Here is a 288,358-nt window from a genome sequence, read left to right on the forward strand (position 1 = left end):
TACAAGCATAATAAGTATCATTTGTTCAAGCAATGAAATCACATCTGCTTTTGGAGTCACCACCTGCCTTTGAAAGCAGCTGCCTTTGGAGTTACCACCTGATTAAACCACTTTCAGTCTCCATGATTCATTTATTTTCTGCACAGGCCAAATAAAGGTGTAATAAAGATGTAGTAGGAATCACCACCTCTGTATTTTTCAAGTCCTTTATTGCACTAGTTTCTGCAGTCCCTCCAGGGATGCAATGTGTTTTTAATTTACTATTTTCCCAGGTAGAAGCATCTCTAATGCCTCCTGTTTGGCTTTTCTCACCTGTAGGAATCCAGTTTGACAAGAGGACAGTGATCTTAATCATAATTTTGCCCAAGTAACCCAGACATCCTCCCCAAATCCTATAGGACAACAAAATTGTTAGGATGATCAGTCAAGGGATTGGGGCGATAGCTCTGTGGTAGAGTGCTTGCCTCACATGTGGAGGGCACTGGGTTCGATCCTCAGCACTACATAAAAAAAATAAATAAATAAAGGTATTGTCCATCTACAACTAAAAAAAAAAATGTTTTTATAAAAAGATGGTCAGTCAAGCATGGTGTGCCACTAATGTCGGGCTACAAATCTGAATTTTATCACCCATTGTAAAATATTCAATAGTACTCCAAAACTTTCAAGCTATTCAAGTTTTCCTCATCTGGCTACTTTTATACTCCTCTAAGACCTCACCTAAAATATGTTCCATTATAGTTTGATTGTTGGCTTATTTGTCTTTCCATACATACTATAAATTCATTTTTACCTCCTAAACATCTAGTATAGGGGCTGATATAGGCAAGAACACATAAATATTAAATATTTGAACAGGGGCTGGGGATGTGGCTCAAGTGGTAGCGCGCTCGCCTGGCATGCGTGCGGCCCGGGTTCGATCCTCAGCACCACATACAAAAAAACAAAGATGTTGTGTCCACCAATAACTAAAAAATAAATATTAAAATTCTCTCTCTCACTCTCTCTTTTAAAAAAAAATTTAAAAAAAATTTAAATGTTTGAACAAATATATTGAAGAAAGAAGATCAGATAAGCCAGGTATGGCTGCACATGCCTATAATCCCAGTGACTTGGGAAACTGAGGCAGGAGGATCTCGAGTTCAAAGTCAGCCTCAGTAACTGAGCAAGGCCCTAAGTAACTTAGTGAGACCCTATCTCTAATAAAATATAAAAAAGGGCTGGAGATGTGGCTTGGTGGTTAAATACCCCCAAGTTCAATTCCTGATACCAAAAAAACAAACAACAACAACAACAAAAAAAAAACAGGTAAGTTTAGCAATAGTTCTGCAGAGAATACAGCTCTGAATTGAAGGGCTCTGAAAATGGAAATGTATTCATTAGGAAATTATTACAGAAATACAACCTACAAGATATGATCAAAGAGTATCATCAGAGCAAGGGAGCACTAGAGGTTTAATGTTCAGGTGTCTATTTGTTAACAAGTCTGCATACAGAGCTGAGTAGACTCTGACTTTAAGGTTGAGGCAATAAAGGAGACAGACATAAGATGAAGACATCCCATTCCAGTTACCCATCTGACATCTGCAGGCCCAAGTAAAGAGTTAGTGTTTGTGGGGAACCATTCTTGCACGTGATTGGGCACCTCCCGGATTGGGTGTGAGGCGCTCTGGCTAAACTGTGTCGGAGCTTTCCCCACCCTCTCCAGGTTCGAGAGCCTGTCCATGTGGGGGTGTGACTGACCACTGACCCTGAGGCTAATCACTGACCCTGACCTTGGAATGCTGCCCCCCTCGACCTTCATTGGATGGAATTTTCCCCTGAATTTCTTGTTCCCCAATAAAAGGCCACTCCCTGGTGTTCTCTCTCTCTCTCTCTCTCTCTCTCTCTCTCTCTCTCTCTCGCTCCTGCTAGCCCTGAGTAAGACTTGCTGCCCTACCGGGTGGTTCGAGGTGTAAGCCAGAGAGGTGAGAGCCATCTAGGACCTGGTCATAGAAAAAGGTAATTGAGTTTGTGTGTTTTATTTTGATCTCACTAGTTAACTTTTATGCCACGAACCTCTTTAATGAAACCAGTGTGCTGGTCGCCTGGTGGAAGTGTTATTAGCAAAACTGGCCAACCATTCTAATTATAAGCCACATATCAGAGGTGTTATTTACAGCAAAGTTAATAGAGAGGATCCAGCTGTGTGACTTCCAAAATTAGTTATTTTAAATTCAACTAAGCACGAATGAAGCTAGTGGTTTATTTGGGTTTTCCCCCAGTAACAAGGGAGGGAATGAATGTGGTATTCAGGCCAGAAAGAACAACTAATTTTACAGAAGGAAAACAAATCTACATGTTATTTTATTCCTTTTGCAAAAATAAAAATAAAAATTTAAAAATAAAACTTGAAGCCTAATATTTAACTCTGCATTTCCATTTCAGACAGCCTACAATGGAATCTAGCTTGAGCTAATTGAGGTTAGAAAAGATCAAAGGGCAGTTTTCATAAGTATGATGGTAAAGAGAAAAAAGTGTGAATAGGTGTTCATAGTGAAGCCTGAATTAGACAGGCAGTCAGTGTAGATAGTGAATCAAGTCAGGTCTCATCAAGGAGGCCAATTTTGAGTGAGTCTGGGAAGTTAGAGACTGATCCTGAGGGATCTTATCAAGAACCTGCCCCTGCTCCAACCAGTAGCCAAGGTAACGGGTCCCAGGAATTCCTCCTCCCTAGAGGGAGCTATAAGGTTGTTCACGTGTCTTTGGCTACTCCACCCTGCCCTTCCCCCTTCAGCCCACCTGTTTCCCACCTTTTGGCCCTCCCACCAGCATTCCTGGGCTTAGTCTTGTAAGGGGGAAAAGGCAGGAGAACAAAGGAAGCCTAGGACATATAAGAAGGGTAGAACACCTTGCTTCTCAAGACACCAGGATACCCTTCTCCCTCTTGGGACAAGTCTGTGTTACCCCTTTTTAAATAAACCCTGCTTTATATGCTTGCCTCAGGGTGCTTCTCTAATGTTCAAACTTCAACATGTGGGGAAGTAAGACTCATCACCGATAACCCGCAGTATCAATAGAATCCTCTGCTTCACCAATAGCCCACTAAGGAAAAAAAAAACTTTGGGGATACTCTAGAATGTCAGATCCAAGTATTTCAACTATTAAAAACTAAGTGGACTAAGGGGAAGATGTAGAAAAGAAGAATGAGGTCTCAAAAACTGATGTTTACTTTATTTCCAAATATTATCTTATTTAAATTTACTTAATAAGATAATCTTATTTTTCAAAATTTTGCAATCCCACATTTCTTTTGAAAATCTGACAAGAAGATAATTGGTAGCTCTATGCCACTGTTCCTCTCTAACATCACCATTGAACTGTTATGTGATTTGCATATATTTAAACTATTTAACATTTATTTACTGAATTCATGCTTTAGGAACATAAGTGACACCAAATAAAACATGGAGGCTTTAAAAAAAAATCTTTATTTTTGTTAAACCATGATGCAAAGAAAAGACTGGCCAGGGCTGTCTTTCCCAAAACCCGTGGGAATTTAAGACAGCATGGCATCTCTCTAGGAGCACAGCTTTATAGCACAGAAAGTTGCAAAAAGGGAGGGTGTCTTAAGAACTTACAGATAACAGAATTTTGACAAGCATAACACAAAGGCAGGTAGTAGGTTAATGGTCCAGCACTTAGGGAGTAAATTTAGATCTCAACATCAGAATTAATGAGGCTCCACTAGAGTTTCAGAGAGGGTTGTTATCTGGTCAGGGAAAGCCAGGCATGGGTGAGTTCAAGGCACAGGCAGGCATTCCAAGCAAGTTTAGAAAACACAGTAATTTATAGTAAAGCCGAAATTAACTTTTCATGCCTTTGTGATGGGATGGCTCCCAATCTTAAGAGGGAATTAGGCTGGGTCTATCAATTTTTATTCATTTCTAATCTATTTAATTAAAATTACTATGGCTTTTACAAGTTTTAAGATGTTCCTGGCTCCCAACTGTACCTACAGGTTCAGAGTATATTTAATGTAATATTCCCTTAAGGCTGGTGTTTTATTATTTTCTTTTGTTATTATCCATTCAAAGAACAAAAATAAGACAACTCCCACAAAGGCTGTCTGAAAATTCTATGGTATCATTTTAGTTTTCCCCGTTTTTATGAGATTAATGTTGCTAAACAATGAATAGTTTCAATGCTCTACTAGGTGTACATGTACTAAATGGAGGGTGGTGGTAATTTATTGTCTTAATCCTTATTTTCCCTGAACCAAGTACTATTTTCAGAATGCAGAATCCACAGGTAACACTTTAGGCTCAATTATTGTATGTAAACAGAAATGCTCATTTAAGGACGAATCATGAAATCGTCACAGTTTAACTGAAAAACTGATATTTCAGAACGCGAATTCACAATTACCAAACTACAACTTACACAAAATAGAATGTTTAATACCAGGCCAGAAGTGAGAGAAGGGAAGGGAGGCTCCCGGAGCGCAAACCTTAAGGTAGCCAGACTACGACCCCAGACTATGGCCTCTTAAAGTCTGTGGCCCACGCGCCTTCCACATCTCAGTCCGCGCCCTTCCAGGGGCTCAATAAAGGAATAAGGAGTGGGAAGGGAACCTGGGGTCTGGACGATCTTTCCTAGTCTCGGATGCAGCCAAGTCAATCACTGCATTCAACCCACCCTCCGTGGCAAAGCAAGATTTGTTTAACCGGAATTGCCAAGTCAAATACTGTCATTTAAAGCTTCGCTCTGAATTGACAGGTGTCGGATTCTAACTAAAGTGGGCCACCAAAACGCCAGCCCGTCCTCCCCAGGAAATGCCGCGCCCTCGCTGGCTTCTGGGGCAGCTCGTAATTTCCCCATAAACAGAGGGATGCCTGCCTAGCTTTGGGAAACTCAGCGGTCAACCGTGGAGACTGTAGGAATCGGTACCAAACAATAACAGCCACGGCAGCCAACTGCACCTCTCGTGAGAGAGGACGTTGCGCCCTCGCCTGCCGCCGGTTTCGAAAGCGCGAGCCAGGTCCTGAGAAGGCCGATGACGGCGCTCCCCTGACCGGCGACCACAGGAAGGGCTCTGCTGGACAAAGAGAGTGGACGCGGCTAGCGCTGGACGCTTAAACCCAGTGCTGTCGGCTCGTCCAACGACAGGCGGATCCGCGGGCAGCCTTCCTGCTCTAGGACCCCGGCGGGCGCGGCGTGGCGGGAAGGAGGAAGTTTTAAAGCGGAGTGACTTGATTGATGCCGCCGCCAGGGCGAGATGAAGCTGCACTGCGAGGTGGAGGTGATCAGCCGGCACTTGCCGGCCTTGGGGCTCAGGAACCGAGGCAAGGGTGTCCGAGCTATACTGAGCCTTTGTCAGCAGACGCCCGGGAGTCAGCTGCGGCCCCGCGCGAGGGGCGAGCCTGGCAGCCCGCGCCCCGCCTGCCTACTAATCTCTACCATGAAGGACAAGCGCGGGACCCGCTATGAAGTGAGTGCAGATGGAGCGGGCAGGCATGCCAGGGGAGTCAGGCGCGCGCTGAGTCTCAGATCAACCGCCGCATCGGCGGTTCCGGAACCCGCTTCCGCTTTGGGGAGCTCGGCCCGGCCCCTTTGTCCCACCACCACCCAGGCCTACAGTCTTGTGGGGCTACTTACCCGCCCGAAAACTTCTGAGAATGCACCTTTTCGTTGTTTTTCTTGCCCATTTCTGTGGCTGAATTTACGTCGTCGTTATTCAGTAGTAGAAAGCAACCCCGCCCTTTTAAATCCTCTAAAATGTCACTGCGTGAAACAACTGCAAGTGAAGCAGCTAATTTGAGGGAACAGTGAAGTAACTGCACTTTTATATGGTAAATTGTGTTTTTCCCAACTTCTTTTTAAACAGCCGCCTTTAAGAGATAATGAATAGCATCCAAAGTCAGTAGGCCCAATTAGTACAATAGTAAAACTGTACAGTAGTGCTTTGGGTTGCATTTTCATATTTTTATGTAAGTTATTGGTTATAATGTCCCCGTTCCCTCTTTTTTAATGTTTGACCTGATTTCTTAGGCCCAGATCTTTTCTGTAGAGCTGTGACAAACTCTAGAAGCTGTTAGAAGTTGAAGTTTCAAAACTTTCAAATATAGATTTCTTTATAAAAATTCCGTTTCTTCTATTACCAGGCACTATATTATTTTGTGAAAACAGAATATTTTCATAGCTATTACAAATAAAACCAAGCAAACAATTCATCATCCACCTTGCTTCTAACTTTGGGTATTATACAATTTCTAGGATTATTTTTCCTTACATATTATATTCCACAGTGAATACTTAGTTGAGGAAAAATAGTGTTACTATCATAACCACCTAATGTTTGCTGTAAGTAGCTGAAAGTCTAAATTTTGATGGAATCACTTCTTGCAATTTTTTTTTTTGAAAAATTGAAAGAATTTAGAAATTACTCAACATGTTATAGTTCAGAGAACCATTAAATGTCAGAAGGAAACTTGTAACTAGAATTGGGCCTCTCTTTTTCTCCACGATTAAGTTCCCCAAAACTGACCTTTTTCATGCCCAGTGTAGGTATTGTCTCTTTAAAAAACTCATAATGTACTTTTTTTTAAGTTGTCAATAGACTTTTATTAAATTTGTTTGTATGTGGTGCTGAGAATTGAATCCAATGCCCCATTCGTGCCAAACACTCTACCACTGAGCCACAATCCTAGCCCCTGTACTCTCCCTTCTTAAATTTTTGCTGCATTAATAGACAAGCTGGTCAGAATCCTAACCAAATTTTGTTGTAAATCTTTAGTTGAAGACTTATTGTGTGCAGGGTGCAATGCTAGAAACTGTGAGATAAGAAACTTGACTTAATCATAGGGAGAAACAGAAGCCACTACTTATAATACAAGATGGGCTATAATAAGTGCTATTACTAAACTATTAAAAAGAAGAGAGATGAATTCTGATTACAGGAGCTTGAGAAGGTTTGGCAGATATGGTACAATAGTACTCAGAACCTAGTAGGTGTTCAATAAACATTGGCTGGATGAATTAAGGTAATGCCATACCTGGGCCATGAAGAATAGACATTAGTACTAACTGTGGGACATTTTACTTTCCTGCGTTGTGACAAGCTACCATCCATCTGACTAAACCTGTATCTTAGCTAGTTCTTTCCTTAACTGTGAGTTCAAATCTACTACCTACTGGAGATCTTACTTGAATATGTTTCAAATTTTCAATTCAAAATATCTAGAAATTAATTTTTCTTGTCACCCTAAACCTGCCTTTGTCAGTGTTCTACAACTCATTAAATAGCACTACCATCCAGAAACCTTAAAGTTTTTGCCTCCCTATATCCATTATATCATTGAATCCTTTGAATTCTACTTCCTAAGCATTTTTCATCCCAGCTCTGAACTATCACTTTCCTGGCTAGTCTCTTAAAAGGCTCTCCTTCCTTCTTCCATTGTCCCTCCTCTGTCCCATTCTCTTGTTCCTCATAGTTCAGGCTTTACCCTGCAGTTAAGGGAATTTTTAAAAATAAGAGATTTGATCATGTTTCTTATTTTAAAAGCCTTCATTAGGCTGGGCATGGTGGTGCACACCTGTAATTCCAGCAGCTGGGGAAGCTAAGGCAGGAAGATCACCAGTTCAAAGCCAGCCTCAGCAATTTAGCAAGACCCTGACTCTAAATAAAATACAAAAAAGGTCTGGAGATGTGGCTCAGTGGTTAAGCACTTCTGAGTTCAATCCTGTATACTCCCCTGCATCCCCGCCTGCCAAAAGAAGAAGAAGAAAAAAAACCCACAGTGGATTTCATTATTCTTAGGGTAAAGTCTAAAATTCTTAATATACATTACAAAGTCTTTCATTGTCTGATTTCTTCTTATCCTTCCATACTCTTCTGCCTTTTCTCCAGACCTCTCCACCATCTTGAATTACCTTCTTTCAGTTCCTCATAGTTGTCAAGCTTTCCTTTTCCTCAGGCTTTACCTTTTTCCTCCTAGGAATGCTGTTCCATCCATTTTCCTTGCATCTGTTGCTCAACATCACCCAAATACTTCTAATCTCACCTTTAAGGTCACCTTCCTATAGACTATGTAAGATTTCCTTGCCAAGATTATAGCAGCCTACACGATATATTTGTCATGCTTATAATTACTTTTTAAAACTGTCATATCATACTGTCAACTCTAAGTGTAGTTGCCATGTCAGTCTTATTCACTACTATGTCTCAGCCTGTATCATAGTATGAGGTACATAGTGGCTTCTCAATAAATAGTTGTTGAAGTCTAAAGCAAATGTGACATCAATCGTGAAAATTTGTTGAGTACTCATTATGTGTCAGTTACTGTTCTAGCTCTGGGAATACAGAAATAAAAAAGACTCAATTTCACCTGTCATGGAATTCTTTTATAACCTAGTGGGAGGCAACTGTAAAACACCCAGACTTAAGGACTAAAAGCCCAATCAAAACATGGTAAAGTAACTGGTACATTCTAGTTGTAGTAAGAATTATTGAATAACAATACTATTTTTGTCCTTTTTTCCCCATTGATTTTAAGCAGCTAAAGGAAAACATTGAGCAGTTCTTCACCAAATTTGCAGATGAAGGGAAAGCTACTATCCGGTTAAAGGAGCCTCCTGTTGATATCTGTCTAAGTAAGGTATGGTATTGAAAACAGGTTAGGTTGCTTGACTCTGTTTTCTTTAAAGAAGAAAGCTATTCCAGCATTCTGATATCTCACATAGCTAAGTAAGGGAGGATTCTTGCAGGTATGTTGAAGAGGCAGCTTCCCAGATATGCTTGTGTGTATTTTTTGCCTTAGGAGAGAGCAGAGGCTGCCTTAGGGAGGCTCCAAAGACAAGGAGGAAAAGTAGGTTTGCCTCTGTGCCCAGTATAGATAGTGTTCTTAAATTGGAACTGTAATGGCAAGTAGCACAGGACTGCATTTTTGCCACCTAAACCTCATGTTACAAATTTCATTTTAAGCTGAGTACTGTGGCACATGCCTATAATCCCAGTGGCTCATGACTTGGGAGCTGAGACAGGAAGATTGCAAGTTTGAGGCCATCACAACCCTGTCTGAAAAATTAAAAAATAAAAATTTAAAAGGGCTGAGGGTGTAGCTCAGTGGAAGCATGTCCCTGGGTTCAATCCCCAGTACCACCAAACAAATTTGATTTTAAAAGGGGGGTAAAATGCAACGAGAACCATCTCTTTTGTGTTTTATTTACTATAATCATTTTTAAAGTAACTAAACCATTAAAAATGTTTTAAAACCTATTTTCTTTGCCATCTCTCACCCCTTCTTTCTCCTTCCCAGAGAGTAAGAGCAATATCTTACTCAACTTTTTTTTTTTCCCCACAGAGCTAGAGATCAAACCCAGGGCCCTCTGCAAACTAAAGTAAACACTCTGCCACTGAGCTACATTCCTAGCCTGACTGATTGATGAATGGATAGATTGATGTATAGATTGATTGATTCTGTAGATTGAACCCAGAGACGCTTTACCCAGAACTGTAGCCCCAGCCCTTTTTGTTTTTTGAGACAAGGTCTTGCCAGGTTGCTTAGGCTTCTCAAACTTATGATCCTCCTGCCTCAGTCTTCCAAGTAGCTGGGATTACAGATGTACACCCCCATGCCTGGCTCCTGCTCAAAATTCTTCAGCAATTTCCCACAGCTTGATCATTCCCTCCTTGTCTTGATATCCAAGCTCATTCACAATGTATCCTAATACTATATTATATTTCCAATATTCTACACAACTCCCACATTCCCACAAAATAGGAATACATAGTTTTTCAAAGTTCATTTGTCCCTCACTTATAAATTTTAGGAAACTTCTAAAATATCCTATAAGTATTAGCTATTTTTATTGATGATTGAATTCAAATGCCACTTTATAAGTGATTTCTCATTCTCTCCAGCTGGATCTCTACCTTTTGTATTTTCTAACCCTTAGCCACATCCCCAGCCCTGTTTTTGTATTTTATTTAGAGACAGGTTCTCGCTAAGTTGCTTAAGGCATCGCTAAATGGTTGAACTAAATTTGAACTTTTGATCCTCCTGCCTCAGCCTCTGGAACCTCTGAGATTATAGGTATGCACCACTGTGCCCAGCTACTTTGTTGTTTTTGAGAAGAGCCATCTCTTTGTTCAACTCCTAGTATCTGTGAATGGCATCCTGAGCATTTTGCATTACATACGTAAGCATGGCCTATCTCATTTTTATACTCTTAACAATTCTCCCTTTGAATAGTTTTATTTAGACTGTTTATGCTAAATATAATTCTCAAATTTTTTCAGAAACTTTTAAAATTGAAATTTAGACCAAATAAAATACTAAAAAAAATATTTTGTACAGCCAATTTCAATAAAATAATGTGTGACTTTCATATATAAATGCAGGATTTGTTATGGGAAGAACTAGCATATGTGTTATCTAAAAATGAATTTATGATCTTATAACTTTTTTATTTATTCAGGCCAATTCTGGCAGTTTGAAGAGTTTCCTTTCAGCTGTGAGACTGGTTCATAAAGGCTGTGATATCAACGCATCACTTTCCACACTCACACCAGTGAAAACATCAGAATTTGAAAAATTTAAAACAAAAATGGTTATCACTTCCAAAAAGGACTATCCTCTAAGCAAGAACTTTCCATATTCTCTGGAACACCTTCAGGTTTCTTATTGCGGGCTTGTTCGAGTTGACATGCGTATGCTTTGTTTAAAAAACCTTAGGAAGTTGGACTTGAGTCACAACCACATAAAAAAGCTTCCAGCGACAATTGGAGACCTCATGCACCTTCAAGAACTTAACCTGAATGACAATCACTTGGAGTCATTTAGTGTGGCCTTGTGTCAGTCTACACTCCAAAAGTCACTTCGGAGTTTGGATCTCAGCAAAAACAAAATCAAGGTACTCCCTGTGCAGTTTTGCCAGCTGCGAGAACTTACAGATTTAAAACTTGATGATAATGAATTGATTCAGTTTCCTTTCAAGATAGGACAGCTAGCAAACCTTCGTTTTTTGTCAGCAGCTAGAAATAAGCTTTCATTTTTGCCATGTGAATTTAAAAACCTATCCCTTGAGTATTTGGATCTTTTTGGAAATACTTTTGAACAGCCAAAGGTCTTTCCAGTTATAAAACTGCAAGTGCCATTAAGTTTATTGGAATCTTCTGCACGAGCCATACTATATAATAGGTAAGACTTTCATAATAATTAAATTTGGATCTTTGGTAACATTCTGATATTCTTATCATTCAGAATAATAGTCAAAGTCTAGCATAGCTTCAAGTGCTGTGTACAACCTGACCCCTTGCTATGATGGCCTTTTTGTTGTTCCTTACCTCTGCTTGGAATGGTTTTCAGGAAATTCTCCTACTCTCTCCCTCACTTCATTGAGTTTTCTGCCTAAGTACCATTCCAGAAAGTTCTTATCTGTCCACCTTATCAAAAGTTGTATTCTTCACTTCCTTCCTCCTTACATGGCTTGGTTTTTTGGTTGTTGTTGTTTCGGGGGTGTCATAATATTTATTACCTGACATTATATTTTTTTAACATATTGTTTCTTTGTTGTCAGATTTTCTAATAAGCATGTAAGATCTATGAGGGCATGAATTTTTCTTTCTTTTTTTTTTTTTGTATCAGAGATTGAACCCAGGAGCACTTAACCACTGAGCCACATCCCCAGCCCTTTTTTGTATTTTATTTAAAGACAGGGTCTCCCCAAGTTGTGTAGGGCCTCACTAAATTGCTGAGGCTGGCTTGAACTTGCGATCCTCCTGCCTTAGCCTCCCAAACCACTTGATTCCTGGCTTTACCCTTTTGTTTGACTTTAGCAAGTTAAACCACTGGAATTACAGGTGTATACCATTTGAATTTTGTTTTATTCTCCATTATTTCTTTAGGGTCTAAAACATGGGATGCTCTGCTTCTGGCACATAGTAGGCCCTTCATAAATAGAATGAATGTCATTGTTACTCAAAGTGTGGTCCTCTGAGCAGAAGCAGCAGCAGCAGCATCACCTACCAACTTGTTAATTAGGCAAGTTCTTAGACTATGCCCCAGACATACCAGGATCTGCCTGTGTTTTATTGAGTCCTCCAGGTGATTTTGATGCACCCTTAAATTTGAAAACTCCATTATGGCATAATGGTAAAGTGTGTAGTCTTTAGAGTTAGATTTGGGTTTGAGTCCTGGCTTTACCCTTTTGTTTGACTTTAGCAAGTTAAACCTCTTGATTAAATTTGCCCATCTGTGAAATAGAAATAATAATATTAACTTTACAGAGTTGTGAAAATAAATGAGCAAATGCAATGCCAAAGCATTTGGCATAATAGAACAACTCGGTAGCTGTTGGTTCTCTTCCTCTTGACTTTGAACACTAACTGCAGCTCGTTTCATGAGACTCTAAACTCCAGTTGTTCATTTTGCTCATGCTTCTTTTTTTTTAAATATTTATTTTTTAGTTATAGGTGGACACATATTTGTATGTGGTACTGGGGATCGAACCCAGTGCCTCACGCATGGTAGGCGGACGCTCTACATCTGAACCACAGCCCCAACCCTCATACTTCTTTCATATAGGTGTGGAAATTAAGATGATAACCAAAATATTTTTGAATGCCTATAAAATGGTAGGATGATCATATTTCTCCTTATTAACGGTTCAGGGAATCTTTTAAAAATTGACCAAAGTTAAGAATTGAGAAAAATACACAAATGAGTAAACAGAATTTTTGCATACTTTATTATTCTTACAGACCCCACTAAAATCCATTTCACTACCCTTCCATTGCCGTCTCCATCATTAAGAACTATTATTTCTTGACTGGGGTTGTGGCTCAGTGGTAACTTACCTGGCATGTGTGAGGCACTGGGTTCGATTCTCAGCACCACATACAAATAAGTAAAATAAAGGTCCATCAACAACTAAAAAATAGTAAAAAAAAAAAAAAAAAAAGGAAGAAGAACTATTATTACAAAGCAGTGGTTCTCAAACTTTACTTTGCACTGAGGATCTTTTAAAACTTCAGATAATCAGTCACCACTCTGTAGATGAATTAAATCAGATATCTGAATTTTTCTTTTATTCTGGGGATTGAACCCAGGGGTGCTTAATCACTGAGCTATATCCCCAACCTTTTTTTTTTTTTTTTTTAATTTTGAAACAGGGTTTTGCTAAGTTGCTCAGGCTTACCTCAAATTTGCCATCCTCTTGCCTCAGTCTCTCAAGTATCTGGGATCACAGGTGTGCACCACTGCATCTGGCAAGAAATTCTTAATTATAGCTAGCTATACATTGGAATCTCCTGAGGAATTTAAGAAAACAAAACTGGGTCCTACATTCAAACATTCAGGCTGAGACAGGAGGAATTGCAAATTGAGGCTGGGCAACAGCATGATCATGTCTCCAAATAAAAATAAAAAGGACTGGGGATTTAGCTAACTGGTAGAGTGCTTGCCTAGCAAGGCCCTTGAGAGAGAGAGAGAGAGAGAGATGTATATGTATATATACACACATATATTATATTTACATATATAAGTAAATTATACATAGGTGTGTGTGATAGTGCTATTAAGTGGTCATGCTCAAAGATACTTTCATAGTTAATTAGTATATTTGTCCACACTTTTCAGGAAATTACAATATACTAAGTCCCCTTAATTGTAATTTTATTTTTCCATCATTATAATTCAGTGTACAAATAATTTCTTTGTAATATAAAAGTCTGAAATCTAGTTATCATAAAATATGTCTTTAACATTGTTTTTTCCAATAGGATTCCATATGGCTCTCATATCATTCCTTACCATCTTTGCCAAGATTTGGATGCTGCAAAAACCTGTGTTTGTGGAAGATATTGTCTGAACTGTTACATTCAAGGAACTACTACCATGAATCTCCACTCTGTTGCTCACACTGTGGTCTTAGTAGATAATATGGGTGGTACAGAAGCACCTATTACCTCTTACTTTTGTTCTCTAACCTGCTATGTAAATTCCTCTGATGTGTTAAAGTAATAGGTGATGCCACAAAAAGAAATTTCATTTAGTTATAAGTAAGCTTGGGATTCCTTTGTGACTTATGATTTTGCACTGCCAAATTGGAAAAAGGGAAACCTTTATTTATTTATTTTTTCCCCCCACTGGGGATTGAACCCGAGGGCACTTAACCACTGAGCCACATCCCCAGCCTTTTTTAAAATTTTATTTAGAGACAGGGTTGCTTAAAGCCTCGCTAGTTTGCTAAGGCTAGCTTTTAACTCATGGCCCTGCCTCAGCCTCCCAAGCTGCTGGGATTACAGGGTGTAGCACCGTGCTAGGTCCAAGGGAAGCCTTTTATATATACTTACTCGGGGAAAAGAATGTGTGTTATGCCAACATTTCAAGTCACTTGACCTTAAAACTTTAATTTCATTAAAACTGATCTTAATATTATTGTGGGGTTAACTTTTTATTCATTTATTGCAGTATTGATTTCACCATAAAGTTTCCAGATTTGTACGGTTGGGTTTTAATGTTAAATAGATACTAACCCCAATCATTCTAATTGTAAGAATGTTCATGTCACCTTTCTGTTTGAATATCAATTAAGGGAGTATTATTATACATAAAATACACTTTGGAGGACTAATTCCAAATAATAGTGAAAACTTATTATTAAACTTTGCACATATTAAGTGTCCCTAATCCCAAGAGTGCTCCAAAATCTAAAAGTTTTTGAGCACTGACATTCCACAAGTGGAAAATCACACCTGACCTCATAACAGGTTGCAGTCAAAATGCAGGTACCCCATTGTTGATGAGACTACAGACTAGTACAACCACTCTGGAAAGCAGTATGGAGATTCCTCAAAAAACTGCAAATGGAACCACCATATGACCTGGCTATCCCACTCCTTAGTATTATTCCAAAAGAACTAGAAGCATACTATAGCAATACAGCCCCCCCCCCCATTGTATAAAGCAGCACAATTCACAGTAGCCAAATTATGGAATCAATTGAGATGCCCATCAATAGATAAATGGATTAAGAAATTGTGATATATATACACAATGGTTTTACCTAGCCATAAAGGAGAATGAAATGGCATTTGGTAAATGGGCGGAAATTATTCAGCCTCGGGAAATCGAGGGTCAAATGTTTTCTTGTCATGTAGAAGCTTGAGCAAAATAAAGGAAGGAGGAGGGGAATATCAGAAATCATACAGAGATCAGTAGAATAGAAAAAGGAGAGGGAAAGGGGGAGGGAGGGGAGTGATGGGAAAGGGGAGGAAATGGGGAGTGAATTTTTAAAAATCATGCTATGTGCATATATAAATGTATACTAGGAATTTCACATTTATCAGAAAGAACCAATAAAAAATGAATAGATGAGCAAAAGGAAGATCATTAGAGTAAAGGAAGGAGAATGGGGGTAAGGAGAAGAGTAGGGCAAAGGTGGGGAATGTGAACTGAAATGGAATTCCATGTATTATGAACCCAACTACTATGTTTAACTATAATGTTCTAATAAAAATGAAAGTATGCTAAAATAATGTATGAAATTACCTCCAGGCTGTGTATAAAGTGTAAGCATATATATGTAATGTCTCCTTATGTATAAAACAAATGAATTGTGTTTAGTCTTGGGCCCATCCCCAAAATATCTAATTTTGTCTACACAAATATTTTAAAATCCTGGGGAAAATCCAAAGCTCTTCTGGTCCCAAGCATTTTAGATAAGAGATACTCAGTTTTAAGTTGTTAAGCACTTCATTTTTGGTGTTTTTACATATATTATTCTATATACAGAATTATATTCACCAAGCATTAAGTAGGAATAGAATAAAGCTTTTACAAGTTTTAGAATGCCCTTCACATAATCTTTGTTTAATTTGTAGTTTTTTTACTTTTAGGGTTGAGTGAGGTAGCAGAAATTTGCCATTTTTACTGATTACATTCTGTACTTAGTAGATTTTTTTTGTCTTTTGACTGTATTGGGGGTTTTTTTGCTATTAAGTTTGTGTAAGTTTTTAATTTAAAAAGTGGTGGCAGTACACCAGCTAAAGAACAATTTGATCTAGGACAGAGAATGGAAAAGGAACTGACTTAATCCTGGGAAACAGAATCAGTACTAACTCCTATCCTGTTCATTCCCACTGTCCTACTTCAAATCATACTTTCCGCTAGACCATTGCAATAACCTCATAACTGTGTTTTGTTTTTTGAAAGAAAGGGGAAAAATTACTGGAAAAAAACCTTCTAGTATTCACATATTATTTGGGCTTGTAGGTAGGTTCCCTCTATTATTGTTCTTATTGCAACATTTTTATTGTTCTTTTTGTCTTGTGTGTGTCCGTGTGTGGTGATGGGGTGTTGCAAGGGGGCAAAATTGCGACATATGCAGTCAAGGGGAGAAATAAAGAATGTCCATGAGCTTCTGTGCCTTTCAATGCTTTATTCACTCAAGTTAATACAATTTCATTCTATAGGTTCTTAATCAAGAAAACGACAATCCTTAGTGCTAAGGCACTGCAATAGACATAATCAATTCATAGCAAATAATGCTAGATTAATTCACAGCAAACAATTCTAGATTAATTCTAAGCACTGCAAAACACACTTAATCATGACAGGCTAATGACAGACATTCCCTCTGCATGCTAATTTCAAAGGTCTTAAACCTTAGGCTTTATGTCCAGCAGATGCACACTCACTTAGACCCGGGTGATCAGCTCCAGAACCAAGGCAGGCTTTTCCTGGCGTGGAGTGGACAACAGGTTGGGGGGGTGGCGGGTCATAGGGAGGAGTTTCAGCTCTCACCAGGGTCCAGAGGAGGTTTTGAGAATGGTGAGGATCAAGCAGAGGCTCAGGAAACAATGACAAGTGATGGAATGTCAGGTCCTCATCAGGCTTTCCAGCTCAAATGCATCCTTGTTTCAGCTGGCTGAATCCCTGTTCATTAGCTCTATTTATACTAAGTTTTTGGGCTTTTGACCCCCCCTTTCAATCCTTATCAACTACCACCAGATTTCTCCATGACATCATTTACACTGGGGTCAGAAACATTAGGTCTGGTGATCTCCACCCTGATCTTTTTGCCTTTCCCTCTTACCAGGTGAGGACAGCCTGCCAGGGTGAGGGGAAATAACTTGTTTGAGGCCTTACTGGAGGGCTCTGTGGGTGTGTGTCCCTGGTGAGACTGCAGGTTTCAAACTGGAGTTTTTTAAATGGAGTTGCTTAGGCTCAGGCCTAAGGCCATACTCAACATGTGGATTTAACCCAGGGATGTCACTGAGCTCTACCCCCACCTTTTTTACTTTTATTTTGAAGCAGGGTCTTGCATAATTTTCAGGCTGGCCTCAAACTTGCCATCCTCCTGCTTTAGTCACTGGATTTACAGGCATGTAGTACCACACTTATATCTAGAAGACTCTTTGAGAATTACTCCTTCATTTTCCTAAAATGTTTCTCACTTTGGGCATTTTTTTCCCCCTTAAAATCCAATATTCATGAGTGATTCTATTTCAAATGTTTTTTTTTTTTTTTTTTTTAGGTACCAGGGGCACTACACCCCTGAGCTACATCCCCAGTCCTTTTTATTTTTTGAGACAGAGTCTCACTGTTTCTGAGGCTGGTCTTGAACTTGCAACACTCCTGCCCCAGCTTCCCAAGTCACTTGGAGTACAGACATGCACTACTGCGCCTGGCTGTTAGGACACTTTCTTATTAAAAACTTTATTCAGATGTGACCATTAAAACAGTTTCTTCTCAGAGCTGACTCTGAGACCAGATACTGGTTGAGGAATAATTGAATGAAAATGTAAGTTTGTGCCAGGTGCAGTGGCACACAACTGTAATCTCAGCCTCTTGGGAGGCAGAGCCAGGAGAATCACAAGTTCAAAGCCAGCCTCAGCAACTGTGAGGCGCCTAGCAACTCGGTGAGACCCTGTCTCTAAATAAATACAAAATAGGGCTGGGGATGTGGCTCAGTGGTCGAGTGCCCTGGAGTTCAATCGCCAGTACTAAATAAATAAATTTTTAAAAAGTAAGTTTGTATTGCTAGTGGCAATTTGAATTCTAGCAAAAAAACTTTACTTTTTATTATAAATTCACCCAACATACACAACATCCTCTTTTACATCATCTGTTACCATGTCAAACTGCATTCTGAAAATATCAGAAATAATTTTCATTAAGTTTTAAATTGCAAGCAACTCTGATTAGCAATGATGAAATTTTATGCCCGAGACTGGACTCATGCTTTGTCCCGTGTATCCACAGTGTATACTTCCTATTATTCTGTAGTCATCTGTTATATCATACAACTGTCACAATGCTTATGTCCAAATAACTCTTATTTTCTCAATGGCCCCTAAGTGCCAGAGAAAATCTCGGCAATTTTATTACAGTGTTAACTGATAAGAGGACAGGAGGTTAAGGGAATAATTCTATAAAATGGGTCCACTGTGCTGACTCCCACATGCTTTCTTTTCCAAGGAATGATTTACCTGCAGCCCTACCTGGCTGGATATATCATATTCGTTAGCAAAGTTACCTGTTATCTGCAGTATATGTCATATACTGCAGAAATGCGGGCCCAAAATAATGTCCGTAAGAGTAATTCAAGCTACCCCGAAGGGGAGATTATGTGACCCTTTTCATAGGCCAGATCCTGAAACTCAGGAAGAATTCCTCTATCTATAATGATTTATAATTAAGAATTTATATAAGTCAGTGTAGTTTCATGGCAAGGGGGGGGGGGCCTTGAAAATCTGATATCATCCTAATGCCAGTCAAAAGTGATGAGGTGGACCTGGTCAGGACTCTTATGGAAATTTCTCTGGGGTCCCCAATAAAACTGGAGTATAGGAGGGCTGGGGTTGTAGCTCAGTTGGTATAGCATCTGTCTTGCATGTGTGAGGTACTGTGCTTAATCCTCAGCACCACATAAAAACAACTTAAAACTGGAGTATAGAAGCACACTGTCCCTTTCCTCTGAAAACCCACTTTCTCCCTTGAGTATACCCTTGCACTTTTACATGGATACACTCAAGGGAGTGTATCCCTTCTAATAAATTCTTCCTGTTACTCTGAGCAATACATCTGAAATCTGACTGTCATGAGCATCAGGGTTCTAAGGGAGTTCTTGCTGCCTCAGTTTCCTGGTAGGCCCCAACCCTGTAAACACAATCATAATTTTTATTCTTACCATTATGCCAAACTTATGAATTAAGCTTCATCCTCTATATATGAATGAAAAAAACTTTGGTTTCAGTACTATAAGAGTACCAGAGATCTTGTAAGTAACCCCAATTGATAATGGATGGCTACTGTATATGTGAATTGACCAGAAACAAAGAAGGAAATAGTACTCTGTGCATTTTCCCCTAGAACATGACTTATGTCTATAACCTGGTTGTAAAATTCAAGGCAGGATTTTCTTATAAACACAAAATTCCAATTCGTGGAACTAATTTTAAATAGAATTTCAGAAGAGGATAAACCTTAATTCACTTTCAAAGAATTTAAATTAAGAACCACATTCTAAAGCCCTAACTACATTAAACATGCAATTTTGAGTAAACACACACACACTCACACAAAAGGTTTAGGTATGATTATATAATTGTCATTTATTTCCCTACAGGTAATTTTTCTAGTTTCAGTATTTTCGCATCAAAATTAAATGGGGAAAAAAAAATCAAAAAGTTTAAAACTGGATCACTTGGCCCTTTCTCTTCTTGTCTCCTCCCAGTTCAAAATGCTTGCATCTCTTGATGGCCAGCATCCTCTTGGACCTGCAGTTTGGTTCAACGCATTCAAGTCTTAGCACAATCTTCTTCGTGGTTTTAGCCTTCTTGCGGAAAATTGGCTTTGTCTGCCCACCATAGCCACTCTGCTTCCGATCATAGCGCCTCTTTCCTTGGGCGTAAAGGGAATCCTTGCCCTTCTTATACTGGGTCACTTTGTGAGGCTGGTGCTTGCCACACTTTTTACAGAAAGTCCTTCGAGTTTTAGGTACATTGACCATCTTTACAGCAGAGGTGTCTACGCGATGAAAACTGTAATAAAGTATTTAACGTACCACACATTAAACATTTTGAAAAGTGAGACGTTTTATACAAATATTTACAGAAAAAAACAGCATTCATAAATCAGTAATGTATAAGTTTAACAAATACTCATTTTCTCCATGGATAACTGTACATACAAGTGCACACTTTTAGAATATTGGACAAGGTTGGGAATGCAGCTTGGTGGAACAGCGCTTGCCAAACGTGCGAGGCCCTGGATTCAATGCCCAACACCTTATGCATAATTAAATTACTGGATTATTTATAGAGCTACTCACTAAACACACGAGCATCAGCACTGGGAGTAATCAGTACACACAGTTGTCTATAGAAAGTGTGCTGCCCAGAAAGAAAAATGCAGTGTTTACCCAATTTTCTTCCAAAGAGGGTAAAGACAAGAATTTCCTTACGACTCCCTCCCCCCACCCCCACTTCCTCCATTTTCTAGCTCCTGGGTGACTGATGCAATGCGGGATATAGTAGCTTCTGCTACGATCCGCCCTGTTCCTTCTCCAAGAATCACACCGGTCTGGTTTCACGATTTCCCTCCGAAGCACCGTCACCCGTCAGCATCAGGGCTGACGTGTCCTTAGCCAGGCGGCGTGCCTCGCGGCCCAGTAGCCGCCATGCCTACACTCCTTTCCTAACCAGAGAAACCAATTCTTAAACTCACCCAAGCCAAAGCAGCGGGTCTCGCCTTCCCTTTCTTACAAGGTCCTTCCCCGGGTTCTGAGCAATGGAGACTCGTGTTTAAACCGCTACAGTCCAGCTGCTAACTTACCCAGAGATCTCGCGGCCGCAGCCCTCGCCTCGCCACGCTCGCGCCTTACAGGAAAGGGAAGAATGGAGCGGAAGTAGGAACTGAACTTGAGCGACAGGACTGCGAGCCAATAGGCAGCTGGCTACTACGGCCAGTCGCCTCCGGACGCGTCTGGGAAGCGCCAACCAACGGCCTATGGGGAGGGCCCAAGGGGTGTGGGCCAAAGGGCCGTGGCGCTCCGCGGGCCAGTACCGGGTTGTCAGAACGATCGCCGCGGTAGTGGGGCGAGGCTACGTGGTCGCTCAGTCTTGGTCGTCCGGGACCCGAGTCAGGATGAGAGCGCAGAGGACACAGGGCCGCTGGAGGCGCAGGTAACGAAGCTGGGGTGCGGTGGGCTTGCGGCTGGGCTTCTTCCGGGACCAGTGGTGCTGAATGGAGAGGACCGAGAAGACGCCGAGCCGCGGCTCCTAGCGGCGGGGCCGCTGCAGCTGCCGGGCGAAGATGTGCGGATCCCGGGTGACTTGGGGCAGCTGAGAGCCTTCGAGCCCCAGGACCCCCGAGGCCCGAGATGAGTTAGCGGGGCAGCCGCGGGGGCCAGTTCCTACAACCACAGGCCGGGGCGATCGCCCTCCCGCCCCTTCCTTGCAGAGGCCGACAGCTCCTTTCCGCGCCCTCCCGCCCGTGCCCTCGGCTCTGGAGACCATGAGGTTCCGCATCTACAAACGGAAGGTGCTAATTCTGATGCTCGTGGTGGCAGCCTGCGGCTTCGTCCTCTGGAGCAGCAATGGGCGACAAAGGAAGAACGAAGCCCTTGCCCCGCCGTTGCTGGACGTCGAGCCCGCGCGGGGCGCGGGAGGCCGGGGTGGGGACCATCCCGCGGTGTCGGTGGGCATCCGCAGGGTTTCCAACGAGTCGGCGGCTCCACTGGTCCCCGCGGTCCCGCAGCCGGAGGCGGACAACCTTACGCTGCGATACCGGTCCCTCGTGTACCAGCTGAACTTTGATCAGACGCTGAGGAATGTAGATAAGGCTGGCACCTGGACCCCCCGGGAGCTGGTGCTGGTGGTCCAGGTGCATAACCGGCCGGAATACCTCAGACTGTTACTGGACTCACTTCGAAAAGCCCAGGGCATTGACAACGTCCTCGTCATTTTTAGCCATGACTTCTGGTCGACAGAGATCAATCATTTGATCGCTGGGGTGGATTTCTGCCCTGTTCTTCAGGTGTTCTTTCCTTTCAGCATTCAGTTGTACCCCAACGAGTTTCCGGGGAGTGATCCTAGAGATTGCCCTAGAGACCTGCAGAAGAATGCAGCTTTGAAATTGGGGTGTATTAATGCTGAGTATCCTGACTCCTTCGGCCATTACAGAGAGGCCAAATTCTCCCAAACCAAACATCATTGGTGGTGGAAGCTGCATTTCGTATGGGAAAGGGTCAAAGTTCTTCGAGATTATACTGGCCTTATACTCTTCCTAGAAGAGGACCACTACTTAGCTCCAGACTTTTACCATGTCTTCAAAAAAATGTGGAAATTGAAGGAGCAAGAGTGCCCTGAGTGTGATGTTATCTCACTGGGGACCTATACTGCCAGTCGTAATTTCCATGGCATTGCTGACAAGGTAGATGTGAAAACTTGGAAATCCACAGAGCACAATATGGGTTTAGCCTTGACCCGGGATGCATATCAGAAACTGATTGAGTGCACAGACACTTTCTGTACCTATGATGATTATAACTGGGACTGGACTCTTCAATATTTGACTGTATCTTGTCTTCCAAAATTCTGGAAAGTACTGGTTCCTCAAGCTCCTAGGATTTTTCATGCTGGAGACTGTGGAATGCATCACAAGAAAACATGTAGGCCTTCCACCCAGAGTGCCCAAATTGAGTTACTCTTAAATAATAACAAACAGTACATGTTTCCAGAAACTTTAACTATCAGTGAAAAGTTTACTGTGGTAGCTATTTCCCCACCTAGGAAAAATGGAGGGTGGGGAGATATTAGGGACCATGAACTCTGTAAAAGTTATAGAAGGCTGCAGTGAAAAAAAAGTCAATTACAAAAGCAAAAGTGACAGTCTTCTATTTTTGATATTTGTCTCAACAGGATATACAACTGAATAAAAGATTTAGGAACTGGTTTCTGCTTTAATACAAAAAAATTTTTTTTTCTTGTAAAAGGTGTCCAAATATATAATATAATAATCTTTTCCAGTTATATCTGATTAAGATGTAAAACAAGTTTTCATTTTGGGAGTTGAATTTTAAAGCTCAGTCTGTCTCTGTTAAAAGTAATGATTATTGTTAATTGATATGAGGGAAGAGGGAAAGTTTTATTTAAATTGCATCTGTTAATCTTTTTATCTGAAACTTTGTATACTTTTCCACTTTCAAAAACTTATTTTAAGTACAGCAAATTTAAAATTGATAGCAGTAAAAAAGTGTTACAATGAAATCACAAGAGTATTAATGGAACAACCCAGTTTCACTCTTGACACAGTTATTAGGAAGGGATTGCTTCACTGGTTGAATAATTCAAAAGTTATATTTGCTAAACACCCTGTCAGAACAGTCATTTTCAGTATTACTGATTCCTGTATATTGTGTTAAGATTTGCCTGTGCTTTGGAACCTTCATAGAACACACTTTCTTTTGGAATGTATTTGATTGATAAGCAAGTTTAAACATTGTTTTCACCTCAGTGTAGAAATACAATGGATTTGATTTTTTTTTTTCTTTTAGTGTACCAAAATAAAATACTCATTTTTGCATAAAAAGGTTCCTAATCATTTTGCAGAACAAATTTTGTTTACTCCTTACACCAAATTTAGTAAAGATATTTTAAAAGTTTTGAACTTTTAAAAGCATTACATCTTAATATTTACTATCTATACATTGTATAATAAGTTTGAAATAAAACCCTGCTCATGACAGTGCATTCACTGTGGAAGAAACTATTTAGCTTTCAAATTAGGCAGGCATACATAATAAACAAAAAAGCTGCTGTGTAAGAGAAATACAGCCTAAATTGTTTTTTAAGGCCAGAAATGATACAAAGTTCAGTTGTGCCAAAGTGCAACACATTCTAGTGCCAGCTTTAACTCACCTGTCGCCAGTATTAGGGGTTGAACTCAGGAGTACTCTACCACTGAGTTACATACATTTCCAATCTTTTTTATTTTTGTATTTTTAGACAGGGTCTCCCTAAGTTGCCTATGCTACCCTTGTGTTTGAACTTGTGATTCTTATGTGTCAGCTTTCAGAGTAGGTGAGGTCACAGGCATGCACCACCATGCCTGGCAAGGTACTTTTAAAAAAAGATGGATACAGTAAATAATAGGTAACAGGCTTAAAATTTACTCCATATTTTGTATACGTTTCCCTTATTACTACATTCAATAAAAAAATTTACTCATCAAAAGCTATATTCTGTGTAGATAATACTATTGGTTGTTTCAACCTAAGAAAACTTTTTTTTGTTGTTGTTATCAGTACTGGGGGTTGAACCCAAGTACCTCATGTATGCTAAGCAAGTGCTCTATAACTGAGCTATATCCTCAGCCCTCAACCTAAGAAAACAGTCTCAAATTTCTATTGCATCAACTTAAGAATGTGGTTGAAAAATATATATGCTCATCTAAGGTGAGACAGTTCCTTTGTGAGCTGCCTTTTTACTACCTTCACATCCCAATCTAGTGCCAGTATTTTTCTTTTTTTGGTGGGGGGTGCATAAGGGAGGTACCAGGGATTGAACTCGGGAGCATAAACCACTAAGCCATATCCCCAGCCCTATTTTGTATTTTATTTAGAGATGGGTCTGAGCTCTTTAGTGCCTCAATTTTGCTGAGGCTGGCTTTGAACTCTCCATCCTCAGCCTCGTGAGCCTCTGGGATTACAGGTGTGCGCCACTAGTGCCAGTTTTTGTCTGGAGATTATAATTACCAGGCTTTATACCAGTTTTTGATCCCTGACCTGACATCTCCAGTTTAAATGACTAAAGAAATTAGGCCATTTCCAGAATTGAGCTAAGACCAGAGTCTGAATTAGTAGCTATGTTTAGAACAGGACACAGCAGCCAGTGGCCTTGTGTTTAGTGATTAGATCAAGTGTTTTCCTCTGTTTTCATGGTATCCTAATTGTTTTTTTTTAATGGATACCTTTATTTATTTATCTTTATGTGTTGGTGAGGATGGAACCCAGGGCTTCACGCATGCTAGGCATTCTACCACTGAACTACAATCCCAGCCCCACTGTCCTAAAATTTTTTGTGAGAAACACATTAGGATTTCCCCTTTGCCTCATATTTTAGTTGGGTTATTAAAAAATTAATTATAAAAGAATGGATTTTACTTTGATGTGATAAGTAAAATAATTTTTCTTTTCAAAACAAATTGTCAGATTTTTAAAAATTAAAATTAAACTGTTCTAAATTCTCAAATGTATTCTATAAAACCAAAAGATGTTTTAATACTTAACTTGCAAGAAATTGTTTTTAAAAATTGAATTCTGAAAATCATTAAAACTAACCTCATGTAGTTTGTGCAACATATATTAGTAAAATATAGTTTTCAAACAAAAATGCTAAAAATTCGATTTAGATATTTGTATTGTAATTATTTAGATTATCAATATGGGTAAGTTCTTTCCCCCTGCAAGCTCTTGTTTCAGCAACTACACCCTATAGTGAGACTTATAAAACAAACAGGTTTAGGATTCTACTCCCATACTTGGATTCATATTTCTAGTTAATTGCATTCTTGAGAATTACTTTGTGTGACAAACACAACTTGGTGAATATTTTGAAATTTTAAAGTAAGGGTAAGCAGAAGCAGCAAAAATCAACACAGAAGTCAATATATATGTATATTTATACACACACACACACACATTGTATTAAAACTGTTTTACATCTCTACTTCAAAAAATATATCTACTAGAGGAATTCTAAAACATCTCCAAAATTAAAACTATTTAAAGGCAAACAAAAACAAAACTACAGTTTACCCATTGGAATTAAAATTCCAAATTGACTACCTTTGTTTTAATGTTTAACAGAAAGAAATTATTTTAGGTCCAAAATTTTTTTACTCAACATTTAAATTCCGAATAATATAGAATTAATCCAAATCATATAGCAAAGAATTCTGAAAAGTGAATGCACAATGAGTCACATGATCTTTAATAATCTGCACAGTACCATCTTGCATATTGGTTTCTTTTATGCTATCAAAATCAGGTATATTGTGAACTATAGTTTTGTTCAAATTGTGATGTCCATCCAATTCTTTTTCTTTGGTTATTACCGGTTCTTTTAAATTATCTTTGTCCTCATTTGAGTAAGTAGAACCTTTCTCTTTAATAAAAGTAGGTTCCATTTTTGCTTCAGGTTGCTTTGATTTTCCAGATAGCATTTGAGAAACATCAAGAGACTCTTGTTGAAATCCTGCTACTGAACCACAAGTATTTATTTCTAGTGCTTTAACTGCTATAGATGAATCAGAATCAGTTGTAGAGGTGGTAAAATGTTCTACATTTTCTTTTTCAGTTAGATGACACTCTTCATTGATTTTTTCCTTTCCTTGAAGCTGATCAAGATTACCACATTCTTGTAACTGTGTCAAGAGAAACAAAAAATTAATAATTATTTGAAATAACAGCAATTAAATTGCAGTAACCTGAAATTTGTTGTTGTTACTAAGGATTGAACCAATGTCACTTTGCCACCCTCAGCCCTTTTTATTTTGTATTTTGAGACAGAGTCTCACTAAATAGCTGAGGCTGGCCTTGAACTTGCAATCCTTTTGCTTCAGCCTCCCAAGTAGCTGAGATTACAGGTGTGTGCTACCACAATGGAGAAAATAAAACTTTTTGTGTGTAGGGGAATTGAACTCAGGGCTTCACATATGCTAGGCAAGCACTCTACCACTGTACTACATCCCCAGCTCTGAAAATCAGATTTTTTAAAAAGTAGTGTGGCTGCCAAAGGAGAAGAAATGTCCCTGGAGAAGGGTACAAGGAGTTCCAAGAGGAAAGGGGGAACTCAACTCAGGACCAGCAGGGTTCTTGGCATACAAGGCAGCAAACAATTTTGTGACAGAAAAATAATTCAGCCCAAGCCAAAGGTACAGACAGGTTTATTTAGGAAGATAGATACACATTAAAGGGAGAATGTGGGCTATCTCAAGAGTGAGAAGACCTGCCTTGGGTTGGAGGTCCAATATTTATAGAAAAGCTATATCGGAGGCTGGACTAGAGGCCAGGGTGGAGCTGCACATTTTTGTGCCAGTTTGCCCTACGCTTGCATATTTCCCTCGTATTACAAGGACCTGGGTAAGATTTACAACTGTTTTCTCTGCATCTCAATGGCTTCTGGGTGTTTCCCTTAAGATTCAGTACTTCTCTTTATCCTAAATCCCTATCTCATTGTGATAAACCTTGCAAACCTGCACATATGCTTCCAGGCTTCTCCCTTGACATTATCCTCTAAATACTGCCAGTTTTTTTTAACTGGGTTTAATTTTCTGATTAAATCTTTTCAATCACTGTCTTCTCCTTCAGAACAAAATGATCCAAGCTTTTTTAACATTGCCTACAAAACCTTTTAACAGACATTCTTATAAGGGAATTGTTGAATTTCTTGCGTTTTCTTTAATTTCTATATTCATCAGTTACCCTTCCCCCAATTCACACATCACTCAGTGGTGTCAGTTACTTTTGCATCCTATATTAAAAGACTGGGTTCAACTGGAAAGAATGAACAAATTCTATGACATAATCTCCACAACTTGGGAGAAAAAAAGACTTGTATTCATCCCTGGGCAAACTCACACATCCTAAATATTTGATTCTAATTGGAGGATTATTTTGGGATTAAATAAGGTTTAGCACAATCACTCTGCCCAGTTATTATCTACATTTTGTTCATAGTTATGAGATTAAGGAATAATAATTTAAGTTATTAGGCTTCCACCTTTCCAGTAGTCACTTCTCTTAGAAAGCCCATTATAATCTTACCTCTGCGTGAATTTGAATCTTCTCATCAGTAACCTGAAGAACTTCAATTAATGGTGGGGACAGGGGCATTTTCTGTATGAATGCAGAGCACAGGACCTCTTCAAGAAACTCATTAACATTTTCTTCATTAATAAACAACTTTTCCTAAAGGAAAAAGGAAAAAAATATTCCATCTTATAAGTCACAGTGGACAGTTATACTTAGGAAGACAGCTCACAAAAATTCTCACACATATCAGGGTTACACTTTTGAAAATGTTTATCTTAACATTATTTCTAAGGGCTATACTGAAAAAGAAAATTTACTAGTGTACAAAACAATACAAACTATACCAAAAGTGTATGTATAATTTATTTTTTAAAAAACCTGAAAAGGGGGGAAAATAAAGCCTTGGTAGTTTTTCTAGGTTTATTAAATCTGAAGTGTATTTCTCTACTAGATAATACTACTTACACATTATGCTTTTTTCCTCCTAATATTTCTTAAGAATAACCTCACTTCTAGAGTTATAAGTGCAAACTCCACTACAAATTATAATTTAGTTTTGCAATCTGTTCATATTCATGTTAAATGTTATAGTTAAGGTGTGGGAGGAATAAACATATTAACCATACTTAAAATTACTTAACTCATAAAATCAGTTCATTGCTGCCCCAAATAAAATTAATTTTCCTGACCTTTTTTTTAATAAACAAATTTTATAATTACAAAATAAACACAGTTCATTTTAAGTTCTTTTTTTATATTACACCGTGTGTGTGTGTGTGTGTGTGTGTTTACTGGCAATTAAACTCAGGGGCACTTTACCACTGAGCTTCATCTCCAGCCCTTTTTGTTTTTTATTTTGAGACAGTGTCTTGCCAAGTTGCTGAGGCCTACTTCAGCCTTCAGAGTCAATGGGACAAGAGGAGTATGCCATCGTGCCAGGTTATATTAAACAATATTTAATCTGTGAACACATACTATACAAAAGTGACCCTTGGACTGGGCATAGTGGCACACATCTGTAATCCCAGCAGCGTGGGAGGCTGAGGCATAAAGATTGAAAGTTCAAAGCCATTCTCAGCAATTTAGCAAGGCCCTAAGCAATTTAACAATACCCTGTCTCTAAATAAAAAATTTAAAAGGGTTAGGGATGTAGCTCAGTGGTTAAGCACCTCTAGGTTTAATCCGTGGTACCAAAAGAAAAAAAAAGTGAACCTTGAAAACAGAAAATTTTACATTGAGTGGGTTTGGGTACATTCGCACTTACCTGTAGTCCCGGTGGCTCAGGAAGCTGAGATAGGAGGCTCAAAAAGTTCAAAGCCAGCCTCAGCAAAAGGGAGGCACTAAGCAACTCAGTAAGTCCCTGTCTCTAAATAAAATACAAAACAGGTCTGGGGATGTGGCTCAGTGGTCAAGTGCCCCTGAGTTCAATCCCCAGTACCAAAAAAAAAGAAAGAAAATTTTACAGTGAGAGTAATTTGCCTTGCTATAATTTGAAGATCCAGAATAATACTGATTACAGAAGGTTCATTCTTTTTTTTTTTTACTTTGTTTTTTATGGTATTAAGGATCCAAACCAGGACCTTCTACATGGTGGGCGAGTACTCTACCAATGACCTATATCTCCAGCACCTTCTAGGGTTCATGCTTCTGAAAAGGGGATTCGTCTTTGCTTCACTGCAAAAAACGCACCAAATATTTTTAGATAAACCAAGGAAGATATTTATAATAGAACTGGTTATGATTAAAATGCAGAATACCTACACAAGCTTGACTTCTAATGATTGACTTTATTAAAAAGATAATTATTTCACTGGCCCTGAAGTTCTAGGAAAATTCTCAGTGAATATTTAAGATTTAAAGAAACATATTTAGTTATTTGTATATGTGTAAAATAACAATACTGGTCTTGAAGCACAAAAGTTTCTAAATTATGGTTATTATACATAATATCCTTATATATTGCTCACTACTCATAATTTTTAAAATTAATGTACTTTAACACTTAAAGCCTAGTCCTGTAAGCAAGCAAAGCAAAAGAACTGGACATCATGGTCCCATCAGCATCATAACAAATATGATGACTAATGGAAGTAATTATAATAAATCTATTTCAAGCTTCAAAGAAATAATTCCATTTTGATTTAGTTTCCTTGCTAAAATGTTAGCATGCTAGAAAATCAGATTAAAACATATTCTTGAATATTCTCTTAACTGCTTGTCCATAAATTTCTTCCCACATCGAGTTATTTTTATTTGCTAAAACAATTACAGGAAAACTACTGCCCTTTCCTAAATTTCCCCCTTCTGCTGACATAAACAGATACTGAATTTCATATTTTATATTCTTACAAAATATCTTCCCCAACTATTTATTTTACCATTTTTGGAGGGCTTCAAGTTAACCACTTCTCAGATATCCAACTCATAAAATACAGAGCTAACTTATTAGCAGATTTATAGAAAAACAACAGGAAGAAGTGAAAATTTCTGACAGGTTAAAGGCCAAGGTCAAAAGCTTAATATTTAATATACAAGCTGTGCAATTAGTGTTTCTGAAAACTTGACTCTTGGTACAAACCTTAATCAAAATCACCAATTGCTCATTTGAGTTTAAAGAATCTTTAGAATTTTAAGTATTCTTTTTAATATTTTTCGTAACAGTGGAGTATTAAATGTGAAATTCAAGAACTTAATAACCTAAAAAGCATAGCAGAACTACAACAGGACATAGTTACTCATCAAAATTTATCCTCAGTAAACTAGATAATGCTCAGTCCAGTTCTAGTGTTCTGTGCTATTCAGCTCAACAAATACTATTTACACTTCATTAAATGCCAGCCATTGTGGCAAATACTAATAGGGTCCTAAAGATGATTAAAAGAAACGCAAAGAGAAACTTTGAACACAATATAGCACCCACCAGAGAGGTCCACCTCACCAAAATCTGTGACTAAAATTACTAAGAGCACCCTATAGAGAAAATTGTCTGGGATTTAGATTAATCCAACATCTGAGTTTGCTTTCTCACCTAAGAACTATGTGGCACTTGCCGAGTTACTTTTCTTCTCAGAAACAAATTTATTATTACTCACTTTCTAAGCTTGGAAAATCCTACTTGCCACTTTGGAGTGCTTCTTAAACTTATTTGGGTCACAAACCCTTTGAGACTAAAGTTAGTCCTTTTCTCCAAGAGACATTACTCTCAACTTTTTGTATTTAATTTTAGAGGTCCAGGAATCACTGAAAATCTGTTCGGTCTCTTTCGGAGTCAATGGAGCCCAAGAAAACAACTTTATTACCAACAACTTTGAGGATTTGAAACCCATCCATCAGGGAGGATACGTGTAAACCTTCCTGAAAATACGTTTAACAAGTACCAGCATAACGTGAAAAGTTATAGAAAATGCTTTGTTTAGGATAAATTGAGAGGGAGCCTGTAACAGTAAATTTTAGAACAGAGATGGAATATTTCAAACATTATGACTCTAGAAAGAACTGTTACCTCCAAAGAATCTTTGTTCAAACCATAGTACCACTCTCGCCAACGTCCATGGCTCTCTGGAGATTTGGCCAGTACTATCACTGCATTGTTTGAAGAAACGCTAATCTCGGGTTCTTTGGTACTTAATTTATTTTCTGGAGCAAACTGCAAGAAGAAGGAATAAACCGAGTTTTGTGTGGAGAAGCACAGTTTGTACCAAAGGGGGTTCAGATTCCACTGAAGACTTCGAGGCTGAATCCGGGGCACTTGAATTAGCAGAGTCAAGGATTCTTCATCTTGATTACACTGCATAGGAGGACACAAAGGTTCCCTGCTCTCGGTGCCGGGGCCACCCATTGCTGGGTCAGAAGGCTCGCCACCCGGGCCCTCCAGGTCCTCGTGTGTCTCTACACTGATATCTCCGCACGCACTCCCTCTTCCTACAGGAGACTCCTGGTCAAGGGCCAGGGATGAAATACTAGGGGAGCATACGCCACCATCCCCAGGTGAGCTCCCAGCTCCTGGGGACGACTTCTCCTCTAGGCCTGGCGGCGACACCGAGTGCCTACCCAAACCTCGCTCTTCCGGCTGGAGTTCTCTCTCCTCCCCAGCGCGCGCTGACAGACACGCCACCTCATAGGCACCTGGGGTGGCGATCCCAGCGTCTACCACCTGGATCCCGTTGGTATCCGGGCTGGGGTCCTCCATGGAGCCCGCTTTCCCCACACTAGCGGAAGCGCAGGCCACGCCATCAGTTCCGGACTGGCCCACCGACTCTTCCGGTGCCGCAGGGGGCCCGCGGCGCGCGAATGGCGCCACTGGTAGCGTGACCACCAGCTGCCGCCGGGCCTTGTTGAACTGCGCCTTGCCACGGCTGTCGTCCACCGGGTAGGGGAGCGAGAACCGCAGCCGGTAGTCGGGGTTCCTCGAGTCAAGACACAACAGCTTTCCCGTCACTTCCAGCGCCGCCTGTTCAGCCGAGCGCAGCAGCGGCAGCTCGATGGTGACCACCAGCTCGTGCGGCACCGAGCTCGGGGCCGAGTCCCGGGAGCACCGGTAATCCTGAAGGTCCACGTGGTGGCGCTGCACCACGCTGCAGCGGGGCTCGGTGGGGGCGGGCTGCTGAGTCTCCAGCGCAGGTTTGGGAACCTGGGGCCCCGGGCCGACGGAGTTCTGGGCTGTCCCTGGGTACCGGTAGGGATAGGGAAAATCTGAGAGAGGATCCTCCTTCCTGTTGGGTGGGGCCCGGGCGCTCCCCGGAAGGGGCGTGCGCAGCACGGCAGCCTCTGGGGTCCCCTTATATTTAGTCTTCAGGGTCTTGGCGTTCCGCCGGTCCAGCTTGACGCCGAACTGCTTCTCGACTGCCTCCAGGGCCGTGGCGTCCAGCATCTGACAGAAGCGCTTGTTGCGCCGGGCCAGCGCCAGCGTTTCTGGGTGGAACACCACATCGTAAACCTTGTAGCGGGTGCCGCTGCGCCCCGCGTACTCTCGGCCAGGCGCCAAGCTGTACGGCAGGGACCAGTGGCTACCCATCGCCGCGCCACCGCCGTCCTCCGGGCCTGGCCGGCTGCTGGGCGCGCCCACCAGCTCGTTGCTGCACACATTCACGAAGCAGCGCAGAGCCCCGTCCAGGCTGGTACGCAGCACGTGGCCTGGCTCCGGGTGCACGAACCGCACCTCCACTCCGCGCTCACGCTCCAGTGCGGTGATCTCTTCCTCGTAGCGCCGCCGGTTCTCTGGGTCATTGAGCTCCTCGGCGTACGCGGAGAACATTCGCCGGAACTCCGGATCCTGGAAGGCGGAGGTGAGCCGCTGGACCTCCTCTCCGCTCAGGTCCAAATCTTCCAGCGCCGAGGAGGCTGCCGCTTTGGCCATGCTGCCCCGCAGCTCCTCGCCCTCACCCCAGGGGTGATCAGTCCAAGACTGGTTGGGCAGGGTGCTCCGCAGAGTTTCTGGTACGCGGAGAGCAAAAGGGCTGAGGTCGGTAACGGCCGCAGGATTGAGCCTTGAGCAGCGCGTGCTGGTTGCCACAGTAACCCCCACTGACACCCGGAAGGAGCAGCAGCAATCGCTGGAGGTGCCAGAAACGGCCTCATTATTTCTTCAAACCAAGAAATTACTTGCCGTTTTTTAGATGCTTGTGCCATGATGCATTTACTTCTGCTGTCTATCGTAAAATTGTCATAATTGCCAGTATTGTGTACAAGATCCCATTCATTGTTGACTTTTAAGTTAAAATTTTCACAAACGAGAGACCTGAGAAGTTACCTGATCAAGGTTGCTCAGCCAGTGTGTTCACAAGCTGTGATTTTTAACCTGACTTACATGTGTTTTTTCACTTTACTAAAACATTTCAATCTTAATTTTCCTCCTTTTTATCTTCTGGATAATCTGCCATACAGTTTACCCAGTAAAAGCTCATTTGGAGCAAAAGATAAGGGCAGAGTATTCATAAACAAATATGCCAATGAATGTAAAATGTAAAGCTGTAGCTCAGTGGTAGAGCACTTGCCCAGTATGTGTGAGACACTAGGTTCTCATCCACTTTTATTTAAAAGTAAATAAAATAAAGATATTATGCCCATCTACAACTAAAATTTTTTTTTTTTGGTAACAGGAACTGAACTCAAGGGCACTTGATCACTGAGTCACATCCCCAGCCCTAGCCCTTTGTTATTTGTTCTTTGAGACAGGGTCATGCTAAATTGCTAGGGCTGGCTTGAACTCTTGATCCTCCTGCCTCAGCCTTCCAAGCCGCTTGGATTACAGGCGTGAGTGTCATCGCGACCGGTTACAACTAAAAAAAATTTTTAAAATAATGCAAAATGTAAGATGCCACGTGTCACCTATCAAAATGGCAAAGCTTTCATGATTATTGTTCTCCTCAGGGTGGGAGTAGAATTTTAAGTGTGCATTTTTTTTTTTTTTTTTTTTTAGCCCATATACCCATGGAATAATTGACCCAATACTTATTAAAATAGTATGATTCTAAAAGTTTGGGAAGAATCTAATAGTTCAACAAAGAACTGATGAAACAGATTTTGGCAGAGACATACAAGGGAAGTTTATGTGGCCATTGTAAAGTATCTTGTAGAAATCCCTCCTCCCCCTTAGGTGCTGGAGATTGAACCAAGGGTCTCATCCCTATAGCATAAGATTTACCACTGAGCTACACTTCCAGCCTCAAAGTATATTTATTGACGGGTAGTTATTTATTCATTGGTAGCTGGCCTATCATTTTTCTATTCTCAGCAACATTTAACACAACAGATGTTGGCATTACCCCAGTGATAAGACCCTTTCTAGATTTTTCTCCTACCTTATATGCTTTCATAGTCTGTTTTGCAAGTTTATTCTGTTCAGTTTCTAAGTAGAGATGCCCCAAGGCTGGGACCCTATTTTTTCTCCACCTATACTTGCTCCACAAATATATGTATGCTTACAAATACCAAACTTATATTTCCGGTTCTAACTCTATAGACTCCTTTTATCCAGCTGCTCAAATTTGAGTTCTCCATTTGAACAAGTAATCCTTAGGTCTCTCAGGTTTGAAATGACCAAAAATAGAATTCCTAACTCCTTTCCTTTCCCAAACCTAGGCCTTGATCTCTCAGCAGCATTCAAAGCAGCTTACTATTCCCATTTGGAACACATTTTTCTCTCTTGGTGTAGAACTCCACGCTCTCTATTTTCCTTCACTTGTCCCTCTTCTGCCAGTTCTCTAAATGTGCTTGTTTATCAGTCCTCGTATCTAGTCACATATCTTCCAAGATGATCTTATTGAGGCTCATGGTTTTAAATGGCATCTACGTTCAGATTAGTCCTTTGAACAGGTTATTTATGTAGTTATTGCACCTACTACATAGGAAAGTAAGTCACTGTTCTAGCACTGGCACAAAAAAACAAGGATGTCAAGCAACTAGTACTCTTGGATGAGTATCACTAACATAATATATTGAAACAATGTAAAATAATACAGATGGCTTGACTCCATTATCTAATAGACAAAATTTGGCTAAACAAATCTCATTGTTAAAAGTCAGGCTACATAACTATGTCAATCAATAACATTAACAGAAAAAAATTTAAAAAGATCTAGTGAGTTCCCTTTTGAGGGGGATGGAGTGTTGTCACAAGAAGGGAAAAGGGGGAACTTCTGGGGTAGGACTGTTTCAATCTTGTTATATTGTTAAATTGGCTATGCAGTTTGTTAAAACTCATTGAGGTGTCCAGTGATAATAGGGGACTTTGTGTATCTCATATATTAATTTTAAAGTTTAACAAATTGTTTATAAAAACAAAAATATTTGCCCTCATGGAACTTCAGTGACACCAACACATCTTCAGTGCTATCTGACCACTGATCCCTAAGAGATTTTTCTACCTGGATGTTCAGTAGGCATCTCAAATTAACATGATCAGAACAAAACTTGATTTTCTCCTCTCAAACCTGTTATTCTCCCAGTCTCAGCAACTAATATTATCCTAGCTATTTAACACCAAAACCTAAGTAATCCTTGATTCTTCTTTAACCTCATCCTGTAACTGCCATTCAGTTACAGTTGCCCACATTTTTTTAATCTTCACCATGGTTTTGTAGTTGGTGTTTTCTTCTAGGGTCTGGCTGTATTTATTTGAAGGTAAGCAAGATGAAATCTAGGACTTTGCCTTTCCGGTATTCCACTGGATTCTCTAGGACCTAGAACATGTTAGGTACTCATTTAATGAATAAATACAGCACAGTGAAGAAAAAAGTAAGTTTATTATATAGAGAGTGATTCCCAAAATATCTCTGCAGGGAAAAAAAAAAATGCACAGAAAAAAAACTTACCACATTGAGAAATTTGACAAGGAAGAGGGCCAGCGAGATGAGACTCCAATGAGAATTATGGGCCCAACACATACACACAAGCCTGTCTCCACACATAATTTCACATAAAACTTTGAAGGAGTCAGAAACTCAAGGCTGTTATATCCAACAACCAGTTTGTAATTTGATGCATTTAAATAGTATGTTGTATTTATGTTTGAAAATACCTTTACTAAGGTCAGACTTGTCCAGAATTTTGATGTTCCAAAGGTGATTTAAAATACACTAACAAGTAATTCTTGGGTATGCTCACTGGTATCAAGGTAATAACAGAAGAGTGGGGAAAAAAAAATAGTGACTAATACCAAAATTAACTTTAGGGGTTTTTTGTTTTGGTAAATTAAAAGTGCCTTTATTCCACTGATAAGCTAACGTTAGTTTTAGTTTTTAAATGCATGCTTCATTAGAAGGGCCTTTTTTTCTTTGTACCGGGGATTGAACCCAGGGGTGCTTTACCATGGAACCACATCCTCACCTGCCCTTTTTTTTGAGACAGGGTCTTCTGGCTAATTGCTTAGGGCCTCCCTAAGTTGCTGGGGCTGGCTTTAAATTTGAGTTCCTGGCTTTGAACTTGCCTCAAGCTCTCAAGTTGCTGGGATTACAGGTATGCACCAGCTCAACCAGCTAGAATATATCTTTATACATATCTACATTTTGTTGTTTTGCAGTGCAGGGGATCAAACCCAGGGCCTCTTAAATCAGCCTATTTTTTTTTTTAAAGAATGCTGGAAGTGTTTTTCCTATAAAAATTTTCAAATGTACCACTGTATTTGGTATAACAATATCAAAATTTCATAAAATACATATTCAAGAATATTTTTAAAGTTTACCATAATTTAATAATAATATCAAAATCACTTAAGACATAAAACCAAGCAGAAAACTGATGCTTTTTTTTTTCATATGGTCTTTAAAACTCTCAAAAGCCTTGAAGTTTGCTGAAAATAGAAAAAAAAAATGAAATTAAACATTTTAGAAATCTGTTCTTGTACATTTCTTAATTTTTAGTTATAGCTAATTAGTTTTCAAAATAGATCAACATTGTTCCAAATTCAGAAGGCAACACTAAAAAATTTTCTGTTTTAAACCCTATCTCTGTTCCTCAGAAGCAAATGTACAGCTGGGTGTGATGGTGCATGCCAGTAATCCCAGCAGCTGGAGAGGCTAGGGCAGGAGGATAACAAGTTCAAAGCCAGCCTAAGCAAAAGCAAGGCACTAAGCAACTCAGTGAGACCCTGACTCTAAATAAAATACAAAATAGGGCTGGGAATGTAGCTCAGTGGTCAAGTGCCCCTGAGTTCAATCCCCAGTACCAAAAAAAAAAAAAGGAAATGTATACCTTATAAAGGTACTCTAATAAAAAGGAAAATAAAGTCTAGTAATATACAGGCATGTATGTATGCGTTTGTGCTTTAAACATATGTACACAGTGGTACATAACTGCATAGTGATACATATAATAATGTATACTATTCTAGGCCTTTTTCTTTTTTTTGTGGTGTTGGAGATCAAACCCAGGACCTTGTACATGTAAGGCAAGCACTCTACCAACTGAGCTATAACCCCAGCCTTTCTAGGCCTTTTTCAGTTGGTATACACATCTGTAATTCCTCTATGGTTTTGAAATTTAAATAAATTCTGAGTAAGTACACATTTTGATAAATGTTTTCATTCAGACCAACTGTGTAAGAATGTGCATTTCCCCACTATATCACCAATACTGGTGAAACAGAGCTAACCTTATCTACTTTGCCTACATTCTGTGATTAACTCCACAATGTGATTTCACAAATATTCCAACAAATGGCCTCTTCTTAGGAGAAACTAAGCAGACAGACCAGAGAATTTCAGTCTGTCTTGATATTTTTTTTTCCAGTTCTCTAAAAAAATTAATGTACATCAATTTGTTTGATGCAGCACTCAAAAGAGTTTTCAAGTTACCAATACCAAATTATAGTTTGGAAATTTTATGTGAAGGCTTTTCATTATCCGAAGCCAGACAAGATACAGGAACCAACTGTTTCAATTCAACAACAAATAAATCAAGTATTATGCTAGAAATCCCCACCCTCTCCCCCCACTGGGATTTGTACTAACTAGGCAAACACTGACACCGACTATATCCCTAGCCCTTTCTCTTTTTAAATTTTTTAAAAATTTAATAAATTTTTTTAAAAAACATTTTTTAATTTTAAGACAGGGTCTCACTAAGTTGCCCTGTCTGGCTCTGAACTTGAGATCCTCCTGCCTCAGTCTCCCAAATCACTGCGGTTACAGATGTGCACTTCAGTGCCCAGCTTTTACTAGAAACTTAAGAATGACTACCGGGCTGGGGATGTGGCTCAGCAGTAGAGCGCTCGCCTAGCACGTGCAAGGTCATGGGTTCAATCCTCAGCACCACATAAACAAAATAAAGATACTGTGTCCAACTACAACTAAAAAAAAAAAAAGAAAGAATGACTGTACCTAAGCAGTGTGGAGATTCCTTGGAAAACTTGGAATGGAACCACCATTTGACCCAGCTATTCCACTCCTCAGTCTATACCCAAAGGACTTAAAAACAGCATACTAAAGGGACACAGCCACATCAATGTTGACAGCAGCACAATTCATAATAGCTAAACTGTGGAACCAACCTAGATGCCCTTCAGTAGATGAATGGATAAAAAAAAAAATGTGGCATATAGACACAATGGAATTTTACTCAGCAATAAAAGAGAATAAAATCATGGGGCTGGGGATGTGGCTCAAGCGGTAGCGCGCTCGCCTGGCATGCGTGAGGCCCGGGTTCGATCCTCAGCACCACATACAAAACAATGATGTTGTGCCCGCCAAAAAATAAAAATGTTAAAAATTCTCTCTCTCTCTTTCTCTCTAATTAAAAAAAAAATCAATGAGAACAAAATCATGGCATTTGCAGGTAAATGGATGGCACCGCGAAGTTAGTTAGCCAAACCAAAAAAAAAAAAAAGCCGAAAAATATTTTCTCTAATATAAGGAGGCTGATTCATAGTGGGGTAGGGAGGGGGAGCATGGGAGGAATAGATGAACTCTAGATAGGGCAGAGAGGTGGGAGGGGAAGGGAGGCGGGCAGGGGGTTAGCAAGGATGGTGGAATGCAGTGGACATCATTATCCAAAGTACATGTATGAAGACACGAATTGGTGTCAATACACTTTATACAACCAGATATGAAAAACTGTGCTATATATGTATAATAAGAATTGTAATGCATTCTACTGTCATTTATTTTTTAAAAGGCAATTAAAAAATTTTTTTTTTTTTAATATTTATTTGTTAGTTTTCGGCAGACACAACATCTTTGTTTGTATGTGGTGCTGAGGATTGAACCCCGGGCAGCATGCATGCCAGGCGAGCACGCTACCGCTTGAGCCACATCCCCAGCCCCGGCAATTAAAAATTAATAAATAAATAATGACAGGTACTTAAAAGTATTAATAACCAAATAGAAAACAATTCTTCATGGCAATTAAATGTAGCTGAAACGTCTTATGCTATCATAATAAATCAATTTCCAGCTGTAATTGTTTATATCCCAATTCATTTTTAAGAAATATATAAAATGATTTGCAGAGATAGACATAAAGATAAAAGTAAGCAATTGAGGAATTTCAGGTAAAGGGAAAATATAAAGAAGATATGAAGCCAGGGCTGACTCGTCTACAAATAAAGAGATGGGCTGCATATTTGGCTAGTGCTTCTCTAACAGTTAAAACAAAGGAAGAAAGTCTTTCTAAAATAAAAATTGTGCTTGGGACAGACAGATTTGTCTTGAGAGCTGTTGAGATCCCAGTATTGGTTTTCATAACAGACTAAATTTTTTACATGTAAAATTTTTATACCAAATCTCAGTTTTAGTGAAAGTCAATCTAAAAAACTGTTGTAAGACAATATGCGGGCTGGGGATGTAGCTCAGTTGTTTAGTGATTCCCTTGCATGCACAAAGATCTGGGTTCAATTCCCGGAAACACACACACACACAAATACAGACTATATGCTCCAGACTGACAGCCCTCTGTGATGACTTAATCTTGATGTGAGGAAGTCAGATGCCTTCAGTGGTAGCCAGATATAGATAGACAAGAACTGGAAAAGAGCACATGTCCTTAACCTAAAGGCATTTCATCACTTTTTTTCCATATACAATGTGGGCTAGGTAAAGTCAAACACATACTAGACTTATGGAATTAGAGGCTAGAATATCTGTGCTCTTTTGAGAATTTGTCTGCCTATATTCAAAGAACTAAGCACTATCAGGAATATAGTAAAAACCAAACATGTCAAATAGGTGAATCCAAGAACAAAATTGAGAATATTTCATAGAATGAATATCCTTCATGAATACTAAGCAGTAAGAATATATGCATAAATTATTATTATTTTTAAAATTTTATTATGTGGTGCTGAGGCTCAAACCCAGCACCATCGCACATGCTAGTGGAGCACTCTACTGCTGAGTCACAACCCCCAGCCCTGCATAAATTATTTTTAAGAACTACATAAAGGGCTGGGGTTGTGCTCAGCGGTAGAGCGCTCATCTCGCACGTGCAAGGCCCTGGGTTCGATCCTCAGCACCACATAAAAATAAACAAATAAAATAAAGGTATTGTATTCATTTTTATTTTAATAATTTGTTAATTACAAAAAAAAAAAAAGGCCACAGTTGGGCTGTATGTTCAAGGTTATACTTTGTGAAAAGAACCTAGAGGACAATTTAGTCACTTGTTCTTAAACGGAAGATGTATATGTGATTTGCTTTACCAAAATAGTTACCTGAGAAATCACACATTAGGATGCCTGAATCCAAGAGAAACTGTTAGAAATGCATATTCTCTTAGGACCTATAACTAGAGAGCCATTTGATAAGTTTGGAGAGAGATTTTTCAACTACCCGCCCCCCCCACCACCACCACCGAATTCAGGGCACTCTACTACTGAGCTACCCCCAGTCCTTAATTTTTATTTGGGAACAGTCTCTCTCTAAATTGCTGAGGCTGGGTTGGCCTTGAACTTGTGATCCTCCTGCCTCAGCCTCCCAAGTAGCTGGGATGACATGCATGTGCCACTGCAGCTGGCTAGAATTTAACATTTTCAAAACAAGGACCCAAGAGGATTCTGATACAGGTGATTAAATCACTACTCACCAGATGATGATTATTCTTTCTTCTTTCCCAAGACCTTCTTTCAACTTCAGCCCTCACCATCACAACACTCACACCCAGCTCCTCACTATTTATTTGCTTTCAATTTAAGCTGATAAGGCTTTAAGAATCAACCATGCAGAGGTCAGGGCTGACCTCTACAAGAAGGATGCTTCCTTAGAAGTTGGCCTACAAGAACTAGCTCACCTCCACAGTTGGCTTAAGGTTGCACTTAGCAAACAGTTCTTGATCTATCTCAATACAAACATCCTACCCAGGTACACTGACTTCAATGCCACCAGCATGACCACAGTAAGTTCAGCCTAGAACATTTCCAATGGGCCAACTGTCAGCACTTAAAAATCTCAGCACACTTATAGAACATGTGGTTGCTAGCAATATAACAGAGAAAGCCCCTTGGTGTGTGTGGGGTTTTTTTTCTTTTTCTTTTTTTTTTTTTTTTTGAGTACACTTACCTGTCTTCTACTGTTTTGTTGGAAGGGTAAAAAACTTTGAATGAAAATCCACTTCTTGGAAAAGAGCCCTTAGGGGGAGAAAAATGCCTGTAAGTAACTAATCAAATTTTATAAAATAATCCCTATTTTTTTAAGCAAATTCTTTTTCATGAAAGTTACAAGATGTGATTACAAAACAATGAGACAGATTTTAGCATCTTTGTGGAGAGAAGGTTGTTACTATATCTCTACTTAAAGCAAGTCTTCAAGTTGACTAGGCAGTCTTATGCTAAAACAAGACTGGGAGTGCTTAGGAGTGACTACTTGGTTTAAGAAATAAATGATACTGTGTGATGTTAAATATGCATCTGGGACACATATATTCAAGAAGTCTTCCCTGCCTCTCTCCACAATGAAAATCTGGTGTGCCCCCAAGGCAACTGAGTAGCAATCACAAATATAACTCCCTACTATGAAACTCTTAAGGTTACTCAGCAGCGGCTCTGCCTTTTCAGTGTCTGTATCCCCACCCCTAAATCAATGTGTGGCCCACGGCAAGGATTCATTAATGTGAATAAGTATCAAGAGGAGATGAATCAGTGTCAAAAGCAAGTTGTGATGATGGTGTAGGAGGTAGTCATACACTCACTCACAGATACAAGGTACATTAACTATAAGAATTCACCATTCACCTCCCTGCCTTTCTTTTTTTGGTACCAGGAATTGAACCCAGAGGGGCTCAACCACTGAGCCATATTCTCAGCCTATTTTTTTTTCTTTTTATTTTATTTTGAGACAGCATATTGTTAAATTGCTTAGGACCTTGCTGCTAAGGCTAGCTTTGAACCTGCAATCCTCCTTCCTTAGCCCCCCCAGCCACTGGAAAAGTTAACTTTAAATAAGGAAATAGCCTTGTTATGAAAGATATCTGTGAATAAAATTATACAAAAATTAGGCTACAAATTTTAAGCAAGGCTGCCAAATTAGTTAACTGTGTTCATCCTTAGAACAGCAATTTTCAACCAGGGATGATTCTGAACCTCAGGAAACATTTTGGAAAATGTCTAGAGACATTTATGATTGTCACAAGTGGGGGATGCTACTGGCATCTAGTGGCTAGAGGTAAAGATGCTGCTAAACATCCTACAATGCACAGAACAGCCCTCATGACAAAGCATTATTTGGTCCAACACATCAAAAGTGCCAAATTTAGAAGCTCTCTCATGGAGGAAACTATATAAAATGTATGCCTTTTTTGTTGTAAATAAAAATGTGTATCTGACGAAAGTAGTATCCAATAGTAAGGCAAAATATTTCTAGAATTGATTATTAAACAAAAGTATTAAAATCTAAAAGTCATAAGAATCAAGGAAGCATGCAGACTGAAAAATCACTAATGAAGATAATTATTTGCTTAACAAACAACTTCAACATTGTGAACTAATTTGAAAAGTTCTACATAAAAATTAAACAGAATGTATCTCAATTAAATTTCATTCATCAGGCTTGGGCTTTTGACACTTGGACAATTTCCCCAAAATCACAATTCTCCTCAAAGGACAAGAACCATTAATATTCTGTAATTCCAGCGGCTTGGGAGGCTGAGATAGGAAGATTATGAATTCAAAGCCAGCCTCACAACTTAGCGAGGCTTTTGGCAACTAAGTGAGACCCTGCCTCAATAAAATACAAAAAAAGGCTAGGGGTGCTGGGGTTGTGGCTCAACAGTAGAGCGCTCACCTAGTGCATGCGAGGTACTGAGTTCTATCCTCAGCACCAAATAAAAATAAATAAATAAAATAAAGGTATTGTGTCCAACTGCAACTTAAAAAAAAAAAAAAAATTTTAAATTACCAAAAAAAAAAATAATAAAGGCTGGGGATGTGGCTCAGTGGTTAAGTGCCCCTGGGTTCAATCCCCGGTACCAAAAAAAAGAACCATTAATATAATATGGCTAAAGGGAATAAGATACAGGCTCTAGGGCTGGGGTTGTGGCTCAGTGGTAGAGCGCTCGCCTAGCATGTGTGAGGCCCTGGATTCGATCCTCAGCACCACATAAAAATAAATAAATAAAATAAAGATATTAAAAAAAAAAAGATACAGGTTCTAAAAACAATTCCCAGAAAAGAAGTAAGTTACTTTGAAGGCAAAAATATTCATTTGGACTTACGTTTGGGTATGATATTTTTAAAAATATCATCACTTTATACTCACATCCTGTACTGAAAGTTTAAGAACTTTGTGTATATCAAATTAATTCAATGCTTCATTAATAGTATATTTTTACTCCAATAATAATTAAATATACTAAATTTATAGAAATGTGCTCTCATCTTGATAAATAATGACTATATAATGTTAACTCCATGCTTACAGGGTTAATGCAGAGGCATTCAGTATTGGTCACGGTGAAAGGATCGTATTTGTCTGCAATGACAAGCAGATCGGGCACAGGATACACTCTTAAAGTATAATCATATGCCCAATACACTGGGCAAATGTAAAGAGGTAGAGGAGTCAGATGTCCTTGAGACAGGATAGTCTTTATAAACTACAACAGAACATAACATTCATTTCATTTGTAAAACTGAAAATAGCTACACAAATAATTATAAATTAAATACTAATTATCAAAAGGACCTAGAAAATTTGAGAAATAATTAGGAAGAACTTAGGGAAATACTAACATAAAATCTTAAGTAATTATTCTGAATCTTAGGAAAATATATAAGTTTTCATCTGATATCACATACCATAATGGCAATTCTCACAAATAGTCACACTGGATTATTTTAATCCAAATTGCTACTAGGAAAACGGACACAGTTTCTACACATTCTATTCACTTATGTGTACTTATAACCATATAATAAACTTACTAATTCTTTTCACCCAAAAATATCTCATAGCTTGAATAAAGCCAAGATCCAGTATTTAGCTTGCATAACATTAAATATTATAAAATAAAATTTAAAACTGTTCAGTAGAATCTACTGCCATACTTCTCAAATGAGGGTACATGTAACCATGTAACCCTTGACAACTCCATGTCAGGGAACCTGGAAGCTACAAGACTAAAAATTACTCATCCTTCTGATGTGCACACACCATAGGAAATATTAAGTATGATAAATATGTACATATATTTTGTAGCACAATTTAATAATTTTAAAGGCAACACAGAAAGCTTCAAAGAAATCTGCTTATTCTGGGCTCTCCTCGGACCCATTAGGGAATTATTCAATAGAAAGCTGAGAAATAATGACTAACAAAAATTAACTTACTGACAAAAGTATATTCAAATTATTTTGAACCACAAGTAAACTTCAACATATAAAGGCAAATTATTAAGTGGCTTACCAACATTTTGTATAATATAACATAAAATAGTTTAATAAAGAAAAGTACTCTTTACTTACATGATTAGGAATATCCAAATTGCTACTAGGAAAACGGACACAGTTTCTACACATTTTATTCACTAAATCTTCACGAAAGATGATAATTTCTTGTGTACAATACTGAATTCTAAGAAAATAAATTGAAATGGAACAAAATATGTCATATACATTCATGAATATCAAAATGATTCCCAATAGTATGTATAATGCAATAATAAAAACATTTAAGAATGAGAACAAGTTGAATTTGAGTTCCTCAGAAAAAAATATATGATAAAAAAAGAAAGGGGGAATACGGGCTGGGGCTGTAGCTCAGTGGCAGAGTGCTTGCCTAGCATGCATGAGGCAATGGGTTTGATCCTCAGCACCACATAAAAATAAACAAATAAAATAAAGACATTCTGTCCATCTACAACTACAAAAAAATTAAAATAAAAAAGAAAAAGAAAGGGAAATGGGGGTACAGCACAGACCCTAAGATTGGAGCATGCCTGGCATGCTTGAAGAATAGAGTAAGACTGGTATGAAGGGAGTAAAAGGGGAAAGAGAAAGTCAGAGAAATAATAGGGAGTCAGATTATGCCTGTAGGACCTTGATTACCACTGTAAGGATATATGAGGGGCCCCATTTGTCATGATCAGGAAGGTGGACATGATATGCCTTACTCACTTTGAGATATTGTTAAGAATAGATGGAATATTACTCAGCACTAAAAAATAACAAAATCATGGCATTTGCAGGGAAATGAATGGCATTAGAGCAGATTATGCTAAGTGAAGTTAGCCAATCCATAAAAAACAAAAGCCAGATGTCTTCTCTATATAAGAGAGGTGACTCAAAACAGAGTAGGGAGGAAGAGCATGAGAAGAAGATTACCACAAAACAAGGAAAAGAGGTGGGAGGGAATGGGAGGGAGAAGGGGAATTTCACGGAAGATGGAAGGAGACCCTCATGGTTTCACAAAATATATATACGATGGTGTCAGGGGGAAGGGAAGAAAAAAAAAGAGAGATAAGTGTCACAGTAGAATGGGTAGAGAGAGGTGATGGGAGGGAGGGGAGGGGGGGGATAGGGAGGGCAGCAGAATACAACTGATACTAGGATTGCTGTATGTATACCCATAGATGTATAACCAATGTGATCCTGCAATGTATACACGTGGAAAAATGAGAATTCATACCCTATTGGAATCAAATGTATGATATGTCAAGATCATTGTATTGTCTTGAGCAACTAAAAAAAAAAAAAAAAAAAAGAATAGACCATAGAGTGGAAATGGTAGAAACCAGAGACCAATTAAGAGGCAATTATAGTATTCCAGGCTAGAGAAGATTAGTAGAGAGTCATACAGAAGGGATAGAGAGGTGATAAAATTCTGGATGCATTTTGAAGTTTACAGGACTAGCTGAAAACTGTGTGATTTGGCCTAAACAACTAGAAGGTTAAGTGTGCTATCAACGAGGACAGGGGAAGGCTGCAGAAGAGATAAGGGGGTGGTGGCACGGAGGAAGATCAGAGTTCACTTGTCTCCTGGATAACCAAGGAGAGAGAATAAGTAGGAAACTGGATCCATGAGTCTGGGAGAAAGATGTGAACTAGAGACAAAATATGAGAGTTGGCAATACAGAAATGATATTTATCTATTTTTAAAAATCCATCTATTATTTAAGTTCCTAAATTTAATATTGGAAAAATTTTTAAATGTACTTAAAATGTTTTCAATGTTTTGAGTAATCCAAAATAAAAGCAAAATTTCTTTTCATATTGTTCCTTAACAGTCAAAATACATAAACAAATTTGAAGATTTTTTTTTTTTTTGGTGGTGCTAGGGATTGAACCCAAGCTCTTGTGCATCCGAGGCTAGCACTCCACCAACTGAGCTTTATCCCCAGCTGCACCAGAAACTATTTTTTTAAAAAATGTATATATTTTTAGTTGTAGTTGACACAATACCTTTTATTTATTTATTTATTTATTTATTTATTTATTTATTTATTTATTTATTTATTTATATGTGGTGCTGAGGATCAAATCCAGGGCCTCACAAGTACTGGGAGAGTGCTCTACTACTGAGCCACAACCCCAGCCCCCAGAAGTTAATTTCTAATGAAAGGAAAAATGTATAAGAGTAATAACTATTATTTACCTGCAAGGATTTGTAGTAAAAACTGAAAATGGTACCCTTTGTCTAAATTCATTAGTGATGCTTTCAGCAAGTGGTGGCCTACAAAAAAACAATTGATCTGATAAAGTATATATTTTTAAGTTTTGCAGAATTTTCTTGACTGTTGTAAAAATATAAATAAAAGTTACCTGGGTAAGATGGAACCAAACCCAGGATCCTCCGGACCAGGTACAAACACAAAACGACTACTGCAGTGAAATTCAACATAATTCATTTTAAAGCATAATAATATGGCATCACCATCCAGCAGTCTAAAAACAGTCACTGCCTTTAATTCACTCCTGGGGTTTTTAATCTTTAAAATTTTATGCATTGTAATAAACTGCTAAATGTCTCTAGCCCAACACTGTCTAGTAGCGCGATGATAGAATGTCCTGTATTTAAACTGTCCAATTATAGAGTGCTGGCACTGTAGATAGCATGGCTGGTAGAATGAATTTCAGATCTTATTCAACTTTAATTTAACTTCATATTTAAAGAGACACATGTGACCAGTGATTATCATATTGAAAGGCAGAATTCTGGACCAGTAATGTCATCAAAAAATGTGACTGAAATTATAATTCTCCTTTTCAATACTTTTCACTATGAATCTATAGAAGTATAACATATTATGATGTAAGGATAATTTTATCTCTTAATTCTTTCAATTTCCTCAACTTTTTTTTGGTTTCTTAATAATTACTGGTATAAACCTTAAGACTCTTTTTTTTTTTAAATAAAATTATTTCAATAAAAAATACAGCAGTAGAAATCATTACCTTTGGTGAATATTTGGGTATTCACATATTATGTCTGCCAAAGTTTTTAGAGAATCTAAAAATTTAAAAGGATATTAAATTTAAGTTATATATAATACAAATAAAAATCAAATTATATATATTACATATATATTTGGGGGGTGTGTGCCCACATTGAACCAAGAGTCACTTAACCACTGAACCACATTCCTCAGCCCTTTTTGTATGTTTTATTTTAAGACAGGGTCTCGCTAAGTCCTTAGGGTCTCACTAAATTGCTGAGGTTGGTCTTATTAATCTCCTGCCTCAGCTTCCCAAGTCACTGGAATAGGCATGCACCGCTATAACCACCTCAAATTATATTTGATTAAATATAACCCTACATCTTTTGAGTGAAATTAAAATATGGATAATTTTTTCATCAATTTAGTTTATACTATATATAAACACTTATTAATAATCAATACCTTTCAAAGCTTGAACTTGATTTTTTCCATATGGTGCTGATGAAAAGTTACCACACAAAATAAAGCAGGTTGGGGGTGCTGGTGAATAGCCTGGGGAATAAAAGAACATCATTTTCTACTCTGGAAATCAAATTTAAAACCTTTCAGCTCATGGGCAAGCAATTCTCCTGCCTTATCCTCCCAAGTAGCTGGGCCTACAGGCATGCCACTGCACCTGGCTTTTCAAGACTCCTTTTTTTTTTTAACAATGTTGGGGAACATACCCAAGGCCTCACATGTGCTAGATAAGTGCTTTATCACTGAGCTATACACCCAGCCCCCTTACCATAAGTTTTTAATTAAGAAAAATCTATCTTAATAATACCTTATTTTATTCAAACAATAATAATAATAACAATTTACTGAGAACTCAGTATGTGCCAGCCCTGCTATGGCTTATTTAATCCTCAGAAATTTCCTCCAAACTAGACTTATGGAGAGATTATATAATCTGCCCAAGGTATGAGGCTGGCATTTAAACTCAGTTCTGTTAGATTTCAAAGCCCTAGATTTCATCCATTTTCTTTAGTTATACTATACTTATGACTAATTCTAATTTATTATGAACATGCACACATATAACTTTATTTTCATTCCTTTTTTTTTTTTAATTGAACACAAGGGCACTCCACCACTGAACATTATATCCCTGTCTCTTTTTATTTTAAGATAGGGTCTGGCTAAGTTGCCAAGGCTGGCTTCAAATTTGCAATCCTTTGGCCTGAGTCTCCCAAGTAGCTGGGATTACAGTCATGCACATGCCTGGCATATAGTTATTTTTCAAACGTAAAAATATAAATCTTTAAAATAAAATTTTATTTAAAATATCTCATTCCTGATACAGGTTTTTTTTCTTTAAACAGAGTACTCAAAAATGTACATTTTTAAAAAGAATTTATCATTTTGTTTTTATTTTTCTGCTTTTTGAGACCAGATCTCAGTATGTTGCCTAGGGTGTTCTCGAACTGATAGTCTCAAGCAATCTTCCTACCCCAGCCTCTTGGGTAGCTAGAACTTGGCAAGAATTTAGTTTTAATACATGAACTCTCATAGCAGTTCAAAAAAGAGTAGAAAAAAATAACCCCCTACCAGAAAACATTGTGTGAAGTTTTTCCAATACTTCCATTTGGTCCAACCAAACATCAGATATAAATACAAACATGGCATCTTTGTTCTCATCTTCCAGTTGTTTCAGCTTTGTAGAAGTCTTCACAGATGTATTAGAAGGCCCTCCAAAAAAATTAATATTTCCATAGTATGCCCTATGTAATTATAACAATTAAAAATATGCTAAATGTCACAAATCATGCAATAATACAATAATTCACAGTTAACAGAAAAGGTTGACTACATAGTATTAAGTTTTAAAAAACAGGTTACAAAGGAATGCCCAGAATGCATCCTTTTATAGTGCCAAAAAAGGGGCCAGATACAGACTCCTACTTCCACCAGACATACCATAGAGCTGGAGCTGCTTGCACTACCCTGCACTGCCCATTTCAGTCTCTTTCCTCTGGTCATCTTCTAATGTCACCTTGTTCCACCTCAGCTGGGATTATGAATGCCTGGCCAACTCAAATTTTCCACTGTTCTAACCTTACAAATGTCTTTCTTTCTTGGTTCATGTTCTTGGAACCACCATGGCTACAGTAGTATTAGTTTATAGACAGATTTTATTGAGAAAGCTAGAACCATGAATAATGAGAATCTCTTTGATGTATGCTATATATGCATATATTGGATGTAGTATTGTAAATTTATGAACACAAATAATATATACATTATGTATAAATATAAACAATATTCTAAGTATTATATATATACATAATACCTACATTATATATAAGTAATATACTTAATTTGTTAAGTATAATATATTATACTTAATGTATAATATCCTTAACATGTAATATATATATTAAGTAATCTTAATAGTCTGTTTTAATAGAATTCCAGATAATACTTTTCTTTTTTATGCCTTTATATATTTTCTAATTAATTTCTGCAATCATGTACTTCATTTGTAATATGAAGAAAACCTTGTGTGCAGGGGATTGAACTCACGGCCTGACACATACTCACCACTGAGCACACCCTTAGCCCCCCATGCCCTGAAACTGTTTCAATGATTCAATTACTTATCTAATGTAGCATAATGTTTGGAGTCAGAAATTTGGGGATCAAAGCACATCTCTGATACTAACAAGTGTGATATGTGACAAATTAATCAGTCCTTTAAAACCCCTATTCCTCAAATGCAATATGGCTAAACTCATACCTATTGCTCATGGTTACTAGAGGGAATAAAAGATATAATTTGCAGAAAGCCCTTAGAGCACAGTGCTTACTATAATGTGAGTATTCAGACATAATAACTCTTACTACTGCCACCAACTGACCATGGCATTTTCAGAGGTCTGATGTTAATGAAAATCTTGCAGTTATTAGAGGAATGTGGTAAGTAGATATAATTGTATGATGATTTGAATTAAATTTACACCAAACATAAATCAGAGCATCACAAAAAGACACTGATTAAGATGATTTTTGAGAAATTAAAGGTGAAAAAAGCCTTACAAATATCTTCTTTCCTTGGTTCATGAAATATAAGGTGTAAAAATGGGAGCAAGAGGAATATTCAAATGCTTATAGGCTCCATGAACATAACACTAAATATCAAAGCATTAGTCAGCTAAGGCCAACTAGCACACACATACATGCCTTGCCCATGTAGGCAGTCACTATGGTTTAAGTTTTGCCCCGTGAGAATTCAGATGCCATAATCATCAGATCTGAAAGTTCAAGAGAATTCAGAAAACAAGACTTTTTATGAGAAATCTAATTAATATACCTTGGAAACTAGCTTTAAGAAAACTTTTTTAACACTGTAAGGCCGGGAGAGGAGGTCTACAAATCAATTCAACTCTTAGGTCCCAGCTAAACTTCTACCATCATTCAGCCTCTGCTCAAATACCATGAGTGAAAGGGAACTGACACTCCTCAGAGAGGCCCTTTTGGAGTAGCTCCAATGTTAGGATGCTTTTGTTTATATTAAGGTGCTATGATCTGCATCTTGGAACTTTCATTCATTTGTAGAATACAAAAAATAAATAAACCTTTATATTAATATAGGAATCATATTCTAAGTGTTTTCCTATCTCTCTGACCTCACTTAAACTTCTCATCAATCTTTATGGACAGGTAAGAAAAGCAGACTGGAAATCTTTTCCAGTTAAAGCCAACAATCAGACATGCTACAGCCACTAATATCCAGCCAAAATGCTAATTCCACAGTTACGTTATTATAAAACCTAATTTTCTCACATTTCCATTGCTTTTTCCATCTTGACACAAAGCCTCAGACCTGTAATAACTGCGGTATGATATATACCTTATATTTACTACTGCCAGTATAATAAAATCCCTGTAGAGTTGAAGTCAAACATTTTTATACCTTGTAGTACTAGAAGGTTCAGTGGGTGGAAATCCAAAGGCGTTGACATGAAATACTTGATCTTCAAACCAACCTGAAAAAAGATAGGCAACAAATCACTTCTTTTTTTTTTTTTAATATTTATTTTTTAGTTATCGGCGAACACAACATCTTTGTTTGTATGTGGTGCTGAGGATCGAACCCAGGCCACACGCATGCTAGGTGAGCGCGCTACCGCTTGAGCCACATCCCCAGCCCAACAAATCACTTCTATTTGTCAATTTTCCCTGTGCGAAAGGACAAAACTGTTACACAAAGTAGTAATCCTAGGCTATAACCTCACGGCTATTAACTAACTACAAAAGGTACCACCAATCCAACTGAGCTGCATAACAACTTCAGAGTCACAGAAAGTCTAAATTGAATAAATAAGAGCACCTTAAATAAAAACAGACTTCTCATTGTGCTGAGGATCCTATTTTTTTTTTAAATTTTCAGTCATGCTGAAATATGGAGATTAGATACATAGAAATATCTCATTTTACAACCCCTATGTATAATCTGAGTTTTTTTAAACTTTATTGAGATAAAATTCACATACCATACACCCTTTATAAGTACACAATCCAGCAATTTCTAGTATACTTGAACATCACACTACTATCTCTACTAATTTTAAATATTTTTATTACCAAAAGGTTTCTATTAGCCTGTTATCAGCCTAAGATTTACTTATGGTCTCAAGAATATACTCTCCAGAGCAGGCGTGGTAGCACATGCCTGTAATCCAAGCAACTCAGGAGGATTGTGGCCAGCCTCAGCAATTTAACAAGGACCTAAGCAACTTAGTGAGACACTATATCTCAAAATAAGGGGAAAAAAAAAAAAAAAAAAGAGCTGGAGATCTGCCCCTGTTCAATCTCCAGAACCAAAAAAAAAAAAAAAACAAAGAATATACTCTCAAAAAAAAAAAAAGATAATCTCAGTAAAAACCAGGAAATTTAACAACAGAGAAAGAAGTTCTCATCATCAATGTTTTCCCAAACTATATCATGTCAACTTCAACGTAACTTACCCAATGTAGAAATGGTTTTTACTATAGAACAAAGAGGAAGACAAGAAAAAAAGTATACTGACTTACCCTCTGCTAAAACGAAGCATGCCTCTGTGTATAAACCACTGTGGAACTGGTACACGACCATTGAGGAAAACAATTGTTTCTACCCTTATGGTGGTAATAAAGTCAACATACATTTTGAGCCCAGACAGACTTCTAAATAATAAATTCAAAAATTTTGCACCTGACAGGGAAGGGGGAAAGTGATATTGGCCAAATTATAGTTATATTGTATGCATGTGTGAGTATGTAACAACAAATCCCATCACTATGTATAACTATAATGCACCAATAAAAAATGTGGAAGGAGAAAAAGTAAATAAAAAGTTGATTTAAAAGGGGGGGGGGGGGCGGGAACAGAAGACCTCTTTCCTTCTGCCATGTATAGACACAGCAATGAGACAACTGTCTAGAAGCCAGGAAGAAGGTCCTGACCAGGAACCAAATCAGCCTGTGAACTTCCCAGAAGTCAGAACTGTGAGAAATAAATTTCTGTTTATCAAGCAAAAAAAACAAGAAACAAAAAACATTTTAAATTATGAATATAGTCTACAGCTTAGACCACAGCTTAGGTTTTTTAGGTTTAAATGCCCTAAAAAATAATGTAAATAATTTTAATTTAAATAATAATAATTTTAATTTAAATAATTTAAATAACTAATTTAAATAAAATAATAATTTGATTTAAATAATTTTTAATAATTTAAGATGTAGAAGCTTGGTATACTGACAATTGAAATCATTCTTAATGTGTTATAAATTTCTTCAGTGATTGTCTAGACTCCAAAAAAAGGAATTAAAGTAGTTTTATCTGTGTTTAGAATTCTATGTCTATATTCCTATCCTACTAGTATATAAAAATAAGTTACAATTAGTTACATTTCACCATTAATTTCTTTCTTTCTTTGTTTCTTTTTTTTTTCCTGCAGTGCTAAGAATTGAACACAAGGCCTCATGTATGCTAGGAGAGCATTTTACCAATGAGCTATACCTCCAGTCCTGTAATGTAGATTATTATTTTTTTTATAGATGGACATAATACCTATATTTTACTTATTTATTTTTATGTGGTGCTGAGGATTAAACCCAGTGCCTCACACATGGTAGGCAAGTTCTCTACCACTGAGCTACAATTTTTTAACTTGATTTTTAAAATTGAAGGATATAGCTTTACTAAGATCCAATTGTACTGTTCCAGTAGGATCTTCAAGAAAAAATTTTCCCTAAAACAGAATGAAATGGAAATATATTCACAATTTTGCAAAAATGAAATGAAATGAATTATATTCATACTTATGCAAAAATCAATACTACAACCAAATAATTAAAATACTGACAAGTTTGACAACTGAATGTAGTAGAGAGAACATGGATTCTTACATATTGGCAATTCCTAGTCGAGGCTTTAATATTTACTATACTAGTTTGGCGACCTCAGACTAATCACTAAATTGAGACTCAGATTCCTCACAGGTACCCTGAGGAATGACTGCTACAGACTGAAAGGTCACAAGAGGGACTCCTGGGTGCCTTCATCTATGGGAGCCACCAGCATCTTGAGGGGACCAGGATACGGTGTGCAGTTTGCTTGTACAGAAACCCAGAATTTCAGTTCAACTAGAGGACACTGGAGCCTAATTTCAGGCTATGCAAATTGAGCACCTGGAATAGATAGATCCTCCTTCCTGATGTCTGCTCAGGAAACCAAGCACAGATAAAAATGCTAACTTGGTGAATGAGGTAAGAGTTTTCAGTGAAGAAGATGATCTTGTACTCTTCAGAAATGCTCTATGGCACCAACATTTCAACATCAGTTTGAAAATAAGTCTGATGCCTACTAAGTTTAACTTACCTCTTTTAATTGGGTTATCATTCCAAGAACAATCACATCTCCAATTTTGGTTGTACTACCCAATAAGGTTTCTATTGTTTTAAGCTAAAATAAAAACAATACAAATTCTTAAAGATTGAAAACATATTCTTTTAAAAACCAATCATTTTATAAATAAGTAAATTTGAGGTTCACATTTTATTATTTACAGCTACATCACAGTATAAAATTTAAAAAATAACTTAGGGGCTGTGGTTGTAGCTAAGTAGAAGAGCGCTTGCCTACCATGTGTGAGGCACTGGGTTCAATTCTCAGCACCACATAACGTAGGTAAAATAAAGGTCCATCAACAACTAAAAAATATTAAAAAAATAAAATGAAACTTAGAAAGTTAAATTTTATCTTACAAAGGTATACTATCAAGTATATGATGGATCAGAAAAACTATGCTTAAGGAAATATATCAGTTCAGGTCTTGATCAATGATTGAAGCTGCATGACTACTTATTCTAAAAAATAAGAACATTTATTTTTTTTAATATAGAAAATATTGATTTTTATTTATTTGATTGGTACTTATCAAAAATTAGCTTTTTAAAGTTTAATCTGATTCAATTTAGTATTTTGAAAGCTTATGATTTATATGCTCAATCTGACCATTATAATTTTAATCAGAAAGTTTATTCAGGCATTATTTTTAAAACATTCTTTCATGTTTTTTTCCTATGCATAATCTTTTTTTTTTTTTTTTTTTTTAAGAATTTAACCTTTATTTTATTTATTTGTTTTTATGTGGTGCTGAGGATTGAAACCAGTGCCTCATGTGTGCTAGGTTAAGTATGCTACCACCATGGAGCTACAACCCCAACCCCTATACATACTCTTTATTATTATTATTATTTTAGATTGGTACAACATCTTTATTTATTTTTATGTGGTGCTGAAGATCAAACCCAGTGCCATCACGTGTGCTAGGCAAGTGTCCTACCACTGAGCTACAACCCAGCCCCCTACACATATTCTTACATATGCATAAATACACATATAGTCCTTCATGTCTATGAATCCCACTTCTGTGGATTCAACCAACTCTGGATCAAAAATATTTGAAAAAAAAAATTGTGCCTCCACTGAACATGTACCTATGCAATACATTATAACAATTATTTATATAGCATTTACATTGTATTAGGTGTTATAAGTAATCTAGAGATGATATGAAGTATAAAGGAGGAGCTGTCTAGGCTATATGCAGATAGTATGCCATCTTACTACATAAAGAACTTGAGCATCCTCAGATTTCAGTGTCCTCAGGGGAGCAGTCCCATAAACAACCCCTCTCAGATACCAACAGACTACTGCACATCCAACATTTTATGAAAAGCTTATTAAAGAACAGTTCGGTTGTTCCCAGTTTTCTGCAATGAAAACAATGCTTAATATTTCTAAGTACCTTCCTTGGCCTGCTGTATGGATAACTCTTGAAGGACTTCTACAAATTCCAGATGGAATCACTGGATAAAAAGATATATAATTTCTCATTCCTATACCATTCTTTTATCTTTGCCATATTTTTATTGTAAATTATCCATGTTTACTATTTAAAAAATTTTGAATATAGATAAGGAAGGCACATAGACATGCATAACCCTATCATTAACATTTACTACTGGAGTTCACTTAAAAACATGAGCTTAGGGCTGGAATGTAGCTCAGTGGTAGGGCACTTGCCTTCCATGCTTAAAGCCCTGGGTTCAATTCCCAGTGCTATCAAAAAAAGAAAGAAGGAGAGAGACTAAAACAACATAGGAATACAAAAATATGACAATATATTTCTGAATACAGTTTCTGTAGTCTGTAAAGGCAGTTTACTGTTCAGGTATTATAAATGTAGTTTAAATAGGAAATGTACCTGCACCGATATAGAATTAAACAGAAAGATTGAAAAGAGCAATGAATCATTTAGCTAAGCTAAGAAAAGATTAAAAATGCTTCTGGGCTGTGGGCATCTGACTTATCACAGAAAACTTAATATGTAGAAGGAAAACATTCAGACAGAACAGTCTTCAGTAACGAAATATAAATCATGTCAACTTCCAAAACATAACAGGATGTATACTTAATAAAAGTAAAAAGCAGAAACTGTCAAACACTGTGTTATCTCTTTGCAGTGCTGCCATTGAACATTTCTTTGTATGTTATCCAGTATCACTATTTTCACTTCTAACAGACTACTCATGAGTTCTAATCTAATATGAACATTAAAATCTCTTCAAAGCCTAATGGCAATGAAACCTACATGGAAGTAGAAGCTAAGAACTAGTCCCTAGCAGGGTTCTGCATGCTAGAGAAATGGGACAGAGCCACAGATGGACTGACAGTGGCCGGGTAAATTGCTGAAATGAAGTGAAAGTGCTGTTTGGTACCTGCTTTCCAAAATACAAGAGTATAGAAATGGAAGGAGCTCAAACTCAACAGAAAACATCTTCTCTTTCTTCAAGTTTCACCAACTCTAGAGCCAGTCTGTATTCTCATTCGTTCTGTAAGTGTTGCTTCCTTTGAATCTCTGGGTGTGTGTGTGTGTGTGTGTGTGTGTGTGTGTGTGTTGGTGATTGAAGCCAGTGTTTCCTTAAGTATTCACTCCAACTGACATAGTGTATCAGGTTTTAGTTGACCAAGTATGTGGTGATCATGACAGGGATGGGCAGGGGCCAGAATTTCACAGATGAGTAAGGGCAGGAAGGGTAATGTTAAAAGTTGGTCAGAAAGCCAGTACAGTATCCAGCACTGGAGTGGGAGGTCTAAGAACTGTCTTTGAGGCCAGAGAGTACTCAGGGTCTACCCTGGTATTCAGTCTTGCTCCAAAGAAGAAGTACAACTTCCAATGGACAACTACAGGACTCAGGATAGTAGGCGTGGACTTTATCAACAGCAGGCACACGGCCAGGCCAGCTAGTTAAACATTTACAGTAGTTCACTTTCATGTAAAATACAGTGAATTAAAATTAAGCAATCAAAATTAAACTCTTATGCTTATACCCCCCTAAATAATTAGAATAATATTCTAACCTGGAATTTGCTTCCGCTTTCATCAGGTTGAGAACCTATCACTGGAGGAGTGAACAATTCATGCCTGTGGGTCCTCTAGGAAAAAAAAAAAAAAAAAAAAGATTCCCTTGAGTTATAGAAGCAGACATTCAAAACTAAGATTCAGGTCAGGTATAATAGCGCACAACTGTAATCCCAGCCCTTGAGGAGGTTGAGGCAGGAGGATTCCAAAGTTGAAACCAGCCTCAGCAAGTTAATGAGACCCTGTCTCAAAATAAAATGTAAGAAGGGCTAAGGGTATAGCTCAGTGATAAAGCACCCCTAGGTTCAGCCCTCAGTACTGGGAGGCAGGGATCTAAGATGCAGTTGAGTAGTATGATGATGAAACACTGTCACTTAACTGTTACCTATTTTTTTTTTTTTTTTTTGGCACTGGAGATTTAACCAGGAGCTACATCCACTACTAACCTCAAACTTGCAATCCTCCTGCCTCAACCTCCCAAGTTGCTGGAATTACAGGTATACACCCAGCCTGTTACCTATTCTCAACAAAATTGAAAACCCATATAATTTATCAATATACAAATATCTAGTACCTTTTTTAAAAATATTTTTTTAGACATTGATGGACCTTTATTTTGTTCATTTATTTATATGCTGAGAATCAAACCTAGTGTCTCACATATGCTAGGCAAGCACTCTACCACTGAGCTACAACACCAGCTCCTCTAGTAGCTTTTAAAACAAGAAAAATATTAAAAAGCTAAGCACTGAAGTCAGTGAAAAAGCTATGCCACTGTACAACAAAGTACTGTGAGAACTGACTGTGCAATGGGTCAAAGGTGTCATTTAACAAGATGCTAAATAAATTTTAAAAAAGGAGTAAAAGCAGGCTGCAACACTACAGGAAGAGAGATAGGCATGTCCAAAGAAAGAAGCATAAGAGTAAAGGAGAGTGTGGGAAGCTATGTAGAGTTTGGTACAGCCTGTCATAGGGTGCACAAGGCAGAATGTCAGACACGACAAGAGATTAGTAAGAGCAACTATTTGATGAATCAGTACTCCTCTCCCTCCGCCCTCATTCATACAGCATAGGTAGGGCTGCTCTCCCTTCTCCCCTTTTACGGACAAGCTACCAAGGCCTAGAAAATCAAAGTATTCCATCTTCTTGACTAGTGACTGATCCAGGGATGATCTAGTGCCTCAAGCTAAGCCAACAGGAGATATATTCATGATTTTTGTTACGACTATTAGAAAAGAGGGAGTTGAGACTTTTGTTAAGACTATTGGAAAGAGAGAGTTGCTAAGGCTACTACTGGCCATCTTTGTCACTTCAAAGAGAGAACTTGTTTGAAAGTATAATCAATTTACAGAAAGAGAACACAGGAAAAGACAGATGCCTCATGACATTGTGTGAGCACCTGGATCTAGCCATTCTTGAAACCAGCAAACCTCTAGACTTGTTTGTTTGTTTGTTTATTGTTGGTACCAGGGATTGAACCCAGGGGCACTTAACTACTAAGTCATATCCCCAGCCTTTTGTTATATTTTATTTAGAGACAGGGTCTCACTGAGTTGCTCAGGGTCTTGCTAAGTTGCTGAGGTTGGCTTTGAACTTGGGATCCTCCTCCTTCAGCCTCCCAAACTGCTGGGACTATAGGCGCTGGGATTATAGGCATGTGCACCCATCCCGTATTTATCTTTTTTTTACCTCTCCCTTCTTCTTCACATTCAATCAGTTACCATGAATGATGGTTCTGCAGCTCCAGAGCTGTTACTTTTTCTACCCCACTTGCTACTTTCTTTTATCCAGACAATAATTTATGCCAGGAGTAATTCCACAGATTCCCATGTCTTCTCTCACACTCTAATTCATTCTCAAATCTGCTGATAGAGGAAGCACTCACAAGACCCAGCTGTGACCGATTCTGTCTGGTATTTCAAGGCTCTCTGTACCAAAAGAACAAAGTCCCAACTTCCAAGAGTGGCATCCAAAGTGATCCCATGATTCGGTTCCCACTTGCCTTTCCAAACACCTTATGCTACTCCTGACTGCTCAACATCTACTCTACAGAATCCATTTTTTGCTTTGCTGGTCTTTGTTCACTGTTAGGGCCACATTTTTGTTTCGGTACTGGGGATTGAACTCAGGGATACTTGACTGCGGAGCAACATCCCCAGCCCTATTTTTATTTTATTTAGAGACAGGGTCTCACTGAGTTGCTTAGTGCCTCACTTTTGCTGAGGCTGGCTTTGAACTCTCGATCCTCCTGCCTCAGTCTTCCAAGCTCCTGGGATTACAGGTATGTACCACCACACTGGGCTATGACTACCTTTTCTCCATTTACACACAACCATGTAAAATGCTATTACTCCTTGAAGCTTTCCCTGACTTTTCCACTGAATGCATCTTCTTTTAAAACACATACAAAATTCCACTTTGTTTGAAGGTAGTATATAGTACAGTAGGCAAAGACTGGGCTCCAGAGTCAGGCAGACTGTATTAAAATCCTATCTCTACTTACTTACTAGACAAGGGGACAAGTTACTAAACTTCTCTAGGCCTCATTTTCTACATCTGTAAAAAGGGATAGTGATAACATTTATACATACCTAGTAGTGTGAGAGGATTATGTATGTAAGGTACTAAACACAGTGCCTGGCCTATCAAAATCATTTATTAAAAGTTAGCCACTACTTTTATCATCATTGCTAAGAGGAATATAGTCTCAATCTCAGTGAGCCCAATAATATTTTATTAAAAGACTAACTTTGCACTACAAAATTCCATCCTTAAAAAATTCCTGAGATTTTTCTGAAAGCAAAATTGGTCTTTTTTCTCCTCACATTACCAATGCTTCCACCCTCCAACTTACCTGGTGCAAAATGGTGTATCGTTCACGATATAGCTCTGCTTTATCTCTTGCAGTTCCAAATAAATTTGGCGTAGGGTGGTTGGTCATTAATAGACTAGGAAAAAAAAAATGATTTCTTTTACTATCACAAAGATAGGCCAAAAGTGAAACATGAGATCACATACCTTTTGAAAAAAAATGCACATCCTAAATTAACTTAAAATCAATAGATGATATACTTACGGAAGAAATTTTTTTCTTTCCGAATTGTACAGAAAACGTGGAACATCAAAAGCTCCTATGATATTGAAAATATGCTCTCTGAAAAACATCCCACAAAACACAGAGCTGATTTACTAAAACATAAATATTCTAGGTAAACATAACTTGCATTATAATCCTGTATCATGTACAGATCTTTCACATTTTTCTCAGTCCATGTACACAATTTTTTATAGTATCACAAATAACATGCTAGTGTTGTGGTTGTAGTTTAGTGGTAGAGCACTTGCCCAGTACATGTGAAGCACTGGGTTTAAGCTTTAGCACCGCATAAAAATAAATTAATTAAATAAAGGTTTATGTCCATCTACAGATAAAAAAAAATTTTTTTAAATAACATGGGGGATAGACATGTACAAATATGTCACAATGAATCCCACTATTATGTATAATTATAATGAATGAATAAAAATATTTAGAAAAAAAGAAAAAGATAACAGGGGTAAAGTTTTTAACTTGTACATTCTCCTTGGAAGAGACAAGGAAACATTCTCAATTCTCACAAGAAAAAAAAAAAATTATCAAGTTAATTTCTAATTAAGAATGTCATCTGGGCTGAGGTTGTAGCTCAGTGGTAGAGCACTTGCCTAGCACATGTGAGGCACTAGGTTCGATCCTTAGCACCACATAAAAATTAACAAATAAAATAAAGGCATGTTGTCCATACACAACTACAAAAAAAAAAAAAAGAATGTCATCCATTGAAAGAACATTTGTACATAATAGACACATTTAAAATCTCTCCCTGTATCTACTTCTTTTATAAGCCACAATATATGAAGCATAAAAGAAGCATATGATTCACTTCCAACAATTTTTTAAATTTAGAAGATTATGTGGAAAGTGTCTAAAGAAGTTTTATAATAGAAAAATAACGCCCCCACACTGGCCATATCTTGAAATTTATATAGTGTTAGATAGAAAAACCAATGAAATAACTTAATTTCAGACTCTGTTAATAATACAATGATGTTTAAGTGAGGTTAAAAAAATTTATACCACCATTTCGTAAGTGTTCCCATCTAAAACATTATGTTAATCTCCCAAATTGAAAATGGTCAAACAAGGTTCACACCACCCTGGTATGAACAAGAGTAGCAAAGAATCAGTAGAACTGAAGAAAATCTAAATTCCAAAAACAGCTCCACTATTTTCTATCACTCTTGGCACATTAGTTTCTTAATCTATGAAACTGAGAGCCTCTCTCATGCTTTGATATGATGACTTTCTGACAACTGCAGCTACAAAGACCTTTCACTCTTCAGTTTCCACTGGACTTCTATACTGGTCGGTGACAGTACATAAATAGCCTGACAGAAACAACAGATAACTTTATCATAAACAATGGGTAATACCCATTTTAAATTGTAACCCTTGAACTTCAGTGTAATCATTTTTAATTTCTTTTTTCTCTCTTTCTCACTGTGGTACTAGGGATAAACCCAGAGCCTCAAGCATGGTAGGCAAGCGCTCTACCACTGAGCCACATCCTCAGCCTTTATTATTTTGTTTGAAATAGGGTCATGCTAAATTGCCTAGGCAAGCACTCTACCACTGAGCCACAATCCCAGCCCAGCCTTATCTCTTCACTGTAAAAATGTTGGCCACTAAGTATTTCCCCAAGAAAGTGATTAACTCAACAATAAATAAATACCTGTTGAACAAATTAAAAAAAAAAAAAAAGCACTCAAAAACACTTCCATTAGGGAGCAAAGTTCATTGTACCCACATACATAGTTTCATCAACAGACTGGCTGCATTCCTGGACTGCGGTTTCCACTACAGATCGTTCAATCATGTTGGATGACACTGAAAAGAGAAGTTCAAAACCAATTTATATTTTTCACTTTTTTTTTTTTTAATTTGTGGTATTAAGTACTGAACCCTGGGGTGCTCTACCACTGTACTAAAACCCCAGACCACAACTTTTTTTTTTTTTTTTTTTTAAATTTTGAGATAGGGTCTCATAAGTTGCCAAGACCTGGAACTTGCAATGCTCCTACCTCAGCCTACCAAGTTGCTGGATTAGAGGCATGTGCCACTATGCCAGGCTTCAATGTCAAATTTTAAGAAACAAGGAAGTATTTCTTCCTAGATAGCTGTTTAGTTAAAAATAACATCAAATACTAATACAGGAATTCTCATCATAGCTTTAGTATCCCTTATCCAAAATACTTGGGACCAGAAGTATTTCAGATTTCTAATTTGGGGGGTTTTAGTATATCTGCATACACATAATGAGCTATATTGGGGATGGGATCCAAGTCTAAACATGAAATTCTTATACACCTTATACACATAGCTTGTGATTGTGACCTGTCACATGCAGGCATGAAATTTTCCTCTTAGGGTATCCTGTTGAACTCAAATAGTCTTAGATTTTGGAGCATTTCTGACTTGGATTAATAATATAAACTTACTTATAAAAACCATTTATGTAAGCCCCCAATTTTAAAAAGGTTACATTAGTATAACTTTATCACAATTTCTATTTCAGTAAGTATAATAGTAATAATAATGGCTGCCATTACTTAAGCAACTAGTTAATGTATAGTATTATGCTTAGAACTTTACAAGCATTATTCTATTAGACAGATGTTCTGTAGCACTAATGTTAATATGCCTGCATCTTATAGATGAAGAAAGTACAACTTTGAAAAGTTGAGTAACCACCCAAGAATATAACTAGAGGGATAGAGAACAATGCAAACTCAGGCCTAATTCCAAAGTGGGCAGCCTTAACTACTACGGTATGTCTTCAGACAACATGCCATGTGTTATCTTAGGTTAATGAATTAATGCATGCCCTTTTTTATTTTCTATTTTGAGACAGGGTTGTGCTAAGTTGCTTGGACCTCACTAAATTGCTGAGGCTGGTACAGAACTTGCAATCCTCCTGTCTCAGCCTCCCACGGGGATTATAGGCGTGCACCACCATGCTGGCTATGAAGAATTTTTAAAGCAAAGGTATATTTAAAATCCTGCTTTTAGAAGTAAAAAAGCAGAAAATAACATTATTATAGAATTATTATTATAGAATATAACATCATTATAGAATATGTAACTTGCTACATAATTAAAAATTCTCACTTCTTAACAACATGAAAATGAGTCACATTTACTTCTATCCTTTAGGGCAATAAAACTGAACAATTTTTTTCCCAAAGAGAAGGGCATTAATTTTTCCTTTATAGGCCCAGGCTAATGGTATCAGATAAAGAATTCAACCAAAAGATCTCTGAAAAAAGCAAGGGAGAGTTAGCCCTGCTTTACTTTTCCTTTTCCCCATTTAGGAGTACTTAACCTAAAAAGAAAAGATGGCCATGATAACTCCACCACGGGGGTGGCGGGTGGTGGTGGTGGTGGTGGGGTGTCTGTAAAGGATCCTAGGGAATATCCTGAGGTTACAACTGAACTAATTTGGGAAGAAATACCACCATGCATATCTCATAACACTGGAGAGTCTTAATACAGAATCCTCAACTATTTAAATCTAAAAATCTAATTGATAATATATAGCTATATTAACAATTTAGGAGTTATAAGGAGTTATAAGAAAATGTTACTTACAGGGCTGCTTTTCAACTGCATCGATGATCTTTTCCAGGATATCTTCAAGTTCCAATTCATTGGTTGACTGAAGAGCTTCTGTAAGGTACTTAATAGCTTCACTAAGAGAAGGAAAGAGGAGGCAGGTCACTGGTAATGAAAGGGTAAAAATGCTATATCAAAAAGCGGCACACATTCATCAATCTGGCATTAAATTAAGATTCACTCACTCCTCCCTTCAAGCAGTACTTACCTTTCCTGCACTTTCTGTACAAAACTATCTTTCTATCCCTTGCTAACAACAGTTCTTTTTTAAGAAAATTTTTTTAGTTGTACATGAACACAATACTTTTATTTATTATTTTACTTATTTTTATTTATTTATTTATTTTTATTTCATTTTTTTATTTTATATGGTGCTAAAGATCTGACCCAGTGCCTAACACAGGCTAGGCAAGCACTCTACCACTCAGCCTAGTTTTTTGTTTTTTTGGAGGGGGGGGAATCAGGAATTGAACCCAGAGATGCTTAACCACTGAGCAACATCCCCAGTCCTTTTTAATTTTTCTTTTGAGATAGGGTCTCACTAAGTTGCTTAGGGCCTCACTAAGTTGCTGAAGCTGACTTTGAACTTGTGATCCTCCTGCATCAGCCTCCCAAGTCACTGACATAAGTATGTGCCACCACACCTGGCAACATAACAATTCTTAAAACCCCAAATCACATCCTTCCTCTAAGGCCTTTCTAGATCAGTCCACCCTACTGCAATCTCCCCTTCCTTTTGAAATTGTTAAAAATCACATGTACATACCCTTTAAGTTTGATATATCACAATAGCCTCATATTATTTATTACCTTACCTTTTTTTTTAGTTGTAGTTGGATACAATACCTTTATTTTATTTATTTATTTTTATGTGGTACTGAGGTTCTAACCTAGGGCCACACGTGCTAGGTGAGCACTCTACCACTGAGCCACAACCCCAGCCCTTATTACCTTACTTTTAAGGCAGGAATTTGTTTGCCTCAATTCAAATATCAGACACCATATCTGGAACATAATGAACATTTATATATGTAATTGATAATGCATTTTTTCAAAGTAAATTCCAATAATTTCATCATTGTTTTTAATTGTAAAATTATTTTAAAAAAATAGGCTCCAAAAACTTTGGGTAAAACTTTATCACGCCCTGAGTCGATCCCTAGCACTGCAAAAATAAGCAAATTTATATTTAAATTTATATTATATAAAAAAATTATATTATATACAAAAATTATATTTGAATATAATCACAGAAGCAACTCCCATATTAAAATCAATGAATTCCTGATTTAAATACTAATCATGCTCAGCACCACCTGCTTAAACAATTAGCTAATTAAATACTATTCTGTATTTGTAGCACACGACTCAATACTTTACATCAATATTATTGTTATAATCACAACATTAATTGTTCTATGTTGGGTTGCTTATTGTTTCAAATGTGGATATCACATCTCTCCAATTATAGATAACTGATAATTGAGTTATAGATAACTTGAGAACTGAAACTGTCATCCTTTACCAGTACCTAAGCACACTTGAAGGTGGCCCATAAATATTTGCTGACTGAATCCCTAAAATCACAAACATTTTAAGGTGACAGCTCTTAAGGTAGACCAAAACCTGTAAAGTCATAGAGGATCTGGCCCCTGCCATAGCTCATCAAGTTCTCTGTAGTTATGTTTGGCCTTCCTGGTGCTCTCCTGCTTCAGGGTTTTTATACAGCCATTTCCTCATCCTCTCTCTCCATCTAGTCAAATCCTGCCCATTCTTTAACACTCAACCCAAACCATTTCTTCAATGAAGCCCTTCCTTCATTCTATAGCAATTTAAACACCTTGTCATACATTTGTATACCACTTCTTTCCTGGAATCCTTTCACAAAGGAAATTAAATAAATTTAATGAAATTAAAATTAAAATTAATTTAATGAAACTAAATACTAAGCCATACCTGTGTTCCTGGCCCCCAGGAAATGTAGAGCACTTATTTGTTTGGGCCTCTAAGTTTTAAGGTAACTTGTTATGCAGCAATAGGTAATATACTCTCTTCCTCCACCCTAAAGCTCCACAATGTCTTACCCCAGTTGCTCCAGCACAGTGCTTTGCAGCTAAAAGATTTAAGTGGATTTCTAACTTAATGAATGAATGAAAAACAGCTTAATTTTAGGTCAAATTCCAAGTAAAAGAAAAGTTAATTGACCAATTGCTCATATTGATCAATTGTCAGAAAATGTCAGAAATCAACTGAACAGAATTCATTATTTTCTTGGAGGGTATATTCACACTGGCTTTTGTTCACCACTAACACAAAACAATGTTATAAGTTCCACAAAACTGGGCTGGGATGTTGCTCAGTGGCAGAGTGCTTGCTAGCATGCATGAGGCCCTGGAGTCCATACCTGAGATCGCTAAAAATAAATAAACAAAAATCCAAAACAGAACAAAAAAACTCTACATACATAACAGCAATCAAAACCTGATTCAGCAAGCATTTAAATATGTATAAAATTGTATTATAAAAATACAACGCAGATTTAATGAGCGTGATCTTGGATATAGTCATTCGATATGTTCTAAAAAACACATATGGTCAGGAAACCTGACTTTCTGAGACGTTATAAAGGGAATCTTACAAAGAATCCAAGTGGACACCTAAAAAATCCATTTAATTATACTGGAAATAATAAATAATCCAAAACTCCCAACCCGGGAGGGTTGGGAGGCCCACAGTTTCTGCAACAATATAAATTAGCAACTCCTGACATGCATGGTAGAGACCTCCTAGGTCTCTCTTTTTTTTTTTTTTTTTTTCCTGATTTGTTATACATTATGGCATAATGCAATTCATTTCATATTACACATATAGAGCACAATTTTTCAAGACAATGGTTGTACACAAAGTATTTTCACACCATTCGTGTCTTATACATGTACTTAGGGTAATGATGTCTATCTCATTCCACCATCATTCCTACCTCCCAGGTGTCATAATTTGATGTCTCAGTAACTATGTGAAGTTGCTTTGTTATGATTCGCCTCGGGCAGAGGCGGATACTTCCGCAGACTGAGAGGTGCCCAAATCCCAGTGCTAAAGGACTTCTAGGAGACAGATCGCTGCTTCTCAGGCTCAAGTGTCCAGGAACTCCTGGCCCCGCCAAGAAGAAGCATTTGACTGCCCACGAACGTCGGGGAAACCTAGGAAAGCACTGCAGCCTGAAGATCATGCCAGTTTGACCTAGCTTTTTTAAGGGTCTGTCATTTAAGGTCAAACCTCCTCTTTGAGCGCTGGGAGCGCCGCGGCGTGTCCCGCTCCCCGGCGCCGCAGCCGAGCCCTGGATCTACCCTCCCACCAGGTCAGTTGCCCTGGCAGACTCACCCTCGGAGCAGCAAGCCACGCAGCTTGAAGGCTGAGAGCACTCGGCTCCGCACCCGTTCAGGCGCCATGCTTGAGATTTGGCGCCACGGACGTGGCTCCGCCCCTTCCCCGGCGCGCTCCGCCCCCGGCGCACTTCGAGTAATTTTTTGCAACCACTGCCGGCTGTTTTGTGGTTCCAGGCGGGCAGCTGCTTCAGATCTGTGGACTGACACTGGAGACCACTCTGCTCTCAACTACCGGGAGACTGAAGGGCTTGAGCGTCTGGTTGGGAACGTGCTTCCCTGTTGGCAGTACTGCAGCATTGAGCTTCTCAGCGCACTCGTTGGTGTCCTCGACCTTCCCTAATGGCGAAGCTTCCCGGACCCAAGGCTGTGAGAACTTCAGGGGAGGCCTGTGTCCTTTTTCCTACATCACACAGGCCCTAGAAATATTCTGTGACGTCCGCAGGTTTTCCCAGCATACTCGAAACTGTACAAATCTCCATCACTTCCACCCACCCAGCTTTTTAGTCAAAGGCTTCCTCTATGCTATGCCTTGAGCTCTCATAAGCACTTTAAGTGTATTAATTGATGTGCTGCTCGCAACAGCAAATGAGCTGTGGGTTATTTATCCCACAACAGCCTCATTTTACGGACGAGACACAAAGATTATAAATGGCTGGCTTAAGATGCAACATTCAACAAGTTGTGGAGCCATGATTGCATTGTTAAATCTGATTCCTGCAAGTGGAGTGCCTGTCTGCCACACTTCAAAATGAACTGAATAAACCGTAGTGCTTATAAGTGAACACGCAGCCTAATAAAACATGATGGTTTCTAAATAGCTGTATACAGTGATTTCCAGGGCATGTGGTTAAAAATCAATATATAAATATATGTACACGCATATATGAAAAGAAGTGTGTGTGTGTTTATTTATACACACACACACACATATATACGTAGATGTTTTGCATTTCAAAACCTCTGTAAAGTTCAACTAGACTCTGAAAATAAAAGATTAACTGAAAACGGATGAAAGTGAAACCTTTCTTTATAGTGAGACTTTTGATCCATGTATGTGTTTATATAGTCAAAAAAAATAAAAATAAAAAAAGTAAATTTAAAATCGAAAACATACTAAACCCCAAAAATATGCCCCAAAGTTCTTATATGTGTATTGGGGATTGAACCCAGGGCCTCAGCCATGTGTTGCACGACTGAGCTAAACCTTAAGCCCTGGAAAAAGTGATTTTTGTACACAGTATTCTCTGCATCTTTTGTGTGTGAGTATGCTACTAGGGATAAAACACTGGGTCTCACTATGCAAGTGCTCCACTACTGAGCTGTATCACCAGCCCTTTTTTATTTTGAGACAGGTTCTTAGCAAGTTACTTGGTCTGGTCTCCAACTTGTGATCCTCCCACCTCAGTTTTCCTAGTCATTAGGATTACAGGTGTGCTCCACTGCACCCTATCTATGTATTTGTAACAAATAATAATAACAAAAAAGTTTCAAAAAAATGCAAAACAACTTGAACTTTTATGTTAAAAATGATATTTAATATTTAATAAAGGATATTTAATAAAAACAATGTTAATTCTTATTATTTGCCATAATTAGATTATGTTCTATAAAGTAGCCATCAATAACAAATTAGGGAATGCTGATTCATTGCTGCTAGAGAAAAAACAGGATTCTTTGAGCCTCTGGAGACATTTCATCCATTGATCCATACAGAGCCTTATTTTATGTGAGTCTGATTTAAAGACATCTTTAATATATATTATTGATTCATTAACATTGAGCTAAGTGCCAATAACACTATAACTCATACCTAAGGATGCTTATCTATCACATACATTGTTTCCATAAGGCATATCACAGTCTTCTTGTAACTTGTAATACTAGACAGTATTTCAGCACTACACTGGGAAGCCATTTTAGCATCAATATCACCTATAAAAATCACAAAAATGCAGAAACTCTGGCACTAAATACACTTCAAAAGGCTCAGTTGCTTATGGTAAAAGAAATGAAAAAAGAAAAACAGAGCTAGGGCCTGGCTCAATGGCAAAGTACTTTCCTAGCATGTATGAGGCACTGAGTTCAATCCTTAGAACCACAAAACAAATAAAATAAAGGCATTTTGTCTATCTACAGCTACAAACAGAAGAAAGAAAAATGAAAGTCATGCTGCCTTGTTCAGCCTCCAGTTAGGAACGTGCATGATAGACAACTCAAAAAAATTTTGTTTCTGCTCTGAGAATGTTCTCAAATGACCATGAAATAGTATTTATCAAAATAAATTATCTGAAACCAACATAAATATAGTTATCTCATACAAGACAAAGGTGCCAAAAACATACATTGGAGAAAAGATAGCCTCTTCAACAAATGGTGCTGGGAGAACTGCAAATCCATATGCAACAAAATGAAATTAAACCCCTATATCTCACCCTGCGCCTAAGAGAGGAAAAAGTAGGCCCAAATTTTCATCACATCAGATTAGGCCCTGACTTCCTTAACAAGACTTCTAAAGCACAAGAAATAAAATCAAGAATTAATAAATGGTACGGACTCAAACTAAAAAGCTAAAGAAACAATCAAGGAGGTGAACAGAGAGCCTACATTTTGGGAGCAAATTTTTGCCACACATACATCAGTCAGATACAGTCAGATACAGGATATATAAAGAACTCAAAAAAATTAAAACCCTCAAAACAAGCAACCCAATTAATAAATAGGTCATTAAGTGTCTATTATTATTAAGTGTCTATTAGACACTTAATAATAATAGACACTTAATAATATTAGACACTTAATATTAGACAATAATAATAGACACTTCTCAGAAGAAGATATATATTCGATCAACAAATATATGAAAAAATGTTCAACATCTCTAGTAATTAGAGGAATGCAAATCAAAAGTACTCTAAGGTTTCATCTCACACCAGTCAGAATGGCAGTTATCAAGAATACAGACAACAATAAATGTTGGTCTGGAGGTGGGGGAAAAGGCACACTCATACATTGTTGGTGGAATTGCAAATTGGTGCAACCAATCTGGAAAGCAGTATGGAGATTCCTTAAAAAACTTGGAATGCAACCACTATTTGACCCACTCTTTGGTCTATACCCAAAGGACTTAAAATCAGCTTACTATACTAATGCAGCCACCATCAATGTTCCTAGCACCTCAATTCACAATAGCTAAACTGTGGAAGTAACCTAGATGCCCTCAGTAGATGAATGGATAAAGAAACTGTGGTATATATTCACAATGGAATATTACTCAGCATTAAAAGAGAATAAAATCATGGCATTTGCAGTTAAATGGATGGAGAATATCATGCTAAATGAAGTAAGCCAATCCCAAAAAGCCAAAGGCCGAATATTCTCTCTGATAAGTGGATGCTGATCCAAAACAGGGAGGTGGGAGGCATGGGGAAAATGGAGGAACTTTATTGGGCAAAGGGGAGGGGTCATGGGGGCAGGAAAAATAGTGGAATGAGATGGGTACATGTAAGACTGCACATAGGGTGTGACGCTATATCATGTACAACCAGAGAAATGAAAAGTTATGCTGCAATTGTGTACCAGAATCAAAATGCATTTTGCTGTCATTTATACCTAATTAAAATAAATTTTAAAAATAAATAATTTAAGAGTTACAAATGAATTTCAGTGAATCCGTGAATTTGCAAATGTGAGTGCACAAATAAGAAAAATTGGCTTTATTTGCTTAACCACTAGAAGGATAAACAAGAATCAAATGGTTACCAGTAGGCAGGAAGGTGGAGGAAACAGAGATATAAAAGATAAAACCATTAGGTTAAATGTTTCAGGAACAGGACATTTGCACAGTCCCAAGGTATCACCCTATAGATTACTTGATAGTCACAATGGGGAAACAGTACTATCACAATGGGATGTTAATCAAGGTGTTACCACCTTAACCAAGTGTGAAACTTGGCATCACACATAGTGGAATAATTTGACATCATGCCCCTTTTATAATGCAATATGACACATACAGAATCACCTGTAAAATATTCTTGCCAAAATTGTTAACTCAATGTAATCAAGGCCAGATCTAACTTCTAGTTTAAGGAAATACAGAGGAGAATGGAACAAGCCAAATTCCACCAAGAGGGGGCTGGAGATGTGGCTCAAGTGGTAGCGCACTCGCCTGGCATGCGTGCAGCCCGGGTTCGATCCTCAGCACCACATACAAACAAAGATGTTGTGTCTGCCGAAAACTAAAAAATAATATTAAAAGTTCTCTCTCTCTCTCTCTCTTTAAAAAAAAAAAAATTACACCAAGAGGAAACATTCAGACACATCCAAAAGGTAGAATAATCTAAAAGCCAACTGGCTTGTTCTCCTCTAAGTTAGTGAAAGGAACCAGGCAGAAGAACTGACCCAGACTATGCTAGCCACCCTCTTAAGACAGCCCCAGGTGATTTTCGCTTTCTGATATTCAGATCTTGTGCACTACCTCCCACAGGGGCCTGACCTATGCAACCAATAGGATTTTGTGGACAAGATAGATAAAACTTCCAAAGTCAGGTCATAGAAGATGCAACTACTTCAGCTTTGCTCCCTCTTGGGTCACTCACTACCTTGGGGAAGCAGTTGCCTTCAAGCAAGTCGCTGAAAAGATCCATGTTAAGAAATCAAAAGAGATACCTTTTAAGTATCTCTAAACCAGTCTATGTCTCTTTCTCTCCATGGCCAACAGCCAGCACCAAATTGTCATCTGTGTGCCAGTGTGCATGAGCAATTTTGGAAGCTTTATCTTCCAGCCTGAGTGAAGTTTTCAGATGACCACTGTCTTGAGCAGTTAATAAATCATTGCTTTGAGCCGAATGTTCTCTCTGCCAAGTGGATGCTGATCCATAATGGGGGGGGGGGGTCGGCGCATGGGAAAAATGGAGAAACTTTGATTAGGCAAAGCGGGGGAGGGGAGGGAGCATGGGGACAGGAAAGATGGTGGAATGAGATGGACATCATTACCCCAGGTGCGTGTATGACTGCACATATGGTAGGATGCTACACCGTGTACAACCAGAGAAATGAAAAGTTGTGCATCAATTGTGTACAAAGAATCAAAATGCATTCTGCTGTCATGTATACCTAATTAGAATAAATAAATTAATTAATTTTAAAAATCAATCAATCATTGCTTTGAACTAAGTGAAACCTGGACAGTGAGCCCGCTTTGGGGAACCCCGTGGTACAAGGATGCCAGGGGAACGCCCATTTGCAGCTTGACTCCTGTTGATACGAAACTTCAGTGCTTGTCATGCAATTCTCTAGTTCAAAAGCCTTGATCTCAAATCCCAGCTGCCAGTAGATAGAAGAGATGGGTGTGGGTGTAACCTGCTGAGCCCCAACTGTGTTGTTTTTCTTAACTTCATCCTGTTTACCTCAAGAAGTTTTTCACACTGAAACCCTTTAATGCCCATACCTATGAAATAAACTTGTGGGTTTTCATTCCCCTGGTTAAATAGTCTCCATCAGAGCTGGATTATCCCACCAGCCCCAGACCCTCACCCCTTGCTTTTCACTTATTTCCATGTATTTGACTTTATTTCTTAAATTTCTCATTCCTTTAATATTTCTAATCCAACTCACCACCCTAGTTCAGGGAAACTGAGTAAACATTGCACCGGTTGTGATAGACTACAACAACCCTTGCCAAAATTGTGACTACAACCTTTGTGGGAGAGGAGAGATTAAAACCAGCCACACTGTTTCCAAATTCCTGACCCACAGAAATTGTGTGAGATAATAAAGTTCTATTGTTTAAGTCTCTAAATTTTAGGCTAATGTGTAACACAGCAATAGATAATACATGATCTTAAAAATACTTAATAATCAAATGCACTATATAAACTATGACTGGAACCCAGTTTGAAATTAAAAAAAAAAAAAAACAGCTCTAAAAGTTGTTTTATAGTGCAATTCAGGAACCTTGTCTATGAACTGGATATCAGATTATATTAAGGAATAGCTTAATTTTGTTAGCTATGATATGTAAGTGAAGGTCCCTGTTTTTAGAAAATGCATATTGAAGTGTAATATCATACCTACCACTCTCAAATAATTCAACAAAATGAAAAATATGGCCACACCTAAAGCTAGTATGGCAATATTAGCAATCATTTCAGTGGAGGATACATAGGTATTCCTTGAACAGTTTTTTCAACTTTTCTGTATGTTTGATAGATTTCATGGGTTTTATTTGTTTAGATGGAGATCTTCCTGTATTACTCAGATTAACCTTGAACTGGAGATCCTTCTGCCTCAGCCCTCTTAGTAGTTGGAATTACAGACATGTGCTACCATGCCTGGCTGATAGATTTCATATAAAAAATTGAAGAGGAAAAAAAATGATCACAATTGCCCAACGTCTTATCACAATCTGACAGTGATTCCATTTGTCCCATAAATTTTCAGCTTCTTCCTATGGTTCCTTCACATGCTAGTTCATAAAGTCCCAATACTTCAATAAACAACCATATGCTGATGATTTCAAAATTCCCATATCTAATCCTCATCCCTTGACTTCAAAACTAACTCTTTATGCCCCAATGAACTCACTGGCTGTCATCACTCCTAAACCTGTTCCTCTTCCGTGTTCAGTAGCCTAATGAAGTGTTCTACCCAGCTTCTACCCAGTGACCAAGCTAGTATATAAGGTACCATCTTTCACTCCTTTCTGTTCTTCCTCCTTCATAAACCAATAAGTGACCAGGTCCCTGCAGTTCTACCTTTTAAGTATCTCTCAAACCCATCCATGTCTTTCTCAGAATTTCCAGGGTGAAGGCCTTCACTTGAGACATCACCCTCTCTAGCCAGACACAACTGACCCACTAACTTGCCTCTTTGCCTCCAATATTGCCATTAGAATAAATTTCTAAAATGTATTTTTTAACCAAGTCATTTCCCAACTTAAAATGCTTTAAAGTCTCACTATATTGGAATAAGGTGAACAAGTCATCTCTCTCTTCCTCTCCTATTCCTTCTCTAGGAGCACTTCTCTCCCTCTTTCTTCCACTAGACTGAACAACATCCATTCATTCTTTACTTCTTAGCTTAGATTTTATTTCCTCTCAGGAACTCCCCAAAATATGAGTTAAGAGTCCTCTACTGTAGCCCCAAGCCACCCTGGACTTTTTTTTTTGGGGGGTGTACTTACTGCACAGTTTGGTAACTGTCTGTTTATAATTTACATCCTTCACTACAGACTTTAAGGTCCAGGAGGACAAGTGCTCCATTTCAAAAATGCAATACTTAGGCTAGGGGCAGTGGTATGTGCATGTAGTCCTGCTGTGGTGTGAAATGACAAATACAATCAATAAGAGTGTAAGTTATAAGTTATAGGTTAGTAAAAAATATAGATTATAGATATAGAATTTGATAAGTGAGTTAAGATAATTATAAAGCAAAAACTGTCATAGACAGGCCTAGGACTCCATTCTGCTGCCTTCTATAAAAAAACTGTTACAAGAGCTGTTTCTGAGAAACTGAAATGAAAGCTGTTTTCTTATAATAGATTGATTTCTGTACTTTGTACCCCACAAAGTGTACTCAACCCAAGATATGGTGGTCTTGGTGACTCAAGACTTTGAAGTAGATTCTTGCCCCCACTAACCACCTGCTCAAACTCAGGATACAATTGTCTAACACCTGCTCAAACCCAAGATGCGATTGTGAGTTGCTGTGCTAATTGCTGTCTTAAAAATTCTATGATTGACTTGCTTGAATGATGCTAAGGAAAGTCCCTGAGCTGTGGTTTTTGTCCTTAAATTCCCAAGACACAAGCCAGGAAATGGCTGTTCTCCCATAGAGCTTCAGTCTCTATGGGTGGGCGACAGTCCCTGGCCAGGTAAATAAAGCTATGTTTGATTTGAATTCGGACATAGAGTATTTTCTGAAGTGGCTTCTCATAATAGTCCTAGCTACTTAGGAGGCTGACACAGGAGGATTGCTTGGGCCCAGGGGTTCACCATCAGCCTGTGTAACATAAGCAAGACCCTGCTTCTTAAGAAATAAGAATGCAATACCAATATTACTAGTAACAATAAATGATGGAATGAGGAGATACATATACATGTTACATATATATGTGTGATTGTATCTATCTGAGGTATAGTTGACATTAAGAAAAATGTACAAATCTGAAATATGAAAGTCAATCATTTTGATAAAAATACATATCTATGTAACTATTACCATCTCAATCAAGATATAGAACATCCCTTCAGAATGTCCCTTGTACTCTTTTCTATCAATTTAAAGTTTCTATCCCCAAATAACCACTTTTCTGCTATTACTTTAGACTAGTTTTATGTATTTTAGATTTCATATAAATCACATAGAAAATAGTCTTTTGTGTCTGGTTTCTTTCACTAACTTAATATATATTAGTTGTATTAGTTCCTCCCTGTTATTACATGCAAGTTTCAGTAGATTTTCTTCCTTTTTATTTTTGAGCTGCATATCATTGTATAAATATATACAATTTGTTTATCTATTCACCTAAACAATGAAAATATAGGGTCTTTCCACTTTGGGGCTATTATTTGTATAAGTCATTTTGTGGATACATAATTTTAATTTTCTTTTTAAAAAATATTTTTAGCTGTAGATAGACACAATATCTTTATTTATTTTTTTATGTGGTCCTGAGAATCAAACCCAGTGCCTGACACATGCTAGACAAGCATACAACCACTGAGTCACAACCACAGCCCTAAATTTTCTTGAGTAAATTGTAGTAGTAAAATATCTGGGTCATGGAGTACATATATTTTTACCTTATAATATTTAGTTATATACTTTAAGAAACTACAAACATTTTCCCATTTTTATTCCATTAGCAGTGTATGAGAGTTCTAGTTGTTCTGTATCCTCACCCATATTTGGTGTTGTCAATCTTTTTAGTCATTCTAATAAAAGTATACAGGTATCTCATTGTGGTTTCATCAATTACCTTTCACTTGTGAAATTAATGGTAAATTCTCAGTTCTCATCTTATTTGATCTCTGCAAGGTTGCTGACCCTCTTGATCTTATTACAACAGTCTCTTTCCTCATTTCAATAGTACTATATTTTCCTGACTGTCCATCACTGTGGTTGATTCTTCTCATCTTCTTTTCTTCTTTCTTCCACTGAAATGTTGGAATTCCCAGTCATCTCACTCAACGTACTCTTTGGGAAATCTTATCCATGTTCACAGCTCCCACAAACTTGTCTGTACAATGATAAACCCAACATCTCCATCTCTAAGCAAAACTGCTAAAAAGCTCCAGACCAACATACCTATCTACCGGGTAGACATTTCCACGTATACATTCCAAAACTAAAGTCAGTATTTTATGTATGCTAAGAATAGCACTGCCACCAGGGACCAAGTTAAAAAAAAACAAAGATACCCTGACTTCATCCACTCTCTTGCTCTAGAAGACAGAGCTAATGAAAGCCATAGATCTCCTCTCTGAAAGCTAGATAAAAGCTATGAATCTTTAAACACACACACACACACACACACACACACACACACTTTATTTACTGGTTCTGAAGCCTCTCTATGGAGTTTCAAAGTCCATATCCCAGGGTAAGAGATGCTGCTCTATCGATAGCCTGTCGATGATGTCTCCTCGACATTCTTATAACCAGCTACTATGTTCATCTACAGTGTTATAACCTTTGGTTCAAAATTTCTTCTGAGAAACTGATATGACTCCATTTTTGAGAAACCAGCCTCTGCCTCAGAGCAAAGCCTGTCCAAGGAAGGGGGTGTGACCCTTGTCCTTGGAAAAACCCACAGAGCACTCCTAGGCAGATAGCCACCCTGCTGAGTTGTTTGTCTGCAAATAACAGAAGAGGTGACTCAGTTAGGATAGGTGAGGACCCATAGCAACCCCCTAACAACCACCAATCAGCATGAAACAGAGAAAATACCTGGGATGCCAGATGACCCCCCACTAGTTTATGATGGTTGATAACATGTTGGGAAACCATGTAGTTTAGCACATACACCCTTCGAGGCTTAAACCAATTTAGTTCAAATGAATCCCTCTCTTGTACTAACCAATCACCTCTACCTAACTTGTTCCCACCAGTGAATGTGCTAATCAATGTTAAGAATTGTTGTTTGATTTTCCCTCGGTGTGAAATGACTTGCTGTGTGATGTTGTGAGGCATAGAGTATACCAAAAAAAACTATAAATCTCACTGAACAAAGGACCTGGTCTCACTCCCTGGGATCGCTGCATCGGGAACAGTAGTGAGTGAGTCCAGGCTTGAGCTTGCAATAAAGACTATTGTGTGATTGCATCAGATTCGGCTCCTGGATGTCTACTGGGGTCCCACAAATCGAATCTGGCATTACACTACTCTGGTAAGCCAGAATATATCTAGTCCAAGGGACTTAGTAAGCACCTAATAATGAATAAGCACTGTATTTTTGCTAAAGATATATCACTGAACATGAAACAGAAAATCTCTTCTCTCAGGCAGCTTATAATACATTGGGGAATATAACATATATAATTATAGGTAGAGAAGTGTGCTATGAAGTTTAGGGTTCTATGAGAGGATGTAACAGGTGGACCTAACCTACATAATGAAGATCTCCAATGATGTTTAAATTGAGAATTGAAGAATGAATTATCTAAGTGAAGATACTCTGAAATATACTTTAAATAAAAAAAGAAAATTTTATATTTAAAATGATACTTGGACTTCTATTTCTAGCAATATGTCCAGACTAGATATCCTGAATTAATCCCCATTCTTAAAAAATGTACTATTTTTAATCAAACATAAAAATAAATGTTAAAAAAGCATCAACTGAGTCAGCTGTAGTGCCATGTGCCTATAATCCCAGTAACTCAGGTGGCTGAGGCAGGAAAGTCGAAAGTTTCAGGGGAACCTAAACAACTTAGCAAGACCTTGTCTCAAATGAAATAAAAAGGGCTAGCGTGCCAGGTGCAGTGGTGCTCACTTGTCTTCCCAGTGGCTCAGGAGGCTAAGGCAGGAGCATCGTAAATTCAAAGCCAGCTTCATCAACTTAGGGAGGCCCTAAACAACTTAGTAAGACCCTGTCTCAAAAAAATAAAAATAAAAATGGATGGTGACATGGCTCAATGGTTACACGCCCTGGGCTCAATCCCTAGTTCCTAAAAAAAGAGGGTGCTAGAAGTGTGGCTCAGTAGTTCAGGACCTTTGGATTCAATCACCAGTAAAATACACACATACATACACACACACACACACACACACAAAATCAATAGGCTAACAAAAGATTACCCTGAAAAAGAAAAGGAACAAAAATCTTATTAAAAATGGGAGGGGCTCGGGCTGTAGCTCAGTGGCAGAGCACTTGCCTTGCATGTGTGAGGCACTGGGTTTGATCCTCAGCACCACATAAAAATAAACAAAATAAAGGCATGCTGTCCAACTACAACTACAAAAAAATTTTTTTTTTAATTTTAAAAAAAGGGAAATTAGAAGGTAAGCAAAGTATAAAAACTGACGTTTCCCTTAATATCACAGACACAAATGCTGAAACTGCATTCATTTATATTATACTCCCTCAAGGAGTATAGACAATAGGAAACAAATTGAAGAGTTATTCAAGGTATGAAATCTAACAGAAAAGTCCTCGAATAAAGCTGAAAATCCAAGGGCTTCACTGAGCTACTACTTCTAGCATATCATTTTAGCAAAGCGCCACAATTTTAGCAATATACTCTGTTGGGAAGGCTATGAGAAACAGTCACTCTCATATATTGCTGGTGAAAGTATAATTCCTATGAGGCAACTTCAGCAACATCTAGCAAAATCATATATGCTTTTATCCTCTGACCCAGCAATTCCACTTCCAGAACTCTATTCCAAAAACATATTTGTAAAACTACAAAATCACATGTGCATAATGTTGTTCATGCAAAATTATTTGTGATAACAAAAAACTGGGAATAAATGACGTCCATCAATAAGCACTTGATTGAAAAAATCATGACACAGCCACTCAATAGAGTGCTATGAAACAATCAAAAGGATTGGGGAAGATCACAATACACCGATATGGAACAATATAACGTTAAATGGAGAACAGGTTACCGAGTTGTGTATATAGTATGCTTCCTTTTGTGTAAGAAAAAGGGGGAATATTTGCGTCTCTGCGCATGTTTACTTCTATTGCTAAATGAAATAATGGAAAGTATCACCAAGCCTTCTACTGTGATGCAGCATGAAGTGTTCTTGGAAAAAAACAGACCCAGACGCTAAAGCTTTTAGATCAACCTTCCAGTTTAAGAAAAATAGGCAGGACGAAAGCACACGTTAATGAGAAACCACATTCAGGCATAGGAAAACTAACCCATTTCACAAATAAGTGCCACAAGAGAGAAGAGATGGAAACTGTTCAAAATTAACAAAGATATCGGAAAAAATCTTGAGACACAACGACCAAATACAACCTGCTACAAACCAACTGCACAAAGACATTTGAGAAAAATCAAGGAATCTGACTATGAAATGGAAGCTGGATGAGACTGAATTGCCAAAACACCTCAAGTGCAAAGAAATCTGACTGTTCCTTCTCCGGGGAAGCTAAGGCCTCTTCCTCACTGCTAAGAACCAAGGCATCCCTCACTGGCCACTCCACCCTTGGCGCGGCCTCGTGAGCGAGTCCGCAGCGGGACGGCGCAGCCGCACTGGTTCGCCTTCCCACCAATCTCGACCCTCGACGCGTTCCGTTCGTGCGTGCAGCAATCCGGACCCGAGGAGAGGCAGCGCGGTGGGCAGGGGCTGCGGCACGCCGAGTAGTGGGCCAGCGACGGCGTGGATGGCGGACTCGCAGCTGTTCTGCGTGGCCGAGGAGCGCAGCGGCCACTGCGCGGTGGTGGACGGAAACTTCCTCTACGTGTGGGGGGGCTACGTGGTAAGGGGAAGAGGCGGGACGGGGCGGACTCGCGCAGGGAGCCCGCACGGTCTCTAGGGCCGAAGGGGCGCTGAGCGCCCGCCCACACCCGCTCCCTAGGTCGGGTGCGTCCCGGGCCTGGGCCAGGCGCCCCCGCGCCCTCCCCACTCCGCCTCCCGTCGCCCTCTCAGCCGCCCCAGGCGCGACGCCGGCCCGCCGTCGCCTCCACTGCTAAAACCTTCAAACCCCGGTCCACGCCCTCCCTCCCCTCCCCCAGCTGTCCAGTAACCCCCGGTTTGTCCAATACAGTTACAGCGAGATTAGTTACCTTTAAATACCCGCGCAGAATTGAAAAGACCGTGGGCGCCGTTCTGTATTGTTTTATGTTTCCAATTTCCACGGTGCGTTTCGAAATAAAATATCGAAATCGCTGAAGCAGCTAAATATTTCTAGGTTATTTTGGCGGCGTTTCTTTGCCAAGGGGTAATTACAAATATATATATTTTTTTCTGGATTTTCAAAATAGACTTTATTAGCAACAATATGCTAAAGTATTATGGTTGAAAATTCTTATTACCATGGAGGTTGGAATGTGTGTGTGTGTGTGTTTTGCTTCTATAATCTAGGATTATAGCAAGAATTGTAAAACTGGAAAACAATTCAGGAATATATGCCATCCTGTTAGATTACAGATCAAAAATAAAGCCATCTGGAAGCTCTGCTGAAAATAGAATCTACATTTTCTGACTGACTGAATACTATTATGTGACAGACCTGTAACATGACTGAGGAGCACTGAAATAAAGTACATGCTATGCATGTTAATAATTCTCACATCCAAGTGGGTTTTTATTGTTTGTGTGTTTATTCTTACTTTAGTGTAGTATCAGAAAAATTAGAATTAATCTTTGAGTGTTTACTATATCTGGCATGGTGCTAGGAACTTTTATGTCCCTAATCTTACATGGTCCTCACTACAATCCTGTAAAGTAATTAATATCTTCATTTTATAAATAAGGACAGAGAGACAATGGGAATAAGTCACTTTAATGGCCTTTTGACCTCAAGGACGACAGATTATGAAAATACTCAGACTATATTTAATACGCTAATATTAATTGATTATGCCATACTGTTTAATATTTTCATCTTTTTTTGATTTTGGTAGTAGGAATTGAACCCGGGTCACTTAACCACTGAACCACATTCCCAGCCCATTTTATTTTATTTTAAGACAAGGTCTAGCTAAGTTGCTGAGGCTGGCTTTCAACCCGTGATCCTCATGCCTCAGCCTCCTGAGCCACTGGGATTGCAGGCCTCCACTATTTGTTCTTGATGAAAAAATAGTCAAGATGTAATGATGCTATTGCACAAGAAGTGTTTTGGTTGAGTTCTGCCACTTGAGACACTTGTAGAGGTGTCAAATTTCATCTGCTATTTGTAATAAGTAAAAAAATTTCACTTAATCTTATATAGATTTGCTTTAAACTCATGAATGAAATGTCTCATATCAATGTAGAATGCTTTGAGGCCCATAATGACATGCGTGAATTTTTACATCTTAGTTTAATCTTGAAAATTGTGTAATTGATAATATTAATTCCGTTAATATAATAATTCAGTTTTTGTTCCTGAATTGAAATACTTCCTTTCATGCTCTTATCCAATAAGCAGAGATGCTATTAGAACCACCCTGGATAATATAATACAAATTTAGATCCACAGTGTACTACTTTTTAAATTCCAGATATCATTAACAGTTAAATCATTTCTAGTTGTAAGTGAAAGGAAAAGAAGGTAGGAAGCAAAAAAGAAGATAGTATATCATGAGAAAAAGTATTTATCCTTCAACAATAGTTTGAGAGTAGCCTTGGCACAAAGAGCTAAAAGTCCCTGCATCTGGAAGTATTTTAGTAGTAAGTTGTTTTTTGATCAAATGAGTCTACATTTGTGTGTAACAATCATGATTTTCCTCCTCATTAACACAAACAATGTTAAAATCAACAAACATGTCCTAGAAGTCACAGATATACATCTAAACTACTTATTGTCCTACTATGAACAGGTTTTAAAGAACAATGTATCTGAAAACACCTCTGGAGGTAAGAGTAGTACCAAAAAAAAAAGTAAATGTTAAATCCTAATTGGTGCCAGTACACTCTTTTGCTTAGTTCTAGATCTTCCACAGTACTGAAATTCATACAAAATTGAGTGCTACTACTAGGAACATTTAAAGTTGTGAGTAATTTTCCCAAATTTTGGGAGAAAAAGGTACATCTATGTAAGCTGTGTTCTTCTTACAACATTAATAATTTAAATAGTTCTTTTCCCCAACAATTGATATTAATACATTTTGCTCTGAAATTTCCTTATAGAAAAATCTGCTTAAATATGGTTACAGATTTCTGTTTTGTATATGGATTTAGAAGGAGAATCCATTTAGAAAATGTTTGAAAAGAATGAAGGTAGGAAATACTATAGTAATTAAGTTAGTGGCCCTGATACAAAAGAGAAATCACTATAGGATGGGAAACAAATTACATAAATAGCCAAGCATATACAACTTATTTTGTACTTAAAAGGAAGTATTTCAAATATGGAAAAACATTCACTTGTGTAACAAATGGTCCTAGGATAACTGGAGAAGAATGATATTTGAGTCTTAGGATTGATCAGTTAAATAAAGAAAAATTAAACCACAAAAAGAGAGGAATATATGACTATTGCAAAATCCTGAGTTGGAAAAAGAAAATCTGAGTTTGGGGGAAAAAAAAAAACTATAAAGAGAAATATTGGCAGATCAGCTTGAAAAAATTTAAAATTGATTTTTTCTTTTTAGAACAGAAGACTGAACACAGGAGCATGTTACTACTGAGCCACATCCCCAGTCCTTTTTATTATTTATTTGTTTATTTTAAATATTTATTCTTAAGTTTTAGGTGGACACAATTTTTATTTTACATTTATGTGGTGCTGAGGATTGAACCCAGTGCCTAGGCAAGCGTTCTACCACTGAGCCACAACCCCAGCCCCCCTTTTTATTATTTATTTTGAGACAGAGTCTCAATGACTTGCTCAGGGATTCACTAAGTTGCTGCAGCTGACTTTGAATTTGGCAGTCCTCCTGCCTCAACCTTCTGAGCCCCTAAGATTATAGGTATGCACCACTACAGGACCCAGCTTAAAAATTGATTTATAAACTCCACAAAATAAGGCAAATGACAAATGGGAAAATATTTGCAACTTGTATGATAGATAGAGCAATATCCCCATTGAAGAATGAGCAACGGAAAAGCACAATTTAACAAAGAAGAAATACATGTATACTATGAACCAATGCTGAAGAAAAAAAAAAAAATGAACCAGTGAGCTGGGCACAGTGGCACACTCCTGTAATCGCAGCAGCTCAGGAGACTGAGACAGGAGGATTGCAAATTCAAAGCCAGCTTCTGTATAAGCGAGGTGCTAAGCAACCCAATGAGACCCTGTCTCTAAATAAAATAAAATCGGGCTGGGGATGTGGCTCAGTGGTTGAGTGTCCCTGAGTTCACTCCCTGGTACCCAAGAAAAAACAAAAAACGAACCAGTGAAACCCAACTGAAAATAAGAAGTTGTTATTTTTTTTTCTTATCTGATTTGCAGAGATTAAAAAGAAATTTGGGGAGCTGGGTGTGGTGGCATTATGCCTGTAATCCCAGCAACATGAGAGGCAAAGTCAGGAGGATGGCAAGTTCAGGTCACTCTCAGTAATTTAGGCCCTAAGCAATTTAGTAAGACTTTGTCTCAAGATAAAAATTTAAAAAGTCTGGGGATGTAACCCAATGGTAAAGCATCCCTGAGTTTAATCTCTGATACCTAAGGAAAAAGGAGAAGAGGGGGAATGGGAGGAGGAGGAGGAAAATAATTTTTGGGAAAAGCATGTGGAAGGAAATTACTAATACATTATTAATGGGAGTACAAATTGGTGTAATCTTTTTGAGGGAAAGTTTGACAATGTGTATTAAAAACCTTAAGTGTATATTCTCCTTAACAGAATAGTTTTACTTTATTCATAACTGGTCACATAGGCTGTCTATGTAAATGTAGAAGACATTTTTTTTTTAAATGCCCCGAATCTGAACTTCCTTTCTCTATTTGTGGTATTCATTGTCTGACTATCCCATCTCTGGGTTTAGAATGTAAGTTCTACAAAGATAGTTTTTACCTATGATATCACATGTCTAGAACTGATTATAGCCAACAGAAGGTATTCAATAAAAAAAAACTCAAATGCCCACTTTTCCACCCTCAATTGCAGCATAATTGTAGGCAAGTGTGTTGAACCCTGTTGGTTAACCTGTGCTAGATTTGGATTTTAAAATAAAGAAGTAAAAATCCAGGATCCATACAGGATTCTTAGCCTGGCAATACAATTTCAGAAGTACAAGATCCCTGGCATAAAAGGCAGTGTTAACTTGCAGTATGGTGCTTTCCAGTGACTGTATACCTGTCCCTATGCCATAGTAGTTTCAGACCTTGTTCTTTTTTTATATAAATCAGACACTAGTCCTCTAGTCTCTCTGATAATTTTGTGAGTTGCTTGATTTTTTTTTTTTTTTTTTTTTTGGTACTGGTGACTTAACTCAGGGACACTTTACCACTGAGCCACATCCCCAGCCCTTTTTTATTTTTTATTGTGAGACAGGATCTCACTATATTGCTTAGGGCCCCCACTGAATTGCTGAGGCTGGCTTTGAATTTATAATCTTCCTCCTCAGCCCAAATTGCTGGGATTAAAGGCTTGTACCACCACACCTGTCTGCTTTTTTGCTTTGAAACAAAGTCTCACTGCATTGCTTAGGTCCTTGCTAAATTGCCAAGGCTGGTCTTGAATTTGCAATCCTCCTGTTTCAGCACCCAAGCCACTGGAATTACAGGTGTGTGCCTCTGTAATATGACTGCATACAAAACTGCTTAAGAAACAAAAATACTTGTTTCTTAAAATTTGAAGTAGATGTACAAATGAATGCATAAAATAAATATCATTTAAAGATAAACATCTAATTATCTTTAAGATGTAGACTACCACCAGTGCCTTGGAAGCTTGATGTTTATCCTCCACTGATCACACTTCTCTCTCCACCCCATTCCCATACCACTATCTTGAATTTTGTGTTAATCACTCTTTTATTTACAATTTTACCACACATGTATCTCTAAACAAAATATTATATGGTTTTGGAATCATAGCATATTTTCTTTCATGACTTTATTTATTTTTTTTTAGAGAGAGAGAGAATTTTAATATTTATTTATTTTTTAGTTTTCGGCAGACACAACATCTTTGTTTGCATGTGGTGCTGAGGATCGAACCCGGGCCGCATGCATGCCAGGCGGGCGCGCTAGAGCTTGAGCCACATCCTCAGCCCCTCTTTCATGACTTTAGTTTTTAGATTTATATATTGCTTAATCAGTGGATGAGCTCTTGTATGGTTGTACCTATTGGTATTTGTTGTCCATTCTAAATATCAATGCCCATTCTACCCAGTTGTTAAATACACTGAAATCATCCCTAGATCCATTCATTTGACGTATATCCTGTATAACATTATGCTGTGTAAATTTATTTATCCATGTTGGTGAGTATTTTAATTTGAATGTTTCTGTATTTTTGTTTTGTTTTGCTATTATAAGCAATGCTACAATGAGTAATCTTATAGCAAGTCTCCTATTGCACATGCATACAGGCATGAACATTCTCTAGGGAATATACTAAGAAATGGAAAGCTGGGTCACTGAGTTTGCAAATTTACTTGGAGATTTTAGACCATTGCCAAAATAATTGTATCAATTTATACTACCACCATTTCTCTGCTTGTTCCACATCCTTGACTACATCTGGTACCATCTGCCCTTAAATCTTTGTGAATCCAGTGAGTGTAATACGGTATTGCATTTTGTGTTTTGTTCTTCTATCATGGTACTGATAAATGTGGTTTTTCTAACTTTATGGACTATTTGTGTTTTCTGTGAAAATGCTGGTATGTGGTCTTTTGCTCATTTGTCTATTTCTTTCTTTCTTTCTTTGTTACCTGATTTGTACAAATACTTTTTTTTTTTTTTTTTTTTTTGTACCTGGGATTGAACCTAGGGACATTTAACCCCTGAACCACATCCCCCACCCTTTTTTATTTTGAGGCAGGCTCTCTCGGTAAGTTACTTAGGGCCTCGATAAATTGCTGAGGCTGGCTTTGAACTCATGATCCTCCTGCCTAAGCCTCCCAAGCCACTGGGATTACTGGTGTGCACCACCATGTCTGACTATTCAAATACTTTAATTATATGGTTGAATGAGTTGAATATGTCTTTTCAGTTTATAGTTTATATGTCTTTTTTTATATTTATTTTTTAGTTTTTGGTGGACACGACATCTTTATTTTTATGTGGTGCTGAGGATCAAACCCAGCGCCCTGTGTATGCCAGGCGAGCGCACTACCGCTTGAGCCACATTCCCAGCCCAGTTTATATGTCTTGATAATTCTTTTGTTGAACATAAATTATATATTTTAATATAATTGGGTTGTTTTGTTTTTTGTTTTTGTTTTGCTTTGTTTTGTACTGGGGAATGAACCCAAGGGCACTTTACCACTGAGCTACAGCCCCAGCCCTTTTTAACCCTATTTGAGACAGGGTCTCACTTAGTTGTTGAAGGTCTCACTGAGTCACTGAGGTTGGCCTCAAACTTGCAGTTCTCCTACCTCAGCTTCCCAAATTTCTGGGATTACAAGTGTGTACCATCATCCCTAGTTTTAATGTAATTTCAGGCTGGGGGTGTAGCTTAGAGTAGAGTGTTTGCCTGGCATGCACAAGGCCTTGGGTTCAATCTCCAGTACCAAAAAAAAGAATGTAATTTCAAACTTTTTTTTTTTTTTAATATTTATTTTTTAGTTTTCGGCAGACACAACATCTTTGTTTGTATGTGGTGCTGAGGATCAAACCCGGGCCGCACGCATGCCAGGCAAGCGCACTACTGCTTGAGCCACATCCCCAGCCCATCAAACTTTTTCTTAATGCTTTGTATTCTCTGCATCTTGTTTAAGAAATCTTTCCCCATGTAAAGGTCATAAAGTGTCCAACATTGTCTTCTAAACTTTTTTTAGTTTTGCATTCTGTTTAAAACTTTTTTCAACCTGGATTTTTGCTTGTTTTTTTTTTTTTTTTTTTTGTTTTTTTTTTTTGTTTAAAGTAGAAATCTAGTTTCATAGTGTTTTCCTATGGGTCACCACTTGACCTCATGTCATATATTAAAATGTCCCCCATTCCTTGCTAACCTCCAAGACTGTTCTGTCATATATCAAATTTTCATGGATGTGTGATCTGTTTCTAGACTTTTCATTCTGTTTAATTAGGTTTTTTTTTTTTTTTTTTGGCTGTACTAGGAAACAAACACCCAGGGGTACTTTGCCACTGAGCTATATCCCCAATCCTTTTTATTTTATTTTTCATTTTACTATATTTATTGATTGATTATGGTACCAGAGATTGAACCCAGGGGTACTCTACCATTGTACCACATTCCCACCTCTTTTTTATATTTTTTTATCTTGAGAGAGGGCATGTCCCCTTTTCCCATTCCTAACATTGCTTATTGGTAACTTTCCTCCCCACCTTGAGTAATCATGCAAAACGTTTGTTAGACTTGTGAAAAACCAACTTTTGGTTTACTTACTCCTCTCACATTTTTTCTGTATATTTTAATATCTGCTCCTTTTTCTTTCTTCCTGATTTCTATTTAAGACTCAAGATTTGTTATGCTGTTATTTCTTGAACTTCTGAAATTGAATGTTCAAATCTTTTTTCTTATTTTTAAATTTATTAGTACAAATATTTAAGGCTGTCTATTTTTCTCTAAGTATCTCTTTAGCTGCATCTCCCAAATTTTGGCAAGCAGTATTTTGTCATTTTTTAGTTCTACATATTTTATTGTTTCCCATTATTTCTTTTTTCACCTATAATTTGCTTAGGGGAAAAAAATCCTAGATTTTTAAACATGGTGTTTTTATAATCAGTTTTGTTTTGTTAATTGTGTTATACTCAGAAAGTGTGTTCTCTTGAATATATTTAGGCTTCCTTTAAAGACTAGTTTGTGGTCAGTATTCAGAAACATGCTATTTATTATAAGAAACATACATTCTAATTATTAGGTGAAGTGTTTTATATATGTAAATTTTTTCAGCTTTGTTCATCGAATTATCCAGAATTCCTGGATCACATATTCAAAGCCAGCCTCTGCAACTTTGTGAAACCTATCCCAAAGTAAAAAAAAAAAAAAAAAAGCTGGGGCTGTATATCATTGGGTTCAATCCTCAGAGCTGAGAGAGACAGACAGACAGACAGACAGAAGTTGCACAACACCTTTAAAAGTTATTCTCTCAATGATCTAAGTCCTCGCACTAGGCCCCACCTCTTAAAATTTCCACCATTTCCCAAGAGCACCAAGTTGGGGACCAAGCCTGTGGGGGATATTTAAGATTCAAATTATAGTAGTTCATGTTCATTTGAAGGTGATCTGTCTTTTCTTGAGTTGTTTTTAGGAATATGCCTTTTTCTTCAGTCCTAATGTGTCTAGGTATGGATTTTTGTTTATTTTGTTTAGAACCTGTTAGGACTTCCTAGATCTCAGAATTGATGACTTTCAACAACTTTACAAAACTCTTGGCTTTTGTCTCTTCAAATGTTGCCTCTTCCCCCATTCTATTTTGTTGTAATGTATTTCTTGTTAGACTTAGTTTTCCTCTTGCTCCATGTCTCTTTTCTTTTAAAAATATAGTTCCTCTTTCTGGGCTACATTTCTGGTAGAGAAGTTCACTAATTTTCTTTATAGAATGACCTAAGGGAGAACAGTATCAGTGGAATGACAACTCAGAAGCCAGATTAGAATGGGGTTGATAAGAAAATGAAAGGTGATACAATGGAGACATATACTATGTATGAAAGAAACTCATCATGAAAGGTATTTTTTTTTTGTTTGTTTGTTTGTTTGTTTGAAAAGGGAGGAGATAAAAAGAAGAATTAAGAGAAAGTTTTTGTTTTTGTGTTTTGAAGATGAGTACATATTAAGGCATGTTTGGATATTTGTAGGAATGATCCAGTAGAGAAAGAATTGTTGATGATGTAGAAAAGAAAGAATAGTGTAGAAGTGAAGCCTCTGATAAAGTATAAAGGAACTGGTTCCGGACTGTTCAATTCTGTGTTTCATTTGTATTTTTCATCATATAAATTAGTGAAAATTATCTAAATTATCAAACTAAAGTTAATAGGTCAATTTAACAGTTATCGACTTGGTTATTGACTGACCCATTTACTCAATCAACAAATGTTCTCTTTGCCTTTTATGTGTGAGATCTGTGCCTCTGGGAAATTAACAGTAACAAGATAGACATGATCTGTGCACTTGTAAAGCATGAAGTTTAGTGGCGTTGATAGTGGTGGGTTAGTGTGACACAAAGAAAGAACTTCAAAGGAGAAGTGCAAGACTGTATGAGAGTATTTGAATAGGGACCTTAATTTCTTAAACTATGATGGGTGATTAGAGAAGTAACATTTAAACTGATTCCCAAATAATGAGTAGTTAAACAAATTTTGAAGGAACATTTCAAGAAGAGAGGAGTTGGGAATGTAGCTCATTGGTAAAGTGCTTGCGTTGAATGCATGAAGCCCTTGATTTGATCTCTAAAACCACCAAAAGTTTAAACAAACAGAAAAAAAAAGAGAGAGAGAAAAAAGCATAGATTAACGGCAAGGAACTCTGAAAGGCATAGGAACTGAAAGAAGACTAAATAAAGCATAATGAGTAAAAGGCAAATTGAGATTTGGAGGTAGGTACCAATGTAATACAGAATCATAAGAATCTTAGGCTATACTAAGAGCAGTAGGGAACCATTAAAGGGAATTAGTCAAACCATGAAAAGAAATTCATTTCTCTGATATTTCTTGAGTGATCAGGTACACATGAGGCTACTGGAGCCTGATGTCATTAAACCTTAGAATCATTAATTTACCTTCTGACAATTTTTTGTTTACTTATACATTTAATATGGATTCCTTGGCTAGACATGAATGGAAGTTTCCTTGGAATTAATAAAAAGGTTTTCTGTTGTGTGGGGTGGGGGAGGGAAAGAAAAAGAAGGGAGGCAGAAAGAGAATGAGGAGAGCAAGAAGCAGAGACCAACATAGAATTATTAGTCAAAGATTGTAGTTTTAAAATTTAACTAACATAGCAATGAGAAACAGCTGAATCTACTGAGCATGTTAATAATTTTTGCATCATAGTTTTAGAAATTCTTAAACTGCTATTTTAAATTAGACCTAATTTGGGGGCTGGGGTTGTGGTTCAGCAGTAGATCGCTCGTCTAGCATGTGTGAGGCCCTGGGTTCGATCCTCAGCACCACATAAAAATAAAATAAATACAATAAAGATATTGTGTCCAATTACAACTGAAAAATTAATATAATAAATAAAATAGACCTACTTTTAAGTTATTTTATACAGTCTAAGAAATCATGTCAAATTTATGTAAGGAATTTATTTTTGTGTTTCTTTCTTGGTATTGCGAGATTGAACCTAGAGGCATTCTACCACTGAGCTACATCCCCAGTCCTTTTTATGTTTTATTTTGAGACAGGGTCTTACTAAGTTGCTGAGGGTCTCACAGAGTTACTGAGACTGACCTCAAATTTGTGAACCTCCTGCTTCAGCCTCCTGAGTAGCTGGGATTATACACATGCACTACCACACCCAGCCAAGGATTTATTTTACTTGACTTTTTGTTTGTTTGTTTGTTTACCTGGTGTTGGGGATTGAATCTAGGGATATATGCCTGCTAGGCAAGCACTCTACCACTGAGCTATATTCCTAGCTCCTAATTCTTTTTTTTTTTTTTAACCTAAATGATATTGTTATACTATTCTTATTTCTCTCTTCATCATAAATATTAGGATGCAATACTTATGTTATCAGCTTCTTTAGAATTTTTTCAAATTCTGAGTTATCATTTTGACTAGTTACATTTATCTTGATCTTTAGATTCTAGATTTAAAACACCTAACACTATGCTTTGCATATAGTAGTCACTCAACAGATATGTTCATATGAGTTAAGATATTTGAGGCAGTGCTCTTACAATTTTATCTTGAAAAAAAATTTCTTCCTTAATTCCTTCTTTTTTCTCAAAATGTATTGCCCTTTTTCTAAATCCTTTTTTCCTGGCTTTATAATCTTTGCTCTTCTGCATAAATTTTATTATTTTGGTATTTTCCCTTATTCAAAATCCCTTTGGAAAGTGTAACAGCCCCAAATCATTTTCTTGAGACTCATATATTTGATTTTTGGATTTTAAAACATTTATTTTCCCTATTTTCTCTTTGAAAATATTTCCTTTTGATCTTATATTTAAAAGTCTTTGAGACTGATATTATATTTTGTTGTATTTTAATTACAGTTTTTCTTATCCTGAGGAACTTTTGAATTGTTACTATCTGATCAATAAACATAATTTTATGTATTCTGTATTTTTAGTCAATTGAAGACAATGAAGTATATTTGCCTAATGATGAAATTTGGACCTATGATATTGATAGTGGGTTATGGTAAGTAATTTAAATTGCAGAGTGTCTAGTCTTAATATCTGTTATAAATGTTTTCATAGACTACAGGGATCTGAGACCATACGTAGGACATACTGCAATATTTATATTATAAGTCTCTCTCTCCTTTTCTTTCAATATTTTATTCTCTGTGACTGTCTTTCCCTACTCTATTTCTGTCTCCATTCTTTGTCCATTACTATTTCTCTCAAGACCAATGCTCTAGTTCCCATTTCTAGTGATATGTATGAATATTTTGTGATTTTTTTCCTCCAAGCAGGTTGAAAGATCTCTGTGTTGGATCTTCTTAAAGTTTTTACAGTATTGACTACCATTACATTTTAATTTTAATTGACAATAGGAATTTTCACTGAAAAGATTCTCAAGAAGTTTAAGGGGAATTTTTATTTGCCTTTGGAAAAAGTTAATGTATTCCATGTCATTTTTACTGCAGGAGAATGCATCTAATGGAAGGAGAACTCCCTACCTCCATGTCAGGAAGCTGTGGTGCTTGCATTAATGGGAAGCTGTACGTTTTTGGAGGATATGATGACAAAGGATACAGCAATCGAGTAATATTTTTTTAATTTACTTTTTATTTGTTCATTTTAGATGTACATGACAGTAGAATGTATTTTGACATATTATACATACGTGGAGAATAACTTATTCTAATTAGGATCCTATTTTGTGGTTGAACATGATGTGGAGTTACCCGGTCATGTATTCATATATAAACAGAAAAGTTATGTCCAGGGGCTGGGGTGTGGCACAGTGGTAGAGCACTCGTGGAGCTTGAGTGAGGCACTGGGTTTGATTCTCAGCACCACATAAAAATAAATAAAATAAAGGTATTGTGTCCATCTAAAACTAAAAAAAAAAAAAAGAAAAGTTATGTCCAATTCATTCTACTGTCTTTCCCATTCCTGTCGCCCTCCCTTCCCTTTATTCCCCTTTGTCTAATCCAATGAACTTTTATTCTTTTCTCTCCTTCCCCTTATTGTATGTTAGCATCCACATATCAAAGAGAACATTCAGCCTTTGGTTTTTTGGAATTGGCTTATTCTTTTCTTTTTTTAAAAAAAATTTTTGTAGTTGTAGATGGACACAATACCGTTATTTTATTTGTTTATTTTTATGTGGCTCCAGGGATCGAACCCAGCTAGGCACACATGCTAGGCAAACGCTCTACCACTGAGCCACAACCCTGAGACCTGGAATTGGCTTATTTCACTTAGCATGATAGACTCCAGTTCTGTCCATTTACTAACTAATGTAATAATTTCATTCTTCTTTATGGCTGAGTATATTCCATTGTGTATATATACCACATTGTCTTATGCATCTATTGAGGACACCTAAGTTGGTTCCATAGCTTAGCTATTGTGAATTGAGCTGCTATAAATATTGATATGGCCGTAACCCTGTAGTATGCTGATTTTAAGTCCTTTGGGTATATACCCAAGAGTGTGGGATAGCTGGGTCAAATGGTGGTTCCATCCCAAGTTTTCTGAGGAATCTCCTTACTGCTTTCCAGAGTGGTTGCAACAATTTGCAGTCCCTCTAGCAATGTATGAGTGTACCTTTTCCCTCTACATCCTTGCCAACATTTATTGTTGCTTGTATTCTTGATAATAGCCATTCTGACTGGAGTGAGATGGAATCTCATTTGCATTTCTCTAATTGCTAGAATTGTTGAACATTTTTTCATATTTTTTTGATCATTTGTATTTCTTCTTCTGTGAAGTGTTTGTTCAGTTCCTTTGGCCATTTATTGATTGGGTTATTTGTTTCCTTGGTGTTACGTTTTTTGAGTTTTTATGTATCCTGGAAATTAATGCTTTCTGAGGTACAGGTGGCAAAGATTTTTTTCCCATTCTGTAGGCTCTCTCTTCACATTCTTGATTGTTTCCTTTGCCATGGAAGAAGCTTTTTAGTTTGATACCATGCCTTTTATTTATTCTTGATTTTACTTCTTCTTCTTTAGGAGTCTTATTAAGGAAGTCAATTCCTAAGCAACCATGATGGAGAGTTGGGCCTATATTAGACCAGGGATAGGGTCTCTGGTCTAATGCCTAGGTCCTTAATTCACTTTGAGTTGAGTTTTGTGCAGGATGAGTCATAGGGGTGTAATTTCATTGTACTACATGTGGATTTCCAGTTTCCCCAGTAACATTTGTTGAAGAGGCTATCTTTTTTCCAGTGTATAATTTTGGTGCCTTTGTCTAGTATGAGATAACTATATTTATGTGGGTTTGTCTTGGTATCTTCTACTCTGTTTCATTGGTCTTCATGTCTGTTTTGGTGCCAATACCATGCTATTTTATTATTATAGCTCTGTAGTATACTTTAAGGTCTTGTATTGTGATGCCTCCTGATTCCTTTTTCTTGCTAAGGATTGCTTTAGCTATTCTGGGCCTCTTATATTTCATGACTATTTTTTCTATTTTTATGAGGAACATCATTGGGGTTTTAATAGGAATTGCATTAAACCTGTATAGCACTTTTGGTAGTATGGCCATTTTTTTTTTTTTTTTTTTTTTTTTTAGAGAGAGAGGGAGGGGGAGAGAGAGAGAGAGAGAGAGAGAGAGAGAGAGAGAGAATTTTAATATTTATTTTTAGTTTTTCGGCGGACACAACATCTTTGTATGTGGTGCTGAGGATCGAACCCGGGTCGCACGCATGCCAGGCGAGCGTGCTACCGCTTGAGCCACATCCCCAGCCCTAGTATGGCCATTTTGACAATATTAATTCTGCCTATCCAAGAACATGGGAAATCTTTCCATCTTCTAAGGTCTTCTTCAATTTCTTTCTTCAGTGTTCTGTAGTTTTCATTGTAGAGATCTTTTACCTCTTTTGTTAGATTGATTCCCAAGTTTGTTTGTTTGTTGAGGCCACTGTGAATGAAATAATTTTTCTAATTTCTCTTTCTTTTGATTCATCATTGGTGTCTAGGAATGCAATTGGTGTCTATGAATTTATAAATGTTAATTTTATATCTTGCTACTTTGCTGAATTCATTTGAGTCCCTCTGCCTTTTTTTTTTTTTTTTTTTTTTCTCTTTTCATCAACCTTGCTGAGAAGCTGCCTGTTTTCTTAGTTTCATACCACTGAGCAGCCCAGGAAAAAGACCTTCTCTATTCTGCCATCTTGAAAAAATCTTGAGTAATATTTTCTTTTAATTCAGGAGTGCAGGAAAATATAATCATTAATACATCATTTCATCTTCCAAGTTTGCAAATATTTTAAAAGAAGATAACTATATAAAAATTTAAAAACAAATGGGAAATGCAGCATGCTTGCTTTTCTCTTCCATGTCTTCCTGCTTCAGAATCAACTACACTCTTAATTGATATCTATAGGGCAAGAACAGATAAATTATATATAATTTCCTTCTAAAACACTGTGTGATTTTCATTCATTCTATAATTCTTAGTATGTAAAATTTTTATCTATTAAAAATATAAAGAATAATATTAATTTTTGGATGACAGTTCTCCTTAATACAGATTTAATTTTTAAATGTCTTATATGCTAATAATGTTCTCATTTTTAAAAAGCTTTATTTTGTCAATTTGCGAACAAGAGATGGCACCTATGTTTGGAAAAAAATCACCAACTTTGAAGGACAGCCACCCACACCTCGTGATAAACTTTCCTGTTGGGTGTATAAAGACAGGTAATGTAATAACTAAACATAGTGCATTACTGTAATCCTTATTTTAAGTAAGCTTTTGGCCAAAATAGAGAAAATTTGAAAGTATGATTTTTTTCCCCCAAGATATATTTGTACCCTTGCTTTGGTGTTGATGGCATTAGGAGTTCTAAACCCTGAGTAAAAACCATATCATGAAAACAAACATGGTGGAAGCAATTATTTGAGTGTTTTACATTAAAGAATTTATTCCTAAATTTTCTAAATAGTTAATATGACAAAAATCAAAATCATATTAAAAAGCATAAAATGAAAGATCTGTTTTCTATATATGTACCCCGCCACCCTATTTTCACCCACCACTTACATAAAAACTGATTTTATTAAGATTTTTTGTGTTCTTATGGCAATGGTTTTCAAACTTTTCTGCCTTTGGAATCATCTGGGGATATTATATAATTCCCAAACCAATGTGATACTTATTAAATTCTAGTCTCTTAGGGTAGGGTTTTTTCAAGTTCCTAAAGTAATTCCAAAGTACGAACAAGTTTGGAAACCACTGGCATCGGTGTTACTTTATGCAGTTAGAAACAAATACATATGTATGTATGTATGCCTGTTTCTCCACTCCTCCTCATGCAAATATCAGCATATTCTCTCTACTCTTCGGAACTCCACTGCTTCTTTTAGTTAATAGTATACTATGAAAATTGTTCAACTTTCCATATTCGTAGTTAGAAAATTTGTTTTCTTATAGCTGCATAGTATTCTCCTATGTGAGTACAAGGCCTTATCCAAACATTTCCCAAGGGGGAATTTTAAATGGTTTAAAGCAGGCAAGCACATGCCAGGCATGGTGGCATGCATCTGTAATCCCAGCATCCCACAAATTTGTGCCAGCCTCAACAGTTTAGTGAGGCTTAAACAATTTAGTAAGACCTGTCTCAAAAAGGTGGGGAGCCTAGAGTTGTAGCTCAGTGGTAAAGTACCCTTGGGTTCGATCCCCCATATAAAAACAAAAAACAAAACAAGTTTTTGGAGGTTACAAGTTCCAGGAGGTCACACTGTGACTGAAAGGTGGTCATTGTAGAATATCTATGTAGTCCATGCAGGGTGATAGTGGTGGGTTCAAGGAGTCAGCCAGTCAAGTAGGTTATATCTAGCTGTTGCATAGGGAAGTGGTCATCAGAAGGCAGTTATCTAAGGCAGATGTCTGTGTCAACCACATTGAGGAACTGGGAGAAGATATAAAACTGGAAACTGTGGCACAGGTAGCTGAGTTCTGCTCTTGGTATGAGAAAATTCAACTTGTATTTAAAAAATGGATGTTGAGGCAACATAAAATTACAAGAAATGACTACAGAGCCAGGTGCAGTGGTGCACACCTATAACCCCAGTGACTCAGGAAACTGAGGCAGGAGGATCACAAGTTTCAGGTCAGTCATAGCAACTTAGCAAGGCTCTAAGCAATTCAGTGAAACCCCAGCTCAAAATAAAAAGGAATGGGGGAATATAGCTTAGTGGTAACCCTTAGGTTCAATCCCAGTACCAAAAAAAAAAAAAAAAATGACTATAGAAGAGTGATTGACAACTTTGTCAATTTACTCTTTGGTTAGGCCTTCCTCATTTGTCATTTCAGTTTGGAAAAAGTGTTATGAGGGCTAGGGGTAAACTAGTCATTGAACCCTATCTCTGAGCTTTGTCTAAACTTGCAAAAGAGAATATATTTGTGAATATCTGTAGCAATGACAAAAAATTCATTTTCTAAGCCCCTAGGGTTTTCTAATTTTGTTTCTGCAGAACTTAATCTGCCCCACAGAGTATGTTTGGTCCTTTAAAGTTTTTCTAGTAATGTATATAAAGGAAACTGGTAACATTGGTTTCCCTAGGCAGGAGAAGTGAGAGCAGGAAAGATACTTACTTTTTACTAAACCTTTTTTATAAGTACCGTGCACTAGCCAATTGTGCCATTGGATCTCTGGTTTTGCTATACCTATTTTAAAAGATATTAAACATAAGATTTTTCATTTTAATCATTTAATTATATAAATCAATGGCATTAATTATTCACATTTTTGTGCTACCTTCACCATTATGGGGTTCAGACTTTTTCATTACTTCAAGCAAAAACTCTAAAGTACTCTTGAAGCAATATCTCCCCATTCTCCTTTCTTCCCAACCCCTGGTAACCTCTGTTGTCCTTTCTATATCTATGAATTTTCCTATTGTAGGTATTTCATATAAATAGAATCACATAGTGCTTGTTCTTTTGAATCTGTCTTATTTAACATAATGTTTTCAAGGGTCACCATGTTGTAGCATGTGTCAGAACTTCTTTACTTTTATGACTGAGTAATATACCATTACATGCACTCGTGCATATGTGTGTGCATGCGCATGCGCGTGCGCACACACACACACACACACACACACACACTGTTTTTTGTTTATCCATTCATATGTTGATGAACACTTGGGTTTTCACCTCTGACTGTGGTCAATAAAACTACAATGAACATTGGCATGCAAGTGTTGTTCTGGTCCTTGTTTTCAGTTCTTTGGAGTATATACCTAACAATAGAATTGCTGGGTCATATGGTAATTCTGTGTTTAATGTTTCAAGGAATTATCAAACTGTTTTTCATTGGTAATGTACAAAGTTTCCAATTTCTCTATATCCTCACCAAGCCTTTTCAGGTTTTTTTTTTTTTTTTTTTGGTTACCAGGGATTGAACTCAGGGCACTCCACCACTGAGCCACATCTCTTGCTGTTGCTGAGGCTGGCTCTGAACTTTCTATCCTGTCTCAGCCTCCCAAGTCTCTGGGATTACAGGCATGCACCACCGAGCCTGGCTTGTTTTTGTTTTTTTTTTTATAATAGTCATTCTAGGGGGTATGAAATGGTATCTCATGGTTTTGATTCATATTTCCCTAACAACAACTAATGATGTGGACTGTCATTTCATGTGCTTATTGGCATTTTTGGCTCAGTGGTAGAACACTCACCTAGCACGTGCAAGATGCTGGGTTCGATCCTCAGTACCACATAAAAATAAATAAATCAAATAAAGGTATTGTGTCCAACTACAACTAAAAAAAATATTTAAAAAAAATCTTCTTTGGAGGGGGCTAAGGTGGTGGCTCAGTGGTAGAGAGCTTGCCTAGCATGTGTGAGGCCCTTTGTTCAATTCTCAGCCCTGCATGTAAATAAATACATAAATAAATAGTCCATCAACAACTAAAAAGAAATATTTAAAAAAATTTGTTTGGAGAAGTGTGACTTTTCAAGTCCTCTGTTCAGTTTTAAAATTGGGTTATTAGTTCTTTTGTTGTTGAGTTACAGTTGCATATTAATCCCTTTTCAGACATAGTTAGTTTTCTTGTAGTGTCTTTATCTGATTTTGGGGCAATGCTGGCCTCATAGAATGAATTGGGAAGTTTGCCTCCTCTTCAGTTTTTTGGAATAGCTTGAAAAGAATTGGTATTAATCCTTCTTTAAATGTTTGGTAGAATTCACCAGGGAGGCCATCTAGTCCTGGACCTTTCTTTATGAGGAGGTTTTTGATTACTGATAAGTCTTCATATGTGCTATATTTATTCACATTTTCTATTTCTTCTTGAGCTATTTTTTGTAGTATATTTCTTTCCAGGAATTTTTCATCTAGTACCAGGAATTTTTCATCTTTGTTGATGTATAGTTTTTCATAGAATTCTTATATAATCTTTCTTATTTCTGTAATGTCAGTAATAATAATAATAATATATTCTCTTTCATTTCCCCCTTTTTTTTGACATGGGCTCACTATGCCAGGCTGGCCTCAAATTCCCAAGACCCAATGCATGCTATGTTAGCGCAAAAAGACCAGGAGCAACACAAACCTCATAAATCAGCTCCGCGCTTTATTCAAGAACAAAGTTTCACACAGGAGCAGAGGATATAGGGATGAAATGATGCTGTGGTGGGACCCACTTTCCTAATGGAAAATGAACCCCTGAACAAAGAAAGGACCTGGGATTATATAAATTATTATGAGAGGTGGTCTAGTGAGGATATCAATTTTCTTTGGGCACCCAGGAATTTGGAGTTTGTTTTATGAATCAGTAAAGGGGTCAGTTTTAGTGCTTAGGAATTTTGGGTCTCTTTTATGGGGCGAAATGGGAGGGAGTCTAGGGTCAGTGGTCAGTTTCTGGGATTTATCTTACTGGACCTAATGGAGGGCCTGGGGTCAGTGGTTGGTATCTGAAGGATTTGTTGACAGAAGGATTAATGCTTCAGCCTCTTCCCAGAGACCGCTTTTCCAGGTCTGATGGACACCTCTTCCTCAGGATTTGTTTTATCACCAGGAAAGAATGTATTGGGAAAGGATAAATGCTCTCAATGGATGGCTTTTCTTCTCGCTTCCCTTTTTCCAGGTCTCACTACTTTTGGGGTTTGTCATTTTCCATATCTAATATGCTAGGCAAGCACTCTACCACTGAGTTATATCATCAGCTTTTTTTTTTTTTATTTCTTAGTCAATTTAGATCAACATTTGTCCATTTTTTTTATCTTTCCAAAGAACCAACTTTTTTGTTTTATTATTTTTCTTGACCTTTTTTCCTATTCATCTTCTCTCCGTGTGTGTGTGTGTGTGTGTGTGTGTGTGTGTGTGTGTTGCTTAGGGGTAAATCCAGGACCTTATACACACTAGGCAGGTGCTCTTTCACTGAATTACATCCCTAGCCCTCCCTTTCAATCTCAGTCATTTCCTTCTTTTACCTTTCTCTTTCTAGAGCCTTATTTGGTACAGTTTTGTTATTTATTTGAGATTTTTAAAAAATGTAAGTATTTACAGCTATTAATTTTCCCCTGAGCCCTAACTTTGCTATATCCCATAATTTTTGCTATTTGTTTTCATTTTTATTCATTTCACAGTAATTTCTAATTTCTCTGGTAATTTTTTTCTTTGACCGATTAAGTTGACAGGATTTGTTGTTGTTTTGTCTTGTTTTCTTTAAGCACTTTAAAGATTTGATAATACACTGCTTTTTGGCTTTAATTTTTCTCAGGAAAAAATGGACTCTCATTTGTGATTTTCCTCTTCTGTGAATATCTTTTTTTTTTCTCTTTATCTGCTTTTTATTTTTGCTCTTTAGTTATTTGATTAAATATGTTCAAGTATGCTAGGCACAGTGGTGCATGCTTGTGATCCCAGTGTATCAGGAGGCTGAGACAGGAGGATTGCAAGTTCAAAGCCAGCTCAGTAACTTAGTGAGGTTCTAAGCAACTTAGTGAGACCCTGTCTCTAAATAAAATGTAAAGAGGGGCTGGAGGTGTGACTCAGTGGTTAAGTGCACCTGGGTTCAACCTCTGGTACCTCCCCCAAAAAGAAGAAAGTAAAAGCTCAAGTATAGTTTCCTTTATATTTATCCTACCTGGAATGTGCTGAACTACTTGGGTTGACAAATTGGTATCTTATATGAGTTTTAAGAAGTTTCTAGTAATTATCAAATATTTGTTTTACACATTTCTTTGTCTTCTGGAACTCCTTTTACATGCATTTTAAATCATTTGATAATGGCCCACAGAGCTTGAACTTCCAGTTTCTTTCTCCACCCCTTCTTTATGTTTTAATTTGGATATTTTTTATTGATATACTGACTTGTCTTCACATTCACTGACCTTTTCCATTGTTGTGTCCAGTTTGCCATTAAACCCAGCTAATGAATTTTTAAATTCTGACATCTTATATTTCATTTTTAGCATTTCTATTTAGTTCTTTTTTATGGTGCCATGTCTCTGCTGATATTACCCTTTGTGTGTGTGTGTGTGTGTATTGTCCATCTTTTTCCATTAGGTCTGTCACCATGTAGGGATCCAGGGAAGTCTCCAGAGGCCCAGGAGACATCTATTGGAAACTTTCAGGTTTTGGCTCCATCACAGAATAGTGTAGCCCACGTCCCATGTGGGCTACATATCCAGGGTCATTCGGGTGAATTGGGTGGCATGAAGGAATCACACAGACATAGAAAATACCTTTTTTGGGGTGTTTTCAGGACAGCTCCTCCACCTCAGCTTTAAGCTCTCACAAAGGGGGGCAAGAGAAAAATATGGGAGGTAGGCGAGAAAGAGGGAGCATGTCCTGAATCCTGGTTTTTATTGAAGACAGCCATTGGATAGAGCATTCCATCCAACAAAGATAAAGGGTAGTATTAAAAAAGAACAAGAAGGCAGCCCACTCTCATTGGGTAACACCCACTCCCAGAGCTTCACTCCCCTGCTAGGTGTAGGTGAAGTCCACCTGCTTTTGTGCACAACAGAAGCCAGTCCCACATCCCCATTGCTCAAGCCTGAGGGTACCCTGCTCTTATGTGGCAGCTCCTGACAGAAAAGAATTTAAGGACAAGTCAGGTCTTCATAGCAAAGAAGGAAGTTTATTATAGAAAGTCAAAGTTTGTATTTTCAGGGCAGAATGTCAGTAATTTCATAAACAAGAAACCAGGACTTAAGGTCAAGCTTTTATTAGGGTACATAATTAGATAGACTATATTATTCGAAAGGACTGGTCTGCCAGGCATAGTGGCACACACCTGTAATCCCAGCAGTCAGGAAGCTGAGGCAGGAGGATCACAAGTTTAAAGCCAGCCTCAGCAAAAGCAATGCACTAAGTTACTCAGTGAGACCCTGTCTTTAAATAAAATTCAAAATAGGACTGGGGATGGGACCCAGTGGTCGAGTACCCCTGAGTTCAATCCCCAGTACTAAAACAAAACAGAAAGACTGGTCTTCTTTCATGGCTAGAATTGAGGAAGATCATGTTTCCACTTAGGGGATCTGGTCTGGTAAGTTTCAGCCTATATTAATGATCCTGGGAGGTTAGGTAGTCAGGTGACTGTGATAGAGTGTCATGGTCCAATCAAATGTTAGCTCCTGATTTCTTTCTATCGAGGTCTTTTTTCTGTTTTGTCAAATTCCAGAAAACTTACAGGAAACTGGAAAGTTACAAAATAATTTATGGGCTGTTCATTGAATCATTATATTTTTTTTTTCTGTCTCTTAGACTCCTTTGTCTGACTCAAGAGTTGATTACAAATTATTTGTTCTACAGTTTAACAGGGATGTTTTTCCTTTAGAGATTTAGTCTTCTCTCTGTATCCCTAAATTTCTACCTCAGGTCTATTAGCATTTTAATCATGGTTTTGTCAACAAAAATTCAGTAGGAAAGAATTTCAGACAAAAATGGAAGCTTTATTTCAATAAGCAGGTTCCTCACCAGGGAGACACAGCCTTCCTTACAAAAGGAAACTGTTCCAAAGGAGCAAAGAGAGGGACTGGCTAATATAGATAAAGTTCCAGACCAGGTACCCACTAAAGACTGTTATGCAAATGAAGGATGCAAGCATGCTCATTCCTAATTGGTTGATATTTAATTTTGACTGCAAATAATAGTTCATTGTTCAGGTTTCCGTGATGAAATAGGACTTTTCAGACTATTTATCTTGGCAGCTGAACAGGAACACACCTGGACAAAGGCCCAAAGTTCAGTTTGTGGTTCTTCCAGGAACACAAAGTTTGAATATGATCTCCAGTCAGCAAATGGCTACCAGATTCTGCAATTTAGGCACACATTTAGCTACCTAGGACCTTTCTTGGAGAATGAGCTTTTCTTAAAATTAACAGTTATTTTAAATGACCGTTTCTGATAATTCAGGTTGTCTGACTACTCTGTGTCTACTTACGTTGACTCTTTTCTCTCTTGATCATGAACCACTTTTTTTTTCTTTTTTATGTATTTTGTTATTTTTTATTATATACCAGACATTTTATATGAAAGAATAGTAAAGATTGGAATATATTTTCTTTATCTCCAGAGAGGGATATGCCAGTTCTTCTTTTTTCAGACTGCTAGAATGGGACATAAGTCAGGCTAATCTGTAGTTGATCTGTGTTTGGGCTGTGTTGTAGCCTTAGTTTTATCCATTTTTACCAGTGGCTTAAAATGTTTTGAGGCAGGGCAGGTCTTTCATTAGTGACCCATATTTAAGAACTGAAGATTTCAGCTATGCTGCATTCAGCTGCATTCAGCTGCATCCCTACCTCTCAAAACTATGAGAGATCTATGTTTTAAAACCAGTTGGTAGGTCCTTGGGTCCCTAAGAGGTTCTCTTTGCTCTGGTATCCCACTCAGGCTTTCTGCAATTTGAAAGAGATCAGCTTTTCATCTCCTCCCCTGACCTTTGGAGTGAACACCCTATGTGGTATAGTCTTGGCATGCCTCTCAGGTGTTTCTTTCAAATCTCCTGTCCAGATCCCAAACTTTAATAGTTGAAAGCTGAAATTGCCTCAAGCAGGTTTGCTCAGCAGTCCTCCTCTTCTTCTGGCTCCCCCACACACCCCCACCTCTGGTGATTGAACCCAGGGCATTTTGAATGCCAGGCAAGCATTCTATCACTGAGCTACACCCCCACCTCCTGCTTCCAGCTTTTTATAATTGATCCTAGGCCATCCTTAGAAGTTTGCAAAAGAGGTGTGGAAATTAAAAACTAAAAAAAAGAAAAAGAAAAAAAGCGTTCCAACTCCTTCTGCAGCTGGGTTTTTTAAGATTCTAATTTGCCATGCCAGCCTACATGTACCTGTTAATACAATGAGTGGTTTCCCTTTATAATCTCTGTATGTATTTGTTTCTGTTTCCTCCTGTTACACATTGGATGAATGCAGCTGTGGGTCTCTGCTGTTTGAGAGCTCATCATTTTCTGAAATTGGTTCATTTAGATCTCTGTTCTCTCAGCTCTTTGATTTAGTTTTTTTATTTTTAATACAATACTTTTGTCATTTATTTGGCTTATTTAGGTTCTTAGGGTGAGAGAAAAGATCTATTTCAATGAACAAATGAGAAGCAAACCAAAAGTGTGTCCCTCTGTATTGTTTTTCAGATTAATATATTTTGGTGGTTATGGGTGCAGGAGACACAATGAACTTCAAGACTGTTTTGATGTTCATGATGCATCTTGGGTAAGAAAGTAATCACTCCTTACATTTGCTTTTAATTTAGCATAGCCTGTAAGTCTTAGAAATAATGAACCTAATATTTCTCATTTTAGGAGCTACCAGTTGACACTATGTGAAAAAATGTATTTTTACTCTTATAGATTTGGATTCAGTCAAGGAAGATCTCTCATATTTTGATAATAACTTTCATTGTTCCTCTCACTAATTTTTCTTTCTTCTTCTTCTTCTTTTTTTTTTTTTCAGTACTAGAGATTGAACCTAGGGATGCTTTACTATTGAGCTACACCCCCAGCCCTTTTTATTTATTATTTTGAGGCAGAGTTTCACTAAGTATCCCAAGCTGGACTCAAACTTGCTATACTCCTGCCTCAGCTTCCCAAATTGCTGAGAACATCAGACGTGTGTCACCGTGTTCAGCAGAATAATTTTTTTCTAATATCATTAATCACTTATACCTGTTTCTGTTAAATAAATAGATGCTTTAACCTAACTTGGGGGAATTTTGTTTTTTGTTTATGTTTAACCAAAATGGCTATTATTGACAAGCCTCCTATTGGACACACACCAGAATTTTTCATAGCTCAGACTGGCTTCTACATAAGAATGAACTGGGGGAGGTGGTACATCTGTAATCCTAGCACCTCGGGAGGATGAGGAAGGAGGGTCACAAGTTCAAAGCCAGCCTCAGAAATTTAGCAAGGACCTAAGCAACTTAGCAAAATCCTGTCTCAAAAGAAAAAATAAAGAGGGCTGAGTATGTGGCCCAATGATAAAGTACCCCTGGGTTCAATCCCCAGTATTGCAAAAGAAAAAAAAATTGTTCTCACCACCAAAAGATACACAATAACTCTTTTCAGTTTACCTTCTTTTGAATTTTATTATCATTCTACATTTTCAATGTAAATGTATATAGGTATCTTTAATTCTCCATGTTTCTGCATATTTGAATTTTTAAAATGAAATATTTTTAAAACTCTGCTATTCAAAATATTATTAATAATTTTCAAGAATATAATTTACTATTATTTACACCTAGTTATCTTTACTCATTGGTGAACTCAATTGTTTTTCCTCCCCTAGTACAGTTAACCTAATGAACATGTCCTGAAGTTTCTGGAGAACAACTAGATCTTTAAATTTGGATTCTAATCTAAGTAAATTGTTTGGTTTATTTGACTTACTTGATAAGTCCTATCAAAGATACATGAAGCTGGGTTTGGTGGTGCCCGCCTGTAATCCTAGCAATTTGGGAGACTGAGACAGGAGGATTGCAAGTTCAAAGCCAGCCTCAGCAATTTTTCAAGGCCCTAAGCAACTTAGCAAGACACTGTCTCAAAATTTTTAAAAAAAAATTAAATTTAAAAGACAGGCTGAGGTTGTGGCTCAGTGGTAGAGCACTTGCCTAGCATGGGTGAGGTACTAGGTTCGATTCTCAAAATCACATATAAATTAATAAATAAATAAAGGTCCATCAACAACTAAAAAAAAAATTAATTTAAAAGAGCTGGTGGATGTGGCTCAGTTGTTAAGCACCACTGGGTTCAATCCCTGGTAACAAAACAAAACAAAACAACAACAACAAAAAGATAAATAATACAGGTGTAGTACCTTACCCCTGTAATCTCAGCTATTTGGAAGACAGGTAGGAGGCTTGAAAGTTCAAGGCCAGCCTGGTCCATTTAGAAAGACCCTGTTTCAATAAAAAGGGGTGAGGATGTAACTCAGTGGTAAAGTACTCCTAGATTCAGTCCCCAGGACCATCAATAAGAAGGAAAAAGAAGAAGATAACAAGGACAATAAGCAAAAAGCATAAGTTTGACTCACAAGAATAAATTGCTTGGTGGATTAGAAGTGATTGGAACTTTTTGGAAAAAGTATAGCCCTGTATAACCTGTATAATCTATATAATTTATTATGGCAAGGATTAATTAGGCTTTGAGCATGTGTTTTAAGGAAAAAAGGTTCCAAGATGTATAAAATCATTCTGTCCTGTATAAATCCATTCTGTCCAATTATTTTTTGGTTGGCTTTTGTTGTTGTTGTTTTTTTGAGATGGGATCTCACAATGTTACCCGGGCTGGTTTTGAACCCATGAACTGAAGTAATCCTCCTGCCTCAACCTCCCAAAGGTTGAGATCACAAATATGTGCTACTGTCAGCTTGTCCTCAAAATTTTAAAAAAGACAATCCTTTGAGAAAATGTAAAAATTGTCTACAAATAAAATTATGATTCACTGCAAGCAAGCAATTATATGAGAAGAAAAGTTGTCCCGTGATGTTACTACTTGTCTGAACACCATACTTTTTGGGACACTGGTGTGTGCATTAACTCGATGACTGTGATAACACTTAACTCTATTGTTGTAAATGTTTTTTATTTTTATTTTACTAGTAAATATGTGCCAAGCTGTAACAATAATGTAAAAATTATAAAAGCTTTCAGATATTTTTAAAATTTCTGTTTTAGGAAGAACAAATATTCTGGGGATGGCATAATGATGTCCATGTATTTGATACAAAAACACTGACTTGGTTTCAACCAGAAATTAAAGTAAGTGTTGCAAAAAGTATCCTTCATATTCATATATTCACTGATACATTTTAAATCTTTTAAAAACTCAGTTATTTGGATTTATCAATTGGGTTTATAATCACATACAAAGTAGTTATCTTGAATCTGTCACCAACACCATTTAAAAGAAAATCATATATAGCCAGGTGTGGTGGCATACATCTGTAATCCTGGGAACTCAAGAGGCTGAGGCAGGAGGATCTCAAGTTCCAGGTCAGCTTGGGCAACTCAGTGAGGCCTTGTCTGAAAATTTACAATTAAAAAAAAAAAAAAGGGTGGAACTGAGGATGTAACTCAGAGGCTGAATGATCATATGTTCAATCCCTAGTGTCACCAAAAAGAAAGAGAAAAAAAAAATTTCTCCAGATCAGATAAGATTTTCTAGAAAAAAAAAATCTTTTAAAGAGATGCCATTGTGATTCTTTTTGTTTCTGTCATCATTCTTTACCCACAAGTAACATGCCCTAATTTGATAAAAATTCTTTTAAAAAGTCATTGTATTACAAAGCCCATGATTTTAAACACCATTTTTATAAACCCTTAAAATCAGAGCAACATACAATTACAGCATGACAAAAATACATTATCCTTGTTTTTTCATTTGCTAGTAACCAAGCACAAATTTAAATTAATTTAAGCAATTTGGAGTGGCTCACACATCCTACACAGACCAGCACACCAGGAACTGGAGCACATTTCTCAACACCATCATAATACTTTTCATGTCTCTTTGTGTCTGCTTTTCCCTTTTTGTGTACTTGTTTCGCTACAGTTAGTGCAGAACAGCTGGGGCCATTTAGGAGAGAACAGGGCCCTGGCTATGCCAGTACTTCTTGGTATAATGCTCTCTCATTGCCTGTAAATTAGTCTTAGAAGAAGACTCTGGTTCTACCTGGTATTGTCCCTACTCTTTATAGGACCCCTGTTACCAAGGGGATAACTTGCTGTGTCCACCCCAGGGAGAGCAGGGTATTATGATTAATAAGCTCAATATCCAAAGCCTTACACATACTAAGGTGTAATTGAGCCCAAGGCTTTACACATCCTAGGGTGAACAGAAAGGAATGCTAAGCAGGCAAAACTAACATTGTCTATTAGTATGCACAAGTGACTAAAAGTTTTCACAGTCCAACTTCTGTTGGTGAAAATCATGGAAAGTGCTACAATATTAAGTGTTATAGAATTTGACCTTCTCTGCAATCTCTTTCCAGGCAGTAAATTTCAGGTTTCCAGTGCTTTTCTGTTCTCTTCATTACATTTCTAATTGTAGAACTAATCAGCTGTCAGTTATTTATAGTTGAAGATTGAATTTTGCTTCAATCAGCATTTGAATTTTAAGATTTGGGTTTTTTATTAATGGAGTAAGAGAGTTTTACCTCTGTTAAGATTTCCTGTCAGCAGGTAGGTGGAGACAAATATTAGTGGATCTAAGTTTACTGAAACTAATCCTAGATCTCTTTGAGGCCTCTTAACCCTCTATTTCCTTAGAAAATAAGTTAGAACCTGGAGCTTCTGTGATGGGATAATAATAAAAGCTTTGTTTTGATAGAAGGGCTAGAAACCAAAACTCTCCAATGGTTCTCTTTCATTTACTTAAGTGTTATATAGGTGAAATCTGAATTATTTCTTATCAAGTTGAAACAGGTATTCAGGTAATCTTAAAATGAATAGTAAGTTATGGTGTTGGATGTAGAGCTTAAATTTTCCATGTCCGCATTTAGTAGCCAGTGAGCTGAAAATGTTCATAATGCATCTTGGGTAAAAATATAATCACTCCTTACATTTGCCTTTAGTTTAGTATAGCCTGTAAGGCTTAGAAATAATGAACCTAATCTTTCTCATTTTAGGACCTACCAATTTGCCAAAACTGACACTATGAAAAAAAATGTATTTTCACTCAATAGATTTGGATTCAGTTGGAGGAGGGTCTTTCATCTAGTGGTAATTGCTTTCATGAGTTGCAGGATAATTTCTTTTCTTACATCATTAATCACTGATACCTGATTCTTTTAAATAAGTAGAAGCTTTAGCATAACTTGGGGAAATTCATAAACACATAGAATTATTCAAATTATTCTTCCTTCAAATTTCTCTCCCTCCCTTTCTTCCTTCTGTATGTCTACCTTTCTTACTTTTTTAAAAAAAATACTTTTTAGTTGTTAATGTACCTATATTTTTTATTTATTTATATGTGGTGCTGAGGTTCAAACCCAGTGCCTCACACATGCTAGGCAGGTGCTCTGCCACTGAGCCACATCTGAGCCCTACCTTTCTGTCTTTCATACTGAGAATTGAGCCCAAAGCCTTACACATGCTAAGAACGGGCTCTACCCGGAACTACATCCCCAGCTCCTTTTCCTTAAAATTTTATTCATTTATCTACCCATTCTCTCTTTTACCACCAATTAAGAACTTTTCTAAAGAAAAGATCTATTATTTTTTCAAAGTAAAATGTAGAGAACAGTTATTTAGTGTTAAGAGTTTTAGGAAGCAATAAAGTACTGTTTGACAAGGCAATAGTGAAATTCTTATGAATTTGAGGAGTTTGGAGATCATATTTAATTTTTTAGGCTCTGAGATCACCCACTATACAGTGCTCACTTCAAATTTTAACTCTGTGTGTGTGTGTGTGTGTGTGTGAGAGAGAGAGAGAGAGTGAGTGTATATGTGACAGAATTTTTAATTTGATTTTTTTTATGGTCTTATGTTTCGATCCAAAATTTATGTGAATTTTATTTTGTTTAATAATGTCTGACATTTTAGAAGAGCACATTAAAATCAGGAAGAGTAAATTTTATTCTTAAAGAATTGTATTTGCCTATATTATTGTTTAGAATGAACTTCTGTGTAGGGTTTTTAATTGAATTACATAGGTATGGATAGCTTACTGATCAGGTGTGTCTCATACTAAGCATTGGAATGTGACTATATTACAGATGATTTAAGTCTTTGTACTCTTCTAATCTCTGCTTGCAGGGTGGAGTTCCACCACAGCCACGAGCCGCGCATACTTGTGCAGTTCTTGGAAATAAGGGTTATATCTTTGGCGGACGTGTTTTGGTTAGTGTTTTTAATGGAAATGGTATTTTTATGTGTGGTGCTTGTTATAAAAATTAGCCACTGATTTTGTGGAACAATGGAATATTCAGATAATCTAGAAACTAAAATGACATTTAATAACTTTTATTTATCTTTTATTTTCAAAACAGGCCATATACAAGCAATCACAGATGATTATAAATCATATTTTAATGAGGAAAATCCTTCACTTCAGTCCAGTTTCAGAAAAGTTTAATTTTTTATAATTTAAACCCTGTTAATTTAAACCCATTTCTTCCTTTGCCCTTTGACACATTAAGTTGGGAGCTCGATATTAATTTTATTAATGCTTTGCATTATTTCCCAATATTTAAATTTCTGATGTTGAGTAGGACAGATATAGTCTATTTTTAATCTAAAACTAACATTTTAAGCCGGGCGTGGTGATACACGCCTGTAATCCCAGCGGCTCGGGAGGCTGAGGCAGGAGGGATCACAAGTTCAAAGTCATCCTCAGCAACTTATCAAGACCCTGTCTCAAAGGAACAAATAAAAAAGGGATGGGGCTGTGGCTCAGTGGTTAAGCACCTCTGAGTTCTATCCCTCATACAAAAAGCAACAATTAATATTTTAGACCATAAAAGATATAAAACACTGTCCAATTTAACACTTTTATTTTAGCAAACTAGGATGAATGACTTGCACTATCTAAACTTAGACACCTGGACTTGGTCTGGAAGGTAAGTTTGAAATTTTAGTATGTTTTAATCTGTAGGTGTGTGTGCGTGTGTGTGTGTGTGTGTCCAGCCATAATCTAAATTTGTGTTCCTAAAATTGAACTGGTATTTGTTTTTCAGATTATATGTCTAAGCAAGGAATATACAGATGTAAACAGAACTTGTTCTTTAACTGAACTATATAAAACATGAAAATACTAACAGTTGAGCCAGGCACAGTAGCACATGCCTATAATCCCAGCGGCTTAAGAGGCAGGAGGATCACAAGTTCAAAGCCAGCCTCAGAAACTTAATCAGGCCCTAAGCAACATAACAGGGACCCTGGCTCAAAGGAAAAAATTAAAAGGCCTAGAGATGTGGCTCATTGGTTAAGTGTCTCTGGGTTTAATCTCTGGTACCATAAAAAGAAAGAAAAAACTAACAGTTGAAAATAAATTATGTGGGCTGGGGTTATGGCTCAGCGGTAGAGCACTTGCCTCGCAAGTGCGGGACTCTGGGTTTGATCCTCAGCACCACATAAAAATAAATAAGTGAAATAAAGAGATTTTTAAAAAAAGAAAATAGATTATGTAAAATTACTGGTTTTACATAGATTATCAAAGAAAAGGGAATAAAAGTAAGTTTTCACTTATCAGATAAAAATAATTATGACAGTGTGTGGTAGAATGTAACAACATAATTGGTAGTACAAATTGGGGCACTTTTTTTTGGAAGGTAGCCTGAAAATATGTTTAAAATATAAAATGGAAATCTCAACTGCTTCGGAGGCTGAGGCAGGAGGATCACAAGTTTGAGGCTACCAGGACAATTTAGTGAAACTTTGTCTCAAAATGAAAAGGGCTGGGGATATATCTCAGAGATTGCTTCCATAGCATGTACAAGGTGCTAGGTTCAATCTCCACTACCTGAAAAAAAATACACATACACATATAATTGCACATATATAAAGACATACGTGTGTACGTGCGTGCGTGCATGTGTGTCTGTGTGTGTGTGTATATAATTTCTTTGATTCATATTTTTCCAAAAACAATGACAAGGGTATGTGTATGTGTGTGAACATGTGTACATAGTTAAAAGATGTTTCAACATTATTAATAAAAGCCAAAATTGAAATTAATTTTCGTGTCTGCAAGTAGAGATTGTTTAAATCATGATACCTTGCCCAGTGGGCTGTTTTGCTTCCAATACCAAAGGAAACCATGTTTTACAGAAATATTATACAGCATATTAATTGAGATAAAAAAGTTACAGAACAGATTATATGCTCCCATGTATGTACTTTTAATAAATATATGCATTAAAGTCTTAAAGAGATATACCAAATTAATATTATTTCTTATTGGTGGGATACAAGATTATAAGAGAATTCTCCTTTTTAAAAAGTATTTTAGTGGTTGTTAAATGCTTTATGACCAAAGTGTTTCTAATAATAATTTTTAAAAACAATAAAAATATTTCTTTTTGGAAAAAATAAATTACATTCTCTAAAACTGGCCCATGTTGCTATGGCGCATTCCAGAATGCTGAAGAATAGTGTTTTCTTTTCTCCTGGTTTTAAAACTTTTTGCTTCCAGCTTTTGTTTATGTTTTTTATTTATGTTTCTGTTTTATTAAAGAAGAGTTTATTGGTTTGAAAATTTTAGAGGTTTATCCTGCATCTGCAATGGCATGCATACTTTTATTTTGAAGGTAAAGTAGCTAGCATTTTCAGGGGAAGATAATGCTTTCGGAACTTATACAACAAGTAGACCAGAGTAAAAACAATAGCATGTGGAAACCAGCTAAAAACACAAAATTAAACATGAAACAATAGTAAAAAAAAAATAAGAGACATGAAAATAATTGTGTCAAAAAATGGGAAAGTGTGTTTATTAATCAACAAAAGTGATGTTAAATATGCATTGTGAATTAAATGGAAATTGAAATTTAATTTCACTCTGTGTTCTATGAACAAGTGAAATGGACATTAAGTGGAAATAAATTGTTCAAGTTTATCTAAGAACTTAAGAATGTTTTATAAACACTCTGAGATGATTAAAAACCTATTTTTTTGCCGGGTGCTATGGCACATGCTTGCAGTCCCAGCAGCTCAGGAGGCTGAGACAGGAGGATTGAGAGTTCAAAACCAGCCTCAGCAACAGCAAGGCACTAAACAACTCCGTGAGACCCTGTCTCTAAAAAAAATACAAAATAGGATGTGGCTCAGTGGTTGAGTATCCCTGAGTTCAATCCCAGTTACCCCCAAAATAATAATAAACAAACAAATAAATAAAACTTTATTTTGACTAATGCAGTTGAAATAAAATAAATTTAATTAAAATAATTAAATTTAATTATTTTCTCTTGTCATAGGATTTCTATTAATGGAGAAAGTCCAAAACATCGGTCATGGCATACTTTAACACCAATAGCTGATGATAAACTTTTCCTATTTGGAGGACTAAGTGCAGATAATATTCCATTAAGTAAGTCAGTTAAAGTTAAGCATATAAAATATCCTCTCATTCCTTTTTCTTAATTTTATTTCATGCTTAAAGTGAAGTTAAGTCTTCCTTTTTTTCTTTATCCCTAACTTCATGCTTGCATTGCATTAAGAATTGAAAAAAAGAGGTGAGATAGCTCAGTGGTGGAACATTTGCCTGGCATGTGTGAGGCACTGGGTTCAATCTTTAACACAAATAAAATAAAGTCATGCTGTCCATGTACAGCTGAAAAAAATTTTTTTTTTAATTGGGAAGAGAAGCTCTCTGCTTCAATATCCTTGGATCTTCATGTACTTCTTCTTTTCTTAAGAAAAGAAGAAAAGGGTGAATCTAGCTGAATTAAAGCCCCTTACCACTGTAGTATTCTGTGATTCTGTGTCCTCCTGGGTTTTGATCCAGATGCTTATACTATAGGCTGGAATGGAGATTAGAAGACCAGCCTTCCTAGAAGGCTCTGGAAATACAAAGTGGAAAGCCAGTTTTTTCTCTTTTGTTATAGAATTATAAAGGAAAGTATTAGCAGAATTTTGTTAACTCCTTTCACTGCTGATCCTAATAGCTATGGGTTTTTTAATTGTGTTTTTCTTTAAGCAGTAAAATTGTGCCATCAGGGTAGATGAGTGACCAAGAATATTCACCTCTTGGTTTGAGGTGTTGGATGTATTGTATTTTCTTAACTCAGAAGTTTTCTATGGCTAAAGATGTTTTTATCAAGAAACCTATATAGGCTGGGGCTGTAGCTCAGTGACAGAGCACTTGCCTAGCACGTGTGAAGCATTGGATTTAATCCTTACCACTACATAAAAATAAATAAAATAAAGGCATTTTGTCCATCTACAACTACAAAAATATACTAAAAAAAGAAACCTATGTAACACTAAAATAATTTGTATAATTTTATATGGAATCTGGAAACAACTATTTTTCAACAGGAGATGTTCGTATCAGTGATGCATTTAGCCGGGAGTGTGGGCCACCTAATTTTAGAGCTGGTTGGAGAAATAACAATTCCTGGTAGGAGATGGTAATATTCTTGCAGATTATTTTTTCTCCAATTTATGAGCTTTTTAATTAAAAGAAATTTGGAATATAATAAAAATTAAGATGTACATTTTGCTAGAGGTTGTTTAACATCGTTAACTTCACGAGATCTAAAGTTTTTAATTCCTATTTGCTATTTTTGGTCATTGACTATGGGAAATTAAATATCTTAACTTTTAGTCTAGTCAGTTTCCTCTCTCATCAATTAAGTTTAAGATCTGATCATATGGATACCGAAGAATTATATTCTATTGACTGATAATGGCATTGTGCTTATGTAGAGTGTTCATTTTTTAAGCAATCATACTGAAGTATGTTTGGGGAAAATGATAGGAGATATAGGATTTGATTTATTATGAATTCAACAATAAGAATAACAGAGATAAATGGAACCCATTTGGCAAAACAGTTTTTTTGATGGATTAATGCTGGGAATTGAACCCAGGGTTTTGCAGGTGATAATAAGTGCAAACACTACTTCTGAGCTACACCACCAGCTCAAAACCTTGATAGTTGTTGCATCTAGGAGGTAGATCACTCTACTTTTGTGTATGTTTGAAATATTTATGAAAAAGATATGCACACACAGGAAAGATAATCATATAAATGTAACATGATAAATATGGAAAAAATTAAAATTGTATCCAAAGGACTAATTAAACTGTCATAATATTTCAGGTGATGGTTGGATTCATAATACAATAACAAATTGTTGGAAACAACTTATACATTTACCTAACACAAGACCCAGGTAAGTCTAGTAGTTGACAAGTAGTAAAATAATTAAGAATTTTTAAAGTATTAAGATAAAGCACTCAATTTATACTGTTTGCCACTGAAATCATAAAACATTCAGAATGATATCTTTCACATGAGCTTTATGTTATATAATTCAAATATCATTTTAATTATATCTGACTGTTAAAAATAATCTATCTAGTTTTTATCCATATTTACATATTTAAAAATGTTATTCTTTTAGGTAAATGTGAAATCTTGCCTGATAAATATGAAAAAGATAATTTAAAATATCTCATAATTTTAATATTTAATGTTAATATTTTTAATCAGTAGATAGGAATAGGGTTGGCTTTAATAGTAGTAATTTGTTTTTAGAAGTTTAAAGAAATTTAATGAGGAAATTTGATTTCATATTGATTTAGTAGATGGCAAATTATTATTTTGATTACTGGTCTAATGTATTTATTAATGTGAATTTTTTGAAAAAGAAAATGTTAGATATTTGTAGTATATTATAATAAAAATTATAGGAACAGTATACTATTATTATATTAAAGAAACCACAGTAGTATTGTATTTCTTATTTTTTCAAATTTGGTTGAATAGTATAATAAAAAATATCTTCATAGGAAATTCAGATTCAGCACATAATTATCATTGTAGTCAGTAACAAATTTTATGCCTTTCCGTGCCATGTATTTCAGATTTTTTAACTATAGATGATTTATGTTAGTGTGCAGTCAAATTAATGATATGTATTTTTGTTATTTAATAAATGATAATTTTAAGTAACTTTTTTGAGAAAAAGACTTAAAATATTTATATATATTTTGGTATGTATATCTATGTTAATATTTACTATATATTTATAATCTATCAATATACTTATAATCTATAACTTATATTTACATATTTGATTATTTTATTTTCATGTATAAAATTCATTGGAATTTATTATTTTAACAATTGTGGCTTTTTAAAAATATATTTGTTTAATTTAAAGAGTTTTATATTAAGATATGGGGACCCAGATTTCTAGTCCTTGCTCAGTTACTGCTTAGTTTTTTGGCTTTAAAAAGTCACTTAAAGAAGCTGAGCATCAATTTCTTCATCTGTGAAATAAAGGAGTTGGACTAGAATCTCTAAGTTTCTCCTAATTTTTGATTTTATAAATATGTTAATTATAGACCACAGTGGTAGTAAAAATGTTTAATTTTTAAATTGCTCCTATTTTATATTTCAATTCTTAATAATTAGAGCAACACAACTATTATCAATAATATACTAGTTAGAACTAGAGCTATGTAAAGAGATTTCTTTTGATTCAGTTGATGTGTCATGTAAATAATATGCTTTATTAGAATGTTTAGGTGATAAGTTTAGAGCAGCTGTGAGAGGACATATACTATCAGTCTATAGAAAAAACATCAGGTTCCAAGCTAGATGTCACCAAAATCAAGGCAGGAAAGGCTTTCCAGTGTTCTTCGATGATGAAATCCAGGCCAGAGTTTCCATAAGGCAGATAAGACAGAGGCAGATCTATCTTCAGGTATGAGGTGAGGAGGAGAACAGGTGGGATACAGTTGAGTGTAAGGAGAACATATATATATATATATATATATATATATATATATATATATATATATATATATATATATTTGTGTGTGTGTTTACTAATTTTTATGAAAGTGACAATTAACATCTAAATGTATTTTGTGCAAACTTTTCCAAGATATAATTTGAAATGTAAGCTGCCCAATTATCCTCTTAGAACTCTGAGACAGGGCTTCTTAATCTTAGCATTATTGACATTTTGAACCAAATAATTGGTTCAATAATTGTTGTTAGGGGTGTCCTGTACATTGCAAGATGATTAACAGCATCCTTAGCTTTTACCCACTAGATGTGAGTAGCACTGCCTTCTCTCTCCCCAAGTGATGACAACCAAAAATATCTACAGGTGTTGTCAAAAGTCTCCTTGGGGGACAGGTTACCCCTGGTTGAGAACCAGTGTTCTACAGCATAACACTATCTTCAGGCCTTACCTTAGATAAAACTATGCCTGGTTCAAAGACCATCTGTAAATCCATACCTAATAACCCATATAAGTGGTTGTCAGCAAAGAACCTTTTTTATGTGTCTGTAAAAGATACGAGATAAAGTGTTGGTGTAGAGAGCCAAAAGCTCTGCTGGATCCCATGAGTATTGCCAAGGCCATTATATACATAGCTGTCTCTCTAGGAAATTAATCTATTCCTTTCCTTATATGGGGCATTCATTATATTCCATTTCTTTTACCTAATCTCTCTTCTAATCCTCTCCAAACCCACAACATAATTTGGGTTCTTGTTGAGAATTTATGCCAATTTGCATTCTAACATATAATTTGGAGAACTGAGCAAGTATTTCCAAAAGAACATATCTAATAACTTGATTTATCCTGGGTCCCAGGTGCATTTGTCATTGGCTATGGCATGATTGAGGAAAATATGTGGCTTAACAAATTGTACATACTCCTACTGTTTGCACGTGCAGAATTTAAGTAAAAGGGATTAATATGCTAAAAAATAAGTGATGTGGTAATAAAAGAAATGACAATATATAATTGTTTGGGGTATCTATTACTCTAGCAATTTGGTCTATTAAGAAAAGTAGTAAGGACTGGGGATACAGCTCAGTTAGTAGAGTGCTTGCCTTGCATGCACAAGGCCATGTGTTCAATCCCCAGCACCACCAAAAAAAAAAAAAAGTAATGAGTCAAAGCAATGATTTTGTAAAATCCTTAGTTTCTCATGTGAAATTGAGAATCTGCATGTACTTTGAGATTTTTGAGAGGTAGAGCTTTTGGAAATTATGAACTTTATAAATAAACTATAAAATTTTTCTTGGTAAATAATGTAAAATTGGAGATGGATATGAGCTATCAGACCATTTACAAAAGAACATTAATTGCTCTATTCCTTTATGAAATAATTTGCATATTTAATCACTGAATAAATTATATCAGTATTTTGTGTTTGCTTTTGCTAATTAAGATTTTTTTTTAGCACCAACTGGGTACAGAATACCATATTGGATATTTTTTTAAAGAAGCATAAAATTAGCATACCCGAGTTTCAGTGGTTTGCTGGCATACAGTTACAACTACTCTCAAAGTTGAGGCACCTAATGTATAGCCTTTGCTGATTACTACAGGTGTAAATACTCCCTTTATAGCTGATTTCAAGATATTAAAATGATTCTGAGCTGGATGAGGATATGCACAATTGGTTCACCTAGCCAGTGAGCCTGTTTCAACATACCACTGTGGCAATTTCTGACCTCACAGACCTCATGGTCTTTTTAGGGAGCTGGAAGACAATTAAAGTAGTATATAGAGCAATTAATCTTCAAATGTGAGTTAGTAGAGCACAAAATAAACATGTAAATGTTGAAAGATGCTGATCAGAAATGGCAGCAAAACCAGTTAGATGGATTATTTGAAACACTTCCTTCATATTGAGCCTGTTTTTTTAAGGCCCAGAGAAAATGACTTATTCTAGGCTTAAGAAAAAGGGCAAACAACAGCTGGGGATATAACTCAATTGGTAGAGGGCTTGTGTACAAAGTACCTGGGTTCAATCCCCAGCACCACAAAAGAAAAAAAAAGGGGTGGGGGGGCGGCAAACAAAAGCCTGGAAGTGAATATAAGTTTTTTCCTTAGGGTAAGCAAGGAAGCAGAGTTGGTTGAAATAGAGGACTCACTGGGGAGAGGCAAGAATTAACATTTGGGGGAAAAAGAAATAATGACTGATCATAAAATATTAGGCTAGAAAAAAGAGTTGGCAGCACAGATGCTTCCTAATCAGGAAATTCCCATGCTAACTGTATTTTACACAATTTACAAGATATTTCAAAATAACTAGAAGAGTCTGAAGGTTCCTAACACATAGAAATTATAAATGTTTGAGGAGATAGAAATGTTAATTATCCTTATTTGATGACTACACATTGTGTACATATATTGAATTATTATACTATACCTCATACCTCATAAATATGTACAAATATGAGTCAATAAAATTCTTAATGGTCAGATAGTAAAAAAGTATTTGAAAAGTATTATTTATTAGATATATGTAGCTAGAGAGATTAGAGATTTAAAAAAAAGGAACATATGGTATTCTGTACCCAGAGTGATGAATGACTTGACAATAGAAATGTGAAGAGAGTAGCACATTGGATTTGTCAGGTGATGTGAATAAGCAGAAAAGAAAGAGGCAAAAGTAATGAGAACAGTAACATGGCAGATGTTAATAAGAGAATTGGGAAAGGTGCCTCTGTCAGCAATAAAGGGGTCAGTTCCTTCTTAATTTATTGTGTTTTGAGGATAATATGTATGAAAGAAAAGGGTTAAAAAAAAGGTTGGGGGATATAATAGAAAGAGTTATTGGGAATCACCTCCTTAATCAAAATGATACAATTTAAAGAACTCTAAAAATATCTTTAAAATCTAACCCCTTTGAAGATATGCCAAAGGTTCAAGTTCAGTCATGCCTGTTTTAAAATGGATTAATTTTAGAGTATACAGTTTATAATTGACTTTATGTAATGTACAGTTTCTTCCTGTATTTCACCCTGTTTATAATTTTCAATTTTAGGTTATGGCACACAGCCTGTTTGGGAAAAGAAAACGAAATAATGGTGTTTGGTGGGAGCAAAGATGATTTACTTTCCTTGGATACAGTAAGAAATCTTATATCTAAATGTTTCCTCTGGAATTATGTTATTCAAAATAAATAACTACCCAACAAGAATATTGCTATTCTAATACTGCAAAATATAAAATGTTACTCTGTGGGGTTATTAATCCTAAGAATGAGTGGCTTTTGTAAAACATTTCAAGAGTTTTTGGATTTAGAAATCCAAATAGGGGGTCTGTGTTATGGGGTTGTGGCTCAGTGGTAGAGTGCTCACCTAGCACGTGCGAGGCCCTGGGTTCAATCCTCAGCACCACATAAAAATAAATAAATAAAATAAAGGTATTGTGTCCAACTACAAACTAAAAAATAAAATATTAAAAAAAAAGAAATCCAAATAGGTCTATTAATTTCATTAGTTATTACAAAGAGCTTTTTTCTTTGAGCCTTTTCTTTTTTTTCTTTGAGCAAGACCCTGTCTCAAAATGAAAACTAAAGAAAGGACTGCTGAGGATGTAGATCAGTAGTAGGAAACCCTTGGATTTTACCACCAGAAATGAAATTAATTACTTAAAATATTAAAACCATAATTTTGTACTTATATAGCAAAATTTTTGTCTAGCTTGTGCAAAGCCTTGGGTTCGATACTCAAGACCACAAAAGAAAGGGGAGGGGCAAATTTATATTTTGTCTTCTCTTTTTTGTCACTAGAAATCTTCTTTTCTTTTAGATGACAAAGTTTAAATTATAACTAAAATCTGGATCACAAATTATGAAATTCTAAAGATCTATTTGAAAGGATTTATAGAAATTTTCTGTTGACCCTTCTACCATTATTAACTTTTAGATGAAAGACTCATTATTCAAAAAATCTTCAGGATTTTAATTTTTTAAAATATTTTTTAAGTTGTCAATGGATCTTTATTATTATTATTTTTTTAATATGCAGTGCTGAGAATTGAACCCAGTGCCTCACACATGCTAGGCAAGCACTAGGCAAGCTCTGAGCTACAACCCCAGCTGCTTAATTTTTAAATTAATAATTCTCAGGAAGGGAGCTAAAGGGTTTAGTTCAGTGGTACAGCACTTATCTAGCATATGCAAGGGCCCTGGGTTTGATCCCTAGCACCTCAAAGGAACTATCTCGAAATAGGATAAAGAAGAGTTTTGCTTTTTTGTTTGTTTGTTTTTTATGTGTGTGTGGTCTGGGAATTGAACCAAGGCCCTTCGGCATGCTAGGCAAACACTCTACCCCGAGCCACATCCCCAGCCCTAAAGCAGAGATTTTTAAAATAAGAGCAATTTGAAGAAAATGCTTTTGTTAAAAAAAAAAGTGTTTATAAACCACTACTTGTGTCACTTTTTAACTCACTATTCTCAGAAAAGAACATATTTCTGATTTTTAAATTTGCAATTATAAGCTATTGATTAGGTAGAATTTTGGCCACTGAAGTTTGGTAACCACATACCCAAAGTTTGTGCATAGCAGGTGTATGTGTACATATATATGTGTATATTTGTGGGTATCCTTGTTTGCGTGCATGCATATGTATATGTGTTACCAGTCAGAGATTTATTTGCTGCTTTATGCTATGTTTTTACATGTGTAAAATACAATAAAGCATTATATTATTAACTCAATGTTATTTTTATAAAAATCCCTGATAAGACCTTTCTTATGTTTTAGGGTCACTGTAATGATTTATTGATCTTTCAAACACAGCCTTATTCACTACTCAGGTAAGCAAATCCAGTATTTTTATATATACATGCTAGGAATGTATCATTTCCTTTTTCCTCCTTTTTTGGAAGAGATATATTTTTCAGGTAGTTTGTATGACTTGAACCTAAGAAAATATTTGTCTTTTTAATAGTAAAATCAAATTTATGTTGGTAAATCATATACCAGTGTTATTATTTTTAATTATAATAAACAGCCAGGCATCGTGGTTCATACCTGTAATCCCAGAAGCTCAAGAGCTTGAGTCACAAGAATCATAAGTTCAAGGATAGCCTTAGCAATTTAACAAGGCTCTAACAACTTAGTGAGACCCTGTCTCAAAATAAAAAACAAAAAGGGCTTAGGGATATAGCTCAGTAGTAAAGCACCTGGGATTAAATCTCTAGTACCAAAAAAAAAAAAAGAAAGAAAAGAAAAAAATTAAAATATGTAGTACAATCACATTTTTTATTTTGTTTATAAAATTGCTCTTAGTTCATTTGGTAATATTAAGCATACTGTAGTTCCTTAATTCTAATCCTTCTTAAAATTTTTATCTTCTGAAAATCAGAATATGTCATATTGATCGTATCTCTATATACCACACACACATACATACATTCACACATTTAATATAGCAGAATTTTTTTAAACCTCAAAACCATTATTAAATTGATGGTATGACTTATACTTTCTTGGCTCATATGTTCTTGCTCTAAAAAGGAGTATGTAGCTGGTCAAGGTGACACACGCCTATAATTCCAGCTGCTTGGGAGGCTGAGGCAGGAGCATCACAAGTTCAAAGCCAGCCTAGACAGCTTGAAACCTTGTATCAAAATTAATCAATTAGTTAATAGGTCTGGGGATATAGCTCACGGGTAGAGCACTAATAGCACAAAAAGAAAAATATAAATAGATAATGTATGTTGTGGTCAGCTTTTTTGCTGCTGTGACCAAAAAACCTGACAAGAATAATTTTAGAGGAGGAATACTTTATTTGGGGCTCACAGTTTCAGAGGTCTGAGTCCACAGATGGCTTGCTCCACTGCTGTGGGCCCAACAAGAGGCAGAACATCATAGCAGAAAAATGTGGTAGAGGAAAGCAGCTCAGGACATGGCCACCAGGAAGCAGAGACAGACAGCTCTGCTTTCCAGGGACAAAATGTGTACCGGAAGGCATGTCCCCCAATGACCCATCACCTGCAGCCATACCCTACCTGCCTACAGTTACTACCCAGTTAATTCCTATTAGGGAGTTAATGTACTGATAAAGTTAAGGCTTTCATATCCCAGTCATTTCACCTCTAAACTTTCTCACACATGAGCTTTTGGGAGACACCTAATATCTAAACCATAACAATATACAAGGCTGATGCAGTAGACTATAATCCCAACCACCTGGAATACTGAAGCTGGAGGACTGCAAATTCAGGGTCAACCTGGGCAATTTAGTGAAACTCTGTCTCAAAATCAAGTTTCAAAACAGGGATGGGGATATAGCTCAGTGGTGAAGCACTTGCCTAGCATGTGCAAAGCCCTGAGTTCAATCCTCAAAACACACACAAACACACACACACACACACACACACACACACAAATGTATGTACAGAGTTTTCTGGGAGGATTGTAGGAAAAGCCCCTATTTTTTCCTGCCTATTGACAGTTGGGAAGAAGGACTTAAAAGAAGTCAAAGTTGCCCAGCAAATAGATGTGGATTTTATGCAGTGAGAATAATATGGGTGAAGGCATATGAGGGGTTGAGAAAGAGAAAGAGATGACATGCAGTATTTCAAGGAGTATACTATAACTTCCAAATGTTCTTCAACTTGAATCACTGAAAAAACATTAGACTAGCTCAAACTGAAATTTCTTGGTCTTTCTTGACTGCTCCTTGGCTTAGTGTGATAGTTCTGAAACTTGTCTGCATATTAGAATCTCATGGGGAGCTTCAAAAACTATTGATACCAGTGTTCTACCCCCAGTCGTTTTGGTTTAATTGGTGTAGGGTGTGGCCTGTACTTTGGAGATTGATTTTAAAGATCTCAAGTTAATTTTGATATGCAGACAAGTTTGGAAATGACTGCTATAAATATGATGGCTTATACTAATATTTTAACTTTTACTGTGACTATTACTTTCCCTAACTAGTTTGCAAGTTCTTCATATACAAGGATTAAGAAGTATTTGAGTGCCCACATGGAAAGGCATGAAATGAAATGAAGTGAAATGGCATGGATAAGAAAGGAGGAGTATCTGTTTATATAGTGATGAGAAGAAGCCATTAGGGATTAAGTTATTGGAAGCACAAAACATTGAAGGAAAAATTGGCATAGTCTTAAGGAAGTAAATTTTAGCAAACAGTCAAATTAGCCTTGACTGCAGGAATGATACTTTTCTTTTAAAATAGAGGAGAAGGAAGGGGTTGGGGTTGTGGCTCACGGGAAGAACACTCACCTAGCACATGCAGGGTGCTGGGTTTGATCCTCAGCAGCTCATAAAAATAAAATAAAGGTATTGTGTCCAATTACAACTAAAACAAATATTTTTAAAAATGGAGGAGAAGGAAGAAAGTATGGGCATAAAGACAAATATTTATTGGTTGGAGAGAGGGTATTGAGAAAGTTTTAGTTGAAAGTGAGGTCATCTGATAAGAAAAAAGAGAGGTGAAGATATGAACTTAAAGATGGTGGAGATTTGAAAAGGTACTGAGATGACTACAAGAAGATGCTGAACGAGGATATTTTTTAACAGAGTAATGCTCAGCTCAGACTATAACTGATATGTAAAGGTAACACATCTGCAGAAACAGTTTTCTTCAGCAGCTAGATCACAGGTACAGAGAGATGATTGACTCATTTTATCCATGGTTTGAATTTGGCCAGGGTGGTGCGACAGAAATGAATCAATATAGAAATGAGATAAAGTAAAACAGCAGACAACTGGATGGGCTTGCCTTTCAGGCTAAACTAAAGGTGACCACCAGTCTTTTGGCTTCTTTGTGTCATCCATGATACTGAGTGCAGTGCTCTCTATGCTTGGGTATATTCCTTTTTGTTGCTGAGCATAGTTTAATATATCAGAACTCAAATATAGCACGAATTTAGTTGTGTTTACTATGTGAAGTCTGTTATCTTGACATAATTGCTTGTCCACAGTGCAGTCAACATGTTCTTTTTATTTGAAGTCAGGAGACATTTAATACTTACTGTAATTGCGATACAATAGGACGCAATTAGTCTTTTCACATCACGTGATCTAACGGACTGTGGGATCATCCCATTGTTTATATTTATATATTTATATAAATATATAAAATATGTATTTATATTTAAAACAGGGCTGGGAGTGTAGCTCAGTGGTAGAGCACCTATGGGTTTAATCCCCAGTATGTGTGTGTGTGAATCAAATTTATGTATACACACACATATTTTTGGTTTCCATTGGATGTGGATCAGATACAATCTCTCTGCAATAAAAATACATGACTATTATAGTGTTTAGGGGGAAAAAATCCTCTTATGTTCCAGACAATACAAAGGAAGTACAATGTCAGGTAAAATTTTTATAATGATTTTTATTAGGGGTTTAGTTCAGTAATAGATTGCTTGCCCCCCAACACATACACACACACACAAAAACCTGTAAATATTTTATATTATATCTTCAGGTTAGAAAACTAATAATTTGGGCTGGGGTCATAACTCAGTGGTAGAACACTTGTCTGGCACATGTGAGACCCTGGGTTTGATCCTCAGCACCACATAAAAATAAATAAATTAGGGGCTGGGGATGTGGCTCAAGTGGTAGCGCGCTCGCCTGGCATGCATGCGGCCTGGGTTCAATCATCAGCACCACATATAAAAACAAAGATGCTGTGTCTGCCGAAAACTAAAAATAAATAAATAAATATTAAAAAATTCTCTCTCTCTGTCTCTTTCCTCTCTCTCTCAAAAAAATTAATTAATTAAAAAGTATTATGTCCATCTACAACTAAAAAAATGATATTAAAAAAACAACTAATAATTCTGTTATGTTTTATTTACAGGTCATGCCTAGACTGCATTGGTAAAAATGCTATTATTTTAAAAAGCCAAATATCTCTATTACCTCCTAAACTTCTCCAACAAGTACTCAAAAAAATCACATTTTGGACTGCTGCCAATCACCGAGAAGAACAAAGAGCCCAAAAAGATGAAACAGAAAATAAGTATCAGTGGATCAGTAGCAATTGAATTGTTATATACTCTCTATATATCTAATACACTTAAACATAACATTTCAATCAGAGTATACATTTACCCCCCCATAGCAGGCTTTATTTAAAGGATAAAATATGAAACAAAATGCTCTGTTAAAGTTATTATATAGCATGGAATATACAGAAATGAGATATAAATACAGATTATATTTGTAAACCAGTGTCCTTATAGTCTACAGAACAAGTATGCTTTCTGAAAGTAAGTACAGTTATAACAGATATTAAATCAATGTGTACTCTTTACTGGAAAGATTATGCAAATTTGAGAAGAAAAATTACCCTAAGGACTTCAGAAATTCCCTAACATAACTGTAGATATGTGTATAAACATTACATACCAACTTTCAGAAAGATAAATTCTCTCAAGTTGCTTTAAAATTACCTGTCTCCTATAATAGTTATTTAAAAACTTCTCCTTAAATAACTAATACAGCTGGTCAAAAAGCATAAAATAGGCAGATACCAGTACTGTATTAACTCCAGCCCTTCTGGCACTTACTTAGTAAAGTGTTCTTAGGCAACATTGTAACTTTTCTTCACCCTTTGGGTGGAGAAATACATGTCTTCAATTCTGACTCCAATTAAGTTATTTAGTTTGTCCAGTTATACACACACACACACACACACACACACACACACACGAGGCCAAGTTTTAATGTATATAAAGTGAAGGTTTATTTTATCATACAGGCTTTGGAATATTGGGATGTGGTATATTTATTAACTTTTGAGACATGTTGAAATACATTTTGCCTTGGAAAAATAATTTTTGTAAGCAATGAAATGGGGTGGTAATATAGCAATTTGACTATGAAAAGCCCTCAGTTTGACTCAGTCTGCTCCATAGAGTTGATGCTTAAAACATCAGGATGTTCAAAATCCTTTGAATCCTTTTAAAATAAAAGTATTTACCATCTACCGAGAAATGGAACCCTGTATCTTTGAATCAAATAGTACTTTTGCCATAATTGAGATATTTTTCTTCATATTATCACAGTCATGCCCTTCCATTATTAGGTATAATTAACTACTACAAAGCTTTGTATATAAAACTGTTCTCCACACTATCACCTTACAAGTTGTTTTTGAAGTTTAAAATGTCAGAAAAATATATTTCTACATTGAAATATGTAATTTATAGTGAAAATTATAGTTTGTAGTGTCATTAAATTTAGATATATATTTTATATATGTATTGTATTTTGGATGTATAAAGCTTCTATTTATGTATTGTAATATTTGTGTTTACATTTTTATTTATTGTACAAAGAATATGGAGTTACTGTTTCATAATTTTGTCAATGTGAACCAGTTATTAGAGTTGATTGTGCAAAAAAAAGTGTAATTTTTGATTTTTTCTTACTGTTTTTAATCTGCATATCAGATTTAGAAAATGAATCTCACAAGTTACACACATCTTAAGAGAAATGATCTTGTTACTGTGACCTTCAGTCAGCATTTTATAGTTAAGGCAAAAATATACCAAAATCTGCTGGGCACGGGGGCCACCTATAATCCCAGCAGCTCAGGAGGCTGAGGCAGGAGGATGGAGAGTTCAGAGTCAGCTTCAGCAAAAGAGAAATGCTAAGCAACTCAGTGAGACCCTGTCTCTAAATAAAATACAAAACAGGGCTGGGAATGTAGCTCAGTGATTGAGTGCCCCTAATTTTAATCCCTGGTACCTCACCCGACCCCCTAATTTTAATCCCTGGTACCCCACCCGACCCCCACCCCCACAAAAAAATACACACACACACACACACACCCCAAAACCTAATTGGTTAGTGATGGATGACATTGAATGGAACAAACACCTTTTAAAATGATTTCTGGATTATATGGATGCTTTCTCCAGCCCATTAAAAGAGCACTTCTGTTTTTATTTTTTATTTTTTTTTTAGCACTTCTGTTTTTAAATGTTTTTTTCAAAACATTAAAAGTTGGATTAGCCCCCTCAAAATGCATATTTTTGTTTCGACTTTGGGAATGAAACCTATATATAACCTATCCCCAGCCCTAGTACTACTTTTATTTGACTTGATATTCTGTGCTGCTTCAAAAAGTTATGTATCTTAAGGTAGTCTAGGGTAGGAATGACTGAAATTCTGATCTTTACCTTCATATTCTGAATTTTGGCTTAAACCAGGGCTTCCCTGCTATTAGAAAGTTTTAATTTCCATAGACTAAATGGTATTTCATTCGTCACTTCTTACCAGCTGATGTTTTACTATCAACTTTTGTGCCACTGATTTCCACAGTATATAGAAGCCAGGGTATATAGAAGATAACAACAGCCTCACGACTTTACTTCTTAATACCTTATTACTGTCTCTCTGGAAGATTATTCTAGCAGGTTTAATGGTTTTTCTCAGATGGATCACAAAATGGGTTCTCAAGGAAAAAGAATCCTAGGATGTTCTTCACTTGTTAGGAAGGATTCTTTTAAGGTGTTATAATTTTAATGATATAATAGATAGCACATCAAATGGTATACATTTTTACAAATAGTATTTGCACAAACAATATTTGCACAAACACCTTTAAAAATTATTAGCCTCTCACATCTAGAAGCTGAAAAATATTCTTTAGGACTTTGTACTGTCAGTTTGTAGTGACATTTTCATTAATACATTATTTATGTTTGTGTATTAGTGTCTGAGAGATAAGTAATCTAAAATTACTAAGAATTTTCAGGGTAGTTCATGCTGTCAACAAAGTTTAGACTTTTGGAACATTGACGGGAGTAACCAATTTTAAGAAACATAATTCCTCTTTAAGCACTTTTTTTGGTGCCTATATTTCAATTATATAGTAGTCCCATCATCTGAAGTTTTGTTTTCTGCTGTTTCAGTTACCTGTGGTCAACCATAGTCTAAAAATATTATTAGAGTTCATTGAATAATTAAGATATTTTGAAGGAAGTGAGGGCTAGGGATGTGGCTCAGTGGTAGAGTGTTTACCTAATATGCATAAGGCCCTGGATTGGATCCCCAGCCTTAGGGGATATATATATATATATATGTATATATATTCATATATATATTTATATATATGTATTTATATGTATACATGTACATATGTATATTTTTGAGAGATCACATTCACATAGCATTTATAACATTTTTATAATTATTCTATTTTTATAATTATTATTATTAATCTCTTATTGTGCCTGATTTATAGATTAAACTTTATCATAGATATGTACATATAAGAAAAAATTATATATATATATGGTGGTTTGGTATTGTCTGTGATTTCAGGCATCCGCTGGGGAGGGGGGTCTTAGAACATATCCTCCATGGCTAAATGGTGACTACTATATTAATGCAATTCTATATGTGGGCACAAAAAAAATTTTTTTAAATCACTCAAAGCCCATAGTTTACATTAGGGTTTAATCTTGGTGTTATACATTCCATGGGTTTGGATGGGTATGACATTTGTCCACTACTGTAGTATTATACAAATAGTTTTATTACCGCAAAATATCTTTTGTGTTCTGCTTACTCTTCCTTCTCTTCACCTTACCCCTGGTAATCACTGATCTCTTAACCATTTCCATAATTTTGCTTTTCCAGAATATCATATAGTAGAAATCTTATAGTGTATAATCAGTGAAGATTGGCTTCTTTAGTTAGTAATATGTATTTTAAGTTTTCTCTGTTTCTTCATGGCTTGACAGCCTGTTCATTTTTTTAAAAAATATTTATTTATTTTTTAGTTTTCGGCGGAAATAACATCTTTGTTTGTATGTGGTGCTGAGGATCGAACCCAGGTCGCACGCATGCCAGGCGAGCGCACTACCGCTTGAGCCACATCCTCATCCCCAGCCTGTTCATTTTTAACACTGAACAGTGTTTCATTGTCTGGATGCACACACACATACACATACACACACACGCACACACACACACAGATTTTTATGTGGACATAAACTTTAAATTCAGTTGGATAAATACCAAAGAGCAAGATTGTTGGATCATATGGTTAAGAGTATAGGTAGTGTTGTAGAAAACTACCAGACTCTTCCAAATTAGGTGTTGGCAGTTTGCATTCCCACCAGCAATGAATTCAAGTTTCTTCTTTATTCCATATCCTTGTCAGTATTTGATGTTACCAGTGTTTGGATTTTGGCAATTCTAATATGTGTGTGATAGTATATTATTGTTGATTAAATTTACAATGCACTAATGATACATGGATGTTGAACATCTTTTCATTTATTTAACTTGCCATCTGAATATCTTCTTTGATGAGGTGCTGTTCAGGTCTTTTACTAACTGTCAATCAGATTGTTCATTTTACTATTGTTGAGTTCTAGGAGTTCTTTGTATACTGTGGATAATAGTCCTTTAGTCCTTTACCGTAAATGACTTACAAATATTTTCTTCCAATCTATAGTGTGTCTTTTTGTTCTCTTGACATTGTCCTATACAGAGAAGTTTTTAACTTTAATGAAGTCCATCTATCTTGTCAACTATTTCTTTTTTTAAAAAAATAGTTTTAGTTGTAGATGGACACAATATCTTTATTTTATTTATTTATTTATGTGGTGCTGAGGATTGAACTCAGTGCCTCATACATGCCAGGCAAGCGCTCCACCACTGAGGAACTACCACCCCAGCCCTCAACTATTTCTTTCATAGTCTCTGCTTTGTGTTGTATCTAAAGGAGATCACCATACTCAACGTTGTCCAGATATTTCCCTGGAAATATTTTCCTACTAGGAATGTTATAGTTTTGCATTCTACTTTCAGGTCTCTTTTCCATTTTGATTTAATTTTTGTGAAGCATTTAAGATCTTACTTTATCTAGATTCATACTTTTGCATATAGATGTCCAGTTGTTTCAGCATCATTTTTTGAAAAGCCCATTAGCTCTGTTAGTATTATCTTTGCTTCTTTATCAAAGATCAGTTGACAGTATTCATGCAAGTCTATTTCTAGGTTCCATTATGTTCCATTGATCTATTTGTTTATTCTTTCACCAATATCATACATTATAGCAAATCTTGGAAGTTGGGTAGTATCAGTTCCAAACTTTTTTCTTTTTCAATATTGACTTGGCTACCCTGGATCTTTTGCTTCTCCATATATACTTTAGAATCAATTTGTCAGCATTCACAAAATGACTTTAGGGAATTTTGATTGGTGTTATATTGTATCTATAGATCAAATTGGAAAGAACTGTCATCTAGGAGTCTTGCTATTTCTAAATATGAAAATCTCTCCATTTATTTAGTTTTTGGAAATCTTTGATCTGAGGGTTGTGGTTTTCCTCATATAGATCTTGAACATATTTTGTTAGACTTACACTTAAGTATTTTTCGTTTTGGAGAGTGCTAATGTAAATAGTAATGGTTTTAATGTCAAATTATACTTGCTTATTGCTTATGTGTAGGAAAATGATTGATTTATTGTGGGAATCTGCTCTGAATGAACACACCTTCAAGTCCTGATGCAGGGGCCTCTGACCAATTGCTACATTTTGTAGTGATTTGGGCATTGTCCCAGTTCGGATAGCAAGGCGTGGCTTCAGGTGTAGGTGTACCTGCTGGGGTTGAGTTACACTTACCTGCCCCCTTGTAATCCTACCCCTTCTGCCTTTTTTAGATAGAACTTTTTGTCTCATATACTTTAACAGTTTAACACATATGCATTAAGGATTGTTACATCTTCTTGGAATTATTTCTTGGAATCCCCCCAATTAAAGCCCACTTTCCACCCTGCTTGCCCTCTCTGTGGTCAGCCTCTGGTGACTTTCTCTTGCTCTCCTTTTTTGGGAGACTTGAAGCCAGGAGCCAGGGAAAGCATCCTGAAGCTTGTGTAAAGGTATTTCATGTCTGTGTTTTATTTTGCATCACCTGGAATTCACACAAGTGACCTTAATTCAGCTGCCTGCACTGGACAGGGGCAGCAATTTATATTAATTTTGTATTTTGCAACCTTATTAGTTCCCAGAGAGGTTTTTTTTTTTTCATTTTTTTTTGAGGGGGTCAGATTTTCTATATAGGTGATCATGTCATCTTCAAACAAAGGCACTTCTATTTCTTCCTTCCCTATTTGTACAAAATTTCCTTGTCTTACTGTATTATATAGGGCTTCCACTATGATGTTGAAAAGCAGTGGTGAGAAGGGACATCCTTGCCTTGTTCCTGATATTGAACTTTGAATTTCTCACTATTATGTATGATGTTAACCATGGTGTATGATGTAGGTATTTTGTAGATGTTCTTTATGAAATTGAGCAATTCCTCTCTATTCTTAGTCTGTTGAGAGGTTTCATCATGAATGGGTATTGAATTTTGTCAAATGCTTTTTCCACATCTATTAATATTATCATGTAATTCTTCTTTAGCCTGTTGATATGATTGATTACATTGATTGATTCCAAATGCTGAACCAGCCTTACATGCCCAGGATAAATCCCTCTTGGTTGTACTGTGTATAATTATGTGAAATTATATATAATTACTTACATATTCTTGGATTTGATTTGCTAAGATTTTGTTGAGGGTTTTTGCATCTATGTTCATAAAAAAGTTTAGTCTATAGTTTTCTTATACCCTAATGTCTTTGGTTTTGACATTAGGGTAATACTGACCTCATAAAAGGAATTAATAAATATTTCTATGCTTCCATCTTCTGTAAGAGAGTGTACTAATTGGTATAAATTCTTCCTTAAATATTTGGTAAAATTCAACTGTTGAATTCATCTGAGCCTGCTGCTTTGTATTTGGGAAGATTATTATTTACTGATTCAAATACTTTAATAGACGTAGGTCTATTCATATGCCTACTTCTTCTGGGATGAATTTTGGGAAGATTGGCTCACTTCTTCCAGATTTTTAAATGTGTGACATATAGTTGTTTATAATATTTCTTCATTATCCTTCTAATATCTTTGGCATCTGAAATCATGTCCCCTTTTTCACTTATGTTATTAGGAATTTGTGTTTTCTCTTTTTTCTCTGTTTAACCTGGCTATAAGCCTACTGATTTTATTGATCTTTTCAAAGGATCTGCTTTGGGTTTGTTGATTTTTCTCTATTAATTTGTTTTCAGTTTCACTTATTTCATCTCTAATTTTTATGATTTCTGTTCTGCTTACTTTGGGTTTAACTAACTCTTCTGAATTCCTAAGGCAGAATATTAGATATTGATTTCAGATTTTTTTCAGTTTTCTTTTTCTAATATATACACTCCATGTTTTACATTTTACTCTTTTATAGTCACTCTTATCACTGCATCTCACAAATTTTGATAAGTTGTACTTTCATCTTCCTTAGTTCAAAATATTTTAAAATTTCTATTGAGATTGTTTTCTTTGATCCATGTGTTATTTGTTTCATTTCTTCTTTGATCTATGTGTTCTTTTGTTTTATGTTTTAGTCCTGGGGATTGAACCCAGGGTCTAATCCATGCTAGGCAAGCACTCTACTACTGCGCTATACTCCCAGCCCTAGAAACATGTTTAATATCCAGGTATTTTGGTATTTTCCAGCTATCTTTCTTTTATTGATTTTTAGTTTAATTCCATTGTGATCTGAGATGACATTATATGAATTCTCTTATTCTAAATTTGTTAAGGTGTGTTTTATAGCCCAGCATGTGTTTATCTTCATGAATGTTCCAGTGAGCCTGAGAAGAATGTGTTTTCTGCTGCAGTTAGATGAAATGATCTATAGATGTCTGTTACATCCATTTGATTGATGGTGCTGTTGAATTCAATTCTGTCCTTACTGAGTTTTCTGCCTACTGGATCTATTTCTGATAGAGAGTTATTAAAGTTCCCAACTATAGTAGTGGATTGTCTATTTTTCTTTGCAGTTCTATCAGTTTTTGTTTCATGTACTTTAACAGTCTAACACATATGCATAAAGAACTGTTACATCTTCTTGGAGTTGATCCTTCATCATTATGTAATACCCTTCTTTTTCCCTGACAATTTTCCTTGCTTTGAAGTCTGCTCTATCTGAAATTAATAAAGCTACTCCTACTCTCTATTAGTATGGTATATCTTTCTTCATCCTTTACCCTGTAATCTATATGTGTCTTTAAATTTAAAGTGAGTTTCTTGTTAGCAACATCTAGTTGAGTCTTGTTTTTGGTGCTTTCTGACAAACTCTATCTTTTAATAGGTACATTTAGACCATTGATATTTAAAGTGATTATTGATATAGTTAGATGAATATCTACCATATTTGTCACTGTTTTCCTTCCTTCCTTTCTTCTTCTTCTTTCTTGTTCTGATTCAGGGTTTTACTAATTTACTGAGGCTGACCTTGAATTTGTAACCCTCCTGCCTCCACCTCCTAAATTACTGGGATTACAGGCATGGGCTACCATGCCCAACTATTTGTTCTTGTTTTCTATTGCCCTTGTTGTTTCTATTTTGTCTGCCATGATTTTCCTGTCTTTTATAGGTTTTTGTTTTTTTGTGTTTTTTTTTAGTGTGTGTGGGGCTACTGGGGATTGAACCCAGGGGGACTTAACCACTGAGCCACATCCCCAGCCCTTTTTTATATTTTATTTTTTAAATTTTTTTATTCTAAGTTGTTATATATGACAGCAGAATGCATTACAATTCATATTACACATATAGAGCACACATTTTCATATCTCTGATTGTATACAAAGTATATTCACACTATTTGTGTCTTCATACATGTACTTAAGGTAATGATGTCCATCTCATTCCACAATATTTTTTACACCCCTTGCCCCCTTCCTTCCCTTCCCTTCCCTTCCCTTTCCCCTATCTAGAGTTCATCTATTCCTCCCATGTTTCCCCTATCAACCACATTATGAATCAGCCTCCTTGTATCAGAGAAAACATTCAGCATTTGATTTTGGGGGATTGGCTAACTTCACTTAGCATTGTCTTCTCCAATTTCATCTATTTACCTGCAAATGTCATGATTTTTATTCTCTTTTATTGCTGAGTAATATTCCATTGTGTATATATACCACATTTTCTTTATCCATTCATCTACTGAAAGGCATCTAGGTTGGTTCCATAGTTTAGCTATTGTGAATTGTGCTGCAATAAACATTGATGTTGCTATGTCCCTATGATATGCTGTTTTTAAGTCCTTTGGGTATAGACTGAGGAGTCGGATAGCTGGGTCAAATGGGGGTTCCATTCCAAGTTTTCCAAGGAATCTCCATACTGCTTTCCATATTGGCTGTACCAATTTGCAGTCCCACCAACAATGTATGAGTGTGCCTTTTCCCCCACATCCTCATCAACACTTATTGTTGTTTGTATTCTTCATTGCTGCCATTCTGAGTGGAGTGAGATGAAATCTTAGAGTAGTTTTGATTTGCATTTCTCTAATTGCTAGAGATGTTGAACATTTTTTCATGTATTTATTGTTTGATTGTATATCACCTTTTGAGAAGTGTCTCTTCAGTTTCTTGGCCCATTTATTGATTGGGATATTTGTTATTTTGATGTTTAGCTTTTTGAGTTTTTGATAGACCCTAGAGATTAGTGTTCTATCTGATGTTCAAGTAGTAAAAAATTTACTACCAAGCTGTAGGCTCTGTATTCACCTTACTGATTGTTTCAAAATATTTTTAGTTATAGATGGGCACATTATATTTATTTTATTTATTTTTATGTGGTGCTGGGGATCAAACCCAGTGTCTCACACATGCCAGACAAGTGCTCTACCACTTAGCTACAACCCCATCCCCTGCATGAGTTACTTGAGGAACTCCTTTTAAAGATCTCCAGGTATCCAGAGAGCCTGGGGCCATGCTTCCTCTTTGAGAAATTCTGCTTAGAGTACAACTAATTAATGTGTTTTAAGACTTTTTGTTTTCATTCTCATAAGTATAATAAGAGTATGGCTTGATACATGTACAGAAATTAAAAGTGGTTATTATAGTGTTGTATTAAATGGTAAACACATACACACAAACACACACAGTTGGTCCCCAACTTACAATGCTTCCACCTAGTGATATTTTTATAGTGGGTACAGAAATGATTTGTATTCAATAGAAATCATACTTCAAATTTTTAATTTTATATTTTCCTGGGCTGTGGATTATGTGACTCACTCTTTCTTGCAATGCTGAACAGTGGCAGTGAGCAGCTGCTCCTAGTCAGTCATGTGACCAGCAGTGTAAACAACCGGTATTCTATAGTGTGCTATGTGCTAAAGCTATGATAGTCAGTAATTTAGGCATATTAAATGCATTTTTAATTTGTGATGATTTCAATTTGCAGTGTGTTTACTGGGATATAACCCTATCCAAAATTGAGGAGCATCTGTACATATTTGACTCTAGGTAAAACATATATTAATTCACGCACCCAGAGATGTTGTTTATGGTTCTGGATTCAGTCCCCTTGATGCTGTGATCCCTTAGGATTCTGAGGATAGAATGTAATGTAGAAACTTATAATTCCATAGGAATCAATGACCTAGTTCAAAGAAGGAGTCTTTCATAAGAATTTTGTAAGTATGCTATTAGAAAGCATTCTTCAGTCTATTCCCAATTTCATATCTCTAATTACTATGGCAACTCATATATGTGACAAATATTTTCTGAATGCTCCTGTTGGTGAAATAGAATTTAAAACAAAATCTCTCAACCCAGAACATCTCTCCACAAAAACAGATAATGCAAACAGTTTTGGTTGTTGAATACATTAAACCAAAATGTGATGTCTATCATGGGCAAGCTACTAAGAGATCACAAAATCAAAGAAATATCATCTTTTTATACAGTGATGCAGAAACAGTCCAATACATACATGTTCTCAAGGTAAACAATAGCTAGTTCTCAAGACTTAACAGCTCCATTTGTCGCACATAGTTCATCCTAGAGTCACCTGGTAATTAAGGTAACTGTTAGCTAATCAGCTTCATCCAAAGGAAAAACAAACTTCTCATGTTTTTGTGACAGGAGGTAGTTTTATAACTTGGATCATCACTTGAATAGGCTCCTACTTCAAGTTTACAATCTAGTAAGGGGAACCAAGAATGACAAATAATTATATGTTGGTTTTAGTTGACTCAGTGCTATGGAGAAGCAGAAGCAGCTAACAGTTTCTGACAGGGAAACTAAAAGTTGCCTGGGGGAATCTGGGTTTCCTTGAGAAAATTTGAATTAAGTTGAGAGGTGACAGATGATTTAGATTTCTAGGAATAGGGAACCACAAGATGTGAAGGCCCTAAGTTACAAAGAGCCAAATGTGTTTCAAGAGCCAAGAGAATGCTAATGTAAACTGGAAGGAGCAAAGGACAGCCCCTCAAATGGAGCTGGAAGATAAGCTGGGGCCAGGCCATGCTGGGTCCTGTACTCACCAAGATAAGAATTTTGAACTCTATCCCAAGAACTGTGAGAGCCAACACAAAAGTTGTTAGTAAAGTTGAGGTAGGATAGAAGGCGTGAGAAATAAATAGAAAGGAGACATAAAGGGTGGGGTGGTACACACCTGTAATCCCAGAAGCTCAGGAGGCTGCAGCAGGAGGATCCCAATTTCAAAGCCAACCTCAGCAACTTAGTGAGACCTTGTCTCAAAGTAAAAAAATAAAAAGGGCTGAGGATGTTTCTCAATGGTTAGATACCCCTGGGTTCAATCTCCAATGCCAAAAATCAAAATAAAGCAAAACAAAACAAAAAACCACAAAGGAAGGAAAAGGAAAAAAGATTTTAATTCAAAAATACTTCAAAGTTTTCCAGGCCCTTCGCTCCCTGAGCTGTCCTCCCTTGCCAGCCTGTTACTCCCCAATGCCTGGGAAATCTGTAATTTTATCTGTGAATCATTAATTAACCCCCCAATAAATAGATTAAGCAAGAGTAAATATGATGTCTCAAGAAAACGATAATTTAGGGGACTTTTCCAGCACGACTGAATGATCAGATAAGGAAAACCATGTCAGCCTGAAGATCTTGACTGTCCAGACCACCATAAACCATCTTGAGATTGCCAGACTGGGATCTTCCTACATAGACACCCCTTTACATAGGTATGTATGTACTTACTCACTGGGGACTGACCCCAAGGGAACCACTGTACTACATCCTCAGCCCTTTTTATCTTGAGAAAGTCTCATTAAGTTGGTTAGGGCCTAGCTAACTTGTCGAGGCTGGCTTCAAACCTGTGATCCTCCCGCCTCAGCCTCCGGAGTTGCTGGAATTCCGTGCGCCACCGTCGCCACGCACCAAGTTTCCCTTAAAATAACTGCAGGGGAACCGTTCAAACCTGTCTCTCACTCTGAATGAGGACCTGCATTCTCCCTTGAATGTGTACCTACGTTTCTAAATGACCCGTCATGTCCCCAGCTGGCACGTATTGAAATTATTTTCCCTTCTATGCCAAGAACCCCGCTGGTACTGAGTCGAGTCCCCCCCTTCTCCCCGGGAACTCTTCTTCGGACTCCGCTTCGGACGCTTCTTCTCTCGTGTCAAAATGACCTGATAAAGATTTGCAAAGCTGCTTCACAATAAACCTTTCTAACCCCAAATTGTACTAAGCAGCCGGGCGCGGTGGCGCGCGCCTGTAATCCCAGAGGATGGGAGGCTGAGGCAGGAGAATCAAGAGTTCAAAGCCAGCCTCAGCAAAGCACTAAGCAACTCAGTTAAGACATTGTCTCCAAATAAAATACAAAATAGGGCTGGGGATGTGACTCAGTGATCAAGTGCCTCTGAGTTCAATCCTCGGCACCCCCACTCCCCCCAAAATTGTACTAAGCACAAATCCATCACATCGGAAGGGACACTACTCCAAGAAATCCTGGTGAGCCACATTGGTGAGCCTTGTACAAACCAAGGTGAGTAGCAAAGAAAGTCTCAACAGCTACCAGAGGATTTGTTTCTTTTTGGAGGCTTAAATTAGTCCTATTAAGTAACTCTCTTCTCTGAATTCAAGTGAGCATAATGTCAGCAGAGAAAGTTTCAGACAGCGAAAATTTAAGTGAAAAAAAAAATGCTTTGTTGTTCAGTGTATTGCTGTTCTGTGTAATGTTCCAGGGTGAAGAAGGGGGAAAGAGAGGACGATAAAGCACGCCGCTCCCACCGCAAATTCTAGAGGCACCATTAAATTAGGAATTTAAGATGTATTCTAGTCCAACCCCTATTACGTTACACGTGAGTTATGTAGTTTAGATAATTTGTAATTTCCTTTTGGCCTAACTTAAATGTATTATATAAGAAAAAACAAAACCCCAAAAAACTGTGAACAGGATTCGCTTTCCTTCTGGAGAGCTGAGCGATTACAGTTTATGATACGTCTTTTAATACGATTCTCCAAACTGAGAGACAGTTTGCAGCAATAAAAATCAGAACGCCCGCGGAGCCCGAGCAGAACCTGCAGGGAGCCCAGTTGGCATCGCTCAGCGAAGCTGCGCGTCACTGGAGCTGGGGTCACCGGGCCCAGGCGCCACCCTCCTATTCGCAGGAGAGCGGGCATTTACTCCTTATCTGAGAAGCTAAGATTGGAAACTTCCTGTTGGGCAATTTTGATGCCTTGTCCAGACTGGGAACCCTTTGAAAACACCCTTCAATTAGAAAGGAAAACTCTCCAAAAGAAAAAGGAATGCGCGAATCTGGCTAAACCCTAGCATATCCTTGTAGCTGCCTCAAGGTAGGGGACTTGGAGCGTGCGTGGACTTCGCGGGGCCACGTAGGCGTCCAGGCCCAGGCCCGGGGCGGCGGGGCGGGCTGCGGCGACCGCGGCGGCGGGAGGACCCGGCGCTGGGGGCGCTGAGCGCGGCAGCAATTCTGGAGCCCGACGAGCCGCGTCAGCGGAACCGGCGGCTTCCGGCCGCGGCGTAAACAAGGGCCCTGGACTGCTGGAGGCGGGGCGCAAGGCTGCTAGAGCTAGCCAGTCGACTGGACAGCCCTCCCCTCGCTGCTCCTGCCCTGGGCCCCCCTGCTGTCCCTCGCCCCCGACCCACTGCACGCAGGGCGCCGGGGCGGTGGAGATCTGAGCTCGGAAGAGCAGGGCGGGAGACAGCACTGGCGGCCAGCAGGCCTGCACGCCGCGCCTGTCATCGCCTCTGCCTTCTCCTGGCTACGCGCCGCTTTGCATTTCTTTCCTTTTCTTTGTCTCTTCCCGGCTCACAAGTGTGGACATTCTTGGTGCACGAAAGTGCAGCCTCAAGATGGCTGATGGCAACGAGGATCTGCGGGCGGATGACTTGCCAGGGCCAGCTTTTGAGAGCTATGAGTCCATGGAGCTCGCCTGCCCAGCCGAGCGCAGCGGCCACGTAGCCGTCAGCGACGGGCGCCACATGTTCGTCTGGGGCGGCTACAAGGTCAGTGGGGGGCCGGCGGGCTTCGCTTGGCTGGTGCGCGAGCCGGTCAGTGGCCAGGCGGGCAGCAGGAGCGGGCTGTCCAGGGCGCTTCCCAAATCTCTCGCCACGCGACTCTACCCGTTGGGTGTGTGTGTGTGGGGGGGGGGGGAGGGGTGTCTTCTCGTGAGTCCCCCAACCCGTCTCAAGGCTCCACGGCGGTTGTCACGTCAACCTCAGCTTACAAAGCCCGCTTGCCGCGCCCCCCCCCCCCCCCGCATTGTTGCTATTGGAGCGTTATTCTGGAGAGGGCACTGTTAATGTGGGTTGGTGGTGGATGACTACGGAACAGGTTTTATTTAAAAGGGTTGGGGGTGTGTAAGGAGATGGCGTTATGAGGTCACCCGGACCCTTTGTCCGGACTACTCAGGAGAACTTTACCTATGAAGCTGAGGCCAGTTGGGCCATAGGTAGCTTTGCCCACTTATGGGGTGGCCCAGGTGTAGGAATACCCTGGAATTTTGCAAGGCCACGGAATCGCCTTCTTCAACCTCCCCGCCTGTGCAGTAAGCAGTACCAGCTACACCAGACTATTGTTTGAACACAACCATTTTCCCTCTGGTTTCAGGAGTGAAAGGGTTGAAGTTTTTAAGAAGAAACCTCCATTTAGAAAATTAATGGAATATTTCCACCACTAACCAACCAAGAACCCCTAGCAACATGTTATTAGATCGCAGCTCTTTGACACCCTAATCATAAAATGTGCTTAGTTCAGTTTAGAGCCAGTTGCACCGCTTCTCCCGCCCCGCCCCGCCCACCGAGGAATCCTACCCAGATGTCTTCAGTGTAAAACCGTGCTCGCTCATTCGTTCTGTTCTTTTATTGGTTTTAGTTTTCCAGTGACACTCTACATTCTAGAATTCTCTTATTAGCTGGGTTGGCTGTGATCCATTTCGACCACGAAATCCTTTATTCCTTTTTGGTTTTGTAAGTGGTCAAAGGGAGCATTGTCTAATATGTCTGAGACCCCAAGTTCAATCACGTGTACCGCGGAGGTTTCATTTGACCAGGGCTGAGGGAATTGCTTCAGGGGTAGACCTGTAGACTAGCCTCGCACTCCGGAGGCCTTGGTTGGGTGGGGAGGATCTCCCCTTACCGAAGACTCGAAATCTAGTTTCTTGCACCTTGCCTTAAATGAGTTGCTTTGTGACCCTGGTAAGTTTAGCTCATGGTACAATTGATCTGATCACAGTTGACCAATTTTGAGGTAGCTCCCAAAGACAGCTGTCCTGACACTGTCATTTGGTTCAACTGCAAAAGTACTTTTCTTTGCCAATCCTAATTAACCTGCCATGTTTTCCCCAGCTTCCCATGAATAGGTGTGTAGAAGGTTGGGGAATGGAACTGTGAAGAGGGAGACAGTAGGCACAGGAAACCCTTGGAGATTGTTTGAAAGGTAGTAAACTTTGGCTTCCTTCATGTCAGGCTGGTCTCATTGAGATCAGGATTGGGGGTATGCAATTGTAAAGAGGGAGGGATTAAGTATGTAGTGATCATTATTAAAATGTAAATACTTTTGAGGGGGAAACAGCATTCAATCACACTTCAGTCTAATACTACTTTATAATTCTATCAGTAAAAATCAGCACTAAGGGAAAAGGATTTTCAGGTTGTGGGGAGGAAGAGGACCATCACAGCAGATTTCTGATTAATTTATGAGGTCCTGGGGGTAATTTATGAGGTTGGGGGACTCATGAGAGGCAGTCACTGAAGTGCGTGATTACCAAATGCCCTCCCTCCTTCATATATATATATATATATATATATATATATATATATATATATTTTTTTTTTTTTTTTTTTTTTTTTTTTTTTTTTTACTGGTACTCTTGACAGCAGGCACAGGAAACCCTTGGGAATTGTTTCAAGGGTAGTAAACTTTGGCTTCCTTCATAGTAGTGGGTTTTCCTCCCCAGGCCAGGCTGGTCTCCTTGAGGTTAGCAGGTTAACTTTCAATGCTTTCTCATTCTTTTTTTCCTACCACTTAAGTGATAGAGTAGAAAAAGAAATGTTTGCATGGTTAACTGATCTATTGCTGTAGTTTACTACCCAAATTTATTGGACTTTTACACTAATTTTAAGTGAACTGCATTTTCAGTTTACGGTTTGTGTTGACACTGCTTAAGTGGCCAAGGAGTACCTAGTTCTACATTTTTCCCACATCAAGTGGGAAATCTAAATAAGATTGGTGAATTTTATTAATATTGCAGTATTCTGTTGCAAGCTTGTACTCCAGCTTTGTAAGATGTTACTAGTGGGAAAAAGTACAAAAGAATTATTTGAATTATTTCTTACAAATTCATGTGAATCTATAAATATCTCAAAGTAAAAAATAATAATTTAAGAAATGCAAAAAAAAAAAAGAAAAAGAAAAAAGACAAAGTGTACAGGGAGGATCAAAGACTGAAAATGTGAGGCAGTCATCAAAGTTCAGGAAAGAATTCCTGCTTCCACCATAACTTGCTAAGTTGGGCAATTTACTTAACTCTCCAAAAAAACCTGTTGTAACATCAACTACTTTTTTGTTGTAAGTATTAAATAAAGAGATTTGTGGACAGCATTTGGTTCTGGCATATGGTAAGCTATCTTTAGGAGTTAATACCTGAAGGGAATCGGAATAAAATAAGGAACTTACAGTTTTGCATAAAGACTCAATATTCACATATTTGCAGTTATGCCCTCTATTTCTTGTCATAAAATGAGTGAAAGGAAAACCTGGTTAGAACACCACACATATGTTGGCATGAGTTGGCCACTTTGTGTAGTCTGCTGGTCACAGCACAGATAACCAATCTCACCTGAAGTCATGCAACTGAAATTTGATGCATGGTCTGTTTAGGATAGAGCAGCCTTAGCAAGTTCCCAGAGGCCTTTCAACTCTTTGCACCATTACAATGCTATATAAAAAAATGTGCATTAAGGACTATTTACATTAAGCTTTACCCTGAGTATGTGGTAAGAGTCTAGGAGAATTGTGCATTTAATCTAAGTGTAAGGCTTATTTATTTTTCATTCTAATTTCATAACTGCATCCTTAATTTCATAATATGCCTCCTTAAAATATCAACTACTGTTATTTGCAATTGTTTTGATTCTTCTTAGAGTAATCAAGTCAGAGGATTATATGACTTTTATCTGCCTAGAGAAGAACTATGGATCTACAACATGGAGACTGGAAGATGGTAACTGGGTATTATTGGGGGGGGGGACTAAAAAAACCCAAATTACATTGCAAAGCAAAAAAATATTTTGGGAGCTGGAGATATAATATAGTTCAGTTGGTACAGTGCTTGCCTAGAATACACAAGGCCCTGGGTTCAATCCCCAGAACCACCACCACCAAAAAAAAAAAAAAAAAGATGCTACTCTGAAAACAATGTTCTAGTTTAACTGTTTCATTTCTGTTTAAAATATCTTTTCAGAAACAGTTCAGTAATTACTAGATACTTTTATGACCTTAGAATAAATTTCTATTCAGGGCACTGTAAATACTATTCAGAGCTCTGTAAAGTACCAGGAGGCAGCAGCTTCAGACCCTGGAATGAAAAGATGATAAAAGTTCCATATACCCTTTTTAAATATATGACATCTTAAGATATATGTCTTCTGTTACATGGTATCTTAAGATTTAGTTTGTTTGAATTGTTAGGTTTTAGATGGCTTAGAATTTTATCTGCTAAAAATAAGTTCTGCACAAATCTCTTAAAAAAGAGTATATTCTGGCCTGGTGATATAGCTCAGTGGTTAGATCACCCTGGATCACCCTTAAAAAAAGAAAAGAAAAAAAGAGTATGTTCTCTTTAAAAACCAAAATGAATCTTTTCTTTTATATAAAACTGGAATATCTCTTTTGCCAATTGCACAACAGTGATAAATAAAGAACATGTCATTCAAATTAAAATGTTGCTCAAAATGCTGGGTGAACCATGTTTGGGGATTTATAAAAGGGTTTCCAATGGTTTGGTTTGTGAGAACTTTGCACTTTGGTATTTTACCTATTGTAAATCTAAGAACAAGAATATTAGAATAGTAGGCCCACTTGAGGACTGGGGCTATAGCTCAATGATGCGAATACTTGCTTAGTAAGCATGAGGCTCTGGGTCAAGTCCTAACACTGACAAAAATGGAGGGGAAGTCCCACTTAAAGAGTTAAACTTGGGGCTGGGATATAGCTCAGTTGGCAAAGTGCTTGCCTCACATGCACAAGTCCCTGGGTTCAATCCCCAGCACCAAAAAAAAAAAAAAAAGAGTTAAACTAAGAGTCAGGATTATTTCTGGATTATAGCAAATCAGTGTTACTATGAGCTATTTGCAAATCTTTTTCTAGAGAACTGGAAACTTTTATTTGTACAGTATTCCCTAATAGAGGACTTCTACATATTTTTAAATTAAGAGTTTTAAAGACTAGACATGGTGGCATACACCTTTAATTTGCAGTTTAGGAGGCTGGGGCAGGAGGATTACAAATTCAAGGCCAGCCTGGGCAACAGTGAACCCTGACTCAAAATATTAAAAGCTAGGAATGTGGCTCATCTATCCTGGGTTCCATCCCAATAGCACACACATATACTCAAAACGTTTTTTAAAAATAAACCTACCAAAATGAATAAATAAGTTAAAATAAATTAAAAAAAAAACAAATTTCAGGGTTAGCAAAGATGAACTGATAAATGTATCTGTGTGAACAGAGGACCTTGAATGTGCTATTAATATTATGAATCCTAGAATTTTTTGATTCAGATTCATTTTTAGATTCAGAATGAGTCAATACTTACCAAAGCACTCACAAGTGCCTGGCACAAAGTAAATAAACACCACCACTTAGGTGTTTGAGTATTACATAAGAATCTGAATCAGATTCATTCAAATGGCTAAAAGGTGACTGAATAAAGAACACTGAATTAGTCTATCAAGACTGGGAATGCTGAAGTTTTCCTCCTGTGGTCTTGACTTGAAAATAAAACAGCTGCTTATGGCCATGTGAATAAATAGCATAGTTTAGTTTGAGAAATATAAAATGGTTCCCAGAATAATAAAGTATAACACAAGGGGTTGGGGTTGTGGCTCAGTTGTAAAGCACTTGCCTAGCATGTGAGGCATTGGATTTGATCCTCAGCACCACATAAAAATAAATAAAATGTCCATCTACACTAAAAATATTTTTTAAAAAGTGCAACATAAGGGGCTGTAATTGTGCCTTAGTGGTATAATGCTTGCCTAGCATGCATGAGGCACTGGGTTCAATTCTCAGCACTGCATATAAATAAATGAATAAAATAAAGGTCTGTCAACATCTAAAAAACACTTTAAATTTTTTTTTTTTTTAAAAAAGGTAACACAACACTTAGGGTTTCAGAATCTCATTTTGCCTGCAAGTAGGACCAGCTGGGCTCTATTCATTGTCCATAGAATAGAAAAAGAGGAGAAAGGTTCATCCCTTGAATTGATTTCAGGTCTAAGAGACCCTAGAGATACTGGCCCTGTTATTTTACTCCCTTTATTGAGGGACTATAAATAGAAGAAAATGAAGCTTTGCCTTTCTTAATTTTTGGTAAACTTATATATATTCAATTTCCCTCCCTCAGGAAAAAAATTAATACTGAAGGTGATGTTCCTCCTTCTATGTCAGGAAGCTGTGCTGTGTGTGTAGACAGGGTCCTGTACTTGTTTGGAGGTCACCATTCAAGAGGCAATACAAATAAGGTTAGTGTTCTAAGAATTATGGCTCAAGGCAAGTTTATTCTTTTAGACGACCTCACATTACCCAAGTCAGATTATTGTTTATATCTGTTCCAGTTTAAAAATATTAGTACTTTGATTAGGGTACAAATTGGAAACAAGATGTAATCATGGAGGGAAGGGTAAAGATGAACAGAACACTCAGAAAGTCATAAGGATAAATTGACACTGAAAAAAATTCAGATAGTAACATTTCTATAATATGATACCCTAAGACACTGCTGCTCAGATTTTGCTCATATATTTTTTTTTCCCAAATTGTCATTTGTTCTCTTCAGACCAGTAAGAGACAGATTTAAGATTCAGAAGAACACATGATATAGGCAGACTCCTATTAATTCATTTATTTGGCAACTTAGTAAGCACCTTATATGCTGAGTTGGACACTGCAGAGAAAAATGAATGATAACAGTTCTCTACCTCAAGGAGTTCAATCTGGAAGGGACACACATAAGTAAATGATTATATGCACACAGCCTGACACAAGTAATAATATAGTAAATACTATTAACTCTAAAAGAGTCCTTGACATTGGGTTTGGTAGAAAACCAAAGAATTGGTCAACCAAGAGGTAATGTTTAAACTGAATAATAGGGGTAGTCAATGGTGCAGAGACATAATCAAGTATATTTTACTCAAGGAAATGCCAGGGATTTTTTATAGGTGTGATATATGGTTTAGATGGTTTCAAACTGTGCTTCTAGAAACCAGGGATTTCTTTGAGGTACCCATGAGAAGAATGAATGTGTAGTGTTAGGTGGGCTCCACACTGCCCCTCCTCCCCCATTTAAACAAGTATTAACTCCACTTTTGTTTTTACATATTGGGCTTTCAAGATTTTTGTTTGAAGAAATGGTTCTATGCCTAAGAGGTTTGAGCTGTAGTTTGGCCATGTATTTTTCAGAGCCCTGGGGGAGAAAAATAACTTTGACACAATCTGAAAAAGCTTGGAAAGGAGAGCTGTGATTTTTAGAGGGTGGTCACAGATGGCTAGGATTCAATGTTCTAAGTCTGACCAAAAGGAAGCTTGAGTGTTTGAGAAGTGACTGATATGTCAATATATCCAGTTACCTGGATGGGTAGACAACATTTAACCTTTTAAGTACTGATGGATCTTTAGCTCCCAGAATTAGGAGCTCCCAGGTAGGCACTGAAGACGTGTTTGTTAAATTGAACTTAAAGGTAAAATTGACAGACTTGATTTTGGTTTTTGGTAATACTGTCCTAATATGTATAAATCAAATCAGTTTGACTCAAAGTCCCTGTCTACAGCAAAATAAGGAGCTTATGCCAGACGGTAAATAAACACATTGTTGATTCCTTCATCATAAAAGGGTGGCTATGAAAAATTAGTTGAAATAACTGTGTTCTTAGTGATTTAGAAATTTACATTCTGTCACAAGTTCTTAGTAATCTTGACTCCGACCCACCTGGCAGTCAGTCTATAGTCACAATTTCAGTAACACTGAATTAGATGGCACCTTTATTATTATAAGCCACAGTAAAATTAATTGCTAAATAAAGTTGAATTTCTTCCACATAACGAAATCTAACTGAATTTGTTGCTTCTGACAGTTCTACATGCTGGATTCAAGGTCTACAGATAGAGTGTTACAGTGGGAAAGAATTGATTGCCAAGGAATTCCTCCATCATCAAAGGACAAACTTGGTGTCTGGGTATATAAAAACAAGTGAGTTAGAAAGTAATGTAGGTTTGGATTTTTATGCAGAAAGTAGTTTACCATTCAAATATCCTACGCAATAAACAGTATAGAATATAACTCATAGGACCAATATGAATATTAAATATATTAACACATAAAAGCATTTAACACAGTACTTAAGATAAGTGTTAGCTATTATTATTTGAATAAGCATATTCATAAATATAAGTGTAACTTTTCAACTTGTACTATATGTCAAATTAAGAAAAAAAATCACTTAGGAGCCTGAGGAAGAGGACTGAAAGTTCGAGGCCAGCCTGGGCAACTTAGTGAGACTCTGTCTCAAAATTTTAAAAATGAGATAAAAAAGGGCTGGGTATGCAGCTCAATGATAAAGCACTTGCATAGCATGCACAAGGCCTTGGGTTCAATCCATAATATTGCAAAAAAATAGTGAGAAAAATTCCTTGGGTCCTATCCTGTAGATGTTTGAATTTTTAGTGTCTTTTTTTTTTTTTTTTAAATCAAACAGGCTAATATTTTTTGGAGGGTATGGCTATTTACCTGAAGATAAAGTATTGGGAACTTTTGAATTTGATGAAACATCTTTTTGGGTAAGTAAATTTCATGTTTGCATATGGCCTACTTAGTATGTTGACATAATACATTTTATATACACTAGTAGTTTTGTTCACTTATTAATAAATTGAACGTGGCTGTGTAATTTTATAAACATTATCTGTAAACTAACTCAAAGAGGGTCTTTTTTTTTTTTTTTCTGTAGAATTCAAGTCATCCAAGAGGATGGAATGATCATGTACATATTTTAGACACTGAAACATTTACCTGGAGCCAGCCTCTAACTACTGTGAGTTAATAAGCAATAATATACCATTAAAACAAGGCTATTTAGAGGAGAGGGGAATATGCCAGAGTTGGAGATGATGTGAAACTATTGTTTCTTGTTTTCTGGAGAGACAATCCATAGTTTTCATTATTCTCCAAGGAACTTAGAACTCAAGAGTAGTTTAATGAATGTATATAGAGACTAACCCAATATTTATTACCTAATAGATGGTATATAATAGCAGCTGTTACTGGTAATATATAATCTAGTTCTAGATGGGAACTTAAATTAGATTTCCTTTCCCTCTGTATTAAATAATGCATCAGTCTTCAGTATTGCTGTTGTCTAGAAGTCTGTGCTTCAGCTTTTAAAAACTCAAGTATTTTGCATATAATTTTCTACATCAAGACTGGATTTTCCCCATTTCTAAATAGTTCACTTATTTATTAAATTGCTTTTATTACTTTTTAATAGGGTAAAGCGCCTTCACCTCGTGCTGCCCATGCCTGTGCAACTGTTGGAAACAAAGGTTTTGTTTTTGGAGGCAGATACCGAGTGAGTATATAAACAGTTTCAATAGCTTACTTTTGAATTCTTCAAAATGTAACTACCTAATTATCCTTTTTTAGGATGCTAGAATGAATGATCTTCACTATCTTAATCTGGATACATGGGAGTGGAATGAATTGCAAGTATCACTTTAGATAATTATTCAGAAAAGTTTTTTTTAAAAAACCCTTTCTCCCTATACCTTATTATTAGTATGTAATAAACTTGCTTTAATCTTCTTTATGAATTTAATAAACATGATTACCAGGGTTCTTAAGGATGGAATTTTATTTCCAGTTTCAAAAACTATGTGCCTGGCATAGCAAGCATGGGCTTTAATGTTTGCCTTATTTTCGGGGGGGGGGGGGCGGGGGGGGCGGCAGTAAGACCCTTAAGTCTCCTTTCCTAATAATCCCATCTAAATTTTAAAAGAAAACTTAAATATTTCTCTGCATTAAATATAGTAGCTACTTTGAAACGGATGTTGTAACTTTTTTTCAGAATTCCACAAGGCATATGCCCTGTCGGCCGATCCTGGCACTCACTCACACCAGTTTCTTCAGATCATCTTTTTCTCTTTGGAGGATTTACCACTGAAAAACAGCCACTAAGTGAGTCTTTAAAAAACTTAAATATTTATATATCACTTACATATAATAAATAAATAGCTGAAAATCATTTTATTTTAGATGTATCAAGAGTGTATAGGGTTGGCTTGGAGGTTTATTAATTTTGATCCTATACATACTGAAATTATGCTACATTGTACATATTATGTCATAAATCCATTCCTCCAGTAGAGAAATGACCTGCAGTATGTAAAAGCCCTGAAGGCTGTAACATGCAGAGGTGGTTAACTGCAGAGAAAAAAAGGAGGGGAAAAAAGGAAAAACTTCATTACTTTTTTTGCACAAGTTGTGCCCTTTAAACATCAATGTCATAATGAAAGATAAACATACATCACAGCTTTTTAAATTTTGCTTCAATCAGGTGATGCCTGGACTTACTGCATCAGTAAAAATGAATGGATACAGTTTAATCACCCCTATACTGAAAAACCAAGGTATGAACTATTTAAGACAATTCTTATACTGAATTAGGCCTAGAAATGTGCAAGACTAATAAGAACTGAGGATATTTTAGCTATATTTTACCCATATTCTTATTTTTAAAAATCTTGGTATCTATTAGGGTTTAACATCATACTTCTCAAAGAGAACCAATGTTTTTCTTTTGTGATACTGGAGATTGGACCTAGGGGCCATGCACATGCTAGGCAAGTACTCTACCATGGAGTTATATTCCCAGCCAAGAAAAACCAATATTAATTTGAGTATCAAATGCCTTTCTGTTATTATCTGTGTAGGAAGAATAGGGCTGCCCTTTCCTTCTGCTATCAAAAAATCATTGACACAGTTAAAACTTAAAAGCAAGTTGTTTACCTGAGTTGAACCGCACCTAAGTTTGTAATTAAAACAAAAACAAAAGGAACTTGTAAGGGGAGAATTTAAAAATCTTAATGTATGGGAAGGTAAAACAACTGCTGATTAGATTTACAATAGCAACGTACAACAGGATAAATCAAATTATCATTGTCAAATGAACTGTTAAGGACAATGATTTACTCAGCAATGGAGTTCAAAGCACATTTAGATATATCACCTGTATTTTTCCCCCAATCCTCTAATCCAAGTACAGGCATGCCACTAAGATTTCATTTGGTTCAAATGACTTTTCTATAGAATTATCAGGCTTTAAGACTTTCAGCTTATTGGGGCAGAACTTCAGCACCCCTCAGATGTTCTGTGTAAGGCTAACTTATTGCTATCAAAGACCTACAAAACACATCATTGAATTCAAACCTCTTCACTCCATAAATGAAACAGAGACAAATAATATCCATATAAAATCAACACTGATTTTTCTACTTCTGCTACTTTTCCTTAAGGTTTTATTTCTCATGGTCATGTTTAGGCACAACAACTATCTTAAGATCTCTAATCTTTATTTCACTAGTTATGAGTGTGAATGATCAATTTGGTCTTCTGGGTGACTTCAAATTCAAGTTTTTTTTTTTTAAATTCAGGCTATGGCATACAGCTTGTGCTAGTGATGAAGGAGAAGTGATTGTTTTTGGTGGGTGTGCCAACAACCTGCTGGTTCATCACAGAGCTGTAAGTATACCACTTCATATTACTACTGAAACTTATCTGTGATGCACTTGCCTTTTTGTTTTTAATGTGTTGACCTCTATTTTTCAGGCACACAGTAATGAAATTCTTATATTTTCAGTTCAACCAAAATCTCTTGTACGGTAAGTAAATTTTTCCTTGGCACTTGACACTTTAGTGTTCTTAAAAAAACAAAAAAAAAACAGGTTTATGGATTATTTAAGAGCAATGAATCTTCATTGATGTAATCAGTTCCTAAAGAAAGAGGTTTATTATTTATTTATTTAATTTTAAATTCAAGTTAATGTACTTTAAACAGCAAAGTGAAATTATTTTTCTTTTGTCCACTTTTCAGGCTAAGCTTAGAAGCAGTCATTTGCTTTAAAGAAATGTTAGCCAACTCGTGGAACTGCCTTCCAAAACACTTACTTCACAGTGTTAATCAGAGGTTTGGTAGTAACAACACTTCTGGATCTTAAGGCGTCATAGATAATGCCTCAGATCTTCTTGCATGGACAACAATCCTGTAATCATCACAGAGTGGCATCATTTGTATAATTATATGCATTGTTGTAGTTTGCAGCTTTTTGATTTTAATGTGCATGTGAATGGCCTAGAGAACCTATTTTTGTGTCTAAAGTTTACAATAAATGTATTTAACACCAGTAACTTTCCTCTATTAAAGCAAAAAAAAGTAACACTTAGGCTTTTTACCCCAAAGATTGGTTATTACATTTCCTTTTGTTAACTTCAGGATATATATCTATAGAAACATACTAAATAATCTTACCATTATCAAAATGGTAGTTTTTTTTTTTAAGAAAACATTGGAATTTTAGTTTTTCTTTAAATAGCAAGAACAGTCCATAATTTTATAGACTAACATCATAAATACAATAAAATGTTTTTTTTTAACATTAATTTCAAATGGAAAACTATTCTCAATAGAGACTAAAAATTGTTAGAGGGACCAACAGCTATTCAATACTTGACCTTAACACTTTGGTGCAGGGGCTGGGACAAGAAAGTGGTTGAAGATAGACAGATGTTGTCCAATCAATTAAAAAAGTATATTTTATAGCTCATAAATGAATGGAAATAATGTATGACTTTATTCTCCATTCTGATAGGAGACAGAAGAAGAAAGCTGGGTCAGGAATCTTTAGTGGTAAGCCTAAAGTGCACTTCTGATATTACAGGTTGATATTCTATTACATGCTATTGATAACTACTAGACATGGAAAAGAAAATGGTACAGAACTGAATGAGATTACAAGGAAGAAATTAAGATGAAAAATGAAGATGTATAAATGCATTGAAATGATCAATACCAGTTTCTTTTAGGTGTTATTTCTCAAGCTCTGAGTCATAAGAATTAGTATTTTTTACATCTGCTCTACTATATTTTTTGACAAGGTTTTCAAGACACAATCCTAAATGTTTAATCGCCCCCATTCCCACAACAAAAAACCCTTATGATTGGCCTGTTTCTCTATATATACACACAAATACATATGTATATATATATATACAGGTGTATATATATATATATATATGTTAGTTGTTATATACAGTAGATTACCAAGTCAGTAGTTTAAGCAACTGAGCCACACTTCACTGTTCAATTTCTTTACATCATGAAATGAATACTTAATATTAACCTCCCAAACTTCAAGATAATGTTGGAGAATAACTACAGATGAATATAATTAGCATTTAACTTTTCACAAATATTTTAGGAAATCCTATCAGACAGTGTTTCCTCTATATAAAACTGGAAAAAAACAAGAATTAAGTCGTTTTGGCGAATACAGCAAGGCAATGTTTAGTTCATTTTTAAATGTGGAAGTCCTGTTACATGGTGTTTTCATCTCTGAACTTCCAAAAGGCTATAAAATTGACTCTTCTCAAATGTTTTAGGATTTCATTTCAGCTATTTCCTTTTTACATTCAGAAGATTGGGTGCAGATACTTTCACTTTGCCAGGAATGTTTCTTGATAAATCTGTGTCCTAAGAAAAGAAAATTGCTGAATATTTTCACATTCTACATGGCAAATCATGTTTCTTTTATGACAACTATGAATCCTCTGCTGTGAAAAGAAAGGCATATCCAAAATTTTTTAATGGAAATGATTTTACTGCTTCAGTTTCAAGTTAAGACAGCATTTCTATAAAGCAATAGGAAAATAACTGCGAAAATGTTTAACTATACCACCAGTCTCCAGAGTTTTGAAGGAAAACTTTACCTTCACACTGCGGAATAAGTCTTTTTCTCTTGCTGTTGCTTCTTTGGAATGCATAAAACTATTCAAGGCTGTTTTGGCAGCTGTAAACAGAAAACAAGAATCTGGCTCTGTTCAGTCACTGAACTGCTTAAAATCATAATTTTAAAAAATTACCTTTTCCCTTTTTCTGAACTCCAGGAGTAAGTTTCACTTTATACCTTTAAAAAGAAATTGCATGAGTTACTAAATAGAGATTATAAAACAGCTCGTAAAAGTCACTGTGTCAACTATTTTGAGTAAACTAATGGTAACTTACTTATAGTTTGTCATGGTGGTGTAAGGGGCACATATTGGAATGGCAAATAGTATGATATCTTCAGGATGTGGCTGGCCTGTCAAAGAATCAAACAGATTTTCCTAAAAGGGGAAAATAAAAACAATTATAAAAGTAATTTACAACAGCCTTAAAAAAGGAAAACTAGGGGCTGGGATATAGCCCAGGGGTAGAGAACACTTGCTTAGTACTTGTGAGGCCCTGGGTTCCATCCCTAGCACCACAAAAACAAAGAATGAGGAAAATTCTAAGTCAATTGAAATTTCAACATATATTTAACTTTTTCTGATATAGCCTAAATAATGACAGCAATGCCTAAAAATTACTCGAGATGGAGAACAATCCTGTGAATTATGATGATACATGGTAATGACCACAGTTAGATTTTTTTTTTTTTTCCCTTCTCTGGTACTGGGGATGGAATTCAGGGGTACCTGACCACTGAGCAACACCCCGCTGCCCCTTTGAAGCAGGGTCTTGCTAATTTGTGCAGTCTAGCCTCTAAATCTATTTGTGGCCGGATGTGGTGGCACACACCTGTAATCACAGCTGCTTTGGGAGGTCCTGCTTCAGACTCTCAAGCAGCTGTGATTACAGGTGTGTGTCACCACATCTGGCCACAAATAGATTTAAATCTGTTGCAGGGAAATGGGATTTCGGCTAGATCAGTGATTCTTTTTTTTTTTTTTTTTTTTTAAGAGAGAGAGAGAGATAGAGGAGGGAGGGAGAGGGGGAGAAAGAGAAAGAGAGAGAGAGAGAGAGAGAGAGAGAAATTTTAATATTTATTTTTTAGTTTTTCGGCGGACACAATATCTTTGTTTGTATATGGTGTTGAGGATCGAACCCGGGCGCATGCATGCTAGGCGAGCGCGCTACCGCTTGAGCCACATCTCCAGCCCAGAGACCAGTGATTCTTAACCAATAATTTCTGTGCCCCAGAGGACACAGTTTTGATTTTTACAATGAGGGGAGGGAAAAAAGAAGGGGAAGTGCTTACTGGCATGTGGTACGTAAGAAGCCAGGGATGTTTTATCCATTCCAAACTGTAAACAGTACCAAATTTGAGAAACCCGGGCTAGAATAGCCTTTTCACCTGTTCTTCAGAAGAAATCCCAGGGCTTCTTAGAATTCTCATTTGGTGGGTAGGCTGCCTATAAGACTGACCTTATGTATTAGAGTCAGTAAACTTAAATTTAGGACAAAATGGTGACCTGAGTGTTGGCTTTGTGTCATATGCCTTTCTAAATGTATCACATATATTCTCAAAACAAGTCTCCTAGTAGGTACAGTTACTAAACACAACAATAAGGCACAAAGAATGAGGAAGCTGAGGCACAAAGTCTACTTCCAAGTTTACACAGTTATATCCAGCAGGCTTGGAATTCAAATCCTGAAAGTTTGACTCAAGATCATGTAGTCTTAAGTTTTAATTAGGTAGAAGTTTTGTATCAAATATTCTGGGATAGGACTATAAGAAAACTGTTGTAATAGTAATCTTAATATAAAAATCATACCTCAGTTCCCTGTTGATCCAGATCCTGCTCTTCCTGTTCAAATATATGAAAATTAAAAGTCAGCAATGAAATTTGAAACCATTAAACCATGCGGAGAAAGAAATAGTGAAATAATAAGACTGTCATATCCAACCCACAGGGTAGGGGCACCAAGGTTGTATTATTTAGTGTACCAATACTCTGAAGTGGATTGGTGTGTGTGCTTATATTTCAGAAAGCAATGCCATTCAAAGAGAAAAAAGACAGTTCCCTGAAGTGGAGAGAAAAAATCCTTCACATACAGTACATCTTATAGCTGTGAAAATTGTAGGAACAATTTTTTTTTTTTTTTTTGGTACTGGGGATTGAACCCAGGGCCTCATGCATGTGAAGCAAGTACTCTACTAACTGAGCTATATCCCCAGCCCCTGTAGGAACAATTTAAAATAATTAAGCTTGATATGTTTGTCAAGGGAAAAGAAAATGGAAAATTCTGATGAAAAGAACTTTTATTTTTAAATTTCTGTTTAATAGTTTTAGACAATTTTTCAAATACTAAGATATATACATAATTTTATTACTTTGATATGAAAAATCTATTTGGAAATAACTTGAGTCTGTCCAGGTTGCTAGAATGAAATACCTTAAACTGGAAAACTTAACAGAATACTTTTCACAGTTTTAGGAAATCCCAGATCAGGATACCAACAGATTCAGTGTCTGGTAAGGGCATGCCTCAAAAATGGCACATTGCTGCTGGCTCACATGGCAGAAGGGGTGTTCCCTTCAACCTTTTTTTTAAGGTACTAATCCCATTCCTCTAGTCCTCACCTCTTAGTACTATTAAATTGGGTATTTAGTTTACAACATAGGAATTTGGGGGGATTACCGACATTCAGACCATAGCACCTACCCATGAAAGAACATTAATAATTATTATCTTATGAATATATGTGCATTTAGGATTTACAGAATAAACTGCAGAATATGGTAAAAAAATGAGACCCAAAATGAGTTTTTAGAATTACTAAACAACATTGTTCAGGAGAGGAAAAAAAAGAAAATATTGTAATATAAAATCCCTATATCACCTATACTAAGCACACAATTTTTTTTTTAATATTTTTTAGTTGTTGGTGTACCTTTATTATTTATTTATTTATATGTGCTGCCGAGGATCAAACCCAGTGCCTCACACATGCTAGGCAAGTGCTTTGCCACTGGGTCACAACTCCAGCCCCCTAAGCACAAATTATACTCAAGCTTTAAATAAAAACAATCCTGATCAGGAAAGTAAAAAAATTTGATTCATCCTGTATTTTACACAAATTTGTAAAAATAAATGCTCAGAATGTCAAGATGTATATATTCATGCAAGATGATATATAAGTTTGGATTTACTGTATCCAGTTGATAAAACAATTGACAACTATCTTATCTGGAAAATGTTTTTTTCTGGGAGGAATTGGGTGATGATAGGGATGGAACTCAGACCTTGTACATGCCAGACAAGCATTTTACCACTGAGCTACACCTCCAACCCTGAAAAAGTTAACTTCTCAGTGCTTTTGCACCTTAGGATTTGGCCCTTGAATTATGTAACCACTTTCAACATATATTAAGATAATATATACTATACAAAAAATGCTTTAAAATTAATTTTTCATTCATCTTTAAGATACGCCTAATTCTTCGTCTTACTTTAATTAAGTTCCTATCAGAATCAAATCCTCTTCATAAAACTGATATTCTCTAATGGTTTATGACAAATATTTTATTAGCAGTGAACACTTACCATTTTTGTGCTTAGACACTGTAATTTTAGGCTTTCAGGTTGCATTTCTAAGATGCCTTTTCATTAGTAAGACGGCTGCCACTTGTCTTGGTTGGTCACCCTAAGTAAAAAGCAAAAGCCCACATGTGTGGAAGCCTTACCTTGTCATCATGTGAGTCATCTACAGCTAAGTCTTGTAACTCATGAGTTAAAACCTCAAGGGCTGGAGTTTCTTTCTTAATGCTCTCTGAAATCCTGGGTCCACCTCTAGGTTTCTGGGGCTGTTTCTTCACAGGTTCATCTTTTGTTTTTCCTTTCTTCGCCTTCTTCCCTTTTTCTTCTTTGTTTGAACCTGCAGACTTCAATTCATAGAGGAAAATTTAGTTAATGTTGTCAATATTATTGTCAAGATTTTCCCAAAGACAGCAGGATGTGGTGGAACACGCCTGTAATTGCAGTGATTTGGGAGCCTGAGGAAGGAGGGTCACAAGTTTAAGGCCAGCCTGGGCAACTTAGCAAAAGCCTGTCTCAAAATAAAAATTTTAAAAGGGTTGGAGATGTAGCCTAGTGGTAGAATGCCCCTGAGTTCAAACCCCAGTACAACAAAAGGAAAAAAAAAAGATTTTTAATAAAGATGTACTGAATGTTTATCACAAGTTAAGCATGGGCTGGGTGTCCACTGAAAAGCAAAAGAAATGTTCTAAATGTTACTTACCCCCAGCAATTTCATAATAAGTTCACGATCTTCTTCATCCTGGTCTTTGTATTTTTCCTTCATTTTTTTCATTTTACTCTACAAAAATTCAACAGTAAAATGGTCAACAAATATTTGTAAAGAAAAGGTGACTCTTTAACTCTGTCAAAATGCTTATTGAGCTGAGGATGTAGCTAAGTGGTAGGGTACCTGCCTAGCATGTGAGGCTCTAGTACCACCAAACACACACATAGCAAAGAACTTATTGAACAAAGCACCATTATAAACAATATGACAGATACAAAGAAGGATAAAGCCATAGTCATACTCAAAGAATTTGCCATATGGTAAAGAGAAGATACATATAGAAATAAGAATAAATTAACATTTAAAACATTGTAGGAAGGTGGGCTGGGGATATAGCTCAGTTCGTGGAGTGCTTGCCTCGTCTGCACAAAGTCCAGGGTTCAATCCCCAGCACCGCCAAAAAACTAAAATTAAATTAAAAAATGTAGGAAAAGTATAAACAAATTTTTCTGAGACAGTTTTTAAAAAGGAGGCATTTTCAGTCTCAGCAAAAATTGTGGGGAGTAAATGAAGCAAAATCTGAAAGTTTTTTTAAAAAAAGAAGTAAATTTACTGTAGTCATTACATTTAGTTAGAATCATGGTACACATAAAGGAAGAACAGGAAATCAGCTAATGTAGGCCTAGGCATTTACCAGTAACTAACTTTTTTAGGCAATGGGGACTGAACCCAGGGCTTTGAGCATGGTAAGCACATGCTCTACCACTGAGCTACAAAACCCCAAGCCCTGAGTTAATTTTTCAAAAGATACAGTAACATATTAGCACATAATCTTCGTAATACTGCTACAGCATTTTTTTTTAACTTTTTTATTTTTTAGAGAGAGAGAGAGAGAGGGAGGGAGGGAGGGAGAGGGAGGGAGGGAGGGAGGGAGAGAGAGAGAGAGAGAATTTCAATATTTATTTTTCAGTTTTTGGCGTACACAACATCTTTGTTTGTATGTGGTGCTGAGGATCGAACCTGGGTCGCACGCATGCCAGGCGAGCGCGCTACCGCTTGAGCCACATCCTCAGCCCCCTGCTACAGCATTTTAAAAAGTATATTCTATATAGATTATTTTTTTATTCATCATTTCCATTTAATAAAATAAATAAAAATTCTACCCAAAATCACATTGATAATTGAAAAAGAAACTAAATTCTCTCAATAAAGATCAGCTCTGGGGCTACAGGTAACTCAGTGGTTGAGCACTTTCCCCATCATGTATGAGACCTTGGATCGAATCCCTAGTACAACTCCTACATAAACTGAGAGCTTCTGAGGAGATGCTGGAGTTCTCTATGTTCCCTAAAGACTGTCTTCCTAGCTAGTCATCAAAGGAAGTCATACAGGACTCTTTTTTTTGCCTACATCTTCTATTCATTTAAACTTTAAAAAAACTCACAATCTCACAACTTCATTTGTGAATCATACTGTATCAAACAGATCACTACAAAGTTTATTACCTTTTGTCCTCGTTTCATTGGTTGTGCAACTGCAACATTTCTGTTTGTGTTCTGTTGAGTTTCCATGTGTACAGAACTTTCTTTGTCCTTTCCCTCTATTGCTTCTAAATCCCCTGAGTCACTTAGAAGTTTTTTCTTCTTCATTTCCCTAAAACAAATGAAGTGAAAAAAAGCAAATTCTTAGAATTTCCAAATTCTTAGTGCCCTAAAAAAAAATTCAGAGAACATGCACAATATATAAAAGATCATGATTTCTATTTAACCTGATAATCACTATAGAATAGTATACAAAGAGGCTCAAAGAATCACATAGAAAAGAGCTGAAAATTTTTCAGCTGTAATAGATTAATCATTCTTTGTGTTATCCAGGCTCAACATTCTGTCACCCTTGACTTATCCTTCATCTACCCACACTCACTCAATTGAAAACCTTGGGGTTGCAGTTGTGACTCAGTGGTAGAACACTTGCCTAGCAGCTGTGTGAGGCACCACATAAAAATAAATAAATAAAATAAAAGTATTGTGTCAATCTACAACTAAATAAATAAATATATATATACATATATATATATATATATATATTTTTTTTTTTTAATGGGATAGAGGGATTGAGAGAAGGGAAAATATGGCTTATTATATTTACTTCTATATCAATTTTCCAAATGAATTCTGAAGTTGTTCTTAGATGAGAAATTAAGGAGTCCTCTGTCCAGATTTCATAGCTATGTGCCTTAAGAACTTACTGATTTCATAATACTTATGTCCAAAAACATCCTACACTCCAAATTTAGGGATTAAAGTACAATATCCCATATGTCCTCTGACATAAAGATACAGGGTTGGTGAAGCTGGGGTTGTGGCTCAGTGGTAGAGTGCTTGTCAATCATGTGTGAGGCACTGGGTTCGATTCTCAGCATCACATATAAGTAAATAAATGAAATAAATGTCCACTGACCAAAAAAAAAAAGAAAAAAGAAAGAAAGAAAAGAAAACCTTGCTGGCCAGGATTTGTAGTCTTTGTATCAAAAACGGCCTTGGCAGATCTTAAGCATTTTCAATAAAACATTTGTTGATTAGTTATTGAATAAATAAATGGATACAAAAAATAAATAGATTAAGGAAGAAGCAAACATTCCATTGCTATATTTTTCTTCATATTCCCAGTTTAGGACCTCACCAACTGCCAAACTTTCTTCAATGTATTCCCAGTAATCTACCTAAACTTCTATATTAATATTCTTTAATTGTTTACCTATGTTACATTCCCATTCAAAATCCTACAAAGGTTATTTTCATAACTTTCAGGATAAAGTGCCAAATACTTAGCTTATCATTCCATGTTCTCCACTTTTGGTCCAAATTCACCTCTTCAGTCTTCCCATAATCTGTTCACTAATGTGAACTTTGTCTTCCTTTTGCCTTAGTCTATCATTTTCCCAAAGCAACATATATATTACTTCCAAATCTCTCTCCCCTTCATTAATGCTAATTTTCCTTGGAGTCTTTTATCTTTCTTCATATACTTAATGGCTACTATATCTTCAAGGTATATTTCTGATGGTATTTCCCAAAATATCTAAACTTAAAAGCAATCTCTCACTCCTACTGTATCACTTTGACAATACAATGTATTGATAAGTATTTCCTGAATACATGACTCAAAAATTTCTTGAAGGCATGAATTTGATATGTAAACCTCTTTGTATACTCAGTATAAGTAGAGCACCATGTATTGAGATGTACTGAGGGTTCTCTATAATTGTTTTTAATGATTGTCTTTCTAAACCAAAAGGACTTTATTATCTATTTCATTCCTCCTAGAGTACTTTATGTCTTTCCCATCCTGTAGGAGTTGTTCCCTTCCTCTGCCTTTCTATGTGCCTCCAGAGACCTGCTATTAAAAAAAAAAAAAGACTTAAATTTTTTCCTAATTTCAAGTATTCTTATTTATTCCTGTCAGTATTATCCTAGAACTAATCTGTCTGCTTAATACATAATAATCATCATTATACATGTTTATATAATAAAAGGTCCTTTAGTTTTTCTTTTTCAGTACTGGAGATTGAACCCAGGCTTAGCACATGCTAAGCAAGTGCTCTACCACTGAGTTACATACCGAGCCCAAAAGGCCAGTCTTATTACTTGATAATAAATTAGGGACCTAAACCTGAAAAACATTAAAGAGTTGAATATCTAAAAATAAAGCTTTGTGCTTGTCTTGGTAATTTTAATAAAGTAAGTCTTTAGAATAAATAGTCAAGTATTCTGTGATAGCTGAGCTATCATTAAAAAAAAATACAAAAAGTTAGGCAGAGTGGGGGCACCCCTACAATCCCCACTACTAAGGAGACTAAGGAAACAGGATCACAAAGTTTAGGGCAGCCTGGGCAACTTAGCAAGACCCTGTCTCAAAAAGAAAAAAATTTTTAAAAAGGCTATAGCTATAGGTCAGATCACTTGCCTGGTGTGTGCGAAGCCCTTGTTTGAACTCTAGCACTTACTAAATAAATAATGCCTTTCAGTTAGATAATACAAATATATTTACCTTCTTTCCTTGGCTGATAAATGTCTCCGGCCTTGTAATTTACTGTCATTCTATTAAAATGAGAACAAAAAGAAAGAAATAAAATTATTCAACAATATCATTGAATTTTTCAAAAAGTAAAATTAAAAAGAAAATATTGAGAAAAATGTAATTTTTTTAAATAAAACCTTAAAATAGCTTACTGAATTAGAAGATTCTTCTTTTGAAGCCAATTTCTGAAGGGACCTATGAAAACAAGAAGAGTATAAAGCCTGAAAACATTCTCATATCATACTCTAAATGATTTTTACTTTTGTATTTTATTTTTAAGAGTACTATAACTATACATAAGTTGAATTCATTGTGCTCTTAATTACTTATAATCCTACAAGTACAATCAAATCATTCATATCTCCACATTTTTTCACCAAGAAGGAAACAAGCTTACACATAAGTAACTTGCCCAAAGGCACATCCTAAGACTCAATTTTGATTGTCTGACTCCTAAGCCATTATTTATAACCCCAATAAAAACACTTTTTAAAAACTATATATTGTTACTTGGTGATCATTAAGACATTAATAACTAGAACACCTCTTTTTTAGATGGATTACTAGCCTTTAGAATCATTTGTTTCTATTCTGAACTACTTTGGTCATTTTTAATATCAATGTATTTTTCTACCCTGGTCCTGGGAATTTCTTTAGAGAAATTAAATGTGGAAAAAAAAAAAAAAAAAAAGAACAATAGCACTGAATAACAGAAAAATGAAGGGTGAAAGTATTGAAGTCAATCTTGGCATTGTCTTTATAAGGATTAACTTGTCATCACAGCTTACAAAATAAAACTTAAAATGTTGTCTATTTAATTACCTTTGGGACTGAAGGTGGGACAAGTCAATAGTAGTATCAGGATACTCTAGTGTCTCTTCTCTTTCATCCTTCATATCACTGATAGGCTCCTGATCTTTTATAATCACTTCAGATTCTCTTTCATCTTCAGAGCTTTCTTCCTGAATTAGTTCCTCATTTAGTTCATCACCACCACTCTGAACAGTAAGATCCTCTTGGTCAACCTGAGTCACAAGTTCTACTTCTACAGGAGGTTCATGTAATTCCTCTTTATCTTCTTCACTGCTAGTGTCACCTCCATCTATAAAATAACCGTAAAGAAACTGACAAGTCTATGTGATTTTCTTGAAAACTTCATATGAACAATTCTACTCCCTGTTGTCTCAAAAGATCACCCGAAAATCACCAGAATGATCACTGATCATTCTCATAGGGGACCACTCTTAGACAAAAGGATAATCTGTACAATCAACAGGTTGAACTAAGTAGATATTATGGACATTGCTACCATTTCTACATAAAAACTGTAACCTGCCTTTTTGGGGTATTTCCCAAAAGTAAGACAATAAAATCAGTTGTATAAATTCTGTAGCTTTTATTATTTGCAAATGAAAACTGAATTAATAATGCATGTTATATAACTGGCACATAGCAGGTGTGCTGTCTAATAGTAGGGTCCATCTGCTCCACCTGTAAAATGAAATGCCACCACCCATCTGTCATAGATGGTCATGAAAATTACATAAAAATTAAATAAATAAGCGGAGAATTATGGCACATGCTTATAATCCCAGCAGCTTAGGAGGCTGAGGCAGGAGAATGAAGAGTCCAAAGCCAGCCTCAGCAATTTAGTGAGGTCCTGGGCAACTTAATAATTATGATGTTTTTAAAAAAGGAAAAAAAAAAAAAAGGCAACTCAGCGAGACCCTACCTCTAAATAAAATTCAAAAAAAGGCTGGGGATGTGGCTCAGTGGTTAAGCACCCCAGGGTTCAATCCCAGGTCCCCCCACCCCCAAAATTAAATAAATATAAAGCACTTTATTCAGTGCCAGAGAAATAGTAACCATCAATCAGTATTAGTTACAAATGAAACAATACAATATTACTCCTATAAATGAACAACTCTAGGAAAAAGTATAACTGCAAAAGTAATTTAGAGAACAACTTTCCCTAGCTCTCTTAAGATAAATGTATTCCAGCAACTATAGTTGCTTTCTACTTGAAACATATTATAAAATCAACTCAAATTCTCATGAGAAATTGTACTTCTTATAAATTCATCTCTATTATTTCTTGTCCTTTTTCTGCAGTACTAAAGATTGAACTCAGGGGTGCTCTAGCACCAAGCTACACTCTTGGCCTTTGTAATTTTTTATTTTGAGACAGCATCTTGCTAAGTTGCCAAGGCTGGCCTTAAATTTGTGATCCTCCTGCCTCAGCCTCTCCAGTACTTAGTATTATAGACATGTTGCCACCATGCCAAGATACTTTGCTATCATTTCTTTCTTTCTTTTTAAAATATTTTTTAGTTATACATGGACACAATATCTTTATTTTGTTTATTTATTTTATGTGGTGCTGAGGATCAAACCCAGTGCCTCACATGTGCAAGGGAAGCACTCTGCCACTGAACCACAACCCCAGCCCAACTTTATTATCATTTCTAATTCCTAAACCCCCAATATAAATGATAATTCATAAATACCTGAGTCCTTTTTTTGTCAAACAAATTTATACATTAGCCATTAAACATTGAAGTTTTATTATATATACACTAAATTATGTAAGTTATGGATCCAATTAAATACTTTTCAACACACTAAAATAATAACTATATTTAACATATCCAAAACCAAACTGATAGATGGTATTTTCATGAATATTCTTTGAAATTTTAATTATCCCAAAATATCATTTACTTAAGGATTTAGAAGTAAAACTAGAAAATAAAAAATATCACAAGCAAATTTACTAAAATGTGTGAACTACCTAGTTGTTCCATTTCTTCTGAGATGAGTTCACTTGTGCAACTTGCCAGTGTCTCCATGTCTTCATCTTGCACTCGGACTTTACGTTCACCCCGATGTCTCCAAACACATGACTCATCTACCTATAGAAATAGTTCTTTTACATTTATAGAATTTTAGGTAAGAATTATGAGGGGGGAAAAAAGGAAGAAGTTGAAGAGTACCTTAAAGAGGAAGCTAAACCCCATCATTAGATATGAGGGAGGAAGGAAATTCTTTTTTCCTACAAAAGATAATATACATTGATGTTTTAAAAAAATTAGTTTTCTCCATTTTTTGTCTGCAAAATATATGACACCAATGATCATACCCATTTTGTCTCTTACTCTGACATGGGGAACATTTCCCATTTATAGAATCTAGCATTAGGTATAGTAACAATAATTAAGAAAAAATATGCATGCTTATTCTTATGTTTTGGGTCAGACCCTGAATAATCTATAAAAAAGATGACAAGGAAAAAATTTGCTTATTTCATAAAAGACTTCATATGTGACACAAAGTTATGAATTTCTGTTCTGAGAATATTTACAGATGATACTCAAACCTGACTCCATAATCCACTGGGAAGTTAGGGACATTTTTCACGCCAGGCCATTACCTCTTATCATAAAACTTCCAGTTGTCAAATATTCTCCAGTTGGAGCTGTTTTAGACACCTAACAAACACAATAATGTTACATTCTTAAGAAATATTGTTTTTTTTCTATTCAAGAAGTGAAAGTAGTCATAATTCAAATAAGCAACACTATAAAATTCATAATAGCAAAAATTCTCAACACTAAAGATATTGACTTCCCTTCAACGATAGATATACACCTTTGGCAACAACAAAGAAAGAAGGATCTATTATATCAATGTTTCCAAATGCTCTGGAAAAGATCCACTCCTTTCTTCTAGCATGAGATATAATGAGAAAAGGATAGCTTAATAAGTTTATTACAAAATATTAAAATAAAGCTATATTTATTAAGTAAAATCCTTTCCTGAGGCTGGACATGGTACCATACACATATAATCCTAGCTACATAGGAAGCTGAGGCAGGAGGATCTCCAAGTTGAAGATCAGCCTGGGCAACTTAATAAGACCTTGTCTCAAAATAAAAAGTAGAAAGGGCTGGGGTGTAGCTCAGTGGTAGAGGGATCATGGGTTCAATTCTTAGCAGGAAAACAAACAAAAGCTTAAACATATCTCCTTATAAAAGAATTCAAACTACTTTTATAACAAAGTATTATGGCAGAAGATATAATTCCCTCAAGTATTATTAATTTCCTAAAAACATAATATTAATTAAACTAATTCTATAGGAAGATAATACAAATAAATTCTATCCTATCATACAACTTTAGGACCTTGTAAAAGTATATCATTATCAATCATAATTCTTGAAAATGAAATCAATAGTAATGCAAAGTTAAATATGGAATGAAGTATCATCAAATAACAGCATTAACAATAAAAAAGGTCAATTACTAAAACCAAGTGAACTTAAAAAAACAAAAAAAAACAAACAACAAAAAAAAAACCCCACAATAGGATATATCTGCTTTTTTCAAAGGGCAAAAGAAAATTCCAAGAAAGATGAAGAGGAAAAAGACCTTCTAGGCCAGTATAATAGTCGTAACTGATATCCCATTATATGTTACATATGGGATTATATATACCCTATATAACTGCAATGGATCACTCTTCACTTAGATCTTTGTTCAAATCTTTACCTTCCCAGAAAGAGATCCCTGATACTTTATAGTGATAGATAGCCATTATTACTCTCTATTTCATTATATGCCTTTAAGGTTTTTTAATAGTACTTTTTAACTGATATGTATTTTTCTCCACCTACATGAAAAGATCTATCAAGGAAGTAGCAAATCAAGTAGTTTGCCTTCCTTATTTACTTTTATATCCTCAAAATTTGATACACAGTACAGCTCTTAATAAAGAAAAAAGGACTACGGCCCTTATTACCTGATGATGGTACACCCACCAAGCACTAGTGATAACTCGTGCATCCCAAGCAGCACTGTAGCAAAGTGCCATTGTGCCAGCCTCAGTCAGTGTCCGTGGAGGGATGGGTTCTCCTATAAAAATAATGCTACATTTCAATACTCAAGTACATACTTTCTACAAAGCAAGATATAGTATAACCAGTTCAATTATCTTAAATACTAACACCATGCTTTATTTCAAGATTTTAAAAAATGATTGTTTTAATTGAAATATATTTACATGAAAGGCTTTTAAAAGACCTATGTACATAAGAAATATCACAGAAGAAATATCCTTTCAAATTTGCAGGGAAATGGATGGCATTAGAGCAGATTATGCTAAGTGAAGCTAGCCAATCCCTAAAAAACAAATGCCAAATGTCTTCTTTGATATAAGGAGAGCAACTAAAAACAGAGCAGGGAGGAAGAGCATGAGAAAAAGATTAACATTAAACAGGGATGAGAGGTGGGAGGGAAAGGGAGAGAGAAGGGAAACTGCATGGAAATGGAAGGAGACCCTCATTGTTATACAAAATTATATATAAGAGGATGTGAGGGGAAAGGGAAAAAAAAAATCAAGGGAGAGAAATGAATTACAGTAGATGGGGTAGAGAGAGAAGATGTGAAGGGAGGGGAGGGGGGATAGTAGAGGATAGGAAAGATAGCAGAATACAACAGTCACTAGTATGGCAATATGTAAAAACGTGGACGTGTAACCGATGTGATTCTGCAATCTGTATACGGGGTAAAAATGGGAGTTCATAACCCACTTGAATCAAGTGTATGAAATATGATATGTCAAGAGCTTTGTAATGTTTTGAACAACCAATAAAAAAAAAAGAAATATCCTTTCAATTATATCAATCATTTTAACTTCATTCCATAAAGTATAATTTAGAAAAATCTCAAGTTTGAAGACTTTTAGAAGTACTATCCCTTAGATTTCAAATATTCTTTAATTGGGATGTAATTCATAGATCATAAAATTCACCTTTTATAGTGTACAATCCAAAGGTTTTTAGTATATTTATAAAGTAGTGGAACCATTACCATTATCTAACTTCAGAACACTTTCATCCTTCCCAAAAAGAAATCTGCATCTTTTAGCAGCCATTTTCCATTTTCCCTCCTATATGAAGCTCCTGGCAATCACTAACTTTCTGCCCCTATAGATTTGCCTATTTTGAGCATTTCATATAAACTGAATTATATATAGTCTTTTGTATTCTTTCATTTAGCACGTTTTCAAGGTTCATCCATGCTAGCCCAGCGCAGTGGCTCACACTTGTAATCCTTGCAACTTGGGAGGCTGAGGCAGGGGGATCACAATTTCTAGGCCAGCCTGTGCAACTTAGTGAGATCGCAAGAACCTATCTCAAAATAAAAGGGCTGGGGATGCAGGTTCATTCCCCAGTAGCAAAAACAAAAAAATAGTTCATCCATGTTAGAGCACAGATACTTCCAATTATTCCACTGTATGGATAACACCACATTTGGTCTATCTATTCATTAATAAATGAACATAGTTGTTTCTGTTTCTTGATTATTATAAAAAATGCCGGGCTGGGGATGTAGCTCAAGCAGTAGCACGCTCGCCTGGCATGTGTGCGGCCCAGGTTCGATCCTCAGCACCACATACAAACAAAGATATTGTGTCTGCCGAAAACTAAAAAAATAAATATTAAAAAAAAAAAAAAATGCCACTGTGAATATTTGTAAATAAGTTTTGAATGGATACATGTCTTCAATTATCTTGGGTATACAAAACTAGGAATCACTGGGTCACAACTATATTTAACTTTTTGAAGAAATGCCAAATCATTTTCCATAGCAGCTGTGCATCATTTTCTAGCCCCCCCAACAGGGTATAAGGATTCTAATTTCTTCACATTCTAAGCAATATTTGTCCATTTTTTTCCTGGTAACCATCTGGTGAGTATGAATTGGCACTTCACTGTGGATTTGATTTGCATTTTCCCCATCTTTTAATGTGTTTCTTGGTCATTTGTCTATCTTTGAAGAAATGTCTGTTCAAATCCTTTGCTTTTTTTTTTTTTTTTTTTGGTACCAGGGATTGAACGCAATAGTGCTTAATCACTGAGGCACATCTCCAGTCATTTTTTATTTTTATGTTGAGACAGGGCCCTGCTAAGTTGCTGAGACTAACTTTGAATTTGTGATGCTCCTTTCTTGGCCTCCCAAGCTGTTGTGATCACAAGCATGTGCCACTGTATCCATCCTTTGCTCATTTTTTAATTGGGTAATTTTCCTTTTTTACTGTTGAGTTTTATGTGTTCTTTGAATATTGGTCTCTTATTAAATGATCTATAAATATTTCTGCTATTCTGTGGGTGTCTTTGATTTTCTTAATAGCATCCTTTGAATTAAGGTTTTTAATTTTGATAAAGTCCAACTTACCTGTTTTTCTTTGATTGCTTATGATTTTGGTGTCACATCTAAGAAATGATTGCATGATCCAAGATTATGAAGATTTGACTTTTAACAGTCTTATAGTCTTTGAGCTAATTTTTGTAAATGGTGTAAAGGAAGAGTCCAACTTCATTCTTTTATATGAGGATATCTAATTTACCCAGTACCACTGATAAAAAGATTATTACATGAAAATACAGACCACAGACTGGGCGAAAATATTTGCAAAAGATATATATCAGATGAAAAACGGTTACCCAAAGTTTGTTAGACAAACAATTCTTAGACCTTAACAATAAGAACACAGTTCAAAAGTCAGGCATGGTGGTACACACATGTCTGTAATCCCAACATTACTGAGTTAGCTGAGGTAGGAGGATCTCAAGCTCAAGCCCAATGCTGGCAACTTAGACTGTCTCAAAAGAAAAAGAAAGTCTGAGGATGTAGTTCAGTGGTTAAAGCACCCATGGGTTCATTCTGCAGTACTACAAAAAAATAAAGTCCAAAGACCTTAACCAAAGAAAATATATAGATATGCATATTAAAAGATGCTCCACATTATATGTCATCAGGAAAATGTGAATTAAAATGAGATACCACCATATACCTATTTGAATGGCCCAATCCAGAACACTGACAATACCAAAGGCTATCAGGGATGTGGAACGCAAGAACTCTCATTCATTATCACTGGAAATCAAAAAGGGTACAGCCACTTGAAAAGACAGTTTGGTGGTTTCTCACAAAATTAAATATACTCTTACCATATGAGTTAGCAACTTTTGCTTCTTGGTATTTTCCCAAATGAAAATGTTTATCTATATGAAAAATTGCATCTGGATGTTTATAGCAGCATTATTCATAACTGCCAAAACTTGCCCTTCGGTAGGTGAAATGAATAAATAGATTTTGATAAATTCTAGCAATGGAATATCATTCAATGCTAAAAAGAAATGAACTATCAAATCCCAGCAATTTGGGGGCTACTGAGGAGGAGGATCACAAGTTCAGGGCTAACCTCTGCAACTTAACCAAGACCTTCTCTCAAAATTAAAAAAATGGAAGGAAAAAAAAAAAGGTCTGGGGATGTAGCTCATTGGTAAAGCATCCCTGGGTTCAATCTCCAGTACCAAAAAATAAAATTTAAAAAAAAAAAAAAAAATCAGTGGTTGCCATGGGTTAGGGATGAACAGGTGAAGCACAGAGGACTTATAACAATAAAAAGACTATATGATATTATAATGGTAGATACATGCATTTATACTTATTCCAACCCATAAGATGTACAGCTAAAGTGAATCTTACTATAAACTATGGACTCTAGGTCAGAATGATGTGTCAATATACGCTTGTCAATTTTCACAACTGTACCACTCTGGTGGGGGATACTGATAATAACAGGCTATGCATGTGTGGGAAGAGGTTACACAGTAAAGCTCTGTACCTGCTGCTCAATTTTGCTGGGAACCTAAAACTCGTCTAAAAATCAATTCTATTAAAATTTTAGAAGGAGAGATAAACGATATTTTGTCTCCAAAGAATGGTCATGGCACCCTTGATGAAAATCAACTAATCATAAACTACAGGGTTTGTCTGGAAACTCAATTCTATTTGGTGATCTATGTGTGTGCCCTTATGCCAACATCATATTGCCTTGATTACTGAAGTGTAAGGCCTCCAAATTTTCAACAATGCTTTCGCTAAACTGGGTTCCTTGCATTTCCATATGAATTTTAGGAGCAGTTCTGTTAAAAAAGAAAAAGGCAGCTGGAATTTTGAGACAGATTATACTGAGCCTATGAATTACTATGGGTAGTAATGCTGTCAGGACTTCCAATCCATACATGTGGGAGTCTTCCATTTACCAACAGTCCTCCTTTACACGGGGTGGGAATATATGTTCCAAAATGTCAATGTTTAAAAAACCAAATTGTTTTATTGATTTTCTTTATTGTTTTCCTATTTGTTTCAATTATTCCTACTTTAATCTTTATTATTTCCTTCCTTGTCTAGCTCTGAGTTATTTTTCTGACAAAGTATAAAGTCATTGATCTGAGTTTTTTCCTCTTTTTTAGCATAGGAATTTATAGCTATAAATTTTCCTCTAAATAATCTCATTAATTTTGATATATTATATATGAATTATGTTGTTTAATTTTCACATATTTGTGAATTTTCCAAATTTTATACAACTGGTTTCTAATTTCATCCCATTAAAGTTAGAAAAATTATTGTGCATGATTTTAACTGTCTTAAATTTATTAAGATTTATTTTACAAACTATCAAAATGGCTTATCCCAAAGAATGTTCATTATAGAAAAATAAATATTCTATTATTAGATTGAATGTTCTAGAGCTTTCTGTTGAGTTTAATTAGTTGATAGTGCTGTTCAAGACTCCTAGTTCCTTGTTAATCGATTGTCTAAGTATTCTAATAATCGACTAAAAGCTGGATTTTGAAGTCTCCAAATATGATTATAGATCTATTTCTTCCTTCAGTACTGTCTGGCTTTGCTTCATGTAATTCTAGTAGATGCATATATGTTCATAATTATTTTACTGTCTTCATAGGATACCTTTTATTCTTGTGTGTGTGTCTGTGGTGCTGGGGCTTGAACCCAGGGACTTACGCATGAAAAGCAAGCACTCTATTAACTGAGCTATAGCCCCAGCCCCTACTATATCCTTTATTAAATCTTACAGTTAAAAAAAAAAAAAATTAAGGAAAGGAATTAAATTTTGAATAACAAATATATTATTATTACCTGTTGGGTTCTTAATTACACAGCTAGTAGCTCCATGAAGATCAGCATGTACATAGATGTCACCTTAAAAAAAAGACAAATAAGAAATGATACTTTAAGTCCTATTTCTTTTTCTTCTTCTTCTTTTTTTTTTTTTTTTTTGTGTGTGTGTGTGTGTGTGTGTGTGTGAAACAGGGTCTCACGATGTTGCCAATCCTGATCTCAAATAACTGGGCTCAAGCAATCTTCCTGCCTCAGCCTCCCAAGTACCTATAACTATAGGTATATGATACTGCACCTGGTTTTAACTCCTATTTCTTCTTTTTTCTTAATAACTTTATTTTATTTATTTATTGTTATTATTTTTTTATGTGGTGCTGAGGATCAAACCCAGTTCTTCACACATTTGAGGCAAGCACTCTACCACAACCCTAGCCCTTAACTCCTATTTCTAAAGGTGAAAAATTGTTACAAACTTCAACAATAAAAAATTAAATTTTTTTTGTGGGGTGAATGGGTACCAGGGATTTAACTCAGGGGCACTCAACCACTGAGCCATATCCCCAGCCCTTTTTATTCTATTTTATTTAGAGACAGGGTCTCACTGAGTTGCTTAGTGCCTTGTTTTTACCAAGGTTAGCTTTGAACTTGTGATCCTCCTACCTCAGCCTCCTAAGATACTGGGATTACAGGTGCGCATCACCATGTCCAGCTGAAAAATTAAACTTTTAAAAATACTGCTACGCTGCCATTGGAGGATTAAAAACTATTTTATAATTGTTGTAGGAGATCAAAAGTCCAACACCACAGGGTTGAAATAAAGATACTGTGGCCAACTACAACTAAAAAATAAATATATATATAAAAAGTCCAACACCACAGATTAGCTCAAGCAGTACTACTTTAGGAATATCCACTTTAAATGAGAATTAAGTGGCAAAGCACATCTTCAACACATGAACTGTAAAGTATCAAACAAGAATACAGATGAAAATCAGTCCCTAACATTTTGAGATAACTGGTACAAACATTAAGAGAATTTTTTAGAATTTTAATCTTATCTACCTGGTGTTAAGTATCTTTTCACAATTATTTCATTCTGTTGCTGATCTCGTCCACCTATTATTAGATAGTTTTCTGAGCTTATGAACCACAGAAACTTCTCAAACCTATAAAATGGAAAGAAAACAAAGTTAATATTTTTTTCTTCTTGGCTGCCTATATTCACACCATTTTAAAAAAAAAATCAGGAAACAACCCTGATTATGTAGGTTAAGACATCTTGATGATTTAATTATTTTTAAAATATCAAGCTGGGGCTGGGGATGTGGCTCAAGCGGTAACGCACTCGCTTGGCATGCACGGGGCGCTGGGTTCGATCCTCAGCACCACATACAATAAAATAAAGATGTGTCCACAGAAACTGAAAAATAAATATTAAAAAAAAAAAATTTCTCTCTCTCTCTCCTCTGTCTCTCTTTAAGAAAAAAAAAAATCAAGCCAATAGTAAGGGGTTTGTAAAATGATGAACACAAGGACAAAGAATGGGGGATAATCTTCCTCATAAAAAATATGTAACAAGCCAATAAAAAATAGTTAATCTGAAGAGGGTAATAAAGAGGACAAAAAAGAATATAGAACAAGTGGGACTAGGAATATAGCTCAGTGCCTGAGTGATTGCCTAGCATGTGTGAGGCCCTAGATTCATTCACTAGCATGGGATAGGGAGACAAGACGGACAAACAGCAAATAGGCAGATTTAAATCTAAAGATACTAGAGAATATATAAAATCTAAATGTGTTAAAGGCCCCAGAAAAAAAGGCAAAGACTATCAGAATGGATATATATCTATATATAACAGCATGGATATATATCTATATATACATCCTTATCACATATACATCCATGTATATATGTATGTGTACACATAGATTCACATTTCTTAAAAATATAAGGCTAAAAGGCTGATATATGATGACAGAAAAAGATATATCATTCAAGAACCAAAAAGAAAGCTGATTTAGTTATAACCCCTGACAAAGAATGAAAAAATAGTTAAAATTAGAAGGACATTTCATTAAAGTTAATAACAGGCTGTATTCATCAGGAAGATATAATACTTCTAGATAGGTATCTCTTAATTACATAGCCTTGTGTATGTAAAGTAAAAGAAGACATTGACAAATCTACAATATTTGAAAGTTCTTAAGCAGAACAAGCCTTTTGCCAATCTTTTTCAAAGTCTTAGAAAAATTCTGCTTAGCAAAACTAGAAAATCTGAATAGTCCTTATATCTAATAAGAATTTCAGTCCATAATGAAAAACTTTTCCATAAAGAGAACTCTAGAAATACTGAGCTTCACAAGTGAACTTCATCAAACATTTAAGGGCAAATGAAAACGGAACACTTCTTAGCTTGTTTTGTGAGGCCATATGACCTTGATACTAATTCCTAATAAGAATATTATAAGAAATGAAAATCATAGGCTATCCTATTGATAAAAAGAGATGTCAAATTAATTCATACTAAAAGAGAGGAGACAAAAAAAAATCTGTTGGATGCAAAACAGACAAGTAATCAGACTCAAGAAACTGAATCTTATGCTTATGCTAACAATAGAAAAACCTAAGAAACAACTCAATTTACACTGTCTAATTCATATAAAGCTCAAAAACAGTATTACAAGTAGTAAAGGAAGATAGGGGTTAAGATGGGACTTCAGAAACAGGAGGACTGGCTGAAAATCTATTCAGTTAGTTCCCTGTATTTTCTTTCTAGCTGTAAATATGTTTGTAACTCCCTTTCCACATCCTAACAGATGTAGGAGTAACATAATACATGTGATACATATAAAACAAAACAAAGAGTAAATGTCAAAAATACTGGATACTAAGCCCCCCCAGACTATTATTCCCACTGGGCTACCCACATGTTGACAGCCAGGTCTTCACCTTAAGCAAGGGAATAAAAGAATCATTTTGGAACATCAAGAAGAAAAGAGCAAAAGACCACAAGAATTTTATCCAAAATGGCCTACATGGATCGTTATACAAGTCCAACCACTTCCAATCAGCATTTTTTTAAAGTTTTTTTTTTAAGATATTGATGAACCTTTATTTATTTATTTATTTATATGCAGTGCTGAGAATTAAACCTAGTGCCTCACACATGGTACGCAAGAACTCTACCAGTGAGCCAAAACCCCAGTCCCCTAATCAGCATTTTAATACTCTACTATAAAATGTGAATAGTTGGGGGACGGGGATGTAGCTCAAGCAGTAGCGCACTCGCCTGGCATGCGCAGGGCGCTGGGTTAGATCCTGAGCACCACATAAAAATAAAATAAAAATGTTGTGACCCCCAAAAACTAATAAAAAACTCTCTCTTAAAAAAAAAATGTGAATAGTTGTGCTGGAATTGTGTAAGTTCAGTGGTAAAGAGTTTGTGTGAGGCTCTGGGTTCAATCTCTGGTAGGCAAATCAAAAGTTTGAGGCCAACCTTAGTAAGTTAGTGAGATCCTGTCTCAAAACAAAAAGTAAAAAAGGACTGAGGATATAGCTCAGTGATAAAGTGCCCCTAGTTGCAATCCTCAGTACACCACCGCCACCACCAAAACAAAAACACTTCTCAGCTAAATAAAACTAGAGCAGGACATAAAACAGGCATGAAGAAGCAAAAGAGAGTTCCTAGAATTAAAAGCATAAGGTTAGGGATGTAGCTCAGTGACAGAATGCCTGCCCAGCATAGTTGATTGAGATCCTAGGTTCAATCCCCAGTACCAGGGGAAATTTTTTTTTTTTTTTTAAATCATGATAGGAGGGGCTGGGGATGTGGCTCAAGCGGTAGCGCGCTTGCCTGGCATGCGTGTGGCCCAGGTTCGATCCTCAGCACCACATACAAACAAAGATGTTGTGTACGCCAAAAACTAAAAAATAAATATCAAAAAACTCTCTCTCTCTCTTTCTCTCTCTTTAAATAAATAAATCATGATAGGAATAAATAAATTCAATGGAAGAACTGAAAGTTGAAGAAATCTCTCAGAATGTATTATAAGAAAATAAGAGTTAAAAAATAGAAAACTCAAGAAAATTGGAAGACCCACCTAGGATGTTCCATAATTAAAACTGGATTTCCAGAAAAGAAAAAGACATAGTAGACAACAGGCAGTTTTTCAAGAACTGCAATGCTGGGGTATGGCTCAGTGGTAGAGCTCTTGCCTAGCATGCCCAAGGCCAAAGGTTTGATCCCCAGCATTGCAAAAACAGAAAGAATCATGTCAAGAAAATGTCTCAAAACTGAAGGTTAGGGCTGGGGCTATACTCAGTGGCAGAGTGCTTGCCTATCAAGTGTGAGGCACTGGGTTCGATCCTTAGTGCTACATAAAACTAAACAAAGGCATGCTGTCCATCTATAGCTATTAAAAAAAAAATTAAAACAACAACAACAAAACAAAACAAAACCCGAAGGTTAATAAGGGCCCAGAAAATATCCAGCATAATGGATTAAAACAGCTTTATGAAATCATACCATCAGGAAGGGCAGCAGGATTAATTGGACATAACTTTCCTAGCCTTATATTTGAATACACAATCAGGATTATTCCGCATCATGTACAACCACAAGAATAAGATCTCAATTAGAATAAGTTATACTCCATGTATGTATAGTATGCCAAAATATATTCTGTCATGTATATCTAAAAAGAACAAATAAAAATAAATTAAAAACAAAGCAAACATACTATCACGAAATTCTGGAAATTTTTTAGGATAAAATGAGGAGAGAAAAAAAAAAGAAAATGAAAATTTACAAGTTTATGGAAGGCAAAAACAAGTTGCATATAAAATATCAATGTTAAAATGACATCTGGGCTGAGGGTATAGCTCAGTGACAGAGTGCTTACTTAGCAGGCACAAGGCCCTAGGTTGGATCCCCAGCACTAAAACAAAACAAAACAAAACAAAAAACAAAACAAAAAAAAAACACAAACACAAACAAAAAAACCCTTGAGCTGGGCATGGCATGTGGTTTCAGCTATTCAGGAGGCTAAGCCCAGAAGTTCAAGCCAGCTAGCAACATAATGGGATGCCATCCTCCACAAAAAAAAAAAAAAAAAAAATCCTTATGAAATCATACCATCAGGAAGGTATTCTTCTCAAAATCAATTCTGAAAGTTACTACAACAGAGCAATGCCTTCCAAAGTCTTAGGTAAACCTAAGTGCTAGGAAAATATAGTTTCAATATTGTGTGCATGTAAAAAATTATATATATATGTGTGTATATATATATATATATATATGTTTATTTATTTATTTCAAACTAGATTTCTACACCAAAAACCCTATTAAATATGAATAAAATAATTTTTTATACATTAGAGAACTTTAAACTAAACTTTACCTCCTATACAAACCTTTCTCATAAAGCTCTGCACACACTCCATACCAACCAATAAAGAGAAGTATGAGATCCAGGACAGAAAATCCAACACAAAGAGGGGGAAAGAGATCTTCTAAGATAATATTAAAAGGAGATTTTAATATGCTAAGATGCAGGTCAAAAGCTCCAAGAGAGACCTCTGACCTCTACAAGGCAATAATAATAAAGGAATTTCACTTGAAAGAGAATCTGAAGATGAATTAGCGATAAAAATAAAAATAAAGCAAACCCTGCCTGTAATCCCAGCTAGGCAAGAGAATCCAAAGTTTGAGCCAGCCTGGGCAATTTAAGAAAATTCTGTCTCAAAATAAAAAACAGGAAATAAAAACAGCTAGAGATATAGCTCAGTAGTAGAGCACCCCTGGGTTGAATCCCCAGTATCACAAAAAAATAAAAGAAATAGAAAGCAAATGAAACAAGAAAATTATTGACTAAGCAAGATAAAAAACTGAGCAAGAAGCCAAGCACAGTGGCACACACCTATAATCCCAGTGACGTGGGAGCCTGAGGCAGGAGGATCACAAGTTTGAGGCCAGCCTGGGCAACTTAGTAAGATCCTGTCTCAAAATAAAAATAAAAGTGTCTCTGGATTCATTCCCCAGTACTGCAATTTAAATATTCAAACTGTCATTGATGACTATCATTCTTGACAAAATTATTCTGTAAGTGTGTGAATGCAACAGAGCACAAATAAGAAAGAAATGAAATTCTCATCTTCCATAGTTAGAAGTCAAGACTGTAAAAAGGAAAAAGTAAGCAGCAATATAAGCATATTATAAAAAAAAGGCAAAGAAAAGAGAAGGCAATGGGAATGAGGTGAAGAATTACAGGGCTACTGGTTTTGTAATAAAATTTATAGAACTGCTAGACCTTCTAAATAGTGTACTTGTACACTGCTGATAAAACAAACTAAGTTTTAAAAAGGGAGAACACTTACCAATATACTTTTCTTGCTTTCTGAATAGAGGTGACTGTTTGAACTTCTTTTAATGTTTGCTTTGTTTTCTTTTCTGCTGATTTGAATGCCTATTTATAGGAAAAAATAATACACTTTTAAAATAATTTGTTCAGAATGTATTTAAATACACCCAGGTAAACAATGGGACAAGAAATAGTTTTGTGTTTTATGATACTGGGGATTGAACCCAAGCCCAAGGGTACTCTACCACTGAGCTATATCCCCAGCCCTTTTATGTTTTGTTTTTATTTTTTTTTAATATTATTTTATTTATTTATTTTTATTTTTTTTAAGTATTATTTTAGTTGTCAACAAGCCTTTATTTTATTTATTTATATGTAGTGCTGAGAATTGAACCCAGTGCCTCACACATGCTAGGCAAGTACTTTGCCACTGAGCCATAGCCCAGCCCTTGTTTTGTTTTTTTGAGACAGGGTCTCCCTAAGTTGCCCAGGCTAGCCTTGAACTTAGAATCCTCCTGCCTCAGCATCCTGAGTTTCTGTGGTTACAGACATGCCTCCATACCAGCTAAGAAATAGGGGTTTTTTTGTTTTTTTTTCATAAACACATCCATTTTTATTAAGTATGCAAAAAAAATGCACATAAGATTATAGTAACTCAAACATTTTACTTACCAATGATTGGAAAATTTTTCCAATAGTTTTTAAAACTGGCATTTTCTACCCACTAACATATACATATTTGAAAGTAATGAAGAACAAAAGATTTTTGCCTTAAATATTAAAATAACTTAAAAGTCAAAACTTGAACATATGCAAATATTAGCTCAAGGCATACAAATAAAGAACTACCTTGTTCACTTATCAGATTCCAAGTGCTATCATGTTGCTGGTTTTAAGTGGATACAATAGTGAACAAGATGGGAACAAAGCCCCCTCCCACACCCCACTGGAATCTATGAAAAGAGGCACTATTAAACGAGTACTCATTCAAATAAACATATGGTAAGTGCTTCTAAGAATGTTATCAAAGCATAACAAGGGAACCCAATTTATACTAGATTTTGATCAAAGACGGTATCTCTGAGGAAACGGCATTGAAGCTGAAATCTAAAGGATCTATGAAGTTATCAGACTAAGAATAGGAAGAAGAGCCTTATCAACAGAAAGAAAAGACCAGCTAGTAGTGATCACAGGATAAAATATCATGAAATGAGATCAGAGAGCAGTAGATAGAGGCAGACTTCATGAAGGTTACTCATTTAACATACATTAAGGTTACTGTTCTATTCCAGACACTATTCCAGGGATTAGGATGCAGCAATCAATAAAACAGACAAAGATCCTACGTTGCTGGGTATGGTGGCACAGGCTTGCAAATCCAGCTACTGTGGAGGCTTAGGCAGGAGGACTGTTAAGTTCAAGGACAACCTGGACAACTTAGTGAGACCCTTTTTTTTTAAAGGGGGTAGGGGGTATATATAACCCAATGCAGAGTACTCCTAGATTCAATACCAGTACTGAGAGGAAAAATCCTACTTTTACGCAATCTACATTTCAGAGGAAAAACATAAGTATTCCAACAGATATGTCTGTTGGGAAGATTTTTTTTTTTTTTTTGTGGTGCTGGGGATTGAACCCAAGGCCTTGTGCATGCAAGACAAGTACTCTACCAACTGAGCTATCTCCCCAGCCCTATTGGGAAGACTTTTTTTAAAGAAGAAATCAACAAAGTAGAGATTCAGGGTGGTACTAATTTTATTAAGTGGTCAACAAAGTCTTCTCTGGTAAAGTCTCAATTTAAGGAGATAAGTGAATGAATAGAATGATCAAACTATGAAAATTTCAGGAAAGAGCATTCCAGGTAGAGAAAAGGAAATGCAAAGGCCCTAAGAGGACAATTTACCATGGCTTTAGGAATAGCTAAAATCACAATGTAGCCAGAAAGAATGTTTAAGAGGAAGAATACAAGTGAAGAGGTCAGAGGAAAGCAGATCACACAGGCCCTTAAGGCCAAGAGAAGGGTTTTGAATTATATAAAAATGGAAAAGAATAAAAAAATTTTAAGTAGAGGAGAGAATGGACTTCACTTGTGATTTAAAAGCATCACCAGGATTGCTATTGGAGAACAGGCTGTATTGGGAAAAAGGTAGGACACAAATCCAATTAAGAGACTGCTATTATAGTCCATATGAACACAGAAAATGAAAGGCTGACCCATGAAAAAAAGAGATGTGTGAGGTTCTGGTTAATACTTTATAGTAAAATTGGGCTGGGGATGTGGCTCAAGTGGTAGCGCGCTTGCCTGGCATGCGTGAGGCCCGGGTTCGATCCTCAGCACCACATACAAACAAAGATGTTGTGTCCGCCGAAAACTAAAAAATAAATATTAAAAATTCTCTTTCTCTAAAAAAAAAAAAAAAATCACCCTTTAAAAAAAAAAAAAAAAAAAAACTTTATAGTAAAAACCAAAAAGATCCACTGATAGGTTGGATATGATTTATGAGCAAAAAGTTCAGGACCTCTCCAACATCTGAGCAGAGAAGAATGGAGAGGAAAAGGTTTGAAAAAGAAAATAAATACTGGAAATACATTTAAAGCACCATTAAATTCAAAAGATCTTTCTGAATTAAAAAATCTCATTTAGGCAGGTGTGGTGGCACACACCTATAATCCCAATGGCTTAGGAGGCTGAGGCAGGAGGATTGTGAGTTCAAACCCAGGCTCAGCAACTTAGCAAGGCCCCAGGCAACTCAGTGAGACCCTGTCTCTATAAATAAAAATATAAAAAAGATATGCCCCTATTTCCCTTTTCATTATTCAAACAGAATTCAAAACATTTTTTTTTTCCTATGGCATAAAAGTAAAGTTTGGTAGAATAAATTCTTAAAGAGCAGAAATTACTAAACTCCTTTCTATTTTATTAATATATTACATTTTCTCAATATTATTGCCAATATTTTACAGGTATATGGCTCAGTGTTTAAGTACCTGGGTTCCACCCCCAGTCTCAAAAAAACATTTTTTAATTTCATTTAAACAGAAATAATAGTTAAGGCTATTAAAGCAGGCGAAAACAGTTAACATTCACTCTAATATTAAATACCTTCTCAGCAGCTTCAACAGTTTTTTGCGTTTTCTTGGCAGCATATCTCTTGTGATCATAATACCTAGAAAAATATATCTCTTAATTTTAAGTAACATCTTTATTCTTTAGTTTTCTACTTATTTCTAATTTTACAGATTATTTAATCACAGAACAAAGCTGAATAATGCACCAAATTAAATTTTTAAAAAGGCATTTCCAGAGGGGGATAGGGTTTCCATAATGTGAGGGGCAACCGAGAAAATTTCAATACAGAGTATTTTCCAGCTTTCCATCTGTACACTAAAATAAAGTATTAATACTGGGGCAAAGGGAGTATTTTCACCAAAACAATTGCTCTTTTAACATTCTTAATACTCTTAACTGACTTATTGCAGATAATATGTTACCTAAAATTTGTGTTCAAATGACTTACTTCTTGGCATTGGCATATGCTGATAAGCTGAGATCAACATCAACAAGCAATGGCTTATTTTTCTGAGGCTTCTGCAGCTGTTTGTTCTTTTGCTTTTTCTTTTTTCCTTTTGGTGGTTCAGTTTCATTTTTCTCAACACTGACATCACCATCAACATCGTCATCTTCCTCCTCTGATAATAAGTATGGATTTCTATTAAAAATATTCAATAGTATTTCACTAATGTCAATGACATCACTTTTTTATTTTCATTTTTTTTCCTCAATGAAATTATAAATGGCTTAAGTTTCATTACTTATTCTAGTGTAAATTAATTTTTTCTAAGAATAAATTTCGAAAGAAAAAAATTAAAATTTATTTAATTTATTTAAATAACAAAATAAAGATAAGCACTGACTACTTAACTAAGAACCAAACTTACCTTAGCAGCATTGTAACATGATTTGTTTGTAGTTTTAATTCTTTGATTGCACTTGCAACAGGGTCTCCTTGAGCTTGGGCTTCTTTCACGATTACCCCGATTTCTGTCCAGTCTATCTGGTTGGCTAAAGCACTTCGAACTACCTGAATGGCTCTGTCAACTATCTGTAGGTTCATTTCTATGAGTTCTCCTTTCAGTTTGTCTATTTCCTTAAAAAATAAACCAAATACATATACTATAATGCCAGTTGAGGTTATCATTAAAAAAAAAAAAAAAACATGAAAAAGCTAAACACAATACCTGAGCCTGTTGAAGAGCTTCTAATCTGTTTTCGTGATCCTTTCGGACATTATCTAATTTCTTCAGTGCTTGTTTTTCCTTTTGGTGACAAAACACACTTAAAAATTAGATTTCTCCTACTTTATGGCACTTTCTCTTAACTCCTAAAATTCACTATTCTGGTCCCACCTCTGCCGCCTTAATGTCATTTAGCTAGCTCAAGTTCCCCTAGTCCATTTTTCCACCAGAAAATGTTCCATGCTCCAAAATTCCTTCTCTCCCTCTCCTCATATACCTCCTGTGCCCTACACAGGAAGGTGTTCTGATTAAAGGTTACATTAAATTATAAGATATGCCCTTTGTCATTATTCAAACAGAATTCAAAACATTCTTTTCCTATGACATAAAAGTAAAGTTTGGTAGAATAAATTCTTAAAGAGCAGAAATTACCAAACACCTTTTTATTTTATTGATACATTACATTTTCTCAATATTATTGCCAATATTTTACAGAGCACTTTCCTCCTAAATTAGAAATACAAAGTTTTATGGTGGTTATCTGACCTTCTATATAGCATTTTATCATATCGAATTTACATTTCAAGGGGCTGGGGTTTTGGCTCAGTGGTAGAGTGCTCGCCTAGCATGTGTGAGGCTCTGGGTTCGATCCTCAGCACCACATATAAATAAATGAAATAAAAGTAGTGTGTCCAACTACAACTAAAAAAAAAAAATAAACATTAAAAAAAAGAATTTACATTTCAAGGTTGACTTGGGGACAAACTTTCTAATAATATTAACAACACCAAAAATTAGTGAATATTAAAATGTGAGATGAAATACCAAAAAAGATTTACAAGAATACTATTAAAAGAACCCATGAAGATTACCAAAATAAATTAATGTTTGGGACCAGAAGTAGTTCAGATTTTAAGTTTCCTGGATTTTTTAATATTTGCATGGACTTTACCAGCTGTATAGCCCTAACACGAAAATCTGAAATCTATATCTTCCTGGGCACCAATGACACTCAAAAAGTTTCAGATTTTTGGGCTGGGGTTGTGTTAAGTGGCAGAGCACTTGCCTTGTACAGGTGAGGCACTGGGTTTGATCCTCAGCACCACATAAAAATCAATAAGCGAATAAAATATTTTTTTAAAAAGTTTCAGATTTTAGAGCATTTCAGGTTTTCAGATTAGGGATGCTCAATTTGCAGTTTTTATTTTTAAATTTTTTTAATATTTATTTTTTAGTTTTAGGTGGACACAACATCTTTATTTTACATTTATGTGGTGCTAAGGATCGAACCCAGTGCCTCATACCAGCAAGCACTCTACCACTGAGCCACAATCCCAGCCCCTTATTTTTAATTTTTAATCTGAAGCCAGGCACAGTGGTACCTGTCTGTAATCCAGCAACTCAGAGGCTGAGGCAGGAAGATCACAAGTTCAAGGTCAGCCTCAGCAACTTAGCAAGCCCTTAAGCAACGCAGTAAAAAGGGCTGTGGATGTAGCTCAGTGGTGAAGCACTCTTGGGTTCAGTTCCCAGAACAACAACAAAAAAATTTTTTATTCTTTCAATCTGTATTTTTGATGCACATAAAAACATGGGTATCAATGTTACTGCTAAGCATTTGTTCGTCAGCCAAAGTACTATGTAATCCATTTAATTACCTGCTTTGATATTGAACTTACTATTAACTATTTTTTTAAAACTAAACAGGAGGGGGTACATAACCTGAAATTTTTGCACATATATTTTAAGACTTGAATTTTTAAAAAATCAAGTCTCTTTAAAAAATCAAGTCTTTTCTAAATCAAGAATGACTATTATCAATTCTTGAAACGTTCTGCCAGCACATACTCTAAAAATATGGTCAGATGGGGCTAGGGTTATAGCTCAGTGGTAGAATGCTTGCCTGGCACATGTGAGGCACTGGATTCAATATTCAGCACCACATAAAAATAAATAAGTAAAATAAAGGTATTGTGTCCATCTACAACTAAAAACCAAAACCAAACAAACAAACAATAAAAAAACCATGGTCAAATGTGTTGGAAAAACATTGCATATTAAATCCTCCTCATGGAGTCACAATACACCGAAAATTAAAGGTCTAGCTTTAGCTGGGCTTGGTGGCACACACCTGTAATTCCAGCTATTTCAGAAGCTGAGGCAAAGGGATCCTAACTTTGTGAGCAGCCTTGGCACCTTATGGAGACTCTGTCTCAAAATTTAAAAAATAAAAAGGGATGTGGATATAGCTTAGTGATAGAGCACACCTTGGTTCGAAAGGAAAAAATTCTGAAGAAAATACAAGACCTAGTTTTATTAAAGTCCTAAAAAAAAAAAAAAAAAAGAGTTTATGACAAATAGGGAACAGTTGTAGCTTAGTGGTAGACTGCACAGCATGCAGGAAGCCCTGGGTACAATCCCTAGCACCAAAACACCAAATCAAACTAAACCAAAAAACAATGATAAATAAGTCATTAATTTAATAATACCATACCTGTTGTAAAGCTTTTAAATCAATTTTTTGACCTTCTATCTTCGAATAAAATTCATCCACGGCCTTATTAAAGAAACAAATACACACTAGCTATAAAAACAGTATGGTCTCTACTTTAAATGTACACAGAATTTCTCAAAGAACTTGACAACATTTCTACTCCATGTATTAATACATGTAGTTCATGCATTAAAGAGCTTAACTGTTCAAGTCTTTGGTCCTTCCCTTCAAATAAAGTGGCAACAATTGTTTCCAGGAACTGTATCTATGACTGTATTGATTTTTAATGCCCAGATTCATAGCAAAAAGAATATATTCGATTCTCAATCAAAGCAGGCTGGTATTAAGACCTCATATCATTTCAGTATTTCAAAGTGACAAGAATATGTTAAATTCTTAATCAAAGCAAGCTGATATTAACACCTCATATCATTTCAGTATTTCTGAGGAATATATGGACTTTTTCAGAAAAGTATTTGTGAAATAATATAAAGTGCTCAAGTTTTTTTTCTGATCAAAAAACAGAACTAGAAAACCCACCTTGTCAAATGATTCAAATTCTATATATGGACATTGTGAATGTTGAGAAAACAAGAAAGGATGAAATTCCTCATACCTGTAAAACATATTTATTATATCACATTCAAGAATATTAATAAAGATCCAAAGCAAGTTGATCCATGCCTACATGCTTACGTGAGTATATCTTCAACTGGTTTATCTACTTCCAGGCTTGGTTTTATTTCTCTTTTCTGAATGATATATCCCTACAAAAATCCAATAATAAAATTATTTCTATTAATCATTAGTACAGATTTTCTTTCCACGACTAACATTTTTATTAATTTTTGTAAGTAAATATGTACTATGATTAGAGAAGAAAAATACTTATAAAGTATGAGGTAATTTTAAAACTGTTTAAATATTACAGATATGTAAATCACCAAATTACGGGAGTTGGAGATGTGGCTTAGTAGTAGAGTGCTTGCCTCGCATGAGTGAGGCCCTGGATTCAATTCTCAGCACCACAAAACAAAAACAATAATTCACAAATTCAACTTTTCTGGAGTACTTTACATAGTACTTTCTATAAAAGGAGAACAAATATTATAAATCCATACCAATTATAAAAACTATCCTGGGACTGGAAGTATAGCTCAGTGGTATAGCATGTACTTAGCATGGTTTGAGGTTATGGGTTGTTCAATCCTCAGCACCCAAAATAAACCACAACCAAGAGAAGAAAAATCTTACCCTGGAATAAGTATATCACAAATATCATTTTTAAAATATTAGAACAATAAAATATACGTATATTAATCTTTAAATGAACATTTAATTTCTAGAAAATCAAAATAAATGAAACATGGTGTAAAATGGTGTTACCTTTCCACTGAAGTTGGATGTTGTTTTCATATATTCTTCTGCCTTCTGCAGACAAATGAGTACTTTTTCAATATCTAATGGAATAAAAAAAGAAAAATGAGTGCCAATCAAGTGTCAATTAACCAATTAACCATTAACAACTATGTAGAAAAGCAGAAAAGTATTTAAAAAATAATGTAAAGTGTTCAAGAAAATTAGGTATAGTTGTTTAATCAGTTTATATAAATAAGGTTATATCTTGGTCATTCTATTACTGAATAAGTCATCTTTCCCTCCATGATCTGAAAAGCACTTTATTCAAACTAATTTCCTATATATATTTGAGCATGTTTCTAGATTCTTTATTCTGACTATTCGTTCTCTAAAAAGTTACTGTTTAAGTCACTGTAACTTACTATTATATTTTAATCTGTGAAAAGGTTATACATACAGTAATAATAATAACAAATCACTATTTTAGAGCTTTCTTACATGTTTTCACATGCTTTTGTTCCAGATGAGTATCAGATTCATTTTATTAAAACAAAACAAAAATACCTCTTTATTAGCATTTATATAATTAATAAAAATACCTGTATTATCATTTTGGAGGGGAGAATATACTGATTTAGTGTATTTCAGAAACTTAAACACTCAATTTACATTTTTAAACACAAATTATTCCTAAACCTTAAGAAATGATATACCTATAATATAAACAACAAGAATGATTTTTCAAATATTGCACAAGAAAAAAAATTACACAAGTATAAGTTGAATTTTGTTAAATACCAAATCTTATATTTTCCTAATGTTTCCTCTATTTTACTTCCTAATCTGGCAGTTAAATTAGGTTCCCTAGGTAGTTACAAAAGCCTACTTCAATCATATGGCCACACCACAGAATTACAGAGATCCAAATATATGAATAATGCTGTTTCTAGAAGCACTGCATGTTCTAGGTTTTAAGGCTACTATATTCATCTCTTTGAGACTCTAATTGTCCCAAGCTGAGCCAGTCCAAAATCTTAGGGGATAGAAAGAAAATATTCTAAAGTGAAAAGTTTTCAAGATTGAACTGGCTAGTAGGTAAGGTGCACACTTATAATCCAAGCTACTCAGGAAACTGAGACAAGAGGACATCATGTTTAAGGCCAGCCCAGGCAACTTAGCAGAAACATCTCAAAATAAAAAATAAAGGGCTGGGGAAGTAGCTCATTGGTAAAGTACCTCTGGCCTCAATCCCCAGTACCAGAGAAAAGACAAAAAAGTGTGAGATTGAACTGCAAATTACCAAGGATAAAGCTACACAGTGGAGAAGGACAGGAATACCCACATGCATATGACACTCATAAGTCAAAGTTTTTTAAGTCTAGAATTATCTATTCATTTATTACTTTATCAGAAATAACCTTCAAGGTTTTTTGTTTTTTTTTTCAGTGATGAGGACTGACATGCTATGCAAGTGCTCTACCACTGAGCTATATTCTCAATTCAAATTTTCAGTTTTTAAAAAAGGATATAAATGGGGGATGAGGGTGTGGCTAAGTGGTAAGGTGCTTGCCTAGCATGTGCAAGACCTGGATTCAATTCTCAGTACTGGGGGGAGGAGGGGACAGATGAAAATGGACAAAACTTCAAAACTTGTACCATGCACATACCTTTACTTTCAAGTTTTTCATCCACTTTGACGTTGCCAGAGAATCCATTTTCTATAAGACAGTGCTCAATGAGAGCTGGCCCATAGGCTATAAAAGCAGAGAGAACTATTTTTACTATTTTCCTATAAAATTAAATAAAAAATGTAGTACAAATTTACATCCAAATAAGAATGATCTAATCAATAAAAGAAGCCAATGAAAATAATAGTGAATGTACTTATTTTGAAGTATGATCCAAAATAACAATGAAGTATCACAAGAATTTAAAATTATAATAAACTTAGAGAAATCAGGTTAAGTTATAGGACTATAATAGTATTTAGCCACATATGAAATGATTACAAACTATGACCAGGGGGATTATCACTGGAATGCAAGGTTGGTTTAGCATCTAAAAACTGGTTTAATGTCCACATTAAAAATCAGGCAACAGGGGCTGGGATTGTGGCTCAGTGCTAGAGCACTTGCCTATGATGCATGGGGCACTGGGTTCGATCCTCAGCACCACATAAATGTAAAATAGAGATATTGTGTCCACCTAAAACTAAAAAATAAATATTTTTAAAAAAAAATCAGGCAATAGCTGGGCATGGTGGCAGACAACTGTAATTCCAGTGACTCGGGAAGCCGGGGCAGGAAGGTTGCAAGTTCAAGGCCAGCCTCAGCAACTTAGTGAGACCCTCAGCAACTAAGCAACACCCTGTCTCAAAAAAAAGAAAGAACTGGGAATGTATCTCGGTGGCAAAGCACCCCTGGGTTCAATTCCCAGTACTGGAAAGAAAAAAAAAATCTTTAAAAATAAAACAGATCATTATTAAAAGATAATTTTTAAAAATATCATTTTAAACTCCTTGTTCATATTTTAAACCAGAACCATAAAAAATTTAGATATAGTCCTGAAAATCACATTATCTTACAAACATTTCATTGCTATTATAGGATTACTCACGAAGTAATGGGTTAAGAATTCTCTTCAGTAGTTCTCCTTTAGGTGCACTGGCTATTACTTCAGTCAATCTGTGAAACAAATTGATACAACTCTTACTGTCTTATATTAAAAAAAATTATAGCCTTGTTCACATTCACACTGCTTTCACCTGCATCAATTGACCTAATCTTTATAATACTCTGCAATTAATAGAAATTAGTTCTCTTGTAAGTGAGGAAATGAGTTCATAAAAGTAGTTTATCTCAATCAGCAGCCTGGGAGTTGAACCCAGGTTTTCTAACAGAAATCAACTAAGACACACTCCTTATCATCAATTTGCCCACATATGTGTCATGAAAGAGACATTTTTATGTCAAATATCCTTTGTAAATCATCATGCTGTATCTTAATATCTAAAATGGCTTTACCTAATTAATTTAATAAAAACTCTTAAGGATCCTGTGGATCAGTGTGATCACCAGATTAGCATTATCTGAGAACTTGTTAGAAATGCAGATTCCTGAGCCTTACATGAGGAATTAGCAAAATGGAGCAATCTATGTTATAACAAGCCTTTCAGGAGATTCTGATGCTTGCTACACTTTGAGGACCACTACCGCAGACTATTTGTCAGCAAAAGCCTTCAAGCCAGAAAAGTACAACTATAATCACCTTATACCACCTTAGTTCCCTTTTTCCTAAGTAAAACAAAAATTCTCTCTTTGCATTCTGCCCAGGATGTCCATCTGCCTTCTCACAGAACAAGAGTTGTCCCCACTCTTTACCAAGAAATCATAAATATCTGAAGTAACCCAAAACTTAGTTTAAAAGACATGTATTTGTAGTTCAAGTAGTCCAAATTTAGTTGTTATCCAAGTAAACAAAGTATTTTTTATCTGACAGTTTTTCATATTCTGAAATATAACTATTTTTATCTTTTAATACAATATGAAATGAGTTTAAAACAAAAGATGTTACCTTTCCAAAGTAAGCAAAGGTTCAGCAGCTCTAGCATGATCAACTGGATAGCGTTCACGAACAGCAAATTTAACATCATCTGCCTCATCAGTTCGAAACCTTAGAATATTTAAAACTAGGTACTCATAATCTGTAAGAACAATGTTCCCCTGCAATAGAGTAAAATATAATTTAATGCTTTTTCAAAATAGTCATGAAACTTCTTAAAAAGGATGTAGTCTCTTAACAACCTTATTGAGGTTACAAAAATGAAGTTATAAAACAAAATACACCAAAGTCACATCTAAACAATCCTCCTTGAACCTGCCCAGCAGACTGTGAAACAAGATAAACAAATTCTAAAGACCCAAGTTTGAAACAGTGAAGGTATCTAGAGCAACATCAAATTCACTGTCTGACGCTATTACAGAAGTACTAGCAGAAGCACAATCATTTATTAACACCTTGACAACTACTAGGGGACCTCATGTTTATATTTGCATGAGCCAGGATATAAGTACTGACTTATTAAGAAAAATAAAATATATATTTTAGAAGCCAAGCAAAGAGCTATTATACTTTCACCTACAATTCGTCTTTTAATAACAACAGTTATGTGGTCTAATGTAGCCTAATGAATTAACTCAATAAACCCAAAGCTACATGCTTAAAGATGTTCACTGAAATTTATTTATAATAGAGGGGGAAAAAAAAGAAGAAATAGTCTACGTGTAAACATCTGGGAAATTATTGTGTTTGTTTTGTTGGTACTGAGGTTTAAACTCAGGGCCTTGTGCATGCAAGGCAAGCACTGTACCAACTGAGCTATATCCCCAGCCCCAGAAATTGCTAATTATGATAGATCAATTTAACAATAAATAGTAAAATGTTATTACCTTATGAAGACTATGTTTAAAAAAAAAAACATTTTAATATTTAAATGTATATTTGAATGTGTAAAAAGAAGTAGTAGTAAGACATGGGCTGGATGGGCTGGATATGTAGTTCAGTGACACAGTGACACTTGCCTAATATGTACAAGGTTCAGAATTCAGTCCCCAGCACCACAGAAAGAAAAAAAAAAAGTCAGCAAAACACACAAAAAATTCTGTGGAAGGAGAAGGTATATGTAGGCAAAATGAAATTATTTACTAAAGATTTACAATTAAAGACTTAATTTCAACAAATGAATTATAGCTGGGCATGGTGACATACACCTGTAATCCCAGCAGCTTGGGAGGCTAAGGCAGGAGGATGGCAAATTCAAAGCCAGCCTCAGCAACTTAGTGAGACCCTGTCTCAAAATAAAAAATGAAAAAGGACTGGAGATGTGGCTCAGTGGTAGAGCACCCTTGGATACAATCCTCAGTCCCTATACCCCCGAAAAATCCATGAAATTATTAGGGCTAGGGACAGTGGTAGAGCACTTGCCTACTAGTATCCTAGCATGCATGAGGACCTGAGTTCAATACCTAGCACAGTCAAAAACAAAACCAAACAAACTAATGAAGTTTAGAATTAAAATTTAATGTTACTATATAACCTTTTTGGTAAAAAAGGGAGGACTTAATGAAGATAAAACTTCTCCCAAAATACAACCTTACAAATTTATTAGAGTGAAAATAAATTTAAATTTTAAACATTAATTTTAACTTAAAGAATATAAAATTAACTGGAGCCTGGGGGTAATGCCACATGCTTGTAATCCCAGTGGCTAGGGAGGCTGAGGTAGGAGGATTGCAAGTTCAAAGCCAGCCTCAGCAACTCAGCAAGGCCCTAAGCAACTCAGCAAGATTCTGTTTCTAAATAAAGTATAAAAAATGGGGGGCTGGGGTTGTGGCTCACTGGTAGAGCGCTTGCATCACATGTGTGAGGCACTGGGTTCAATTCTCAGCACCACATATAAGTAAATGAATAAAATAAAGGTCCATCAACAACTAAAAAAAAAAAATTTTTTTTTAAATGGCTGGGGCTGGTAATGGTGGCACATGCCTGGAATCACAGCGATTTGGGAGGCTGAGATAGGAGGATCACAAGTTCAAAGCCAGCCTCAGCAACTCAGCAAGACTCTATCTCTAATAAAATATAAAAATAAAAAGGGCTGCAGATGTGGCTTGGTAGTAAAGCATCCCTAGGTTCAATCCCTGGTATTTAAAAAAAAAAAAAAAGGGGGGGGGGGGGGTAAGGATGTTGCTCAGTGGTTAAGCACCCTTGGTTCAATCCTCAGTACCAAAAAAAAAAAAAAAAAAAAAAGTTAACTGGAAAAGGAAAGTAAAGGGCTTATAAAGAAGTTCTGATAGTATCTGGTTAAGATATGATATGAAGAATAAAAGGTCACAGAGCCTGCAACATAAAAGGTATTCAAAATTTGATTTCTTTGATCAAATTATACAGTTATCAGGAACATCTAAAGGATTCCAATAAGGAAGATTATGTCCCTGAAAGGGTTTTCCTTAATGCAAAGTTTCCTAAAAGTACTTCATAACATGGGTTTCCTTACCTTCTATTAAAAACAATTCTGTGATCAAGTAAGTTTTGGAAATTCTACTTAACACTTCCTTCTGTAAGAAATGTACCCATCGCATTATCATATTAAAAGGACTAATAAGTACTAAAGTGAAAAAAATTTAATCTTACTTTATTCTCAGGGTTCCTCAAACTTTCATGCCTATTGAACCCATTTTTCTAGACACCCCTATTATCTTACAGGATACAGTATCTAAGGAACATAGTTTGGGAAATACTGCACTTGATTCTGATATACTTAATAAGCCACTTTCTGGTCTTGTTTCCCAGAGTCTTTCCTATTGCTAACTTAATAAACCTACTTTTTTTTTTTTTTGGTACTGTGAATTGAACCAGGGGTGCTTAACCACTGAGCCACCTCTAGCCCTTTTTATTTTTTATTTTGAGACAGGCTGTCACTAAGTTGCTGAGGCTAGCTTTAAACTTGGCAATCTTTCTGCTTCAGCCTCCCAAATTACTGGGATTAAAGGCATGTGCCACTGCATCTGGCCTAAATATACTTTCTTAAATGTGTGAGTAGCAATAAGCTTTCCTCAAAGTCTGACCAACTCTAGAAGCACCACACATCAAAACTTCAGACATGCCAGGCATGGTGGCACACACCTCTAATTCCAGCAACTCATGAGGCTGAGGCAGGAGGACTACAAGTTCAAGGCAGGCTTCAGCAATTTAGCAAGGCCCTAAACAATTTAAGAAGACCTTGTTTCAAAATAAAAAGGGATGCTGTGATGTCCCTCACCACACTACATCCTCAGTCCTTTAATTGTGTGTCGGGGGCCTCCATGAACAGGAGCTGAGTACAACTCTTAGTCTTGAGCGACAGAGGTGTAGAACTGGCTTCTGCTCACAGGGCAAAAGCAGATGGACCTCACCTTCACTTGGCAAGGAATTATACAGCTCTGGGAGTGAGCCTCACCACCCTGAAACCCAATCCCTTGCCTCATTTGGGTGGAACTTTCTCAAGTGTCTTCCCCTCAATAAATAGGATGGTTTCAGGCGTGCTCTCTCTCTTTCTAACAGACCCTTAAGTTAGAGAGCCATCCCTGATTCCTGCAAGCAAAAGGTAAAAATAAATAAATAAATAATAAAAAGGGATGGGAATGTAGCTCAATAGTTAAGTGTCCCTGGGTTCCATCCTTAGTACCAAAAAAAAAAAAAATTCCAGGCACACAATCTCAAAGATCAAATGCTATTCCTTTTTTTTTTTAAGTTGTAGATGGATACAATACTTTTATTCTATTTATTTTACTTGGTGCTGAGGATTAAACCAAGTGCTTCACACGTAACAAGAAAGCACTCTACCACTGAGCTACAACCCCAGCTCTCAGGATCAATTCTTAAGCATCAACCAACATACCTCTCACAGATACCACAATGACTATGGAAAAATCCCAAGCACACTCTCTCATATATAAACCCTTAAAAACTATTCCAAAATCATCACTAATTGGACCTTTGCAACCCAGACAGTATGCATCCTACTGCTCAGAGCCTTCAAATGGAAAGGCCCTAAATACAACTGGGTATCCTGGAACAGAAAAACTATGAGAATGAAGAAACAATATTATGTACCAATGTTAATTTCTTAGTTGTGACAAATATTCTATAAGATATTAACATTCACAGAAGCTAGGTGAAAGGTTACAGGAACTTTTTGTGTTTACAACTTTTCTATAAGTAAAATTATTTAAATAAATAGATTCTTTTAGGGCAGTGGCAGAGCACTTGCCTAGCATGTGTGAGGCACTGGGTTTAATCCTTAGCACCACATAAAAATAAACAAAATAAAGGCATTCTGTCCATCTACAACTACAAAATCAATCAATCAATCAATTAATCAACCTACCTTAGATTACTATTATTACTACTACTACTACTACTACTACTGACTACACAAATGCATACTATGGAAAAAATGTTTACATATAATTATTATGGCATTTATGATGATTATATAATGGGTATTTTTTTGAAGGATAATTTAATTTTTTCATCATATAACCATCATAAAATGCTCATTTAAAGAGTTTTGTTGAATTAAGAGAAAGAGAATGCCAAGTATTAGCAAAAATATGGAGCTAACAAAACTCAACATATCAGTGAAAATAACATTGTGTGGAACATAATGAATACCTCAAATATTGAATAAAAGGCAGATCCCAAAATGAATAGAATATAGATTCTATTCCTTTACCCCATCCCTCAAATTTTACTTACCCTATCATAGAGTTCAATGATTAAATGATAAGCAGCTTCATCACTTCCAAATTGAAAATCTACAATTCTATCCACACCAAGCTGTTTTGCACTGACTAACCTCCGACTCTTCAAATGTTTTCGGCACTAGCAAGAAACAGGAAAAAAAGGAATTTATGAGGTAAAAGTAAATTTCTGTTTGGTACTGGTTCTTTTCATTACCATCAGGAATAATATTTAAATGGTAGTAAAACAGTGTAGTCATAAAACAAAAGTTTGTTGATGACAAAGGAAAAAATTCAAGACAACTAACTGCTAATTCTGAAATTGCATTTTATATTCAAAATTTTAAAATAACAGACCTATAGCAAAATATGCTTTGCTCATATAGCACTGGCAAATAAATACCTTGATATGACTTCACTCAAAGACATAACTTTTTTTTTTTTTTTTGGTGCTGCATGTCAAACTCAGGGCCTCTAACACTCTGCAGATACTCTACCACTGAGCTAGATTCCCAACCTCTTCATGTTTTTAAAGTCTTTTCCTATGCCAATCTGTTAAGTATCCAAATTTCTTTTTGTGTGCTTCATTGTTTTCCAATTTTTTCCCACTGATCTTCTACTTTAAATATGAAATATAGATCATGAATTTATGGTACACTGAAAATTTAATCCCCCTACTTATATCCATTTATCTTCTATTCAACCTTTTGATTAATCTATTTCATATCCAAATATACTAATTCCCATTCTTTATCAAATGCAATTTCTTCTATCCCTAGCCATAAGGTTCTTTTTCTTATTGACAATTAAAATAAAATTAGCAAGATCCAGTCAAAAGAAAAGAAAGGAAGAAAAAGACAGACAAGGTTAAAATGAAAAGTCATCCTAGAAAGGACAGCAGTTTACACCATGGAAAGGTGAAATAGAGATTCTTGATCATGGTAAATACAAATAGTTATATATTACATTCATAAAGCTTGGTTTTTTTGTTTTTTGGTTGTTGTTGTTTTTTTTTTTTTTTTTTTTTTTGGTAGTACTGTGGATTGAACCCAAGGGCAATTTACCATTGAGTCACATCCTTGTCCTTTTTATTCTTTGAGACAGGATCTTGCTAAACTGTCTCAGTCTCCCAAATTGCTGGAATTACAGGTGGGCACAATTATGCCCAGCTCCAAAGCTTGTTTTCTTTCCCTACAACAGCATAGTGAAAACAATCTTCTCCTCACTGCCAAAGAAGTATAGTTGGCAACCACAAATATAAGAACCAGGAACAATCATTGTGATTTACCACATACTAGGCCTGACCCTGCCTATGCCAAACAACAGTTAACAGCTCTTTATTTATAAAGTGTTAAACACTGTCTGCTCCATTGGAGAAAATCTTTCAACACATTTAAATTGACAAACACATCAAAATCAGAATTCTAAGGAAGTTTTTTTTCCTCGTCGTTTCAAGAGTGCCTGGCCCTTATGAATGTGGCCTGATTTGGAAATGTTCCCATGATCTACTGTCATCTCTTCAACTGTCCTGTTAACTCATCAGTAAAACTGATAATATTCGTTCCTTATATTCCACTGTGTTGCTAAGCAACTTGGATAAAATACATATTTATCTATGTTAAAAAGTACTATATAAATTCAAAGAGTCAACCAAGGGTGGCACATGCCTACAATCCCAGTATCCAAGCACCTTGGACTTGGAAGGCTGAGGCAGAAGGATCTCAAGTTTGAGGCCAGCCTGAGAATGTAGTGAGATGATGTTTCAAAATGAAATAAAAAGGGTTGGGGATGTAGCTCAGAAGTATCACTGTTATCAAGGACAGCTCCAAACACCCACTTTGGGTTAGTATTAAGTAAACTAAATGTCAATAGCTGGGCCTGCTGGTACATGTCTTTAATTCCAGAGACTTGGGAGACTGCGTCAGGAAAATTAAAAGTTGTAGGCCAGCAACTCAGTGAAACCTTGTCTCACAAATAAAATAAAAAAGGGCTGAGGATGTAGCTGGTACTGGGGTTCCATCCCCAGTACCCCCCATAAATAAATAAATACATAAAATAAACTTTAATAATTTAATAACTTTGTGAAAGCTCTTATAAAATGGGAAACACCTAATCTTTAATGAAAAACAGATTCTAAATTGCTGGGGGTAAAGTTCTTCTCTATAGTCTCTACTGAAATAATACAATGCCATAACAAATTTCTAAAGAACAGGGGAGAAGAAGGAAATTAACACATATGCAACTCTAATACGTGTCAAGCATTGTGTTAGATACTTTACCTGTTACTTCAATTAATTCTCATCAATAACTCTGAGGGAGTTACTAACCACATTTTACACTTAAATAAACTAAGTTCTGAAAGGTTAAATAAGTTTTACAGGTTAAAAAAATATTTAGTGGCAAATTAATTAATTCAAGTTTAGGTATATCTAACTCAAAAGTCAGTCTTCTATATATCACATGAATTTTTAATATATAGTTGTATCATGGGTAATATATAGTTGTATCATGGCTGTGTATGCCTGTAATCAATCCTAGCTACTTGGTAAGCTTAGGCAGGAGAATCACAAGTTTCAGGTCAGTCTGGGCAATTTGGCAAGACCCTGTTCCAAAATAAAATAAAGAGTAAGGGTGTAGCTTAGTGCCTGCATAGCATGTGCAACGGTTCAATCCATAATGCTCCCCATCTTCCCCCCACATACACAAAAAGGATCACATGCCCACAAACGTAAAAATCTCAATTTTAATACTAAAAACAAAAAGAGAAGTGAAAAATAACAAGATTTAATGACTTGGTAACTTTTTTTTTTTAATTTTTAGTTGTAGATGGACATGACACCTTTGTTTATTTATTTTTATGTGGTGCTAGGGATCAAACCCAGTGCCTCACACATGCTAAGCAAGTGCTAGGTGAATGCTCTACCACTAAGCCACAACCCCAGCACCTTGATAACATATTAATATCATTAAGTATTCTAGCAAAATACAGATCAGGAAGAGGGATACAGTCCACAAAGGTGAGCTCTAGGTGATAAGACTAGGGGGGAAAAACGGGGAGGGGCTGATCACAGAAAGCCAACAATGTCAGGATACTGAGTATGAATTCAGAAATTAGAGCATCATATCAGGTGAGATAACTAATGAAAATGTTTAGCGTGCTACAGCGGTACGCACCTGTAATCCAGCAGTTTAGGAGGCTGAGACGGGAGAATGGCAAGTTCAAAGCCAGTCTCAGCAAGTCAAGGCACTAAGCAACTGAATGAGATCCTGTCTCTAAATAAAATACAAAATAGGGCTGGGGATGTGGCTCAGTAGTTGAGTGCCCCTGACTTCAATCTTAATACCCTCCTAAAATAAGAAAATTAATGTTGTCTAAGAGAATTGTTTTGAAGGAGAGAAGAGGAGTACAGTTAAGGGGCTAAACAGTTGGTTGGGATAAAGACTGAACTGGAACTTGATTGTGGAAACAGAAAAAAGACTTGCAAGATAACAGGGAGAAGTCAATAAACACCTACTTTGTTCATCCCATTACCTATTAACTATTCCCTCTACCTTTATCTGTGTTTTATTCATAACAGCATAGAAAACCCAAACAGTTTAAAAACTCAATTATTAGTTATCAAGTCCTTAAAATTTAGCTCCCAACATAACTTAAAATTTACCTTCATGGCAAAACTAGATGGCATCATATTCTTTGGCCATTCAAATTCTGTTGTGTGAATCCGTATGCCAGATTCAAGTAAAAGCGTTGCTTTAAAATCTGGTCTATAGAAGAAAAAAAGTCAAATTTTTAAGGGAATTTGCCAAAGTTTACTCTATAAAACAGATATAAAATGTGGATAAGACAATCAAAAATCTCATAATTACCAAAGAGAAAACAAACCTATAAAATTTTCTTACTTTTGAAGACGAATAAGATATGTCTTATTATCCACATCATAAACATTGTTTACTCTCATTCCTAGCAAGCTGAAAAGACAAAAGAAACATGTAACAAAACACACTATTGTTTGAAACATAAAACTACACACAGTTTAATTAAAGCTGCAAAACAGGAATTCTTCAGCTTTAACAAAGTGGGAGTCCAGAGACCATTAAGGCATTCTGTCCGAAACTTAAAGCGTAACCACTTAAGCACAGAAGTGGTCTGTCAGCCCTGGGAACACCATAAAATGCCTCGCGTCGTTGAAATAACTCACTCCTTTGGGGCGGGGGGTATAGTAAAATGTAACCAATTTATGACAAAAAGAGGAAAAAGACAAACGAGGCCCCCGGAAGTATGACAAAGGTCACACAGATGAATAATACGAAACAAGACCGGAATCCAGGTCTCAGTCCACATCTGCCAATGCCAGTTGAAACAGCAAGGTTAGCTTTCTCTGGCGTGAGGGCTGTTGAGGAAACCAGGCCTCCAATCTGGAAACCAAAACCAGAGGACCAACTGGCGTCTCCGGTTATTCCAAACATTTGCTGCCAGACCAGGGTCGACAAGGCGAGAGCGCCGCAATAGCGGGTAAAGAGACCCGGCGGGACAAAACAGGGCGCAGAGGGCTGGGGAAGGGGTCCTCGGTCCCTGGGGCCTCCCGGGTGTCCTGAGGGCAGCAGCAAAGACGCCACGCACTAGCCCACCCGGGCCTAACCAGGTCCACAGAACAGACTGGAAGGCAATAAGGGGACACATCAGGCTGGTCTTGTTTTCAACGTGGGGCCCCTGATCTGCTTCCTGCAGTTCTAGCAGGAGCCTAGCCACCTACAGGACCGTACCTAGCATTCAGCTCCGCCAATACGGCACGGAGGTCAATCGTGCTAAAGCGCGTCTTCATGGCGAGGCGTTGAATGTCGCTACCGCAGTTTTCTCCGCTGCCAGCCTGACTCGACACCGCTACTCTTCCGCGCAGGCGCACTTGAAGGAGACCTACGGTCGCCCTGAAGACCCAATATTCATTGAAGGGAACCCGTTTGCGTATTTGTCTGAAGAATTCAACTATTAAATTACAATCGACTCGCTTTTTGTTACACCAAAACAATTCGAAATAAATAGATACAAACTGTTCTCATAAATCTGCATCCCTTCCTCGAACATTTACGGGCCACTCTGGTTACCCTGTCCCCTGGTTTTGGAACTCAATCCAGCCTCCATAGTGACTCCTGCTGGTCATAACAATTTTTAAGGGGAATGTCGGGAGAATTTCCCCCGGTAGACGATAGGGCTCAGTATAGAAAAGCAATGACCCTGGATTACTTAAACGTGTCGAATTTGTAAATGTACGGAAGCCGAACTGTTTCATTCGTCCTAAGATTGTCTTCCACGATCGAGGAGAAGCCTGAAAGAGAAGTTACTATTTTCATGGGTACTGCTCTCCGAAAGAGCATTTTGCCTCATCCAATCCTGGTCTCGGTATCCCCAAGACTCAGTGTAGAATCTGGTATACAACTGGGGCTTCATGAATTCTCGTTACCCTGAATAGTCAAGTGTTTCACTAGATAATGATGAAGTAAGATAAACCTAAAAATAAGATTTCTCACTTAGTGGGGCATGGAGGATGAGACAATGTGTGAAATTAATAGTCATGCAAAAAAATATATAAATAGGCAAGTTTTGGTTGTCTTAGGGTAAATTCATGGGAAGAAAGACCACTTTAATTGAGAACTCAAAAGACCCGGGTCTCATTATGTTGCCTAAGTTGAGCCGCAGTTATCTATTGACCACTGCAATCCCGCTGTTGATCAGCACGGGAGTTTTTATTTATTTTGTTCCTGGTGATTGAACTTAACCACTGAACCACATCCCCAGCCCATTTGATTTCCCCGCACCCCGCCCCCAGACAGGGTTTCCCTAAATTGCTCAGGGTCTCTCTAAGTTGCTGAGGCTGGCTTTGAACTTGCAATCCTCCTGCTCCAGAGTCGCTGGGTTACAGGTGTTTCTGACTTGCGACCGTTTACCTCCTTAGGCAACCCGAAGGCCCCCAGCTCCTGGGCGGTCACCATGCATAGCGCACAACTCCTGGGGTCAAAAGATACCTCTGCCCTAGCCTCCAGGCATAGAGCAGAAAGCGCCTGAGCTGAGTTTGAGGGCCACACATCTCCGCAACTAGACTCTCTACCCATAGAAAGCGACCCTTAAGAAGAAAGGGCGTGGTATAGATTCAGAATAACCCAAGAATTATAGATGCAAAAGGGGCTACAGTACATATGGCACAACATAACTTTGTCATATGGCACAACATAACTTTGTCATATGGCACAGTAAACCAAACAGAATAGCTCACAATTTGTAATAAACCTTTGGAAGGTTTAAGAAAGATGAAGCCGAGATGATCCCAGTTCAAAGTGCCAAATTGAGAGGACTAATTGTACATAAAAGATACTAAGTTTACCAAGTTTGTTGGCCTGAAGTCCTTCCCAAACAAAAAGCTTTTTTCTTTTGGAAATAAAAGCGCCCATGAAAGACTCCATGTTAAAAAAGACAACACTCATGTGCTTCTTTAAAAATAAAAACTGGGATTGGGATGTAGCTCAGTACCCCACTGCCCACCCCCCCCAAAATGAAGCACCTTATTACAAAACTCTCACCTTAGGACCCAAGACAGTAAGACAGATGTAAGATATCTGTTTAAGTTTTACATGGGAAAATTGACAATTGACAATTTACACGGGACATTGTTTATTGCTTTCATGTCTGTCAAGAAAAATTGGCATTAGAAGGTATGTGCAAGACTGTCTATAAGAGTAGAACAAGATAAATGTAAAGATCACAAGAAAACTTCATTATTTAGTACTGAATTGCATTGTTTCTATTTTTTATTCATTTCTCAGAAAATTCTGAATCGAAGATGCTTGAGGATTTGTGGGTAAATGAAAAGCTAACAGGAGATAGGCATGTCATCTTCAAATTTTCAAAGTGAATAGTTACTTGACCCCAAAAAAATTTGGAGGAAATTATTAATAGACCAGTTATAGGCACTGAGAGCTGTGATTCTCATACTTAAGTGTTCATTCAAAAATTCCTGGTATCATACCCAGAGTTTCTGATTCCTTAACTTTGGCTCAGAGTATGTGCATTTTCAACTGTGAAGATGAAAGGAACTTGTGACCTACAGGTATAAATACTATGAGTATTTATATGCTCTTGGAGATTCACTAACCTCTAGACAATCAAATAAAGACCACTGGGGTTTTTTCATAAAAAACAAGACATTTATTATTCTCACTTTCTACTCAACTTAGGGAAATGTTCACTGCCTATTCTCAGATGTTTTTATAATTGAGGTGAGTTCCATAACATACAATTCACCATCTTACCCATTTTAAAATGTACAATTCAGAAACTATTGAAATATTCATAGTGTTGTTAAATTGCCTCCATTATCTAGTTCCATAAAATTGAGGTGGATTTTTTTCCCCTGGGAAAAAACAGAGAACACATTTTGGAATAAACCAAATGCAACAATTCATTCCAGAAAGGATTGCAGATATTAGCGTCATGAAAGCTGCCTAGAGCTTTGAGTCCCTATGTAGCCAACTGCAACCTAACTTAGTATGTGAACAAACTGAAAGTCTAAGAATATATTTTTATAACAAATAGCTGTCTCAGCCAGTCCTAGTAGCTGAGCTCCAGTCAGTTACCAGCTGCTAACTCATCAGACTGTGTTCAAATAAGGAAAACACAGCTGTATCTGCACCTCACTTTCCTTTTCTGATGAATACTTCCTGCCCCCATCCCAGAGTTCTCTGAACCTCTTCTAGTTCCGAGTGCTGCATAATTCATGAATCATTCTTTGCTAAATTACTCCCTGATCAATTTAATTAGTCTAATGTTTTTCTTTTAATAATTCTAGTATTAACAGTAAACAAATTTAGACTAAAGAACAAAAACAAAAAGTAAGGTTTTGAACAAAGTGTTTTTTAAAAATTCAGTGAAATCTGTACTCAAAAAGATAAATGAGTCAAAAACATTCCTATGAGTATTTATATGCTCTTGGCATGGGTGAGACCCTTTAAAAAAAAAGGGGGGTGGGGGGAAAGGATCAGATTAACAGATCTGAATACATAAAACTTTGAAGTAGATGAATATCTTAGCTTGTATTCCTTTGCTATAAAAAAATACCTGAGGGTAGATAATGTATAAAGAAAGCAAGTTTATTTAGCTTAAAGTTTTGGAGGTCGAAAGTCCAAGATCTGTTTGACTGTTGATGAGAGCCTTCTGTCTATATCATAACATAGTAGATAGACTCAGCAGGAGCACATTGGAAAGGGAGAGGGCAGTCATATGGCAAGGAAACAACAGAGATTCAGGTCTTGTTCTTTTCATAACAATTTTCTTTCACTAAACTAACTGGGTCCCGCAATAACTATATTAGTCCCTTCCAAGACCAATGACCTCAACACTTCTACTAGGCACCACCTGTTAAAAGTACTACTACTTCAACATTGCCACACTGGGGGCACCAAACTTCAAGCTGATGACCATTTGGGGAGCACACTCAAAGCATACCCAAACCGCAGCATTCTGCAGTGTGTGTCCAAAACATTCTACCCTAATACAGTTTCATTGTAGAGTACTTGACTAGTATGCACAACAACCTGCATTTGTTGATCCCTAGCAACACACACACACACACAAAAAAAAAAAAAAAAGAAAAGAAGGAAGAATGAAAGAAAAGAGAAGAAAATTTAAAAAGAAAGATAATGCTGGGTATAGTGATGCACTCCTGTAATCCCAGCAGCTTGGAAGACTAAGGCAGGAGGATTACAAGTTTGAAGTCAGCCTCAGCAATTTAGAGAGGCCCTGAGCAACCTAGTGAGACACTATCTCAAAATAAAAAAATAAAATGGGCTGGGAATGTGGATCAGTGGTTAAGTACTCCTGGGTTCCAATCCTAGTAACAAAAATAAAATAAAATCCACTACCACCACCACCAACAACAACAAAAAACATCAAAAATATTCCAATGTAAACACAATTTTTAGTTCAAAATAAAATCATGATCAACATATACATATATACACATAAAGGAATTGATGTAAAAATGTGTTTTTAAAAGATTTTTTTTTAAAGTACAAGCATGTTAGAGAAGACAGTTACTAAAATGATTCCTTTCCTATTTTGCAGAGTTTTGTCTGGTACAGGTTAAGTTAGACTCCCTCTGTAAATTACTTTCCTATTGCTGCTATAATTACTGTAGAGGCTTAAGCAACACAAATTGATTAACGAACAGTTCTGGAGGTCAGAGTACCAAATGGGTCAACAGAGCTATATTCCTTCTGTTGGTCTTTCCCAGCTTCTAAGGGCTGCTGATTCCTTAATTGGTGTCTCTGTCTGACTCCAACCTCTGCTTATAGGCCACATCCCTTTCTCTGACTGACTCACCTGCCTTGCTCTCATAACAACCCTTGGGTTAAATGGATCCCATATGTATAATCTATTGACCTCAAATTATTTAATTTAACCAAATCTGTAAAGTCCTTTTATTATGTAAGGTTAGTACATCACAGGTTCCAGTGTTGGTGCACAGACATCTTTGGGAGGGGTGGTCATTATGCTGCCTATTACACAAAGCTGAGAAATTCCCCCATGGGTCTTGAAACAGGTTGAGGTGGGTAAAAAGCTCAGGGTTCATAGTGGTAGCTATTTAAATGCAGTCCTTATATCCATAACTGTCAGTCTGGGCCGAATTCAGGAGTTGATTTAATGAAAAAACAATGAGATACGCCAAAATTATTTTGCCTCCTATTTTGGGGATGGAGAGAGGATAAAGATATTTTTAAATAGTTTCTCCACTGTTTCTACTTAGTGAAAGCACATTCACTTGGAAGCAATTTTAAAAGTTTAGTTTCTTGTTGTGTGGTTTCTTTTCTTTTCTTTTTTTCTATGTTCTCTTTCTTTCCCTTCCTTCCTTCCTTCCTTCCTCCCTCCCTCCCTCCCTCCCTCCCTCCCTTCCTTCCTTCCTTCCTTTCTTTTCACTGCTAGGGACCTAATCCAGGGCCTTACATATAATTAGGCATACTCTACTACTGGGCTACATCTCTGGCTTGCAAGCTCTTAAAAGGTTGTCCAAAACAACCATAACAAGACTTTATGTGGCTGTGCATGCAGACCCAGGAGGGACTGAGGAGAAGATTCTTCATTTAAGGAAGAGTTTTTCTCCTTCCTCCGTTGCTGGGGCCTGAACCCTGAACCCCGGGCATAATTAGGAAGGCCCTTCATTACTGTCATACCCACAACTCCCAAGAATTCTTAAATGAATTTCTTCTATCTTGTTTGGTGGTCATTTTCTGCATCAGATTGTGTGTAAACGAGCAGCCCCTGGTGGCTCCGAGGATAATAACAGATTTTTGCTGAGAAGTTTTGACGGTGCTCCAGTAGGGGTCAGCGATGAGGTAACTCCAGGGCTCTCAGAATGCCTAATTAGCCTGTGAGCTTTTAAGCCTAAAGGCACATAAAACTGGAGATAAACATAGAACAACAGGAAGAGGGAGGTAATACTAATTTTAAAAGAGTCCAGGAATATATGTTCAAATTGTACATATTAGTAAATTTCTGAATATTTGTGAACTTCGACGAGGCAAAACTTTTATTTGAAGTTCCCCAAATAACACGGGAGTAGAAGAGTCCAAAAGAGACGGGGTCTCGCTATGTTGCCCAGGCTGGAGTGCAGTGGCTATTCACAGGCGCGATCCCACTACTGATCAGCACGGGAGTTTTGACCTGCTCCGTTTCCGACCTGGGCCGGTTCACCCCTCCTTAGGCAACCTGGTGGCCCCCCGCTCCCGGGAGGTCACCATATTGATGCCGAACTTAGTGCGGACACCCGATCGGCATAGCGCACTACAGCCCAGAACTCCTGGACTCAAGCGATCCTCCCACCTCAGCCTCCCGAGTAGCTGGGACTACAGGCGCGCGCCACCGCGCCCGGCGATCAGAACGGCGGCAGAAAGATACTAAAGGCTGAGGTGTGGTGACGTCATCGGAGGAGGGGCAAAACTGGGCGGTTCAGAGCTTGAACACGCCTCGCTCGAGGCGGTCCGGAGTCTGGGGCCATATTTCGTCACCCCGGCGGGGTTACAGTTCTGCTTTGTAATAGACTAAGCGAGGAATCCAAAGCGTACCTCTGTGGCGTGGTCTCACTAAGGTTTGTTCCAAACCCTGTTTGTATTTACCCGGAAACGGTCAGGTCAGTAAACTCTTAAGTGATCCTCGTTGTATCCAGAAACGCAGTGAGAAAGTAAAGGAAGTGCTTAATGCCTGGTCCCCCGGCATTATCTTGCTTCAGCAGACTTGAATACGTGTGGCATCTTTTGGAAGATGTCATTTTATTTATTTTAAATAAATTTTTATTTTAAGAGGGAACCATTTACCTAAATCTTCCATTTTCCACAATAAGCAAATTTAGGAGATGTTTGCGCTGTACGAAGGGGAATAAACTATAGTAACTGAAGTTGGAGGTCCGCAAAAGGGTCGGAGGCCAGCTCAATCTGAATTATTGGAAGGAGGGGAACCTGGGGCTGTTGCCTGCTTTCGCCTTCTCATGTTCGTTGTCCCTGTTGTTGAAGAAAAAAAATAGTAACTGGGTAACTGTGTAAGATTTGGGCGAAGAATTTCGATTTGACGGCTTGGAGGCATTTTGGAACAAGCTTAGGTTAAGGGATGGAGGGGAAGAAAGAAAAAAGAAAAAAATACAACCGGAGTAGTTCTGCTGCAGCAGAAATTTCATTTTTCCTCGTGGGCAGTCTTTCCTCCCCCCCCCCCCTTTTTTTTTCCCCTAAAAATGAGTCTGAGCTTTCCTCTCCACCTCGGTCCTTGAGGTAGGTAACTTAAAGACCATCAGATAAAAACTTTCAACTCTTCTTTCAACTCCTTGCCACTCCCCTTCTCTAAATTTATCTTTACAGAGTCAGGGAATAACAACCCCCTGTTGTACCTTCTTAACTCAAACCCAGTAGTTCAGAATTCTTGTCTCTGGCTCTGTGTGTGTGTCTCTCTCAGAGATTCTGAGTTCTTTCACCTTAAAAAACAACCCTCCCGTTTCCCCCTTTGACTCTGCCTCTTTCAAAATGGAATAAAGCGGGAGGGGCCAAAGAATGAGGCATACATTAAAGTACATTACAGGCATATATTAAAGTACATTGATTGAAAGCAAAAGGACTCTACAATGTAAATAAACTGAAGTTAATGAGCCTCCCTTGAGAAATTAAGAGGGAATGTCGCAGAATGATAGTTTCCCCCAAAGTCTGTTTCAACCTTTTATTACCCTGATAAATTTATAGTTGGACACAGGAAGTTCCAGTTAGAGACCACATTTCTCAGTTGACCTTACAACCTAGTGTGGTTAAGTTCTCACCAGTGGAACAAGAATGAAGTGTTACAGGTGATCTGTAACTCTTGCTTAAAAATAAATCGTTGCCCTCCGTTTCTGCTCTTTTGAGGTTGGAGGTCCGCAAAAGTGTCGGAGGCCAGCTCAATCTGAATTATTGGAAGGAAGGAAACCTAGGGCTGTTGCCTGCTTTCGCCTTCTCATGTTCGTTGTCCCTGCTCCAGCGCTAGGTGGCGCCAGTGCACACCCGCTGTAGCGCTCCAACTTTAACCACGCAAACGAGGAAAAATATCTCACCCAGAGGATGCGAAAACTTGCAGAGGAAAGAAACCAGGATGCGTGAATGAAAATGGAGCTGAACCACCCTGCTAGTCAGAACCATTCCTATCTCTGGTCTGTTACAAGAGTAAAAAGTCTCTATTTCCTTTAAATCAATATATATTGGTGGGGCCTCTTTATTTTTACAGCATACTCTTAACTTTTTCAGATAAATTCACAGAAGAAAACTTTAAAAAATATATTCTTAGTTGTAGATGGACATAATGCCTTTTATTTTATGAATTTATTTTTATGTGGTTTTGAAGATCAAACCTAGGGTCTCGCATGTGCTAGGCGAGTGCTATACCACTGAGCTACAACCCCAGCCAAGAAAATTCTTCATAGCTAGAACTTCTAAAGGACAAGAACCAAAAGAGCTGCAGCATCTACAGGGCATCCTAATGGGTGGATCATCTTTTTTTTTTTTTAATATTTTATTTTTTAATTTTCGGCGGACACATCTTTGTTTGTATGTGGTGCTGAGGATCAAACTCGGGCCGCACGCATGCCAGGCGAGCAAGCTACCACTTGAGCCACATCCCCAGCCCCGAGTGGATCATCTTTACCCGTCTGTAAGATTAAAAAAAAAGAAACAAGTCCTGTATTTTCCTACATTCTCTATATTTGTACCCATTTTATTATTTTGTAAATGAAAATTTTCTTCCTTTCTCAGTTGTCCCTGTATTTTCAGTGGCAGTAAATCTCGTCTTATGAATCGATAAAATCTTTTGTTTTATGATGGTTTAGGTTGAACCACCATCAATTACATTAACCCCCACTTCACCATTGCTGTATGAATTAGTGACAGACATATATTCAGTGCTAAGTCAATTATGCCTAAGCTCCAATCAGTTGTTTACATTTTTAAATTTGAGTTTTAGATTTTTATTTTGTATGGTTGTTTTATTTTAAAAGAGACAAGTGTCTTGATATGTTGCCCAGACTAACCCCAAACTTCTGGACTGAAGCCGCCCTCCTACTGTAGCCTTCCGTGAGGCTGAGGCTACAAATCAGTGTCACAGCGCCAGCGAGGGCAACAGTTGTTGTGACTTTTTAACACTGCAGAAAACAAGGCAATGTCGGTCTTAAGGTGGGGTTTGCGCTTTCAAAATGTAAACCGTCAATTCTGTGGCTCCAAACATCAGAATAGATAAGGCCTTCATCTCGGATGGAGTCTCAATTTGTCTAAAAAACTCGATACCAGGAACCCCCAGACGTTTACAAATTAGTTCTTTGGGGGTGTTAAATGAAGAAGAGCAAGAGGTCAGATGAAAAGAAAAGGCTTTCTGCCCTGGTCGGGAAAGATGGTGTGTGGCCACATAGGGCCTGGGACTCGAAACCTCAGCAGCTACCAAGGGAGGAGCACAGGGCAAGGCAGAAGTTGGACAAAGGCCCCAATTGCTGGGCCCTGAGAGCACCCTAGGAGGCTACCCGATGCAGCTAAAGAGGACCGGGCAGCGGTCCCAGAAAAACAAGTGAAAGAGGCGCAACCCGGGGACCATTGCCAGCCGGCATCCTAGCCCAAGCAGAGGAGAACAGAAGCCAAGACCTGGGACCAGGACACGCGGAGCCCCAGGCGAAGAGGCGGAGAGTGGCGCAGAGAAGCTGGAACTGCCTGAAAAAGCAGGGCGGGACCGCGGCCGCAGGAAGGGGCGGGGCTAGGCGGGGGCGGGGCCGGGGGCGGCGGCGGCGGCCAACCCGGGATCCGTGCTGACAAATTACCCTGAGTGACCTGAGTTCGTAGGTTTAGCGATTACACTCTTGTCTGCGCCCTCCTACGACAGCCGTCCTTTCCCCACCCTGGACAGAGTGTCTGTTCTCTGCCGTTAAGCACAGTGGGATCACCTACTAGTACCAACAGGATTTTCATTAGGGCAAGTTATTTGCATTTCAGGGCCATGCCCTTGTGGGCTGACCCAGATTCCATTATACTTAATGAGGTATGAATTAATTAGAACTTCACTTTGACACACGTTTTCCGACCACACTCTGCTCTGAGGAAGAACCTTTAATGTGGTTAATACACATATCGATTCATAAACTGATTTTTTGTGACAGGTTTTTTAACTCAGAATAAATCCTGATATTGGACAAAGTTACTTATCCAATGTCATGCTTGGTGCTTGCTAGGGGATGCTTTATAAATTATGTTTTCATAATTCGCATTGTTAATAATTAAGAATATATTGTGTTACACTGTGGTTTCTGTGTATCACATTTTATGACTGAAGGGATTCACACTTTCCTCAGGGATTGCTTTGGGAGCTAATGCATCTTGAAAGTAGCTCTATTTATACAGAGAATACTGAAAGCACATGCTGCTGTATCTACTTAACTGACAACCCCCCTCCCAATGACAAAGCTCTAATCCATTTTGTGGCACAGCTCATTTCCCAAGGGGGAGCATAGCCTGGGGTACAAAAAGAAATAAAGGGAAAACCACTGTTACAGGAGACGGTCTATAGTCACCATGATATATTGATAAACAATGTTACATAGTACAGAAGAGTATTTGTATAATCAAGAAAAATAAATATAAATCCTGATTTATTCTCATTTTCAAAATTAATATTAATGATCTTGCATATTAAAATAATAATACAAACTAGAAAATCATAAGAATTATGTTCTTTTGATTGTAAGATTTTATTAAAATAGTGAGTCCCTTTGTGCATTCATTCATTCATCCATTGGCTCTATATCATTAGTTATTACGGAAATACAATCAAAACCACAATGAGTCAGGCATGTGGCACCTGCATGTGGCACCTACCTGTAATCCCAGATACTTGGGAGGTTGAGGCAGGAGGATGGAAAGTTGAAAGCCAGCCTTAGCAATTTAGTGAGACCTTGTATCAAAATAAAATAAAAAAGGTTAAGGATGTAGTTCATTGGTAAAGTACTGTGGAGTTCAATCCCCAGTATCAAAACAAACAAACCCAACAACAAATAAACAAAAACCAACAATGAGATGCAACTTCATGCCTACTAGAATCACCACAGCAACAACAATAACAAAAATCCAATCCTAGATATAGACCCCAAAAATTTTTTAAAAGAGGGGGACAAACAGATATTTGTACCAACGTTTGGGGAATCATTCATAAAGTTAAAAGGTGAAAGCAACCCAAGTGTCCACCAATAGATGAATGAGTAAACAAAATTTGGTATTATAGAATATTATCCAGTCATATTAGGAAATGAAGTTCTGACACATGCTACAACATGGAAGAATCTTGAAAACATAAAGTGATATAAGCCAGAGATAAGAAAAAAAAAGCCATTGTATAATTCCATTTATGTGAAATATTTAGAATATGCAAATAGATAGAGATAGGAAGTAGAAGTTGGGGAAAGTGGGGAATGGGGAGTTATTGCTTATCTTGTATAGAATTTCTATTTGGGGTGATAAAAGTTTTAGAAATAGTAATAATGGATGCATAACTTTATAAATGTAATGAATGTTTCTGACTTGTACACTTTCAATATATGTGTATATATAATATTTGTGGGTCTATTTCTGGGTTATCCATTGTGTTCCTCTGATTTATGCATCTATCCCTTCATCAACATCGAACAGTCTTTATTACAATAGTCTTGAAGTTGGGCAGACTGATCCCTTCTACTTTTATTTTTGAAAATCATTTTAGTTATTCTGTTTCTTTTATCTTTCCATATAAATTATGTAATCTTATCAACATCTATAAAGACTCTTTCTGGGATTTTTGATAGAAATTGAATTAAGCCTGGAGAAAATGGGCATCTTTACCATGTTGAATCTTCTAATCCATGAGCATGGTTATCTCACTATATATTAGATATCCTTTGACTTAGTGATTTAATGTTTCCATTTGGTTCTTCACTTTATACCTTCTTTTTAAATTTTTTTTTTTGTTGTTGTTGTTGTATTGGAGATTGAACCCAGATGTGCTGAACAACTGAGCCACATCCCTAGCCCTTTTAAATTTTTATTTTGAGACAGGGTCTCATTAAGTTGTTTAGGGTCTTGTTAAATTACTGAGGCTGACTTAGAACTTGTGATCCTCCTGCTTCAGCCTCCCAAAATGACAGGATTACAGACATGCCCCCCTGTACCCTGCTCATTACATCTTCTATATCTCTGCTAAGACTTCCTACTTATTTGCTGAGACTTTATATTTTCACTCGTTTCAATTGTGTTAGTAATTGCTCATTAAAGCATCTTTATGCTGGCTACTGTAAGATCTTTATCAGTCTAACATCTTTTTCATCTTGGTGCTGGCATTTCTTTTTTTTAATTTTTAATACCTTTTAAAAAATATTTATACATTTTTTACTTGTAGTTGAACACAATCTCTCTATTTCGTTTATTTATTTTTATGTAGTGCTGAGGATCGAACCCAGGGCTCCTGCACGCTGAGCCACAATCCCAGCCCCAGGGCTGGCATTTCTTAATTGTTTTTTTTGTTGTTGTTGTTGTATTCAGTTTGAGATCTTGCTGTTATGAGTGATTTTTGTTGAGATCTGACTATTTCGGACATTATAAAACTCTGCATCTTATTTTTTTAATATTTATTTTTAAATTGTAGTTGGATGTAATACATTTATTTATTTATTTTTATGAGGATTTGAACCCAGGGCCTCGCACGTGCTAGGTGAGCATTCTATGGATGAGCCACAACCCCAGCTCCTCTGCATCTTATTTAACCCGATTTTAGCTGGCTTCCCCTGACACCTCTCCAACAGGAAAAGGGGAATACCACCTTGTTACTGCTAGATGGGGACAGAAGTACAGTTTACCCAATTGGCCTCTACTGACACTTTAGGATGGTGACTCCTTAGTGCTAGGAAGGAGTGAAAGTACTTGCTCCCCAAAGTCTCCAGTGATACCTCCCTCACTGGAAAGGGTAGTTATGCCTTATTACTGTTCCCCATGTGGTTTTTATGTGCTTTCCATTATGAAGGTATGATTGATTAAACTATTGGTCATTTCAATCGCCAGACCCTCCCCCTTTCTGTGAGGTCTGAAGAAGAGGCTGACAATTTCAAACTTAATCACAAGGTTGAGTCCTCTGGCAACCAGCCCCCTCCTTCAAGAATCACTTCATTAGCATAAACTCCAGTGTGATCAGAAGGGGCTTATTATGAATAACAAAAGATATTCCTCTCACCCCTATCACCTAGCAAATTTCAAGGGTTTTAGAAGCTTTGTGCCAGGAACTAGGGACAAATATCTATCTATCTATCTATCTATACATATTTCTTATTATTTTATAATATCACAGGAGGTAAAGTGGTGGTGGCCTCCTTATGGGAAAAGTCCTGACTCCCCACTAGGCCTCATCTGACACCACCCCAGCAGGGAGCGGGAGGGGTGCCCTTTCTGCCAGTGGGTGGTAGAAGTCCAGGTTCCCACTTAGTCTCTGTTGACACCCAGAATTTGGGTGGGGCTCATCACCACCTAGCAGTGATGAAGGTCTCTGTTCCCTGCTCCATCTGGTGGGGGTGCAGCAGGTTGGACACAGCATTAAGAGTCCAGCAAGTGTGAAAGCCTAGTCTCCCATCTGGCCTTTGCTACCATGGATAGAGTGTGGCCACAGATTTTTATTAGTAGTTGGCTGGAGTAAAGTGGTTTAGTTTCTAGAAGTTTTCTGTCTTCCTAGGTTGTCCCTATCCTGGTCCTTTGGCTCAAAAGAGCAGACTTCTCTTGGGGCATTTCTTTATTCCTTTTCTTTTTTTGGTTTCGGTTTTGATTTTGGGCATTTCCAGGTTGTCAGCTTCTTAAACTCTAAGTCTTAGAGATATAAGGAAAAAGTGAAACCCAGAGAATTTACCACTTTGCTATTACTTAAATCTACAGGTCCCTCAGCAGTTAAACCTTCTCTTTACCTTTCAGAGTCTTGTGTGTAATGCCTAATTTTCAGTTGTCTGTAGAAGGAAAAAAAAAAAAATATATATATATATATATATATTATACATTATACATCTATATCTATAGGTATAGATATATCTACTCCATCTTCCTGGAAGCAGATATCTACTGTATTCATTTTTATGAAAAACTCCAGCTGGGGCTAGGGTTGTAGCTCAGTGGTAGAGCTCTTGCCTCACACGTGTGAGGCCCTGGGTTTGATTCTCAGCACCACATTAAATAAATAAAAATAGAGATATTGTGTCCATCTACAACTGAAAAAAAAAAAAAAAAACTCCAGCTAGGCATGGTGGCACATACTTGTAATCCCAGTAACTGGGGAGGCTGAGGCAGGAGGATAGCAAACTGGAGGCCTGCCTGGGCAATTTACTGAGGCCCTATCTCAAAAAGGACTGAGGGCATGGATCAGTGGTACATTGTCCTGGGTTCAATCTTCAGCAACACACATACACACACACACACACACACACACACACACACACACACGGGTCTTTGATGTCCTTTTTTCTTCTCCATTAAGAAAACTACCTGTTAGGCACAGTGGTGCATGCTGTAATCCCAGTGACTCAGGAGGTTGAGGCAGAAGGATCCCTAGTTCAAAGCCAGCCTCCGCAATTTAGTGAGGCCCTAAATAATTTAGGGAGACCCTGTCTCAAAATAAAATATACAAAAAGGCTGGAGATGTGGCTCAGTTTTTAAGCACCCCTTGGTTTAACCCCTGATAAAAGAAAGAGAGGAAGAAAGAAAAGAAAGAAAGAAAACTGCTTGAGGCGGGTGTAGTGGTGCATTCCTATAACCTCAGTGACTCTGGAGGCTGAGGTAAGGGGGATACAAGTTAGAGGCCAGCCTAAGCAATTTATTGAGATCATCAGCAATTTAGCAAAACCCTGTTTTAAAAATAAAACAAAAGGACTAGGGATGTATCTCAGTGGTAAAGCACTCCTCGGTTCAATTCCAGGGGTGTTGGGGAGAACCCACTTCTGTAGCATGAAGGAATTTATTAAATTATTCCAAGAGTGCTACAAAGCAATTTAGGGAAGCTAGATCACAGATTTGTTTAATTTCTTTATATACCAAATTAAACTTGTCAGTCCACTCCTATTCCTTCTAGTAGTGATTTTATGATAAATAGTAATGGTAATTTATGTCATATATATTAGATCTTATTATAGCATATATATTATAATTCTCTTGAGGCATTAGTCTGTGACTTTGATGCATTTACTTTATTTGGTTGTTAAAATTTATGTTTTGTCTGCATACTACTTTCCCTGGACACATTTTGTAAAGCTATAACTTCTGTTTTTATGTAACAGAAACTTACTAGAGTTTCCTTTAGCCAAAAAAAAGCTAATAATATAAAGTGTGTCTCATGAACTCAAAAGGTTGGCATGCAGACAGACCCAAAGGAGGACCTGGAATTATGGGGAATAGTCTCTTCTCTTTTCCACACATCTTCTTCTTTCTTTTTCTCAGAAAATTAGCTTCTATTGCCTGCCTGTATTCAAAGAATAGTCTGTGACACAGACACTAGAGAGATGTAGATACACTGAGAATAGACTGATATAGTCTTCAGATCTGATTCTAAATTCTCAGGAGTAAGAATCTGAGCAACCAATTTTGTGTGGTCATGGATATGTGTGTGAGGGATTGCATGGAAAATTAGGAATATATTTCTGTATTCTGTGGATGGGGATGGCAGTTACCTAAAACTTCCAAAAGTGTCAAATACATTGAGGAACTTGTTCTCCTAGAATCTTTGATATACTGTTAAGGATTTATTTATATCAAAATTATTATAAAGTTCCAGGTCAATCTCATATAACCAAGGTCACTACTGTGTAAGCATATTGAATTCATGAGATTTTTTCCCTGTAATGTTAAAAAGATAATCCACAGCAAAAGACCACTTTTATACATTTGGAAATAAAGTAAAACCTTAGAAACCACTTCAAAGACTCTTGGACTTTCCTTTTCTAGCATTAATCTAGTTAATTTGGAAAGTCAACACACAGGGTAGCTAACTTATTTCCTATAGTGAAGAGAGCCCAGAAACTGGTACCTAATTCACCAGAGAGGGTCATAACAGTATTGACCCTGGTTTAGGAAATTATAATGATATCCTGGAAGCTAGTGTTTAGCTTAGCAGGTTTATGTGATTTGACTATTATTTGTGGACACATAATCCAGTAGGTCTTTCTAAGCCTATTAGAATATAAATCTTTCTTACTTGAAATGGAAACAAACCCAAACCCATAAATTGTGCCCAGCTAAGCTGTAGTTAAATTGGTTACAGTGTAACATTTAACTAGGCTTTTACAACCATTTCCACACTCATAAATCTTGGTCACTGTGCTCAAAATTGTATCTTAGAGTAGGAGCTACTACATATAATTATTTACTGATGGTTCAAAGTTTCTGCACAACATAAAAGCTGATCCATTGTGTGTTCTTGATACATACACCGTGTGTATTTATAAAACAAAGTTTTAAAAGGTTATAGAACAGGAAATCTGATATGAGTCTACCTATGATTTTTCCTCTCCAACCCAAAGTTGGGTTTCAGTTTAAGTTAATGAATCAATATACAACATTGTCCAGTTCTGCTTTTCAGTGCTGTTTCTCTTTTCTTTCTTGCTTCTTTTCTTCCTCTTTCCTACTTGTTTTCTGTTTGTTTACCTATTATTTTTGACAGAGCACTATATAGCATTTATTTTATTATATAGTTTCTAATCTGTGAACAGTGAATTTATTGGTTTACTAACTTTTTCTTGAATTTTGGAAGATTATTCTTTTCCCTGAGTTCTGTAATCTGGAAAATTCTTCCTCCTTGCGTTTATCACAAAGTTAGACATTAGAAGCATTTTTTTTGAGAAGCTGACCCTAACCAGAAAGTTAGATAAAGTGCAAAATATTAGGCTAGCGCGCGCACACACACACACACATACACACACACGTGCACGCACACACACACAAAGGTAATATAGAGAGCTAATATTACTTAAGTTACTAACTTTCTTTGTTTAGGGTCATTGTGACCCCATCACCAACTATAAGTCAGTGTTTTGCTCATATGCCATTTCATTCATTGACTATCTACAGAGGAAAACAAGTAAAAACAGAAAGACAAAGCGAATAAGTCAGAAAATTTTAAGCTGGAATCTCTATAAAGTCAGGACAAGGATTTTAGTCCTCAGATTTTTGGTGTCCCTTGAGATTATTCTTGAACAGCATATCATCTGAACCAAAAGACAGCTAGACAGTATGTTATTTACACAATTAGCACAACTAATAGATAGCACAGACCCAACAACTGCAACTGCAAACACCACATGCACTGTTTTATTACTTAATTACAAGGTTTGGAGTATTCAGTCAATTAAGGAGTCTAAATGATTTAGCCTCTCTGTTCTCAAAAGACAAAACTCAGAGTCATCCCAGCTACTCAGGAGACTGAGGCAGGAGGATTAAGAGTTCAAAGTCAGCCTAGTCAACATAGCCAAAGGAGACACTATCTCTAAATAAATAAAAATTTTAAAAAAGAATACAGTGGGGTGAGGTGGCACAGGCATGTAATATCAGCAACTCAGGAGGTCGAGACAGGAGAATTACAAGTTCAAGGCCAGCCTCAGCAATTTAGGGAGGCCCTAAGCAACTTAGCAAGACCATGTCTCAAGGTGAAAAATAAAAATGGGTGGGGATGTATGTAATTCAGGGGTAAAGTACCCCTGGGTTCAGTTAAAAAAAACAATTCAAAGCAATGGTGTTGTAAATTCTTGTCAGTTTAGCCTGAAACAATAAAACAACATTCTTGATTTGTCTTAAAATACTCTTCTGATATTAATATAAGTCAAATTACTGAGTTTACATGCTTCTTCACTGGGGATGTTATAGACAACTCCAGGGTGGGAAATTATGTTTTTTCCTCTTAACAATTTTAGTCACTTAAATGGTTGCTATAAAAAAATACATTCACAAACTAAAAGGAGAAGAAAATAATGGTACTGGGATCCAAATCCAGGAGTGCTCTATCACTGAGTTACATCCCCAATCCTTTATATTTTGAGGCTGCATTGCTAAATTGCCCAGGCTAAGTTGACTGGATCTTCCAATCCTCCTACCTCAGCCTCCTAACTTGCTGGGATTACTGGAGTGCATCACTGCACCAGGCTTGAAAACAAATAATTTTAACAAATTGGAAATTTTAACAAATTGGAAATTTTAACAAATTGGAAATGATGATTCTCGAATTCTACTTGTCTATTTTCCAATGACTGTCTAATGAGAAAATTAATACAATCACATATCCAACTTGTATAATGTGGTAAATGATTTTATTTTTGCAGTCTTTAAAATGTGTACCATTCAGGTATCTCAGTTACAATCAATAAAACTGATTCTGGTTACTTTTAACTGAAAATAATTTTATTAGAAGTGTATCAGGAGGACTCTAGAATTGTCAGGAAGGTTGTATAGACAGTAGAGAAAAGGCCCTACTGGGACTATGCCACAGGAAGTTTGCTTTGGATATTCCTAACTTCTATAACACTTGTTGATATTGTATTTTTTGTCACTGGATATCTGCCATTATGATGCTGGGCTCCACTCAGGATTCTTGACCCAGCAACTCTGGAATTTTGAGACTCAAAATTCAAAACCTGGAGAGGACATTGGTACTTAATTGGTTAAGCACAGTTCACTTGCCCAAATCCTAGCTATCAAGGAGTAAGAAAGGGAATATGTTTTCCAAACTGCCCTGCCTTCATTTTTCCTGCTCCTTAATTTGCAATTAAGTCTGATTAAGCCCAGTGTTTGCATTCTGGGTAGCCAAAATGGACATGTCTCCATGGGCAAGTTTTAATTTAGCACTTATGAGCTCCATCATTCCATGGTTGTCAAGAATTCTTTTTTACTTTCTCTTCATTTAATGCCACTGACTACTTGATACTAGTTCTACTAATAATTTAATAATTTTAACTATAATATGGTTTGTTTTAAAAATATCTTTTTGCAAGAATATGCTTTTGTCTGAAAAATCTAATGTCTTGGTAGTTTATACTAGTGATTAAAGTATTACTGCACCACACTATGAAAACAATATTTGGGGGGATATATATCTTGGAGATAAGGAATAAATAAGCATTCAGAATACATACAATTTTGAACATGAAAGGAATTTGGCAATTAGTTCAGTGGTTCTCAATCTTAGCTACACATGAGGATGACTCAGATAATTTAAACAAAACTGGTGGATAGGCCCTCCACCCCAGATTTTTGGACTTAATTGATTTAGGATGTGGCCCAAACATTTTTTTTTTGTGGCTTAAAATCTCCCCAGGTAATTCTGATGTGCAGCCAGGGATGAAAATTATTGATTCAATATAGCTTTCTGTGTTCACCCATAAACACAATAATTCATTATGGTAGAGAAAAGAACACTAGACTTGGATCAAAAACTTGAATCTGCTCAGTACTATTTATTGATCTTAAAAGAAAGTTGATTCCCTTTCAGTGCCTCAACTCTTTCAAGTATAAAGGGATATAATAATATGTACTGCCTTAATTCAATGAAGAGAGATTTTACCCTTGTAGGAATAGAGAAACTGATGATGAGCATGAATAGCTTACCCAAGTTATACTCTGGTAAGCCAAAAAGTGTTGGAGGTTAATTGAAAGATAAAACTTAGCTTTTTCTATTCACTTGACCATGTCCTTCAAAGTTTACTGTCTAAAGCTGTAACTATTAAACAATTTGTGAAATATCAACTCTAATTCAAACTTTTGTTTTTAGTTCTGTCATCAATTTTAATTGCTAAAAATGAGGCAGAAGGAAAGTAATTATCAAGGTTATCAGGGTTTTCAATAGGATAACTTTTTTTTGAGAGTGAGAGGAGCCCTCCTACTATCGCAAATTATGCAGTTGAGTTTTCCACATTTAGGAAAATCACAAGGGTCAACACATATGGAGTGCAAAGAATGGATAAGCCTCAGCCTGGGGAAACCACATTTATGATTACGGAGGCTACCCCCTTTTTAATGGCTGAAGAGAACAAAAAGTGCCTCCTAAGGTGACACAGGGTCAGGATGTTAGTGAGCTAACATTTTGGTCTTCATAGGATATCCCTTTCAAAATTTTAAAATATCTATGTCCATTGGGCATGATGGTGTATACCTCTAATCCCAGCTATGTGAGAGGTTGAAGCAGAGGATTGCAAGTTCCGAGGCCAGCCTGAGCAACTTAGTGAGGCCTTGACTCAAAATAAAAAGGACTGGGAATGTAGAGGACTTGCCTAGCATGTGCAAGGCCCTGAAACTCCAGTATTAAAGAGAAAAAAAAAAATCACATTCATTAAAGCTATCAAGAATGCTTACAAATATGTTATAATTCATTGTTTTATTTTATCTCTCAATCTTTAATGTGTTCTCATTAAAATTTTTTTTGAAACTTTATTATAATACATACCAGGAATTAAGGTAGGCACTAAGGATTCAAAATATAAAGGACATGAAACTTCCCTTACCTTATAAACACATAGGTTAAACTCCAAGACAGGGCTAACTGTCTCAAGTAGTAGTTTCAGGACATTTTGTAAAGGTATGCTTTATATTGTTTCTTACTTATTCTTTACTTCAACTACTAATAGATTTCCTGGGGTGGTATGCCTTTTTTGAATTAGATAAGAGTTCAATTCTGGGTAAGTCTGGCCTCAGGGCTCAAAATAATAAATGGAATAAAATCGTCATCAACAAGTATGTGGGCAGATCACTTTGCCATGTAGTGAGGCTTGTTCTTGTCACTGAGTGCAATAAATAGAAATATATGACAGGGTCATACCGAATGAATTGCTGCTAATAGTAATAAGAATTCAGAAGCAGGGGAAAACAGTGTAGGTACTGCTGTTAAGGAAGACATTCATTTTATTTTAAAAACAAAATCTATGATTTTTAAAGTAAATATTTGTCTTACATTATTTTTAGCTATATATATCATTAGCATACTGTAAGTGGTTACTGAACAAAGTAGATATTACGAAATGCTATTTTCTTGGGAATCTTGGTTTTCTTTTCTTTTTTTATATATCTTAATTTATTTTTATGTGGTGCTGAGGATTCAACCCAGTGCCTCACATGTGTGAGGCAAGCGCTCTACCACTGAGCCTATAACCCCAGCCTGGAATCTTGGTTTTCAAGTTGGAGAAATTTCTTCATTTATAGGCTTTGTTAAAAAGCAAAGACTAATTTTTCTATAGTTGGTTGTTAGAACTTTCCTCTGTTTAAAAAAAAATCAGTGAAATAGAGTGCCAACTGAGAAATGTAAGTTTTGTTTCACAATTCTAGTTTATTAGTAAGATATTTCATTGAATGGAAATATTTTTAAATTTGAAATTTATTTTCATTTTCTTCTATGGTACTAGGGATCAAACCCAGGGCATGCTAGGTAGTTGCATGCTAGGCAATTGCTCTACCACTGAACCATATCCACAGCCCTTACTTTTTTTTGCATGTGTGTGGGGCCAAGGATTGAACCCAGGGCCTGTGCATGAGAGGCAAGCACTCTACCAACTAAGCTATATTTCCAGCCATGAAACTTACTTAAAAAAAAAAAAAAATCATTGTTTCAAGAAGGAATAAAGAAAAAATGCTTCATTCGTGGTATTTATTATTATTATTTATTATTTAGTAATTAAGTGTTATCTTTTTTAGATGTTTTGATTTTATTAAAATTTACTTTTTTTACTGGTATGATTTTACACACAAATTTTAAAATTTTCACTCCATTTTCTGTTCATTATAATTGGCTTTGTGTTATGATTAGTATTTAAAATAGCATGTTAATGTATTATGTGAAGAGCCACTTTAGATAGCCACTAAGATATGCCATATGTGAAAATTAACCTATTATCTATTATCGTCACTTATCCAAAAAATCTTCCCCCAAATATAATAATAATTGCTAATGATACTTTATAGTTATAAAGCATTTTAGGAAATACTGTTAATGAGCCTCAAAACAACTGTGAGGCAAATGGGAGGCAGCATAATTTTGAGGTTAAGAGGATAGGTCATAGATTTAATCCCAGTTCCATGACCTTCAGATTACTGGCTAACCCTCAGTTTTCTCATGTTGTAAATGTTAATACTTGAAGCTACTTCATATGGTGGCTGTAAAGATTAAAATACTTCAAACAATTTAGTTCAGTATTTGCCATAAGACTTAAAATAAATGGTGACTACTTTCACGGTGATAATATTCTTCATTTGATTTTACAGTCAAGAAAAGGAAGTGTACAAAGATGAAAACATATGGATTCACATCTAGAAAATAAAGGAGTAACACCTAAACTTTAATCTTCTAAATCCCAACCATTTTTTTTTCAGTTTTATGACATGCATTTTAGGGCCGATGGAAAGGAAATTAGGTCGTAATTAGAATATTAGTAATAAATTTAATAAGTTTATTTCAAGGTGAAGTTTACAAGGCTAACCTATCTACCATTATCTACTATTATTGAATTTTCTTAAATTATGAAGTAAGAACACTATCATATGCTGCTAAAAAATTTTTCCTTAAAAAAAACCCACCTTATTTCCTGTTTTTTCTCCTCTTGATATTTAACTTTCACCTTATTTTAACTTTATCACTACCACTTGATACAAAAAGTTTTCCTAAAGTCTTCCACATATATTTTATTAGTTAATCCTCAAGTGGAGTAACCAAAGTCAGTTTACACAGGCGATCCAGGCTGTAGAAGTAGTCATTCTGATTCTAAATCTTGTAACAATACTGTTAAGGCTTAAGAATGAGCCGGTGTGTGAGAAGCTACTACTGACCACACCAAGGGAAGGTGATATTTATGAAGAGTACTCGCGTTTTTTCGAAGTTGAAAACAGTAAGGTATTGTGTCAAGGGAACTCTTGAAAATACCATAATTTTTAAGAAACGTGAGTTCGTTCTAACGAGACACTACCTAGGATCACTGAAGTGAAGCTTCAAGGCAAACCCCAGCCCAGTTACAGCGCTGCGGCTTTCGCAGATTCCACACGGAACACTGGTCTCCCACGTGTCTTACAGGAAACACACAGAACTCAGGGAAGGAAACCAAGAAGGGACTGGGAGAAAAGGAAAAAAACAGCGAACAGGGCTTCGCTGGGGAGACTGACTGCGCGCGAAGTCTGGGGCGACTAGGAGGGAACAGGCGCAGCTTCTGGTAGGCACAGAGGTCTGGGATCAGGTCTGGAAGTAGCTCGGCTGCGCGCTCACACTGTAGACCCCCAACCTAATGGATTTACAACTGTGGTCCGGGTCGAGTCGGGGAGCCCGGAGAAAAATCAGTCCAGGAAAGGAGACTGTAGATGAGCGACAGGTGGGCGCAGGCCGGGCCGTTGAGTCCCACACGCGCTGTTCCACGAGGGCCGCACCTGCGAGCCCTTCGAGCCACCGTAGCTCCGCCCCCTCCGGCGCGTGGCGCCCCTGACGCCAGGCGCGCAGGCTGCTCCCCTTACAGAGGTCGCTCTTGTCCGAACGGTCGGCCTCTGCTGCGCCTGCGTGGTCGGGAGGGGAAGTGAGGCGGTTTTCTCGGCGCCTTTTCCGGCAGCGGCGGCGGCAGAGCTGGGAGGAGGAGGTGGAGGCCGGAGGGAGCCCGCGTTTGGGGCGGCGGCTGGAGGTAACCTCCCGGGCCAAGCTGGAAAGGCGACTCGCCTTGGCCTCCGTTCCCCTCTGAAACTCCGGCGGTAACTCCTTTCTTCCTCTCTGTCTCTCTGCAGGCTTTGCACCGAGTTCCTGCGAGGATCAATGACCTGACGGAGCGCCGGAACCGCGCTCCCTCTCGGGTGGCTTGGGTCGGTGGTGAGCCCGGTGCTCGCGGACCAGCGGGCGGGCCAGGGGGCCGCAGTCTCCCGCGGTTGGGTGAGAAGAAGGCGGAGGAGCGGGAACCGCGGCGGCGGTCGCGCGGCGCCTGCGGGGGGAAGGGCAGTTCCGGGCCGGGCCGCGCCTCAGCAGGGCGGCGGCTCTCCCAACGCAGACTCAGGGCCGCGGCGGCAGCGACTGGAGGTTTCAAGTTGTGCGGCCGGCGATGCCCGAGTGAGCCGCAAGCCCGGGCCCTGCCCCTAGGAGGCTACTTCCACGCAGGCCGCTCGAGCGCCCTCGCGGCGGGGAGCCTTCGTTTCAGTTTCGCGGCGGCGGCGGCGGCGTTGTTGGCAGAGGGGACCCGGGACACCTGAATGCCCCCGGCCCCGGCTCCTCCGACGCGATGGGGAAGGTGCTATCCAAAATCTTCGGGAACAAGGAAATGCGGATCCTCATGTTGGGCCTGGACGCGGCGGGCAAGACAACAATCCTGTACAAGTTGAAGCTGGGCCAGTCGGTGACCACCATTCCCACTGTGGGTTTCAACGTGGAGACGGTGACTTACAAAAACGTCAAGTTCAACGTGTGGGATGTGGGCGGCCAGGACAAGATCCGGCCGCTCTGGCGGCATTACTACACCGGGACCCAGGGTCTGATCTTCGTAGTGGACTGCGCCGACCGCGACCGCATCGACGAGGCTCGCCAGGAGCTGCACCGCATTATCAATGACCGGGAGATGAGGGACGCCATAATCCTCATCTTCGCCAACAAGCAGGACCTGCCTGATGCCATGAAACCCCACGAGATCCAGGAGAAACTGGGCCTGACCCGGATTCGGGACAGGAACTGGTATGTGCAGCCCTCCTGTGCCACCTCAGGGGACGGACTCTATGAGGGGCTCACATGGTTAACCTCTAACTACAAATCCTAATGAGCATTCTTCACCCATCCCCCGAAGGAGAGAAATCAAAAACCCATTCATAGGATTATCGCCACCATCTTCACCTCCTTCAATTGCCACTTTTTCTTTTGAATTTGAACTCTGGAGTTACTGTTCTACGGTTGCGGGGGGCGGTTTGGGGATTTTCTTTTTTCCTTTTTTTTTTCCCTCTTTTTGCTTTGCGTTAGGATGCTCTGATCCGACACTTGACATGAACACAGTGCTAGATGCTCTTGTTGACTTCCAGCAAATGGGGTGGGGGAAATATAGCAGTTCTTGGTAAAGTCCTTCATAATAATGGTTTGATTTTTTTATTTCGAGAGAATCTTTTTTTCCCCAATGTATGCTTTTTTCCTTTTTGCCCAATTCCTCATCACTTGCTGTAGATGGCTTATTTTGCATTCATGCAGACTATGTTGCAAGTCTGTTTTCATCTAGTAAACTGAAAATTATTGCTTAATCAAACTGCCGTTTTGTCTTTTATATTTAAGCCCCCCCATTAGTTCTAACTTTAACTTAGTAATTTCAAATGTGACCTTTTATATCTGAGACCAGTATGGTAAACAGCCCACAGTGGCAAGTAATGAGTAATATCATTGTAATATGTTCCAGTTGCACATCAGTATGTTAAACAGGTAATGTAAGAAGTTCTTTGAAATGTCAGCTATTAAGTTCTGAAACATACATCATGCATGAGTAGGAATAAAACCCAAGTTCTTGTTAATATAACTAACTTATGCTACAAAAAGTATGAAAGTGTAACCTGTCAAGGATGCAATTTTTTTTCACTGCAAAGTCAGCAATTTTGCTGTTTTCCCTCTTTATTTAAAAAATAGACTCTTTCCAGAAAGTGGAGCAATAATGGTGTATGCCACACACAGATGAGATATTTGTAGATATTTTAAGTGACTTTTGGGCAAAACTGGAATATATGCTTTTACCTTTCAAACGTCTTTAAGACCAGTAGTTTTAAAATTACTAAAAACGTTAACTTTGTTAAATAATAAATCATTTAACAATTCAAACTACATGCACCTTTTACTTAGCTGGGAAAATACATCTTCCTGTTTTCATATTACAGCAACTGATTAAGCTGAAAATATAAGTCATTTTTTGTAGATGAGTGATCCACATCTCCATTAATTAGAACACTGGAAAAAAAATTTATTAAAAAAGGTATTTAATTTTGCTTGATTGTAGGATTAACTCATGCAAATAGATACCCTGTTGGTTCAGTAGTACATCATCTCCTTTAAGGAAGGAAATGTGATGGATGAATGAATGATGTATAGGCCTGAGGACAATTAAAGGGGAAGCAGGATAAGAGAAAGAACCTACAGATGACAATGAATGTAAACTTATTTTTCTTCAAGGATAAGCAGTGTGCTCTCTGGTGATATCCAGAGCATAAAAAGATTAGCTGGTTAGGACCAGTAACTAGATTGAGACCACTATGGTGATATTTTGAACCAGTGTTAATGCTTGATTCAGAATTGTGAAGCAGCATCTGGTTCTTACATAGCCTTAAGGATTAATTTTTAGTGATCCTCAAGGAATTAAACTTAGGGAATTTCAGAAATGTAGACTGCAAAGGCAGTATACAGGAAAAGGTGGAGTGGGTTTTGTTTATGAGGGTGTCTGAAAACAAAAATTGAGCGGGATATCATGGTATAGTTGGACAGTATTGGTCCTTCATGTTTTGGCCATATTATATAATGGAGCTTTTACCAAAGATGTATGAGAAGGATAAGGCTATTAAAAAATCAACTATCAAGTAAATCTCAAAACATTCTACTTAAAGCAGATGAGAAAAGGTGCTATGTTATAGGCTCCTGCTGGTGCAGAGGGATTTTTGAATTCAAGATGCAACTAAAGTATAAGGTTTTCAGTTTCACTTTAGTAGAAGTATCTACAAATGAGACTGAAAAACACATCTAAGAACATTTGGTTGCTTCTTAAAATTCCCAAAGCTACACCATAAATGTAAATCTTAGTATTTTAAATGATTACATTTTAAGGTATATTAACATGGGTTATACAAATATCAATGCTATAGTAACATCCTGAAACAAAACAAGCACAAAAGTATAAATGCCTAAACTGGAGGAAACTTGAAACCCTCATGTTAATTCTTAAATGTAGTATTTCTAACTTGTGACAGATTGGTAGACAGCCATTTTTTTGTGTCTTAAAATAACTGGGGGGGGGGGGGCATAGTTAAAATTTTATACATCAAGTGATTACTATTATTGAATGTTGCAGGTGAGATGTGGTTATTTTTAGTTTATTTGAAATGTCTGAAAAAGGTGGGGTGGGGGAAGCAAATATTTGAAATTTGGGAAACCCTAAATAAACCTCTTGGAAAAACTGTAATCTTAACATTTTCTTTGAGGATTTAAAAAGTTTATAGTTTATAAAGTTAAATTGAACGCAACCATTGGTTATTAATGGAGCAGGTAATTATAGCCCGCAGAAAAGCTATAATCTAAGAATTTTAAGATTTTAAAAAAATATCCTCAAGTTTTTGTTTAATTGCATCAATTTCTGTATTTATGTGAATTTATAAATTGCAGTAAGTTTTGAATGAGGTTAATCTTGTCTAATATAAGTAAATGAGTCTGTAGACTGTGATCTCCCCAAACTAAAAAATACAGTACTGGAATTGTGTTCTTCATGGTTGTAGTGTTGATAAAGCACTAATATGCAGAAAATAAAGGAATTACACAGTGCAGTTTCTCACGTTATGTTACTCGGAACTAGATAAGTGGGATGTGTTGGTGTGTTGGGTCATTGTTGTTCTCCAGGGATATGTGGTAAAAAGTGGTTTAATTTGGGAGTCACTTAATAACAACAAGAGCATCAGTTTGGTCCTTGTAAATGCTGGTTGTTTAAGGAGGTTTGCCCTGTTCTAGTTTCACCTAACCTAATTTTATTTTATGACAACTTAGGGCACAAGAACAGTTGAGAATAAATTTTTTTTAAAATCAACATCCTACAGCAGTCTTTATTTTACTGTTTTTTCAATTTATAATCATTTTTAAAAGTATAGAATTGTGTTTATAAAGACTTGGCCTTCAGAATTGTCTTAACCTTTGACAAAAGATTTGGATTTTAAAGTTTCTCTAAGGGATCAAAGTTGCTTGTCTGATAAGGGCAGAAATATAACTGCTTAGTAAAATTGTAGATGAATAACTTGTTTGGATAAAAGGGTTTTTAATGCACATTTAGTAAGCATTCCCCTCTATCAGCAACTTTTTGTAGTTTGATTTTATAGGTGTTAATGTGATACCTTGTTTGATTTAAACCCCACATTAATATTTGTTAATGTATCCGGTACTGTGATTTTTTTTTTCTTTTTTTTTTTTTTGAGATATCTAGGATCAATTTGTCATTGATAGAAATAGAAAAATATTTTCCTCTTTAATGGTTTGCTGTGCTTTAATAGGCTTGGAAACAGCCATAATCTGAATGGTAATGGAGCTTACTAAATTCCAAAGTACTCTATAATAAGGCAAGTCTTACTTCAGGTAAAAAACGTATTTATAAACGTATTTATAAAACCACAATAGCAATTACAACTTTCAAATCTGACTAATCACTAAGCATTATGTATTTGGAATATAATATTCAGTAGAGTCTAGCATTTTGCCTATTTAATCAAATGGCAGAGACTAAGTAGGAAAAATTATAGTATTCAGAAATTTATAAAAATGGAATATTGGGAAATGGAGCTGTAGAAAAATCAAAGAAATTTCTCCCTGCTCTGCATACTTCTTAAGTTGCCAGACTAGTTGGACTAGATGAGATCAAAGAAGGCAGAATTGGTCTGTAGAGGGTTTTAGGAATTATAATTGAAATTTGTTATTAAGTTGGCTAAAGTAATGGTCAGCTTCAAGAGAATTAGACTATGAGAATTAACCTCACTTTGTAGGAGTAAGAAAATACCTTCTTTTTCCCTTTTATTTAAAATGTTTTATGATTACTTGAACTTTAATTGTTCTTGAACATCTCACTTGTTAAATTTTATTTCACATAGATTAAACATTTCCTCCATAGTATTTGTTTTAAATGTGAGGATAGATTTACTGAGAATCTGCTAATGTGCCTGGAACTGTTTAGGTGGGAAAAAATAGATAAAATATTTGCTTTTATGGAACTTAGATGGTGGATAGGGGAGAACAAAGAAAATAAGTGAAAGTGTATTAGCTAACACTGTTTATAGGATGTTACATGTAGGGGAACAGGTTAAGAACATGCTCTGAGAAGCCTTCATTGAAAAGGTCACATTTGAACAAATATTTGAAAGAAGAAAATAAGATTGGTGTAATTGACATAGTAACAAAAAGATAACATAGAGTGTAAAGGCAGGCTGGGAAAACAGTTTAACCAAGGACAAATCTGGTTGTGGCTTGTTTTATTTATAAGAGTTGTAGAATGTTTTTTATATTTTTAGGGTTTTAAAGATTGTAAGAAAAAGAACACTGCATATGTGACTAATAGTATGTGGACTGGAAAAGCAAGATATTTACTATCTGGCCCTTTATGGAAAATATTTGTTGACTAAGGTCAAACTTTTAAAACATCAAAATATATTAATCCAATAATTTAGAGCAAAAGACCATTGTTAGGGCTGGGGTGTGGCTCAGTGGTAGAGTGTTCACCTAGCACGTGCAAGGCCCTGGATTGGATCCTTAGCACCACATTAAAATAAAGATGTTGTGTCCAACTTCAACTAAAAAAAAAAAAAAAAGAAAAAAATCATTGTTAAATAAGTTGAATCAATATTTTAGGAAATGGTGGCTTATATAATTTACCACAATTTCACCTTTAGTGATCTCCTAGACTTGTTAGTAAATGGCCTGAATATTTTTTCTTAACAAGTTTGTGTGAAATCAGTAGTTTGTTTTAATTTTTAATGTAATTCTTTAAAATTTGTAAACAATTACATTTAAAATGTTTCCCTTTTTATAGTGGTTTTACTGGTGTTTGGATTTAAGTTAAATGTACTCTGTTAAAATGATCTTTCTGGGCTAGGGCTGTAGCTCAGTGGCAGAGCGCTTGCCTAGCATGCATGAGGCACTGGGTTCGATCCTTAGCTTCATATACAAATAAAATAAAGGCATTCTGTTCATCTACAACTACAAAAAAAAATTTTTAAATGCTCTTTCCTCCAGATAACCTAGATTAGTTGGGAATAAGGTCAGATAACATCATTCAATTGTGGCTTTTATTTACTTGATATTATTGTAATCAAGTCCAGAGTCTGGTATTTCATATTGTGAAACTTTGCAAGAGGAAGTGTTCCATTGACTTAGAAACTAACATGTTGCAGGATATATGGTTCTTTCAGTGTCATTTCTGTAACCAGTATAAGCTAAGGAAAAATAATTTGCTAAACGTGAATTTTTTTTGACTGGAGTGTTGTTCTCTACTAATATAATAGGACATTTTAACCATTTAAAAAGAGAAACCAAGTTAGCAGGAAAGTAGTATATGAAGGACATTTACAAAATGAGCTTTGGAAGAAATGAAAACACTTGTCATTCATAGAGAGATCTATGTGAAACTGGTTATTCATGACCATAAAAGCTGTTTCCATTACAGCTGAGTTGACTGGCCTGAGAGGTCATAGAGAGAGGAAAGCAAATAAAAATTGTTAGTTATAGAAGTGGTGATTTGTATCTTTTAAGTTTGTTATAAAGTGTTTTTTCCTCATATCTTTATTTTAAAAAGTTTTATGAAGAAGTCCTACATTGCAGTTGGGCCTAAAGAAATCAAATTGAGAAATATAATAATAACATAATATTTGCTGAATGTTTGCCATGTGTCAGGCATAGTTCTAAGCTTAATTCTCTAAATCCTCACAATCACCTTGGGACTTCAGTGTTGTAGTTGGGGAAACTGAGGCATAGGGAGTTTCATGTTCATAATTAGTAAAGCCAGAATATGAATTCAAGTAATTTGTATTATGAATGTGATTGAGGTGAACTTAGTTTTTTTTCTTTTTGGTATGTGGTTTTTTATTTGTTTCTGGTACTGGGAATTGAATCTATGAGCCCTAAATTTAAATATTGTGTTTAGAAACAGGGTCTCACTGCATTGCTTAGCACTTCACTGTTACTGAAGCTGGCTTTGAACTCGCAATCCTCCTATCTCAGCTTCCCGAGCCACTGGGATTACTGGTGTTTGCCACCACACGCTTGGCCCAAGTTCTTTTTATATGTTTTTGTTTTTGACACAGGATCTCACATGCTGAGGATCATGCTAAATTGTAAGACTGGCCTCAAACTTGCCTCAGGCTCCTCCATCACTGGGATTAGAGGCATATAGTGCCTTGCTCTAGTGTTTTGTTCTTGTTTTTTTTTTAAATTATAGATAGACAAAATACCTTTATTTTATTTATTTATTTTTATGTGGTGCTGAGGATCAAACCCAGGGCCTCACACATGCTAGGCAAGTGCTCTACCACTGAGCCACAACCCCAGCCCATAGTGTGTTTTCTTACAAATAGTAATTTATTATCTTTTTCTTATTTGATTATTAGTAGGTTTTTATTTGCTTCATTTTTGCAGTACTGGGGATTGAACCCAGTGCCTCCTGCATACAAGCAAGGGCTCTACCACACTGGGCTATCGCCTCAGACCATCAGCAGATTTTGAGTCTGTATAATATGAGTCTTCTGTAAAATGATGTGAAAATCAAATATTACTTACTTTGTGAGGAACTGGGGATTGAACTCAGGGGCTCTCTGATACTGAGCTACACCCTCATCCTTTTTAAAAAAAATTTTTTTCAGACAGGGTCTTATTAAGTTGCCCAGATTGGCTTTGAACTTCTGATATTCCTGGCCCAGCCTCTCGAGTTGCTGGGATTACAAGTGTTTACCACTGCACCCAGCTAAATATGACTTCTTGATTTTAAATTTTACAGATTATTGTAAAACAGGAAAAATTGATTTTCACTTATTATTTGCATGTTTACATAAACTCCCTTTAAGAAAAATTGTAATTGGGCTGGGGATGTGGCTCAAGCGGTAGCGCGCTCACCTGGCGTGCGTGCGGCCCGGGTTCGATCCTCAGCACCACATACAAACAAAGATGTTGTGTCCACCGAAAACTAAAAAATAAATATTAAAAAAAATTAAAAAAAAAAAGAAAAATTGTAATAAAATTTACAGTACACAATTTTTATCGTTTGTAGCCAAAAAATTCATAAGGACTAATGTTTCAGATATTGTTTAATAAGTGTATTTCTTTTTACAGATGCCATTACTGTTCACTTTTTTGAGATTTACTTGAACACTATGTAAGAAAACAATCCACTGTGTCTTCATGCCTTCTATAACAGAGTCTAGGGTCAGCAAGACTGCCTTAATCATATACTTGGGAGCATGAACAGTAAACATTGTTAATTTTGTTGTTAAAAAAGTCTTATTTAAGAATTCTTTGTGGGCTGGGGTTGTGGCTCAGCAGTAGAGCGCTTGCCTAGCACCTGTGAGACTCTGGGTTTGATCCCCAGCACTACATAAAATAAATCAATAAAGATATTGAGTCCAACTACAACTAAAACATAAATATTAAAAAAAAAATTATTTGTGTGTGTGTGTGTATGTGTGGTGTTGGGCATTGAACCCGGTGATCCATGCTCTCTACTATTGAGCTGTACCCTTAGCCCCTATTTTTCGGTCATTTCTATATGAAGTAGACATTTAAGTCTGTGTAAGACACACATGAAATGTCCAAAATAGTTAAGTGCTATACTAAACAGAGAGGCTGTAGTTGTAGCTCAGTGGTAGAGCACTTGCCTAGCAAGTGTGAAGCACTGGGTTTGATTCTCGGCACCACATAAAAATAAATAAAATAGATATTGTGTCCATCTACAACTAAAAAAGTTAGAAAAAAATACTAGACAGAGCAGAGGTTATATTGTGGGCTGGAGCGGGCTACAGAATGCCAGTGGGAATTTAATTGGACTCAGAGAATTACAGTATTATCATTTATTTCATGTCTCCTGGTATGTATTGCATGAAGCCCTGGGTTCCGTGACCAATACCTCCAAAAAATAAATGATTAAATAAAAAATAAGAATTTTAGAAGGCTTGGAGAGCAGCCCAAGTAATTTGGATATTATTTTATGTGTAATGGAGCCACTGAACTTTTCCCCCACAAGCACTGGGGATTGAACCCAGGGCCTCACACATGTTAGGCCAGTACTCTGCTATGGAACTACATCCCCAGCCCTTTTAATTTTTGAAACCTGGGCAATCATTGAACTTGCCATCCTTTTGCCTCAGCCTCCTGAGTTGCTGGGATTACGGATATGTGCCACCATGCCTGGTTTACCTGCCAGTGTTTAATACAGCATATTTTAAGTGTCTATGGCATAGATATCTAGATGGAGGTAATCTGGTACATAGGTCAAGAGTTTCAAAGACATCTAGGCTCTAGACAGAGGTGAGGCATTAACTTGAAAATGGAGTTAATTTGAAATACTAGTTAATAGTGAGATTTCCCAGGAGTGAGAAGAGCAAAAGGGCAGAGGCTGGAAGCCTGAGGGAATACTGATGTTAAAAGGGTGAGTAGTTTATAGTAGCACAGTTCACAATAAATTATGGAACTATTCTAGATGTCCATCAACAAATGAATGGATAAAGAAAAGGTGGTATATATACACAATAGTGTTTTACTTAGCCATAAAGTAAAATGAAATGTTGTTTGCAGGAAAATGGATGGAACTTGAGACCATTATGTTGAGCTGAATACACCAAGTCAGGTCAAGGGTCATATGTTTTCTCTCATGTGGAAGCTAGAGAGGAAAAGAAAGGAAGGGATGGTGAGGGTCTCATGAAAATCTAAAGGAGATCAGTAAAGAAGAGGAAATGGAACAGGAGAGGGAGGGTGGGAGGAAAAGGGAAAATACTGTAGAATGATGTTGGTCAAATTATATTGTTATATATGTAAAATATATAACAACAAATTCCATCATTATATAAAACTATAATGTACCAATAAAAATATGGGGGGATAGGGTGGGTAGAAGAAGAGAGTGTTAACAGAAAAATCTGAGAAAAAAAATGGGAAAATTTAAAGGGAAGAACATCAGTGATATCATTTCTATGGAGACAAGGTTGAAGTTCAAAAAGAGTTCTTCACAATTGACGTTAGAGTCACTGGGAGCTTCCTTTGATAAGTTTGAAACTAGTTTGCAGTGAAAGAGATAGAAGGCAGCAGAGAAGCTGTTGAAGCTAAAGGCTGGTAGTGAAGGGACAATGATAGAAGTTAAGGGTGTGATAGAGGGAGATGTGTGTGAACACTTACAGAAACACTTTAATACAGGGCCATTAAAATATTTTTCTTAAAAGTATTGTAGGTTTTGGTGGCCCAGGGTGGAGTGGGAGAACACTGTACTCCCTACCACCAGGATGAATCCATTCAAAAAATAGTATCTTTGGGCTGGGATTATGGCTCAGCGGTAGAGCGCTCGCTTAGCACACATGTGGGACCCAGGTTCTATTCTCAGCACAAAAACAAAAACAAAACAGGAATTGTATTGTGTCCATCTACAAAAAAAAAAAAAAAAAAAAAAGATTCTCTCCTTAAAAAAAAAAGTATCTTAATTCCTTAAGTTTTATTTATTTATTTTGCATAAAGTTCTTCTGGAAATGCTTGTGATGATTATGCCTAATTGATTCTAGTCCCACTGTAATTAAAAATGCAGATGCTGGTATACTCATTTCAAAGTAGAAAGTAAGCTACTGGAGTGGTGACTTGGAGACTAGTCCAGTTAATCCTAGCAGTTAGTGATATGCTAGAAACTGAACTTGAAATCTCCTTGTATCCATCACTCACATAGTTATGGAGTGAAATTTAGAAGAATTTCTTTAAAAAAATTTCTAATTTGTGGGCATCGTGATGATTAACTTAATCTCTTAAAATATAGTTACCAAAACTTATTGTGAAATTTAAGATTTGCAAACTGTTCTTTATTTATTCTTATTTTTTAGTTTTATTTTTTAATCACAGGGCTTGAATCCAGGGGCCCTTAACCACTGTGCCACATCCCCAGCCCTTTTTTTTTAAATTGTTTTTTATTTTAAGACAGGGTCTTGTTAAGTTGCTTAGGGCCTTGCTGAATTGCTGAGACTGACTTTGAACTTCAGATCCTCTCGTTCCAGCCTCCCTAGCTGCTAGGATTACAAGCATATGTGCATCTGACAAACTGGGATTTAATACTTCATTGTTAGCATTAGTTCTGAATTGTAGTATATTTTCTTCCATAATGATTGAGGAATTAGAGGAAGAAATATGCAGGATGAGAAAATGGAATGTAGACTTAAATAATACATGCTACTGAATAATAATTGTGTAACTGTCAGTATGCTATGGGCTTTAAATGTAATCTTTACAATATACCAGCAAACTAGGGGATATTATCTCCCATTTTACAAATAAGAGACTTAATACAAAAACATTAAGTAAATTTGTTTATGACACTGCAGCTCTTAAGTGGCAAGGCCTATATTCAAACCTAAGTCCTGTTGACTTCAAAGCAAATGAACTTAAGGAAGGGAGACAGAATTCTAACAAAATACTGTGTGTGCATGTGTTTGTTTGTGTTTAAACATGGAACCCAGTATGATGTGGTGGATTTAATCCAATAGTTCTGTCGTCAATCCAGTTTATCACCGTGGTTTATGTGTGCTCCTGAAGACAAAGGGACATTTTGGAGGGGCAGGGACTTATTTGAAGTAAATAAAGGAGGTATTTCCTTCCAAGGAGTGAGAGAGTTGGCAATTTTAAGTAACTCCCAAACATCCTTCTTTATCTACCCATTAGCACTGGTGGCATGGTTATAGAAAATGGCTTTGGGTCAGGGGATGGGGCACAGGTGGTGAGCAAACTTTGTTGCTTTCTTCTATCCTGCATTGTTAGATAAGGCAACAAACTCCTTTGAGCTATTCCTCCATATGTCCTCAGTGAGGAATACTCTGCAAGGTACCTTTTTCAACAGCAGCATCACTGTATACAATTTGTGTATAACTTGTGTTGCCTTACTTAGAGAGGAGCCAGATGTATTGTTTCTGTTGTGCATTTGGCCAGAAGTCAATAGGCGTGTCTAGACTTGCCTCCGGTGTGTTGGTATTTCATTCTCTTCATTTTTCTTAGTGGACTGGATTTTATGTTAGGTAAAATCATGAACTTCTTCATAAGGAACTCAACATTTAAAGCATATAAATATTTAAGGGATACATGAAAAAAACATTTACTTTCAAAGGTTTATGCAGGCTGACAGAAAAATACACATTAAATCATCTTTGTGCCAGTGACAATTTGACTATTCTTTAAGAGGTGGGGGGAAAAGTCCCTGAATTTAAAAAATCACTTTTAGAGAGATCTGTGTGGCATGTTCTGAGTTTGATCCACTGTTAATTGAATTGTGTAATAGGACTCCTGAAGACAAAGGGGCATTTTGGAGGGGCAGGGGCTTATCTGAAGGAAATAAAGGCGATGTTTCCTTCTAATGGGTGAGAAAGTTGGTAATCAGTTTCAAAAGTGTACAAAGACTGGTAGAAAGATTTAATTAATTTAAAAGATTATGATATGGTAGTACAGGAAAACCAGTTCTAAAATATTAAATGCCCCCCTTTCTGAATTAAAATCAGAAGGGGGAGGGGAAGACAAGTCAATGTTAAGGACACAAGGTTGAATCATCTAAGGAAATGAGTCATTGACTAGGAACCATAACTTTCCTTTTTCTGAGACATTGACTTTGAGAGCTTAACCTTGAGTGACTGAAAAAAATTTTGCTTGCTATCAGGGATATAAAAGTAGAGTTTATTTTTGTTTTGTTTTTAGAAATCTTTTGTATTTGGATTCATTCATTTTTTTCAATAAATATTTAGTAGAAATGCAAGGGTACCAAGAGTAGTAGATATATTCTTCAAACTAAAAAGTATTAATAATTAAAATATAGGAATAACATATCAGTACCTTTGTGTATATATTTAGCTTTGGGTAACCAATAGTGATTCTTAATCTGCTTTGAAAACAAGTTTTTTGAGGTTAATAACTGATGACTCACTTATAAACTTAACAGGATAAACCTGGAACTTGGGTAGCTATTGACACATCATATTTCTATTTGGTACACTGGAATTTTTTCATGAGACATGAATTATTTCTTAGGAACCTTGAGCTCATAACTAAAAGAGCACATTGCATTATGCTTAATTTTGAAATTTTAAAAATAAGAAATGCAACTAATGATCAGGTCTGTGGCTAGTTAGGTATCTCAAGTGACATTGGTAATATATGAAAAATTCTCAGTCTTTTGTGGTTGATTCCTTTATTATTTTGATTCTTTATAAGATTAGCTTTTGTGTTTTTGATTCTCTCCTGTTCTAAATGCTTCATTTTTAGAACCTAGCCTTTAGAAACCTACTTGAGGTTTTTGCTTGTTTGTTTGTTATCCTTTTAAATTTATTTTTCCATATTACAATTTTTTTTTGTCATTGTAGATGGATAGCATGCCTTTATTTTATTTATTTTTATGTGGTACTAAAAATGGAACCTAAGGCCTTACACATGTTAAACAAGTACTCTGTCCCTTTTCCACATTTTTTATTGGTATATTACAGTTGTACATATTGATGGGATTTGTTGTTACATATTCATACATGCACACAGTATACAATAGAAATTGGCCTCTTGCCTCAGTCTCTGGAGTTGTTGGGATTAGAGGCATGCACCACCACACCTGGCTTGAGATGTCTTAAATCTTACTTTTCTCATCAAGAAAACTTGAGACCCAGGTGTGGTGACACCAGTCTCCAATTCCAGTTACTTGGGAGCCTGAGCAGGATGTTTGAGACTACCTCAGCAACTTAGACTGTCTCAAAATGTGACATAAGGGCTGGGGATGTAGTTCAGTGGTACAGTGCTTGCCTAGCACGCATGAGCCCCTGAGTTCAATCTCCAGTGCTACAAAATAAATAAAAAATAAATTTAAATAAAGTAAAAGGGGATGGTGATATAGCTCAGTGGTAGAATGCCCCTGGGTTCAATCCCAAGTATTACAATGAGAAAAAAAGAAAAAAAATCTTAAATATTTCCTGTTACCAGTGCCTAAAAATTTTGAATTATAGAATGAAATATTAAATTTTTATTCTTTTTTTACTTAGTGTAGCAATATGATAATGGTGTCTTACAGATAATACTTTAAAAATGCTAATAGATACTCTTATTTGTTGAACATCTTGTTGAATAGAGTATGGATTTTAAACTAGCATGACAAGATTTTTAAATTGCCTCCTGGGTAATTAATCTTCATATTAGTATGGTTGGCAGAGCTGTTGTTTTCACATACACACACAGTTTAACTTTTCTTCTTTCAAACCTTTTGTTTTTCTATATTGTTTTTCTGACGGTATGTCCTATCTTAAAAACCTAAAGTATGTTTCCTATCAATAAACTCAGAGTCCATGTTACTTTGTTAAGCATCAAAAATTTGATTTAAGGCTGATCATGGTGGCACAGGCCTGTAATCCCAGTGGCTGTCTGGGGGTGGGTTGGGGTGCTAAAGCTATAGGATCACAAATTCAAAGCTAGCTTCAGCAATTTAGCAAGGCCCTAAGTAACTTAGCAAGACGCCATCTCAAAAAATTAAAAAATAGGCTGGGGATGTGGTTCAGTGAGTGGTTAAGTGCCCCTGGCTTCAATCCCTGATACCAAAAAAAAAAGTGACTTAAACTGTATTATTACTGGATTATGAATCAAATACTAGAGAAATTAGGATTTGGAAACATTTATGTATAATGCTATGAAGAGCACTCTGGACGGGAAGATGATGATTGAAAAAGGCTTCTTTTCCTCAAATAGTTCATATAAGACATTTCGTACCCTTTCTCAGAAATTTTTCATTTCCTGCCTGAGTTGAATTAGGGAAAAAGCAGAATTTTTAGTTAGTTCTAAGTTTGAATCTCAACCCTGTATTCAATAGCCAAATGACATTGGAAAGTTATCTTTGTTTCAGTTTCCTCATCTAAAAGTGTGAGTAGTAAGGAGCTAATTGTGTAGCTCAGTATTAGAGCACATATTTAGGATGAGTGAGGCTCTGAGTGTGAGCTTCAGTACCAAAAGAAAAAAAAAGGGGGGAATGATAATCTTCATTCAGCAGGGTTTTATCACTAAAAGTGGTAATTTATGAGAAAGTTCGTAGCTTAGCATTTGGCATGGTTCTAAAATTCTATTTTATATCTTCTAGTTTAATACTAAAATATTAAATAAGAAATAAAATTCAATGTTTATGCTAGTTATTACTGAAATATAAAAAGTGAAAAAAATTTCTGATGGACACAATACCTTCATTTTATTTGTTTTATTTTTATGTGGTGCCAGGGATCGAACCAAGTGCCTTATGCATGCTAAGCAAATGCTCTACCACTGAGCCACAACCCTGGCTCTAAAGAGTGAAATTTTATGTATAGGATTTGTAATAAAATAATCTTGGGTTGGAAGTAGATTATAGATAAAACAGTATTGACCACGATGGTTATTATTAAATCTGAGCAGAAGGGTGAATGGGTGTTCATTATTTGTATGTTTAAAATTGTCTATATAAAGTTTTAAAAATTAGGCTATATATAAAAAAAATTAGTGAACAAAGATGTCAAAATGATTAGAAATCAACTATTGTACTTAAAAACCTATACATTGAGATAAAGGGAATATGCAGATAAAATACAACTATCAATAGAGTTATAACTTATATATTTAAAAAAAAGATGATAGTTGGGTATGGTAGTACAAGCCTATAATTCCAGTGACTCATGAGGCTGAGGCAGGAGGGTCTCAAGTTTGAGGACAGCCTCAGCAACTTAGTGAGGCCCTAAGCAATTTATTGAGACCTGTCTCTAAATAAAATACAAAAAAGGATTGGCAATGTGGATCCTAAGTGCCCCTGGGTTCAACTCCCATTATCCAAAAAAAAAGTAGCTCAGTGGTGGAGTGCTTCCAGATTCAATCTCTGGTACCACAAAGAAATAAAATAATGATAATAAAAAAAATCAAAAAGATCATAGTTGAGAACAGGCATTATTGATTCAAGAATGGTGTTAGTGCTTTTTACTACTAATTATTTGACAAAGAAAAAGGAGTGCCTAGAGATAAGCCTGAAAAAAATCCTGAAGAGGTTCAAATACTTTTGTCTAATTATCTGAGTCACTCCTCAGAGTGGAGTTTCTGTGGCATGGCTTCTGCTAACATAATTTTCAACCAGAGAAAGAGAGAGTTGGGTGAAGAAACACAGTAACCAAAACAACTACTCTGACATTGGAACCAGCTTCCATTATCTCAGGAATAATAATGGACAGGTACCAGTGTTTCCTCTTCTGAACCATATTGGTTTCCTAAGAATATATATTGAGTTACAAACAATTGGAAAAACTCCAGGAAGTAAACAAATATGGGCCACTTACTCATAGGGATGTGGCTATTTATACAGCATTGAGATGTTAAAGAAAATATTGTATGATTTTCCTGCATTTTAGTAATTGTTTGAAGGCACAATTGATTATTACAGAAAGTTAAAGATCTACTTTGTTTTTTTTTGAGATGGGGCTTCACCATGTTGCCCGACTGGTCTCAAACTTATGAGCTGGAGCAATCCACCTGGTTCAGCGTCCTGAGTAGCTGTAGTCATGTGCCAACACAACCAGCTGAGGACAGGTTTTTTTTTCAAAGAGAGAGAGAGAGAGAACTTTTAATATTTATTTTTTTAGTTTTCAGCGGACACAACGTCTTTGTTTGTAAGTGGTGCTGAGGATCAAACCCCGGGCTGCATGCATGCCAGGCGAGTGCGCTACCGCTTGAGCCACATCCCCAGCCCCTGAGCACAGGTTTTGATTTTGCTTTATCAAATAGAATCATGAGAAATATGGCTTTAAATGTTTGTCCTTTTTTTTTTGAACCGGAATTTGAACAAGCCAAGAGAAGTTCTAGGTAAGGGATGCAACATGAACAACAAGGATGGAATGAACCCTGGAATTTGGTTTACTGGACATTGAGGGGCCCAGCTCTATTAGGTACAGAATAATGTTCAGAAGTGTAGGAAAGTGGGGGTGGAGCATAGCTTGGTTGCAGTAATTAACAGGGCACTTCTAAAGGGCTTTTAATAAAGTAATATAATAAGAAATGTTTGAGAAATATTACACTTGGCGATATAAATTATAAGGAGATGGACTGGGAGGCAAGGAAACAAGGATACGGCTTTGATAATGCAGTTGTGAAATTCCATTTTTTTTTTAAGAGAGAGAGAAAGAGAGAATTTTAATATTTATTTATTTTTTTAGTTTTCGGTGGACACAACATCTTTGTATGTGGTGCTGAGGATTGAACCCGGGCCGCAGGCATGCCAGGCGAGTGCGCTACCACTTGAGCCACATCCCCAGCCCAAAAATTGATAGTTTTTTTTTTTTTTTTTTTTGGTGGTGGTGGTGGTGGGGATTGAACCCAGGGCCTTGTGCATAGGTGACAATCACTCTACCAGCTGAGCTATGTCCCCAGCACCAATTATTTTTTTAATATTTATTTTTTAGTTGAAGTTGGACACAATACCTTTGTTTTATTTATTTTTATGTGGTGCTGAGGATCAAACCCAGGGCCCCACACCTGCTAGGTGAACACTCTACCACTGAGCCACAACCTAGCCTTGAAATGTTAATTATTAAGGTTAAAACAGATAATTCCAACATTCAGCCATTTTGACCTACAATATCATTAGATTCATTCATATCTGAGTTTATGGTAGGATGTCCAAATGGAAGACTGGTGAGTAGATGAAGAAAGAGAAAACAGGAGTTTTTGTTGTTGTTGTTGTTGTTCCACTGGCTGTTTTTTTTTTTTTTTCCCCCCATTTTTTAAAATTTGTTCTACTTAGTTACACATGACAGCAGAATGCATTTCAATTCATTGTGCACAAATAGAGCACAACAGAAAACAAGAGTTTTTGAGAGTTGAATATTGAGAGATTTTGAGTTTATAGATAAAATTATATGCTTTCTATCCTATATTTGTTGGATGACTGCATTTCCTTTCAGTACTCAAACTGTCCAGGTGATGGTTTTAGCCCCCATATTTATTTCTAAGTTCTGCAGTTTTATATTCAAGTATTCATGGGGCATCTGCCCATGGACAGTCCAAAGCATTCTTTTAATTCCACATATCTAAAATAGATAGCATTTTCTTGCTTTCCCTTGCCTTGTACCTTGCTTTTTCTTGCCTTATATGGGTCCATTTCCTTATCCCCTACATTCCTTTGCTCATAGATTTGATCAATTCTGCTTCTAGAATCCATCCTCCAACTCCCACTGCCACTCTTAGTTTAGGCTCCCAACACTTCTCACCTAGATTTTTTTTTTCTATAAATATTTTATTTATCCCTGAAGAAAAAACATATCAAGTTCTCTGTTGGCTTCAACAAGTTAATTTTATTTTACTTTATTTTTTTGTGCATTGAACCCAGAGACTCTTTGCCACTGAGCCATATCCCCAGTTCTTCTTTTAAATTTTTATTTTGAGACAGGGTCTTATTAAGTTGCTTAGATCCTCACTAAGTTGCTGAGGCTGTCCTCAAATGTGTGATCTTCCTGCCTCAGCCTCCCGAGTCACTGGGATTGTTAAGTGTGTGCCACTGCACCCAACTCCAAAGAGTTAATCTTTAACATAGCTACTACTCCAAAACTGAACTCAACACAGTCATTACTATAAATTATCTGTTGAAAGAATCTGCTCTGAAGAGAAAGGAAGTTAGGAAAAAAGAATTTAAACAATTTCTCTAAACCACACATTTATAAACATTGTCATATTTAAAATGCATGAGAGGCACAAATTCTCCATTTAATGGAAAAACAGTTTGCTATGTGTTGGAAAAAAAGCTCAGCAATAGTTTACCAAATGCTTTAAGATTTAAAAGCTGTGCTATTTTGGATTCACACTTGAGCACTATTGTCATTACAATAATGATTGCAAATTGCTTTAAATTCACCTTTTCTTAAGTCAAAACTATACAAAATCCCACTGTACCCAACATTTGTAATGTTTACTGTGCTTGTAGTAAATCTAAAACCTTCCTAAATTTAGTTACCAGTAAATAAAATACCTAAAGAAGTATGTTTCAACCACTAATGGTGTAAAAATTGTTTCAATCCACTGGTTTAAAAGGTCCTCCAATGCATTTCCTTTTATAGAACTATAACTCATTCCAAATTAATATCAGATATTTCAAAGTTGAAAGGAAAAAAATCAGTTTTATATCAAGATACATGTGTTATTTAGTATGTGAAGGGCTCACTTTTTACATTTATTTTTTAGTTTTTCTTTTTTAGTAAACAAATAATTGATAAGATAATGCAATACCTTAAATTCCAGAAAGCACATGTTTTTTCCAATCTTCTGTGGATATGGTACAAGGCCAATTTATCACTATCACACAGGATTAATGCAAGTTGTTTTTTATGTTATGGTGAAACAGTAAGGAATCTGACTTAGAGTGGTTGAAGCACAAGTATAAAAATACTTGCATGTGAAAAAACCTAAATAAAACACAAATTTGAATCCATTATCCAGGGATTTATCATCGTTCTGTGGTTCACCATCTTCATCAGTCTCATTTTAATACCATGGAGAGATTCCCTGCCTTTCTTAGCTCAGCTCTCCATGAGGGCTTCTCTTTTTTCACCTTCCATTGCTTGATCTGTCTCTTTCTCCATCTCTTGAAAGAGCTGGGGGGCGGAACATGAGGAGAGTCCTGCTCTTCTGCCTGGTCATCTTTCCTATCATCATGTCTCCCAGAGCATTCTGATCTGAGAGGACATCCTCTCCAGTCTCTGTCATCTCTCAGATCTCACTTTTCTCTTAGCTCACTTTGATTATCGCGTCCCTGTCATCATAGCAACTTGGATATCTCCCACTAAAAGATTCCTTGGCTGGTTCTCTTCTCCAGCCATCTACATCCCTAGGTCATCTGAAGCAATCCTCACAGTCTTCATCTCTCTCTTTCTCTCTCTCTCTCTCTCTCTGTCCCTTTCTCTTTCAGGGTCCATGTTGTTGCCCTCATGATCTTGATTGTCTTTACCCCTCTTTCTTTGTCTCTATCCCATTCAGTTCTTCTCATGGTCTTGAGATGAAATCCCAATTCTCTTCTCTGGCTTTTTCTTTCTTTCATCATTCACCTGACTTGACAAATGGTCTCCAGGAACTATTTTCACTGATTTTATTGAAATTTCATTTACCTGCTTAATTTTTGTTTATTTTTTTTGGGGGGGGGTACTGGGGATTGAACTCAGGGACACTAGACCACTGAGCCACATCACCAGCCCTTACCTGCTTAATTTTTAACAGGGAAATATCCAAACTGCTCCAGAGGAATTATTTAAGAGTTCAAATACGAGTCCCCTCACGAGTCCCCTCATTTCCTCCATCCCAAACTTCCAGACAGGTTATGCTGTGTCATAATTCCAGGCCTTTGCACCTATCATTCCTTTTGTCTGAAATTATCATTTTTGCTTTTTAATATTTTGGTCCTCCTTTAACCATATCCCCTTTTGTAAAGCTTTCTTCAATTGGTCATGCCCTTTCTTCTGTTCCCATAGTAATCCACGTTAACCTCTTGTAGAGAACTTAACATAATGTATTGTTGTAACTCAAGTATTTTCCTTTGAATTGTGGACAGAGTGTTCTTGGTGTGCCCTTATGTATAGTACAGTGCCTGGCTCATAGTTGGCACTTGGCTGGGTGTGGTGGCATATGCCTGTAATCCCAGCTACTTGGGAGACTGAGGTAGGTGGATAACAAGTACAAGGCTAGTCTGGACAACTTAGTGAGAACCTACATTAAAAAAAGTGGGGGATAAAGAGAAGAGGCCAGGGATGTGGTAGAGCATCCCTGGGTTCAATCTCCAGTACCACAGTACTACAAAACTAAAAAAGAGAACATAGTCATGCTCAATATGTTTTTTTTTTTTTTTGGTGTATTGCCATTAATGTGATAAGTTGTAAATTGTTCCCAAAGAATGACAGGACAAGTGGTGGGGGCAAAGAATGCTTATTATTAGATGGAGGAAAGAAATAAAAACTAGAAGATCATTAGTGAGTTTAGAATCATTTCATGTCATGGAACACTCTGCTGGGTGTAAGGTAGTATGCAAATGTTTTTTTTAAATTTATTGATGGACCTTTATTTTACTTATTTATATGTGGTACTGAGGATTGAACCCAGTGCCTCACACATGCTAGGCAAACGCTCTACCACTCTACCACTGAGCTACAATCCCAGCCCCATATGTTTGTTTTGGTTTAGTTTATCTCCAATTTATAACCAGTACAGATATCTAAAGTAGAACTTGTCTCTGTTAACCTTCATTTGTGGTTTCAAAACTATTTTTCTAAGTACTGTCACATTTCTTTTCTTCTTTTTTAGTGAGGGGATTAAACCCAGGGGTGCTTTACCACTGAGCCATTTATGTATTTATTTAGAGACACGGGGGTCTCATGAGTGGCCTAGGATGGCTTCAAACTTGCAATCTTTCTGCCTCAGCCTCCCCAAGTCACTGGGATTACAGATGTGCACCTCCATGCCTGGCTCTGTCACATTTCTTATAGGTTTTTTGTAGTGAAGTGTATACTAATTTTAATTTGATGAGCTATGTAGAAGAAAAAAATGACTGAATCTAGAATACCCAGGAGCATTTCCTCTTAGACACTTACTATTTGACCTGGTCCCTTCATTGTGTGTGGAAATTATGGACACTTCCTGGTGGGGGGTGTTCATGTTCCATGCTCACTGTTGGTCTCCTGCCTATAAATAGCTTCTAGAGAGGGAAAGCAAGTACTAGACATGGTGTTCAGTCACTTCTTATACTTCCCAACCACAGAAGTGACATTATCATAGTAATTTTAATTAAAAGCTAAAAGCTAACAATATAATGCTCTAAATAATACTATCCAATTGTATATAACCTAGTGCTTATACTCCAAGTGAAAAGAAAATATAAATTGACTTTCTGTGTGTGATTTTGTGACTTATTGATGACTCAGTATGCATGCTACACAACACAATAGCAATTAGTCTTCTCATTCTACCTATTACTTGGGTGATCACTTTGTTCCTATATTCTGTTGAATATTTCATTTTTTTAAACTTCCCATTGGCCTTGACTCCTCGGACTCTATAAACTCTATCCCACTTGGATTTGTGCCATATACATTTGTGATTTCCTAATCCAATTTTCCGAGTCATAGCTTCACCAACTGCCTCTTCTTTCACTGATCATACTGCCAGCATCTTCTTTTGACCAGCCCCCAAGATACAATAGATCCTTGGGCTTAATTAGCCTACCCAAAGTCACCCTCTTAAATATTTTTTCTTAATTTTTCCATTCTCTTGAATTTTACCTTCTCTAACTTTGTGTTAGCGCTTCCAAATTATAAAAGAGAATCAAGATTTTTTTGAGAGAGAATTTTTTAATATTTATTTTTTAGTTTTCGGTGGACACAACATCTTTATTTTATTTTATATGGTGCTGAGAATTGAACCCAGCGCCCGGCGCATGCCAGACAAGCACGCTACCGCTTGAGTCACATCCCCAGCCCGAGAATCAAGATTTTTATGAAAAATTGGGAAGATACAAAAACAAATGGGACAGGGGAGAAAAATAATCTCTAGATCTGCCACCCAAAGATGATTAACATAGATGTTTCTGTTTTTCAATTTTATCTTAACATGAAAATATATTTCCCTATAAATTCTTCATAAACATAATTTGTAATGCTACTATATGTTTTACCTTTAAGATTACGATGCTATTATTTTCTATTAGAATATTGGCTTTTAAAAATAAAGACTATTGATATAATCGATATAATACTAATTTGCTTTCTAAGAGGATGAAACGAATTTATGTGGCCAAAAGCAGTGGCGAGTGCCAATCTCCTGGCATTTTTCCAGTAATGGAAATCCAGTGCTATGCTAAATTGTATAGGTAATGTTTCCTCATTAAAGATTATCAAGATCCCTAAAAAACATACCAAACAACTCTTACAGCACATAGGGTCAGAATTACAGAGTTAAAGGAAGCTATAAAATTTGTCTAGTCTAGTTCTCTCTTCATTCAAATGAAAAAAAGAAAAAAAAAGATTGCCCACAAATTGATCTGCCCCGTATAAGAAAGTGGTAGAGGTGGGGCTGGAGTTTAGGTTGCATGAGATGTGGTTTGTTTTTTTTCATTTTTTTTCCCCTGAAGATAGTATTGATATTAAACCTCACTTTGTATATTAACTACTGTTTTGTTTTTGTTTTTGCTCTGATCATGCTGGGATTGAATCTGGAGTCTTGTGTGTGCTGCACACACAATATACCACCAGTTTAGGTAGTTTTTAGGATAAATTGCCAGACACATGAATTTTTATACTTTAAAACTTTTTTCCAAGAGTAGTATCAGTTAGAAATGTCTGGCCACAAATAAAAATATTGCCCAAGTAACACTGGTATCAGCTTATTTTATATAATAAGAATTCATATATTAACGAATGTTGAATAACAAATCACCCCCAAAATGGAATGGATTAAATAACAATAATAATTCATTCTTTCTCGTGTTTTGCGTAGTTCAAGAATTCAGTAATGGTTCAGCTAGGTGATTCTGTCTTAGGATCTCTGGCAAGGTTGCTGTCAGCTGGGTTGTAGTCGATTTGAAGGATTGAAAGCGGCTGGAAGCAATACTTCCAGGATGGCTCACTTTCATGATTGGCAAGGAGGCACCGGGTTTTGGCAGGAAGCCTCAATCTCTTTCCACATTGTCCTCTCAGGATGGCAGCTAGCTTTCCCCAGAGGGAGCAGTCAAGAGAGCAAAGCAGCAGCTGCCATGACTTTGATAATCTAGCATCAGAAGACACACACATCTCACTCCTGCTCTGTTCTGCTAATCACACAGACCAGCCCTGATTCACTATGGGAGGGGACTACTCAAAGCAGTTGAGGATCCCTGGGGACCAACTTAGTTGCTGGCCACAACCATAGGGAATCCACAGCTGGCATGGAGACTCAGGTATATTTTATCATATATAAATGGACTCTCTCTAATCTTGCCATTCTACCATCCCTAGTTAAATGTAAATAAGCATTATAAATACAACACCATGCTTAGATTTATGACTTGTTTTCTTCTCTTTTTCTTTCTCTTCTTCTTCTTTGTTTGTTTTTTCTTTTTTAAACTGGAGATTGAATCCAGGGGCACTTTACCCCAGTCCTGTTTGTTTTTATTTTGAGATGGGGGTCTCACTAATTGCAATCTTCCTGCCTCAGCCTCTCATGTTGCTGGGATTATAGGCCTGTGTCTACACACATGGTTTCTACCAGCAATTTCTTAGTCAACATTTACTATTGGCTGAAACATGGAAGTCATCATTGCCCTCAAGGAATTTATAATCCAGTCGAAGAGGTAATATTTAGATACACAGAAAGTTTAAGGTCACTTGTTAAAATGCATAAGCAAAGGAAATGTCACACATAATTTTTTTTGGAACAAAGTAGAGAATAGTAAATTTCAATACAGAAATGTGAACAATTTGAAATTAACAATGCAAATCAGTTTGAATTAAAGGGATCAAGTTAGATAAGGCAGAGGTTTTAAGGCACAGAAGAACTAAAAAAAGGTGATTCTGATTACTTTACCTCCGTTATGAAAGGGGAGCTTTGTATTTTCTGTTGTACTTTATCCCATGCTTTTATTCTGGAATGGCAAACCCTCACACAGCTCTAGATTGCATTGAGGGATGTTATATTGAAGAGGGAATTTGATCTTTAGTGTTCTAATACCACAGAACTGTTCAGAGAATGGGCTACCTGAGAACCAGCAAGGGAGATCTCTCAAGTCCCAGTGCATGATAACAGCTATTTTTACCTTAAGGACAGCATATGTCCTGTGTCTGTTCAAATTTCCCTCTTTGTTTGGGCCACTAAGAAGCTCAGAGTTCAGTTAAATGAATTAACTTTAATCATTATGTAACACCTCATGCATTTATTCCGCTCCATAAAAGCTTCCTGGGTTCATCATACTTAGAAACTCTTGTTTTTTCTTCACTCTGATTTTTGTGTTTGGTTTTCATGCCACATGAATTTTTGTAGTCTTCTGCAAACACTTTTTTGAAGAAGAAAGAAGTCTTTTTTTTTTTTTTGAGACAGATTTATTTTGGAAAGCAGATACATATTCAAGGGAGAATGTGGGCTATCTCAAGGAAAAGATTTTGTCTGGAGGGTAAAGTAAGAAATACACATTTAAGGGAGAATGCCAGCCATCTTGAAAGTGAGAAGCTTTGTGGGGGATAAAGCAAGGAATGTCCATTTAAGGGAGAATATAGGCCATCTCCAGAGGGGGAGAGAGCCAAGAAAAATATTTTAATTCAAAAATAAAACTGCTTACATGTTCACCAAAATGGCTAAAACTAAATAGACTGAAAATACCTACCATGGTGGTGATGTGGAACAATAGAAACCTTTAAATATTGTAGGTAGGACCATAAAATGTGCTACCCTCTGTTGGGTAAAGTCTGGCAGTTTCTTATAAAATTAAACATAGTTACTTATCTGAAAAATGAATATATGTTAATAAAAACACTTATACAATATGTTCATAACAGATTTATTTATAATAAGCCTGAAACTAGAAATAGCCTGTGTCTATCAATATGAGAGCAGATAAATACACTGTGGTGTATTTTACACAGCAGACCATACTCACTAATAAAAATGAACAACTACTAACACATGATGATATGGGTGAATCTCAAAAAGCATGCTGAACAAAAGAAACCTTACACAGAGGAGTGTAAAGTTTATAATCTCATTTATATGAAATTCCAGAAGAAGCAAAACTAATCTATGGTGAAAATATCAGAGCAATAGTATTAACTGAAGGTCATGGAAGTGGGGACAAACTGGGAAAGGGGCATGAGGAAACTTTTGGGGTAATGGCTGTGTTCTGTATTTTGAGAGGGGCTTGAGTTGCCTGTGTGTACATTTGTCAAGACTCAGCAAATATACACTCAAAGTGTATTTCATTGTATGTAAATTTGACAAAACATGGTAGGCAAATATTGAATTCTAGTCAGTAATATGCATCCTAAAGTATTTAGGGGAAAATATACTGAAGTCTGTAATTTTCTTAGAACTGCATCAAGAACTAAAATAGAGGGATGGATAGAGTGGTATAGCAAACAAAGTAAAATGGTGATGGTTGAATGTAGGTGGTAGATACATAGGTGTTAAAATTCTTTCAAATCCTGTTTCAAAAATTTCACAGTATGGTATTAAGGGGAAATGCCCTTATATTTCTTCTTCTCCTTTTTTCTCTTCCTTCCTTCCTTTCTTTCTTTCATCCATCTTTCCTGGTGATTAAACCCAGTGGTTCTCTGCCACTCAGCTTCATCCCCAGATCATCCATCTATCTATCTATCTATCTATCTATCTATCTATCTATCTATCTATCTATCTATCCATCCATCCATCATTTCCAGGGATTGAACCTAGGGGCACTTAACCACTGAGCCATGTTCCCAGCCCATTTTATTTTAAATTTTGAAACAGGGTCTTGCTAAGTTGCTTAGGGCCTTGCTAAATTGCTTAGGCTTGCTTTGAACTTGAGATCTTCTTACCTTAGCCTCGAGAGCTGATGGGATTATAGGTGTGTGCCACCACTCCAGTCAGACATTTTTTCATCTCTTCTGGCTAATTATCTTTTTCTGGTAATATCTCACATATATGTTCAATCTTTTCCTTTCAGGGGGAATTTGTGTTACACTTTTAGAATTTATATGATGTCTAACTTAGGCTATTTCCCATGTAATAAATTGATGGCTCTCACTCTCAATCTAGAGTAAAATCCAACTTACTTTTAAAAATATAGTTCAGGGACTGAGGATGCAGCTGAGAGGCAGAGTGCTTGTGTAGCACATGTGAGCTGTGTTCCATCCCTAACCCACACACAAAGTGAAAGGATTGAGGAAAGTTCTGGTTATGCTGCAGAAGATCTGGTGTGTCAATAATACTGATATTGATGCACATTTCCTAGTTCAGTTTGCTCTCTTTGCACTCAAGTAGTTTGATATTCAAACTACTTGGCCTAACAGATCAAGAGTGTGGTTTATGAGACATCTTTTTTTCCCACAGAAACAGCTAAGTTAATCCAGGACCATTCTATTCTTTTCCTTGTCCAAGGCTTTGTGTTGGTCTTGCACATAAACTCTTTCCACCAAGGGTTGCATACAGAGAAAGACGCATCAGTTGGGGTTGCTGAGGCGCCTACTGACTAGGTCTGGAAGGAAGTGGAGGGTGGGGAAGGGAAACCAGCTGAGGACTGTGTAAAGCAGACTCTTTCCTAGATCAAATTTGAACAATTGTTATTGCTACTTCCAAGAAGAAAAGTAGCTGATGAAAATTATATGCAGGTGGACTTGGCCAAGAGAAATGCACACACACATATACACATGTACACTTCTCAAGTGGAGATATATTACAGCATATAAAGGAGTATTGAAGTTGCAGGCACTGCATTGTTTGATTTTAAATTATAAAAAAAACAGGCAGTTGGGACTGTTGGCACACACCTGTAATGCCAACTATTTGGGGAGGCTGAGGCAGGAGGATGACAAATTCAGCCTGGGCAATTTAGTAAGAAACTATCCTTCCTCCCCCCACCCCTCATGCGCGTGCGCGCGCGCGCACACACACACACACACACACACACACACACATTATTGATTATCTACTATAAATCCAGGTGCTGATCCAGGTGTTGGGAATGTAGTGGTGCCAGAACAGACCAGATCATGCTTATGTGGAATTGACATGGGAAGGCAGTGACTAGGAAATGAACAAACCAGAGAATTTGGAGACAGATATTTCCATTGAATGGTCACAGGAGGCCTCTCAGAGAAGGTGACATGTAATCTGAGACCAAACATTGAGTAATCAGTTTTGAGGACATCTAGGAACAAAGAGCTTAATGAGGCCTCACATACAAGGACTCTGTAGGGATAATGTGTCCTCATGCAGTATTTCAGGTTTGGAATTGGGAGAGAGTCCCCATTTCTATGACATTAAGGAAGTATCCATCTTTACTTATCTATTACTATTTTAGTAAGAGTTTTTAATCATAAAGTGATACTGCTTACTTCTTTATTTTAAGAGGAGTCTTGCTATGTTGCCTGGCTAGTCTCTCAATCTCATAGATTCAAGTGATCCTCTCACCTCAGCCTCCTGAGTAGCTGAGACTACTTGTGCATATCACCAATTTGATAAAATTTTTATTAAATCTTCTATAGTAATTATAGACATATCATGATTTTTCTTATTAAATCTATCAATATGGTGTTTTATACTAGTAGGTTTTTCTAATATTTGTTTTTCTAATATTTTCATCCTAGAATGAAACACACTGGTATATTATTATTTTAAAGTACTGTTAAATTCTGATGACTTTTATTTTAGGCTTTATTTGAATTGATAACCATTAGGGATATTGGTCTATAGTTTCCTTTTTTTTTTTTTTTGGTACTAGGGATTGAACCCAAGGATGCTTTACCTCTGAGCTATATCCACAATCTTTTTAAATTTTTTTTTTTTTTTTTTTGAGACAAGGTCTCATTAAGTTACTGAGGGCCTCACTAAATTTCTGAGGTTGGACTTGAACTTGCAATCCTCTTGCCTTAGCCTTCCAGCTTTCTGGGTTTACACAGGAGCACTACTGTACTCAGGTGCAGTTTTGATTTTAGTGCCTGTGCTATTTGTTATTTTGGGGGTCAGTGTTACATTCAGTGATATTACAAAGTAATACTATTAATAATATCATTATAAATTAATACAAAGTAATACTATTAATAGTAATATTACAAAGTATCTTACCCGATTCTTACTGCTTAGATTGGATGGTGGTGGTGCTGATGGTAGTGGTGGTCATGATGATGATCATGATGATCATGATGATGATGATTTGCAGTGCCGAGGATGGAACCCAGGGCCTCGTGCATGCCAGGCAAGTTCTGTATCACTGAGCTACATCCCCAGTCCTAGCCTGGATAATAATTTATTTTTTCTTTTTCTTTTTTTTGTGGGGAGGTACTAGGCTCTTAACTGCTCAACCACATCCTTGACGGCTTATTTATTTTGACAGAGTCTTGCTAAATTGCTAGGGCCTTGCTAAGTTGCTGAGGTTGGCTTTGAACTTGCAATCCTCCCACCTCAGCCTCCTGAGTCTTTGGGATTACAGGTGTGGGCTACTGAAGCCAGATTTAAAGTTAGGTAGTCAGTGTAGTTAGGTAAATCGGGTCTAATATCGAGTGAAATCTAAAATGGAGGCCATGAGGATGAATTCCCGGAAAAGTTGAGCAACTCTTGAAATGTTAATGAAGTCCAGGAAACAGCCCCCAGCAGATCTGAAGACAGCCCATCCCAAAGAAATGTTAATGAAGCCCAGGAAACAGCCCCCAACAGATTTGAGGATAGCCCATCCCAAAGAAATGTTAATAAGCCCAGGAAACAGCCCCCAACAGATTTGAAGATAGCCCATCCCAAAGAAATATTAATGAACAGCAAACTTGACTTGGAAGTGCCCAGATTATTTCTTTGGCCCACCTGTGTCCCACCCCTCGGGCCTTCCCACCTACATTCCATCACCAAAAACTATAAAATGGAGAGACAACCGCACTTCCACGGATTCCACCTCTTGGGTCCCCTTCTTCCTCCAGGAGAAGTCTTTTCTACTGTCCTTTAATAAACTTCTAATTTTCCACTCTGATCTTGCCTCGGCGTGCTTCTCTTGTGTTATTCTTCAACATTGGGGAAGCAAGGACTCATCACTGGTCAACAGCGGTAACACTACCATGCCCAGTATAGGCAGGGTAATTTTTAAACAACAAAAATCTATTGCCCACAGTTCTGAAGTCTGGAAAGTCCAAAATCAAGGCACATTTGATGTCTGGTGAGCATTTGTTCTTAGATGTCTATATGTTTTGGCATGGTGGAAGGAACTGGTCAGTATCTCAGGTCTTTTTTTTTAAATTTTTTTAATGATATTTTAAAATTGTCAATGGACCTTTATTTTATTTATTTATATGCAGTGCTGAGAATCAAACCCAGTGCCTCACACATGCTAGGCAAGTGCTCTACCATTAAGCTACCACCCCAGCCCCATCTCAGGTATTTTTTTATAAGGACCCTTCTCCCATTCAGGAGAGCTCCACCTCATGACTTAATCAATGCCTAAAGGCCTTACCTCTTAATATTATTGCTTTGGGGATTTGTTTTCAATATATGAGTTTTCAGGGATCACAAACATTCAGATGATAGCACAAAGTAAGAACTTACTTTGCAAATCATTAATAATTTGGTTACTTTGCAAATCATTAATAATTTGGAAATTTGTCTTTACTTATCCATGCCAGGGAGAATTTTAGTCAGCATTGTAAATGTCTAGCAATATGGAATTGCAGTTCTCAGGCTTGGTTTCATACTGAAATCATCTGGGAAGTTTTAAAACTACTGATAATTCCAAGAGATGATGATTTAATTGGTATGAGGCACAAACTGTTCTCTTAGAATTTTAAAGAGGTTCCAGGGTAATTGTGATGTGCAGCCAAAGCTGAGAGCCACTGGTTTAGCAGACCTGTCCTGTGAAATCGTCTACGTCCCATATTTTCTAGTGGAGAACTTTCTCAGTTTCTTCTCTATAGTTGATCTGATTAGAATTTGTCTTTAGTCCCATCATTTAATATGTAAAATTATGCATCCTGATAGGTGTACAAATATCTCTTGAGAACTTACTTTCATTTTTTTGATATATATCCAAATTCGAATTGCTTGATCATATAGTAATTCTGTTTATTTTTTGAGGAACTTCCATACTGTTTCCCATAACAACTGTACCATTTTATTTGATAAATGTCATCTCAATGGGTGTGAGGTATGTCCTTTATTTTCAGATTATAATTATTATCACAATGTTGTAACTTATGCTAATTAAAAAGCTGATATTTATTTTTTTCATATATAACAATCTGTGTTATATCTTGTTGTATCTTTCTTTACCATTGTGTAGTATAAAAAAGTTTTGATAGTTGAGCTTTTTTTTTGGCTTAGATCACTTAATAACTCTAGTTAGACATTTCTAAAAATAGACATTTAAAAAAAATCTAAATCTATTCCATCAACTTAAGGGACTCATTTCCAAGAATAGCCATTACTGATATAGAATACTTTAAAAATTCTTAACCCCCAAAAGTTCCTGGAATCTGCTGATTTATTGAGACTTATTCTTGTAGTTCTTTCTACTATAGTCTACTAAATATTTGATTCCATTAAATGCTAATAAGAAGTCTGACTTTTTAAGTCTCCAAACTTGTCACTTTTGAATTACTACCACTTCGGCCTTAGTGAGCTTCTTCCAAACTGTAGAATCAGTAGTTACATTCTGCTGATTAATGAATGCACTTCACCTACAGAACTGCTCAAACTTAGAGGACACTTGGAACATCTCATTTTAACTATATCTTTGTTCAGGATTACAAGAGGTAAATGTAACTACATAAATGATTTTTGCTAGGGCTGGCATTTGGGGAAAAACAGTTGTCTACTTTTTGAACATCCCTGGGCTACCATTAACCTCAACATGTGAGAGCAAATATAGCAATGTTTAAGAATGTGGACTTTGGAGTCCAGCTGCCTGGGTGTTGGCTCTGAAAGCTGTGTGAGTTTAGGTAAATTTTTTGTTGTTGTTATTTTGTTTTTTGTGGTGCTGGGGATTGTGCCCAGGGGCTTATGCATGTGAGGCAGGCACTCTACCACCTGAGCTACATCCCCAGCCCTTTAGGTAATTCCTTAACCTCTCTGTGATCCAGTTCCTTCATCTGTAAAATGAAGGTAGATAGCTGAGTGCAGTGGTGCACATCTATAATCCCAGCAGCTTGGGAGGTAGAGATAGGAGAATCACAAGTTTGAGGCAAACCTGAACTGTTTAGTAAGACCTGCCTCAAAATAAAGTAAAAAAAGCTGGAGATATAGCTTAGAATAAAATGCTTTTGCCTGGTATGCATGAGGCTTTGGATTCAATTCCCAGTATTTCAAGGGGAAAAAAAAAAAAAAAGGAGGAGGAAGAGTCTGGTGCTAGATTTAATGGATGACTATATGTAGAGCACTTTGACCTTTGCCTGCTCTGCACAGGTAAGCACTGTGTGAGCACTAACCATCACAACAAGCTTTATTCTCTTCATTTACTTCCTGGATCTATAGCAAAACCTATGTGGCTGTTGACTAACCACACTGAGAATTACTAACCTAGTCATTAGTTGGTGTTTAGAAACTACTGTTGAAATAAGTAATGCCTGGAGAACTTGGGTAAAGAAGGGAGTCCAAACTTGAGCTTTAGCATTTATCAGATGGGAAATTTCATTCAAGAGACAGTGCATCCAGATCTTTAAGTTCTGAGTCTAACACATGGGTGCTCTGTGGCTGTCAGTTGAATCTGAATAGCTGATGACACCATTTCAGAGTGGGCATGTTTAAACCTCTCATTCCAACTATGGAGAAGCAAGAGTGAGGTACTGCACACAAAAGAGTGGGTAGTTTCTGACAGAAAGAAATTGACTTGTCTCTGCAAGCAAATAAAAATTGATGGTCTAGAAAATAAATTTTCAGAGAAAAATGAACAAGGTTAAATAATAGGATGAAGTTACTGCATCTGTTGTGTTCTGCAAATATTTTAACTCTTTGAGCAAATCAGACTTTTCCCTTGAAGAAATTGCAAGTGAATTTTTGACAGGTGTTTGACTTCCACCTCTGTATTGCGATGCTGAGGGTCAGTGGCCATGTTTGATCATCCCTCTGATTCCCCAACCCCCTCCCATGGACCTCAACTTGTCATCTGAGGAGATACCGCAGTCTTCTTGTGGAAGGAAAAATACCTGTAAAGCCATTTTTTATGTGAGTAACAGGAGGTCTAGGGATCAGGTGGAAAATAAGAGCCCTATCTAATAGGTAAGATGGTTCTGTGAGAAGAAAAAGTGCTCTGGAGTTACAGACTAAGCTTCCAACCCAGGTTCCAGGACTTAAGAGCTAGGTGATATTAGCAAGTGGCTCATTCTCTTTATATCTCATTTTCCTCCTTTGTAAAATGGGCTATCATTACCTTTTGGGGACTGTCATGAGGATCAAATGTGGTCTATGTAAAATGCTAAATACAAAGTAGACCTTCAACTCACAATAGCTTTTGTCATTATTACCTGGGAACATATACATCTAACCTGGTTCTATTTTATCCAGTTGGTATTTCCTGTCTCCAGTGAGGTGAAAATTAAAATTATTAAGAATATATGTGTGCATATGTGTATATACATATATACATACATATATGCATATAGCAATGCATATTCACATGTATGTGTATTCCATGGATCATAAAACACTGGAGGATCTAAATTTTTAGGAAATCATCAATTATATCAAATAAATTATATCAAATGATTAGAAGAATATGGCTACTTGCTCACAACAAAACAAATGCATTTTGATGTTATCTGAATAGTAGTATAAAGTATAATCTAATGGTGGAAACTCTTTTCTTTAGGATTCCTGGAAACAGCTGCTCTGGTCTGGTGTGCACAGGAAGTGCTGAAAATGCTTGTTAAGTGTTTTACTAAAGCTCTCTTAGTGCATATTTATACAGTTGTACATTTTTATGATTGTCATTTCTGTATCTTCGAGAACAAATCTTAAAAAAACAACAACAACATAGTGAAGCCAAGCTTTTGCTCGAACTGTCAAGGCTAGGTTTGAACATTGCTTCATTCTTCATTATGCTTGCAAAATAAGAATGCCTGGGTAGGCACAAAGATGGGAAGGAAATAAAAAACAATATGAATTGTGGTTCTGTTGTTTTTTCCTCAACATATGCTTTGTTTTTTTATGTTTTTATTTTTTCCTACTTATATCCTAATTTTCCTTAAAAACATATTACTTTTATATTTTAAACCCTAATTTCTTCCCTAATATCTGTAATGTATGAACATGCACACATGTGCACATGTACACACACACACACACACACACACACACATACACTCTTTATAAGACTTGGCTGAGGTAAAACTAAAATCATTGAACATGGAGCATATGGACTCAATGAGAAGGTCCTCATATTTCAGTCCTCTTGAGACTTGAGTAGTTATATGTCAGAAAAAGGTCTGAAGAGGTATGGTTCTTGTATGCTATAGATATACAAACTGACCATGGAACCCACTGTCTCCATAGTCTTTAACTTTGATATTAAAGATCCCAGAAACCATGTGAAAATATTAGTATGAAACAGATTGGAGGTTTTTTAAATCAAAGGTACATTTGGGCTGGGGATGTGGCTCAAGCGGTAGCGTGCTCGCCTGGCATGTGTGCGGCCTGGGTTCGATCCTCAGCACCACATACAAACAAAGATGTTGTGTCCGCCGAAAGCTTAAAAAAATAAATAAATAAAAATTCTCTCTCTCTTTAAAAAAAAAAAATAAAAAATAAATCAAAGGTACATAAGCATATAAGTATAGAGTCAAATGGTTTTTGTATTGATTTTCTATTGATGCATAACAAGTTACCCTAAAAATTCGGTGGCTTCAGAAAATGATAAGCATTTATTATCTCATAGTCTGTGGGTCAAAATTTGGAACAAGTTTATCTGGATGGTTCTGGAGTCTCTCAATGTCTTTCATGAGGTTGTAGTCAAAATATTGGCCAGAACTGCTAATACCTGAAGGCTTGGCTGGGCTGCAGTATCCACTTCCCTCTCTCATGGCTGGCAAATTGGGGTCAGATGTTGGCAGGAGGTCCAGTTCCTCATCTGTGGGCCTCTCCATTGGGTCCTTACAACATGGCAACTGGCTTCCTTCCCATCCAAGGGTAGAGCTGCAATGTGCTTTATGACCCAACCTCAGAAGTTACACTCCATCATTTCCACAGCATCTGATTGGTCACACAAGTCAGGCCTACTCATTGTGAGAGTGACCTACCAACAGTGTGAACCACTAGGCAAGAATCATCTGAGGGGCCACTTTGGAGACTGCTGCAGTTCTCCAAAATTTGATGCAAAATCATCACTCTTTCAAACCTGTGGAGTAGGTATATATGTGTGAGTAGAAGGACAATTGGGGGAGATTCCCTTCTCTTCTGAGATCATCATTTTAACTTTTAGCTGATTCTTTTGATATGCATACTTTTTTTTTTTTTTTTTTTTTTTGGTACCAAGGATTGAACCCAGGGACACTCAACCACTGAGCCACATCCCCAGCCATTTTTTTTAAAGACCCCAGAACCACCCAGATAAACTTTTTTTTTATTTAGAGATGGAGGTCTCACTGAGTTGCTTAGGGCCTCACTAAGTTGCTGAGGTCGGCTTTGAACTCACAATCCTCCTGCTTGAGCCTCCCAAGCTTGTAATTACAAAGCATGTGCCACCACACCAGGCTTGGTGTGCCTACTTTTGATAAAGCTTTTTCTTCCTCCTTCAATTTTTCTCACCTGTTGTCCTAATGGGCCTCTTTCTAAAAATTCTTTCCCTATTCTTCTTATTCACATTCTAATATGTGAGGATTTATTGAATTTGTGTGTCCATTGACGCTCTTCTGTGAATGGAACACTTTAGTTTCAGAAACAGATTCCTCTGTGATGATATTCAAAACAAAACATTTACAAACTAGACAGTGTTCAAAGTAATAATGTCCAATTGGTTTATCACAGAAAGAACTAGAATTTAGTATCTATGTAATACAGACATTTGGGCCTCAAGTACTATGTGAAACACTGTGAAGTCAGATTTATTAGATATGATTTATTAGTCAAATTTATTGGCCTACAGAAGAGCTAAAGTGAACGTAGACATTTGTAAAGACAGTTTGATGATTGAATAGTCATAAAAAGAACACCTACTTGCCGCAGTCTGGCTGGGCACAATTCAAGAGCCACTTGTCAAGCAGAAACGAACTTTATTTTTAGAACACACATGCCACACCACAGGAGCTCTTCAAGAATTCCCTCAGAGCCCAACTGACACCACTGGCTTCCCACAAGCCTCTCAACCTCCCCCACTCCTCCTGCTCTTGAGGCCGATTAGCTGGGTCATGTGGGCGGAGCCAAAAAAGGTCCCCCAGTGAGCAGCTCCGTGGTCTGAAAGGGCTGGGAAACAGCCCAATGAGCATCACCACAGAGGAGCCAATCAGTTGGCAGCTAGAAGTTTGCTGGGGCCACTGTGAGCCAATCATCAGCTGGCAGCTGGAAGTTTGCTGGGGCCCCTTCGGCTGTGGCTCTCAATACCTACTTAATCTTTATGTAAACCTGCTGGTGACATGTTTGCCAACCCTACATACAGAGCTGTATGCTACCCCTCTGCCCTGCCCTATGCCTTGGAGGTCATACATCATGTGATAATGCTGTCCTTGGGACCAGGGAAGGCCTCCTTGCTCTGAGGGCTGTCTGTAAATCTGGCAGTTCCCATGTCTTCCTTTAACAGACTTTCAAGCTCCTTTTAGTTCTATTTGTCACTTGTGACTGTTTTCTTAGGTTAGTCCTCACCTCACAGTCCCTCCTAAGTTATTTTTATTTTAATTTTTTTTGGCGGTAGCTGGGAGTTGAACCCAGGGCCTTGTGCATGCTAGGCAAGTGCTCTACCACTGAGCGATATCCCCAGCTCTCCCTCCTAAGTTTTATTTGTTTATTATAGCTATGAACCAGGAAATAAAATAAAGGAGCATATTTATATATGTCTAAAATAGATGCTGATGAATTGATAAAGTGAATAATGTTGCCGTAGAAGTATTAATAAGACACAGCCACTGAGGCCATCTGGGATCCAGCTGGAGGGAATCCCATGATGGGTAAGAAATGATAGAAGAGCTGTGAGTTCACTTGTTAAAACACTGACCTGCTAGTACTGAGTTACATTTGCAGAGTAACTGTAAGGGAAGCTGCACCGGCCATTCCAAGAAGGCAGCTGCCTGCTCCCAGCGCGTGGGCAGGAGTGGAGGTGATAAGAGTGGCCCAAGGACTCAGAAAGTGCAGCTCCTGTGTTTCACCAGCTGTGTGACCTTGAGTGAATTAGCTCATCTTTCAAAGTCTTGATATATCATCTGTAAAACAAGAGATATGTCAGGCATGGTGGTACATGCCTGGAATCCCAGAGACTCAAGAGGCTGAGTCAGGAGGATTGCAAGTTTGAAGGTGGCCTTAGAAACTTTGCAAGACTTGTCTTAAAAAAAAAAAAAAAAAAAAGGCCTGGGGATGATACTTGGTGCTAAAGTAATTGTGGGCTTGATTCCTGGTTCCAAAATAAATAATCTAATATAAGATAGGAGATAATACCTAGCACACTGTTCTAACAGTCGATGAAGAATGTGTATAAATTGCTCAGCCCACTGCCTGGCACACAACAAGCATTCAAATATTAGCATTTGTTTAACAAACATGTATGCCTGGGTTGGATCCTCACTGTATGTCACATTGGGTGCCTCCCTTTTTTTCTTTTTAAATCAGTAAGAGATGTTAAATAAGAATCCTCACAAAAACTTTATGGTTAAGGAACAATGATACAGCAAGGATGAGACTGGCACTTAGGGTGTGATCACAGGATGGAATGTATTAATGTGTTCATACCTTGAAGACTCTGAGGCTTTGGAATCTATGGGTTCATCCGAGCATATCCCTTTAAGAGTTAGAGTTAACCTGAGTTTAAAGGTCAGGAATGGAGGGTCTGGAATGTCTGTGAGGATGGGCAATTTTAGGCAAAGACCACAAAAAGAAGGAAGATTCTCATCTAAATAAGTTAGGCAGGAACTGGGGAGAGAATGAGGTTGACCGTTCATTAGTGAGAAAAATTTCAGGGAAAGAACACACAACTCATGTGAAGTCACAAAAATGAAATCCATACTAAATTTGGCTCCAGGCAGGGCTGAGTGCAGGACTCAGATGGTGGAAAGGGAACCCCTCCCGCCCCCAACCTGATAGATGGGCTGTCTTCAAGTTGTGAGCAAGACACACGTCTTTCAGCTCAGTGACCAGAGAGGGACCTGAGTTTCTAAAGACCTGTCAGTTTCAGGGTCTAGCCCGAGTCACAAGTATGACCTTCTCCCAGTCACGGTGGCCTTGCTGGGACTGGAATGCCCTGGGAAAAGCCTGCCAACTGAACCACATAGAAGTGGCTCATCACCCTCTATAAGAGAGGAGTTCTGCTCCTGAAGACAGAGTGAAGGATGCCAGCCAATGCAAGGAACAGACCCACAGCAGGTAGTGAGCACCCTGCTGAACCTCCCCATACCATCTGCCAACACCCTCCTAACTCCATGGGTAAATACACCTTCTGCTTCAGCCTGACACCAGCCCCTGAGCCAACAGGACCTCTAAGGTGGCTGCCGGGTCATGTGATCAGACCAGTTCCTAGAAACCCCATTGTAGAGCAGTCCAGAGGACTAAAGCCCAGGCAGTCCCTTTGTTCCAAGGGGTTTGAAGCCGAGGCAGAATTCACTGAATATAGGGTCAGCAGAATGAAGACTGGGAAAAAGTATTACATGGACAGTACTAAATGAATGAGGACCCCTGGGACCTCCTTAGATCCAGCTGCTGGGTCAAGATCACCTCAAACTGGGGGAGGTGATGGTAGAAGAGTTGTGAGTTGCCCCAGCCCAAAGGCTGACCTGATAGTACCCAGTTACATATGCTCTTTATTTCTAGTATTCTTCCCCTGAATCATGGGTAGTCTCCAGTCTCCACTGAACTAGACTTTATCCCTAGTAGAAAATTCTCATGAGCATTTTTAGAGAATGGTTTGTTTGCAGTAAGAAGAGACACACACAGCCTGTGCTAGAACATACAACCTTCAAAGACTTCTGAGTAAGCAGGCCCATGGGGCAGGGGCATGGTAGCACAGATTACTAGAATGCTTCAGAAATCCTTTTCTGCTTCAGATAAGTGAATAATTAAATTTGGGGTCGGCAACTGGAGAAGTGCCAGGAATGGAATGAGCATCTGTGGATCACGCTGCTTCAGCGGCTTAGCTCTTTACTAGAGCCGTGTTGGAGAGAAAGCAGGGGCCACCAGGATGAGCAGGTGTGCCAGGAGCTGTGACTCATCATGTTCACTTTCAAGCTTTTGTCTTATAAAAAGATTGATTCAGGAGAACTCAAATTCCAGAGAAAAATGGACCATTTCTTGTTTTAGATTCTGGCTTAGGCACAGCAGGTAGATTTTCCAAATTGCTTCATCTGACATTTCCTAGAAATGTAAGCTAACATGATTCCATTTTTTTTTTTTTTGGCAACTGGAAAAATCAGATCGGAACATTCCACAAGTCAGTTGGCAGGGCTGGGGATTTTGAACGCTTAGCCATCTCTCTTGAGCTTGAGCCTGATTTTGTCAAGTGATTTTTAACCGTGAGACAGTCCATTTTTAGATCTGGATATGGTCTTAGAAAATATCAGTCTTTTGCCAAAGGCCAGTGAATAATATGCACATTAGGGCTGGGAATATTGATTAGAATCCAATTCTTTTATATCTTTGAGTCACTCGAAGAAAATGACTATTATTTGTGATGTAATTTGTTTAGCACATGGAGAAAAGTGATGCTTCTTAAATCCCTCTTCTCCTGGCTTTCCCTCTTGGTTCACGATGGTATCTGCTCTTGCTAGGGCCCTTACTAAAGCAAGCATGGAAAACTGGATCAGGAACACTCTACTGGAAGCACCTTTTCTGACCATGTTGGGCAGATTCACCAGGCAACTCCACTTAGCCAGTGATAAATACCATATTCCATGTAATGATGTCCTTTGATCTTTTCAATGGGAAATAGTAGGCTGAGCAAATTAAGTCCGAGCAAGTACCATCAGTTACTTATTTCTTAATTGCCAGACATGTCTGGTCTTCACCAATTGTCTCAAAGACACCACTTAAATTTACTGTTTTAACATGCTTTTCTATACTGTTTTGGACTTTCTCTATTCAATAATCTTTCATGCCATTCTTCAGTGTTTTTTTTTTTTTTTATTGTTTTCAAGGCTGTTACAGATGTCCCTTTGGGATTATTTACTTTAACTATAGTCTTTTCTTTTTTAATCCTGTTCCTTTTCCTCCTCCTTCTTCAGCCTTTTTTCTCCAGTGTTGAAGACTGAACATGCTTTACCACTGAGCTACATCCCCAATCCTTTTTATTTCTTATTTTGAGACAGGGTCTTGTTAACTTGCTGAGGATGGCTTTGAATTTGCAATCCTCCTGCCTCAGCCACTCAATTCACTGAGATTATGGGTGTGTACTACTATATACAGTTTGTAGTCGTTTCTTTCTTTCTTTTTTTATTAATTTTTTTTTGTAGTTGTAGATGGACAGAATGCCTTTATTTTATTTGTTTATTTTTATGTGGTGCTGAGGATCGAACCCAGTGTATCACGCAGACTAGGCAAGTGCTCTGCCACTGAGCTACAGTCCCAGCCCTTGTAGTAGTTTCTTTTTTTTTTTTTTTAAAGAGAGAGAGAGAGAATTTTAATATTTATTTTTTAGTTTTCGGCGGACACAACATCTTTGTTTGTATGTGGTGCTGAGGATCGAACCGGGGCCGCACACATGCCAACGAGCACGCTACCTCTTGAGCCACATCCCCAGCCCCAATAGTAGTTTCTTGATAATGAAATTTCTGATATTCAAAGATAACACTTGGGTGGATAAAAATCTAGGCATTTTTCTTTGGGGTGGGGAGGATTAGAGAAGAGATGAGACACTTTATAATGAGCATCATTATAAAGCCAATTTATGCTTTATAATGCTAATTATAAATTGGCTTTAGACTGGTTTATTTAAGGGCCTCTGGGATCCCCCAGGTATATATTGCCAAAATGCACTTGGAAACTCAGAAGACAGCTCAAGGCTAGAGATGGATGGTAGAAATTATCAGCTTCTAAGTAATAAGTGAAACCACTGGAGTAGAGAGGTAAACATTCAAAGGAAAATTCACGGATTTTAAAAAGTTTAGTATTGGGGTTTGGGAAAGAGTCCTGTTTTTGGAAGTCAAGGCCAAGATACGAGTATGGCCACTGGACAGTCACTGGTCTCAAATAGCATGTTTGTGGAGTGGAGCAGCTGAAAGAAAAAAACTCCTGGGTTCAGGCATGAATGACTGGTGAGAAGGGAGGCTGGTCTGTCTATTCACAGGGATGGACAGGGAGAAGGCGAGTAGAACTGACAGGTTTTCCAGGGTGACGTGTGGACCATGTTTCTTTGGGAGAACAGTGAGAGGGGAACGTAGTAGCAAGGGAGAGACTACAGAAAGAAGAGAGTGGGGCCTCAAGCCACCTCCCTGGTGTCTTGAGATTTCAGGGAGGTGGGGCAGTCTCAGGAGCACAGGGGTGAGTCTTGGAGGAAGGTTCTTAGTCCTTCAGGTAGAAGGAAGAAAATGAATATGTAATTGAGGGAGTAGAAAGGAGAGAAGAAAGGGATTTATCAGAACTGATGTTCTCTCGGGTCATCTGCTGAGAATGGGAGGAATTATCAATTAAAATATATGGTGCATTTCTCTTTTGTGGACTTCATATATTACATTTCATTTTTCATTTTCTTCTGAACCCAAAAAACATACATTTAAGAGCCAAAAGCTAATATTGAGAGCCATGGGAGAGCTAAGGTCTCAACCCTGCTTACAGAACTCATCCTGGGAGCCTGGCGCACTGGTGCGCATCTGTAATCCCAGGGATTTGGGAGGCTGAGGCAGGAGGATCACAAGTTCAAGTCCAATCTCAGTGATTTAGCGAGAGCTAATTCAAACAAAACAAAACCTCACCCTGGGAGTTTCTGATCAGTTGAGGGCTTAACTTCTAATGTGAAATTGGGTCTGATACAGTAAACCTATGCAGAACTAATTCACGTAAAGAGTGATGGCTGAGTAATTTATGCCTTAACTAACCTGATAAATCAAGTCGCTCTTCAAGAATGCTATGTCTTCTTCCGAGAGAAAGTAAAAGCTCCTTGGGGCAGGGAGTTCCCTTGAGAAATGTTAGTGTTCCTGATGTAATAATACGTTAGAAAGCCTTTTATTATGGGGTGAGTGTGACGGCTAAGAAATGGAAAGAAAGAAAAATGACTCACCCAATATCCTCATGCCATGTTCTTCATCCATTGTCAATCATATTCAGGCAAATTTTGTGAGGAACTTAAGTACAATGTACTTTTTAAAATATTTTATGTAACATTTATAAATACTGTGTACTTTGGGTTTGCCTCTGAAAAATATGACATAGGTCTAGTTTCAGTTTCCTCCTCTGTTTTGACATACCTGCTGCTACGTAAGACAGAAACTTCTTTGGCAGAGTGAACAGTGATGGGGGGAGGGACAAAGGGTGAGATATAATCTTCTCTCTCTCCATAGAGCTCTCAGAATTTTAAAATATGCTCTATTTTCCCCCTTGAGACTTCATATCTTGTTGAGGTTTCCATTTCAGAGCATAAATTGGAGGGAGCCCAAAGTAGGCTCATTCACACATCCACATAGCTCAGCGGAAGCTTGCCCGTTCATGTCCAGGCTCCTCATCCCACCTCAGGGTTGGGCACAAAGCAGATTTCCAAACCTCAGGTGTGACTAGCCAGAACTTGTTTATTATCAGCCAATGGCCAACTTTGAGGCCACTGGTGCTGTGACTTCAAAATCCTGCTAATTGGCATGCTCAATCACACATACATGGGTTGCGGATGGTAGAGGGCAGAACATCCAGGGAGACTTGGCCCTTCCTTTGGCCAAACTAACAATATGAGACCCTGAATACAGAATGAACTGAGCAAAAAATTAGGGAACATTAAAACTGAAGAGATTTTGGCTTTACGTGAAATTTCCCAACTTTTTCCTTTTAAAGAAAATTAACTAATAAGAACTTATTAAGCATTTATTAGCTGCTTATAACTTCAAAGTCCTTTCTAAGACATGTGACTCACTGTCACTCAAGTGATAGGTTTGGATGTACTCTTAGGCATCCTCTGGTTTTACCCTTTCCAGAGGGTTCCTCTCCTCTGTCATGTCCCAGATCCTGATAAACCTCTATAAAAGGGAGATTCTTTGTTAATTATAGATCCTGAGGCTGTTTCTCTCTGGAGCTTCCAGATCTAACAGAGGACCTCTTTCCTGCCTGAACCTATGCCATCGGTTCTATCTGCTCACTATGCTGGAGAAACAGCAAGAAGCACAGTTGTGGGGAAGACAGATCTCCAGCCACCACCGTGACCCTGTGACCTCTTCCTCCTATGTGGCTGAACAGATTTGAAGATAAGTCTATGGACATTTTCCCCGGGGCCCATTTTTTAAAAAATTTTAATCAAGTGTTCTTTGTTTTCTATTGAATTGTCAAAAACAGCTTATGTCTTTAAAAAAATTTTTTTTTAGTTGTTGATGGACCCTTATTTTATTTATTTATATGTGGTGCTGAGAATCGAACCCATTGCCTCACACATGCTAGGCAAGCACTCTACCCCTGAGCTACAACCCCAGCTCCAAACAGTTTATATCTTATTTACTGTTGGATGTATCAAGAATAGTATTTTCTTGCTTTTGAAGAGCTTAAAAATAGGCCATATTCCTGTTTTTCTGAGAATAGGGTTCCGTCTGTAAGTAGAGAAATGAAAATAGCTCTTTCTATATCTGGGGTCCTTAAGTTTATCCTCCCTCTTAACTTCACCAGGAAGCCAACAGGACACATGTGCATCAGGGTGGAGGTGGGAGGTGAGGGATGAAGTACAAAAGGTTGTTTGAACTTAGGTGCCTGGCAAGCCTTTCAGTCCCTGGGCCAGGGAATCCCTGCAGCAGTGTAAACTCAACAGGAAGCAAGGCAGGGACAATGTGCAGGGACAATGTGCAGGGCCAAGCGTATGGCAGGAATCAGGGTCACAGGTTACAAATTGATCTGAGAGTGAAATTATGAGCCTGCATAAAGCTTTTTACAGGGCCTTGGTTACAGGAAAGAGGGTGTGTACATTTCCAAGGTAGTGAAATAAAATCTGTAAATTTCAAAGCTGTGACACTCTTCTGTTCTTCCTCAGTGGTCGGGGATGCGGTGGACATTTGTTTAAGTTTTTCTTTTCTTCTTCTCTGACTCTTCTTTGTGTTGGGGATTGCACCCAGGGCCTCGCACATGCTAGGCAAGTGCCCTTGCACTGAGCTACATCCCAGCCCTTGAGTTATTCTCCGCTCAGCATGCCATCTTCCATTCTGGAGGGGATTCCTCAGTGGACATAGTATTGGGGTGATACAGTGTTCTACACTATATTCAGGGTGATCCTCCTCTCCCTACTCCAGAAATCCAGGGTATGGGGCAGGAGCCAGTCTCAATCAGTCCCTTCTCTGTGATGTTGAATAACAGAGAGGCAGGAGGTTCAAGGATGATTCAGAGACCACTAGCCATATTGATGTCATTCCTGTGGCAGCAGGAAAAAGTCCTGTGGAATGTCCTAGTCCTTGCTGCCCATTTCCCAAGCCTCATTCTCTAGCCCTCCCATCCTTCCTGTGAACTATTCAATATCCTACATTTCAGCTTAGATAAAATTAGCCAGGGCTGGCTTCTGTTGCTTGCAACCAAGAATTATATTGGGGGGTCCTGATGTTGCTGTCCTCAAATCTAAAGAGGTGTTTCTAGTACTGCTAGTTGAGTGCTATTTTAGCACAGACTGCAGCGGGCATAGTGTACTCTTCAAGAGAAATGAAAAGGGAGAGCAGTTCAACTGCTCTTCATGGGAGAGCAGTTGTACTGAGAGATTTTAAGGCCAATCTAGGGTCAAGGAGTTCTGGCTTGTTTCAAGTGGACATGACTGGATGTAAGGACAATCTGGCTACAGCATCTGTCACCCCATTGATTGCCAGGGTTGATTCAGCTGATCTGGCTGGCTAGGTGGGTTGTCCTGTTCCTCCCACACTGCTCTGTGTATGTCCCAACTGAAGCTGAGCATTGAGGAGGATGACCTTTTCCAATTGAAGAGGATCATTCTTTGGTCAAGGGCATGTGAGTAGCTGCATTCACTTCTAGAACTTCGAAACAAGCTCTCAAGCGGACACAACTAACATAGAGAGGAATTCCATTGGGAACAGGCTCTGAATAGTCAATGTTTGTAGGTATGAATCCAGAGCCTTCAGCTTAGGTGGCAAGAAATGTTGAGTTTTTCATGTATTTAAATCAACTTAACTTCAGTTTTATCTGTTCCTACTAGCAGGAAGGAAATGTATCCCAGGCAGAGCCCCATCTCCCAAGGGTCATTTGGAAGCCCAGGGTCTTATGGTGTCAAGACAAGGGGACATACACTGAGCTGCGCTTGGTGACTGCTGAGACACCCAATGTCCTGTCCTCTGCAGTCCCTTCAGACCTGCTGGCTCTGTTTTCTCCCTGCAGCATCTGAAGCTTGGGATCTTTAGCAAGGCTGCTGCCTAGATGTGCAGGTGTATACCACAAAGCTAAGACATGAAGATTTGATCACCTACTATAGGGAGAGCACTAGCCCCCGATGCTTGAGGAACCCATAGGCCTCTGACCCTCCTTCCCATCTCCAGGAATCCTTTAGCCTGATAAATATTCCACTTTCTCCATATTTCCCTTAAAGTGCTCCTTACCCCCACCCAATAAATTAATCAATGGCTTAAGGTTTTTTTGGTACTGGGGTACAGGGGATTGAACCCAGAGGCACTTTACCACTGAGCCATGTCCCCAGCCCTTTTTATTTTGAGACAGGGTCTCACTAAGTTGCTGAGACTGACCTCAAACTTGTGATCCTCCTGCCTCAGTCTCCTGAGTTGCTGAGATTACAGGTGTGCACCACCATGCCTGGCTTTGGCTTAAGCTTTGGAGGAAGATGTCCCACCGGCAACTTGTGTTTTCTACCTTGCCACAACCTCCTTTGAGGAAGCGCGGAGCCTGCTCTTTGCTCCAGTGGGAGGAAGGAGGTGGGTCATTATATGGGGTGGGAGGGGGAAATTTTGAAATTAATAAATCTTTATAGTCTTGTCAACAACATCTAAAATTAATGAAAAATAAAATAGAAGTTCTGAAATGCTACCGGCTGCCAAACAGAAGGGTTAATTGGATTTATATTTGATGTCACCATTTTCTGTGATTTCTTGAAGTTTCATCAGAGATGCCATCTGATCTTTAAACTACTCTGGTATGAATGTCACTTCTTCCTTTCTCTCCCTAACTTTTTAGAGTCAGGAATGAGGAGTGTTTCTTGTCTACATTCTGTGAGTCAGGTCAGCAGTTCTCTCTCTAATTAATATGGAACTTCTAGTCTAACTGAAAACAAATATTTGTGTTGATAAATGAAATAGCGTATAATCCACAATCCAGCTTCTTACATGAGTCTCATGGTCCAGCTGCTTCTTTGAACAAAATCCACTCTCTGTGGTTGTGGAAAGCAGGGCCATGTTTAAGTGAGATGTCTTTGCTGGATGGTGAGCCTAATAATTAATTTGCAGCCATATTTAAAATAAGCACATGCTAACATTTTAAAATTTATCATAAATGCTGATTCTCAGGAGCAAAGAATCCACATTTTGGGAATTTACAACTCTTGTTCATTTCATACATGTGAAGGACAGATCCTGGTACCGTTGGTATGTCACTAGACAAGGCAGGGGCAAGAGAGAGCCAGTCAGGTCTTCACAACTCCAACCACCCTTAACTCTGAGACCCTGATTCAAATGGGCTTGGAGAAGAGAGGGACTCATTGTCCCATTGACAGGGCTGGTTCTGAGACTGTGTGCTCAGGGGCTTAGTGACATCACAGAAGACCCAGATCCTGTTCAACTTTCCTCTTTGCCACCATCTAGGTGATTCCTTATGGCTGAGGCATTTCTAGGCATCAAATCATAGCAGATTTCTGCAAGTCGGAAGACAGGAAGTTTTTTCTTGCTGTCTCTGAATAGCAAGAAATTTCTCCCAGAGCTGGGCTTCCACTCTAGCAGATTTCTTCTCATATCTAATTGACAAGAATTGAATTGAGACCACTCCCTCAGTGCTTGACCTTGCTTGGGTGGCCTTAGAGCACATGGCCTGATGAAGACCAAATCCAGGCTTTCCCAAAGAAGAAGGGGATGGATTAAGGCAGACAACCAGCAATGTATATTGTACCAGCTTATCTCCTCCATGAGTTTATAAATAGCCAGTAAATGTATTTTAAACATTTCTATTCCTACTTCTTGAGCCCTTCTCTGCATTCCTTGGACTCTAGATGTTCCTGAACAGCCACCATCCCCACTCTAACTCAGCCTCAAGTGTCTTCTCTCTCCAACCCACACCCCATTAGATGCCCCCCACCTCCCACTGAATGTCCCAGTGGCCTGCTAAGCTCTCTTCTCCTGACAAGACTGGAAGAGAGCTTAGAATTCCATTCATTCATTCACCCCATAGATATTTATTCAGTATCTGCCCTTTGCCAACCTGGCAGGGTGCTGCAGGTACAAAAGAAATGAAGGCACAGCTTCTCTCCTCAAGGAGCTTAGAGAGGAAACCAGTGTGATGGCTGTTATATAAGTATAGGATTAGAAAACTACGGATGATTCAGACCAGGGACACTGGGGAAAACAAGCTTTTGCAAGATTGGGAACTAAAACCACATTTCCTTTACTCCCCCACCCACTTCATTGTTGAATGAAGGGATTGAACTAAGGAGCTAACACATGCTAAGCAAGTGCTCTACCACTGAGCTACATCCCCAGCGCCATTTTAAAATTTTATTTTAAGACAGAGTCTTGCTAAATTGCACAGACTCAAACTTGAAATCTTCCTGTCTCAGCCTCTCCAGTAGCTAGAATTATAGGTATGGGTCACCACACCAGACCCAAGACACATTTCTGATGTTTCCAAACTGCTGGCTCAAAAAATGAATTTTTGAAGAATAATCAATTTGTGAGTTGGGAGTAATAAAGTGTTCCTTATTAAAAGGAAGGCATGTAGGTGGGGTCTAGTTTCTTTTGCTTTTCAAAGTATTAGCAAATACTTTGGTATTATTAGAAACATCTCCTTTCTGGGATTGAATCAGAAGTAAACATATTGAAACTGCTGAATGTTTCATTTAACTTTTATCAAGTTCCAAAAGAAACAAAATATTTTAGGAAGAACTCCCTAATGAGTAGGGTCTCTTTTCCTCAAGATCACCATCACTGGGGCTGGGGTTGTAGCTCAGTGGTAGAATGCTTGCCTTGCATGTGTGAGGCAAGGGGTTCAATCCTCAGTATCACATAAAAATAAATAAAGTAAAGGGATTGTGCCCATCTAGAACTAAAAATATTTTTTAAAAAATCACTGTCATTTATTTTAGAGCTGTTGTAGGAGTAAGGAGCTGTCGGATCACTTGGAGATACCTGGATTCCAAAAATGTCTTCCTTAGCTCCCTTCATACATCTCCATCTCTTGACCTTTGATCTTTACTACTCTGTACACACCCGCTCTCTCCATGAGGGCCTCAGCTTATGTGATGTTTCTATCACAACCATGCAAATTATGTCCAAATTTACAATTTCTCCTGACTCCAAGTGCTAATCTCACATTTCCATATGATAGATGACTATTTCTAACTGGATATAATGCTAATAACTCAATCTCTCTTCAAATCCTCCCTCATAGTCCTCTTTCTTCCTTCCCACTTTGTTCCTAATATTTATTCAAGGCCACTTCAAATCCCATCTTCTCTTTGAAGCACTTTCGGATTACCTTTCACCCAACAAATATTTACCGAATGCCTGTTATGAGACTGGACCTATTGCAGGTCAGAGTACAAGGCCAGAAAGAAGCCTCATCCTCTCTCTGCCACTAACCATACATTCCTGAGGGGTGAAATGCCAGGTGGTGAGTAACAAATGCTAGGGAGGAACTCAGATTGATTGAATCCAACTCCCCTTGCATCTCTGGTATTCTGGAACTTAATTGCCTATATAATAAAGATTCACAGTGACAGTAGCTTACCTTGAAGAGAATTTGCTAGGGCTGCTGATATTCTGAGTGCTTAACACAATAGCTCCATCTTTACAACCACCCTGTGAGGTAGCACTCCCCGCCCCACCTTTTTAAAGAAGAGGAAACCAAGACCCACAGGAGTTAAAGAATTTGACCAGGCACCTGGCCCATGTCTGTAATCACAGCTACTCTGAGGCTGAGGCAGGAGGATTGAGAGTTCAGACTCTATCTCAAAAACCAAACCAAACCAAACCAAAAATTCACCTAAGGTTATATAGCTAGAAATCGGTAAGTTTATTTTCATTAAAGCCAGAAATGTAAAATCATTACAAATTGTGAGCCAGACACAGTGGTGCACACCTGTTATCCCAGGCATCAGAGGATCACAAATTCGAGGAGAGTCTCAGCAATTTAGGGAGGTCCTAAGCAACTTAGCAAGTCTCAAAATAAAACATAAAAAGAAATGTCAGGGATAGAGCTCAGTGCCTGCTGGGTTCAACCCCCAGTACCAAAGCAAAACAAAACAAAACAAACAAACAAACAAAAAAACCCCAAACAAATTCTGTATGGTGTAAAAATAAATTATTTATATTTAAAATAGTGCTATGAGTTTTAGATCTACTTTTCAGTGTTGAAATTTTCTCAACAACAATAATAATCCAGAAAAATATGAATGATTAAAAAAATACACAAAAACAGGCCTATAATCCGAGCTACTAGGCTTGTTGGGAGGCTGAGGCAGGAGGATCACAAATTCAAGGCCAGCCTGAGCAACTTGACCCTGTTTCAAAAAACAAAAGGGCTGGAAATATAGCTCAGATGTAGAAAGCCCTTCAATTCCCAGTACCACAAAACAAATAAATAAAATAATTACAAATTAAAATTGCACTAAAACATATACAGGACACACATTTTTCCTTTCCCTCTGGTTCACATATGATTTGGCATGGCATCGTCTCTATTTAAACTTTTGCTGTTTTGTGCATGATGGATTTCATCTTTTTTTTTTTTTCCTTTTAAGGTATTACGGATTGAACCCAGGGGTGCTGTACCACTGAGTTACATCTACAGCCCTATTTTTTTTTTTTTTTTTTATTCTGAGACAGGGTGTTGCTAACTTGCTGAGGCTGGCCTCAAACTTGACATCCTGCTGCCTCAACCTCTTGAGTCTCTGGGGCAGGCGTGCACTATTGCACACCTGGCTTGGATTTAATCTATTTTTTTAAATATTGCATTAAAATATTAGTTATCTTGATTACTCAACCTTTTGTTGTTGTTGTTGTTACCTCTTTAAATTTTGTGTCTGAGATGGTTGCTTCATTCTAATCCTGGTTTTGAATGGTGGAGCCAGGTTCAAACCCAGGCAATCTGGCTCCAGATTGTTTTTCTTTTTTTGTGGTATTAGAGATTGAACCTAGGGTGCTCTAATACTAAGCTACATCCCCAGCCCTTTTATTTGGAGAGAAAAGCTCTTCCTAAATTGCTTAGGCTGGTCTCAAATTTGTGATCCTCCTGCCTCAGCTTCCTGAGCCCCATGGACTGCAGGAGTATGCCACCAGGCCCTGCTTATTACAATACTCATGATCTAATGTTGAATTTTCATATCTATATATATCTATATCTATCTATATATAATATATATTATATATATATACACACACACAGATATATATATATCTCTGTGTGTGTGTGTGTATCTACTTATCACTGCCCTTTCCAATTAAAGTACAAATGCCTTGAGGGCAAACACCATCACACTGCCTTTGGATTCTTCAAAACCTCCAGCATGGTGTTTATTTGACACATAAGTTTGTTCCATAAAAATTGGCTGAAATGAACTCAACTGATATTTTTCTAGTGTGCAAAAATTTACCATCACCACCAGCTTCTTTCCCCACAATCTGTAGTTTTTTGCTTTATGACGATTTCCCTCAAATATTTTATCTTAATTTTATAAAAAATAATTAACCGAATACTCTGTCTCATAAAAACATGATGAATGAACATCTATTAATTTAAAAATCATGAAAATTAAATGCTTTTTTCAACCCAGTGTTTTCTTTTCATTGAAGCTTTTCAGAAATAGGTGACCTTTGGGGAGAAAACCCAGAAGTTTTAGTTTTGTAAGTGAATAGATCATTGTTGTTGAAAGAAGGCAGAATGTTTGTTGACATAATGACAAGCTCTTGGTAGCAGTATGGTGGTTCTGAAGTACAGCAGTTCCTGATTTACCGTGCCCTGCAAACCTGGAGCTGTGCTGTCACCTCCTACGCCCTGCTGCAAAGTCCTCTTCACCTGTAAGTGTACTCGGTGTAGTAACTTCACGCCTGACTGGTTATGTTTTCTCTAGCACTCCTTCCGGGAATGACAGGGGAGGATGAGCATTTTCTTTCCTACCACTGAACTACCGGAAACATTTTTTTTTTGAGATAGGATTAATGATGAATTGCTTCAGGGTGCATTATATAAAACCCTTTGAGAGCTCTTCTCAGGGTGGGGATCTTGAAGTCCAAATAAAGAAAATGCCTAGCACTAGGAAGTTGCTTCTGCTTCTTCTTTTTTTCTTTTTGTATCAGGTGACTTTTTTGTTGTTTTTGTTTTCTTTCAGTGCTGAGGATTGAAGTGAGGGCCTCTGGCATGATAGGAAGTGCTCTCCCACTGAGCAAAAGCCCTCAGCTCCTCAGGTGACTTCAGAGAGGTTCCTCCTACTTAGCACCACCTTTGGTTTAGGCCCTGGACAATTCACAATTGGGCTGGATTGAAAAATGGATGTCACTTTAAAAAGGTGTGCTGTATGTTAAAATCCTCAGAACAGGCTTAACTTCTTTTGTATTTTATTTCTGACTATTCTATACCTAGTAGTTTATTTATGCATTTTACAAAAACAACAACAACAACAAAAAACCAAAACAACCTTTTCAGAGTAGAGCCTGCTTGAAATTTGGGAGTGCTGTGGATGTTTCCAGGTTCTCCAGGGAATAAACCACTTTTCAGTTTAATTCAGAAATCATATCATGACACACATTGCAATATGAAACATTGTGTAATTGCTGAAAACCTGCAGCTATTAAATTTGCCTGAGTGGACAACCAGAGATGTGAAAAATTGTGCTCTATAGGTCTAATATGAATTGTAATGCATTCTGCTGTCATATGCAATGAATTAAAATTTAAAAAATAAATTAAAAAAAAAGTTTGCCTGAGATTTTTCTCAATAGGGTGTAAAGAGAACTGCCTAGAAATTTTTACTTCACTCTGAAAATGATTTTGCTGAGCATCATTCTTCCATTAGATCTGTACCCTGAAAACCCCACTCTAGATTTACACAAATACAACCTTGTACGTTTGGGAGGAAGAAGAATGCTCCTGGAGAGTGTATTATTTTCTTAGTGCAGCCATTAAGTACTCTAGGGGCACACCTACATGTATCCCTCAGGCCACAGCAGACTGCAGGAGAGGCCAAAAACCTTAACATTTAACAAAGACTCAAGTTCATTGTAATTTCTAATTTTAATAATCTGGGAAAAGAAAATAGTTCAGTAGGTCATCTGGGATTAGAGTAAACTGGCAAAAAATAGTTTTCAAATGTGTAAAGGAAAATAGCAAGAAAAATTGGTACAAAGTGAGAAAAGACATTGGGAAGAGTGGACAGGTGCAGGCCCAGTACTTGAGTGCTGGTTCTGTGTTACCAAGTTTTCAAGGCAGACAGTGATATTTTGAAAATAAAGCTGCTAGAACTTCACACAGGTAAGCCACTCAGGAGAATGCAGCAAGCAGTCAATAATCGCCCTTTCTAGGTCCACGACAGATCTAAGCACAACAGTAGGGACTTTGAAAGTTACAGACATGAGGGGTTAAAATTGACTTCAAGTCTTAGACTTAGATGTCAAAAGATTAAGACAGTAACAACCAAAGAGATGTGATTCAAAGCACAAATAGAGAGCCCACCGTGAGGCCAGGTGCTGACCTTGGATCTGGAGATATGGACGGACCTGAGCAGACACAGTGCTGTTCTCAGGGAATGATGATCTGTCTGAGATCAGGTATCAAGGTTTCCAAGATGGAATGGGGTTGGATAAATTGAAAGTACATTTCCAGAATGATATGCTAATATGTCCAGGTGTTTTAACTGGGAAGGTCTATAGTGACTCCCTTTTCTCCCCTTACTTTAGTGATGGGGCCCATACTTCAAAATACCTTCAAATCACACAGCCGTCATGGAGTGTTCCCGTAGTACCAGCCTCAACTTTTCTCTTGCTGAGCTCTGCTGTACCACACACTTGCCTCCCCAGAGAGCTAATTATAAGCCTCTATTTTAGTGCCTACTTACAATGAATGCTTGTGTCAAAAGCAGCACATACCTATAGAAAAATGTAAAAGGGTATAATTTCTAAATGGTGATGAAGCAATACTTTTAAATGTGCTTTTAAACTTTTAAACTGTCCAGGTGATGTTTCAGAGAAATTGAAATTGGTCTGGTCAGGTCTGTGCAGGCCAAGAGGGTGCCTAGTGTTTATTGGCAACAATAGTGACCTAGGGCAAGTTTACCTGAGAAATTTTCTATTTATATAAAGAGGCAGAGAAACCCCAGTGTTCATCAGAATCAGAGCTAGAGTTATTGTACCTCTGCAATCCCAAAAGGTGTTTTACTGGCTCTTCTCAGTCTTGATAAAAGATGTTTCTGATGTAACAGTGTCTTAGAATATTTGAGCGTTGGGTCTATGTATAGTTGCTTTAAATTTGGGATTTTTAGTCATAGACTTTCTTGCTGATGGTGAGATCTCTTTTAGGCCTTCGGTCTATGAGCCAGTTCTGACTTGCAAGGATGCTATCACTTCCTCTATTCCATTCTGTGGGTGTGGGGTGGAAGGGGGAGAAGTAAAATTGAAATAGTATAAATATGTATTTATCTGTATCTTTGATTTTGAAGAGGAAACAGCTTTTCCAAACTGTCACCTACCCAATGTCTGGAGCTCTGGAGGAATGCCCATCCTCTCAAGACAAAATAAAAACCCTTGACTGCAGAGTTTCATGGGATTTCACGTCCTCGGGTGGAAATAATCTGTGGGACTAAGAATCTTTAGACCTAACTGCAGATCCCTAGTTTCCACAGGTTATATAGTGCTATGTATATTGCTGAAAACTCCCTTTCTGTCTTCCTTCCATCTTGGTGCAGGATTGAACTTTTTATCAAGTCCGCAGCAGGGGAATGTTTTACCTGCTTGACTAGTTCTTACTATTTTATTCAGGTTTCAGTCAAATGTTTCTACACCCCGCTGGGTGTGGGCAGTGGTGACTCACCCAGAGAGAGGATATTATCCTATGTGCACATCCAGGGTGTTGCAGGATGACTGAGGACTTCTTCATTTGGGCTTGGTGCCATTTTCTTCCTTTCCTGTTCTCTCTTGGATATTTACTTGGCTACTTGTTACCAAGGAGAACCAGTCTGTTGAGTATTCAAATATTAAATTAATTCCTCTTTCTGCATAAGCAACCAAACAAGTTTTTACTAGAAACATACGTTGGTGCCTGAGGAAAAGTTGGGGTGGAGAGAAGAGAGAAAGTTCGAGAGAAAACTGTGGGAAAGAGCTTTTCTGTCCAATTATGAGTTTTCTGATACATTTACATTTTCCATGATCTTTGTGCCTTTGTGCATGAATAGAACAAGGAAATATTTTAATGAGAATAACCTTGAATTAATCTATTTCTGCCAAGAAGAAGTTTCTTTCCTGCTGTGGCTGGGTCTGCTTGGCCTATTAAAATGCACAGAGCTTTTGACCCTGGCTGTCCAACTCCTGTGAATCATGCTCTGCACAAAACACCTCCTGCTCTCTCCCTCCTACAGACTAAGGACCCGCCCAGCACTCAGGTGCTACAGACCAAGTACTGAGGGAGTGAGGGGAGCTGGCTGAATAGGCGGCTACAGCCAGGTGACAGGTGGAGGCCACAGACCAGGGAAACACTTTTGCTCCTGAGGCTGCTTTCTCTCATTTAATCACCTGGATCTTATTAAAAAAAAAAAAAAAGCAACTTAATATAACTATCAAAAGTTATACCTAAGGGTGTTTAAATCAGGCATTTTGGATAGTTGCTTCCAAAGTCAGCTGTAAATCAGAACCACAGAGGTAGCAGGGAATTGCTTAAAAAATACACATAGTGGGACCAGACGGCTTCACTAGTGTATTCTAACAAACATTTAAGGAAGACTTAACATCAATCCTTCTTCACTTTTTCCAAAAAATCCAATGTGGGAGACCAACCTCGCACGTGACTGAGTTAACTCCCCTGCTGGGCGATGTGGCGTCAGGCACCCATGCTGCTAGACTGCCCCGCTCTTCTAGGGTTCCAGTGACTGTGTCTTCGGGCATGGGCTGTGTCTTCCTACAGCCACATGGGTGGAGCTACACTCACCTGTTCCTTTGTAATATTACCTCTTGCCCTGTTTAGGATAGAATGTTCCATGGAAGTGCCTTGTGTGGGTCCCCTTCTCTTACTGTGCCCTTGGGTGTGGCCTACCCAGGCGTCAGTCAATCTGCTGACAGTGGACATCATGAAGATAGACTCAGTTCCCTGAAACCTGATCCTTTGCCTCATTTGAATAGCTTCCCCTCAATAAAAGGGGTCAGCACGTGCTCTCTCTCTCTCTTCTTGCGGACCCTTAAGGTCAGAGGAGCCATCACAGCGACCCCAAAGAAAAAGGTATTTGTGTCTCTTGTGTGGTTATTTTGCGCAGCCCAGTTAGCCCATTTTATCTGGAGTGACCCCCGAGCCTTTTAGTCTTGAATAGAAACCCGGCAACCCAAGAAGAGGGATACTTCCTAACACATTCTGTGAGGTCAACCTTCCCCTGTTACTGGAGCCATGAAAAGACACTACAAGAAAGGCAAACTATAGACCAATATCTGTTGGGAATATAGATGTAAAACTTTTCAACATGATACTAGCAAATCAAACTCAGCAGCATGTTAAAAGGATCATAAACCATGACCAAGTGGGATTTGTTACCTGAAAGGCATGTTGATCCAACATATGAAGATGAATTAATGTAAAATACCACATTAATCAGATGAAGGAAAAAATCATGTGACCATCTTAATTGATACAGAAAAGGCATGCTACAAAATTCAATACCCTTTCATAATACAAACCACTCAGTAAACTAGGAATAGAAAGAAGCTTTCTCAATATGCTAAAAAAGTAAAAAAGACAGCCAATATTACTCAGTGGTAAAAAACTGGAAGACTTTTCTCCTGTGATCAGGAATAAGGCAAAGGGGGGCCCTTTCATTATTGTTATTCAACCTAAGTATTTGAAGTAGTACAAGTAGGCAATGAAAAGAAATAAAAGACATTCGAATTGCAAAAATAAGAAGTAATTATTTCTGTTTGCAGATGACATGATCTTATATGTAGAAAACTCTAGAAAATTCTGCACAAAAAATAGCTGGAGCTAAATAAATTCAGCCAACTTGCAAGTTATAAAATAGACACACAAAATGCATTTTGCAATAAAAAAAATCTGAAAGGAGAATAAAGAAAATAGTTCCATTTACAATGGCATCATAAGGTATAAAATATCTGGGAATAAATTTAACCAAGACGACTAAAGACTTCTATTCTGAAAACTACAAAATATTGCCAAAAGAAATTACAGAAGATAGGAATAGATGGAAGTCATTCTCTATTTGTGGATTGGAAAATTCAACACTGCTACAATGAAAATACTACCCAAATAAACTTATATATTCAATACAATCCCTATCAAACTCCCATTGGCTTTTTTTTTTTTTCACAGAAGCAGAAAAACACATTCCAAAATTCAGATAGAATCTCAGCGGGCCCTATAAAGCAAAAATAATCTTGAAAAAGAATAAAGTTGGAGGTCTCACACTTATGATTTCAAAACTCTCTACAAAGCCAGTCGAACAGCTATTATAAAAACAAAAACAGAAACTAACTAGGGTTGGCAAGGATGTAGAGAAGTTGTATGTTGCTGGTAGGAATGAAAAAATGCAGCTGCTGTGAAAAAGAGTCTGGTGTTTTTTCAAAAAGTTAAACATAGAATTACCATATAATCCAGCCATTCTACTCCTAGGTTCATATAAAAAAAGAAAAAAAAATGAAAATAGGGACTTAAACAGATACTTGTTCGTAGCAGCAATCTTCACAATAGTCAAAAAGTAGAAGCAACCCACTTGCCTGCCATCAGGCAGATGGTTTTTTAAAATGTAGCATATACATACAATGGAATATTACTCAGCCGTAAGAGGAAATGAAGTTCCAATGTATTCCACAATCGGATAAATGTTGAAAATACTATGCTAAGTGTTTTCACCTTACCATTGGTGAAATAAGTCAGATACGAAAGGACAAACGGGGCATGATTTCACTTCTATGAGGTACATCAAATTAATTCATAGAAAGTAGAATAGAAGTTACCAAGGCCTTGGGGGAGGTTGAATGGGGAGTTATAGAATAACAGGTACAGTGTTTTTGTGAGGGGTGATGGTAAAGTTCTAGAAATGGAATAATGGTAATAAATGCAAAACACTGGGAATATACGTACTGCTGCTGAATTACACACTTAAGACTAGTCACAGTGATAAATTTTAAGATGTAAATTGTACTACGGTAAAATTCTTCAAAAAAAAATATTCATTCTGGGGCCCCACCCTTAGGAAAGCTGAGAAGCTAATTCAATAAATATGGGGTGGGAACCTGGAATCTGTAATTAAAAAAAAAAAAAAGATTTTCTATTTTTCTCAGGCCTAGCCAGGTTTGGAAATTTATGATTTAGTCTCTGGTAATCATTCCATAGTGACGGTGACTGTTTGTGAGGAAATGTTCACCAGGCCACATGAAATACATGTGCACTGTTTACAGATCTAAGTGTATTTAAACTTGAATTGCCGTTTCAAAATCGGAGATTGTTAGTATTACATTGTTTTGGTGGATTTTTAAAAATGTGGCTACAATGAAAATACTACCCAAATCATCATAAACTGCCATTTATGATGGCAATCACAGTTCAGGTGGCATTTTCAATGTCTGTGCTTGGCAAAGAAAATAAGCAGTCCTATGGTGGTCTCAAAAAGTTCTTGAAATTTTAATGGCTTGTTAAATTCAAAAGTTCGTGAACCACTGTGCCAGACACCAGCCATTTTAAAATATTGAAAAAGAAGCTGTTCCTACTTTTTATCTTGTTTGTACCACAAACAATGGAAAGGACCTATCCATTTTCCTATGGTTCTTACAATCCTGAAGCAAGAAGTGGGCGCGTTGAAGCTGACATGGAGATCTGGTTTTCCCAGTTCTTGCTTAGACTGGGGGAGGGAGATGAGAAAAGAGACAGGTAGAAGCCAGCCGAGGGTGGAGACTAGGATAACTTCCTGGAGAACATCCTGAGACGGGAAGCTGCTCTCTTGCCCTGGGTCTATTCAGCTTCTGGAGCTTGGGGCCTTTGAGAGAGAGCAGGAGCTGACCAGCAGCCATCTCTAGGGGATGCCTTTACATTCCAGAGGAGAGCAGCTGGCAGAAGGGAGTGCTCAGTCTGTGGGAGCCACAGCCCGTCCCACCCTGAGGCAGATTAGTTAATTATTGAAAAGTGCTTCAGAAGCACAAATGTCTGAAAAGACTCTGGGTGCTCTCTCTCTGGCCTGTGTGGGAGCTGGCATTTCCAAGGAGACACAGAAAAAGAAGCTGCAGGACAAGAAACAGCACCCTCCTGATGTGGTGCAGTCCTGTAGGGTTGGTAGTCAGTTTTAGAGATTCCTCTATAGGGCATGTAACGTCTCAAGAGACAAGGAAAATTTATTTTGTGGTCAGATTTGTAAGGTCTTTAGATAAACGAGCTGCAACAGATTTTATTTTTGTTTTCCTGTGTTAATTTTTTTGGTAGGTTTTCATGTTTAGGTCATTTAGGTCATTTATACATAAACAAGATCACATAACATGTTCTGTTCTCAGACTGACATTTTCTTAACTTCCCAGGAGCTCACTCTTTGTAGGGCTAGGCTTCCCCCATTTCCTTTAAGGAACAATTTCCAGTTAGTGTGGATGAATCCTGGTTTCTTTACTGACTATTCTAGCAAAGGACACAGGTATTTTCCCATTTTTCACCATTACAAACAATGCTGTAGCAATCATGTTTGTACACAAATTTGTGTGCATACGTCTGAGTGTTTCTGAGGTATGTGTTTCAAGAAGGGGAACTTATGCATCAAAAGGCATGCACATTTAATTAATTAATTAATTCTTTGGTACTGGGGCTTGAACCCAAGGGCACTCTACCACTGAGTTTCATCCTTATCCATTTATTTATTTATTTAAGAAAGAGTCTCTAAGTTACCCAGGCTATCTTCCAATTTGTGATTCTCCTACCACAGCCTCCACAGTAGCTGGGATTACAGGTGTGTACCACTGCGCCTTGCTCACATTTAAATTTTTAATAGATAACAATATCTAGTTTCTCTCTGAAAATTCTGTCTTAATTTATATAGTCACCATTACACTTACCAATACTGGACATTATCATTTAAAATATATATATATATATATATATATATATATATTAGCCAGGTGCATTAACGCACGCCTGTGATTCCAGTGACTTGGGAGCCTGAGGCAGGAGGATGGAAAGTTCAAAGCCAGCCTCAGCAACTTAGCAAGACCCCAAGCAATTCAGCAAGACCCTGTCTCTAAATAAAATATAAAAAAAGGGCTAGGGCTATGGCTCAGTGTTTAAGTGCTCTTGATTTCAATCCCTGGTACTAAAATATACATAAAATGTATATAAATAGATATATGAATAGATAGATACATAGAGAGATAGCTCAGCATCGTGCACAGGAAAAAAACTGTCATTTTAAATTGTATTGTTCTGGCCAACCAGTGGGACTGTATATGCCTATTGATTGTTTGGGTCTTTTGGAGCATTTTTCTTGAAGAAAACAGAAAAAATATACAAGTTATTAAGGGTACTGCTCAATGAATTAACACTAGGTAAATCCTCCTTAAAACCACAAGCCAAGTGAAGAAATAGAATATTGTCAGATCTCCTCCCATCTCCCCTGAAGTAATTACTATTCTGACATCTAACTCTTATAGATTAGTCATGTCAGGTTTTGACCTTCATACAAGTGGAATCATATAAACATACAGTTTTTTGCATCTGGTTTCCTTCATTTGGTATTATATTTATGAGTCATTCACATACTTGTGTGCAGCTGTAATATATTCATTTACATTACTTATTATATCCGGTTATGTGAATATACCATTATTTATTTATTGATGAACATCTGGGTTGTTTATAACTTTTAGAAATTGACAGATAATGTTGCTATGAGCATTCTTATGCATTTTTTTTTAAGCACACACATGCATACATTTCTATTGGGTACATATCTAGAAATGAAACTTCAGGGTCAGAAGCAATGCTCTGCTTAACTTAACCAATTTTGTTTGTTTGTTTTGGTGTTGGGGATGGAACCCAGAGCCTTTTTGCATACTAGGCAAGTGCTCAACAGCCCCTAAATAGACCAACTGTATTTCTGAATTTCCTATGAGTATTCTTTGCATGTTTATTATTAGGTTGTTTGTGTTTTACTATCGATTTGCATGTGTTCCATTTATTCTGGATGTTAATTTTGTGTTATATCTGTTATAATATTTGCTCCTAGTTTTTATTTATAGTACCTTTTATTTTGCAGTTTAAAATTCTTATGTAATTAAATCTGCAATTCTTTTTATTTACAGTTTCTGGGTTTCATATCTTGCTTAGACAGTCTTTCCCTATCTCAAATTATAAAATATTCTCTTACGTTTTCTTATAAGTTGCATTTTATTTTGATTTTCACATTCTAATCAGTCTGGACTTCATTTGTGAGGGTGAAAGGTAGAGGCTAATTATCTAATAGCCAGGTGATGAATAAAATTAAACCATTTGCTGGGAGATTTTTTTGTTGTTGTTCTGGGGATTGAACTCAAGGGCATTTTACCACTAAGCTACATCCCCAGCCTTTATTTTTATTTTATTTTTTTAGACAGGGTCTTCCCAAGTTGCTTAGTGCCTCACTAAATTGCTGAGGCTGGACTTGAACTTGCAATCTTCTGCTTTAGCCTCCTGAGTTGCTGGAATTACATATGCTATTGCATCCAGCACTGCCTAGATCTTTTAATATTTATTTTAGAAATATCTTAAAATAGACAATAACATCAAAGAGTAAAGAAACTGTCAAAACATTTTAAGTTTATTTATTTATTTTTACTTCAGAATATTATCCCCTGAGTGAAGCTTGAGCTAGATTCTAAGTGAGGCAATGCTCTATGTTGGTGGTTGCCACCTCTAATGCTACACATTTAAATGCTAAATGGTACTTATTATTTACTCTGTACTTACAGAATTTAAATTGCAGTTCTCATGGACTTATGTGTCCAAGTAAGAGACTCCGTTCTGGGAGCCTCAGGGTAGCATGACTCACAAGGATCTTGCTGCAGTGGACCACAGTGGTTTTTTCCTTTCCAAGGCTCCAGCTGCTCCCAATCTGAGCAGAAGGCCCTGAAATGGACTATGAGCTCTGATCCTATTTCCAGGACAGACAAAAGTCCAGTATGAACTTTTACAAATCTTCTGGGTCCACATTGCTTACAGACATAACTTCTTCAGGCAAGGCTGCCCACTCAAGGAGAGCGATTTTCTTGGCAGCCTGGGTGACTGGTGTCTGGGTCACAAAAGGAAGGAGTGTGTTTGAACCCAGTCCATTCTCCCCTTTGTCAGAAACGGACACGCCTTGTCGCCTGTTGACTGGCAGAGCTCAGCCTGTCATTGTTTGGTTGTGCTCCCCTCTGGTTGCTCACAGTGGGGGTGGTTTTATCCCTCCCACACCTCCCCTTCTGTGTACACTTTTGATGAAGGCTGATTTCTTGTTATTTTAGTTACCCGGTTGTGGGACGAGAGTTTGAGCTCCTCGGACGAGAAGAAACGTCCCCCTTAGCTTGACAAACAGCTTGGCTAAGGCTGGTGAGCTGAATGTACAACTGTCTGACTGCTTTTCTTGGAGATTTCTCTGTTGGCTGAGCTCCAGAAATAGAATCAAAGTGGCCTGAAATCACAAGTTTTGCTTCTTGCATGCTTACCTTCACATTTTAAGAATTTGGCTGCTGATGCTTGTTCTGAAAGCATGAAATTCTCTACTGTTTGTTATACATGACACTGAGAGTGTCCATGCTTGTGTGTGTGTGTGTGGGGGGTGGTGTGTGGCATGTCCCCACATGTGCGCATGCGCAGCACACAGGCTTGTCTGCATAGACATGTTGTATAGCTGAACTGTTTATACCTGCAGGGAGGCTGTGATTAAAGATCACAGTGTATGGCAGATTTTCTTTCATTTCAAGAATTACATATTTGAATTTGTGGTTTACTATCTTTGGAGAAGTGTAATGGAGAATTTTATGTAAAAGTGCAGCTGATCTGTTGAGTACAGTGATTTTGCCTTCCTTTAGGACTCTACCTCAGAGTCCTGAAATATCTGAGGATAATTTACTTAGAAACCAGGGTGCCATTTTTTGGAGGAACAGGTGTATATGCACGCACTGGAGGAAGTGAAGACCGAAGCTTTGAGGAAGTCAAGTCTAAAGTCATCAGAGGCAGTTATTTATATCTGCGTGATGTGAACTCAAAGCCAAAGCCTTTCATTCTGCCACAGACACGGACTGAGTTTCCAGCAGAGGAAGCGTGTGTGTTTTTTCTTACTAAGTATCTACTGCACTAAGAACTTCTGGTGTGGTTCAGATTTCTGGTAATTGTACCCTATCATAGAAGAAAGGGTGCTTCTGAGCTCCTCCTTCTGTCTGGCCTGTGGATAAAATGGCTCACTTCCTGTTGGTTGATAGACTGTGGCTTGATTTTTTACTGCCTTCCCTAAGATACCTCCCAATCTGAGCAGCCTGCTGGGGTGAGGGTGCGGGGGGGGGGGGGGGGGGGAGGCTTCAATTTCAAATTGAGTACATTGTACTCTAACAACCACTAAAAGTAATGGACTAGGAACTTCTGGGTCACTATCAAAATGAACGAAGTCTCCTGCAATGAGCTTCCATCGTTTTGTTGTTGTTGTCGTTGTCAGGGATTGAACCCAAAGGTGCTTAACCACTGAACCACATCCCCAGCCCTTTTTTATATTTTATTTAGAAACAGCATCTCACTGAGTTGCTGAGACTGGCTTTGAACTTGCCATCCTCCTGCCTCAGGCTTCCAAGCTGCTGGGATTACATGTGTTCACCGTTCACCGCTGCACCCTGCAAGCTTCTATCTTTGTATCACTTGAGTTCTAGTGTTTTTCCCCCTCAGGCTCTTTTGGTTATGAGATATGAGTGTGTTTTGGGACAAACATGTCAGAATCATGAGGGAGAAACTTGGCAGAGGAAGAATCTGTGATCTGCTTGACAAGAATTGAGAAACAATACAGCTCAGATTCTGCTCAGACAGCCCTCAATTTCTGATCCAGAAATATGACTCAGAAGCCGCAGAAAGGGAAGCACTGCCACAGCTCCAGAAAGTTGTTACGTTAGTCCTTACTAAGGAGCTAGTGGAGGCCATTTCTGCACAGAAGGTGAGGGGCGGGATCTGCAGGCGGAGAGTTAGTCCTGACTCTGCCAGGCATAGGTGGACATGGAAAAGAAAGAACTGTGGCCTCCATGATGAGAAGACCAGGAGGGAGGTGTCTGCAAAGCAGAATACCCAGAATGATAGAGCAGGAGGGAAATTCGAGGTAGCAGGAAACAAGAGCATGATTGCATAAACGGTTAGATTTTTCTGGTCTTTAGGTGTTTGCCTTTTACGAGGGTAAACTTGGTTTAATAGTGAGCAAATATTAGTTCACATAATTAAAACCTGATGAGTTGAACAGGAAACCGGGGAAATCTGAAGGTGCCTGCAGGCAAGGGTGAAGCTAGGAGGACCTGGGTATGCTGGCTTCCTCTCCCCAAGGGGAGTGGCCCTGGTATGAAGCCACCAATGTTAGGAGAGGAAACAGATGACTAGAAAAAAGTGTGAACAGCACAGGAAGGTTCAGAACTTATTAATAAGGTACCAGCCCCGGGGAGCGTGTAAAAGGCATCTGGGGTGCATCTTATTTACTGAAGGGAGACAGGCATCTCACAGCTCTCTATTTTCTTAAATTCGTTTAGTACATGAACTTTGTAAGACAATGCCGTTTTAGGGTTTGAGTCTGTTCTAAGCTCCAGGACAGGGTTCACCACACATATTAAAAACAGTTCCGATATGCCTTCTTTTTCGGGGGTGGGATGGGTAGGTATCAGGGATTGAACTCAGGGGCACTCAACCACTGAGCCACATCCCCAGACCAATTTTGTATTTTACTAGAGACAGGGTCTCAGTGAGTTGCTTAGCACCTTGCTGTTACTAAGGCTGGCTTTGAACTGGCGATCCTCCTGTCTCAGCGTCCAAGCTGCTGGGATTACAGGCATGCACCACTGTGCCCGGCTGCCAGCCTGCCTTCTAAAGCCCAGTTTTGCACCTTGGATGGGTTCACTTCCTGGAGGGAGCCATGTTATTGCCCTCCTCGCCATTCTGCATTCTTTTCACTCTGAGGCTTGGTCACATCAGGACAAGCAGCCAGCAGCCCTCATCCTCAGGCTGTTGGTGATAAACAGGAGGCATTCTCAGCTCTGGCTCTGCCATAAATTCCCTCCAAACCAGAGCGAGACCAATGGTGGGGGTGGGGGTGGGGTGG

At 37.2% G+C, this 288,358-nt stretch overlaps 9 protein-coding genes and 1 long non-coding RNA gene across 27 annotated transcripts; 6 read left to right on the top strand and 4 right to left on the bottom strand.

Annotated features, from left to right (window-relative positions):
- Positions 1-4,878: 4,878 nt before the first annotated feature.
- Lrr1 (leucine rich repeat protein 1) lies at positions 4,879-16,400 on the top strand. 6 transcript variants are annotated; one of them, XM_071607873.1, is made up of 4 exons: positions 4,880-5,470; positions 8,535-8,636; positions 10,459-10,893; positions 13,763-16,400. In XM_071607873.1, exons 1-4 carry the CDS (start codon positions 5,258-5,260, stop codon positions 13,919-13,921), a joined length of 909 nt encoding a protein of 302 aa, XP_071463974.1. In that variant the 5' UTR covers positions 4,880-5,257; the 3' UTR covers positions 13,922-16,400. The 6 variants fall into 6 exon arrangements, with proteins under 6 accessions (XP_027785368.1, XP_071463974.1, XP_027785366.1 ...); XM_027929565.2 differs by having other exon boundaries at positions 4,884-5,470; positions 10,459-11,180; XM_027929566.2 differs by having other exon boundaries at positions 4,885-5,470; positions 8,538-8,636; positions 10,459-11,180.
- Positions 16,401-19,580: 3,180 nt separating this feature from the next.
- Positions 19,581-20,931, bottom strand: Rpl36al (ribosomal protein L36a like). 2 transcript variants are annotated; one of them, XM_027929522.3, is made up of 2 exons: positions 20,823-20,931; positions 19,581-20,029 (listed from the first exon to the last, which is right to left on the bottom strand). In XM_027929522.3, the coding sequence occupies exon 2, from the start codon at positions 19,996-19,998 to the stop codon at positions 19,678-19,680; it is 321 nt and encodes a 106-aa protein (XP_027785323.1). In that variant the 5' UTR covers positions 19,999-20,029; positions 20,823-20,931; the 3' UTR covers positions 19,581-19,677. The 2 variants fall into 2 exon arrangements, with proteins under 2 accessions (XP_027785323.1, XP_027785324.1); XM_027929523.2 differs by lacking the exon at positions 20,823-20,931 and adding an exon at positions 20,715-20,816.
- A 62-nt stretch (positions 20,932-20,993) lies between these two features.
- Positions 20,994-24,227, top strand: Mgat2 (alpha-1,6-mannosyl-glycoprotein 2-beta-N-acetylglucosaminyltransferase). The gene has a single exon (XM_027929521.3). It carries the CDS (start codon positions 21,504-21,506, stop codon positions 22,845-22,847), a length of 1,344 nt encoding a protein of 447 aa, XP_027785322.1. The 5' UTR covers positions 20,994-21,503; the 3' UTR covers positions 22,848-24,227.
- A 1,421-nt stretch (positions 24,228-25,648) lies between these two features.
- Dnaaf2 (dynein axonemal assembly factor 2) lies at positions 25,649-33,203 on the bottom strand. 3 transcript variants are annotated; one of them, XM_034636873.2, is made up of 4 exons: positions 31,855-32,016; positions 31,307-31,450; positions 27,817-27,960; positions 25,649-26,414 (listed from the first exon to the last, which is right to left on the bottom strand). In XM_034636873.2, the coding sequence occupies exons 1-4, from the start codon at positions 31,921-31,923 to the stop codon at positions 25,920-25,922; spliced, it is 852 nt and encodes a 283-aa protein (XP_034492764.1). In that variant the 5' UTR covers positions 31,924-32,016; the 3' UTR covers positions 25,649-25,919. The 3 variants fall into 3 exon arrangements, with proteins under 3 accessions (XP_034492764.1, XP_027785532.2, XP_071463968.1); XM_027929731.3 differs by having other exon boundaries at positions 31,307-33,203; XM_071607867.1 differs by lacking the exons at positions 31,307-31,450; positions 31,855-32,016 and adding an exon at positions 29,069-29,685.
- Positions 33,204-36,971: 3,768 nt separating this feature from the next.
- On the bottom strand, positions 36,972-81,466 carry Pole2 (DNA polymerase epsilon 2, accessory subunit). Of its 5 annotated transcripts, none has more exons than XM_071607870.1 (19): positions 81,397-81,466; positions 64,740-64,840; positions 62,903-62,978; positions 61,131-61,208; positions 60,909-61,002; positions 58,054-58,128; positions 55,006-55,089; positions 54,320-54,376; positions 53,178-53,226; positions 52,058-52,130; positions 49,693-49,865; positions 48,565-48,654; positions 48,119-48,173; positions 47,486-47,545; positions 47,319-47,396; positions 45,191-45,299; positions 44,146-44,322; positions 41,793-41,860; positions 36,972-37,093 (listed from the first exon to the last, which is right to left on the bottom strand). In XM_071607870.1, the coding sequence occupies exons 3-19, from the start codon at positions 62,965-62,967 to the stop codon at positions 37,075-37,077; spliced, it is 1,404 nt and encodes a 467-aa protein (XP_071463971.1). In that variant the 5' UTR covers positions 62,968-62,978; positions 64,740-64,840; positions 81,397-81,466; the 3' UTR covers positions 36,972-37,074. The 5 variants fall into 5 exon arrangements, with proteins under 5 accessions (XP_071463971.1, XP_071463970.1, XP_027785597.2 ...); XM_071607869.1 differs by lacking the exon at positions 81,397-81,466 and adding an exon at positions 77,130-80,849; XM_027929796.3 differs by lacking the exon at positions 81,397-81,466 and adding an exon at positions 68,145-68,961.
- Klhdc1 (kelch domain containing 1) lies at positions 80,897-127,807 on the top strand. 2 transcript variants are annotated; one of them, XM_027929605.3, is made up of 13 exons: positions 80,897-81,089; positions 92,626-92,696; positions 93,148-93,265; positions 96,254-96,372; positions 105,262-105,340; positions 107,805-107,888; positions 110,886-110,969; positions 111,630-111,688; positions 114,041-114,153; positions 115,891-115,963; positions 120,594-120,678; positions 122,320-122,372; positions 126,398-127,807. In XM_027929605.3, exons 1-13 carry the CDS (start codon positions 80,994-80,996, stop codon positions 126,582-126,584), a joined length of 1,221 nt encoding a protein of 406 aa, XP_027785406.1. In that variant the 5' UTR covers positions 80,897-80,993; the 3' UTR covers positions 126,585-127,807. The 2 variants fall into 2 exon arrangements, with proteins under 2 accessions (XP_027785406.1, XP_071463975.1); XM_071607874.1 differs by lacking the exon at positions 110,886-110,969.
- A 12,199-nt stretch (positions 127,808-140,006) lies between these two features.
- Positions 140,007-152,562, top strand: Klhdc2 (kelch domain containing 2). Of its 4 annotated transcripts, none has more exons than XM_027929486.3 (14): positions 140,007-140,218; positions 140,702-140,891; positions 144,030-144,109; positions 146,513-146,630; positions 148,242-148,357; positions 148,863-148,944; positions 149,115-149,198; positions 149,652-149,732; positions 149,807-149,865; positions 150,228-150,337; positions 150,717-150,789; positions 151,813-151,900; positions 151,988-152,040; positions 152,253-152,562. In XM_027929486.3, exons 2-14 carry the CDS (start codon positions 140,739-140,741, stop codon positions 152,374-152,376), a joined length of 1,221 nt encoding a protein of 406 aa, XP_027785287.1. In that variant the 5' UTR covers positions 140,007-140,218; positions 140,702-140,738; the 3' UTR covers positions 152,377-152,562. The 4 variants fall into 4 exon arrangements, with proteins under 4 accessions (XP_027785287.1, XP_027785290.1, XP_027785291.1 ...); XM_027929487.2 differs by lacking the exon at positions 140,007-140,218 and adding an exon at positions 142,233-142,323 and having other exon boundaries at positions 140,803-140,891; XM_027929489.3 differs by lacking the exon at positions 140,702-140,891 and having other exon boundaries at positions 140,008-140,218.
- Positions 146,996-200,201, bottom strand: Nemf (nuclear export mediator factor). Of its 2 annotated transcripts, XM_027929620.2 has the most exons (33): positions 200,011-200,197; positions 199,147-199,215; positions 198,909-199,011; positions 195,263-195,388; positions 190,541-190,689; positions 189,584-189,651; positions 188,635-188,721; positions 186,995-187,068; positions 186,305-186,375; positions 186,149-186,224; positions 185,609-185,671; positions 183,121-183,198; positions 182,821-183,029; positions 182,400-182,591; positions 181,985-182,048; positions 178,898-178,986; positions 173,584-173,687; positions 172,540-172,602; positions 167,324-167,436; positions 165,956-166,013; positions 165,519-165,577; positions 165,317-165,437; positions 163,348-163,627; positions 162,678-162,720; positions 162,496-162,545; positions 159,951-160,098; positions 158,440-158,517; positions 157,886-158,083; positions 155,972-156,004; positions 154,440-154,540; positions 154,298-154,341; positions 154,145-154,224; positions 146,996-153,908 (listed from the first exon to the last, which is right to left on the bottom strand). In XM_027929620.2, the coding sequence occupies exons 1-33, from the start codon at positions 200,067-200,069 to the stop codon at positions 153,831-153,833; spliced, it is 3,228 nt and encodes a 1,075-aa protein (XP_027785421.1). In that variant the 5' UTR covers positions 200,070-200,197; the 3' UTR covers positions 146,996-153,830. The 2 variants fall into 2 exon arrangements, with proteins under 2 accessions (XP_027785421.1, XP_071463977.1); XM_071607876.1 differs by lacking the exon at positions 146,996-153,908 and having other exon boundaries at positions 154,169-154,224; positions 154,298-154,366; positions 200,011-200,201.
- A 6,090-nt stretch (positions 200,202-206,291) lies between these two features.
- LOC114088047 (uncharacterized) lies at positions 206,292-207,995 on the top strand. Its single transcript, XR_003581934.2, has 2 exons — positions 206,292-206,378; positions 207,673-207,995. It is a non-coding gene; the product is annotated as an uncharacterized lncRNA (long non-coding RNA).
- A 15,785-nt stretch (positions 207,996-223,780) lies between these two features.
- Arf6 (ARF GTPase 6) lies at positions 223,781-227,307 on the top strand. Its single transcript, XM_027929467.3, has one exon. The coding sequence runs from the start codon at positions 224,040-224,042 to the stop codon at positions 224,565-224,567; it is 528 nt and encodes a 175-aa protein (XP_027785268.1). The 5' UTR covers positions 223,781-224,039; the 3' UTR covers positions 224,568-227,307.
- Positions 227,308-288,358: the final 61,051 nt, after the last annotated feature.

The sequence above is a fragment of the Marmota flaviventris genome, chromosome 2 (genome assembly GCF_047511675.1).
Source record: "Marmota flaviventris isolate mMarFla1 chromosome 2, mMarFla1.hap1, whole genome shotgun sequence".
Classification (NCBI taxonomy): Eukaryota; Metazoa; Chordata; class Mammalia; order Rodentia; family Sciuridae; genus Marmota; species Marmota flaviventris.

Excerpts from the sequence above, each read along its gene's own strand:
- Lrr1 (XM_027929565.2), top strand. The coding sequence starts at position 5,258 with ATGAAGCTGCACTGCGAGGTGGAGGTGATCAGCCGGCACTTGCCGGCC. Across the intron at positions 8,637-10,458 it reads TTGATATCTGTCTAAGTAAG|GCCAATTCTGGCAGTTTGAA; the intron begins GTATGGTATTGA and ends TTATTTATTCAG. Across the intron at positions 11,181-13,762 it reads CGAGCCATACTATATAATAG|GATTCCATATGGCTCTCATA; the intron begins GTAAGACTTTCA and ends TTTTTCCAATAG.
- Rpl36al (XM_027929522.3), bottom strand. The coding sequence starts at position 19,998 with ATGGTCAATGTACCTAAAACTCGAAGGACTTTCTGTAAAAAGTGTGGC.
- Mgat2 (XM_027929521.3), top strand. The coding sequence starts at position 21,504 with ATGAGGTTCCGCATCTACAAACGGAAGGTGCTAATTCTGATGCTCGTG.
- Dnaaf2 (XM_027929731.3), bottom strand. The coding sequence starts at position 33,160 with ATGGCCAAAGCGGCAGCCTCCTCGGCGCTGGAAGATTTGGACCTGAGC. Across the intron at positions 27,961-31,306 it reads TGAACAAAGATTCTTTGGAG|GAAAAGTTGTTTATTAATGA; the intron begins GTAACAGTTCTT and ends TTTTTCCTTTAG. Across the intron at positions 26,415-27,816 it reads AGATTCAAATTCACGCAGAG|TTACAAGAATGTGGTAATCT; the intron begins GTAAGATTATAA and ends CTCTTGACACAG.
- Pole2 (XM_027929796.3), bottom strand. The coding sequence starts at position 68,212 with ATGGCGCCTGAACGGGTGCGGAGCCGAGTGCTCTCAGCCTTCAAGCTG. Across the intron at positions 54,377-55,005 it reads TGATAACCCAATTAAAAGAG|GGAAAATTTTTTCTTGAAGA; the intron begins GTAAGTTAAACT and ends ATTCTGTTTTAG. Across the intron at positions 41,861-44,145 it reads AATGCCTCTGCATTAACCCT|GGCTCTTTTCCAAGAAGTGG; the intron begins GTAAGCATGGAG and ends TCTCCCCCTAAG.
- Klhdc1 (XM_027929605.3), top strand. The coding sequence starts at position 80,994 with ATGGCGGACTCGCAGCTGTTCTGCGTGGCCGAGGAGCGCAGCGGCCAC. Across the intron at positions 92,697-93,147 it reads GATATTGATAGTGGGTTATG|GAGAATGCATCTAATGGAAG; the intron begins GTAAGTAATTTA and ends TTTTTACTGCAG. Across the intron at positions 120,679-122,319 it reads ATTTACTTTCCTTGGATACA|GGTCACTGTAATGATTTATT; the intron begins GTAAGAAATCTT and ends CTTATGTTTTAG.
- Klhdc2 (XM_027929486.3), top strand. The coding sequence starts at position 140,739 with ATGGCTGATGGCAACGAGGATCTGCGGGCGGATGACTTGCCAGGGCCA. Across the intron at positions 149,199-149,651 it reads GGAGCCAGCCTCTAACTACT|GGTAAAGCGCCTTCACCTCG; the intron begins GTGAGTTAATAA and ends ACTTTTTAATAG. Across the intron at positions 149,866-150,227 it reads ACATGGGAGTGGAATGAATT|AATTCCACAAGGCATATGCC; the intron begins GCAAGTATCACT and ends ACTTTTTTTCAG.
- Nemf (XM_027929620.2), bottom strand. The coding sequence starts at position 200,069 with ATGAAGACGCGCTTTAGCACGATTGACCTCCGTGCCGTATTGGCGGAG. Across the intron at positions 188,722-189,583 it reads AATTCTTAACCCATTACTTC|CCTATGGGCCAGCTCTCATT; the intron begins GTGAGTAATCCT and ends CTGCTTTTATAG. Across the intron at positions 154,225-154,297 it reads AGTTCAGAAAAAGGGAAAAG|CTGCCAAAACAGCCTTGAAT; the intron begins GTAATTTTTTAA and ends TTCTGTTTACAG.
- Arf6 (XM_027929467.3), top strand. The coding sequence starts at position 224,040 with ATGGGGAAGGTGCTATCCAAAATCTTCGGGAACAAGGAAATGCGGATC.